The sequence below is a fragment of the Amphiprion ocellaris genome, chromosome 4 (genome assembly GCF_022539595.1).
Source record: "Amphiprion ocellaris isolate individual 3 ecotype Okinawa chromosome 4, ASM2253959v1, whole genome shotgun sequence".
Classification (NCBI taxonomy): Eukaryota; Metazoa; Chordata; class Actinopteri; family Pomacentridae; genus Amphiprion; species Amphiprion ocellaris.
In genome coordinates this window covers 12,245,970-12,534,327 of record NC_072769.1, presented here as the reverse complement: position 1 = coordinate 12,534,327, position 288,358 = coordinate 12,245,970, and the positions used below count along the sequence as shown (strand labels likewise).

General features: G+C 40.3%; 8 protein-coding genes across 19 annotated transcripts in view; 1 reads left to right on the top strand and 7 right to left on the bottom strand.

Annotated features, from left to right (window-relative positions):
• Positions 1 to 45,658, bottom strand: part of LOC111582199 (trinucleotide repeat-containing gene 6C protein-like) — a 57,058-nt gene extending 11,400 nt beyond the window's left edge. For 2 of the 3 annotated variants that reach the window (XM_055010292.1, XM_023290779.3), the window contains exons 1-17: positions 44,844 to 45,658; positions 32,732 to 32,832; positions 32,317 to 32,338; positions 20,840 to 21,247; positions 9,306 to 11,777; positions 8,176 to 8,379; positions 7,232 to 7,398; positions 7,039 to 7,116; positions 6,762 to 6,819; positions 5,964 to 6,106; positions 5,583 to 5,729; positions 4,519 to 4,659; positions 3,921 to 4,040; positions 3,514 to 3,597; positions 2,563 to 2,845; positions 1,965 to 2,129; positions 672 to 863 (exon numbers count right to left, since the gene is read on the bottom strand). In XM_055010292.1, coding sequence (XP_054866267.1) covers positions 672 to 863; positions 1,965 to 2,129; positions 2,563 to 2,845; positions 3,514 to 3,597; positions 3,921 to 4,040; positions 4,519 to 4,659; positions 5,583 to 5,729; positions 5,964 to 6,106; positions 6,762 to 6,819; positions 7,039 to 7,116; positions 7,232 to 7,398; positions 8,176 to 8,379; positions 9,306 to 11,777; positions 20,840 to 21,247; positions 32,317 to 32,338; positions 32,732 to 32,794 — 4,747 coding nt within the window. In that variant the 5' untranslated portion in view covers positions 32,795 to 32,832; positions 44,844 to 45,658. The remainder of the gene's footprint in view (positions 1 to 671; positions 864 to 1,964; positions 2,130 to 2,562; positions 2,846 to 3,513; positions 3,598 to 3,920; positions 4,041 to 4,518; positions 4,660 to 5,582; positions 5,730 to 5,963; positions 6,107 to 6,761; positions 6,820 to 7,038; positions 7,117 to 7,231; positions 7,399 to 8,175; positions 8,380 to 9,305; positions 11,778 to 20,839; positions 21,248 to 32,316; positions 32,339 to 32,731; positions 32,833 to 44,843) is intronic. The other variant, XM_055010293.1, reaches the window with a different exon arrangement.
• Positions 45,659 to 135,424: 89,766 nt separating this feature from the next.
• On the bottom strand, positions 135,425 to 215,962 carry LOC111582195 (septin-9-like). 7 transcript variants are annotated; one of them, XM_023290770.3, is made up of 11 exons: positions 215,647 to 215,962; positions 182,889 to 183,569; positions 156,126 to 156,302; positions 151,213 to 151,341; positions 150,995 to 151,076; positions 150,009 to 150,146; positions 145,846 to 145,963; positions 143,418 to 143,513; positions 143,054 to 143,150; positions 139,676 to 139,727; positions 135,425 to 137,652 (listed from the first exon to the last, which is right to left on the bottom strand). In XM_023290770.3, the coding sequence occupies exons 1-11, from the start codon at positions 215,666 to 215,668 to the stop codon at positions 137,436 to 137,438; spliced, it is 1,809 nt and encodes a 602-aa protein (XP_023146538.1). In that variant the 5' UTR covers positions 215,669 to 215,962; the 3' UTR covers positions 135,425 to 137,435. The 7 variants fall into 7 exon arrangements, with proteins under 7 accessions (XP_023146538.1, XP_023146537.1, XP_023146536.1 ...); XM_023290769.3 differs by lacking the exon at positions 215,647 to 215,962 and adding an exon at positions 199,413 to 199,541; XM_023290768.3 differs by lacking the exon at positions 215,647 to 215,962 and adding an exon at positions 192,157 to 192,369.
• Positions 215,963 to 220,160: 4,198 nt separating this feature from the next.
• On the bottom strand, positions 220,161 to 226,797 carry LOC111582202 (uncharacterized). Its single transcript, XM_023290784.3, has 4 exons — positions 224,382 to 226,797; positions 223,845 to 224,183; positions 222,928 to 223,058; positions 220,161 to 222,282 (listed from the first exon to the last, which is right to left on the bottom strand). The coding sequence occupies exons 1-4, from the start codon at positions 224,431 to 224,433 to the stop codon at positions 222,109 to 222,111; spliced, it is 696 nt and encodes a 231-aa protein (XP_023146552.2). The 5' UTR covers positions 224,434 to 226,797; the 3' UTR covers positions 220,161 to 222,108.
• Positions 226,798 to 226,947: 150 nt separating this feature from the next.
• On the bottom strand, positions 226,948 to 240,283 carry zgc:174863 (uncharacterized protein LOC100136852 homolog). 2 transcript variants are annotated; one of them, XM_023290776.3, is made up of 9 exons: positions 240,129 to 240,283; positions 233,501 to 233,580; positions 233,071 to 233,409; positions 232,269 to 232,577; positions 231,334 to 231,456; positions 230,838 to 230,870; positions 230,243 to 230,287; positions 230,083 to 230,133; positions 226,948 to 229,917 (listed from the first exon to the last, which is right to left on the bottom strand). In XM_023290776.3, the coding sequence occupies exons 2-8, from the start codon at positions 233,568 to 233,570 to the stop codon at positions 230,084 to 230,086; spliced, it is 969 nt and encodes a 322-aa protein (XP_023146544.2). In that variant the 5' UTR covers positions 233,571 to 233,580; positions 240,129 to 240,283; the 3' UTR covers positions 226,948 to 229,917; position 230,083. The 2 variants fall into 2 exon arrangements, with proteins under 2 accessions (XP_023146544.2, XP_023146545.2); XM_023290777.3 differs by lacking the exon at positions 230,838 to 230,870.
• Positions 240,284 to 241,591: 1,308 nt separating this feature from the next.
• On the bottom strand, positions 241,592 to 249,660 carry jpt1a (Jupiter microtubule associated homolog 1a). Its single transcript, XM_023292066.3, has 5 exons — positions 249,470 to 249,660; positions 247,744 to 247,886; positions 243,991 to 244,088; positions 243,656 to 243,683; positions 241,592 to 243,130 (listed from the first exon to the last, which is right to left on the bottom strand). Exons 1-5 carry the CDS (start codon positions 249,523 to 249,525, stop codon positions 242,994 to 242,996), a joined length of 462 nt encoding a protein of 153 aa, XP_023147834.1. The 5' UTR covers positions 249,526 to 249,660; the 3' UTR covers positions 241,592 to 242,993.
• Positions 249,661 to 250,628: 968 nt separating this feature from the next.
• On the bottom strand, positions 250,629 to 254,040 carry sumo2a (small ubiquitin like modifier 2a). Its single transcript, XM_023290774.3, has 4 exons — positions 253,887 to 254,040; positions 252,844 to 252,975; positions 252,050 to 252,121; positions 250,629 to 251,148 (listed from the first exon to the last, which is right to left on the bottom strand). Exons 1-4 carry the CDS (start codon positions 253,905 to 253,907, stop codon positions 251,083 to 251,085), a joined length of 291 nt encoding a protein of 96 aa, XP_023146542.1. The 5' UTR covers positions 253,908 to 254,040; the 3' UTR covers positions 250,629 to 251,082.
• A 287-nt stretch (positions 254,041 to 254,327) lies between these two features.
• gga3a (golgi associated, gamma adaptin ear containing, ARF binding protein 3a) lies at positions 254,328 to 266,942 on the bottom strand. Of its 2 annotated transcripts, XM_035958196.2 has the most exons (18): positions 266,871 to 266,942; positions 264,960 to 265,044; positions 264,730 to 264,805; positions 264,533 to 264,631; positions 264,312 to 264,435; positions 263,712 to 263,815; positions 262,184 to 262,264; positions 261,837 to 261,974; positions 261,156 to 261,237; positions 260,806 to 260,931; positions 259,658 to 259,870; positions 259,464 to 259,537; positions 259,275 to 259,379; positions 258,979 to 259,019; positions 257,933 to 258,141; positions 256,739 to 256,908; positions 256,451 to 256,561; positions 254,328 to 256,243 (listed from the first exon to the last, which is right to left on the bottom strand). In XM_035958196.2, the coding sequence occupies exons 1-18, from the start codon at positions 266,905 to 266,907 to the stop codon at positions 256,133 to 256,135; spliced, it is 1,986 nt and encodes a 661-aa protein (XP_035814089.1). In that variant the 5' UTR covers positions 266,908 to 266,942; the 3' UTR covers positions 254,328 to 256,132. The 2 variants fall into 2 exon arrangements, with proteins under 2 accessions (XP_035814089.1, XP_023147810.1); XM_023292042.3 differs by having other exon boundaries at positions 258,979 to 259,379.
• Positions 266,943 to 279,165: 12,223 nt separating this feature from the next.
• LOC129348812 (kelch-like protein 10) lies at positions 279,166 to 285,438 on the top strand. 2 transcript variants are annotated; one of them, XM_055010289.1, is made up of 5 exons: positions 279,166 to 279,320; positions 281,183 to 281,660; positions 282,721 to 283,317; positions 283,858 to 284,007; positions 284,811 to 285,438. In XM_055010289.1, the coding sequence occupies exons 1-5, from the start codon at positions 279,172 to 279,174 to the stop codon at positions 285,180 to 285,182; spliced, it is 1,746 nt and encodes a 581-aa protein (XP_054866264.1). In that variant the 5' UTR covers positions 279,166 to 279,171; the 3' UTR covers positions 285,183 to 285,438. The 2 variants fall into 2 exon arrangements, with proteins under 2 accessions (XP_054866264.1, XP_054866263.1); XM_055010288.1 differs by having other exon boundaries at positions 279,166 to 279,331; positions 281,185 to 281,660.
• Positions 285,439 to 288,358: the final 2,920 nt, after the last annotated feature.

Here is a 288,358-nt window from a genome sequence, read left to right as displayed (position 1 = left end):
TCCCCACAGTTTAAACACAACTAATAAACACATCCTGTAAGACAGTGCTTTCCTCAGAATTGTTCAACTGCAACTACCGCAGAAAAGATTCAAAAAATTCAGCACTTCCTTGGTGTAGCAGCATATTTGGCATTGTGTTCTGAAATCATATTGGTTTTCATGCACGTATGAGAAACCTATAAGGACAGCCTAAAAAATGCATGGTCCAAAGCCCAGAATATGTGTACCTATCTCTTCCTCTATATTTACTTGTAGATTCATTACTTGCTTCAAAAGAAGCTGCTGTTGTGACCGAGAACAAAGACACTGTCATTGTTTTTAGCAACATCTGTGCTTTTCCTACAATGGCAAGTCAAAATGTCTGCTGTTAAAAAGGCTGTATTTCTAGCTGCTTGCAAATTCAAAGCAAGTCAATTTGAATTCTTTGCAGTGAACTCAGTGCCGACTATAGCCTTCTAACTGCTCCCCAAACAGTTTTGACCATAATAAATGTAATTCCTACCTCTGACAAAAACTGCACTGCTAGCACAAAACTAAAAAGATACAAAGCTGGAGAAAAGAGCAACTATAGTAAACTGAACAAACAGATGTAAGGAAAGTAAGAGAAAAGCTAGTTATAAGTTGACTGTAGTTGTATAGGAGCTTTAAAACAATTTGTATCTCATCCTCACCTGGGGGCCAGTTAATGTTGGTTCCATTGGAGATCTTTTCGTTAGGGCTCTTGCCCTGGCCCCAGCTATCAGGGGGCACCAGGGGGCTGGTGGGGGACTCAGAGCTGGAGATTAGATTGTAAGGGCTGTATGAGTCCTCCATCTGGGGAGGCTTCCCCGGAGGGACCAGGGAAGAGGCAGCAGATATGGCACCTAACATATATAAAAAGAAAAAATAGGAGACTCAGTTAAACTTAGGGACACTCTGAAGTATGAGAATATAATTAATGGCAACAATTTCAAATCTTCAAGTGAGAAAACAATGTAAAATACAACCACAGAAGAGTCATTATCATTATGTTCAGTGTCAAACTCTTAACTTGCTCTTTTTCAAATCATCAGCTACTGCCAAAGGCAAAATATCAAGACTATCATTGCAGCTAATATCTGTATTAATGTGATGTCTATGATAAGCTTAACTGTATGTATACTGATGCTCAGAATGTCTTTTAAGGCCGCCAACACATCTTTCCATGGCGTGAGAAAATTAATGACAGTTAATAACAAGTACATGGAAGACAGATTCTTATCTAACGATTATAGACAGGCTGATCGGAAAAAAGCACAACCTGATATCTTAAATGTCAAAATGGAAAGTGAAGAAGTTGACTAGTTTTTGTCAGTTAATCATCAATCATAATTTCGGTAGGTGACCAGAATTATTTAGTTGTGCTCAGTGTGAATGGAAATGTACATATTTCAGTGGTACTCAACAGACCTAAACATACAAATGCATTTTCTGTAATTATGGTAAAAAAAAATATATATCACAGATCATATTATATTCAAGGAACTAACATATGCATGTTTATAAGCAAAAATCTGTGGTGTCAAAGAGCTTAAATAGACTCTGAGTGACATGTCACTGCTGTGGGCGGCATTCTAACACCTCAGATAAGTGTTTTTGGCGACAATTCTTTGATGAGAATGAGCTTGTAGTCAGAACTTGTGAAAAAAAAGCAAGACTTGAAAGATACAAGCGACAACAATCTAGTGTCAATTGCTGAGTTTCTCATCTGTAAAACAAATCGGAGAGGCTGTAATGTTTCAGCAATGTCACATTGATCACTACGCATGTGCATGAGGACTGTACAAAATGTGTAAAATATGTACCTCAATTTACAATGCCATGGGAATTTATGCATGTAACGTCCATGTAAAATTCAAGTTCTAAAGTTGGTTATATCTCTCACCATTTACTTGAGTAATCTGTAGGAGCGTGTGCATGCTTGCCTGTGTGTTTCTGCAACGTACCGTGTTTATTGAGGTTGTTCTCCAAATTTGAAGAGTTGCCAGCGAGGTTGTCCATGGAGTTGGAGTGTGTCCACTGGGACAGGCGAGATTGAGGCTGAGGGGGCTCCTTCAGGGACAGACCCCCAACCTCCATGCAGTTTACATTCATGTTTGGATTCAGTCCAGCTACACACAAAACACAAGAATAGCTCCTTTATATCCTTTGGGACAAATCCAATAACACAGCTCAAAAGAGAATTGGAAAAACACAGTATCACCACACTTTCTACTAACAGACATACATCAATTTAAACACAGAATTTTGTATTAACAAATAATTGATTACATTTTTGATATAGTGGCTATTGCTGATATTACTATGTTGTCAGACACTGGGGGGAAACATTTGTAATGCATGTAGGTATGTTCTAGCTTTGCTAGTGGTTCACATAATGCATGCAAGTTTTGCACGTGGCCACTGCAGGTCCTATATATACGTGCATGTACATAACAGGGCTGTTACTTTTATGATTGCAAAAAGAGAGTTGTCACAGTTTGAGCAAACTGACCAATGAAAATATTTTTTTTTAACCCTGTGCTGTCCCTATCCCAGACTCACAGAGAGGGTAGGTGCTGTAGGCGTTGGGCGAAGATGGCGGCTCTTTGGTGTGCAGTGTGTCGGAGAGGCCTGGAGCCTGGTGTGGGCCTGTGAAGGGGTCCAGGGTTGATTTGCCGGAGCCAGGGCCTCCAGCAGGGCCACCGGGGGGATGCAGACCAGCGGACGAGGAGGAGGAAGAGGAGGAATGAGAGGGAAGTTGCTGCTGCTTCATCAGCAGCGCCTGGTACAGCTGACGCTGGTGCTGCTGGATCTGCTGCTGCATGTTGGTGATTGTACGTGCAACCTGGGAGAGAAGAGGATTGTAACACTAAAGTATTACATAAAGAACTGGCTAATGAAAGCAAAGAAAGCAAAAAGATCAATCAAATATTTCAGCACAATAGAACACAATAGGAAAATAAGGAAGTGAAACAAAATGAGATGGAGGGAAACAGTTGACAATAAAAATAAAAGGATGTACAAAAAAGAAAATTAAAAAGTGTCAGAAAAACGGTAGTAAAAGGTAATGAAAGCACAAAACCAAGGTGGAAGAAAGAGAGATATGAAAAAATAAGATTATTGAAGTTTAGTTTAAGTTTAGAAAAAAATCATATGGGAAGCAAGCAATTGTTCAGGACAGTATCCTTGAATAGGCTTATCTTGTGGCCAACCTTATATATTTAACTAAAGAACCAACATTTAAAAAAAGGGGAAGAAACTCTTTCTCCTTTTGTGAAAAAGGACGAGCTGTTGTCCCACATACAATGAGAAGTAGCATTTTCCCATGCAATTATCTAAGAGCTTGAGTAACTTCTGCTGTACCAATGCATGATTTTCTGTTGAAATGGTGAGACTGAAAGCATTTGTTTAGAAAATTGATGTTGTGTCACAATGTTTTGAGTCAGTGCTCACATGAGAATGATCTACACAATCATACTTTTTGTGGCTGTAATGTCGCATTTGTTAACTCACTTGCTGCTCTTGTTGTCTAATGGGGCCGGAAACATTGCGTTGCGCCTGCATCATCTGCTGCTGGATTTGTAAACGCTGGTACGCCTGAATCAAGAGAAACAAAAATAAAATGTGATGATACATTAATAAAGACAAAAAATTGCATTATTTAGGAGACAAGAGCTGACTATTTCCATCTGTGGCATCTTGTGTTGTATTAAACCATATCATGCATTGCCACATGCACATAATCTTTATTCTTCATAGAAGTGTATCAGTTATTATCAGAAGTAAGATTTAAAAAAATAACATTACTACTAAAAAAAAATATGAGACATGTTTTGGGATTCTGCATTTGGCTTAAAAAATTCATAAAGAAAAAAGTGCACAACACACATTCTCTGCCTCAGGAAGGGATGATGCCTCACCATTTGCAGTTGCTGAAGTTGGTACAACAGGGTCATTTGTTGAGGGTTTATTGGTGAGGTTAAAAGTGCAGGGTTCAGACCAATGTTTTTTGCTGCAAACTGCAAGAGCTGTGCTTGGACCTGAAGGGAGGAGAAGAATGGGGAGGAAGAAAGGAGACATGACAAGTAAGTCACTGCAAATCACAACAGCTACACAAGAGCACCCTCTGGCAAGAAAAAGCTTGTCAGTGCTACATGTGTGCAAGAAGGGAGAGAGAGAGAGGAGATGAGTGTGAAAGTCCGAAGCAAAGACCTAAAAATATGCCAAGTTGCAAAGGCAATAAAAAAATCCAACTGTGATTTAGCAACACTTCCAACCACATTTACAAAGTCAGGGAAAACTATGCATAGAGTACAACTCATAGAGTAAGAAAAAATGCAGAGGAAAGATACACTAGTTTTTTGGTTTTTTTTTGTTTTTTTGTTTTTTTTTTAACAATGTTGGGTGTTTTCTGGTGAACAGGAAAATCTATGAGTGTTCACAAGGTTGTGTGTGCAATGACCTGACATATCTCCATGTAACAAAACCAAAACGAACATATCAGGTGTGTGCTTTTACCTGAGGGGAGAGAAACTGAGGCACTTGAGCACGTAGACTAGGCTGGGAGGAGCTGAGAGGTGGCACTGGTGGCTGAGGAGGCTGTTGCTGCATGGCCCGGGTTTGTGCTGCTCCACTACTGCCAAACATTCCACTGGGTATCTATAAGAAGGAGAAATAATGGTACAATGAAATCTCCAATTGTATTACAATTACTCAAGCAGTTTGAAGACCATGGTCACAAGATAAGCATCCAGCTGTCTAGACTTTATACACTTGATGGGTTCATTCAATACACGAATGAGTGCACGAAAAAGAAATGTTAAAGTGCACTCAAAAGCCAAGCATGGATCAATGATATTCCCCGCTCACATACCGATATCTAACAACATTTTCATTTTCATTTGGCCTCAAGGTCTAGCTTGATATCACACTTTGGGCACCAAAGCACATACTGAACACAAAGCGAAAGCTGGCAGCCGTTAGATCATAAAATGGGCCAAGACAATTATCTGGTGAAATGCTGCTTCATTCACATTTCCAATTTTGTGTTGGTGGAGAGGTCTGTCTATTCAGTGCCTTTGTTTGGACTTCAAGGACATACTGTAGTTTTTCTGGGCCATGGCTGCCTCTGGGGGTGATACTTGATAGAGCGCAACTATCTGATTTCAATGGACACTTCAGGCAAGGTCATACACACTTAAGTGAGCAACAGAAAAGATGAGATTTGGGAGAGCTTGCGGGACAGAAATGTGTGTAAATCCAATTCAACTCATCCATTGTTTCTATTGCTGCGTTATATTCATTCGAATCCTGCACAAAGTTATTACAAATGACTGGTTGTGCATTTACAGTGTGACAAGCATAAGGTTTAAATCTGTCAGTGTAATCTGCAGTTAATAAAGCAGCCATCTAAATGTACTTAATTTTTTTAATGTTTATTAATTAGTCTTAAATTGTGGACCTCAAATGGTATGTATCAATGCTGCTGGTCCAGTTTACAGCACTTTGTTTCCTGTCATCCATTTTAAACTCTAAACCATACAATAAAACAGGAAATATATATATATATATGTATATATTACCTGTCTGTTGTTCAAGTTTTGCATGGCCAGTCCCGGATTGCCCTGTCCCAAACCCTGTCCAGGAAGGCTACTGTTGGCCAGGGGGAGCTTCAGGCTGGGGGAAGGCAGAAATGGTGATGGGGGGGCGTCATCTGACAGGACACCATCCTGGATCAGAACAAATAGACAGTTCAGCAGAATAAAGACAGAGGAAAAATTACAAACATAAATGATGTAAGTATTAAAACGATTTTATACTAAAGTCTGTACTGAGCAAAGGATAATAATTATTAACCTTTCTTTGTCACATGTCAAAATACATACAACAAACAGAGTAGTGACCAAACTAAAAGTCATTATTCCTAATAGATACTTGGACAGTGCTGGATGTTCCTGTTTTACCTTGTCGAGAAAGGTGGTGCGGTCGGAGGGGTCTTTGGAGAGTGCAGAGGGCCGACACACAAGAGGCTTGTTCATACCATTGCTGTAATCAGATATGCCCATGACCCGCTTGTCCAGGTCCGTCTTCTTCTCTAACAGCGCGGCTGGATGCAGAGAGGATGATGCAAAGGTTATTATGAAATCTAGTAGATAGATATACTGTGTGTGGATACACATATTCGTGGTTCGTAATAGTACATAGTAGCGTAGAAGGGTTGTGGATCAATATCATTGTTTTCGAGAAATGGAAATATCACGGTCATTCATGCTTTCTTGTCTACAAGGGTACGCTTGAGAAAATTTTGGGCCGCTTACAGTCACACTGCAAGCACACCAACTGCACATGCGCAAGGAAAACCAATGCTGCTTAAAATAAATGCCTGTCTAGACGATTCTCCAGAACTCCTGTGCTATGCGTGCCTATTCTGCACAATATACACACTTCAGGGATAATAACGGACACGATGCTACAGAACAATTTGTAATTAGTTGCTATATTCTGTAAAAGACTTATTGTAATATGAACAGAACCATGTGCATGTCTGCAGCCTGCTTTCAAAGTCTATATTGGTCTGCACACATGGATGTGGAAAGCATGAAATGGCCATTAGTATTCCCCAAAACTAAAAACATTGCAACAGTATTGGATTACAAATTATGAGCTGGTCTATTTGAAATTTAGAAAAACTGTATATTTGTGGGTAAAACCATTTCATATAGGCATTTGCAAAACAAACACAAGTATGTTGTTAAACTTACTCATGGCCTGGTCAAGGTTCATATTGTTGCTCTTCAATGCATCCTCAGCAGGGTCTCTCTGTAACACATGGGTAACATAAACTTATAATTACATTAATTATAGGACAAGATCTGATTTTTCACTATTTAACAATTTCCTCAAGTTAAGATGGCAGGATGAATCCTTCTTTTATTTGTAATAGATAAACAAGTGCCGCATTTGGTCTATTTTCAAACAGAAAGCTTGTTAGTGCTTTGTGCCAGCATGAAAGCTTCTTTCTGGATACACTGTTCATACCGGAAAGCCCATGTCAGTGAGCTGTTTGATGAGACGGTTCATGATCCAAGCCTCATCTGGCTTGGTACCCATCTTCCCCTGGAAACATACAAGACAAAATATTGCTTTAATGAATTTTCCCAAACTATGCAGTTATTTGCAAGGTCAGTATCTATCAACATATTTATGACAAAAATGAAGCTTGTTCTCTAACCTTGCTTGGGCACTTCTTGGGTCCATTGCCCCAGGAGTTGCAGGAGGAGCTGCTCTCCTGGGAGGTGGGACTGTTCCATACATCCCCATCCTCAGTGTCCCATTGGCCAGTGGACATACCCATCTCCTCTCCTGCACTTCCCCAGCCATCTTGCATAGGTTTGGGGCCTGAGAAAGAGACATCAAATACAGAACCATGATGTGAGTCAGTGCTTTAGTATAGGTGATGTATCCTGTGTTAAGAAGACTTAAGCCATTTCTGTACGTGAGCTGCAGGCAATTTCCAACCTGACCACTTGGTGACACTGTTGATATTTGGCACTCTGCACTTTCCTCTGACGCCTCTTTCTATCATTTCAAACATTTCAGGCCAACAGCACAAATAACTAAGACCCACTGAAGCATGGCATTGCTTTAATCCAAGGAACAGTCTGGTAGCACTAACAAAAATGCTCCAAACTGGCACAAATGGTAAAGGTCAGCAGAAACGATGTGTTTGCTTCTGTAATTGAAGTGTGTTGTACACATACACTGCAAGTTTCTGTCAGTCTTTTACAGAAGATTTACAGGAAATACTGGACAACACAAAACAGAGACTGTGCACATGTTAAAGTTCAAATACTGAAGGTGGCAAACATGCTTACAAGTTGAAGCAGAAAACTGATATCACTTTGTAATCTTCCAAATACCATGCATTCGTCAGCATGAAACTTAGACAGCAATGCAGTTTACAATAGATTTTATTGTCTACACTAGCATATCCAAAACTACTAGTTATGAACTGCTGTTTCTTACAGTTTGCGATGTGTAAGTTTGAGTATGAATAAGCAGTGGTACTAAACATAGTCCTATGCTTTGACAGAATTTCAGTGCCAGGCCATGCTGAATTCCTACCATTGACATCATGCATTACAGTGATTGCAAATATTCATTCCTAAGTATTACCTGGCTTGCAAGGTGCAGAACCTGGGGGTCCATTGGCTCTGCCATAAGGGCCAGAGGGCTCATGGCCACCATCTCCCCATCCTCCGACTCCACCTGGGGGCTTGCCCCAGGCAGAGGTACCATTATCCACAGCTGACGTTGGAGCTGCTGGCTCTCCCCAAGCAGGCTCTGACTTGGGCTGAACACTGGGAAGTTCTCCCCAACCTGCATAGAGGCACATCAGAGAAAAAAGTAATGAAATGAGCCTCACTGCAGTACAAATCTTGCTTCACTTACAGTTTTGATCACCAGTTACACATCATTCCTCTTGTGTCCTTCCATGAGAACAAAACAATTAATTATGCTAAGATTTTGAATTTAAGGCATATCTGAAAAAAGTTTGGTTTTAGTGAGACTCTGAAATCTGTGTCATTTAAAGTACAAGTCAGGTCTTGTATGTCTTTTCCCCAAATGACAGTATCTTAAAGTGAATGACAGCTACTGGCAATGGTGGGAATTACTAAACGTTATTCTTTTTTCTAGGTGCAGTATAAACAATACACAGCAGGGGGAAGTAGTCTCATACACAACTAAATGGAGTGAGGGACTTGCATTCAAGCTCTACCTTGTCTATATACATGGCCTTTGTCTTTGCAAAGACTTATTGGAATTTGTTGAAGCACTGACTAGAGCCTGCCGTTTTAATTATGCATCCATGACCATTGTGAGGATGTTAATTCTTCTGAGACTATTTGCATAATAATCACTGTGAGAATACTTCTAAGGAATAACCTTCTAATGCAAAAGCCAAAGTTGCCTAAGTTTTTGGTAATTTGGCCTTTTTCTGGGTCAACAAAAACATTTTTTAAAAATTTATGTATCGTGTGTTCTTGGACAGACAGACAAGGAGATGTATAGCTCGTAAAATATACTTATGCTGTCAGAAAAAAGAAACAAAAACACCCCCAAACTTTCATTCTTAAAAAGTTAAAATCAGATTTTTAGAAAATCTGTTAATATACTTCAACCTAAAACATTCCTTTGTCTTTTGTATTGGATTTGCAGTAATTGTGACTCTTTTTTTAAACAATTTATACTGCATCAAATACTATTTTAATTACAAGTACGATACAATCTGAGCTTTCCTGTACCTGGGTTGGCGAGGGGGGGTCTACCCTGGGGGCCAGCAACTGGATGTGAGGTGGTATTGTTGGGTGATCCATTGTTGTTTCCATGGTGTTGCATGGTTGGGGGCTGACCATGATGGGGATGGTGGTGCATGTGGTGAGAGTGATGGTGATTATTGTTGCCGGGGACAACAGAGTGATTGTTGTTATTATTGTTGGGCATAATCATTCCACCATTCTTATTGGGAGGTGGCCCGCCGTTGCCTGGGTTACCGTTGGGGTTGTTACGATCCCACATGTTGACAGCCTTGCTGTAGGCGTTGGGATCGCCCCAGGTGGAAGTTCCGTCATCAATTTCCATTTTCCTGCGGATGGAAGGAGGAGAAGGCTCTTCCCAGCCAGTAGGCTCCATGCTTTGATCCTGTTTGCTGACATTTCCCCAACCAGAGTTGCTCTGCTTTACAGAACCAGGACCACCCCAAGAACCAATGCTGCCACCTCCTCCACTGCCTGTGCTGCTGCTGCTGCTGCTTTCCTGGGGCTTGGAAGAACCCCAGCCTCCCTGCAATGAGCCATTGGCACGTGGGCTCTCCCCCCAGTTGCTGTTACTTACAGCAGGAGCAGGTTTACCCCAGTTTCCTCCTCTACTTCCTCCTCTTGGGCTTTCCTTCCAGCCACCACTTCCTCCATTACCTCCTTCACTTTCCCACATACTGCTGGAGGACCCATTGTTCTTGACATCTGGCTCTCCCCAGTCCCCTGTGCTGGTGGTGCCATTGGTGCCCCCATTATTGTTGCCCCAACCATGGGAGCTTTTAGGGCCCTCTCCCCAGCTAGTCGGCTGGCTTTTCATCATGCCTTGATCCCAGCTGGGTGACTTGTCCTCAGAACCCCAGGATGGTGTGCCCCCACTTTTAGGACCATTGGTAGGCAAAGGATCTCCCCAGCCACTTGTAGTGCCATTTGGTGCTTTGCTGAGTGACTGGGAGGGATCCCCCCATCCTGATCCAGTCTGAATTGGCTGAGGTGGAGGGGCTCCCCAGCCAGAGGATGATCCTTCACTGTCACTTTTTCCTCCAGAGCCAGGCCTCTGACTGGGGGCTATGTTAGGGTTAATGGTACCTCCATTGCTTGATGAGGGTCCACTATTAGAGCTGGGGGCCCCTAAAGTGTCTGAGCTGCTGTTGCTCTTCCCATCATTAGAGCTGGCTTCTTCCATCTCCCATACAGTGTGCTGTCGGATGGGGGTCTGTCCCCAACCTGAGTTACTCAGCACTCGGGGGTCCAAGTCCTGTCGGGGTAGCAAGGGGGCAAATTCCACGCTGGAGGGTCTGTCTCTGCGATTTGATCGACCTTCACTACTGTCCCCACTATCCTCACTTGCTGGGGCTGTTCCAGGCTGCTGCCCCCATGAGCTAAGTTGCGGCTCCTGGCCGGAGCCAGAACTGCCAGCATCTACTGAGTCCCAGCCTTTAGATGCATCTCCACCACCAGAGGATTTTCCCCAGTCACCCCAGCCACCACTTCCACTACTCCCTCCACCACTGCCTTGGCGGCCCCAGGCAGAAAGACCTCCAGAGGGAGTTGAGTCCCAGCCTGAGTCCTTAGGGGATTCAGCTGCCTTGGTTTCTCCACTACCCCATACAGAGCTGCCTGTTGTGTCCCCATTGAGCTGGGATGATTCAGTGGGTGACTGGCCTCCCCAGCCAGTTAAGCCATGGATAGGGCTCATAGGCTCCTGAGCTTGTTGCTGTTGTTTAGTGTGGTTTGGTCCGTCAGTGTTACGGTTAGCAGGCTCCATATTGAAGGACATGTTTGTGTTGGTTGAAGGGTGCTGCTGATCATTTTCGTTAGCAGCTATCATGCCAACCCAACCTCCCCCACCATTATCAGCATTTCCCAGACTCCCATTCCCCATGTTTCCATTGCCATTTACACCCGGTGGGAGGGATGAAGAATTGGACACCCCATTGGGGCCAATGCTGCCGCCTCCACCACCCTCATGGCCTAGAAGAGGCCAGGCAGAAGGGTTAGCATTAGGGTTGAGGTTCAAGTTAAAATTGGGAGAGCCCCAGTTATTGGGTGCTCCTCGGCCACCATTCATACCATCTTGTTTTCCATCTGAGCCCCAGCCTCTACTACCAGCCAATGTGTTGGTTGATCCAGGTCCTGTCATCATGTTATTGTTAGCTTTGAGGGAAGGATAGTGGGCCTGCTGGCCTGCGGCACCTGTGGCCATACTCAGAAAACTACTCCTACTGGTAGTAGTGACAGCACTGGTGTCTAAGTTAGAGCTAGCTGAGCCCAAGGGGCATTCTGGTGTTGCAGGGTGGCTGGGGTCACTACTGCGGCTGATGGAGGGCCAAGCTTCTGTGTCACTTCCGTCAATAATCACTTTGTCCCAGCTGTTGGCACTGGATGGGCTGTTAACTGGTACAGAGGCTCCCCAATGAGAGGTCTCATACTGGGCACCAGGGCCACTCTGAAGAGATATGTCTAAAGAGAAAATAGGAGAGAAAAAGGGTGGGGAAATTTGAGACAAAGAGGGTAAGAGGGATTCAATAAAAGGAGGAACACAGACATAAACAAGAATGTAAATGACAAAGGGTGCAGAAACGTAAAAAATAAAGGAGATGTAGTGACAGAAGTAGGCAAGAACACAAAAGAGGAAGGGAAAAGGAAAACGGGATGGGGAGAGAAAAAATACATTAGGTTAGACTAAGGAACATAATGTAATACACATAGGTTCACAGTCAGGCTACAGTTAGTTTCCTGAACCAATTTTATCTTCTTGGTTGGTTAATGCTAGCTATCAGACTTGGCAGTATGAGATGGTCACACTTGCACGTTTCACAATCCAAGACATAATCAGAATGCACAGCCAAGCGTGCTCCATGTCATATCAGCTATGGCATATCCATATATCCTTGCCCCCAGTGCAGTCAGCCAAACAGAAACAGGGAGATGGAGCCTTTACGGTCTTCACTTTATTCATCTTTCTTTCCCTCTCTCCTTCTCACTTTTAGCTTAACTTCCTACTCTGCTTCTCTTTCCAGGCTGTTTCCTCTTCCCTTGCAGTCTTGTTTTGCCCCTTACTTCCTTCACACTCTCTTGATGTCCTTATGTATTATTAGATCCCCCTTCCTCCATTTCTCTCTCTGTCCATGTCTCCTCTCTCCTTTTTGTCCCCCACCTCCTTCCTCACCCTTTAATTTCTCCCACTCTCCCCTCTGCACTCCTCTAACACCCAGCAGTGAGAGGCCCATCTGTCTCCATCGTGGCTTCGCTGGCTGAGGCTGTGAAGGGAAGCCCAAGTGGAACGCCGCTCGTTTATTGGAATGAAACCAGGACGGGTTCTCATCCATCACTCCCTACGCTCCACCAGGCCTGCTCCTCCTCCAACTGTACTGCACTAAGAAACCACAAAACACTTCCTCCAAGCTTCTGTGAATAATTGTGTATATCTGCTGGTTTCTTACTACCTGCATATACATATGCATTAAGATTCTGGATATTTCTGGATTATATATATATATATATATATATATATATATATATCTCACAATCTGAAAACTAAGGACTCTGTAAATTCTGTCCTACTACTTACAGCCTTTTAAACTCGATCTGCAAATCCTACACTAAACTTTGAAAACAGCTTTTACAACAATTCTCTGATCAGTATGGTATTGCACAAAACCAAATTCATTAGGCACAAAAGCATCCCATCAGATGGGGAACTAATAATAGACTGAATCGATGCAGTAAAGGGGTAATCAATCAGTGGGAGGCAGCTAATCAATGATCTTATTAATGCTAGTGGGTGAGAGCACGGAGGTTATTGATCCAGCATGCAAACACCCTAACCACTGGGCCAGCCTCAAGCAACTGGCTGAAAAACCAATGAGAACTACTGCTATTAATATGACCAGCACATAGGCCAACCAAGCATATGAAGAGAGAAAATCATCCCGTAACTTTTTGAGAAGAAGATCCATGTTTATTCTGAATTAACCAAAAAATAAACAATATTCTGAGTGTATTTTCAAAAATTCTGTTCAAGTTTCAAAGGTAAAATAGTAGATATATTAGAGCATTCACAATATCAAGTATTCATATGCAACCACTACATTCATCGTGAAAACGCCAAGACCCAATAAATGTTCAGTTTTCATGTACCAAGTGCGAAAATTGCATACAGAAACAGTCACTGTCAACAAGAATTAGAAGGTCAATAGACAATGATACATGTATGGGTATCTTTCTGAGCAGTTGTAGCCAGTGAGCCACACTAACCTTCAATTGTAAAATTATTGCTATTTGTGAAATGTTTATTTGGTTTGGTAATTTAGCTGTCTTACCTTTTTTGTGATTAACTTCCATCAGATTGTTGCAGTGATTTCAATAATAGCTGGACGTTATCCACTATGAGATAAAGACCAAGTGGTCAAAACAATCCACAGAGATGAGGGAAAAGTCCATTTATTTGAGTTGTGTAGACCCATACACAAATGCTGGCAGATATGTGGCTTTAAGATACTGCGCAACATGCCACAGAGAGACTGAATGAAAATTTCTCCTCAACACACTTATCTCCACTCCCCAGGCAGCCTTATCAGACAGGGTCGTCAAGACTGATGGCGTACACATTCACACCAGAACTAGTCTGCAGTCAGTTTGCAATCAGCTGAAAACAGAATTTTAAAAAACTACCGAAACATCACAGCAAAATGGATCCCTATTATCTGCTGTAACTGTGCTTTTCTTTTAAGTAAAGTTAGAAGCTGATGAAAATTAAAAACAAGCCAGATGTGAGTCTTCAATTAGAAAGCCTTTAACTAGACCTTCCACAAGTTTTCTGTATTCTCACTATGGTTGGGTATCATTTGAATTTTAACAATTCTGACTCTGGTTCAATTCATCTCATTCTCCCATTGATTTTCAATTTCAGTTCTTTGAGGTTAGAGTTATGACAGCACTTTCTGCAACAGTAAAATCTTGTTTTTACCTCAATGCTTGAATAATAATAATGTAACAGGATAATATACAGTATAGACTGGACATGGTCCTAGGAGACACTTTCCTGCATTGAGTATTTTTAATACCACTGTACATTTTCCTGATTAAAATTTGGTACTTTTACTTCAAGTAACATTGTCAATGAATGCACCTTAACAATGCATATTAGTACTACTCCAGTAAAGGATCTTTATGATAATCAGCAAACACTTTGCAGATTAATTGTATAAATTAATATAATTGCTACGTTTTTTTTTTTAAATGGTTGAGGTTCGCACATCCACAGTCTAACTGCACATTGCCTTTAAGGAAGGTGGTAACAAACTGTATTCCGTAAAACTGTCAAAAGCAAAACAAAAAACAAAATAAAAGAGAATGTTGCTTTCATTAACTGCTCTGGAGTGAATAAAAGAGCCTGCATAGAGAGTTAAATGTTTACTATGTCAGAATTTCTCCCACTAAGCGCATTCATTTTTTTATTTTTTGAAAAAAAAAAAAAAAAATCAAAAACCACCTCTTGTGGGTACAAAAACGCTATTGCAAATTCAAATATTGCCTTTTTCCAATGTGATACTTCAAACTGCTAAAAATAGATAAAAACAAAATAAATACGACTATGGACTAGAGGGTATATTGTGGACAGTGACTCTTTCCAAGTGTGTGAGAGAAGTGCTAGCACGCTGTCACAGACAGAAAGGTGTATGCTTTAAGGTCCCCTAACGTTATTTTAATCAGCTATAAAGTGTCTTAAAAAGCATAACAATTACTGAAACTCTGCATTGTGTTCCCTGTCCCTGTTCATGTGATCTAACTACAGCATCCTCTCCCTTTGATGTATTCCTGTTTTGCACTGTGAGACTGAATACTCAGTCTCTAAATTTATCTTGGTTACAAATGCATATTAAATGCATTTAAATCAAGGTGTTCAATATCAAATACTACTGCCAGTAACAGTGAATGAGAAAAGTGTCTGAATGTCACAGAAAGCTACTTTGGCGCTATTTCAGACCTACTCATTTGGTGCATGCCTCTTGCTACCCAATTAAATTGTAAAGAAAAGAATAAACAACACCCAAACAGCTGGTCTTTTCATTTACCACTGCAAGCTCTCAGTGCCTTGTAGGTGTATGTTTTCTAAACTCGGAGAAAAAAACATAACATTATTATGAAAAGCCACCAATGTTACTCCTTTCTCTGCTCTGTCAATAAAAGCTTTCTGAGCAAAGAGGAGCGCCATTTTATCATACCTGGACCCTATCCAAGAAGCTGGGCAACTGCAGCCTCGGGAAAATTCTATTTGGTTCAGCCGACCCCACACCCACCCAACATATCTTCTTCTCTCATTTGCACATTTTGTTTCCTGAAGAATGTAAAGAATAGGTTACATGACAAGTTAATCAAAGTATGGAAGGCAGCGATCTTTTAGCACTCCTGTCATAATTATGAACGAACCAGATTTCTACATGAAAAAGGACAGAAAAGGAGGCTGTGTTGCCTGCAGCAGAAAAAAGGGGTCAGTCAGGGAGAGTGGAAAAATACCTGAGGAGAGGTGCACTAGCTTCATTCTCAGAGTGCTTGCACAGATCCATGCAAGAATAGGAAACAGCAGACATCCTCTGTCTGCGGCAAGCTACTTGGTGTAACCACAAAATCTTTGCAAAAGCAATACTCTGCGGCCACTGGGAGACTAGGCTGTATCCTGGACCAATGGTACAAGCTGTGTGAATACATTTATATAACTGTTCGCTATGTAAATAGCAAATGTGGGTATCAGCCTCAACAAAAAGGGACTATTATGAGCTCCACAAAAGGAGTATTTATCACAGGACTACTGACTTGCATTACACTGTTCAGGTTTTAATGCTATTGTGTCTAGCCCTGTAAATACTAACATGTATGCATGTGTGGACTAATGCAAACAGCCTCTTTTTCCTTTCACCTCAGCATGTCTCAATTGTTCCCCTTTCAGCCGCCTTCCCAGACATTCCAAAAGAAGGTCTTGCTGATTTTTGGCAAATCACTGATTTGAGGGAGGGGCATCAAAGCAAGCTGAACATGAAAAACAAAGACGAGGGGACAATTATTTTCATCCACCATTTGCAATCGTGTCAGTAATGCATTGCTGCTTTCATCCTGGTTGCAATTAGGAGGGCAGTCTCTGATTACGCTCTGTGAATGAAAACGGTCAAAAATAAAAACAAAGGGGCCTTCTATGGCACCTCGTCCTTCCAACAGGGAGCAAGACTGCCTTTTTGTGTACACATATGTGCAAGTCCACGCATGCGATGCAAACCTGAACTACATAGGACTATACAAGTACTGGCTGCCACTGAACAATAACAAAGATTCCTAATGAGAACAGCAGTGCTTGTCACACAAAAGTGCCAAACAACAGAAACAATACAGTGACGACGGTATGATGCCAAGTTGCCAGAGTTGAAGCAGAAACAAGCAAGAAATGAACTCCTGATAATGAGACTTAGCTGCCATCATGGAAATGGGCATTTAGCCAAGAATTAAATGCCTCCCCTCCCCTTCAAATAAAATAAAGGCAGAAAGAAAAGAGGGAGAGGGTGGTAGGGAGAGATGGAGCAAATTCTGGGGGGAGGGGTTGGTGCATACATTGGCAAGGGAACAGAAAGGGAGATGGTGAAAGAGAAAGCATGAACAGACTAAGAGTGGTAGTGTGGCAACAACCTGATTTCTTTAGTTTGACCCAGAGCCACAGACCAAGCCTAGCGTCTTGGTGCAAGCTGTGGGATGACATAAAACCAGAATCAAAGCAGGAGAGGACGTTTATTAGTCTTTTGTCCCCAAATAGACCCTCTCCATCTCTCTTTGAGGATAGCTTTACGCCCACTCACATCAAGGACGGCATGTACTTGTTTTTCCGGAAGCTGGGAGAAAAAGAAAGACTGAGGGAATGGTCTCAGGGGGTTTAAAAAGCTCATCATTCATGTCTGTTTACCTCTGCAGAGAGAAGAGAGAAAATAGGAGAGCGAGACCATAGTGACTCCTCTGGTTTCCCTGACAGAGGCTGGATTAATGAAGCCACTAGGGGGTTCTCTCACTTGTGTGCATATGAGTGTGTCACAGCTTGAGCACATGGGGCAATCTATACCTCCCTGGCTTCATTAGGGCCAAGTAATCCTGTGATTATTTGATGACTTTAAAAACACACAAAAAAACCAAGATCTAAGGGGTAGTTATTTTTACATCTTAGTTGTGCTACATTTCAAGAAACAGATCTGCATTTTCATGGCATGGTACTTGAAGAACATTACACGCTTTAAAATTAGAAAATTGTTGAGCATTTTAAAGATTATTCAAAAAGACAACCCCATTATTTTAAATGCTCTACCTTGGTTCATTAAAAGCAATATCCACACGAAGCCTTTAACTTAAGTAGCAAATAATCCAAACCACTTTACCTGCAAATCAAAGAGGGGCAAATGATAGGGCCAAGTGTTTTACAAGTACCCAGCAGAGTGCCTTCTGGCTAGGCGTTCTGTCTGGGTGACCAGCAAACAGCTGTTGGGCTGCAGTTCCCACAGTCTTAAGAAACCCCCATTCCAGCACCTGCTACTGGGGAGCCTGTCTGAACGGCTGCTGGCTGCTCTGGACTACTTAATGGTCCCCAGTCAGCTGGAGAGATGGGGATGGTGGCTGCAACAGAGGGACTGAGAGGGAACAGGGCGTCTCTGTCTGGTGGGACAATTAAATGGGGTTGCGAGAGCAGAGGTTATGTGGGAGTGTGGTGTCTGAATGCTCTTCAGTCTAGAGTGGGTCGTCATTCAGACTTTGGGGATGGTGTAGTGTGTGGTAGCATACCGGAATTTTATACTCTGCAAATTTGCACACATTTCATATAGTTGATAAATAAAATCAACAGGATTTCCCCAAGCCAAATTTGTACACACTGTGTACAAGACTTGTAGAGAGTAATGGAAACAGTCTCAAAAAGTGCATTTAGGACATCCAGACCTGATGTACTGCTTACTGATGTGTATGCGATTGCTAGTGTGTGTGTGTGTATATTTGCATACATTCCCCTTTAAACTCTGAGCCAGCTGGCCTGCCAGGCAGACGCATATCGGAGGGGACGCAACTAGGTCAGACCAGTGTGTTCTCGCTGCTGCACAGCCATTACATATATGCATGTGTTTGTGTTTGCATGTGCACAAGTACAAAACTGAACCATCACATCACCACATCCCTTAGGGCCTCAGTAACCTCACTAAAGGTCAAAAACTCTGTCCTCAAGACAGAGTTCATCCCAAACTTGCAGTTACACAAAAAAATAAACTTTGTCTCCATATTTGAAGGCTGTGTACATGATATATGAACATATCATGGTACTGTGACTTTCAAAAAAGAAATAAAGCCATTCAGATGAGGAGAAGGCATAACTTCTGATCTATGATGTGATGAGTGGTGTACCTAGATCTTGACTTGACAATTACTCTGAAAGGTTGAAACTCAGAGTTGCAAATGAACTGGTAAATACACAATCAACTAACATAAATTAATTAATTAAAGCAAGTTCATTTTTCATGCTATTGACTACAAAAATGTAATGTTAAGAATAAAGGAGGAGACTCAAGTTTAAGCTGCAGAGCAGTGAATTTAGCTGCAATGCCCACTCTCTAAATTATGTATGCCAGAATCATTGCAACAGCAGGGCCTCTGGCTTGAGGCTATTAGCTGAGCAGACAAAAAAGAACAGGCTGTGGATTGGAGGCCCTCGGGACAACAACAATGCTGGAAAGGAGTTGGAAACCTAGCCAATGGCAACTCTGCCACAGGCTGTGTTGTACTCATAGACCCCTGGGAAAACCAGATAGGTAAAAGGCCAACAAGGACAACAAGTGCTCAACTACGACAATAATAAGGACATTATAGGTTAATACACTCAACCAGAGCATCTTAACTAGTGTGGAGCCCAAAGGAACATATTTCTTCAAATCTAAAGGCTTAGACATATTGCTTCTCTTCAGTGAGTTAAGCCTGCAGCCAAATTTAGATCCTGGTCTACAGCTGAGGAAACCTTGCACTAAACAGCTGAGCACATAGGGGAAATACTGTTATGTTATTATAAACTGAAATAGGAATTTTCAGTCTCTGAGCCAGTAACAGAAAATAAGGATTGATTAGATCAGCCTAAATTCTCAATGTTTAAATACTGTTAGTAAAATGCAATTTTCATTAAATAGTTAACCATCCAGAAACACATAAATAATCCCCTAAAACTTTGTTAGCTTTTGCTTGATGCTGTGACTGGTGCCATAGAAATGTGAACAAGAACAGCAGCATGCAAAGGTCAGTTTCCTCCGTAACCCAGAGGGTTGTAGTTTTTCTAAACAGCTAGCCATGCACCACAGCTGATTTATTTACAGAGTGCCCGATGTTCTTGCAAACTCTTGCTCATTTCAACACCATTAGGCTCAACAAAGGCCTAACCATGAAAGCACTGCATGGAGTGCTACAAAAGTATCTTCATATCTATGTCTTAAAAGCTACACTCTGTTATGTCGGAGGCAGTGAAGTACCAACAAAACAACCCTTCTGATAGGTATCCAAGGATATGTTCAGGGCGGAACAAAAAAATTTAAAATCATGAGTGTGAACATTACAAGAAAAACAGCAATGCCTCAAAACAGACAATAATGATATAAATAACTCATGGCCATTGTTTAGGAACACATTACTTGCATACAAATACACACAACCCACTGCACAATGAGCCCCTTAAGACAGGTTCAGTAGTAGAGCTTAGGGCTAACAAAGAATTCATTAAAAACCTACCGCTGGCTAAAGAGGTCTGAGCGTGTACAGGTTAATGTGAGTTGACAAAAATGACCAAACAGAGGCTAAAATAATTGAACCATGTTCTTCTCACTTAGACTACGACATCTAAACAAGATTTTCTTTGGTTTCTGACACAAAATGGAACTATTGCCAGTGTTACAAGCACCAGAATAAAGATTTGCTCAGAAAGCACAGCTTAAATTCTTTCAGAATGCCCATGAAAGGGAAAGGCAAAAGCAAAGATAACAGTCAACTAAAAACTTTTGAGACTTCATTCTTAGGTTTTAATTTGGTCAACCTGCCCACATAATTTAAGTGCTGCATCTTGTCATTATTTTTTGCTGACAGGATGAAAGGCTCTGCTATTAAACTACAATTATAATCATTATAATTTATTGTGCCCACAATGCAGCAAATCTGTCAATGCTACTTTGCATAAAACTGTGAGGGAAACTGAATACTGAAATGAAGCTAAAGGATGAAGTGGAAGTAGGATAATAAAAAAAAAACATATGTCTGTGTATTTATCTATCTATCCATCATCTATACATTTACAAAGTAAAATCTCACTGAAAAATGCAGAAAATAGAGGCAATGTGTACAAAAGAGGCAAAAAAAATCAAGCTGAATAATGTTTTAAGATCATAATCTGCACCCAGCAACCACCGATAGAAAGAATAAAATAAAATCAGACACACATTTCGGGGCAATGTTTGTACTATTCTGACACAAACCTGAGTGGTGGTTGCCCACAGTAGACGTGGCAGAGTTTGGGGTAGTGCTGCTGGTACTTGTAGAAGAGGAAGAGTAAGATGATGAGGGTGAAGAGGAGGAGGAAGAGGAGGAGGAGAGAGTGAGAGCGCTGAGGGCTCCTGCAGGCAGTGGCTGGCCTCTCTTCAGTAGCTGTTTGTGCTCCTGCTGACGGAAGCGTGGGGGCACCTCTCTGGGCGGGTAGCGAGCACTGGCAGAGGACAACTGGCACTGCTGCTGAGGGGGAGTCTGAGTCAGGAGCTGGCTACTGCAGGAAGCGCGCTTGCCATTGCCAGAAGAGGACGAGGAGGAGGAGAGGGGCAGCGTGGGGCTGGCGGGGTGGAGGTGGTGGGATGTGCCGGGACTGGGCTTAATGGGAGCAGGCTCTGGCACTGGATAGATACAATACACGGGCACACAAGCATTCACACACAGAAAGACACATGCAGGTAGCAAGGTATTAATGTAAGGGTTAACTCACTATTAGTCTTTTGTATAACAGAAGTTATATTTGCCTGGGTAGTGCTAACATTGAACACAGGGTGAAATAAATATTAGCTGCATTTTTTTTCAAGGAAGTTCTGATGTCCAAATGTCAGTCACCTTTAAAAATAGCAAGGTTCCCTCAAATTGTGCTTTGCAGTGTTACTGTATGTACAGCACATGTGACAGCAGCACACAAAATTGCCATTTTATCAAGTCATAGCAGTTTGTGATGGATCATAAGTACAATTAATGATACTAAGTCTTATGAGGAAGATCCTTAGTGAATGAGAGGCAGACATGTTTTACATGCAACACATGTTAATGCAATCTCTGTAAATTTAATTTTGTGTATTGCATTTTATGTATGGTACTCCACAGGTATTGGGAGATTAAACTGCATATATTTCTATCTGCACTCTTTGCATGTACTATCACTTTAAGCTAACAGCCTCATGCAATCTGTTCTTGAACATATGTTTCTGGCCCAGACGTACTCTATGAAAAGGTCATATTTTTTCTGCTGGCTGAATACCAACACATAAACACAAAGACACTTTCTTTCCTCCTCATTACGCTCTCTTCTCCTGCTCTTTCTTCCCACACATACACACAAAAACACACACCTCTTTCCCTGCTGGTCTGGCCTCAGCCTGACCCTTTCCCTGTGGTTACAGGGACCAGCCAGCCATCTAATTGAGTGTTAGCCTGAAAGGTGTTATTATTAGCAGGACCTGGATAGCTAGCAACCAAACAGATTGGCTTTGCTTAAGTTTTCTCTCTAGGGTGCTGCAAGACCGAACTAAAAAAAAATTGCCTGGCCTAAATGCTTAATAATTTTTCTTGTGGGAGCTGAGGAGGATGTTAGTATGAGTCTGTGGCTGTATGCACAGATGACTTTGAATGGAGAAGGAAAGTGAAGTATTTCTAGTGTGGCATTGGTTCACCTGAGTTCCCTACTGCAGAGAAAAAGCTGCCTTCTTACCTACAGCGAATAGCAAGTGACTCAGGAGTTGCTGTGAATTACAGTTTCTAGGTCTATGGGTAAATGGATGATAAATAGTTGATGATGTTGTTTTCTATAGTCCCTAGATAGATAACTGGCACTTCTATACAACAACTGAGACTGCTTTCACTCAAAAGAGTGGGAGAGGGACAGAGAAAGACACAGCTTTTGTATGTGCAGACGAAGGTGGGAGGGGGAGGGTGCTTTTTAAAAGTGAGAAATAAATGGGATAAAATAATTTGTTAATTAAAGCTTCAATCTCTCCAGTGAGAAACTGTGAACTATTCTTACAGCAGTGCTGTACTGCAGTGCTAGCAATTAACCACACAGTGACATGCACACACAGGTCAACACTACCACACTGGAGGTTAAAATAAATTCAGACCACAGAGGTATTTACTGTCCCTGCCAAGAGTTGGTCTAAAAGCACAGCTAAAAGCAGAGGGTGTACTACCTGCTGATACACAGAAATAGCAACAATAGGCAGGAAATTCTTATTTGCAGTAACAACGACAAATTCAAAATGCAACCACTTCCAATGGAGAAAACTACCGATCTCTAAGTACTTGAGGCCAATATATCATAGGTTTCTTTTCTTCTCTCTTCTATTGGTGTCCTTCACAGACACACACACACTTCTACCCGGGCACAAGCACATGTTTATAGACAACATAAAAATGTTTTATACCAATGAGATTTTAGTCAAATGCAGAAAGAGAAAAAGAGCCTGCCCCCCTCCAGCAGAAGCTGCCTGACTGTTGGCTTGGAATTGCAGCTGGTGACGCACATCTCTGATTAAATTCAGCTCAGCCCGCCTGACGCTGTCTCAAGCCAATCACACTGCAAGACGGTGAATACATGCCGCCCTGCCCCCTTTTCTGCCTGTCCTACCCACCGTTTTGACCCGTTTACCCCCCATCTTTTCATCAGCAGGTTGCTCCATAACCCCAGAGCTCCCTTTCTCTGTATTTCCCTGTCTTTTTTCCCCCCTCAATCTGCCTGTCTTTCTCTGCTCACCATTTTATTTTCCCTCTGGGCCTTTATCCATTTTGATTCCTCATGTCTTGTCTTTCTGTCTGTTTTTCCCCTGTCTTGTTTCTGTCTCCTTGCCCTTGTCTTATTTCCACTCCTCTATCTCATCACTCCAAATCTGTCCCTTGCATCCAATCTATTTCTATACTTTCTTTTCCATTTCTTTCATCCCTCTCTCCTAACTAAAACCCAGTGTTTCTATTGAGTACACATTTTCCCCCCCTTCGATTTCATTTTCTTTCCTTCTGCTGGTGTTACTAAAGACTGCAGTGACAGTGTTTTTTTAGGAACCCAGTAACCTTTTAAAGAAAGAGGTTTACACATAATTATAGTTTTGGTTATGGTACTCCAGTTCTCCTGTTTCTGCCACCACAAGGGATTGGACTAGTATTTTCCGATGTCTCAGTGGCTACCAAGATGCAGTTTGTTGTATTGGATAGTGATCACTGCTCAAACAGAAGACAGACGACAGGAAACATTCTGTTCTTTAACTCAGGTTATAAGCTTACACTGGTTGTTAAAAGAACCAAATTAAGACCAAAGAAAGGCAATGCATTTTAAAACTAAATTACAATTATTATGACCATGTCTTAACTAGTTAAGAAAGACAAAGTTGAAAGATGGCTGGATTTAGGAACTGTTTTGATGTGGTTAAATGTACAAGCAGAAAAGGAACCACAGAAAACATTTAGCAGGTTACCTAATTTGAAGATAAAGACATTTTGGCATTCATTAAATAATAAGAATAATAAATCACAGTTCCTTTTCTTTCCTGTTATACATATCACTTGCTAAACCTTTGCAATCAGACACACAAATGTACTAAAGGAACACCGTGAACCCCTGGGATGCCTTTGTTGCTGTGACAATTTGACCAATAAGACCGATATAGGTGTTAATCTGCTGACAGCTGATTACTGCTGCCAGTTTGAAAGGTAAGCAGATGAAGATGGGCACAGCCACACAATTCCCTCAGCTCAAGCATGCTTCACAGAGGTTCTGTTTGTGTGGTAGCAACAAAGATGTATCTATGCTGCTACACCCTTATACTGTAGATGATCTCATCTGACTTCCTCTATACAAGCAACAACATTCTACAGAAACTTCTCTACAACATTCAAGCCACACTGTCATAACCTGCTCGCAATGAAGCTAAAACAAATTTATATGTTTTAAAAAAAAAAAAGTGTAGCTATAACACTCTCCAGCAGGGTAATGTGTAACCATCTTTGGTATAATCTGTATTTAACAAGTATCAGAACTGAAAATTAGAATTAATGTTCTCCTGAGAGCAAGGTAATGAGTGTGTCGGCGCAGACACACAAGAATGAGACAGCAAGAATTGCAGTCTGAATGTGTAAACGGTAAAAAAAAAAAAAAAAACAGCATGTGTGAGAAACATCGCTCCCCTCGACCCTGTATAAACATAAATACATTTAATGAGACGCGTCTTTCATTTTGAGGGGAGAGATCCTTAATCCGTGATGGATGGGTAAGTGGTTTTGAAGATGTGGGGGTGGAGTTCACAGGAAAAGACTACCCAGGAAAAAATTGGAGAAAAGTGGGGAAATCCCTCAGATGAAAGTGTGTCTATAAAAGATTAAAGGAGGAAAGTGAAGAATGTGCTCGTAACACTGAATACTAGTAAAAGGCGATGAAATCCATGGTAAATTTGTGATGTTGCATGTCCTTGCATTTGAACTCATCTGAGTAACTAGCAGATTTGCAGAAATACATATTTATTTTTTGCTTACTAAGTCCTTCTGTAGGTTTGGTTTGTTTTAACAACTGTGTAGCTCACAACTTGCAATATAAAATATATTATACAAATATCCACTCACATATGTTTTCAAGAAATCCACAGATAGTGAGCACTTAGGTGAACTTGTTTGGTCAAGCAGAAACCTTGTCCTGATGATGATTGTAAATAGATGTCAGTGGTTTTACCTAATTATTTAATATTTGGTGGTGGTGGTGATGGTGGTGATGGTGGTGATGGTGGTGGTGATGGTGGTGGTGATGGTGGTGGTGGGTGGGTGGGTGGGTGGGGGGTGGGGGGTGGGGGGGCGCAACTGATTCCTATGAGGTATCCATCCAAAAACCTTACACATGGGTATCTTTCTGATTACACTTTTGGTAACTGCATTTTACTATATAGACTTCAGGAATGAATAAGACGCTTGCATTGTGAAAACCAAATTCTGGCTTTTATGTGGTGCTGGCCTTAGTACATCTAACTGGACCTGAAAATGAGAGCAAATTAAGCAAGCATCTGTATCAAGTGCACTATAAATTACATGACACCCTCCAGCTGAAGCCCTTTCAGCAACCTTACACCAAAGTTTTAATTATAGCTGTTCTTAACACTAAGTGGTTAATTACACAGACAAAGAATAAGGAAATTGAGTGATAAAAAAAAAGAACGCCAAGGCAAATAGAATACATTAAGAAATCAGATATAGAACTGAAAATACAAAAACAAAGCACAACTGGCCAGGAGGTAGGGTATATGTTACTGTGAAGAACTGACTGGTTCCCTGCCTAGTGCCTGGCAGTGTAGGTTCCCACATCTCTTCTATTGTCTGCAGAACCACTTTATTATGCAGCCATGTTTATAGAGTGGGGGGAGGGATGGACACAACACACAGGCTTATACGCCCTACACAATGGTGCATGTCTTAATCCAATAAAAGCAAAGAAGTAGAGAAGGTAAAAAAAAAATCCACTGTATTTAAAAATGGGTTACATCTGTATTCAACAATTCTGTACAAGCTGCTTCGAATGGCTTTATACAGGAGTACAACTGTGTGTCGATATTTTCTCATAGCCTATGAAAACAAGGTAAAGGAAAAAGCATGTCCATGCCATAGTAAAAGTAGTGAAATAAGGTCCACTCAATTTGTCCAGGAGGTGGGATCAAATCAACATGTAGACAGAGGTGTAAATAGATTGGCTTGTCTGTAAGGCACATGAAAAACAATATTGTTACCTATATATCTATATATAGTTTCTGTAACACACCTCTTGTTAACGTCCTAGAATTTTTTGGAGATCAGATCTGGGTTCCTTATTCATTTTAACATCAGTATAACAGCTTTCCTCCCATTGAAGTACTTACTCATTACACTGCTCAATACTTTATCTACAGTTACCACAATTCTCCATTTATTCTCATTTACCTGTAAATTCTAAATTGAATTGAACTGAATTCTACACCGTTATGCAATTTTTTACAAAAAGCATTACTAATAAACAAATAAAAGGGCATTTAAGATTTTGGGTACTGTAATTAACATCTAAATATATTATGCAATACTTTAAATATCTATAAAACCAGGTGGTAAAAATGAGCCAAGTGGTAATGGAGCTACAAAGAAATGAGTCAGTTTTTTTTAACCATGGTAACTAAGAGGAGCCTTTAGTCATAGAAGGTGGATGTATGTGCATATGTCTGTTTATACAATCAAGTGGTCAAGTGGGTGTGTCTAAGGAAGGTCCCATCTGTCAGTATAAGTAAAGAAAAATTTTAACTCCCTCGAGTACACGCACACACACACACACACACACACACACACACACACACACACACACACACACACACACACACACACACACACACACACACACACACACACACACACACACACACACACACACACACAAACTACACACAAAATTTCTCAGCCCTCACCCATCCCATAATGGGCTGTTGCTATAGAGACAGACAGTTGCCTAATGCACCTCCATGTGCCTCATGTGACCCCCAATGCCTTCTGTGACCCCTTCCCATACTTCGCGTCTTCCACACTCTCTCTCCAATTAGAGCCCCCACCCTCTGTCCATGACAAGTTTCTCTTTCAAGTCTTGGCTGTGCAGCTCAAGATCAACAAGCTTTATTGTCACTCCAAAACACGGTACATGTGCATGAACGAAGCTTTAACTCCCTTGCTGTTAGGATTACGATGGAGTTGTCCCAAGAAACCGCCTTTGCTTCTTAACCCTAAAAGCAGTTAACTCACACCCAGGGCAAAGAGCTTTAACAAGATCACACAACACCTCTATCCGAGGTCAGTGCCTGAGGGCAACAACTGCCTGAGGGTACAAGCCTTCTGAACTTGGTAACGACATAGCATGATTCAAGGTATCTTAAACTTTTTAAAGCTGGCACATAAAAGAGGTGCATGTTTCCACAGTCAGAGCCCTACGGTCACCAGAGCCCAGGGAACCCAATGGCAATTCGAGCACCACTCATTTGGACATCCAAATTTAAATACTCATGCTTTGTTTTTTTATGACTACATTTTAGCCTTACACTATATATACCAGATGGAAGAATAATACAGTACGTCATTTAGACAAACAAATTTTTCTCTTTTTTGTGGTCCAACTGCCATTTGACAATGGTCGACAGGAGCCAATAATGCAGATATGCAGTCTTTAACCTTACAGAAATACATACATGCAAATGCCTTGCCCTTAAAGCCCAGGCTGAACTGTCATTCATATCAGCTGCACTTCATCCTATTAATCTGCCCAATATTTGACATGAAGCGGTTCACTGAAGGTGGGGGAGTGAATGATGGGGGAGGGACGAGAAGCACCGAATAGGCTCTCTTGTCGGCAGCTTGTGAGTGATCATACAACATGAATCCAGAGAGAGGAAAGCATTGTTTAAGTTTGAGCGACCCTCTTGTTTCCTTTATCTCTGCCCCTGGTCTTTCCCTCCATCCCTCACGCTCCTCTAGCACTTGACATGCATGCAGGGTGAGCGCACAGGGGGTAGAGGAAAAACAATTATGCTTGGCAGTCATAAATCCACAGGACGCAATTCACAAGCTATTCACTATTAATTCATTGAGTGTTTAGAAATGTGGTTAACAGAAGAAAAAAAGCAGGCTGAGTGCTAAAGTAAATTAGCCTCTAATTAGATTGCAATTCATGAAATTCCATTTTTAAAGTGTAGACGCAATTAATAGCATGTGAAATTGCAAATTAATCCAGTACAGAATTATAGGACACACTTGTGTTTATGTGCGTCTCTCGCCACTTTGAAAAATATAATGCCATTATAACCATGGTGACACCATGTAAACACGGATTTCTTCAGATGCATTCGTGAGCATATAAAGGGCAAAATGAAACAGTTGGAAGCAACAGCATGGGTAAGGAGGAAAGTGAGGGATGGGGTTATGACAAACATTACATTACTTCTTGAACCTTTAAGCAGTTAAAAGTACACAAGCAGCAAAAACGGAGATTGCAGATTTTCTGATTATCGGGGCACGGGAATGCAATCGACACACTGTGGTGTTATTGTGTTTTTTATTGTGACTGCATGTCCCCACCTGTATTCTAAATTGCATTTGTTTAACTTCATGCTTGAGCCATGTTTTCTTGTAACTTTGACAATATTCCAGCATGTGCTTGTGTATATACATGGTAAAAGCCACCATGGCTAGAACATGATTGTCTTGCCTGTTTTGCAGTTTCACAATGCGAGCATTTACTTCAGTCATTGCCAATACACTGACAAGCTTTAACTCACTGTAGGGAGGAGTGTTGTAATGACTATGGGCATCTAGGAGCCCACATCCACAGCCTGACAAATCCATATACTATATACACTCCTGTGTGTGCATCTTGGCACATGTATGTTTTTGTCAAGGTTGGTGGGTATATGTAGCAGTCAAACTGGCTGATGCTGATTGCAGTGGAGGCTGAGATTGTGATGAAGCTGCATGTGCACTGGGAGGTGAATAATCAGCAACCCTCTGAGGTAATGGGGACCAGGAGGGAGAGTGGGAGGATACTGCTTTAGAGGTCCAGCCTGTATGTGTGGGGGAGGTGGGCTGGGGCAATGGGACACTGCCTCCTGGAACCCTGCATTCAGTGAAGCTCCATGCCTAATAGGGGGCAGAGAAGTTAATTCCAGTGCGCCAAAGCTTTATCTCATTTTCATACATATGAACGCGCCAGCCTGAGATCGATTACTGCAAACAAATTGAAATCCCTAGGACCAAGGAGGCCTGCAGAGAGGAAAGCAGAAAAAGACTGAGGATGGGGGAGGTGGTGTCTACGTGTATGTGACTATGAATTTCTGAAAGTGTATAAAGAAGGCCAAATGCACTGATATGGATGGAAAGACACAAATCACTACCGCATACTGATTTTCTCCCTTCCTGCATATACACAAACCTCTATTATTTAGTGTCACGCATGAAAACCCATCTCATTCCAGTTGATGCCACCTTACTTTTAAAATATATTGTAGATGGGAGGTTATGAGCAAACTCACAGAAATCCTGATGGCTCGCTGAACGATTAGTCTTCAAACAGGCCCTTTTCCCCCTACTTTCTTTATCTTTCTGTCTGCATGAGTACCCACTACATACACACAATCAGTTTCTCATTCCACGTCCCTTTCCCTCTCCATCTCTCATTAAACAAACCATAAAATAAATGTCCATGTCATTAGTCCTCTTCTATATTAGTGTCGTCATTGACTCTTGACGGTCATTTTTTGCACTCGTCTATAGTTCTCACTGCTTCATTACTTTCTTCTTTCTTTCCTTCCTTCATTTTTGCTTTTATCTGGCCCAAAACAGCTTGTTACACTTCCTCTTTCTTCCAAATTCCACCCTTTCCTTCTTTGCTGTGAACCTGTTCCTGGGCCTCTCTCCCAAATAGAGTTCTTAATATTTCCTCCTTGACTCGCCTCATTTGACATTTGAACTGCTGCTCAGGCCAGTAATGCTTCATATGCCCAACATAACATAGTATAAAGCAAGAAAGTAGTAGAGTTGTGATAGAAGTTACACAATATACGTCTGACCTGCCACACTGGATTTGAAATATAACAACGAATCTTTGAATATTAGCTTCATATGCTTTCTGTGTATTGCCAGAACTTTAGAACCAAAAAGTACAAGGGCCCCTAAAACGAGCAATACAGTAAAAAAGGCTGCAACATTGTCTGTAGAGCATCAATTGGGAAGATAACAAGGGTCTGCTCATGTATATAACTTAACATAAAATTGTTGAGTTTCATTTAAAAATGACTACAGTCACATTTCATAACCAAAACAACAAAATTGTGTCACTGATTGAAATTTTGGCTGATCTGTAATTACGAATATGTGTTCGTAATGCCTGCCTCATTATCATCACATCATCATATCATTGTGCAAGGCATTTAGACCTCAACTACTCAAGCAAAGATCTTCAGTGGCCAAGAGATAACTGTGGTTGTAAAAGGCAGTCTACGGTAAACCATATGTGGGTGTGATTTGGACATGACTGAAAAAGAGCTCAGCAAATCAGCCCTGTGTAAATAATGGTAGAAAAAAGGCGCTGTTCGCCATGAATTCTGCTTATTCTCTCCTACTATTCATTGTTTGCATTTGTGACAAGCTACTTTTGTATTGCATTCTAAGCCTGGCAAAGTCTGAAAATTTTTTTACTCTCAGAGAAATATTTCCATCTCATTACTCAAGTGCAACAACAGTGTCATTAAATGCTTATTCAATTCAGAAGCCTTCAGTTTTGTGCAATGCTTTGAAACTTGGTTAATAGGCCAAGCTAACAGACAGTGCAGAGAAACACAGGGAGAGTAATTAAATAGGCAGGTCAGAGTCCAAGGCAAGCTGTAGTGACCTTTGTTAAAGCCCCACAGTTACACCCAGATGGCCAAGCTGCTGCTCACACACGGCAGACACTAACAGACACAGTAGGAAGATTCAAAGGCAGACACCTCCCTCTAATTCTGTGCCGTCTTCTCCCAAACCTGATTATGCAATTACAAAAATTTACTTATTTAAAAGTGTTGTAAATTAATTGCAACTTATACATGTGTAATTTCAGGAATCACGCCACGTTGTTGCTAGGTGACAGCAAAGCAGGAGGATCTGCTTGATAATTAGCATCATCCAAGAAGCATAGAAATGCAGGTCTAAAAGCAGACATGAAGAGGAAACTACCAGTGACAGAGAAACAATGCTGTATATATGCTTAGGACCCAGCTCACTCACTCACATCATTATTCATTCTTTTAAATATACAGTCGAGACACACCCTTTTCCTTATTTTGAAGGAGGAAAAAATGTGCGTGCATACATACTATTGTGCATTTGTTCCATTAGAACTGACCTGAATGCATTGTGTATTATGTTAACCCCTGAAATCCTGCGGCAAATCGCCAATATTAAACATAACTCTGGCATCTGAACATATTTGTAAACCAAAGGGACACAAATCAAGTGACCGGACAGGTGCAATATATTTCTTACTTCAACAATTCCCATAATAAATGAATATAAAGCACAAGCCTGTCACTGAAACAACTAAATGCAGCAGAAGCAACACTGGAAGCTTGGTTTTCATTTCAATACAAAACTATAGCTAATTTTGTTGCAATATATGGAAAAAAGTCTATTTTAGCATCTTAAGAGAGCACAAAGGGCATATGAGGACACTGTTCTTTCCGCCTCTGCATTTCAGCTGAACTCCATTCCCTTCTTTTATTCTACTCATCCTCTCCTGTCTTTCTTTATCCCATGCCCCCACCCCCATCTCTGTTACCCAGAACCACACTCGGTGAGCTGTCTGGGTGCCCTCACGCTTCACTGCCTGATGCTGCGGGTGTACTGAGCGTCACTCTGCATTACACTCCACTGTATTTGCTCTGATGTGTGTGTGCGTGTGTTTGTGCGTGCATGAGTGAGAAACAGAGTTGAACGGTTGAATTGTGCATGCATCTGCAAAATCTGTGTGTCCATCTGTTTACAAGAATGCTAATACTATGTATGTATAACGCATGAATAATGAGTGCTTGCCATTTTCAGTTAATGTGTGTTAATCAGAGCTGATTAATATACATGTGTGGCTGGAATGTGGTTTAGAAAATGAGTTCGATGAGAGGGTGTAGAGTCTTTGATCACTCACCTTTGGGTTTCTGATCAGCAGCCTGCAGAGGAGAATACAGAAAGGATGACAGTTACTAATAATTCAAAACATAAATGAAACTAAAGTATTATGACAAAACATTGTGTTATGTTCAACTGTAAAAAGACTAGTATTAACTGGTGATGTGAAGCTGCATTGAACAGAAGAAGTCAGTTGTTTGTATACTGGAAAGGTGCTGTTTATATTTTTTTAAAAACTACTTGTTTTATTTATTTTCTTATTCAAACTTAAATAGATTTGTAAACAAAAGAGAAGAATGAAGCACTAACTGTATAGCCACATACATGCACACATGCAAACTGAAGCAAGTTCTTGCATACAGCTTCTTTAATAATAATAATAAGTTAATAAAAAGTGTGTGTGTGGGCGTGAGGATATGCAATTTCATATTCACCTTTTTCTGCGCGACGTCCTTCTTGGTCTTTTCTTCTTGTTTTTTCTTTTTCTTTTCTTCCATCAAATGGTTCTCTTTCTTCTGTTGCTAGCTTTTATCAGCTGTCAGACAAGGATAAGAAAGGATACTGAGTGAAACATGAAGGAGAAAAGCTAGGCTTTAGCTCAAATTCCTCCAATGTCCTTCAATACTTCATTGTTAATATTAAATTAACATTAAATTTTTGGAATTAAATGAAATACAACATCTAGGAAACATACATTAAATTGAGCTTTTCTTGAAATGTTAAACCATGGACTTTTTAGATCAAGGACTAAAGAGATTGACATGTGAGGAACTGTGTCAGTCAAGACAATATCTAGAAGAATCTAAAATAACTTTCAGATTAACATAGATAAGAAGGTGTGCCTGCTGTACAGAAAGGCAAAGCAAAACCTCCACATGATTGCAAAGGTTCTACGGGAAGGCTTAGCTGACATAGGAGTGGTGGTACATTATTCCATAGTGTTGCGTTGATGCATAGGTTTACATAGAAGAGTCATCATACCACTGCTTAGAGAATAAGTCAAAATTGAGCTTGGCGACCACAAGAAGATTTTGACTAAAGGGGCTCCTTGCCAGCTGTTAAACACAAGCAAGATATTCAGTTTTGAGGTTGTAGCAAACATTTAGAGGCAAGAATTGACTCCACTAAATATCCACAAATACTGGAAGTACTTATTTCGTAGGGTGCCCAAACTTGCGGTATTAACATTTCAAGAAGCCTCATTTCTAATGTCTGTTCATTGACAGTTTGGGATTACATCTTGTGACTTCAAACACTAACAAAGTATGTATTGTAACTTGCCCTGGGGTGCTCAAACACCTGCATACAACTGTATTACATTAATGCACATTGATGTCATCTGTGCACAGAGATATTTAAATGTCATGCAAAAAACACAATTACATTGACAAGCACATACACACTGCATATAAACTTTAGCCAAAGCCAAAGTGCTCTCAGTGTCTGGAAAAACCTTTCCATCCACAAGTGTCATTTCATACAAAAATTCATGGCAGACCCTTCTGAGGAACACTCATGATCAGAAACTGAAAAAGGGAAGATGGAAAGGGAAGAATAGAAGGCTAAAAAAGAAAAGGGAGAATAAAAACACACGGGGGGTGAAGTGAGTGACTGTGAAAAGTAAGTATGAAGGCCAGCATAGAAAAGCTGGTTACAAATAAAAAGTTATGTTTTTAAAAAAGCCAAAGATTAAAATGATTGAAAGGAAGACAACATAAGGACCAACATGCTGATAGAATAAGACACAAGGTCTTATTACAAAGGTCCATTTCCAGTGGGTGTGAGTCAAACCAGCTAGATAGCTGACCCAAGGGCCAGGGGAAACTAAGTCCTTCATTTCAACCTCTATTTCCTTTGGCTCAGCTTTAGTGACAGCTCCTGGAAACTATTAGAGGTATGAGCTGAGACACAGGGACTGAATGCAAGTGTGTTTAGTCTTCATTAAGTGCAATGGACGCTAATCTATTATACAGCACTATATCATACCAAATCAATGACACCACTCTAAAATATAAAAATAAAATCAATAGTCTCCATGTCAGTCTGAAATAATGGCCTATTTCTATTTGCTGGCCAGCATGCAAAGCATGGATGTATCCACACACACATGCCTGCCTTGTACAATTAGCCATTGTGCTTCATCGTTGTGAACTGGAAGGATGTGACTTGCCTTAAAAAACTGTCTTACTACTCAAGTGATATGCTGAATTCTCTGTAAACTCGATAACACTGACTTTCATGAAAACTGTTCCTGTATTCATAATGCAAAAAACTACTCAGTCAAATCTGCTTGCTTTTTCTACTGAAGCAAAACCACAATGTAATTCCAAATCAACAAATACTGCATAAGAGAACTGAAGCCATCCGTTAATTTGTTAGTCTGCAATACTTTTGACAAATTCTATGAACTACACACACAATCCCTGCTTCTACGGTATATAATCCTGACAATGTCTCTGAGTTCTTTTAACAGTTGCTATTCAATCATCTCAGCTAATGATTGAGATGATGTCAGATTGTTCAGAGTAATAACTATCCTAATATAGCCTGACAATATGTTATTAAAAGCAATGTATTAAGTAAAATTTTCAAATTTATGCTGGTTTGAGCTGATCAAATGTGAGAATTACTTAATTAATTACTGTCAATTTAATATTTTGGGATTTTGGACTGTTATTCACAACAACACAGTTCAGTGAAATTAAAGCCTTGGCTTTCAAGACTCCAAAATGACGAGGCCTTGATCATTTACCATGCAAAATTTTATTTGATTTATTGACACAACTGACAGATTGATAATGAATACAATTAAACTGATCATTGTCCCTGACTAGAAAGCTAAACACAAAATGAATGTGAAAAAGAGGTCCCTACACCGAGCCTAGATATGCATCAAAATCTGAAAATATGAATGAATCATAATGATCATAACAGAAGTTTAATGGAAGGCCTGCCTCCTACCATGCTGCCCACTTGCAGGGGGAGGAAGCTGTCAATCAAAAAGACAGGAGAGCCTTCAAAGAAACAATCTGATGTTGCAGTAATGTCTTTATGGCAGGAAGGGAGAGAAATCAGACAAGGGTTAGGCACACATACAGATGGGTAGAGAGAGAGATGAAGGAAGCGAGACAATATACACTGTTGTCCTAAGTGAGTTTAAAGCCAAACCCTGGAAAAGACTGCCAGAGTAGTGGCCCTGGCATCAAAAATATGGAAGGAGATTTCCCTACATGTTTTTCTTCCTCCGTCTGGATTTTCACATCCTCATTCTCTGTTCCTCCTTCATTGTGCTCTCTTTCTCTCCTACATTCACACATACACTCACACAGTCTTATTTTTCACACGGAGTCTGTGTGTCATTGTGCTATCTCAGCAGCTAAGGGAAGGCTGCCCTCAGGTAATAAATAGGAGTTCAAATTATGTGTGGATGCGGGGGTGTGTGTGCGTGTTTGCGTGCATACAGATAATTGTATGCAGTATGTGTAGTGTCGGCAGTACATGTGCAGCAGCTTAATTCTCATTCATTCTCTTCCATATTTTAGCCCATTAAGCACCCCCCCCCCAACCACCACACATAATAATACACAACACCAAACCTGTCACGAATTTACACCTCTGAAGGAAGCCACGGCAAAAAAAACTACAACACCAACAGTGTGTGAAAAGCCCAGGCGATGGGACACACTGACAGTAAGTGAGCAGAGATGGGGACACGGGATTTAGAGGGATAAAAACTGGATTTTCCATCTGTGCTGGATTTCTCTGTCCTCGTCAGTTGCTAGTAACAGAGCCTCTCTACTACAGCTGACTATGTTATCCTAGTAGTGTCAGCCTTTACCCATGAGATGACAGCGTAGCTACTGTATCTGGTTACTCATGCTGTTGTCAGAGTGACGGTTGAGGGAATTGGGTCAGGAAGGTAGAGCTATAACAACAACAGAACTGTACAAGGATATAGAAATATTAGCCTAATTTCCTATGTGTCTATACTCTAAGAAAGACTAATACCTATGTGTTTTTTATATATATATGTGCCTTATGTGTTTTTAATCATCATGTAGGAAAAATGTTGGACACCACACCAGCCAACAATCCTGGTAGAAAAATCCATATGAAATGAGAGAGCAGACAGTTGTCTTTTGAGCTGATATAGTCATTGCCAAAGTTAGCTTCCCTCCTGACCTCTGTTTCCCCCACATATAACCTTACCTGCCTCTCCCTGTCCCTCTCCCTCAGTACTGCTGACACCAATAGTTCCTCAGCTGTGATCCTAGGTTGTCTCTGTGCCGCCTTTTAGCATCAAGTTTACTCTCACTGCCAATATGATACTGCAACTGGGCCTTAAATCACCATATCCGACATACAATAGATAATTAGAAAATGAGTAAGTTATTTCTTAATTTTTGCCTTTTGAAATAAACACATTAAAAAAATTTGAAAATGCACTGCTAAATGAAAGCTACAAAAATTTCAATTCAATTTTATTTATATAGCGCCAATTACAGTCAAATTGTCTCGAGACGCTTTACAGAACCCATATGCCTGACAAGATAAATAGAAATGAAAGATAGCTCCATGCTATGCCTTACTTTAGACAAATATTAAAACTATAGGCCAATGGCTTGCTTCAATTAAAAGCAAATAATTTGATACCTCTCAACAAGCACAAAAAGTCGTATTTGCATACTGTACCTTCTTAAATAAAAAGCTGTTCACCTATAATGTCAGTTATATATATTGTTCAAAGTTACAAATGCATGGACAACAGGCAGATGCTTTCAGTCTGGAGATCAACAGTTAGCTCCCATGTGTAACCTAAGTGCTTGTTCAAATACAATTTTCATTTTTTCATGAATTGAATACGTAGTTGTTGACCTCAGCCAGTGCTGGGGTAGCTGCTTCTCTCAGTTCCAGTCTTGGTGATGAGCTAATCTAAATCCAAAGCTACTTTTTAAATGAATAAATAGCTATCAAGAAAGAGATTTTTGCTATTCATTCAATTGTCAGTAATACAACACACGTGGATTTTATGCTGGAATAAGCACAGAAACAAACTAGGGTATGTAGATTCCAAATTACCACCATCACCTCACTTTTATGTGTCCATTCAAAATGCTGCTTAACCCCTAGCCAACTATTGATCCGACAGTGACTTATTGTATATCTTCGGAATTTAAGAATTGATAAGGAATATATTTGAAGTCTCAGCAGACAGGAGCCTCTGGAAAATGGTGAAGAAACTGCATAGCAAAGCATGATCCTCCTTTCTGTTGCTGAACGAAACAGTTTCAAATCCTGGGATATAGGGCCAAGCTACAGAGAAGGAGACATGACAACAAGAACACACTGTACGGGAGTGACGAGGATAGAAACTCACAACGCACACAAACCCAACGGAAAAACACACAGAGACATACACACACACAGGGAAGCAGTCTGTCTGATGCCTGTCTTCTTCCGCCAGGGATGCAGAGAAGAGGGAGGTGGGAGGAGGAAGGGGGGCAGGCAGAGGATGAAAGCAGACGCAGAGCAATACCAATTAAGAACGACAGCCGCCGGAGAACCAGACAGGGCACAGAGAGAAAGGAAAAAGACTATGCTGGAAGAAGGAAAAGACAGAAAGAATCCTCACTGGAGAAATGGAGGAGTTGGAAACAAAACTGAATGAAGCACTATTGAGGTTGGCAGACAAGGAGAGATGGGAAGAGTGGGGGTGGGGGGGGACTGAAATATCCATGCACCTTGATCACTAGTGTCTAGAGATGCAGGGAGAAAAATGAGGGGTGAGGGGAGAAAATAATGCCAGGTTGATAGAAAATGAGAATAAAAGGGGATAAAATGAGGTGTGCTACTATGAAGATGGAGCAAGACAAAGGAAGATAGACACAGAGGGACAACTTAAAAGGAAGAGAAAAAGCAATGAAAACATGAAGCTTCATGTGTTCTGAATGGCTGTCAGACCAACTGCAGACACAAAACCAATCACAAAGGAGTAGAAGAGGACTTTCCTCTCTCAGCAAAAAAAAGTAACATGGTCAGGCCGTGACCACAGAATGTGGTAAATCCACTCTCCAACACCATTACCATTCAACCAGCCACCCATTCCTGTGGAATCATAGAAGCCACAACACTCTCCTGAGTCTTATTACATGGAACATTATGGGAAGCCCTTACCTGGGGAATAATTCCTCAGTACCTGCTACCGCTGCAACATACCTCAACTACTCTCCACAAATCTGTGTGGGTGTACATTTGTGTTTACTCAGCCTGAATGGTTTGTGGAAAACAAGCCTGTAAATTCCACAGTTGATAAGCAGTAACAAAAATGTGTGTTCTTCTATACCTCTGTCACACCGACAGACTCAGCGGCTACGTGGTTTGTTAGCATTCTGTGCATACCAGCTTTGCTTAAAAGCAGGTGGTTTGTGAAAATATAGACATTTTGTTGCCACTACACTGTACTTTCTCAGTGAATTGTGGCAAAAATATTCTTGGTCAGTGTAATCTGTATATGAGAGCCTTACTGAAAGCGAACAGGTTGGTAGAGAACAGTGATGACGGTGGAAGCAAGATGGAGAAAAAAAAAGTTGAAGAATCAGATAGTAAGAGAGTTTGAGCTGCGCTATAAATAACAGCTTTGAGGTTTGCCTCCAGAAAATTAGCTCTCAGTGTCTCGGATGCTGCTTCTGCCAAGTCGATATGAAACTTTAACACAGTGGCAGCTCATTAAATAGGAAAACAGCACAATGCACAAGACCAAGCAGGGCTGCTCCCTGCCATCACCACAGCTAAAGCTTTGTGAATTCAAGAAAAAGCTGTCAAGGCCAAGTGTGGTGGTGTATGCTTTCATCTTTGCTTAATAATGCTTTGTGTTCATTTATATTTACATTATTTATATATTTATACAACCACATATAAGTGTATTTGGTTCTGCAATCTACAAAGCCACCCATTAATTACACTTTATACCATGGCAACAGGAGGCACTTGTTTTTGATTGGCTGGCAGATATTGATTCAATTTATCTATTGGGATACCTCAATGGTCATGAGCCAACACTGATTCGACGTTTTGTATTCTGTGATAAGTAGCCATGTTTGAACCAGATAACACACTACAATATGCACCAATGCAAAATATGGCAGACTTAACTGAGAAACAGTGTTAACTGTTTGCTACCTGCACATGTCAGGATCATATTGGTCTAACTTGAAATATATTTGACTATCTTAAGTAGGAAATTGGGCAAACTATAACAAAAAATATGCTTATTTATGGTAAACCAATGTATTTCTGCATCTGCTATTTAGATAAATCGAATATAAAATTTTGTGTTTCCATTGCATCCTTATTGACTTGATTAAGATTCAGTATTTTTGCCTTTTATCGAGGTAAACACGTTAGTAAGCCAATGTAATGAAGAGTGCTTAGGTAAAAAGCAGACTGCTTCGAACAGAGTGCAAGTGCTGTCTTCTGTGCATGCCTGATATTTTGGGGGGTCTGAAGGAGTGAGACATGCATAGCATCTGAGAATAGTCTTTAACTTCCATTTCAAATGCTACACAAGCTTCCTTCCCAGTTATCATCAAACTGTCAAGAGTCACAGGAGCAAAACTAAATCAAGGGACACAAACCTGCACACAATGTACGCTCAGACAAATGAGCTTGAGCTTTATCAGCAAGTCTATATTAACCTCAAGGTTACTATGGTACAGCCTCCCCCTCCCAGACATTAACCATCGCAACTAGATGTCCAACTTCAGCCTTTACCTTTTGCTAACTTAAACTCTAAAATACAAGTTCAAAACCTAAAAAAGCCTTTTGAATGTGTGTCAGAACGTGAGCACAAAATGTCCTCTCCTTCCACAAATGTCCTCACTCCCAAGGTCTAAATCTTTAATTGGTCTTCACAAACATAGATGTACAAGCACCCGCACACACGTACACACAGTGTCAGTCAACAATTTACTGGCTGTCAACACTGTAAGCAATAACGCAGACTCTGAAAGAGAGACAGAAAATAAGTGCTGTGATTAGTTGTGGGAACAATGCCTGGTCTGATGTAAGAGGGACAGGGAGGAAAACAAAAAAAGCAGAGAGATGTAAGCAGACCCTTCTGTTTGGATAATAGTGAAGATGTAGAAATACCAACAATTGTACATCTTCAACAGTTAAAGACAAGCACAGTGGTAAAGTGAAAGTGTTATGATCTTGAGTAAAAATTAGCTAGTTAAATTTGTTTGATCTAATAAGAATAAGTATCTACCCGAAGATGTACGCTCTCATACAAGTTGAGCAGAAATATACTATAGTTCCTAAAATTCAGAGAAAACTATTAATCAATACTGCAATTTGAGCATTTGAAATGCAGATAGCACATGATGTGTTGTAGGATAATAGCTTACATGCCCCAACTCTTCAGTGTCCTTTGATACTCTGTGCCTTAATTAGTATGAATACACCAAATTTTTGTTAAACTTAATCTTCCCACAAGAAATGTTTAACTCTTACATAGGCTACAACTCAAACATCACAAGAAATATTTTGTTGGTGATTTCAAGAAGTTCTGCTGAATCAAACTAAATTATTAAAATATACTCCAACACTTGAACTTTATTGATAAGTTGGTATTAAGGCAATACAATCAAGACAACAAACAACTGAACTGAGCTTACTTGTCTAAGCCATGGCCCCAGTGCAGGGACAGGCAGTGCATGCTAGTGCTATTTACATAGCCTTAACTGAGAGCTTTGTAAGTGCTGCAGGGCCTAAGTCCTGTTACATAATGAGTAAGGCTGTCTAATGTTGGTTTGGAGCAGGAAAAAGGGAACATTGTACGTTGGATGTCCTGCATATTCTCTGTCAGTTTCCATGTGATGCCCATCTCTTTCTCTCCACATCTTTCCAATTAGCCGACATGGAGTTGAGGGAGGGACGGAGGCCCCCACCAATCCTCGGCACATTGAACATTCCCCTGGACCCCTGCCAAGACTCACAGGCAGCAACTCGCCAGTTTCTGCTTCGTTTCCCCCATCCCCCTGCTTCCACCCCAGTCTGGCTTACCCCAGTGGGCCTCCTAAGCCCCTGCCCCCTCTATTGGCACACAAGTTAGACAAGGAGGAGGGGGTTACACAGACACCATCCCCTCCTTGACTTTGTATATGAGGATACTGGTCATAAGCAAATACCTGAGTGCTGTCCTTCATGCAGAGTTGGAGCTATACATTAGCTCTTCTCTGATAAGTTATGCATTGAACTGTATAAATCGAGGTGCAGCTTACACTCGCACACATCTTGGCAAACAGGAAATGCCAGATTTAGGGCTGGGAGTACTTGAAGATGTGATCAGACCTATCTTAACACGAGATCACTATCTCTGCCAAAAGAGATCAGTGTCAGACCTGAGATGAACCCCGGGCTACATCATACAGACTGGGGTAAGATACAGTAAACTGCATAGAGGAAGTCACATCAATGGAAACACCATTTTTTTCCCCTGAAACATTACTTCACAAGCGAGGAAGTAATAGTTTTGTCCAGTCTAGTACCACTACAGCCACTGAAACACACAAAAAAACTGTCCATGCCAAAGTCAATCTGAGCACTTTCTTTTTTTGGGGCCATGTCCATCCACCAAAGGATAGTACAACTATTTCTGGCTTGCTAGTGCCCTATCATTACTACTGCAAACACAGAGCCAAGATACACACTGGTCTGCACACACAAACGCTTCTCATTTAGCACAATGGCCACACCAAATACAATTGTCTGGCAAATCTTTACCCTGCTCCCCTTGACTTCTAAATAGCAATACATAGAGCAAAGATAGAGGGTAATGGCTTTTGGCAGCCTTCCACTGTGTCCAGCTGATTCTACTGTCAACGCTCCCCTACTGGAGCAGCACCCTGCGGCGGTGTTAAGCGCGTTATCTATCAGGACTGAGCCAGTTGTTTGAAAAGCCTCATAATCACAGGCTCAGTGACTACCACGGTCAGGCCTGCGCTTAGGTCAATGACAGGGAAAAGGGATAGGCAACACAAGTCACACACAAGCATGACACAAGGGGATTTACCTGGGTCAACATAAAATATCTGACACTGAATAGAAAGAAGTTTTTGCTTAAGTATTTGTTTATTTAAAAATGTAATTTCTGGGGCAAAATGACAGATTATTGTACAGAAGTAAACAATCAAAGCAGAAGAAGTATAAGCGTGTATGCAGGATACAAGTAAGCAGGTCCATTCAAGTTATGTTTGGATGGAAGTGAAAAGAAGGCTAATGATGCAACCTGAGGACTACACTAGTGTTCATGTTTTGTCTGTAAAGGGTCAGACAAGGGGAAGGAAGACTAGGGTTTTCTTTTAAATAAATGATTCTGCCCCTTCAGTGATAGGGGGCTGCAGATGGAGCTACTGCCAAGGTTTGTCCTCTTGGCTTTGTTACGATACGCTCTAATCAAAACAACGTCTAGATGCCAACAGCCTACAGCCTGGCTAGATCCAGAGCCAACATGGGTTATGGGTTTCCTGCTAGTGTGCTGCCAAAACAGCAAGTAGTAATATAATTTACTGAGTCTGTGCCCCAGTGAGAGACTGAATTTCTTACTTTGGGTTCTTTTCCATAAGGAAAAAAAGTCCAATTAAACATCTTAAGATTGAGCTAATTTAGAGTTCAGAAATGTTCCAACAACTGTTTTTGTGCAGCAACACTGATAGAATATCCATATTCTCTGCAGACTATAAGTATTACAATAACCAAGTGGATAACTTACACACTCCCTTAGGAAAACAAGGTTACAAATCCAAGCTTTTAGTAACACTCAATAGACAACACAAAAGAACAGAGAAGCATGGCTTCACTGCAACATTAAACGCCTTTCCTTGAAAGTATCCCTATTGTTGTTGACCTAAGGTCCGTACACACCCAAAATTTACCGAAGTGTCCTCCAGATGAGCCACCTGCTGTGGCTATAGTAGTAGCTATGGCTCTAAAGCAGCTGTGTGTGTCAAGGATAACGCTAACTGTAAGGCATTTGAGAAAACTAGCAGACTCCCTCCAGTTCCTATCAGGTTTTATATTATTCTTTTCTCCATATTTGCCAGTTTGGTTTTTTTTTGCAAATTAGACTCCAACATCTTTTCACAATTATCCCCTTTTTGCATGCTCATTGGCCTTTTGGAAGGATGGGTGTGCGGATGGAAGGGAGGACCCTTGACCCTGGGTAAGAAACAGCTCTATGTTTGTGTCTGTGAGTCAGCTGGGTGTCTAGGGCATGCAGGAGGCAGCGCAAGGCCTGATGAACAACTACAGGGTATTAACCAACCGCCAGAATTTTGAGAGCCTGACATTAATGGTCACACAGACTCCTTGCAAAAATGTTTACACGTGTAGCCACCAGCTGACACAACACACAACATTTACATTTCAAGACGGACCACAGGCACACACTCAAACAGGCACGAAGACCTAGATAAATCTGTATGCACCGAACACACAAATAAACGCTCCCCATGCAACTGCAAATGCATGTGTGCCATTGCTGCTCGCACACATTTTTCATTTCATCACCTCACTGGTGTGTGACGATAGAGATAAGACAGTGGTGACAGAGATGTCAGAGGGGGGGAAGGAAAAGGGGGTTTGAAATTGAACAGGAAATTATGTACTTCAATTAAGACACGCAGAGGAGATATTAAAAGCTATACTCCAGTGCCTGGAGACAGGATGCAGGAAGGGGGGATGCAATGGAAGGCGACAGTTCAATCAGAATCCGGGGCTTTCTCACCAAGCCCGGGGGTGGAGGAAAGGAGGGAAGAGAGACAGGACAGCTATGTTTAATAATGTACTTGGAATTAGTGTAGTGGAATGCACAATAGTGTACAAGATACATGGTGTGATATAGCTACAGATCGAACTGCAGACCAAATAGCAGTGAAAACTGGCATCAGACCCAAGACTGTGCCTTTGTCACATTTAGGGACCACTGCAACTACAATAGAAAAGCACAGATCCAAACATTTAAAAAAAAAAAAAACCTCAGCCCTGCTGCCTTGAAACAATTCTACTCTCTCTGTAATCAACCAATAACCATAAAATTAGCGCACCATTATCTTCTAATAACTACAGACACTGAAAAAAGGCAAGACAGTTTTCTCAGTCAGTTCAAGAAATCATATTACACACTCACATGTACTGAGTGTGTCCCAGCCACTCAGCCAATCATGAAAGAGCTATGATATAACACAAAAGTTCCCAACACTGTCAAGCCCCTTCAAAGAAGCATACTAAATTTAGTCATCAACCGCATTGTAAAAATCTAAAACCAGCACATGGGAGAATAGATCCGATTAACCAGTAGTCTGTTTTGTTGGTTTTGAAGGTGTGCAACATGAAAAATGAGACGAAAACGCTTGTTTGCAGCAGTACAATCTCTATATTCCAGACACGAGTAAAGCAACACAGTTGATTATTTAGCATATTCATTTACAGCTAGTAACAATATGCATCAATGTACAATAAGCAAAGCTAGCAGTGTTTGAAACTTACCTTGTGTTAATCACAGCTTTGGCAGCTTTCGGTTAAGAGTCGATACATGGCAGAAAAAAATATGCAGAAAAGCATTCTCCGATGTCTTTTCTAAAGTTACCCGTAAAGAGATGGAGCAGACATTTAGTCGCAGTTAAAGTCAGACTTGGTACATAAGCCGACTGCTGCCGCTGAAGCAGCTTGGTGACAAGATACCGAGGTAAACAACGGCTACTCAGCCAGATATATACACAGCAAGTACGGTAATTTCTGCTTTGAGCAAAAAAAATATATCGATCAAAAAATTTGAAATTATACTCGCCAAAAAACTGTTTTGTTAAAACGTCACGATAGATCGGGGGGCTGGGAAGGGGGCGAAGCACCACTAATAACAAAAACAACAAAAAAAAACGAACACGAATACAATGACTTTTAAAAGCAGCTAAATTATGTAAGCTAACGTTAGCTGGTTAGCGTTTTAGTCGTCGACCGTTACGAGGTTTTGCAAAACGGAGAATTCAGGCAGTTTTCGTTGAAAAAAAAATCGCCGTTGAGTTCTCGCTGAGCAAGCCGACGGCCGTGAGCCAGCCAGCCAACTTGTTTTAAAGTGCAAAAAGAAATGTTTTTTGTTTGTTTTTGTTTTTTTAGTTTAAGTCGCCGGTTGGACGACTAGCGACGGGCTGGCTACCGCGAATGCAGAGTGAGTAGCGACTCCAAGGAAATACATTCTGTGTGGATCCAGACAGCGGAGCGGACACTCATGGTAGGCGTTCAGTGAGCTCTCGTTGACAGTGATCTCGCAGCCATTTTGTTCAAACTAACAACACCGCAGTCTCCCTCTCCTCTTCCCAGCCAGCAGACACACCAGGAAGCGGCTCCGGATACGTCACCCCCAACCAACCGAAACCCCGGACGCTAAGCTCCGCCCACCGCCCTCCTCCGCTCGCCAAACCTCCAAGCGGCCACAGAGGATTGACAGGCAAGAAAAACATACGCACACACACATACACACATCACACATACACACATCACACACATACAGGATGGAGGCAGGCAGCTCATATTTCCAGGGTAATTGCAGAAGCGTGGACCCAACATTGTGTGCTTAAAAGAAATAAATGTGACGCTGTAATGCTGTAGAGGCAATATTTCTGAAAGCAAAGCCATTTTGAATGAAATGCGTATTAAAACATGGCCACTATTTATGTTCTGTATTATGTTACTTATGTTTTGTTTCTAGCAGTGGTTAAGTATCGAGGTCTTAACGCTGCTCTAGTCTGAATTTTTACTTTAAAAATAGCAAAAATCACTTGGCTTACGTATTCTATCTTATTATTTTGTTTGTTCGAATTTGTTTTCATTATTTGCCTGATTTGACATTTGTTTTCTTGTGAAGCACTTTGTAATTTTGTTTTCAAAGTGCTAAACAAATAAAATTATCATCACGTATTACTATTATTATTACTGATTGTTACTCTGCAGACCTTATTTTCAACTTTTAGTCCTTGTTCTGCTTTTACAGCTTTCAGCACCATTTTTATTCTCACCACTTTCCTCAGCAGTATTTCCAAATGTATGTATCTGTATCCAGTGGAAAATCTCTTTAGAAAAAAACTCACTGTATGCTAATCGCGAAGCACCACAAAGACAATGTCAGTGACTAGATGAAGCATTTAGCACAAAGCCATATATTTTGCAGAGTAAAGTAACTACTTCCATTATCCAGATCCACTTTATCTTATAGAAGGTCACTTGGGGCTAGAGTCCATCTCAGCTGACAACGGGGTTAAGGGCAGGATGCACCCTGGATAGGTCACTAGCCCAAGACAGAGCCAACACAGAGAGATAGGCAACCATACACACTCATTCTCACACCTATTGGCAATTTACAATCACAGATTAACCTAACATGCATGTTTTGGACTTCAGGAACCAGCCGGAGCACTCTGAGAAAACTGAGGCAGGCAGAGGAAGAACTTGCAAACTCCACACAGAGAAGCTCCAGCTGATCAGGAGATTCAAATGCAGGACCTTATAGCTGTGAGGTAACAGTACTAACCACTGCAACAAAACAAAAACCCAGTAAAATAGCTTTCCATGATCCACAATAGTGAAACTGTTCTGTTATATAGATACAATGCCATACTTTGCTATACAAAAGAGTGCAAAATAGTGCACAAAAATAAATACAGGAGTCCCTGAAGTCTTCAAGCAATCAGAACTTGCATCAGGAACTTTAAGTGACTGAAATGGCTTTAAAAGTGCCAACCTCAGGTCTCTCTACCCAAGATGACCTTTGTCAAGAATCTCTTCATCACATGGTGTCCAGAAACAGGGGGTGATAATTCTAAGCTATTCACAACATGATGGATGAGGTCGCCCTTGTGCACCCTGAGTCACATCTACAGCCGTCTCAGAGAAAGAAAATGCAGCCCCTGTCCATTCTCTACACTCCTTTCTCATGGAAATGACTGCTCCACGCACAAAACACACACAGAAACACACATGCTGTGCGGTGGGAACAGGTCAGGACTGCGTTCCACAAAGGGGAAGGCTGACCAGTGAGAACGCTCCTATACATCACTGGGAGAGACTGCTAATGAGAAGGCCAGGGGCCCTGGCCAAAAGTTTTTTTCTCTCCTTTTCAAGGCAATATGCCCAGAGCTATTAAAACAGCAAGCTCCAAATGAATGGAGAAAGCAGATGTTGCCTGTTCAGGGTTAAGAGAGGTGAGAGCAGAGGGGAATGCCTTCAGAAACGCCTTAAGGGATATGTAGTTCACTGAGGCTCAGACTATTAAACTGAAAATGCAGGAACTTACTGTTCATGTATGCCGTGTAAATAAATTGTGCTCTGAGTAAACATTTTGTCACGGAGTTAATTGAATGTGTCTGCTTGAAGCATCAATTCAGTGATTTATTATGTCATGCAAACTAAAGTACCAACATTACTTATAGCCCAAGACACATGAGTTATCAAAGAGGGACGTGGAACTGTATGCAACACAAAGGACAGCTGAGACTTCAAATAACGATAGTGGGTTGACATGTATTTAGCCATGAATGGCAAGGACTACTCAGGTGTGTATGTGTGTGTTAACATAGGTGAGTAAAAGAGACAGGGAGTGTGTGTGTGTCTCTGCGTGCAGATATGCACACGTATTTATGTGTATGTGAGCGTGCACACACCCTCCTCTTGCATATCCACTCTCCAACTCATCACCGCTATTCTTTTAGGTGTCTTTGAGATGTTTCTTTGACTCCGCCAATTTCCCTAATTGCTTTCACATTTAAGCAGACTGCTGACAGAAGCGAGTCAATGGGAAAGGTCCGCCTGACATTCTGATAAGAAACAACCCAGACACAAGCTGTAGGACTGCAGTGGAGGCAATCGCTCACTCCTTCCCCTCTCAGACAATACACTTCTCTTCCTCCTGCTCTCGCTATTCTGTTCCTCTCCGTTCTCCATTTTTTTCAGTGTGCTCTTCTGCCTTTTGTTTTAATTCCAGTCCAATCATGAGCTCTGTTCCGCATAAGGTTTTAATTTCAAGCCTGCTGCCAGAGACTGCCACAGTCACACGAAGACATGCTCATATTCACACAAGAATGCACGTGCATACACCAAACCACGGATCCTCATGCATACTGTGCACACAGACGCTTTACTCTCAGATCACAAATATGCATTCACATCTAAATGTTACATGGCTACATGCATATTTAATGTATGTGCTCTGTGACTACATTTTATCATTTAAACATGATCCCTGTGAGACAGAGTATCTCCTACTGGAAACATTAATAACCACACACATTAATAGAATGCAGACGCATCAGACAAATTACATAAACACAAGCCCTAAAAGCTGTAGTTTTTCTTCATAAGTCAAAATCTATTCATAATTTATGACAGGCCAGGTGAATTTAAAGAATCATCAAATTAATTTTTAGCACTTAGAACCTGTTTTTTTTCCTTACTTTAAAATACAAAACACCACTCCAAATGTATTACCTTAACATTTGACTTTGTGGAATTAACAAAACAAACGTGATCTGAGGGGGAACCAAACATTTCATGACAGCACAAAGTCCAAAAGCTAACCTTGGTTTTAAATACGTATTCCCCAGACACTGAAATCTAGAGAAACACATTTATAGTATGCTGTATGATACAGAACAAGTGATGAGTTGGGGGTGTCAGTTTTTTTGGTATTGATTATGAATACACAATCCTCCTCCACAGTCTGGACTTTATGCATGTGAGTAATCAAAATGCAGACAGCGAGATACCGGTGCTTCGCTCAAAGTGACATTTCCAAAGGCATGACTTGACATATGCAAAAGGACCGTCATGATGATAATTCTAACAGAGGAAGGAACCATCTCCTAACTGCACATAAAAGAAGAGTGTTGCATGGTGACTCTCCCTGTTCTGCTACTTCAAGGCTAAATTTGCAAGTAGTAACTGTGCGGATGGGCTGAAACATTCATTGTGAGTTTTTCTCACTCTGATTAGCTATGTGATTGAAGTGCCTATCCATTAAATAACAGTGCAGAGTGGTAAAACCCTGCTGAGTTGCTCATTGCTCATCTCCAAGGTCTGCAGCATTGCAATGAGAGATAAGACAGGCTGCAAGTAGCTGAAGGCATGTTAGTCCAGAAGACGAGGAGGGATCCTTTTCATTAACTTTCATTAAGACTAAAGAGCAAATTACCCTGAACAGTAGAAGTGTGACACACAAAAGTCATTAGGTAGGGAAATATCCGCTGACCAGCCACAGCATTAAAACCATCGCAGGTAAAGTGAATACCACTGATTATCTCTCTACAATGGCACCTGTCAAGAGATGGGATATATTAAGCAGCAAGTAAACAATTAGCTCTTCAGGCTGATGCTTTGGAAGCAGGATCTGAGCAACCTTGGCAAGGATCAAATTGTTACACCTGCTCAGCTGGGTTAGAGCAGCTTCAAAACAGAAGTTCTTTTGGGGTGTTCCATGTCTGTAGTGGTTAGTAACGCCCAAAAGTGGTTCATGGAAGGACAGCCAATGCACCAGCAACATGGTCATGGATACCCAAGGCCCATTGATTTGTGTGGGAAGTGAAGGTCCCAGCACAAACTGCTGAAAACTTTAATGATGGCTATGAAACAAAGTTGTTACAATGCACAGTGTGTCTGGGCTGCCAAGCTACTGACTGATAACTGTGAACATGCTGACACCTGTTCACCACTAGAAGAACCTATAATTGGCATGTGAGTATTTGAACTGGATCATGGAGCAGTGTAAGAAGGTGACCTGGTCTGGTCAGTCATGTTTTCTTTTACATCATGTCAACAGCCCAGTGCATGTGTGTTGGTTACCTGGGGAAAGGATGGCAGCAGGATGCACTATGAGAAGAAGATAAGCCAGCAAGGCAGCGTGATGCTCTGGCCAGTGTTCGGATGGGAAACCTTGGGTCCTGGAATTCATGTGGACATTAGTTTCACATGTACAACCTACGTAAGCATTGCAGCAGACCATGTAGACCCCTTCACGGCAGTAGTCTTCTCTGATAGCAGTAAACCTCCAGGTCTTTAAATTTCCCACATCTCAATCTAACTGAGCAACTGTGGGATGTGCTAGAAAAACAAGTCCGACCTCGCAACTTACAGGGCTCAAAGGATCTGCTGCTAATGTCTTGAAGTTTGATACCACAGGAAACCTTCAGAGGTCTTCTAGAGTCTATGCCTTGAGAGGTTTATGGCATGAGGTGGACCAGCACAACATCAGACAGGTGGTTTTAATATTGTGGCTGAACAGTGTATACTAAATAAAATATACATGCATTGCCACATAAAAATGTGTGAGCAGTTACTGTTATGCTGTTTATAAAAACACACAAATACATTATTAAACAATTTTCTGCGCACAAATACAGAGCAGACATTGGCAACAAATGCCTCTAATCCTCTAAGTACTGCTGTGTGTCTGTGCAGCACATAATGTATTATGGCTGAGGCACAATAGCAAGAAGAAACTGTGCGCTGCGGCTGGTAAAGGGGCAATAATGCTAGGGGTGGGAAAGGGGTTATGCAGACTCTGTGTGCAATGTAGTAGTGTTTTTGTGCGCACGGCTGTGCATGCATGCTTGTGTGTAAGTGCATGTCCATAGTATATGTGTGTGTGTTAGTGTGTGTCCATATGTGCTCTGTATGGGTGGAGGGAGACAGAGCAGAGCGTTGCAGTGCAGTAGGACAGCGTTTCTGAGCTCTGGTAATTTCCCCTGAGACAAGCAAGCAGGTAAAGGCCAGCGAAAGAAGGAGGGAGGGAAGGAGAGAGGAATAGATGAAGGTTGGGATAGAGAGAGGGAGGGAGAGCGTCAGCAAGCGGGTATGTCAGAGAATAATGAGGAATGATACAGCGGTGACGGAAAAAAGGCCGGCAGATTTGCCCAATCAAATGCGCATAGACTGCATTAACAGCATTTCTGGCTGAATGTAGTAGCTCTCATTGTCAACACATTAACATTAACGTTTCTATTTTCATTTCAAATGCCTTATCTTGCTAATGAATGTTTCTGAACTGAGTCATTGTTTTTGTAATGAATTCATCTATTAATTACAAGTGTGCATTTTCCTGATGACCTTGCTTTATTTTGTTACAAGCTACAGACCTTTAATATTAGCATACATTAAGCCCTGCTTATCTTTCATCCCCAATAGCTAATACATCAAATTATCCCCCACCCCCCCCAAAAAAAGCATCAACCACAATAGTGGCTTGTGTGTGTGTTTGTGGGTGAGCACCCTCACTTATTAGCCCCTTTCCCCTCCCTACTTGCAAACTCATTACCAGCGTATAAGACCTGCGTGGATTTTATGGTGTATTGGGAACTGACTGGTTAATCAGATTTATTGCACACTTAAGCTTAATTGATTGCCTTTATGGATTCAAATGAATAATTAAGTACTAACAAGCCTAGTTTCTGTTTCATCATTCAGAAATGATGATAATGACCCACAGAAAGCGAAGGTGGTTGAAGTGTCAATCAAAAAATGCTAACATCACAATATTTGCTTTTTGGTGTTAGTCCTCTCTTTATTAACTGATTATAATAACGCTGTGGGTGATCTGTTCTACTCGCCTCAATACACTGATACATTTACCACTTAATCTCAAAGTAGAAGATTTATTTTTCTGCCTGCTCCTGCCCTTCGCTGTGATATTTGATGTTTCTACTTGTAATGAAGTAGTATAAGCTGTCATATAGAGGCAGTGAAAGTACAGACCCCCACCCACCCCCCAAACAAAGACAACATATCCTGACCTTCAGATGATCTTCATCAGATCAATACTATCATCAGCACAGACATGCGGTCACAGATTAACCTAGCCTCCTGTACCATCCCCCAGCTCCACACCAAAACACACACACACACACACACACACACACACACACACACACACACACACACACACAACACCACACACACACACACACACACACACACACACACAGACACGCTCGCTCACTCACACACACCTTATTGAGTAAAGGGGGCCTGGGTGTATTGATTGGTTTCTACAGATTGACACACAGAACCGCTGCATGCACACACTTGCTTGTTGACTTTACTTTTCACTGGCTGGCTGCTATTGCATCGTGGGTGGGAGGATAGATAACAGTATATTTGGGCCAGTTAAGTGCTTCTGTATGGATCGCCAGCTGTAGGAATCATAGGTAGATGCATTGACTGCAGCCTTCACCTCGTTATGATGGCAAAAATAATGACACTCAAAAAGAATGAACTGATTCTCTACCTATAAGTCAGTCCTGCAATACTGCACAAATGATTGCTTCTGTATTTACATGTATGTTTGACATTAGAGAAAAGGGCACAATTAAGGCCACATGAATAAGCTGATCTTAAGTCTGGCATTGCATGTCATTTTTAACATATCTTTGTACATACTTTACACATAGACACACACACACACACACACACACACACACACACACACACACACACAAGCGCAGACAAATACCTGTATTTGACTCCCCACCAGCCATTTACACAAAATACTCAACAAATACAGTGAGCAAAACAAGCAAATTGATAGCTATATGTCTGCCAGTGCAAACTTAATCCCACATCCAATGTAAATGTTGGTGGCATATCCAGAGGCAAGAGTTGATATTTGGAAGTCCATTAACACAGGGTGGAGATGGGTTAATTCACTGTGTGTGGCTGGCGATCCAGAGGGAGTTTTAGGGCATACAAAGAGGAGGAAGGTGAGAGATGGATGATGAGGTTGGAGAAAAGACAGGAAAAAGAAAAGAGGGGGATATGCAAAAATAAAAGGGCAAATAAAAGGAAAAGAAGAGGGAGATTGCAAATAAATGTGGAGGGAGGCAGATGTGTATGTGAGGAGGACTGGTGGTGGTGGTGCTGGGGATAGCGGTGGGTGAGTGTGAGTGTGTGTGTGTGGAGGGGGGTTGTTGTGAGCATTGCTGCCTGCTATCATCCGCCTGAGCCTGGGCGTCAGTTTGATTAATGCTGCTTTCCTCCAAGTGACCTCCACGGTCAGCGGAATAGTGGGTACTCAGCCTCTCCCATTCGCTGCCGCACCGGAGGGGGGTAACGGCCTTATAATACGCTCCTCCAGAGTTCCCCTCGCTTTTTTCCCATTTCCACTTTTTCTCTCTGTCTGTCTCTCATTTAAGCTCCCTCTTCCCCTCATTCTGTCTGTCTGTCTCTTTTTTTTATTCTCTCTCCCCTTGATCTGTCCTTCCTCTCTTCCTACATTCTCATCCTCATCCATCTCTTTCTCTCTGTCACCATTTCTCTTTCTCTCTATCTGACTCTTTTGCTCTCGCCACCAGCGCTCTGTAATCTGAAATGCAATCAAAAGCGGCAATAATGCAATGTGTTTGAGGATGCGGGAGAGAGGAATGGGGGGAAACAGGCCTGCGAAGGGCCATTAGGGCACCGAATGAGGTTTAGATAAACACATACACATTTCACACACAACCACCGCCACTCTTCCTCCCCTCCCTCTGTTCATAGACTGACTGCCAAGGTGAAGGCACATGAATAGAGTTGTCCTACACCAATAGACAGTTGGCAATGACACGCTTCCTCTGGCTGTGCCAGCCGGTCTTTCCTGGCATGAACCTGACAAGAAAGGAGTTCCATACTTACAGAGAGATACAGAGAAACAAAGAGGCCATAGTTGACAAAAAACTCACTTATATCCCTGTCATTTTCAAAAATCTTTATTTCTCCTGCTATATTTCTCAATGTGCTTTCTGGTCCTTTATGTTGACTCAGCCACCTCCTGTGCCTTGCCAACAGCCACAGTTTCTGCATCTTTCTGCAGCAAGATTGTAAACAGTAATTGACTACACAGGACGCAGAGCATGTGTATTTGCATATTTTCGTGTGTCTGTTAAACTGTGTCTAGACTGATATTACTGAATCAAAAACAGCCCTCTCATTTATTTCAGTGGGACCACTGAGTTGGCACAGTAGGGATCTTGGTGCACAGGGCTCCAGCAGGTTTGTTTTCCTTTAAGATATTTCTTGCTTCACAGTATTATAAACCACTGTATAGTATTCTGGTGGATGTATCACTCAAGCTGAACGTCTGGATTATATTTCATCGCAGCAGCACCTGTGGCAATGTGCCCACACAGACAAAGTGCTTGTGATTTTTACCACAGTGCTATTTTCAGCCTGAACACCCGCGCGGCTCTATGGAAAAAGTAACTCGAGATTGGATTTACATAGGTCTGTTTCTGTATATATGAAGTGCATGGCAGCTGCACATTGTTACTGTCCTGTAAAAACACAAGTAAGATGTATTTATGGGTCCAGTTACCTCTGAGGAACCAAGATTCGACCCAGGAATTCTTCTCAATCTAATCAGGTTGGGTAGGTTTTCATTTAACTGCCATGGGAATCTAATACCTGAGTGGATCCAAATGGATGTGAACGTACCAAAAAGATGTTAAGAAATCAGTAGCCTGTATAAAGTGTTTCTGCTATTAAGTGATGACTTTTTCATTCACAGATATTGAATTGGTAAGAAAATTATTATCTTTTGTCTCTATATTGCCCAGTTGGCTACAGAATGTTTAATTCTTACAGCAGCAGGTGGAAATAGAATTTTTAATTATTTCTTTAAATTAGCCTTTGAAGCATATGAGGAAATGGTTTTTGTAATTAGTTTCTAGCTTTACATTAATTCCTAGACCATTATTATTAAATTTATGTTCTTTCTGACCATGGCTGCTTCTTGATTGATTGCTGCTAGTGGTGCTGCTATTCTTTCTCTATTAGGGTCTATTCAGGCCAATGGCATTTTTAATAGGATCTAATTATTCTCAGATCCATTTGAATGGAGTCTGACTATGCTTAGGTTCTCTTCAGATCAGGCTTTTGGCTTTGAAAATTAATTTATGCACGTCAAGTTTAGATGAGGTCCATTCAAAATCGTGAAGAACACACAAAGCTCCAAAGTTCAAAAAGCTTCGGTTTGATTGAAAATTCTGTACCACATACGTAGTGTTTCACTGGACACTGACAATACACGCATTTCAGTTTCTCTTCCAAACTTTTGTCACCAGTCATTTCTGTATCTGATCAAGATGGCGTCTGAAAATGTGTGCAAAGAAGCCAGTAGAATAATCGCAGCCTGGAGAGTTAGCCCTGCTGTGCACCGTCAATTTGTCTCACACTCTGTACCCTCCATCCCCTCCCCACCACCACCACCACCACACTCTTTCCTTTTTTTTCCCTTCGTCTCTCTCCATGTTCCCTTTTTCCAGTCAGTGCCTGAGCGTGAGCGACACACACACACACACACACACACACACACACACACACACACACACACACACACACACACACACACACACACACACACACACACACACACACACACACACACACTCTTCTGAGCATCATGAATCTTTCATGCGAGCGGGCTGTATAATCCCTGAGGCGTGCTCTCTGAGACCAACACACACCCGCCTCCATCACCTTGAGAGAGAGGGAAAGCCATCAGCAGGAGAGAGGGAAAGAGAGAGAGAGGGGGAGAGAGGAGCCGGATGACAGGGAGATAGAAAGATAGATGGAGAGAGGGAGATGTGGAGGGAGGGAGGGAGGGAAGGAGTGAGTGAGGGAGGGAGGGAGGGGGGAGATAGGAAAGGAGAAGGGGAGGGAGGGCAGTGGAGGGAGCAGCAAAAGACAAATTGAAGGTGTTAAGTAGGACCTGGCTAGAATTACCTTCTTTCTTTTGACCACTGAGGGAGGGATGAAAGAGAAGGAGCAAGCGATAACAATGGAGAGGTTTGTTCTTTTTCTTCTCGGCTGCTGAAGGCAAAAGTGGAAAGTGAAAGCGTATCATTACTAGTCTTTGTCTGATGGAAGCACAGCGAGCGCTGAAAAATTGTAGGATAGATCTAAAGTATGTCCTTTAAACTACCATTATTATGTAGATATGCATCCACATAAATGCAGACACACATCCATAGTCAGACTCATGCATACCACACCAGCACACACGTGCAAACATATATACATACACACTTTCAATATATTACAATATACATAGCTGTAAGCTAAAGTTTAGGCATGCCTGAAGGCAAATTACACATTTGTTCATTTCTGAAGTGAAAAAAGTAAATAAATCCCCTACAGAACCTCCCAAACTGCCACCGCACTTAGTTTTGAATTCATGGACTGAGTAGCAAAACGGTATTTGTGCCATGCGCAAAAGTTAGCACCAGAATTTCATTAACTCCTAACGTTAATTGACTTGTCAGGCCTCGAAAGAATGATGAACAAGTGGGAATTCATTAAGAATTGTCAGCAGATGAAAATTCAGGGCTTAGTAAATTCTACTGACTCTGACTCTACAAACTGACCAGGGATCTGAAAGTCAAATGATGCTTAAAAGCCGGGTAAGACTGTAAAAGAAAAGCCATCAAAGTCCTTCCAGCTTAAAATTTCCACTGTTCAAATGTCACGGCCATTAAGGGGCACTGCTGCAGGCAGAACAAGATCTAGAAGATTGAGTGAAGCTTCCGACAAAACCGTGTATTTGGGCAGAAAAGTAAAGCAAAACACTGCAGGAAGGTTTAACTGACAGAAGTAGTAGTGCAGCATGGATGCACAAACAGGCTGGAAGAGTTATCAGAAGGGAAACTTAGCTGCAACCTCATCACAAAAGTTGACATCTGAAGTCTGCAAAGCAAACATCTGGATAAGCCAGAGCAGTTTTGAAAAGTCTTGTGGACAACTGATGTTAAAATTAAGCTTTTTGGACACATTCTCCCAAGGTATGTTTGGGGCAGCATTTGATGCAAAGAACACCTAGCCAACTGTTAAGCATGTGGGTGGAAATATTCTGCACTGGGGGTATGTCTCAACACAGGAAACACTACATGGACAGAGGAAAGAATGGACTCCACAAAATATTAGCTCACGCATGATGCAAATGGTTTTCAGTCCATCAGAAAAATGAAAAATGGTCCAAAGCATACCCTAAAGTTAAGAAAGTTAAGCTGTAGCTTTTGGAAAAACTGTCTAAGTCCAGTGATGTGAACAGCAATTCTTGGACAAGAAGCCCACTGAAGGGGACAAGAAGAGGAAACTTTGTAAATCAAGAATATAAAGACTTGTGGACACCTACGTACGAACAAAATATGGAGTTTGCCTGTTCCAAAGACAACGATCACAACTGATATCATTGTTCCATTACTAAAGGTTCTCTTTTTTGAGGGGCTGGATCAAATTAAATCAACATAAAAACCAAACCAGATAGATTTTATATTGTTCACAGTTTCCTCTTACAGCAATCCCTGCTCAGAAAATTTTCTAGTGGTAGAAAGTTGAGAGAAAACTAAACAGAAAAAGTAAATAAGGTGTTGAATTTAGTCATCACGGTGCCAATTGCCTACTTGCAAAGTACAACATCATATCAGTGGATTCATGTCTCTTTCCAAGTCCACTACTTGCCGTGCTTAAACTCGGTTTGGTCTCCTTGCAAACAAAAAATGCATGACATCACATCAGAACAATGAGAAAGAACCGACTACTCCATCTGAATGCAGAGTTGCTCTGAGTGATGTCTCTCACATTGTTGACAATACTGACTGAACAGTAATATAAAACGTTTGATTAATGCAGCTTTATTTGTAACCGATACATTTCCCAGCTTAAACAACTGTGTGCATATATTTCGAAATTTGCTTACTTCGACAAATGTGATGATAGACAGTTCAAATACTGTCGCTTTTGCATTTTTTCCTATAATCTCCTTCTATCAAAGCCATTCATGCGGGGTTCCTTGATCACCATCCCCTTTTCATCCTCCTCCTTTGGACATGTTCAGATAAATACCACATAATGGCTACTCCAATAGACTCCCACCACAGTTTATTAGCTTCATACTGGCTCTCTTTGGCGCATGTCAACCCGAATGCAAGTTGTCCGGGTAAGCTGCTAATGGAGTGACGATGGAAGACTCACAGGTGACAGGACAGCACAGTGGTGGCTTTTGCTTTAATTACCTGAGACGACAGTCAACACAGCAGCGGAGAAAACTCTCACTGGCCAGATGAGCTTATTATGCCCCCTACCTTCACACACCAGGCCTCTGATTTACTATGACACTGATTAACAAGGTTGTCTGAGACAAGGTGAAAGTGTGTACATGTGCTGCAGACACATGTTTGAAACAGTGAAAATGTCTGAAATCATATTGACAGTATAAATGCATGAAAGGAGGAAAAAGATATTTTTTGCATTTCCATTGTGCACATAGACTTCGATATGCCAGACTGGGATGTCTCAAGGTCCCCGGTATACACAAACAGCCAAGGAAAGGTTGAATAAAAGACAACAACTCCTTCTTGCTCATGAGCATTTATGAACAACTAATAATGTATGTGCATGTTACGTGAAACGAACATGTGCTCGAAGGATGTGTGCCTGACTTTGAGAGATACACTGTTCTTGTGAGTGCCACCTTTAATGTACACTTGTCTGATTTAATGCTATTCATTATGCTGTTTTCATGCAGGTTGCTGTGGGTGAGCATAGGTGTGTTTGTGTGTGTGTGTGTGTGTTTGTGTGTGTGTGTGTGTGTGTGTGTGTATGTGTGTGTGTGTGTGTGTGTGTGTGTGTGTGTGTGTCCGGGCTAAATGCATAATGTGTGTTATCAGGGGGACAATAGGTCGAGCGTTTTCCCTCCTTCCAGTACCTGGCCCTCACCCCCATTACTGCTCCCTCATGGTCTCAGCTACATTTCACCATGCACTCCACATATGAGCCCCACCTACCAAATACAATCTAAGTGAGTTACAACCACTCTATAGGAGGAGCAGGGAAGGAGGGTTGAATTCTGTGTGTGCTGGCACACACACACACACACACACACACACACACACACATATATATATAAATAAATAAATAAATAAATAAATAAATAAATAAAAATCTATTTGGATTTTTTGGATGATTATGGCTCATAACTCATGATAATCACAAGTCCCGTATCTCCAATTTTTGGAATATTTCCTGAGATCAGTGTCCTGAAGTGTATGTTCATTTATACACTCATTACATAGTTGGGGCTCCTTTACCATGAATTACTACATCAATGCAGTGTGGCATGGGGGCAGTCAGCCTGGGGCACTGCTGAGGTGTTATTGAGCCCAGGATCTGATAGCAGCATTCGCCTTGTTAGTATTTTTGGGCGGTGTGTTTCTCACCTTCTTTTTGACAATATCCTGTATGGGGTTCTATGGGCTTCAGGTCAGGTGAGCTGGCTGGCCAATCAAGCACAATAATATCACAGAGCTAACTTTGGTTTCTGACAGCTTGCCAGATGTGTAATGACTCAGACTAACCACTTGTCACGAGGTTATAATTGTACTCAGCAGGCCATTTCTTATTAGAACAGAAAAGCATTTCATGAAATACAAAGCTGCTTTTTTTTTTTTTTTTAACGTTACTATGGATGTAAGATTGTGTGGTTCAGTGGGTTAGGGTTAGTCGTTTAACTATTTTGAGATGCTGGATTTCTAATTTACATTTGCTCTAACATCAAAATGAAAACAAAAATGGTTTGATATTTCACTTTATGTGTAAAGAGTTCAGAAGATTTTTATTAAACTTACATTTTTTTTAAAAGTAACAGATGAAAAATATTTAACTCTTTCGTGATGTTCTCATTTACTTAAAAGATCCACTATATACATACATATATATGTGTGTGCATTTGTGTATATGTAGTCATGCAAACAGAACCAGTGTACTACGTAGCTTCAGACAACCACAAGTGTACATAGACACACACTACGGTCGTGCCGACATGGTCCCCTCTTTGGTGTAACCGTGCGGAGGGGGCAAGTGGGCAGTAGGTTGAGACTGGAGGGGGGCTGTGGGTGGTGGACGGTGCAGTACCAATTTCACGCCTCCGCTCATCTCTGCCTCTTCCAGCTGCACACTGCATGCTCTCCTCCCCCCTCGCCACAAACATGCACACACATACACAACCCTCTCTCCAACGACTGTATCCCACATTCCCACCCCGTCTACCCCTCCCTGCCCCTCCCAGTCTCCCTCCATAGGTTAGAGTGTGACAGCACAGTAGCTTGGGGGATCCATCTCCAAACAACAACCCATAGAACATAACAAACTGCATCAGAGCCACCTCAGAAAGGAAAAAAAAGAAAGACAAAGAGACAAAATAGAAACTCAGCAGCAGTGTAAAGCAGCAAGACAGAAACCTTGTCCCCTGATCAATCCTTCAGCACCCACATCCAGCTCAAGATGGATGCCTCGGTGCGTTCACACCTTATGCTTGGCGACATGAGGACAGGAAAAGGGCACAGAGAGGGGAAAAAAAGCAGACCGATTTGCATTCGTAGAGGTAACATTTGTTTATAGCGTGTGTGACACTTCTCTTAACGACCTCACCGCTGATTGAAGCAAGCTTCCTAATTAAGCATTAATTACACAACAATAGAAGTAGCAATTAGGTGGTGGCGACGCAACGCTGACATATTCCCACCTGGGCTAATGTCAACACGGCATTATTACCATCACCGCCTGCTGTGGTTATGGCTATCTAAACAGTCATAAACATCAGCTCGTGCATATTGTGCCACAGTTGCTATACGACTGAGCAATATGTCTCCTCTCCCTCTCTGTGTCTGCCGCTCTCCTCTCTCTGACAGTCTCTCTCTTGTTTTTTCTACTGGTAAACACCAGCAGACAGCACACAAGCAGTGAGTTTCATCCCTCGTGTTAATTGGTGAAAGCAGTGGGATTTACACAGGCAGGCAGGCGACAAGGGTTTTCCCTTTGTAGTGGCACAGTGTTTACAGTCCTGCTGCAGTGCAGGCTGGGGCCGTATGGACGATGCCTTTGTTTGTGTCACATCACACAGAGACAGAAGATAAACCCCGCTGCTTTTCACAACACATACATGCGCACAAAATCACACAGACACCTACACGGAGAAGCTAACACACCTGACAGAGAATGAAGAGGAATTAGAGAACTGCTGGTGGACAGATGGGCAAGCAAATATGAGCGTGTTGGTTTGGGTAGGTGTGTGTGTGTGTGTTTGTGTGTGTGTGTTCTACCAGACAGAGATGAAGTCAGTTTTGTGTGGCCACTTCATTTGGAGATATAGAGCGGTACGGGTTTATGACTGCACAAGACTGGAAGGAGGAAGATTAACAAAAGTGGAGAAGAAGGTTGTCGACTCATGGGTTTCGCTGGAGGTGTGTTTGACAGCAGTGAGTACATCAATTTGGAGATATGGAGTATGTGTGGTCAGGGTGAGATTGGAGGTGAGAGAGTGTAACGCTGGTAACAGAGACAGACTCTTAGATTGGAAAAGTTGTCAACGGCATAGAAAGGTTTTCAAAATAAAGCAAGTACCATTCATTTGACGAAAAAGTATGAGACCATTCATCAACTTTTATGATTAGTATACATAATGCTGAAATGATTCTTAGCCTTTATTCAGAAAATATAGAGGCCGCTACTGAGGAATGTAATTCCAGCAGGAATCTATAAATACACAACATAAAATATCTGAGAAGACTACATCCAAAAACCCTAAGTGGTTGCTGATCTCCTTCATGAGAGAACCCAGAATGAATATTTCACACATGAGCAAACTTTGCTTTCTCCCCTTCATTCCCAAAGGCATCAGTCTGTGCCTTTGGGCTAACTAACCGATTGGAGGATCATCCCACTCCTGATCTCCCATTCCCTTTGGCCCATTTCCCCCCACCCCTAAATTAGTGGAATTTTCGCAAAGCAGGAATACATTAAGGAGAGATCAGGGCAAATGGCACATTATGAACACTGTCAGAAGCGGCCTATTAAAGAGGAATCAGACATTATCGACGCCTATGTATCTGGAGAACAATCTCAGTTAAGTTAATAATGTGCAATTAATCATAGGTCACTTAGCGCAGGATGGGGTATGGCATATTGCAGGGGAAGCAGGCCTAATCTGCTGTCCATCCGTCCAGAAGAAGAGAGAGATGGATGGAGGAAGGCTGACAAACTGTAATCTGGATGAGGGAGCTGGCTTTGGGTTTTGACCACCAGTCAGATATGGAATGAGTGAGGCTAACCACTTGTCACTAGGTTATAGTTTTACTCAGCAGGACATTTCTTAAGTACAGAAAAGCCTTCCATTACATATAAAGCTGTTTTTATGTTACTATGCATATACAGAACCCTGCTGTGCTGGTGGGAGGTGCGTGGAGGTCCTTGGATAAAACCTCCCCTTGCATGTTATCTCCACATTTATGTAAGTTTCCTCTGGGTACTCTGGTTTCCAAAGATTTTGGGAATTAGCGATTGTCCTGTTGTAAAAGACTGGGGTTAAAGGTAGTGACTTTACATCCCTGAGTGTGCAGACATACTGCTCCTGAACTCACATGCGCCAGCAGCAGAAAAAACTAGCTTTCCCCAAAGGTATGGTATAACTTTGTCATTTACTGATAAGTCTTTGAACAGGGTATTTCAGTACTGAGAGACATACTAATTTCTGTCTGAAGCATTCAAAAAAAGGAAGAGTTTGAAGTGATTTTTATTGTCCAGGCTGCGCCTTTGAATAGAGCCCATCTGATGGATTTCATGCAGAAAGGAAGCGAGTTCAATAATGATGCAAAGCGCATAACTACCTCCCGCTGAGAACCCTTGTCCCACACATGTGGATAATCCATATTTAAAATGTGTACATGTGTGAAATCAATATAATGTAAGCCAGCATCATAAGCTGGATTTTTATGTATGTTGACTCTCTTTACTTTGTCATGAATGGTCCGTGTAGCATCAATGCATTCAATTATTTCATTGAAATGGAAAAAAAGCATGACAGCAAAAAGACCACAATGGCTGTTTTCCAATTTACTTCACACTCACAGCACAAGCCTCATTTCTCTTTCTCCCTTTTGTGCATTTCTTGCTTTTATTGAGTGTGAATGCACCCAAAGTGACTGCTTGCATGTACGTTGTGAGAACGTGCGTAGCGATAAAGTAGAATATGATCAGACACTTTAATGACTTTTGAGGAGAATTAATGTTTACGACAGATATTAACCTTTACTATCCAGTTCACCAGTGTTGACAGATGGCATGTAGCCTGTGTAGACATCACAAAGGCCTTAATTGGCCAGAAATATCCTGAGTTATAGGCCACAGTTAGCGTCATGGTAATTAATGTACAACAGAGACCAGTTTCGATTTAAGAAAATAGTTATACATCACACATTATCACTTTTTTCATGAAGAGAGTTTTCACCTATTACGTGTAATGTTACTGTAAAATACTGATATTTAAGTATCCTAAGTGCTTCAGTAGAAGGCCTGTACTTCTTTTTTTCTGTTCTTGAAAGGTTGCTCACTGGCTGCCCCTTCCCAGTTCCATAGCTGACTGCTTAATAACTGCTTTTTACTGGAAGTCCTCCAGTATTTCCCGTGTTTCCATGCAAAAATAACCTCTAAACAAAAAAAATGATTACCCCATTTCTTCTAGTGTGGTTCTGCAGCCTATATATCCCCTTCAAAATGGATGAATGTGGATATTACTATTATTGGGCTCATTTTGCTGGTGTGATGAAGGACTCTAGGTTTTGAAATGACATCCAGGGGTTGCCACTTGGTTGCACTTGGTATTTGATTACTAATGGAGCTGTTTTGATGACTTGTGGCCACTAGATGTTGCTGTCCAATGAGAACATGTCAAATTAAAAAATCAATCAGCAAAATGAGCATTTTTCTCTCCTCTCACGGTTTTAATAAAACTACATATTTGCAAAAACTTGCATTATACTTTACTTATACACCGTAGGATAAGTGTCCAAACTGTCAAGCTTAGAAAAAACATCAGTGAGGACAAAAATAAATATATAAATCACCTGTGAAGTTTCATTTAGGAAATCTTCCAACCTTGCAAGAAAATGCTATTTATATGAGTTTAATAAGGCACTTCGGTACAGCTACAGTCTATCTGTCAGCACTGATGAGTCTGAATGAAAGGTACTTTCTGTTTTACTGAATTCCTCTAACATTTGCTTTTCAAAATATCTTGAAATTTACCTTTGAATGTCAAAAGGGGTTTCAAAGTGTCTTCTTTAACCCTGTGGGTTCCTGCAAATGTGTGGATGCGGCAGTAAACCCTACACATTAAATAAAAGAAACAAGTCTTCTTTTTTCTACTCATTTCAAGATAAAGACTGAGATCTGACATTTTTATTTCTGCAATGCTTATAAAAGCAATAGTAATAATAATAATTCTGACCTGGTTTCCTGTTGTCTCATTTTTACAAAATCTATAAAATACTAGAATGAATGGGTGCGATAAAACAAGTTATTCAGCTATTATGTTTTATTTTGGAAGAAACTTCACAGAATGATCTGTGGTAAGTGCCTTGTTATATTGACAGCATGTCATAGAAAACCTGCTGATATTGCTATCTATTGTAACACCTGTACAATTTTACTAGAAAGAAAAGAAGACAAAAGACATTTAACATGGCACTGTGCATCAAACAACCATGACTCATTAAATACAGTCAATAATATGTGACTGTATTTGCTAAAAAAAAATCGGTTTGTGAACTGCTGCAGAGTAGGGCGTAGTGAAATTTGAGGTTACAAACCACTGCTTTATATCATTCAGGTCAGTATTTGTCAAGATGTCTTGCACTGCCCTGAACTGCTGGATGGATAGATGAACTAGTGGCATGACCAACCAATCCTAATCCTTTTTTCTTTTAGCGGTCATTCGGTTTCAAAAAAATACAATTTCTTCTATTTCCTAAAGGCTTTAACCATAAAAAATGGGCAGATGAGTGACAATATAGGAGCATGTAGATATAAGAGGACAGACAGGTACCACAGACAGAGGATAAGGGAGCATAATCTGATATCACAAGAGCATCAAAAAGGAAATAGGAATTTAATCCATTGCTCAGTGACGGGGATGAGAAGGGAGTCACAAAGAAGATGAGGGAGAAAGTGTGAGAGAGGTGGAGGAAGCGAGGGAGTGAGATGAGACAAGCAGGGGAAAAATTCACTTCCACAGTTGGCTGATCTAGGAAATCCTGCAATCTCGCAGCAGCCAGAGAGCAGAAGCAGATGAGCCATGTCTCTCCCATCTCTCATGCTCTCTTCTCTATCCATCTTCCTCCCTTCTTTTCCCCTCTCCCTCATTCTCCAGATGAGTTTCTTCTATATTTTTCTCTCCCTTTGTTCTCATGCGCTTCTTCCTTTTGCCTCCACCTCACCACTCTCTGCATCCCCCCCTCAGCCTCTCCCCTCTCTCATGATGTCCTGAGCAGTTTGACTAGTGCTCAAGCCAGACTATAGCCCCCAGTGGGCTCATTTCACACCCGTGGGCCGGATGCCAGCCAGTCGGCCAGCCTACAGTGTTACAACTGATGGACAGACAGCTCTTGGCGCTTTGCTCGCCCTGATTAGGATGCATACAGTGGGCTGGAAGGAAGAATAGGGGAGGGGGAAAGGAACACAGAAGTGTGGCAGGTTCATTTTCTCCCCCACTTAGATGAACTAGGTGAGAGGAGTTTAGGTAGAGAGATAGAGGAAAAAAGTGTGAACATGTGTGTTGCGGGTTTGCACGCTCGTCTGTGTGCATCAGAAGGTAAAAGTTGCCGGCGCGGTGAAATTCTTGTGTTACAGGACGTGTCTTTACATTTTAGGCTGAGTGTGAGTGTGTGTCACAGCACAGAATACCAATTGCCAGCGATACAGCCAAAGCCTCGAGGCTCACTCCTTGTATTTGACAGCAAACCATCCACTACCAGCAAAAGCCCACTTCTCTACATAAAGACAATAGAGACAGCTCTCCATGCTTGCAGAATAATAACTGAAGGGGGGGGTTTCACATATTACATAGCAGGTCAAGTATGGATGAGCGTGTGCATTGTATAATGGCAGGAGCAAACGGCGCACAACAAGGACAAATTGAGATGCTCTAACAAAGCAATTACATCTTCTAATAAAGCTGTAATTGTGTTTCATTATGGCGAGACGACATCTATTTGCATCATCTTTTATTCCCGTGCTCATTGTGCCTGCTCGCTAACCTCTGACTGGCTCGAACAATGCTTATTATGCTTACGGTGGTGATCACACACACAAACACGGGCGACACATACAAGCATACACACATACACTCACACACACACACACACAGAGGCAGACAATGAAGTGAGGGAAGCCTCCAGCGTCACAGCGTAGATCTCTCCATTGAGAACCTGTAATTATAGACCCTGTCTCAAGATAAATCAATTAACGCCAACATATAGCTTTTAATTTAATCCAGAGCTAATTAAAGTGAGGAGACAGGCGGGAGGAGTGACGGAAAGAGGCGGCGGTGCTGGTGCTAGTGGTGGTGGCGGAGGTAAGACAGTACAGGAGATGCGTGAAGCTGTGGAAGCTAGGGGATTGTCTCAGTCCCTGGGTTCAACCATGCGCTGCAGAGATGATTGAAATGAATTCCGCTGGCAGTTCAGTTTGGTTTGGGGTCTCTGATGTTGGCTCGACATCACAAAGCATCACCTGGAGCTATCTGACTGACAGGTGACACTTTAATTGAAATAATTTAGCTGCTCATTAAGAAGAGAAAGACTGTGCCTTGAAGAGGGCAGGAAAGCAATGAAAAAGTGTGTTTGTGTGTGTAGAAACAGGCATACAGAAAAAGACAGTAATGAAGCAATTTGCCTGGAAGGAGCCTTTTGTTGGTACCCTGCAGATGCGAGTGAAAAGTGACACAGTTTTCAAGCTGCTGACTGAGCCTCTTATTGCACAAAATGGAAGAGGAGAAAGTCGTTCTCAGCTGTATAAGATTGCTTTGCATGTAAAGAAATAGATGCATTTTTAATGACAAGACACACGAGATATATGTGAGATGTGTGTGATTAAGGCTGGATTGAGCGTGTATACCATATTGCTTTTGCACGTGGTTTTCTTGAAGAGTCCAGCAATATTTCATCTGTCCTTTCCCTTAATCATGGCTGGAATCTCCGCTGGTTGCAGTATAAAGCCAATGCTGATGGAAATCGGGCTGGTCTTCAATTTTGCCATCTCTGTGGTTTACGAGATGTGGTTCTGGTCCTTATCTGCTTTTTCAATCCTGTAACCCCCCACGCCACTATCATCTTCCAACTCCATCAAAGCACACTGAAGGCAGCAGAAACCAAAGTGGATGTATCATCAGACCACAATGGAGACAGCACAACTATCAAGATTTGACGTTTAAGAGTAAAAAATGCAAGTTCAAGTTAAGGCTAGTGTTGGAAATCGGAAGTCTCAAGTATCAGTATTTCCTTAGATTCGATTTTTGTTCATACAGTAAAAGGAGATCCTTGAATGGCCACTTAAACCTGGCTCCAAAACCGAGTCAGTCCCCACAGATCCACCATGATAAAATGCTCAACTTTACAGAAATAAGTGTTTAAAGCTTTGTACATAAAATGGTTTTATTCTCTTTCCTTGTTCATGACAACTATCAAGTTTGATGTTTTATACAACTCAACTGTTGAAGATGTTTAAAATATATTAAAGGCATGGCTGCTTTGAATGACAGGTGGGTGCTGACATAGGATAATCCATGATCCAAAGACATGACCCACCTTAGCTTCACTCCCATGCCATTTCATTACCCATTTTGTATCAGTCAGGAGTTAGGAGTCAGGCATTGCCAAGGCAGTGACTCCTCCATCCACCACACTGAGCTTTAAATCGCTCTGTAGGAAACCTATGGGTGATGTCACGGAGAGCTAATTCATCTTTAGCCAGTGAATATTGAGCAATATTTCATGGCATGTAAATCATGACATATTTAGTAATGAATGAGTGCACACTGTACTCACAATAGTAGACAGCACTGTGTGAATGTTTCAGGCACTAAAAGATGCTTTCAAAAATAATAAATAATATCGTCGCATAGCTTGCGGTAAACAGAGAAAACTGATTTTCCAAGATGCACTGTTTTTCAGGATACTTGGTAGGTAGGTTTGCTACAAGTATGTTGGTTATTCTGACACTTTTCCTCTGTGGATCCAGGCTGTATCAGTGTCTTTTTCACCTCATGTAACCTCAGATTGCCTTGATAGTGGCAAAGTGGCATTGATGAAACCGCTAAAAACCTCATTCCTTTTCATCAAAGTTACATATCTACAATTTTCTTTTCCATGAAAATATTCCCTTCCTGGTTCTTGGGATTATCATTGGTTTGCTGCAGTTCCAAGGTGGTAATTCTCAGCCACGGCGTTGACTATTTATTTCGCCTGTCTTCTAGCATATGCAAAATACCATATGAACATGTTAAAAGGTAAGAAACCGGAGCCAGACCATCGGTTACAGAACTCTTTGTCCTTGTTGTCACTGAAGATAGATATTTATGGCTGTATGTCTGAGGTTCTGTGTTCTCAGCAGGAAGTCAGCCATGTTTACAGTTGGTGTTGGCCTTCTTTGAAGTTGTGCCTTGACCAGATTTCAAAATGCAGGAAGGGGAAAGAGAGTGTCTCCTTTGGAAACCTCACAATTGTCCCTTTGCTTTGTGCAGAAAATGTAGTTCTGCTGGTTTCATCACGCTACGACCTTCAGCATCCAAGTGAGCGTGAAGCGGTTCGGGCAACAGTAAGGACCTCTGATTGAGGGACAAAAAGCTCTCTGGCAAAAAATGGTAAGTTGCTCCGTTTGAGTTGAGAGTGAACTGCTGCACCTAGTAAAAAAGCTTAAGTATCTTGGGATCTGGTTCACAAGTTAGAGCAAAATGGTGCAAAAGATTGAAACTTGGATTGGTGCAGCATCAGTGAATGTACTGAACTACTGTGGAGAAGAGGAAGCAGAGCTGGAAGGTAAAACTTTTGATGTACCAGTTGATCTACATGCCAGCCTTCACCTACGGTCAGAAGCTTTGGGTAGTGACTGAAAGAATAAGATCACAAATGCAAGCTGTTGGAATATACCCACAGAGAAAACAAAATAATGAGCAAAGGAAAAAGAAAACTACTGAATGACAGAGATCAGTGACAGAACTCTCTACCACGCTCTCATTACTTGGTCCCAGGACACACTACAAGGTGACAGCACACACTCACAAAACAGAAAAAAAATAACAAAATCACATTTTATCCCACACCGATCAAATTGAACTTCCTTTTCTCTCTTTGTCCGCCTTCACATTCAGCGTAATTTGAAATGTGGTCCATTAGTGAAAGAAGCTGGAGGGGAGAGAATTTTGGGGCTTTGTGAATGACCAATTTTCCCATTAATTAAGGCAAACCTTTGACTCTTCTTTGTTCCTTTGTCACCCTTAGTTTCATCTTTAATCTTATCTAATTTTCTAAAATTCACCCCAGCAACCTACAATGTTAAGCACTTTTTTTTTTTTGCCAGTAGCGTACAAAGATTTGGAGACTATAAAAAAATGAAATGCAGACACAACAGCCAAGTCTCGTGAGTAAAATGACATATATAAAAAAAAAAACCTTTAAGTGAAAGTTGTGCATCTACATCACTTTAAAATGATACTCGTGCATCATGGTCTTTTCTTAAAAATGACTGAAGCTGGAAATGTGGCTGGAGGGAAGCAGGCTGAAGCAATGACTGGTTATTTGGATGACAAAGTTGCCTTTCAGATGTAGTGCGGTAATTAAAGTCATAAATGGAGTCATTGAGGGCATTACTTACTTTACATATGTAGTAGAAAGACAAGTGCACATAAGAAGTGTGAGAAAAATGATGAAGGAGGATAATGGAAAGAGGAGAAGAATGGAAAAACAGTCTCAAATGCATCAAAGATAAAGAAGACGATGCACCATCTGTACATCTGAAGTTATTGCTGAGTATACATCAATGAGCTACATTGCTCTTATGTTCCCAACAAAGACATGAAATGCTATTATATTTAATTGCTCTCTGTATCATAATCCATATGGACACAACATATTGAAGGATTATATGTGTGTACATAGAGCACATGACCATTCCCGCCAACCCTTTCTGCCCTGGGGGATCATAAAATGCTCATTAATTCCTTTAAATTAGCTTAAATGCCTGTATTGAGCACCACCTTCATGATTATTTTTTGCTTATTAACTATTCCCTAAGTGGGCTGCCAGGGGTCCCGTCAGGTCAAAGGCATGGTGTGTGTGTATGTGGGTTATGTATGTGTGTTGGGGGAAATGCGAAGCCAGCTCAGACGCAGACCTAAACCTCCCCCTTCTTCCCTTTCCCCCCCATTTCTCTCTCTCACCAGGCACAGGGACCTATCGCAGTTGCCTTGGTGACGCTGGCTGGCAGCCGACAGGAAAAAGAGGCTCGCAAATAGAAAATGTCAATTACTGCTGAGGATATGTAGATCTGAGTGAGGGACTGCTGCAGAGAGAAAGGGCAGGAATGAGGGAGAGAAAAGGGGGAGGAAAGAAAGAGGAAGCAGGATTGAGGAATAGGTGGGAAGAAAACCAAGTAAAAGCAGGTCTGGTGCTGGACAGTGGCAATGAAAGAGGCAGTGAAAGACAGGCAATGCTAGAGAGACGAGGAATGGGAGGGAGAGAGTATGATGGCCAAAGATAGCAAAAGGTTACAGAGGACTGTTAACGGAAGAGGGGGAGGAGGGGGAAGGAGGGAAGAGATGGCGAGAGCGTGTTAATGCAAGAGATGAGAGGCTGAATTGAGCGCTGGCTGCTGACAGCAAACGTCTGTCCACATCTATTATAACACCTTTCCTTTTCTGAGACAGAGCGGAGCTTCATGGTGGTGTTCATTATTCCACTTTTTCTCTCTCCCTCTCTCTCCCATCCACAACCTTCAGCACCAGCCTCTATCTAACTGGCAATTTGATTAAGCCTGTGAGATAAGGTCGCACAGGAGAGAGAGGAGCAGAGTTGTTGGGGGGATGTGGAGGGAGCGCTGGACCCATTCTGGTTTAATCACTGCATTGATCTCCTAAGCATGTGGCCAATGCAGATTATGGGACCCAGTTTGGTCCATCATGGGCTTTGGAGTCCATGATAAGTGTGAATACATTGGTGTGTGCGTATGCCTGCCTATGTGTTTACATTCAGACCCAGTGCAGTTAATCATGCATGCATATCCGGCATGGTGCATGTTCACCCTATCTGTATGTGTGCATATTTAGCCCTTTTTCAGGTGGCTGTATATGCATCTCTGAGGCGTGTCTATGTGTATTTATATGTGCTTCCCAAAATGAGCATATCCTATTTGAGCTGTATCACTAAATGTAAGTTGAATTAATGTGTCCCTCCCCCCATTCCAATTTCCATTGGAGGTCTCTTGACCTCCCACTCTACAGACATATAATGGTCCATTTGGGGTTTAGCAGCAGGCATTACCAGGACGCATGGAGACACTGAGCTAGACTGTATTTCCATAAGTCTGGGACACAGAGGGCCTCTATACATACATTACCCTCTTTGTGTCTGAGAAGTCTCATGTGGGGTTTGTCTACACCCCTGCATGTGTAGCGGCACATCCACCCCTACACACATAAACACCAAGATGCACAAGCAGCCAGATGCAAAAAACACACATGAACACTGCAAACACAACCATGCCCGTAGCAATCATCTCATATACAAGCACATAAACACGAGATGTTACACACAGTTACAATGGGACCCACACAGCAACCTGACTATGACTGACGCTGATAAGCTCTGAGGGGAGATAGCCTATCTTTGCTGTCATACTGTAACTGTACAAGCTCACAAGCATTTGTAGTGTCTTAAGATGCATCCACTTATCTTTTATTATGATATGCATTTAAATCTATTATTTTTCCTCCTAACCCAAATCACACCTTGGAGGAAAAGTTGTTGCATTCATATGGATTTTTTTGGGGGCATTTTACCCAAAGTGGTAATTATAATCTATGGCTGCAGTTAGTGGCAAAGTTCTCAGAGTACACCAAAAGATGAACAAAAAGTTTCACTCTCAAGTGATCACAATAGCAACATTAGAGTTGGAATTCTATTTAAATGAAAGATTTGTGCCAAAACTTCAACTGTATCATAAGCAGAAGACAGGAAAAAAGAAGGCAGTTAAAGCATCGTAAAGTGAAAAAATATCAGTAGGTTTCATTTGTTTCATTTGTAATGGAAAAAAAGGTTCAATTTGTCGCCAGTATGCTGTATGTCTTCAATTTTACATACTGTCTCTAATAGGCACAAATTGCCAGGAAGAGCTTAAATTGCCATCAACTATTAGGACTGGACTGTTATCATCAAATCATTTGATCATGAGTACGTAAAACCTTGAGAGCACCCTAATGAACAGAGAGCTCAGCTAACTCACATCAAACACATTGTAAATCTCCTTTTCTCTCTCTTTGTCACAGACATGCACACACACACACACACACACCCACACACACACTGCACATCATACTCTCTCTACAAATATCAGCAAACAGCTGACATTGCTCTCTGTTGACCCATTTCCGATGGTATCATCTTCAAAGAGAGAAGGGGAAAAAAATCAAAAGGAATAAAAAAGGAGAAACGGGACAAGAAGGAGATTAAACTGAAGAAAAGGGAGTAATTGACCAGTGTTTCTTTATCTGAGGGATCGTGAGGTGCTGGTAGGTATAGGTTAGGTTTCCCAGCAGCAGAAATGCTCCCTGCTCATTTACAATTTACAGGCTGCTGCTGTTTGAAGCCAGCCACTCATCTTCATTTGGGATTCACACACCCCTGCCCATAGCAGATGGCCATTTCATCATCATCACACACATGCAAACACAGGCACACACACACACACACACACACACACACACACACACACACACGTGTACACACACATCCACAAACACAAAGTAGTTGGCATGTTGATGCAGTGAGCTGGTGGTCTGTGTGTGACTGAGTGTGTTGATGTGTGTGTTTGCGCGTGTGCTGGTGGTGGTGGTGGTGGTCGGGGAAATCCGAAGTATCATTATTTCAGCATAATTGGCTGACAGGACCATTTGGAGTTAATTGGTTGGCTGACAGTGTAAACCCTTGGGCTTATGGGTATTGTAGTACTGATAATGCAGACATTCTGCTTGGTCACACAGCCTGACTGAGATGATTATCTGAATACACAAACAAATATATCAAGGGGCTTTTTTCATCTTTGCGAGTAAGCAAATGAAAAGCTGTTTGGGAGTCAGACCCTTGAACCAAACTAGCATTTAGCTTCCCTTTGTTTCCATGTTCGTCATATGTAGCAAAGTAGATAATAACAATAGGAGCAAAACTGCTGTTTCTTTTTGAGATCTTTGCTGACTTAAAGTGCCAGATAAGAACCATATGTATTATTCTTTCGTTCTATCAGATTTACTCAGAACGTACCCAACCCGGGGCTTTGCAGGGTCCCCAATTACTTTTGTTCCACAAAATTGTGTATTATATGAATTAGTTCCCCCCACCTTGTGGAATAACATGCTATACTTTTAAAGTTTTAGAAGGAAATCATATTTGACAGAAAACAGTCGACTCACATTGGCGCTAAACCAATCGAGTGGTGAGAAATCACAAATGGATGAAACTCTAGTTTAAGAGATCACCAGTCAAGAACCATGTTTTCAAGCCATCTCTCAAACAGATTAATCTAAATTAGCTACAGGTTGTAATTAAGCATCAGAAAAAAGCACCAAATCTTTCGAATCCCTATTTAATTCATACAGATTTGAGGGAGTGAAGACAATTTTCACTGTGTTCTACCACCAGTTACTCTTCTTAGGTTATATATTTGGCCATTACTTTCTTTAAATATCTATAGCAGATTTAAAGGATTTGTTTTGGCAGCCAGTCCCTTGATGGAGGATTGATGCTTAATGTGAGATATTGGTGATATTGAGCACAGAAGGTCCGGGTCAATCGCAGAGCAAATCTGCTCTCAGAAATCAAAGTAAACAAAGTCTCACACTGAACCGTGCCCCCGAGGCAGACTTCAACTTTGGCAGCGCAGCAGTATGTAGTGTATGAGAGATGCTGCCACCTACAGCAGAAAAGTCTGTGTCTGATAATGAATTCAGCTCAACACGGAGCAGCAGAGAAAAAGCCTCCGGCAAATACGAACAGAGGTTCCCAAATCTGCTGCAATAAACCTCAATCATGCGATACTTATGCTGACTGACAGTCAGTCAAAACAGAAGCACGAGTCACAAGATTAAAAGGGGAAATGGAGTTGAGGGAGGTGAAATTGGGAGAGTCACTTATTTAGTAGGTTGTTCCTCATAAAATCCCAACAAACGGAAAATTCCCTTTACCTCACATGTATCCTGTGGGATTACAGTAGTCTACAGAAGATGTTTGACTAATTCTGTGGATTTTCTGTAAGTGGATGTGCACAAGTTACATCTTATAAATAATGAGATGAGGCTTTTCTCTTTGTTTACTTAAAATAGACTTTTTTTTAACACTTTTTTTACAGGTCACACCAAAGTTGGCTCTTTAAACACACTTTGAAGTGTTTGTGTGTGTGTTTTGCTGTATGTGCCTTTGGGGATAAATAAAAAGAAAAGAAAAAAGAAAGACACAAAATGCAATTGTGGCGTGTGCGTATGGGTGAATACGCTTGTGCACAGCTAGTGTTAAGGAAGGCAGTAAATAAATCATCCAGTGCGAATGCGAGATATTACCTTAGGGCGAAACGAAAAGGACAAAGCAGACACGGCGACCAACAAAAGGTCAAGGGGAAGCAAGGAGGAGAGGCATGGGGAAAAGGTCGGCTGGCAAAAAAAAAAAAATAAAAAATTAGCTGGATGTGAACAAAATAATGTGGTGGAGTTACCCCTGACCTCAGCGGAGAAACTGAGCAGAGGGTTACTGATGAAAAGAATAAGCGAGTTGATGAGGGGCTGCAATAAGCGTGAAGCTGTCATGTTGTTTCGTGCATGTGCTCTTTTTTTTCAGTTTTTGTGCTTGAAATGAAAGCAGCAGTGGAAAGGACCTGTTTTGTAAATAGCCAAATAATGCCAAGACAGATAACGATAACTCCCACAATAAAGCAGTGTTACATAAATGATAATCCGGTGGATACACACAGGGCTCTAATGACATTAAATCATAAACACACCCTCAAATTAATCTATCACCTTCATGTTATTCCTAACACACACACACAGACACACGGTTAAAGTGCTAACTCGGAACATGATTTACATCATTATGATTATGACTGTCATAATTACGAGCGCCGTTATCACTCTCATTATTAATAGCAATGACACTATTATTAGCCTGTCTGCTGGTGTGCTACTTAGTCTGCAGGCTAATTACTGTGTCTGACTGTCCAGGCATGGTGCCGGTCCACAGCTCCAAGGTCACAAACCTTCTCCTCCTCTCGTCAAGGGGCACCCACACTTATTTAATTCTGCCACTCATAATCTCTTTTAATCTTGGAAATGATAGTGAAAGCTCTAATTCTCTCCTCACACGCAATTTATTAGTGTGTGTTTGTGCTACCGAGACCCACTAGTGCATTACTGTCACGGCTAATCCAATTAGCGTGGATGTATCTAGCCGGGCCTGGAGGGGGGAAGGAGTGGGAGTTGGAGGGAGCAGGTACAGTCGGGAGGGAGGGGGAGGCATGTGGGAAGACGGTGCACCCCTGCTGTGGCTGGAGCGCATTAGGGAGACTCCCTTCCTGCGCCCGGTGTCTTTTTATCACCGCAGTGATGGCCTGAAAATTAGTATGTGATCACAGGAGAGACAGTGACACTATCGAGCATTCCCTCTCCGGTGTGTGTCAGAGCGTGTGTACTTACCTGTGTGTGTGTGTGTCTATGTGTGCGATTGTTTACACAGCAGGGGTGGTGTGATGATAAGGCCCTTATGGAGCAGCCCAATTTCACAGACCATAGACCTGAGAGGGGCTTTGGTAGCCACAAACCCACACCGTCTCCCAAACACACAGACTTTTGCTTTGATCACCTTCACTCATACAGGTCGGATTCAGTCGGGATGCAAAGCTGCTTCTGAGTGAAGCCGGTGCGACTCAACATCACATGAGGCAGAAATGGAGAGACAAAACCGAGAGCTTGCTGAGCTGCTCTCATTCTGCACAGTGACATTAACTTTTTCTGTATCTATCAGGGTGCACTGCAAGTGATTTCGAAGCCTTAATAACATGTAATAACACGCAAAATGTCACAATTCAACCTCTAATGGAACTCAAAAATAATTTTCTGATGTACTGTACTATACCAGAATATGGATTTTTTTGTGAAACTGTATTTTCTAACTTACTTTTGTGGAACATTTTACTGAACCGTACATACAAAAGTTCGACTGTTGTCTGCAGCAAGATTTCAAAACTAAATGGGGAAAATCAAGTAATGCATAAATGAGCTGCAGAAAATGTGTCAGTGTCTCAACATAATTAACAAAAATCAAACAACATTTAGACTCTAAAATGTTTGTGCAGCAAATTGTATTTGATTATAATTATCAGGCTTCATTATTACTAAAAAATCTCATTGCAGTGTTCAAAATAGCCACATTTCTGGATTAAAAACAAAAGAAAAAAAATGCTCCCTCCAGTATACAGTATGTGTAGTGCTACCCTGTGAATAAATGCAAAAGCCTTCAAAACAGAACATGAATGATCATCAGTTTTAAAAGGGCATAATCTTTATTAGTAAAAACAAAAAGAATTCCTCCCACGTGGAAAATTATTCACGGAAACCTGCAGCGGTTGTATTTAACTCCTTCCACTGATTACTCACATAAACAGAGTGTTTGTAGCACTTGTGACACCAATTAGAACCGAGGCTTTAATTAAGGAAGGCAGGAATCATCCACAGGGGACAAAAACAACAGGCTGCCTGACATTAAATACAAAAGCATATGTCTCTCGTCTCAGTAATTACGGTGTGACAGCACACTGATAATATGCTGAGTCTTACTTTGGAAAACATACTATTTTCTTATATTGTTTGTGTTTATGCGGTTTAATTGATATTGCACTTGAGAAAGATGAATTGAAACCAGCTTTTAAGCGTAAATGTGTTGTAAAATAAAAGTTGCCACTTCACTGGGAGCAGAATTTCAGTAATTTATCAGCTGTCATTTCAAAACGTATTCATGTTTGATCGAGTGCATGTTGCTCATAAAGACGCATTGACAAGGGAGTTGAAAACAACACACCATGAAGACACGTAGACACAATCTTGCAGACACTACCACACACTTGCCAACTGCCTGTTTGTCCTTACTAGTCCTCCATCTTCCAAAAAACCCCTCTTGCAGAATGAAAGGGTAAACACAGCTCTTGAGACAGAGATGAGGCAGACAGAGTAATAGAAGAATTGAATGCTTTTAGTCCTGGATATGGGGTCTTTGTGAGCCCATCGTTGTCAGCACCCAATTTTATTAATCAGTGCAATTGTCCCGACTCCTTCACGAACATCACAATGTGAGTGAGTCTGTGAATAAGGATGTGTATTTCTTTTTCCTGTTCCAGACACTTGCACTGTTGAAATTGCACTTGTTTTACCACTTTTTCACAAATACTACCCCTCTTAAACACATGACAGTTTCACACTTTTAGACTTTAATGCAATTTTATGACACTTAAAACCATAAATTAAAGTGGCAGTGATTGGATGTTGTTATTTTTTTTGGAGTTTTTCGTAAAGGCGAAGTCCCACAATGAATATGAAGTTCAAAGATGTGCTTTTTAAGGTATTTCAAAAGGACCTATTCCTAAATTCCAAAGTAAAAATTCTAATTTAATGATTTAGATAAACCATTTGAATTGGAACCATTGTTTTGATGAGTTTGGTTAAAAACAGTAATGCCCATACCTACATCAATTTAATACTGTGTGTAATTTAAATGCAATTTTCTGCATTGGTTGATTTAAAACTAAAGTCAGGTTGAAGTAAATCAATCAAATTGGCTTGATAACAAAATCTGTCTTCATCTTTTGAAGTCAAAATTTAAAATGCTTCCCCCCATTTGCTTTACTTCCTGAAGCCTTGAGCAAGTTTTTTGTTGTGTCTTTCAGCTCAAAATTACATTTCAGTTATGGACAAGCGCCACTCACATTAGTACAGATAAACGACATGACACAATCTCAAAATCTGTTTTCTCAATATTCTCAAACAAATTTTAAAATTATGACGGTTTCCCGTGAATTCTTGCCGAAATCAGCATAACAATACAGATAGTGCAGACAGGAAATGTGAAAGAATGCGCCACACGCTTTGGCTGATAAAAGGCACCACGAAAAGAGGGGTCAAGCTGTTTCTTGGCACACAAAAGCTATTTCGAAAATCCATTAGTGACTCAATGTACCATCATTATCACCAGCTGCTTAAGCATACAATATCCTGGCTTTGACTTTTTTGTCTTCTTGGCATTTTCCTCTGAAGTGAGCTTCAAAATACCACATGAAACAGGAAAAGTAGAGAAGAGGAGGTTTCTTTAATGGAAAAAGCGGAGGTGGTAATAAAAGCTATTTTTATGCCTCTACTGAAATGACATAAAGTCATTCCATTAGCTATCATGTCGGCTTTGTGGCAAGACATATTTGGGAGCTTGTAGAGTATTATGCAGAACGGATACGTCTGTTTCTTCAGAGCCCCACAATGGAAAATCAGATTTGACAAGTCTGAAATGAAGGGATACATGGAGCTCGAAAATTCAGCTACACGGAATCAGACATTTACAAAGGAACACAGAACATGCAAAAAGCTATGCAGAAACTCAAAAAGGGGACATTAACAAGTACGCATGCATACACAGACACGCAATTAATATCCTTATCAGATTTCAGATATCTCTGATCTGGATCTTTATCCACCTCTCTCTGGTACACCTTTTGTTTAGTTTCCTTCAATTTTGGCATCTTTGAGTTGGTTTCTTGAGGACAGTTTCACACATGAATCACAATACAACAACTTAATGTAAAAAAAACTTTGTCAAGCTGTTAAAGTGGCCACTTTGCCTGCTTCACTTTGACTTTAAAGTCCTTTGTGGCTCTTTTCAGACATGCCATGTCCATTAAGGAAAGAGCAGAGCACAGTACGGCCTTGATATTTGGCATCTAACACGACAGATAAAACAGCACAGGAAGTTAGTGCATATATACAAAAAAGTCACTATCTAAATACAGTGCCATCTTACGCTTGCCTATTCATCAACGTGCGTGATTTCATTCTGACTTCTTCCATTTTCAAGGTGGAAGATGCTGACGTCACCCAGGCCAAAAGAAGCCTGCATGCCTGAATTGTCCCAATCAACTCCCTATTTTAGTCATACTCAACTAAAGAGGAAAATATGTGGCATTTTAGCAGATAATTATGCCATTATGTTCACCAGTGAGTCCCCATTGTTGAGACTATTTGGTTCTGAGCAGGTGGTGTACTACACAGTCGGGGTAATTGATCTTTTTCATTGATACCAGCTTCATACTGCAGCTTTAAATAAGGTATAGGAGGCATAAGAGCTGTATTATTAGTCAAACAGCCAAAGAAAAGAAGAAAGAAAATGAAGTAGACTAAAATTGTATTTTGCAGGTCACACATGAGTGATCTGCACAAAGACAGACTGGGGGGGGGGGGGGGGGGGGTTGATCACCTGTTCTTGTGTCAGGACTCATGCTGGAGCTAGTTGTTCTATGGGGGTGGGTTGAACAGTGTTCTTGTATAATGGCTCATGCTGGAGCTATTTGCTCTGTGTGAGAAAGGCTTATTAAAGGTGTGCCAGGCTCCCTCAGGATCAAGTGAAATTGGTGTTGCAAGGGGCCAATGCAAAAACACAAAAGATACAGAATTCTGATTCTCACACACAAAGGCACAGTATCAAACACAAACACTGCAGACACACAGGACCCCGTGGCATTGTCTTAATCACACAGCCAGCATGTATTTCTGTGTAGCTTTCTCAAAGGAGTTTCCATGCTGGGCTTAGTTCCCCGGTGAACACTATCCAAATGTGTGCATGTGTCTTGATCATGTCTTGATCACAGCGGCAGGTGCTGTCACACTGAGCGATCAAAAGGGATCAGGTACCAAGAGGCTACAGGACAGGTCAAGTTGGAGGAAATAACTGCAGGGACATGAGACATGGAGAGATGGAGAAAAGAGAACAAAGATCGAGAGCTGGAGTAAAAAGAGAAGAGGAGAATAAAGCCTCAACCAGGGGACTTTGTTCCGTCTGGAAACAGAAACATGGAGAAACCACCTGTCAACTAAGCTGATAACTTTCTGTGAAAACAGCCAAGAAGTGAGGAGGTTGTCAGGCGGCGCCGCTTACTTGCCTCAGAATTGTTATCATTTGGTTCGGACTGGATAAAAAATAGACAAACAATTGCCAGAAAGATACTCTGAAAGAATGAACAATGGCACACATGCGGACACACTCCTCTCAGAGACACACTAAAAATGCACACATAACCCAACACAACCTCATTTCACTGCTGTGTGACACAAAATGGGATTTCTGTGTTTGAGCAGAGGGGGTCCGGTGGCTACAGAGGGACACATCAAGAGGTGAAGGCTTTATAATCGCTGATGCCAGATTGGATGTCAGCTGCAGCATAAGTGACTATCTATCACCAGCGTGCCGCACGTGAAGAGGCCTCTTTATAGACGGCTAGACTTCAGACAGCAGAGAAAAGCCCCCTCCCTGCAGCCCACTCCACTGCCCTGCAGGAGGGATTGCACACAGAGGCCCGCATTCATGTATGCATGCACGAGGCGGATACACACAACATTCTGCCGTACTGTTGTAAACATTCATGCACATGCATTGGCAGAGGAACGTTTAGAAACACACTCATTTGCATTGCAGCCCTCACATGGCTCCTTCTTCAAACACAACACAGACTAAGCCTTGAACCTCCTCCAAGCACTCACGCACACAGCCACGCTAGAGTTTTTGGTTTTCCGTTAGTGCATATCAACTCCAGCAGCAGCTTAGAGGAAGCTCAAGATGTGAGTTTACAGTTTTAGTCTAACAATATTAGAGTTTTACTTGCAATTTAAATTATAATTGTGGGTATTTTTGTTTTTCCTTTCATCAACCATTTTTGACATAGCTGACACATTTACTTGAGATAAAACAGTATTTCAGTGACGATGGAGGAGCAAAAGTTAAAGCAAGGAAAAGAAAGAGAAGTTGCAGTTGACTATAAAGGGAGAATGAAACAGTGTTTGTTTTCATCCCAGGGACCCATTGCTAACCCATGCATGTAATTTGCTCTCCATTTGAACATTTGTGTCCCTCCATGTGCGATTATGTGCTAATGCATAACCTTGATCTGCAAGTGTCCACATGAACAATATGTGTGTGTGTGTGTGCCATCCAGCAGCAGCAGCAGCAGTAGCAGTGGAAGATGCTAATCTTTGCTGAGAGTCATTATCTGTGTTTCCTGGGCCATTAGACTAATGCTAAGGGATAACACAGAGAAGTGGATCAGACCTGACGCTAACAGGAGCTAATCACTGGGACCACCTCTCACTGTGAGTTCAGTGATGACACTAAATATCCCTCAGAGGCAGGAACCTCAGGCACTGGCAATCAGATAATTACAGGAGCCTGGAGCATTTTATTAATAAAATTTCAATAAATCGTCTCAAATATTTGAACTAGCCCAAGTGTGTGTGATTTGATTTGACACTCGAATGGCCTCAGAAGTGCTAACATGGCTTTTGTCGCCATTATTAATTAATGATTTCCTCAGTTCTGGTCCAATACAAAGCCTGTGTAAGAACGATGTTTTACACTGAATTGGAAGAAAAAAAAAACATCTTCAGGAATATCAAAGCTTTCAAAAACTGGCACCTGTGAAGTGCTGCACAAAGCCTGCTAAAGGTGAGGTGTATTCATTACAAGTCATAGCAACTCTAAGCCCCAAATTTCCCCTAGCAACAACCCTCTCTGAATATTTCTGGCATGTGGTATTTCTCTTTGCCAGGCATTGGAACAGCACAGCAGCTCTAATCTGCATATCACCTGATCTGACCAATGAATAGCTTCCCGTTTAATCATTCCATTTGACCCAGCAACCAGAAGCACTCAGCGAGCTTTTGACTGACAAACAGTAAAACAGAATACATCCCCGGGACCTCAGAAGATCAAATGTTGTAGAAAGTGCTAACGAGGCAAGTTTGGGAGCCTTTTTTAAATTTTCTAATGAGCCACTACCCAATGAGGATGACCCTGCTGGTTCACATTGCACCAGGGCTATTGAATGCACCTCCACAGATTCATCAAGACTACAACTCAATATTAGGCAGTCACCGCTACGTATTTACCCAGGGTTAATTCACTGTCTTACCCCCATGAGAAATAAACTCGACTGCACAGTAAAATAAAAAAAATATGAGGAGGTAGAGGAGACAGGAGGGGTGAAAGTATATCAGGTAATTTACAACTGATGAAAAGAAAGTGCTCATCTCTGCGTGTGTTATTGTGTTTGCCACCTCTTGCTTCAAGCAAAGAAATTTTTTTTAAAAATGATAAAACACCATCCCTGTGTTGTGTCATTCCTGTGTAGTTCTGGCTGCATTTCAAAGCCAACCTGTGCTGTCTGAGGCCTGGCCATAGCGAAGGCGAAGGGAAGGCTGCATGTGACTGAAGAAAGGCTGAAGAAATGCAGCGCACACACACATACACACATACAGAGGCACACACTTCTGTTCTGGAGAAAGCAGTAGTCGGCTCCAGCACAGGGCCCGGCTACAAAGAGACTCCACTGAGGCTGAGCAGACAAACAGAGGTGGCCTTGGGCCGAGAGAGAGATGATTGAACGGACCAACCGATGAGGGGGAGAAACTTCAAACAACCTCCAGGATGAAAAGATAAAGGGGAAGAAGGACTGAAGAGGAGCACAAGCAGAAGGCCACAGCTCCTGTTTAGCATACAGGTTCCTTCATTAGACCTTGCAGGACAGAGTGAAAGACTTATACATGGATGGAGGGAAGGAGGAACTGGAAGTGGAGGGAAGAAAAGAGGAGAGGAGAGGTAGGAGGGTGGGGTGGAGTAACAGAGAGGCCCCCTATTAGCAAGGTCTGTCACCTTTTGGCCTGCCTGGATCTCCTCATCTCCATAATAGGCTGACCCCCCGTGTTTCAGGCTCATTAGAAAGGCAGACAGCAGGGCCAGGCAGACACACGCCTGTCACCTCGCTGCTCCCACCGGAGACCTTGATGAGACAAAGATAAAAGAAAGATGAATGGACGGAGGGAAAGAGAAGGATGAGATGGAAGGTTGGACCCCAGGTTTGATCAGGGAGAAAAGAAGAAATGTAAAAAAAAATAATTAAAAAACAGCTAGACTGCCCTTTTCTGTGGTGGAAAGACAGCGAAGGAGAGTTGAAACAGAAAGAGTGGCTATGTGAAAACAAATCTGCCTAGAAACAGTAATTTGATAGGAGTACGGTGCACAGAGGAAAAACAGTCTTCTGTGATTTGCCATTGTAAGCCGAGCATACGGCATCAGTCAGTTAGTGCGTCCCTAAGCACACAATTCCATATAAACATAGAATCACACACGCATCTGTCAACTTAAGTACAGTTTTCACTTTACTCCTTTATGTTTGCCACTTACTTTAGCAGTTCTACTTTGATTTGCTCAATTAAATCTCCCTGAACAGTGACATGTTATTGTCTGGCTGTCAAAATCCATATGTGAGAAGATGTGAAATGCTGCTCCTCTTACCTTTGACTATCACTGTATGCTCGCAGCAATTAGCTTTAACAGCAAATATAAATATATGCAGACTTTTTTGCATTTCAAAGAACATGAGCTGCCCTAAAGTCTGTCAGTTGAGATTGTTTGAGTTGTATGTAGTCTGAGAAGAGGAGTTTAGAACTTTAAATCAAATTCCGAGTTTAAAAATGTATTGAAAGTTAATATTCAGCAAAAAAGATGCTTGAATTCATTGTGGGTACACAATATTAGTAAACTTTCAGAACAGTATCAGGGCACTATTAACTAAAAGTGATTTTAGATAGTGTCATTATGATAACCAATTTCAACACACTGTGTTATGATATCTACTTTTGAAACCAAACTCAAACCCATTTACACTCATTCTAGAATAGCAGAACTATTAACAAACTGATCCAAAATAAAGTTAACTGACTGATTGCACCTTAAATAAATCATCTGAATGCGTGTTATTTGCTATTCTAAGACGTGGAAAGGATCCTTTAATGGCAAAAACTAACGATAATCAAAAAGCAGGAGGGCAAAATGGTCTCTGGATTAATTTACATTTCTCAATCATTAAAAAGAAACAAGCTTGTAAATGAGCAGAGGCAGCTGACTGACAGGCAGCTTGACCACTCAGGACACTGATGGCTTGTTTGGGACTCTCCCATGGGAGCCCTTGTTTTATTACATGCTGCCCCTGCTATTGATTAACCCGGCGTCCCTACGCCAGACTCCCGCCAGACCAGCCCTGGAGGTCTCAGGGGGGAAAGGTCAAGGGTGACAAGGTCGGCGAACTCATCTAGTCCTTTTACTATTGGATGGTGATCAGTTACCTCACAGCTGATTGACCGCTGGGTTAAGCCAATGCTGTGTCTCGCCCACAGGGAAATCACGGCTGATAAAATCACAACTGTCCCAGAAGAGGGGAAATTACAGATGATCGATCCTACAGGAACGATACCAGCAACATGATTAAAGAGTTTCCAGATATTTGGAAGGAAAAATGGAGCAGACATTTCCCCGATTCATTTAAAAGACCTCCTCACCTGACAAGCGCAAAGTGCTTCCTCCCTGTCTGATGAGAAGCATCATCTCACCTTAGATGTCTCTCTTCCCCTCATCCCTCTTTCCAATTCTAAGTCTCTAGCTTCCTCGCTCACTTCGCAGTGTGTTTCATTTAAATCTCCTCGTCTACCTCATCGGTTCTCTACAACCCTCCCTCATCCCTCAGCCTCGTCCTGTTTGCTCTGATGCTCCCTTTCACTGCCTGCAATTTATACCCCATACTAACCCTCTCTGTCTGTGTGTTATGTGTGCATTTCCCTGCCTGAAACACACACAGACACACACACACAAAGGCTCCCCAGAGGAATGCCTGGCTATACGGTGTATTGACTGGCTTTGAAAGGTGTGTTGTTTGGATTTTCATGTAGACTTTCATGGAGCACCAGCTTCTCTCTCCTATAAGGGTTACAAGCTTTCTAAGCAGACAGAAGGACAATGTTGCATATTCAACAAATCCTCCAAAATAAAAATGGTGTAGTGTTACTGTAGACACATACTGAATACATAGGAGCAAAAAATGAAGCATACGATTTTCTATGAACTGTGTGATGACTGGTTAAAGTGCATTAATTACCGATCACTGCGATGTTTAAACTGATTGACTGAGGTTAGGGAACTATCTTTAGAAGAAACCAACATTGGTGGGGAGCAGGAAAAGAACTGCAGTCACTCAAGTCAGAGTCACATGAGGCATTTGTCAGAACATGAGTTAGAAACCTTATGGGGCTTATATGTGCAGCATCAAGTTATGTTTTGATTTCAAATTGTTTTGTATTTAGCTTCAAACTAACCCATGGGCCTCAGATTTCTGCAGATGCAGAAAATATTTTTAAAAAGTGAGATAATGTGGTAAGCTTCATCAGATCCCAATTTGATAAGAGCAATAATCAGATAATGACACAAAGGTTGTCTCCTAGAATTTACAGTTAAATACAACTAAATTGCAAATTAACTGCATATTGGTGAGAGCGTAATGCCACCCCGTTTATGTTTTCCATTTACATAATGAGGAAATGTTTTTAATTAATTTATCTGGTAATGGCTAAAATATCCAATCTTGCAATTGTTACACTTTGTCATGGTTATGTTTAGACAGGGGCAGCACTGGGTTAAGGTTAGGTCGTTCTTTTAATAAAATTTAACTGAAACCACAACCTTTTCTTGAATTTATCCAAAGTGGTTTGGTGAGTAACTGTTACCATAGACCAATTACTCATACCATGGATGGTTCATACATTACGTGCTTCATTCAAACAAATGGGGAAAAAAAAAGCATAATCCAGTCAGTTATCACATTTGTCTCCACAAAGTGACTGGAAAACAGTACTATAAAAACAGTATTTCCAGGAGACAGAGTTGGACACAAAGTGTTGGAAGTAACTATATTAGGTCCGAATTACTTGTACTTTACTTGATCACTTCACTCTGTGCTACTTGTACCACATTTCAGAAGCAAATATTGCACCCTTGCACTTAGGTTCTAAAATACAAAAGGGTCATTCCATCTAAATTTAACTTCCTTTTACAGAAATTCAGACCTAACCATCTCAAATTTGTCAGATTTTTGTCTGTGCATACGCATTAAGTAACACGTGCAAAATCTGGGGTCATAAGTAAGTTAGATTTTGAGTTAAAAATTCTTATAGAAGGTTGTGCTGGTCTGATGTTTGAGGTGCCATAATTTGAGTTACAATGGAGCTAGAGTCCTGAAATTTTGTAGGTTCATTAATATGTACATCTGGTCTTCACTGATCTCACCCTGCTTTGATTAAATAATACAAACCAGTAAAAAATACAAACCAGTTATGTGATGGTGCAAGTTTGGTCAAAAGATTTTCAGATTTTTTTCTTTTCTGATATACCACCAACCCTAAAACCTTGGCGACTGTCATTGGTTTGTCTGTCTGTTAGCAACATTATTAAAAAACTGTGGCTGATGGTCTGGATCCACGATTTCTGTATCATTGACAACAGCATAGAGTCACTAACTATAATAACAACTGCGTCAGCTGCCTGCTGGCGACAACATGATTGTGATCCTACTACAAATCCACCACTGTGGACTTATCCGTCAGAAATGATACAAGGAATGAGCAACTTTGGCAGAGTACTGCGCTCTCTAAGTGCTTTTCTAGTTTTTCATGTGATTGGCACCAATAGGAACTTTAAAATTCTTGACTATGTGGCGTCAGTCAGAGGTACACTTTTAGAGACAAAACATCTTAATAAAATCACAACCATAATAAGAAGGCAACATTTGAAGATGCATTGAGCAGGTATGACAGGTGAAACTCCTCCAACAGTGGTCCTTACTAGAAGAGTTATCCTACCGTTCAAAGGTTAGGGGTCATCCAGACAAATTCATTGTTTTCCATGAAAACTCACACTTTTATTCATGTGCTGGCATAATTGCACAAGGGTTTTCTAATCATCAATGAGCCTTTCAACACCATTAGCTAACACAATGTAGCATTAGAACACAGGAGTGATGGTTGCTGGAAATGTTCCTCTGTACCCCTATGGAGATATTCCATTAAAAATCAGCCATTTCCAGCTAGAATAGTCATTTACCACATTAACAATGTCTAGACTGTATTTCTGATTAATTTAATGTTATCTTCATTGAAAAAAAATTTCTTTTCTTTCAAATATATAGACTTGTAAGTGACCCGAAACTTTTGAAAGGTAGTGTATATATTGTTGTTATTGTGCTAAAAGAAAAATCTTGGTTTTCCAACTCACAGCCCTTTAAATTATTTTGTAAAAAGTGGTACAAATTGACATGACCCCACCCCCTTTAAGAATTTTTAACTTAAAAACTAATGACCCCAGATTTTAAATGTTCAACTGAATCAATATCCCCCAGTTCAAAGTGTGGGACATTCAGTGAATTGATTGGGAATGACCCAAAACTGTATTACACTAAGTATATCAAACAGTTCAAACTAGCTTCGCCTGAATCACCTACAACGCGCTGTCTACATATTAATGCATGCACTGCAGTAGTGTAATAATGATTCAGTGACATAATTAGATAACAGGGTTCATTCTGCATAATAACTAGTGACACATTTTAATAATAATTCTTGTACACCTGAGTAGAATTTAATTGAGCAACGTTTCTTGAAATGGAACACATTTACAGTGTGTTACTTTTACTCAAGCAGAAGATGTGAATGCCTCTTCCACCACTGCCGACAGAATCGATAGACACAGAATAGGTGCATTCTGCAGAAACTCAAGCTTCATCAAATCCAAGGCCGAGAATGTCACGGTAATGTGTTCAGGGTAGCGATCTCTGGGAAGAGGCGTTCAGGAACACCACCGCGATGCGTATTTTGCACCTTCGCCAACAAAAAAAATGTCAAAACACACACACAAAAAATGAATATTAGCATCATATTAGTGAAAAAACACACACTTGGGTAGCTGTCTCATTGTCAAACACACACTGGCAGGAACTTTGTGCATAATCAAGCATGCAAGTGGGGCGTGTAGAAGCTGCACTCATATACAGTAACCAAACACACCATAGCCTTTGGAGCAGAGAAACAGACACTCATTATCTGCACACACATCTCTACATGTGTAGATATACACTGGAGATCCCTAAACAAATTTATCCAGCTTTTATACAAAGCTCTCCCTGGTGTCTTAGATCTCTGCCCCCCGCCCATCTCTGCCTCTCTCTTCTCTCCACATCTCCGGCTCTCTCTCTGGTTCTTGGGGAGCTCAGTCATTTACACTAGCTGCCCTCATTGAGCCACTGATGGAGATGGAGATGGAGAGAAGTAAAGAAAAGACGAGAAAAATTTATGTACGTGTGTGTACGTCGAGCCCCTCTCTCTCGGTCTGCTGTTTGCTTTAATTGGCCCTGCTGGCTGCGACCACGAGTTCATAGTTTATTTTGATAAATTGAAGGGGATGCCGCGCTAATAAATCAAGGTCCCTGATGAAGAAAAAAAGCCTTAAATAGGATATTAAGATTTATATCAGAGACCCCAGTTGTACACTGACAAGTACACAATGTCTCCCTCTTCTCCCTGTCTTTCTTTTTTTCTCAAACACACTCATTCCATCTTCCTCTCCCTTCCTCTCTTGCTCAAGTCAAATTGTCCTTGTTTCTATCACGGCACCGACAGAATGATTTCGTATCAGGGCTCCAGAAAGTGGGAGTGAGGGAAGAAAGAAAAAAGTAAAAAAAAAAAAAAAAAAAAAGAAAGGATGAAGGGGTTGAGTGGGGAAAAAGAGAAAAGGGGGAGTTGAAGAGCAGAGATGGGGGGTTCTCTGCTGCAATCTTTGTGTTAGTGGCTCAGTGGCCGAGTGTGGATTCAACACACAGAGCTTCATTACTGGAACGCAAGGGCTATCTGTGTGACAGGAAGAAGGATGGCGAGTGTGTGTGTGTGTCTGTGAGAGAGCATATATGTGTGTGATCTACATTTGTAGCCAGATGCAAGATTGAATTTGTGCGCCTGCGCCTGCTCCTGGGACTATGTACGTACGTGTGTGTGTGTGTGTGTGTGTGTGTGTGTGTGTGTGTGTGCATGTGTGTCTTCCTTAGATGTGCGACGTGAGCACACACGCTCGCAGTGACTTATTTACTCCAGAGGCGAGGCTCTAACCCCAGGTACAGAGCCCCGCGCAGAATAATTGCTTTTTTTCATCCCTCTGCATCACGCCGTCTCTTTGTTCCTAATCGCTCACACGCAAGAAGTGAAATCTATTTGTGAGTGAGAATGTGTCCGCATGCATATGAATAAATAAGAGTGTGTCTGTCTGCCTGGGAGTGTGTGCATGTGGATGAACATGAGACCCACGATGTGTTTAAAGAAATTCTCCCAACATTTTAGCATTTTATTGTGCTGTCCAGCGAACAATTAGATGTGGGTATAAATATTAATTTTTCTGCAAATACACGTGAGGTATTTAGACTGGAGGCCGATGGGAAGCAGCTTGCCTCCCTCACGATACAGTAAATGAAACGGATATTAATCCCATCTAACTTCCAGTGAGGCATAATGAGCCACTTAACCAAAATGTGAGAATGTTCCTTTAAGCAGTATTAGTGGCGTCTGTGTTTTCAAATATGCTCACATCCCCTTTGAAATGATGCAGCTATGCAAATCTGCAACAACAACTGTGAGTAATTACCAGTTCGGCATTCGACCATCATTTCATTCAGTTTCAGAGGAAAACAGCTCCAATATATGGTCTATTAGACTGTTGAGTAATGCTTTTAACTCCGTTCCCATAATTAAACCCAGTGTACAATTGAACACTCAAAGGCGGGTTACTTGCGTTGCGTAATGATTGCAATTAAGGGTCACACACAAAGCTGGGGCTGCTTTTGGAGTCGCCGCGCGTGACGCTGGCAATTAATTGAAAATGCAAATACACGGGCTGATGAATGAGAAGAGTGCTGGGTCTACACTGCGTGAAAAGACTATCCGCCACACTTCAGAAGGCTGGGGGGCGCGAACGAGAGGAGGATGCGCCTTCTATTCCTTTAGAGGGGAAATCAAACCAATTGGATATGAAGCATTGCCGAGCTGCTGGGGAAAGCGTGCTGTTTGCTGAGACAGTGTGATACCGCGGACCCCAGGCATAGACACAATGAGATGCTGATTAAACAACAACAGGGTCATGGAAAAATGCTCTTTCAGTTTACATTCGCAACTTACAAAAAACAAGAAAGAGAGAGAGAAAACCTCATATATTCCATTTATATAAGCATCAGCATAAGCCTCCAAGTTTAGCAGTTTATCAGCCAGACGCAGCCTTTCTGTGATCAGTTCAGATGATGCGGCTGCCAAACTGCTCCCAAACGCTGCTCTCAGTCGGCAGAGTACTTGGATATCTGAAAAGCAGCATACAAATGAAAATAGACATGCGGGCGCAAGCAGACGGACAAATGCACACAGCCTCTGTGTGTGGTTGTCTTGACAACAGAGGAAGAGCAGCACCCTTAACTCTGAGTATAGGTGGAGAATGAGACATGAGAAGAGGTGGATGGTGAAAAAAAAACAACTTCTAAGTCCCATTATACACTAAAAGCATTCAAAAAGAAAAAAAAAACACAACATGCTACAACATCAACCTCTGTGGAAAACTCACCTCTGTGTTTCTTTCCTGCTGGGCAGCAACCCGCTGGCAATGTAAAGCAATGGAGACTGGCTATTTTAATCAGAAATGTTCACACAGATCATTATGTTATCTGCACGCTTTCACCCAAACTGCCATTCCAAGAATGTTAAATGAGCTATCAGCAATGCACCGAAAAAGTTGCCTATTATCCTTGATTGCTGTAATATCCTGATCATCAGGCTACCAACATGAACCCTGACATGAGTCTGAGCTGCAGTTCAAAAAAAGAATCCAAGGCTCCATTTCGCTATGATGGTTGCTTTGAGTCATACTTTGCAGTAGACTGATTGTTGGTATGAATCCAGTGCTTTGTTCATCCAGCTGAACATGTCAGAATGCATTCATCTCTATGTAACAGCAATGAGGCTGGTTAACCCTTGTTGACTGTGGCATTACACAGCTGTCACTGCCTGGCAGAGAGGGTTATAGAAGCAGACTAGAAGGAAGGCACAAATCCTGGCATATGAATATGACACTGTAAAAAATAGTTTTAAAAAAATTGTTAAAAATAGCTAAAATGTGGCAGCAAGGGCGCCAGATTAAGGAATATCGTTGCATGCAAAAACTGGAAAACATTGTGAAGATAACAGTAAATTCCTTTTTGCTTTTTTTAAAATTCAGTGAAACAGTGTAGATTTATGGTCATGCACTGTAAAATAAACATTATGTACAGTTCAGACCTGTTAGTAGTAAGTAACTAAACATGAAAATTATTACCTTTTTTCTGTAATTTGACTAGATATTAATTGTAATTTAACAAAACATGGAAAATATGCAAAATGACAGTTAGAAAAATATTATTTTTTTTAAAGTCACAACATATTTTTCTATTATTATCTGTAAATAACTAAACAATGAAAACCTGAAAAAATAACAGTCAATTGTTCGAGAAATTACAGTTAAAAACATACATCTTTTAAAATGCTTTTTAAAAAAGTCTAATATGTGTGAAACATGTTTTTTTTTCAAGACAGTCTGGATATAAATAGGTAATCTGTAATTCATTTGTGATACAAAAATGAAAAAAAAGTGGGAACATCAAAATCAGAGATTTAGATCATACTGCTACACCTTCATTTCAGCATTTCTTATCTCTTTCTTACAATAATAATAACAATTGTTGTGCTGAGATGATGTGTTCAAATGTCTAAATGACAGGTGAATTGAATCCAGTTATATTCTTTTGTATTGGTGACTGGCAGCATCCTGCTGGTCAAATGTGGCAGGGAGAAAAAGATTAAAACCTGACTACCAGACTCCTTTTCAAATCTTTAACTACACTGCCACTACTGAACATGTGTTGACACAAACACACAGCAGTAACCAAGTGAAAACTACCTGTAAAGCTGTTGAACGTTCTATAGAGCCTCCAGGGGAAGCTTTGTCTCCCTTCAGTATTATAAAAGAGGTGGAAGGCCCATGAGTGACCTTTGTGTGAAGCTATGAAAAATGCTATGCAGTTTTGGTTTCCTTTTGTACATTTCTACTGATGATAGTCCAATGTAACAAAGAAATGTGTCCACAGGTGACAGAGTGTAACCACAGCTTCATGGAGCAATTTGCATTTCTTTGGTTTTTAAGACTCTGTAGTTGGATCATATTTTTCATTGTGGCCTGAAAGCATTCATCCGAAACAAAGTTTAAAACAATGTTTTAAAGCATTACTTTTGTTTAAAACCCATGCCGGTCAAGACCCAATCACAAAGAGTTTCCAAGAAAAAGTCAGCCTCTCTAAGTGTGGCATAGCATGTCGTGGTTGGACCAGGCACAGAAAGCCAGGCCACCTGGCTGATGCCAGCTGTGATTTATGGTGCTGCCTTGGCATGGGCCTCCTGCACAGTGACACAGAAGCATCAGGAGGGAACCAGCCAGGGTCATGAAGAAAAGCCGCTCAACTTCACTGCTCTGCTTCAGCATCTCTGCTCACCTCCTCTGTGCAGAAGTGGTGGATCACTCACATGCACTCACACAAATGCACGCATAGTGTATGTCTTTGTGTGTGCATGGTGACAGCTTGGGGATGAAGTTGTCAGACCCTTGCTCAGTGGTGCTGCAGGCCCTTGTCGGCTGGCTGCTGCGTGCTAACGTGTTAATTAGAGCACTTGCTCCTCCTGCTTGGTAATTACAGTCAACCTGGGCCAGGCCACTCATCAGGGGCCACTGAGTGTAAGACAGCGGGGCAGGTAGGGTGAGTGTGGGGACATATGGCTGAGGCGGTATGTGGTGCACGGATTCACCAAAGAGTGTTACAAAACTGGCCAAACTTAATATAGACAGGACAAGAGAAAAGTTGTTTTAACTAAAGGAACCATTTTGCCATTTTTGCAATTTAAACCTTTCTAAGGAGGGGTATTCACTGAGAGTTGTGCTTCCCATTCATACACTTCCACCTGGAGATCGTTCACATTTAAATCCTGTACAGCCACATTTGATTCTTTTGTATGCTGGAGCTGATGGGGGTTAAGAGCCTTGCTCAAGAGCAGCTCTTCGGTGGTAATGAGGGAGGGGCGAACACTGCCTTTTCCCAGCCCAGATTTATCCTGCTGGTCTGGGGATTGAACTATGACCCTGCTGTCAAATGCATTAAGTTCTTAAATGTATTTTTTCCGACATTTCCAGAAATCCATTGGCCTCCATTACCGTGAACACAAAGTCTGCATAAAATTATGTCAGTGTTACAATATCATGGGATGGTAATGCAGTTTAAGCATAGATTAATTCTAAACATCTGCACGGCATTACATCCCAAGAATAATACAACAATGACAGAAAGTGATGCAGATTTGATGGTGTTATGTTTTGTATGGAAATGAATAGAAATCAGTGGACAGCTGGGGTCACATTAATAAAACTGTGCAGATTCAGGACTGTATCTCTGTATATACACAAGGACAGAAATATGCATACACATTCTTTTAGTCAGATTTGTATACTTAAGTTCACGGTGCAAATAGATGTGTAAATGTCCTGTTTGCGTACAGATGCTCAATGTTCCACCGCTCATTAGACCTCGGTCAAAGAAGTTCTACGCCAATACAACATTCCTATTTCAACCACGTAAACACTAATTCCTTAGATACACCTATAAACCACCACTGCAGTGATACTTCAATTATATTGCATATGAATCATAACTTGTGGGGTACTGTGTCTTCTTAGATATTGTATTTTAACAGTTTTATCATTGTTATTGTTATTGTGTCTTCTCAACCATTGTTTTTATCAGTTATCATTTTATTGTAATTTCTGTTGATTGCCCTGTAAAGCACTTTGACTTCAGTGTGCTATATAAATAAAGTTATTATTATTATTATTATTATTATTATTATTATTATTATTATTATTATTATTATTATTATTATTATTATTATTACATTCAATGCAGTCAGGATTAGTAATAATTAGAATAATTCATAACTCTTATTTTGAAACTTACTGTACAAAGTGCTTCATAGCTGAGGATAAAATCAAAAGATAACTGAAGTATAAATAACTGATTTCCATCCATCTATCTATACACCGTTTAATCCTCATGAGGGTTGCAGGGGGCTGGAGTCTATCCCAGCTGACTTAGGGTAAAGACAGGGGACACCCTGGACAGGTCACCAGTCTATCACAGGGCTACATATAGAGACAAACAATCACACTCACATTCACACCTATGGACAGTTTCGAGTCATGTTTTTTAGACTGTGGGAGGAAGCTGGAGTACTTTGAGAAAACCCATGCATTCACAGGGAGAACATGCAAACTCCATGCTAAAAGACACCGGGTAGGCCTGGAATAACTGACTTGTATGAAAATAAAAAAAACAAAGACACTCTAAGATTAAGATTAGAATTAATCCTCGATTAGAATTTGTAGGGCTAGTAAGTGTTATTCTGTGAGAGATTTCAGTAAAAAAGATTTTCAGAGCACATAATTATTGCATAAATACTCTGAGAGAAATATTACATGCATGGTTTTTGTGCATACACAATCTTTTATACCTGGAACGGTAGACAAAATGCATCACGATTTCTAAAAGGCAGCAAAGTATTTACAAAATGCTTGGTCGTGATGTAGGGTATAAGTGTTTTGTAAACTTGCAAAACCACTAATGTTGCCATTTAAGTGCAATGCCAGTTAGTGGCTTTGAACTGACTTAAAAAGAAGCGTACAAACATCCACACAAGCCTTTTATACACTTACAAACACGACAATGGGAAACATTCGCTACAAAACATAAAAAGAAAGTATGGCAAAATCGCTCTCATTAAAGCATCAATAGAAAAGAAGAGATCATTATGCAGGAAGACCAAAGAGAAAACAAAAAAGACCCCAACTGTTATTCACGGTGACTGTTTACCATAAAGGGAGTACACAAGGCAATAAATGAGGTGACACGAAGAGGAAAGATAAAGAAAATATATGTGGTATAATATGAGCGGTAGGAGGAAAAGGTAAATGAAATGAACATGCTGAGCATAAAAAAACCGGCTATCGCGTTTTTAAGCACCTCGAATGGACTTCAGATAAGTGCCGGCGGAGGTGGAATGGTGCTGGGGTGTCTTCATCTTTGCCGTTATCTCCGGCTTTCTAATTCCCCCTCCCGCAGGAAGCAGCCAGTTCATTTGCCTGTGAGTGTCTGACAGAGCCAATTAAGAGCAGTTTGTTTTATAGACGTGGGCTAATTGAGTTGGCTAGATTGCCGTCACTCGGTTTGCTCTCTCCATATTGGAGATTACATATTTCCTTTTCATATCTCGGCGCTGCAGCCGCCCGGCCCATCTATCTCCATTCCTCCTCTCTTACGATTCCTCCTCTATCGCCATGTAAAGCGAGAAGAGGGCTTTGGTCCTATGTCTAATTAGTGCTCCTCTCTATCACTCTCCCTTTGCCTTGTTCACCACTATATCCTTGCCCCAGAGACCTCGCCTCGCCTCTCCTCTCTCCGACTCTGACCCCTCCTTCTCATTATCTACTCCTCTTCCTCCTCGTCTTCCTCTTTGCACCACTCCATCTTTCAACCTCTCCATCTCTGTCATTATTCGCCCACCTCCCCCTCCACCCCCTCCACCTCTCCCTCCCTTGCTCTCTCCTTCTCAATGAGTTAATTAGGCTCATCTCTGGCACCTCTCGCCAAAGCCTGTGCCCACAGGGCCAGTTGCAGAAACCCACTGATGATTGGAAGGGGAGGGGAGGGGAGGGAGGGCTCTATTTTTAGAAGACAACAGAAAGAGGAGAAGCTGGAGAAGCGGTGGAGAGACGGCTGAAGGTCATTTGGTGCTTTCACTTTGAGCATATCTGTATCAGAAAAATAAAGACAGATAAAAATATAATGAAGACAACAAGTGACGCAAACATCCCACATGTGGGTTCGGACGACAAAACTCTGTTCATGCTGTTCTCCTAGTTTAATAAATGGCATTTTTCAGAGCAAGTTAATGAAAAGACTTTGCTTAAATTTTAAAAAGAAATTGCAGAGTACTGCTTTGTGTAGCTCAACAGTAGATGCGACGTGCTGAAACTACAGCCCATTGTGTGTCATCACAAACTCAACTCTCTAATGAGCCAAGCCCTCTGAGAGTACTGTATGCATACTGCAGCTCCGCACACAATGCTGCACTGACACAATGGCTCATTCTCAGGTAAGCCATCCATACTAAAAATGCACATCTTCCTGTGACATGCTTTGTTAAACTGCCAGAGCAACCCAATAGAGCTCTATTGTTGTAGGTACGAAGACTATGAGGGCAACAGAAGAATTTCAGCAGTCTAAAGGTGCAGTTAACTGGAAACAACTGGTAGCAGATGATTTCCATGGGTGAAATGATGGAAATTCACAACAAGTACAGATCCCAAGACAAATTCTTTTTTTCATTATTCCTCTTTTGTCATGGGCGATCATGAGCTCAGCTCATGGCTGCATAGAGAGAATAAATCATTCCTCATCATGCTATGGGTTATAGAGAGAGCAGATATGGAAGGTTTTGCTTTTCCAAAAAGGAAAGGAATCTAAAGATCTGTAACACATCATTGGCAGAGAAAATGAGAAATTTTAATGTGGGATGATAAAAGCATATGGATGTGCAGGACCATATTATAAAGCTGCACAGTGGTACAGTTGCGCTAGTCATGTAACAAAAGCATTTCAAGGTAATGTTGTTAGTTATTTCTTTAGCTAGGATGGGAATGAGATATATCAGTCTCCTTGAATATACCGATCGAACACAGCATTAAGACTACCTGGCTAATATTGTGTAGATTCCCCTTGTACCATCACAATTGCTCTGACTCATCGGGCCATGAATCCTTGACCTCTGTGGGTGTCCTGTGTTGTCAAACACCGACAGCGAATCCTTGGGGTCCTGTTGGGTTTGTTTTGGTGCATCAGATAAATGGGATCGGGAACTGGGGCATTTGGAGGCTGGGCAGTGCTTTGGGCTCTTGGTCATGTTCCTTGACAATTTGTCACATGCTGTCGCTTTGTCACATTTAAATGTACAGAGCATCCTTTCGAGTCATTTGTGCTAGACCTACAAAAACTCTAAAAGTCAGAAAAAGACCAAGCCAAGTATTATCTGTTGGTGTTGTTGAGGAGGAGTTTTCCTTGTAACTTAAGGTTAGTGCTGTGAAAGGGTGTATTTGATCTAAAGCTGTGATCTTTTCATAACTTACAAAGAAGTTTTGGTGCCTCAGCCTAACCAAACAGAGAGTGAAAATTAAAGTAAACAGTGAATGAAGAAAAAAAAAACGGTCTGACACAGTAGACAAACCGCAGTATCCAGGGTAAAAGTCCTCTGACTAAGGCTGCCCATCCATGCGCTTTTCAACTAAAAAAAACTTCTAAACATCTGTCAGTGTTGAACATTGACGCAGGTGGCAGCAATGTCAAAAAATACCTTGTGCATATATCTCTGTATTTAACACCCTGGACATGACATGAACACCAACATCCAAGGTTACCCTGCAGAACATTGCATTGCAGTATGATAAACACTGCCATTCACTTCACCTGTCAGGAGGCTTTAATGTTATGGGTGTAGATAGCAGCTACATATCTACACTGGATTACCCTCAATGACTATATTTTTTTTACACAACCTCAAATGGATACGGATTAAGTATATTGTAGTGACACAACAAAATCTCAAGATAACTTTGACTGCACCTGTTGTAAGTTACCCGAGACCACTGTAATTACTATTTTTAAAACATCTCAGCTCAGTTCAGGCAATAACTGGAGGCACATATGAATGGACTTAATATGAGGCAATGACTGCACACCAGAGTATCAAATGTCCTCTACTTTGCAACTCACTGTCAAGCTGACACAGGTAACATTTTCTAACCACTTTTCTAACACACCAATTGTCTACTTTACCTTAATAAACTGGACTACGAGGCCCACATGCCTGATGACAAATATAGTCAGTAGGAACAGCAGAGATGGTATGAGTCAAACCGCCAGGAGTTCATTTACCCCTCTCCCTCTAATAAACAAAGCAATCACTGACAGTCAGAGACACAATTATGAGGTAATTACGCAAAATAACAGATTTTCCCTCTCCACCTTCCACGCTTGTTTCACACGGGTACCCCCACAGATTACACCAACCCCCATCAGCCGCTCCTCTCCTGTGCGACTGTTAACCCCCTGCACTCCCTAAACACATACACGCTCGCACAACGTGTGACTATACACACAGATACACAAGTCCAAAAAAAACGCACAGAGATTTATGCAGGAGGTTATTCACGCGAGTGTGCGCTCACTCCCTCGCACACGGAGTCCTCCCCCGCCCTCTCCGAGCTCGTCTTAATTAGCAACCAAGTCGTCTCATGGCAACACACTCGTCAATCTCCCTCTATGTAGCCTTGTACTAATTAACCGATTTAAATGGGAGTGTGTAGCAGGGTGACACGGGGCGCAGGTTGTAGTCCCCCAACTGCCTGCCTTGTTGTGAAAACCCTCCACCAGCTCCCTTATTGGACATATGTCTATTCATCACTGCTTATTTCTTTGCTTTATTCTGTACTCTTGCCTCATTTTTAGACATTTTTCTCTCCCATTTTGCTTTTTCTTGTCCATCCTCCAACACATCCGCTGACTTATTTGATTACAGCTATCAACCCAGGCAGCCTCTTCATCCTGCCAACTGGCGAGCCACTGTGCCATGGCGCCCACATGGCTTGCTGGAAAGGGCACTGCCGCTCATTTCACAACATGGTCATTATCATGGGCCGCTCCACAGGGAGGAGTTACTCTAAATATGTAAATGAGAGCAATGTTGGAAGTGTCATACACCAAGGAGGAAAAAGAGAAGTGCTGCACAGACAGCTGCTGGCAGTGTCCCCATGTTTTTTAAAAGTGCACAATGACAATTTGAAGAGTCTGGGGTACATCTCGGAATCAAACTGAGCCAACAGCCACGGGATAATAACAGGATAATGTGTAACTGCAAAAATGAAATTTCATTTCCATAAAATGAAATGTGACAAAATCTGTCTGAGTAACCATTTTTGTTTCAGAGACAGACCTGCCTCTAGCAGTTTTCAGCCCAGGCAGTTTTTTTTATTGTTCTGAATGAATATCTTTTGGTTGCTATGTATTCAAAACTTTGATGCTCTGCCAAATTTGATCAGGTTGGTTTTACATATTTAAAAAAAATTGTTCTTCATGCAGAGTGGGGAACAATCCAGACATATGCTGCAGTCAGTCCCAGTAGAGATGGTCTTAACAGCATTAGGAGGATAAATGATGTCCAATTAATGTGAGATGGGAGTGTAGATTTCCCACAATTCTCTGCTTTAGTCTGTGAGGCATCATGGGAGGTCCTTGGTCGGTGCAGCGTTATAGCTGCTGGGTCTTGCAAGCTGCCCTGAGGGCCTCTCTCCTACTGCTCAATTACAGCTGAGAATGATAAAGCACTTCATAGTAGCCAAGCCACAAAGCTGCAGGCTCCATGTTGGGCCCTCATCAATATTTCAGCTCTCTTCCTTTATACTGTATTTCCCCTTATCTGGACAATGATAACCCACATCACACCTCCAACTTATCCTCCCTCAGGCAGTGGGCTGGTGCTGGGAAACGGGTTGTTACACCTGAATGAGAGCAGGAGTAAAACGGCACAGATGGGGTTTCACTTAGTGTTTTATACATTTAGTGGGAGGCACGACTACATAGTTTCAAACTGAGCCTGAGTTTAGCAACAGGTTTCAGTGTATTCAATAAGTGAGAATAAGGGAACAGCTCTGGGGGCTTAGCTAGTGAGCCACAAAGACCCCTCAGGCTGTTGTGCTTGGGTTTCATAAGCTTGGCTTGTTTAACAACTCACCCATTTCTTCTTTTTCTCTTTCTGGGATTCTAGTTTATTATAACTTGGGGCTCATTTTTGTAGGTAGAGCCACCGTCCCTGTTGGTAATAATACAGACACAGTCCAACTGCCCTGTGTTTCATTGCGCTTTGTCTCACTATGCTCTTAGATCTCAGCAATTGACTGAAAAGTGACTAAAGTGACTAAAATGTTAGCATTCCTAATAAGACAGCCAACCCTGAAAATAAAAGCCAGCTCAACTCAAACTCAAAATATCCAACGTGTCCACATTAAATGAGGATATACATAGTATGAAACTTAGTAATAAATGATAATAATTGTAGCACTACTTTTCCCCTTATTGTCAGGCTTTGATTAATGTCAGATAATTATCCAGCTACATTACAAACAAAATTTCTTCAATTAAAGTGCAAATTAAGTAAAAGCATGTCTATATAATATGAAAACCTTCGTAAAGTAGTAAAAGTGCTTGCTGCAGAAAAATAAATGAAAAATAACCTTTACACTATTACATATTATTTTGTGACAGTATTATTATTCATGCATGTATACAAAAGTATTATTTTACTGTTGCTGTGAAATCAGTGGAGGTGGAAGCTACATATCAGGCTGTAACAATTGACTATTTTCATTATGGATCAATTTGATGATTATTTTTCGGATTGAACAATTAGTGGTTTGTAAAAAATCCAAAAGTAGTCTCAATGTTTATAGTAAAACCAACAAAATGCTTGCCCAGTCCAAATTACAGCCTCAATGTTTACATTATCAGAAAATGGAAAAGTGGAGAATTTGCACATTTGGAAAGCTACAACTATTAAATCTATGACAGAACATTACAGAATATTTCAGAAGCTCTTCCTACATTTGTATGACAAATAACTCAGATAAACGTAGTTAAGTGAAAATAAAATTTCCTTTGACCTGTACAGGAGCAGAAGTACACTTGAGTGCAGAACATAGTTACATTCCACCACTGGAAAGATTGTGGTTTGAATGGAAAAAAAAATACTCTGTGTAGAGTTGGGGCAAACATTGTGGTTTGGTTTAAAATGTCGACTGTAAAGGTTACAGGAGTGTCACCATCATTGTTGCAGCAGTAATGACGTGGTCTAGGTTAGGGAACAATCGTGGTCAAGCTGAAAGGTGTCAACATTGACCAATGGTTGGAAATACCTAATGAACAGCTCTGCTTTGTGTTTTGATGACTTATCGTCCCAATGATTCTTCACCCCAACCTGTTCAAATTTATCCCTTAGCTTGCTTGCTTTGGGGCAATTATTTCTTGAAATATTAAGAGATTTATATTTGAAAAAAAAAGGGTTGGAGGGCTGTAGATAAAGAAGTCAAAACAGAATAAACGGGGATGATGAAATTGAATCGGAGTGCAGCAATGAGGGTCAGTATCTGGGAGCCTGTTGGAGCCCAAGCAGAAGGAGTGTTGTAAGGCCATTTTTCTCACAGCGATCCAATATTATCAGAACCACCACCCCCTCAACACACACACAGACACACACACACACATACACATAGTGTAAACCTTGGCCCCTCCCTCCTGAAACCCCCTGGCTCTCCATCACGGTTTGCAGTGCCCGTTTTTCTCAGCAGGTAGCTAATTCTGCTTTTATCCCCAAGTAATATTGGCCTTATCGCTCGCGCCACTGCATCCATGCCGAGGCTTGGTGATGGTGGAGGGGAGGCGAGGCGAGGCAGGGTGAGGGAGGTGCTGCTGGAATGTCAGCTTGGTGGAACTGATTGTGCTTTGCGGCCACGGAGCTGTTGCTCCATTAAACACACACATACACACACAAACACACAAACACACACACACTTGTGCTTCCGTCACTTCAGAGGACAGCAGTGACTTACAGTGACTTTCATTTATTTAGGAATTTATTTAATTTATTTAGAATTAATGACCACTCTTCAAATCCAAACCCTCAACTTAAACCAAGCCGTGACCCGAAACTTTAATCATTCAGGGGACTTGCTTTTCGTCCCCACTATGTTACTGTGTAAACAGATTTACAGAATGTCCCCACAACATGAGTAATGCAGTTGCACACATATACAAAGATAGGGAGTGACAGATAAACAAACTCCCCGAGGTCCTGCTCACTCAAGCCCCTTCTTAGACCACCAATATTGCCACTGATATTGCCTCAGTGTTACATCATTCAGGATTCACACACGCTGACTTTCTATTGCAGCCACAGCTATCACCTGCCATCCAGCCATCTCCAGGCTTCCACAACCTCTGCTCCTGCCACCAGACAAACCTCTCCCTCCCTCCTTCACACACATGCATACACAAGGGAGGGGCATCAAAAAACCATTTCGCATCTCACCCATCTCTCTCCCTCTATGACTATTTTCACTTTTCCCATCCACATTTTCTCATTCCACTCCTAAATTACAAGACCTGGGGCTCCCCCTGCGTCCCCTCCGTCCTCCAACACACACTCCTCACCCCCCACCCAGAGGACAGGGTCCCTCTCTCTCTTTCAGTAACCAAGGTGCAGATGTCAGAGTATAGCAGCCTGGTAATACGCTCTACTGCTGCACGGCTGTTGTCACTTACCCTTACAGAAACATACAGTATGCAGACAGGCTCACAATGCTGCTGTGCTAAAAGCTAAATGCCACTAATAGGTGGATTCTGCACACACAATGAATTCAAATTGCCTGTTGTGCACCACACTGAGCTTAATGGGCTACACTTGAGCATTGCTATCAAACTGGGGGCAGTTCCCCTGATGCCTATCTCTGCTGTGTTAATGAAGATATATGGCACAGGTACAGTGATGACATTCTCATGGGCAGCAGACACCTTCCATCTGTCCTGAGGCATCACTTCATACCATGGTTGTCTGCTCTGTGATTTGTCCACAACAAGAATCATGTAGTGGAGAGTTTAGGGAAATGAGCTACTGGCGCTGTCAGATAGAAAATTCTGCAATCTGTGACACACTGATACTGTTACGGTATTGTTTTCTGACCTTACGCAGCACTGATTGATTGTGTGGCTCCCTGGTTCATATAAAACCTATTCAATAAGTTAGTAGATCTTATTTTCAGAGTTTTAACAATTGCGACAATCAGGGTTCAGGGAAGTGAATCAAACACAGGGACCATACAGGAGATGAGGTAAAATTGAAAGAAAAAAACTTCATGGGCAAACAGAGGGTGACAAATGGGACATCAAGTCAGCATAGCAACCAGTGCAGACAAGGAGCAGGAAAAAAAACCACATATGAGGATGAGACAAAAAATAATCAGGACAGGCAAAAGGTCAAACACAGGTAAAACTACTCAGAACAAGAATGGCTGGAAAGCTTGAGTACGGAAAGTAAAAAGACAATGCAGTCCCTTAAAAGGGGGCAGATTTTCCATTACATAGAGTCATTGAAGGGACATTTTCCTACCACTTAAGTGTCTACACCATGAAAAATCTAACTGAATGGTTAGATAAAGCTTCGAGTCAAGTTGACATAATAATATTGCATCTCCTTAATATTGTGCATATTTTAAACACGCATTTCTGCATTAATCAAACTAAAAATAAATTCAAATTGAGGTAACTTTAGGGGCTGCACAGTGGCGTAGTGGTTAGCACTTTCGCCTTGCAGCTAGAAGATCCCTGGTTCGCGTCCCGGCTTTCCCGGGATCTTTCTGCATGGAGTTTGCATGTTCTCCCTGTGCATGCGTGGGTTCTCTCCGGGTACTCCGGCTTCCTCCCACAGTCCAAAAATATGCTGAGGTTAATTGATTACTCTAAATTGCCCGTAGGTGTGAATGTGTGAGTGCTTGTTTGTCTGTATATGTAGCCCTGCGACAGACTGGCGACCTGTCCAGGGTGTCCCCTGCCTTCGCCCGAGTCAGCTGGGATAGGCTCCAGCACCCCCCGCGACCCTAGTGAGGAATAAGCGGTGTATAGATAATGGATGGATGGATGGAGGTAACTTTATAAAATTGACTTGAGAACTTCTATTTTTCTTCACCTTGAAGTGAGGAGATCAAGTCTCGTCCCCTACCTACAAAACATTGGAGCAGCTTAAATTTGCCATCTTTAAAACTTGTGCTCATAATTATGGAACTTAAGTACATAACGCCTCAAAACTATTTTAAATAACATGGAAATATTAGTTGGAACAAAGTAATTTTTTTAGTAAACACCATTAAAACTGGAATCGCCAATTCACAAATCAGTGTATTTTGTAAACGCAATTTCATTAGAAGTTGTCCTAACTAAAACACATTGATGCATGCACACTGTCACGTGACTTCTTTTTGTGGAGCTCAACATAAGTTTGTCTGAATTCAGACTATCTATCTATCTCTGTCTATATCTATCTATCTATCTCTGTCTATATCTATCTATCTATCTATCTATCTATCTATCTATATACACACACACACACACACACACACACACACACACACACACACACACACACACACACACACACACACACACACACACACACACACACACACACACACACACACACACACACACAAGGGACAAAGTGGATATTGGAACACATCAAACAACCGTCAGGAAAACACACAAAGACAGGAGGTAAAATAAACATGAGGTCAGTGATTTCTCACCACACTCACTACAGTAAAAGCTGATCACTGGGAACATGGGGATGCTACATGGCTAAAGAAGAGTCAGACACAAGTCAAATGAAACAAGTCAAATGATTAGTCGTTTGGGCTGGACATAAAACTAAAGGTATACACCCTTCATAATAGCACAGGAAAGTTAGATATGGGCAGAACTACTATAAAGCGACAGAAAGGCAAGTTTACCATCACAAATTGGGTCGAATATTTTTGTGGTATTTTAGGTCTTAGCAGTCAGTTAATAAGCAGTAGAGAGTTGTGAGGAAATAAGTCAGGTGAGGAAACATCGCAGAACTCCACAGCTGTACCTCACCGGCATCTTAAACCCCTTTGGCCTCCCACACACCCAGATTTGGAAAATAATTTTAACATTCTACCTGGTTTTCTTTTCAAGTTTGGTGAAGGTTTGTTCAAAACATATGGTGGACATAATTTTAGCATTGCTGCCGTACTGGCAGATCTCCGGGGTTCCTTGCTGAGTAATTATTATTGAAACAGGAAAAGGAAATCATGAATAACTGTTTAAAAATATCCCAAAGTGTGTTTGTTCTTGTAATCTCAGTTGTCTGTCTTTTAGGACTTTCACCCTCTCCCATCTCATCTTTGCTATCTGATGTCATCCTTCTTCCTGTTTCTGTCCCTCATTCTGTTTCTTTCTTTCTTTCTCCACTGATGTACCCCATCCTTAATTCTTTCCACTCTCCCTGTGTGAGTCTCTCTCTGTCTAGGTGGTTATTGCTGGGAAGGGGCTGGGATGCCAGCTGACTGATGGATGCGGCTGAGTGCGTTGCCATGGTGTTACCTGGTGGGAAATGTTCTGCAACAGGAGGCTAGCAGCCTGCCAATGGGAGGACAGAACGTGAGAGGAGGTTGGTGGTAGAATGAGTGTATTTGTGTGTGGAGGGTGGTGGTGTCTAATTTTACAAAAACATACACACACCAGTTCAAACAAAACCTCGCAGGCATGCATGTATCGCAGCACGCACGGTGCACACACGGTCGCACACACATGCACACACTTTCCATTCTGCAGAATTAAATCTCACCGCTTCCAGAGATGGTGCAGTTGAATTATTTATGGCTGCCCGTCTCCGGGCCAGGCCGTAATAAAGTTACGGCCGAGACTAATTTGCAGTTTGATGAGGTGGGCTTTTAGCGGCAGATCCAGGGCCAACATTAAGTACATATTGTTTTTACAGATTTGATTACCTTTTTATTGTTATTGTTATTAATGCACTGGGTTTGTACATTGGGTATAAGAGAACACTACCCCTCCTCGTTTGCTCTAGACAATACAAAAACCTGACCAGAGGAGAGAGACGAAACTGAATAAGGACTATGTGGGAAACCATTAGACATATACGGGATGTAATCTCCTCACTTTAAAAATCCAATAAAAATGGCAGCTCAACACCTTTTATAGCAACCTGGAGGCAATCTGCTTCTAAATACATGAGCCTCAGCCGTGAATCAGCTGTGAATTGGACCTGAGCCATCTGCCTGCTGACACACACCAACAAACACACATGCAAACATGCACACAGATACACACACAAACACGCGCACTAGTACCTCCGTAAGGGCCTATAGAAAAGTATCAGGGCTGGTAAGCTGATGTCGGCACTCACAGACAGTACATTAAGGCTAGAGTGGGGAGCTTTACAGTAATGGGATGATAGTGTTGGGAATAACAGATTCTGATTTGTGATTTACCCAGGCTAAACAAAATTCAATTTTACACACTTTTCAAAGAACCCCACTTTGCCTGGAAAAGGTGCCACACTGTGAACCCAAAGCATAATTTGATGGAGTGTTGTTGGGCTGTAAAATGAGGACTTTCACAAGCCATTAAAGGCTTAAAGCCTGTAAAAATGTTATGGTTATTAAAATACAAAAAGAAAAGCAGGGTCATACAGCACCTTGTGGACACATAACATCTCGCACGGCTAAAGAAGAGCAAGACACATTGCATTTGCCCTCCCCTGAATACATGATAATCCTTTGATTAATGACACCCACCATATTTAATGCTTAATACGTAGAACGGGAGCTGACAAGCCAAACAATTAGGTCAATTACTGGATGACAACTATGTTGTGCTGGGTTAATTACTGGAATCTTCTATGGTGAGGCACATCCATTTGAGGGCCAATGGCACGTAACAGAGTGCACATTCAAATGAGTACACCTACAGGACACGCCATGCTGGAACATGTGATCTGCATTATGGATGTGGATTAGTATATAGGTGTATATGGCTGTTTGACAGTAATTTACCACAGTTGCAGCTGGTTGTGTATCTAGCCCATGCTGTCATGTAAACAGATTGCCCGGAACTAAATATTTACATAGAGAAAAAGAGGTGCAGAGATAATTTATGTGTTTGTATAGTTTCACTACAAATTATATGAGTCTCTGGTGTGTAATGGTCATACATTTACCGACAGGACAGGACAGACCTTCCTGAAATAATGGCCTGAGTAATTTTTTGACAAAATTAATTCTTTCCCCCTCAATCCTCTCCTCATAATGTTGGCCAGTAGGTGTTATGCAGTTCCGGAGCTGTGTTTGTTGTGAAGGAGAATAACCCTCTTAGATGTGGACATTGGGATTTGTGTGTTTGCACATCTTTTACTTGCACAAAAAAAGCTATATAACACACTAAAGGAAAGAGAAACGGCATAATATGGACTCTTTAATTAATCAACACCAGGACACCTCAGTGGGTCCCAACTCCTCCACAGAGCCCATCATGTCACCATGCTTTCCTCTTACCTCATCTCCCCTCTTTCCTCTGTAATTCACACACACACACACACACCTCCCTTGTGTGCCATATCTTAACTAGAAACACACAGAAACGGTCTTTTTATGCTTTGACGCAGACACATAAACAGACAAGGGACGTACTCATCTCTATCACGCAGCTCTGTACGTTTAGAGAGGTTGGCGTGGGAGCAAAAGAGGATGGTGGAGGTCATTTCCATATTCACTTAACAGAGTGTTGCCTCTTTCCTTTCTGCACTGTAGCGCTTTAATCAAAGCAGGCGGCGCCGTCACTGCTCCTAAATGGCCCTGGAGCACCTTTGAAACACACTGACACCGGTGTCGTGCTGAAAAGGACATGCTTTTTATCCCCTTAAATAGCTTGTAAAAGGGTCCCATTGACTACACAAGCAGCCGACACTTCCATGGCTCCTCGCTTTGGGCTCCATTGTACTACCAAGTGAATGTGTCAATGATACTGGATCAACGCAGGCGCCCTGTTCAGCAATATCCTGTGGATTTTTTTTTTTCAATAGGCTTGGAGCGTTAGTGCGTGGCAAATATTTATATTGACATCCGTGAGCTGGTCTTTCATAACACTTGGGGGGGAAGGGAAAAACCCTATAATGGGAATGTGAAATTCACGGACATCATTTTCACAGTTTCCTTCTGAGAGTGGATACACAAACATTGACACAGACAGTGATGGCACACAGACGAGCACATTCAACATGGCGAACACACGGCCATACACACACACACTTAATCACACGCTAACATGTGCACGTACGCAAAAGCGCCCTCAGCACACACATCCTATAATGGCAGTACAGTATGAAGGCTGTCATCCATCAAGAGGTATTGCCTGTCCTATTTAGAAAGTCCTAATCCACTTGTTTCTGCAGTCTATTCTCCTGGTAGCCGCCCTGCACTACCCACTAATAGGCCCAGAAGCACGCACGCACGCACGCACGCACGCACGCACGCACGCACGCACGCACGCACGCACGCACGCTCTCTCCTCCTATAATGGCCTTGGAGTGCTGTGAGAGTAGCAGGAAAAATGTTGGGCCATTGTCTTCAAACTATGTGTGTGTAATGTATGTATATGTAATGTACATGTGTGTGACAGAGAAAGAATGCATACAGGGAGGGTGAGTCACAGGAGCTCTTCTGTTCTCTGCCAAGTAACACATATAGTATTATTTTTACATGTGGCTGATTCAGTGATCCAAAGCTGGGGCTTTGTTCCATTTTTTTTCTTCATTCTAAGTGCACATAGAACATATTTTCACAGGATACTGAGAAAAGCATACTTACATACTCACGGGGATAATACACTACCTAATATGTAAAAAGACTGCATTATTGTTTGGTTTTTCTGAGATCTCTCTGGAGCTGACGAAAGCAAACTCAAAAAAAATCACATTTGGGTTTTTTTTTTGGATGAAAAAAAATCTCTGCACACCTGGATAAGTGACAGGTGCGTGAAAGAAAAGTGCAACTTGAAAACAATTAGAAGAACTCCCGCACACCTGCTTTATTTGATTGCAATGTTTCATTCTGTCCAACCCTTATCTGGTACATTGACAACATCGCAGCATTTCAATGTATTTACACAAAAGAACGGGTCCAGTTGTCTCATGATCCAATCAGAGAACTACTGAGATTAGTTTGGCTGATAATCATCCAAAACCTACTAAAAGCTTGAGCATCGCCAGTGAAAAATAGCATTAACAAGAGTATAAGACATCCTGTCATGCTGACATCCGAGTAATCACAAAAACATCAAGTTCAAAACAATTGTATTGGATGTATACTTTCCAATGTGAGTGCGCTTAATTTTGTCACTTTATCAGTGTGAACCCTATGTTTAGATATGTATGTTTTATGAAACACTGAGACACAGCTTGAGTCGTTTTCATTTCCCCCTATTAAGCAGACATATAGCAAAATTTCTGGCATTTTTTCAATGAAAATTCACAGCCAGTAACACTTTAAAATCCTGCCTATATCAGTCATTACTCCTTCATTCAGCCTTAATTCGCTCATGATGCAGCGAATCACAAATGACCGGCCACGTCATGCGTTATAAGAACATGTAGCGAAGAGTCACGTATTATTGGAGCCACGAGTGCCAGAGACGCAGACACAACAAAATACTGTATCGGCTATTTGATTTAGTCTTATACTGCACTGAGAGACTTCTCAGTGCTGCTAGATTAAGTGCAGCTGTCTCTTCATCAGACGTGATTGGTGTGTGTGTGTGTGTGTGTGTGTGTGTGTGTGTGTGTGTGTGTGTGTGTGTGTGTGTGTGTGTGTGTGTGTGTGTGTGTGTGTTGAAACACATGATGTGGAACGTACAGTGGCTCTGTAACCAGTTTGTAATGCTCTATGTGGCTACATGCATGTGTTTGTGTTTACTTGTGCATGCGTGGAAGCGGTGGGTGTGTTTGGGCGTGTAATTGAGCTGGTGTAAGTGTGGCCCGATCACTTCTTTCTCTCTCTGTAGTCTCTCAATTAGACGGAGAGCGGGCCCATGGGGAGCCATTGTTTGAGCAGCTCTGGAAGACAAACAAGACCGCCACCGTGCACAGGAGCTCCCTGGGCAACACTTGAGACTGCTGCAGTCATTCACTCACCGGCTCCTGAACGCGCACACACACGCACACACACGCACGCACGCACACACACACACACACACACACGCACGCGCAGTCTCAAATCTAATATTTGCATATACTTATCAATGCATATAGGCACTGCTGGTAAAACGAACCAAATTATTTAGCATGCACAGAGGTTCATGTATGGGAGCATAAAAAAACAAACAAAAAAAAAAAACAGAAAACATGTACACACATTCATGGAAAAGTCACACACAACACATGAACCATATGCCCACAGAAAGAGGATTACAGCACAGCGCTTCCTCATAAATAGACCAAAACCAGAGATCCAGAGGGAGGAAAAAAATACAAAAACGAGGGCACACATGTTTATGCACAAATTATACCCTGTGGAGTCACTTACCCCATTTCTACAACAAAAGGCCACACAGTGTTAGATGATAATGTTCATATGGATAAAGTCCCTAATGCCAGTTTACTCACACCTTAATAATGGCAGCTTTGTTGGGGGCAAGAAGCCAAGAAGACCAAAAGGAGTTTTGCCGAGAAATCCGAGTCCATTTACAGGAGAACAGTAGATGTTTTCCATTTGTCTCCATTTCTGCCTCATCCTCTCACCCCTTAATCTCAGGTTTTCTCTCTGGAGAGAGAAATAGAGGATTTTCAAGTCATAAAACTTTTATAGGAGCCGTAAAGGATGAGCATGTATAGTCGGCCATTCTGAACTCTCATTGCTGCGCTTTATATCCACCGGAGAGGAGAGGTGTTCAGTCAGGTAAAGAATTGCTCTGGAAATAGTCTAACAGCAAAGACCCATCCTTTATTTTCAGCTCGCAGGCTTCTCTTTTCATCGTCTTTACTTCTTCATATTTCAAGGCTTCCGATTTTGGAACGCACCTTATGTTGATTCTGCCCGTGAAGTGAGTGCTTAGTCACTTGAAAGCAGTCTTACACTCGTATTAATGACAGCACTACTAAGGAGACGAAAGCTCATTGAAAGATAACCACAAAACTTTTCATTCAGACTCAAGCCACAGACCGTGCAGGTATTACTTCACATTACAGTCGAAAGTGCAAAGATGTACTCCAAGGCTTTCAGTGCCACATTAAAGCACAGGTATATTTATTGTTATGTACCGCAGGGACACACTCTACAGTTTCTATTGTGGGTGTCTCCATCTGTCTTTTCACAAAATAAGGAAATAACTTCCACATACAACATGGGCTTGCAAATGGAAGATGACAGTCATTCAGCTGAATGGGGTGGCAGCCGCCTCTTTCCCCCTAACCTATGCGGCAAGCTGTAAAATAGCAAGCGAGCAAACAACAAGAGAAATAAATGACTTTCTGGACAAAGGCAGCAGCAAAGCAGAAAGCATTTCTCCTGAGGCTAAGAGGGGGAATGAGCGAGAGATGGAGAGATGGAGGAGGGGAGGCAGAGGGGAGGGGATACATCACCTTGTGCAGCGCTCCATATCATTTGCATGGTTTATACTCTCCAAGGCCCCCACCATGCAAATGACTCATAAAGTAGAAATAGAGAGACTTTGGAGCTGGTGTCAGGAGTGAATTTATATATGATTGCCAGGCGGGCCCGGTGTCCTAAATCATTTTCAATTAGATGACACTTTCAATATCGAGCAGCTGATTTAGAGATATTAAAACTTCTTCGCTCTTATCCTCCACAGAGTTGAAAGCAAGCAAGCTTATCGGCCACCCTCCTCACCTCCCCTTCGCTCACTTTCCTCTTCTTTTCATCCACGTTTTCTCATCTTCCTCCTCTTAAAGGTGCACGTCAGAAAGATCTTTTAGAGGAGCGATCCGGCTCTTCAAGGGAGGAGAAGCTCCCCCCTGCATTTAAAATGAGGGCGATTTGCAATTCATTTAAAATGCACTGTGTCATTGCCTGGGCAGGCATATGCAGAACTGAAACAAAAAGGGAAAATTTTTGCCATTTGTGAACAGTTGGCTTTGGTTACAATTAAGACAAGGTGGCATTCATTTACAGAAGGTAGAGCGGAGGGGTGGGAGCACATTTTCTGATTTATGATGACACTGCAGTGAATTGCCTTTGAATTATTAACAGCTGAAGAAATATGGCTTTAAGTACCGAAGCAATGACAAGTTACTTTGTTGTGCTCATGAGCCAAAATAACCAGCGCATTATTTTTTCTCCCAACGCTTTACCCTCACAAACAACCTTTATGTGCTCCGTCTCTGCTCGCACATCATCAAGACAAGAATTGATCCTGAATCTCTTTCAATAGTCCTCCCTCATTCGCATTCTGCTCGTGTGGCCCTCTCGACCTTTCTCAAGGCTGCCTTTCGAGCCTTCATTGTAGCGCACTTAACAATTCTGTTGCATTTGCCTGCACTTTATATTGTAAGCCTCGGTCTGAAAGGCACCTACATTTAACCAAGTGCATCGCAGCACTCCTGCCTCATCCAACCTTTCTTCGAGGCAGTAAAAGCTGACTGAAATTGATTGAGCGGGGGTCCATATCAAAAGCTTCACTCGCTAAGGCCACTGTCACCACCTTATCTCGCCGCGCACTGCACCGAAAGCGCGGCAACCCCAGCCCGTTCTGAGGCAATAAAATCTATATCTTAATGGACATACACTAAGAGAATGTCCCACAGTAATGCATCCAAATGGCATCTCTACCTCCCATCATTACAGTCAACCTCTCTCATATTGCCTAACTTATGCCCCCACCCCCTCCACCGCCGCCACCACCCCCTCCACCCTTTAAGAAACAATAAAACCAGGGCTTAGATGGACATCTCCCATTTATGCTGCCCTCCACCTCATCTTCCTCGTTTCATCCCACCCCCCTGTACCGTTCCCTCTCTCCTACCCCCACACCCTGCCTCTTTTTCTATCTCCCTCTTCATCCCAGCACTCTCCCTCCCCTCTCCGCCGTCTTTCTGTTTCTGTCTCTACCCCACCTCTTCGATCTCTCGCTCCATCCTATCAGCCCTCCCCCCCCAGCAAACCTCCCCCCCACTCTCTCTCTCCTCTTTCTCTTCGCTGCACTCGGTGTGATTGTGTGTTGCGGCAGGTCCTGCTGACAGGCCTGGGCAGGGCCGATAACGCAGGGAGCTGAACAATGGGGGAATATTGTAAAGCCTAATGGAAAGGAGCTGGAGGTGGAGGGGATCAGGGACATAAATCAGCGCGCCTGGCACTGATGGGACTTTTCAACAGCAATAAGAGAGGCAATACCTCTCAGGGAAGCACAGCAGAGGATAGAAGAGGGGACCTACACCCTCCTCCCCTTGTCTGAGATTGTGGGAAGAAATGACCTGACACCACAAACACATTCCTACAAAGACACATATGCACATTTTCATGCATACACAAACACTCATACATACACAAAAGTCCATCTTGAGGACATACAAACACACCTGGAGTGCAAAATGACTTGTATGTACAAACATGCACTCGCACACAAGGACACACAATCTAAAAGCACTTTCTGAAGGGCTATGTTAAGTAGGCACTGTGTCAATCTGCGTGGGGATGGATGGGGGTGGGGGGTTGACTCCCATAAGCCACTGAGTGTGATAACCAGTGGGGATGGATGAGTCACATTTTACTTTTATGGTGTTCTGCTATTCACTGTGTAAAGATAATGGACGGAGCCACTTAGTAATCAGAGGTAGAATTAAAGAGCCTCTCTCATCTCCATTCTGACTCACTACAAAGCCTTTCTTATTCCATCACCTCTTACTCTCATCCTTTTTTCTTTACCTGCCATCATTTCTAATTATCTAGAAATAAATGAATTGCTTCTGCATTCGAAAAAGGTGCTGCGTGTGCTGTTTTGCCCAGCTAAAATGTGAGCCGGGGCATGTACAGTATGCAGAGCAACTACACTAAAGGTGTAAGGGAAGAAGCAGAGTGAGGTTGTTTTTAGAAGACACTCTTCTGTCAGTGTAAAACATTATTTGCGTCAACATTTAACAAATATCCAGAACTGTAACTGGTTAATTATGAAAAGAGAACTTGATGAGTTTAACGTTATTTTCATCAGACGGGACTAACTAAGAAATAAAAGCTTCTCCCCAGTGAAAATTATTTTTTTTTCACCCTATTAACATGTCCATATTGTGTTTTTTTTATATGGTAGAAGACACATCAGGAGGAAAATAAACAGTCAATGCCACGGCTGACCATTTCTCTCTTGAAACTGCACCGTATCAATGCCAGTGTTAAAAACGCGGAGTCAGACTTGCAGCATTTCACACCTAAAACACCTAAGGAACCATTCCTGACCCCTTATAAGGGTGTTCCATATAATTCTTCTTCTTCAGAATTGGCTTCCAACTTCTATTTCATAGCACAGTGTAGCTCTACAGGTACTGAGCAGAGTTGTGGGTGAGCTGGTGTGCTGGAGCTGCAGCCATAGGGGGTGTAGATAAATCTGACACTTCTTAGCTCTTCACATACTAAAGGAAGCAACAATGTAAAGTTACAGCTAAGACATCTTATCTTTGATTTGTCGGTATAAAAAATAACGTTATCCTATAGGAGTGAAGAGCAGCCTGGGCGAAGATATTAGACGCATGCGATGTGTGCTGGGACTTCTGAAGAGCTCAGTTTGGACCAATGGACAGCTGGTTTTGATGAAGCTAGAGGGGAATTGGTTGAGGTGGGTTGCAGAGATCAGACGCTGAACTGACAGCTGAAAGCAACAGAGGGAAGGCCAGTTATATTAAAGTTTGACAGCCAATAGATGACTGACTCACAGGGCATGAACGAGTGCGGCTGATTGTTTTGGAAGTGGAGAGGTGTTTATTCAAACTTTTTTAAAGAATTTGTGACTTTAAAAAGCAGCACGTGCAAAACAAAAATGAAAAGACTAACTGACCCTGATAATAAAAACCCCCTATTATTTAATCGGTACTAATCAAACAAAAAGACTGTATCCAAAAGAAGCTCAAGTGCAATGTAATAATTATTATTAGACAAAGGGCAAAGTTATTAGTCTGTGTGCGGAAATTTGAGGGCAAAGAGTGAAACAAATGTGGCTCAGCGTGAAATGACAAGTCAGTTAGGCATCCTTCATAGTTCTTAAATCTCTATTAATCATTTCCCCTCTGTTCATATCCCTGACTATGACAGAGATAAGGGCTCCGTATATAAAAGAAACTGGAAAAGACTGAAAAGATGGAGGAAAAAAGAGAGGGAAAAAGGGGGAGATCACAGACTTGTTAAAAATAATAAGCTGCTACAGAGCCACGTGGAGAGGCCCTGGTGAGATGGGAATTGCTGATTAAATTAAAGGCTCATTAATCAGCTCTTGACCATGATTCCCCCATTCCTCTTGTTCAGTCCGCGCCACTGACTTCCCCCATTTTTTTTCTCTATCGCTTTTCTACTACCCTCTTGCCAAGAGAGGGATCTCCCGCTGAAGGGTCAGGGTTAAGAGTCAGCAGGAGAGGGGGGGATAAGAGGGGGAAAGACCTGGCAACCCTCTCCCATGATTAGCCTGGAAAAATAGCAATCAGGCCTCCTGCCTCCTTGACTGCCTCCTGGTGAAAGTGAGTGTAACGGGGGCCACTGGTTTGGCAGTGCTAGAAGTCCACCACCTCACACACAAAAACACATACACACACATACACGCTTTCTTTCACTCTTTTTCATCCAAACTCATATGAACAAAGCTTCGTTGGCAGTCTGCTACATTTCTGCTGTGATTTGGCTGCAGATCTGGCAGCGGCACTGGTAATCTGTTGGGCTGACTTTGTTGAAGAGGAGCGAGGAGTGAATGAGCGATGGCTGTAGGCATGAGTAGGCAACACTCTGATGATGAAGTGGTTTTGAGAGCTGAGCGCCCGTTTCATAATGGTGGTGATTATGCTGAGGTCATTAGAACCTGAACATTACATCATGGCTGCCAGCACGGGGAATCCCCCCTGGTTCACCTTAATGGAGAAAAATGTGTTTTCCCTTCATTACAAAACCAATCAATTAGTCAGTCAGCCAGTCAATCAATCAGTAAATCCATCAGTTGGTCTAGTAGGAAAGTGTTCCTTGCTCTCCTTAGCACGGAACATGCATTATGGATGTTGTGTCTCCTTTGACGATCTTAGTGGAGAAAAACATTATGTCCTCATTATGACTCAATTAGTCAGTCCGATACTCAATCACAGAGCCAATCCATCAATCAGTATTTGAGTGTTTACCGTACGAAATGCAGTCTGTGTTTACAATAACTGACACGGCAACATTTTATAACTTTCATTTCTTGCAGCGCGTTCACACCACTCTGTTACAAGCAAAAGTCCCGCAGAAAAGTAGATTTCAGCCAAATTGATTTAAAGTCCCACTCTGGCCATTGATTAAATCCCTAAAAACAAAATCTCTTCTTAATAAAGTTTATTATTTAGAATATTTTCTTTTAGATGAAAGTAGCATTTGTTCAATTAGCTTTAATGTAATTCTATATTACTACTTCCAAAAGTGTAGATGTCTTAAATTTCTCTCTCATTCCCCTCCACTGCAGCTTCAGCACAGAAACTCACTACTCGCGACCGTTAAGATACTATGAGGCCCAAATTCAGCTTTCTACGTCCATACAGAAATCAATGCACACTTTGTGAAAGCAAGGTCAATTCTAAGCTCTTAGGTTCTCATTTACTTATATGTCAATCATCTGTGAGTGACCAGTTGTTCACTCATTTTTCTACCAAATTCATGAGATAAATTTAACAAAGACCCAGTAAAGTGTTATTATTGTTTTTATTAATAGTATTTAGGGTATTAAGAGTCATGGCAGTATTTCTACTACAATTTTCAAAGAAGACAGAGGACTAACATGTTGCTCCATTCATACTACAATAGGTACCTTTCACATTGCCTCTCACACTAACCACAGAAAAACACACAGGGATTTCCACTGATGTTTCTGAAAAGCTGTGACTTGGAGCTTTTTGAAGGACATAGCAGCTAGTTACAGACTGGGCTGTAGCACTGTGTCAGTGTGATGATTTTCGAGGTGTGCCGAACACAGTGAAAATTTCTAAATTCTCCAGAATTCTGGTGCTATGTTTGTATACTGTATCTGGGCACCACCAATTCGAAGCATGTACAAATCAAAACACTTCTTAAGTCTGTCAGCCAGTCTTGAAGGATTAATTACAAAGGCGTGGACGACGGACAATCACCTTGTATAGTCTCTCCTCATAACAACCTTTAGTTTTAAGTAACATTTGTGCAGTCAGTGTACTTGCAGTGTGGACAGTCTGTATGATCGCTAATTTCAGGCACGCAGGCATCCACGGAGGGGTCAAGGTAGACCCAAAAATGCACCATACCCTTCAGGATCCTTGCTGAAATGCAAACTTGGAAAGCACGGATCGGCCTTACAACCATTCTGTACTACACAGCGGCAAGTTGTATGATTGGAATTACTGAGCCACACAAACCAGAAACTGATTCTGAGAAACAATAATGATAAAGAAAGACCCACCCTTCATGTTGACAAGGTTGGTTCCTTAAGTTTGCTATGTATGAAACCCCCAAAGTATGAATCTGTGTTTCATGGTAGAAATGCTCAGCCATGGCACTGGCTGCTTATTTTTCACATGATAGCATAAAGACATATGGTGATATTAGCCTCAAAGTTTTCACAATGCAGGCAGGGCATCCCTGTCAGTGGTATTACATATTATATTGTTATGAGTGTTTTAACAGATTAGCATATTAATTATGCAGTAAATGGACACAGATTAATTGTAACTATATACTGCTAAGTTATATAGGAATGCATAAGAATTAAAATATATGTGGTAATGCTTCTAACATAAGGGGAGCTGTGAAATTAGCAACAATTAGTAGTGACTCTCTGAAATGCAGACCAGCAGTAACTAGAAAGAAATTAAAATACCCATATTAAACCTGCAATAACTGATTTAACTTAAGGGGAGTGAGCGCGCAGACTGTTAGCAAAACAGTTGCTAATTTCCACATGGATAAACATTGGTATTAATTTGAAGTCATGTTGTTCTCCATTTGATGAATGTAGGTCCACTGTTCACTCTTTCAGCCCTGTTTTTCCTTTAACTTCTGAGAAAATGATGCATACAGTGGGTACAGTGGGTTTATCAAAACTTTTATTTGTAAAAACTGCTTCCTGTTGTGTTGGGAAGCATTTCTGAGAGCTGTGAGAGAGAACAGTAAAGTCGCTGTCCAGAAAACCAGAAGTTTACTGACAAAGAGGGCTGCAGAGCTGAGTGGTAATTTTCTCTGAGTTTGTTACACCTTTTAAATAACAGCTAATCATTTAATCCATTATTAATCTAAGAATATAGCAGATTTTTTTTTTCACAATTGAAGGTTTTATCCACATGCCAGCATTATGACTGTGTTCCCACCCATAAGAACAGCTCAGAAACTACACAAATAGCACAATAGAGACACATTAACAATAGATATCCCTGGAAAATATGAATTTCTGTCCACTGTTGTCAGGTGAATGAGTGGCAAGAAGGCTGTAGCCCTGCGAAAACACAAGTCCACCTATACTTTTTGCACCTCGATCTGTGAGGTCCCCCTCTGGATAACCAGATAAATTGAAGAGGACATCCTGACACATCTGACAGCATCCTTTTCACTCCTCGGTCACCCTATTCCTCGCTCTCCCTGCCATGCCCGGCTCGCTCCATCCACAGCCGAGTGGGGAAGTAATGGGATCCCTGTGCTACCTGACCCCGACGTATGAAAAGGGCCGACGCACAAAGCGAGGAGGGAGCGCCCACTTAAAAAGGAAATGGAATGAATAAGGTGGAGGGACAGAATAGGAAGACGGGAGCGAGAGAGAAAAGCAGAGGAGGATGTAAAAAAAAACACAAGTGCCCAGCCATGTGTGAAAGACATAATTGAAAATGTCAAAAGAAGTAAGGAATGACAGCAATGAACTGGCTGAGCATGGCAGCACAGTCTGTCAGTGAGCTACTACCTCCATCCTGAATGGAGTCTCCCTCGCTCTCCTCTCCTACATATATTCTCTATGTGACATGTTCGCACACGCACTTAAATAATTTGCAATATTCTCCTTTACTCATTTGATTTCATCCATCTGCTTTTTGTCTCCGTGTGACTTAACGTCTCTCTGGCGGCTTTCCCAGCAGAGCGTGTGGGCGTGTAGCTACGCACAGACTCTAATGTGTGTGTCTGAGCGTATGCATATAGAAAGATCTTAAAGGGAAATTTGACGCCAGATCAGCACTTGACCCTGATGTCAGCTTTGCCACTTATCCTCACTTCCACTCTTCTCTTGTTCATAAGTTCCACCCCCCCTCCATCTTCTTTTTGATCTCTCGAGATGAATACGAAGATTTGTCGCCCACATTGGCCATAGATGATGAGCTGAATGCACGACTAGTAATTCAGCAAATTTGCCCGCCGTCAGGTGAGTATAATCTCTTCACTGAAAAACACCACTTAAGCATACAAGCGTAATCACACAAGTCATTAGGCATGTATAAGAGAAAACATTCTTCATTTAGATCCTTGATATGTTTTTCTATGTATGTCTCAACTGAATGGAAGACAAAACGTAATAGCCATAATAATATACCAAGAAAATTGGCTGTGTGATATTATTTATCAGTTGAGTTGATGAGTATGAAGGTATAGACAATGTCCATCCTTCATTTCAAACAAGAAACTACACATATAATACGTTTATTAAAACTGCATGTGCTATACTGAGCTAGTGCTGTCTGTAGATCACATTTGAATTTACAGCAGGGAAGCATTCACCCAACGTGTAGATTTAAATCTGCCACTCAGAAATAATGAAAATACATTTAAAGTAAGCCCAAATCGGCTTCTTCCTGCAATATGTACTTTTGAAACCACTGAACATGATGCGCTTTTTAGGTTACGTCTTTCAACATTAAATTGCAACTTTCTCTAACCTGCCAACTGCCTAGTTGGAAACGTATTACATCCAATTCATGCTTTCCAGACAGACGGCGGATGTGCTTAATCATGCTAAAGCCGGTGTGCGTCGGTCTGCTGTGGTCGCACTTCCCCTCATATAGAAGACAGAAAATCACGTGGCTGCTGTGGATGTTTCTGAAAAGCTGTGACTTCGCACTCTTACAGGATACAGCAGCTGGTTATAGATTTGACTTTAGCACAGTGTGAGTGTGATTATTCCTGAGGTGTGAGAGGAAACAGACATAACACAGGATTCCAAGACAACTTCCCCCTGTGTTTCTTCAACAGAAATTATGTAGAAATCATAACATCCCTCAAAGTCAGGCAGCAGCTACTTCAACAACAACTCTTTTAATGACTAATCAACGGTCACCTGCAGATTTGCGTGGATGACAAAATTTACTTAACTGGTACCATTGCATGTGCAGAAAGCATGAATATGCCTTTAAAAGATTGGGTGTTTTAGGGAAACACACACAAATTATGCTGACGCCAGTTTGTGCACCTTCTGTCTGAACATTTTGTAACTTCTGAAGTATTTTCATTAAAGGCATTTCATTGTTCTATAGGAAAAAGCATGTATGCCATTGCAAATCAGTAGCATTTATACGCAGTACTTCCAAAGGACAGGGTTGGTAGATTTGTGCAAGCTTGATTTGTGAGTTAATGATGAATAATTGGGGCTTGAGTTAAACATGTTATTATATGGATGTGACGACTGTAATATTAATGTGTGAAAACCTATTCAGTCAGATTTCACCATCAAATTCCATCCCCTGCAGGGTTCGGTAACATCAGTTTGAGGATCGTCACACAAAGAAGTGCGACTATTTGATGCGGAATGTGTAATTCCTTCAGTCATCAAGTCAAAACAAGTCCTGAATTATCACTTCCCATTAATATCTGCACCCATTCTGTCTTGAAGGAGCTAATTTCCTTGCAAGAAAAAACATTTTCTCAGCATCATTAATTAAGGAGAAAGAGGGGGATGTATGGTCGTATGGAGATGTGAGGATGTAATTTGCATAGCTTGATGACATGGGTGGAAATCACTATGATACATATAGGCTTTCTGCACATTCATGAATATTCATTTATTCCTGTACACCACCAACACAGCACATCAAAAATAGATGTGCAGGGTGGAAAATGATCTTATCAGAAAATCCATGGGTGACATACAGCATTCAGCTGCAGTCCTCCGCCATGGAGAATCTGCTCAGTGATTTTAGGTTCACTGAGTTCAGAGTGTTGGTGTAAGCCGGTTTACACAGCCATTTGATAACGGAGCTCAACAGAAATGTCATGTACGTCTTGTGTGAGAGATACCAAGGACCCCCTGCCGTAAAAACATGAAACTCTGAAGAACTTACTGCAGAACAACATGCTCCGACTCTCCCATTTAGGGAGAAAGCAAATGCCACCGAGGCTCAGTGAGACAGTAGCGGACTGTATCCTGCAGCGATGTTGAAGGTGAACAAGGTAGCTCATCCTTGAACACTAATAAGTGTTTCTTTTTTGGTTTGCCAGTGGGAATCAGCTTTACTTATACTGTATGGCTGGCCTCTCAATAGAGAGGGAATGAGAAGGAGATCGGGGGAAGGAGGGAGGGAGGGAGGGAGGGAGGGAGGCGGCGATATGGAGGCAAAAATGGCTGCAGGGTCTGGGGAGTTTATTTAAGACTCAAATTAAACATCCAGAGCAAAGGTGCCAACAAAAATTAAACCTTAATGACAAATTATTACCCTCATATTAGCAACTCACAAAATACACAGGGAAAGAGGGCGCTTTGGGAGTCATGATGCCTGTGTGTGTGTGTCCAATATTTACTTGTAGTCTTGGCGACCAAATGAGCATCACTTATTCCAGGAGTACTAGCTGAAAAGGGAGAAATAGAAAAAACTTCAGGATAAAAAAGTCTAACCGTGCGTGCACATAAAAAATGTTATAAAGAAACACATTTTGCATTACACTGTTTATGCATATTTGTCATACAAACGACTCACGTTGAAAGCATGCAGTATACTGAACAAAACCTACACTGTATGATGCATACATTGTATAAACGTGCTATTATTTCAATGGAAACAACCATAAATATGTCCAAAAAACGCTGATCTTGATTACCAAATTGTCCATTTTTACTTTAAAATATTATCTTTGGCAATGCTAAATGTATCTCTTAACACGTCTAAACTGTGATGCACAAGAGCGAGGTTTACTGCATTTGTGAATATGCCTGTGCAGCGGCACTGTTTCTGTGTTAGCATCTGTGCTGGCATGTGCGCCTCAACGCGTGCCTGCGAGCCCAGTTGTGTCGAGTTCATCTGCATCCAAGCAACCTGTGAGCGCTTCGACACACAACAGGGTGGGAGAGCGAGCTGGCCGGGCAGTCACAAAGAGTGCCGACACAGCAAACAACGCTGTGACCAGGGACAGCCGGTAATGGGATAAGTGGCAGGTTGCAAACGTGTCAACTGGAGTGTGAACGCCATGTTAGGTATGCAAATGAGGAGGAGAACCTATTGGCTTGGCATGCATGGCCCATCTATTCCACCGCAGCCTGCCACAGTGATACAAGACGTGTCAGAGATGGCTGCAGCGGTTTACACAATAAATTTTAGTTTATGGGTTATTGATTCCAACCAAGGGGAAATTAATTCAATATATCTCTCACTGTGAGCTAAGTGGTAACAAAAATGTCCTCAGTTTTGAGTGCTTGCTATAGTGGTGTTGCTCCACTCCCCCCAAAAGGATGCTTTTAAAGCATTGGCAGCATTAACGCTGGTAATGCGCAGCACAATGATGCACCACCAGGCTGCAATAGTTTGTTCATTAGCATGAAAACACCATGGATGACTTACATCTAAACACATGCAGTACTTAAGCCTTCTACGCAGAATATCCATATTGGGTCATGAAGCACCCCACGACCCTAGTGAGGATTAAGCGGTGTATAGATAATGGATGGATGGATGGATGGTCATGACGCAACTTACATAACACTGCATCCCTGCTGCTTTGCTTTAATCTCTGTAAACTGCAGCTAATGATATAAACAGTAATAGACTTTATTTAGATTAGGGAAAAGAATTTAATAATTCAGTGACACTAGTTGTACTATAATATGGATATACTGCACAGAGTCTCCAAATTTGTTTTGGGCAATTGAATTAGTGTATCCACAGTGCTTTCTGGATGTAGTCACACCTGTTTTTACAGCTGTCCACTCATCACAACACCTGCACCATAGATTACATATGATCATAAATCATAAGCAGGTATTTAGCATTATCCACTGTGTCACAGGACTAAAAACATGCTACTCTCAAATGGTCACGGTGCTCCAGTCGTCCGTGCAACTAATTCAACACTAGAGTTTTCAAACATGTCTTGCAGATTTAGGCCACTCTAGTACAAAAATGATTCACTGAAGATACTTGAAGGAAACGCGCTTCAAAAATTCAATAGTCGAGTTTCAATGAAAACTCGGCAGAAGCCATTTAAAAAAAGAAGTTTCTCGACAGCAGCTGAATAGCATCTCTCTCCTTGAGTTCCCCTTCAACCTCTAGTAGGAGTCAATACTTTGTTCTTCTGGATTCTAAAATGTCTATCCAAAAACACGATGCACATAACTACACCGAGCTTTTCAAAGATACGGGCAGTGATTCAGACGTCAGGAATCAGTTCAGCATTGACCTGCCAGACGGAGCTAATGCTGGCTCAGTGCTACATTTTAGCATATGGGAATGTCTGTACCCAAATGACACTAGTGCTGCTGCTGTTGTTGTTGTGTGATGCACAACTCACACAACCCAGAACAGATCAATTATTTGTCGGGCCAGGTCAAACACAAATGCACACATCCAAAGCCTCTCTAAACCGCTGCTCCCCCTCCTCTTCCTCTTCCAAACAGCCTTATTTATCTTTTTGAAATTTGCGTTCCATCATTGTACATAAAATCATGAGAAAGGGCCAGTGGCAGCATTAGATGCGCAGAGAAAGGGGCCAAATTTATGGTAAATACCAAGAAACAAAAATGAAAGAAAGTGACCCACGACAGAAGCCAAATAACACGGCGGCATGCCTCCACTTCCTTTGAAGAAAAGTCAGGAGCCCTTAAGGTTCAGAAAGGAGAAAAAACAGATTTCTGTTCCTCTGCATTTTTCTTTGTCCTTCTCGCCCTCTCGTCTCCCCCTCCCCTCCCTCGAACACCCTCCCTATTTTTCTAATTTTCCTGAGGACGGAGGTGGCTGCCTGCCTGGCACATGACATTGATTTCCATCAGCGCTTGGAAATAACCTCAGAGCCGTTGCCAGGGCAACCTGCATCTACCTTTTCGCATTTTTGCATATTGCCACTGATGGTTTTTTTTTCCTCTCCTGTCTTTCTTTTTTTCATTGCGCCGGCCGGGCTCACAGAACGACGGGATGACAAATGCTCCCAGGTAGAGAGGCGATGGCAGGGGATGGAGAGGCAGTGATGGGGAGGCGAGGAGGAGGAGGAGGGAGGAAGGGAGAGAGCAGCGGTCGGGTGGGTGGCGGGTGAGGAGATGGAGAGGGGGGGCGGCTGCACGGAGAGATGGATGGCTGTGCCAGGCAGAAGCAGACAGGGCCGTGGAAACTCTGGCATGAAGTGTGTGTATGTGTGTGTGTGTGTCGTGGGGGAGGGTTATTGATGTCTCCCCGTTGGGGGTCGGAGGGGGGCAAGAGGGGGGAACAATAAAACACCAGAGCACTGACACCGATGGACTCCTGCCTCCTAATTAACTACATAAAGGACAAGCACAGAGATTGAGAGAGAAAGAGAGGAAAGATGCATGCAGAGAGATAAAAAGAGATAAAGAACAGAACAGAGTGAGAAAAGAGAGAAACCGAATCACATTTAGTAGGTCACAAGCCCAGCAAGACGCTTCGCTTCTTGCTAACGTGGACCATCAGCCACACCAACATCTGTCCGTGCTGCAGGCCAGCAGTGCAGCGGCGCTCACAATGTAAACCTGTGAGGGACACCAGACCCCTTCACTGACAGCGTGTGTTGTGTGTCTATGTGCATCTCTAGTGAGTCTTTGGGTATCATGAGCAGCTTTCTTGCTTTGGTCATTTACAGTTCAGTGGTGTAGAGAAGGAGGAATCCTTGTTATTGTGTGGGTCCCTGCAAATTTGTATGTGCGCAGGAGCATGGGGCGTGTGAATGGGTGCGTGGGGGTGGCTATCAAACCACTGGAGTGTGTCATGAGAAATGTTGATGCATACAGAGAGAAAGACGGAGAGGGAGGGGAGAGGCCAAGTTACCTACAACATTCCCTCGCCAACGTTTGCCTCTTGATTTTTCTTCCCCTTCCCTGTATCAACACCACCAGTCAAAGTGCAGCCAGGGAGAAAATTAATTTCTTATTACCTGATTATATTATTGGGTTTCGCTTGGCGTGTCAGTTAAATATTCCACATCAGCATTTCATCAAACTGGGTATAGCATGGTATAGAAGAGTGTATTGTAAAGCAGGGCTATGGCCTGAGCAGGGCAGGCCAGCGGTGGGAGCCTGAATTGGGGGCTGTAATCGTCTGAGACGTGTGTCCCCATCCAGAGGAATAAAGACTGGCGCTGGCAATATGCTGGCAGAAAGCAATTTGCTCGAGTGCTATTCCCTCTCCGGTGTCCACCGGACACACATACTGCCTTGCATGCACACACACATATATACCAAAGCAGTGCAGTGCCTGGCCATTCATTTCACAATGGATTCAAGAGTTTCACTCTAAAAGTGCTCCCCTACACGCACGTTTTCTGTCTCTCACGCGTGCACACGACAGACACACATAAAAGCTAAGGCCTTTTTTCCCCAAACAAGCTCAAGTTGACTGCATTCATCCAACCGGGCCTCAGTTTTGCCTTTCATTCCGCCCCTGCTCCAGCACACAGAGGATGTAGGACGTGGCCGGTGCCTGAGCAGCCACCACCCCACATCTCACAAACACACCAACTGATAGACGAATTTGGAGGCCATCAGATGGAGAAAATGAAAAATAATATTCTGAACACTGCAGGGGCAGGCACCAAGGGTATACACGCTTAAAAAAACGAATGATAGACATTTGGGTGTAAATCAATCTCATGCTATATATCCCTAGCTCAAATGTCCTGATAAGTCTTGAAGGGGGCACAGTAAACAAAATTGATCATTACAAAATTCATGAGGTCCAGAAATCCTAACTTGGGTCTCTTTCCTCCTGGAGGGCAATGTTATTATTTTTTCCCCCCATTCTTTGCAACAAATCTACACACTCAGTGGCTCCAAGACTCAAGAAAAGGGCAAATTTGCATACGTTCCATACGGAAGAAAATCTGATCATATAAATGTAAATAAGGTGAGCTTAACTTATATTTTCCTTGAGAAAACAGTGAATTGATAACATGAGTGAGCAGCAGGCAGAGGAGGAGAGGTTGATGGAGAGGAGAGGGCTCCAAGGTGCTTGTGGATCACTATATGCATTAATGTTAGGGACTGACAGTGGAAAATTTGCTCTTTTTTTTTTTTTGGCCTATGCTGGCACTGGCTTAAAATGCTACGACTGTGGACAAACAGCAGGAGGCAGTGGTGCAACATCAGCAGTACGGATTCAAACATAAGCTTCTTTTGTACATTCGACTCTACTATTCACCTTTATCTTATGATGCATTGTTTAACATTTTTTCTGTATTTTCTGAAACCCCATTGCAAGCATTAAATACAAACCCACATGAGTCTCTATTGTGCATTAAGGAGGATGTTTCTCATTCAAAACACTGAACTCTGCCACTAAAATGACTCTTTTGGTTAGAGTCAAAGGTGTCAAAGATCTATAAACTGTGTCAGAATGACAGTAAACACAAAAATGTTTTGTATTTTTGTGCAACATCTCAATCAGACTTACAGTGAAGTTAAATATCCTCTATTAACGTGACTAAAGCCATGACAAACACTATTCTCACCGTTACTGATTACAGTTCTGTCTGTCCCGTCACAATAAGAGAACGATAAACACAAAATAATTTTTAAAAATTTGATTTTTTTTCTTACTTTTTTACAGTCCCTATCTTCACATCATAAAAGGCAGCATATTGTCTCTATCCTGTGTTTGAAATTTTATACCAGATCACTAGAAAAGCAATATAATTCATTCTGTTCACCAAGACTAAATGACTGCGTCTCTGTTGGATGTATTTGTACTTTTGAATTTTGTGTGCAACTTCTTCGCTGTTTTCCAGAAACTAATGAATTTAAACGAACAGCAAACTCTGCACTTTTTGCTGAGACCAGGACTTCTCTGAAGCTATAAGAAAGAGCATCTTCGTTGAGATCAACATGAGTGCTGGAGTGCTTTGTTTGAGCTAATATACCGTATTTGCCTGCGAGGCACACATGCCTCCAGACTCAATGTAATTGTGACAAAGAATAAGTTCATGGCTGAGGAGATACAAGACAAACATTCTATTAGCCTGCTCTGGAACATGCTGCTCTACCTACAGAGAAAATGAAAGGACGATCTCTCCGGCTCTATGTGCACTGCGGGCTTAAATCTGATTATTTTCCCCACCTATTGTGCCTCAGAATTTGATCTTTTCATTTCTGTCCAAACAAACACTCAATCTGATTTTCCCCTTATTTTGACATGCAATCAAAACATCAGATGTATACCACATACTTTAAGAGGAAAATAGGGGGGGGGAAAAAATCAAGTTTGTGGGTGCGGTTTCATTCCTTCTAAGAGCAGCACAAGCCACAGAGGAACAAAATGTGATTCATATTATCATGACCTCGAAGGGGGTTTCATCACAGTGCGACTGCGAAGGATGCCAACTCGGTCAATGGTGCATGAAACTGCCTCCTTTTATTGGCATGGCATTCAATCAGTTCCTCCTGGGTATATGTCCTTGGCTTTGCAGTGGGGGCCACCCATTACAGCACTCCCTACACCTGCCGACATCTTACTACCCAATCCCTTTTAATGCCCCCCCACCCTCTCCCCCCACTTCCATCCCTGCATAAATACAATCAGCCCTGTCAAGAAAGCCAGAACTGCTCGCTCTCTTCCCCTATTGTTTCTGATTGATTATGCAGAGCAACCATCGCTTCATCTTCCCATTCCTCCCCAATGTCTTTGAATTTCACTGGACTTGGCTCGATGCCAACGGATCCTCCCCCATCCTTCCTACTCCCACCCTCTGACCTTACAGCGTGCCCACCCACCAATATATCTCCCTTCTGCACTTCTGGTTGAGCAACCGACATCCTCAACCAGTAAAGGAAGAGCGGAGATAAGGTGGGGGAAACATCCCCCCTTGCAAACAAGTTGAACAATTTGTTCATTAATTTATGCTCCTTTGTTGTCACACACTGAGAAGCCACAACTGGTCGAGGTGAAAACCTTCCCAAAGAGCTGAAAATGTAGAGGGGAAGCCGTGTTTCTTCTGTCACCCAGCCCACAAGGGAGCAGCCTATCTGCCACGGCGCAGAAAGATGGCCAAACAAGCAACCATTTCTCATTTTATTGCACAGAAACAGAGGTTACTGTTTCCTCCCAGCAGCCTGGCAGTGGTGGGTAACAACACGACTGCCTTGGCATGCCGAAGCACCTTGAAGGCTTGCGGGGGTCTATATTTCATTGTCAACTGCTCCAGTTATTATGCCTTGCACATTCGCTCACACTCTGCATTAGTGTGAGCTTTAACTGATGTGCCAGTCAGTCAGCCCCATTAAACCCCAAAGCAGTCCCTGGGCAGCCCTTTCCTCTTCTCTATTTGTTCCCCTCAGCAGCACTAAACAGCAGCTCCCACAACATTCACTCCAGCTAAACAACCTTCGTCTCCCCAGAGAGGTGTGTCTTTTCCTTTCCCACCTCCACTGGTGACTTTAATGAAATATGCAGCTGTCTTTTAATCAAAACAAGGCCAATTTGCATATGGACGGGATGAGGCGGCGGACTCCCCCCACCTCCACCTTCCTCTCTGCTGCTCTGACCACGCGAGAGCTGGCTGCGATCTCGACAGATGAGCGCTCTGATGTCGAAGCAGCAGGAAGGAGACGGCAACGAGGAGGAGGAGGAGGAGGAGGAGGAAGAGGAAGAGGGGATGCGAGAGGTGTGAGTGGGGGCATGGGGCGGGGGTGGTGGGGTAGGAGGGGCGGGAACATGGCTTGAAACAAGCAAAATCCAAATTAAACAAACAGATGGATGTGGCACATTAGCATACATCAACAACAAACAGCGGTGCCATGCTTCATGTCCAGCAGGGCTCAAGGATAAGTCTGGGGGAGGATTAGACAACACCAGAGATCTGCGTGCATCTGCATGGACACGCATTTGTTTTTTGCAAATAAGTTTGTACATTTAAAGGCGCTGATGAGCTCAGAGCGAGCAGGACGACACACAACACAATCGTCAGCATGCACAGTTTTAATAAATGCAAAGCTATTAACGAACGGCGATTAATTACTAACAAATTACCTTGCGTCGATTACTTTGGAGGCGCTGTGCAGCGAGGCAGGGGATGTGTGAGCTGGGCAATGGGAAGCAGCAGTCTTTTGTTTTGGGGTTGTTTCTGGAAACAGAGGAACAGGCAGATATAACAGAGTTCTCTCCTGTTCTGTGTGTGTCTAAGTAGCTCTGAAGGAGACTGAGGCAGACGAAAGATGCGTTTGTGTGTGTTTGTGTGTGTGTTTGGGACTGAGAGACACAAGACAAGTAGCCACTGGTGCCACACCAGACAGGCGTTGGCTCGCTCATCGATAGGCTTACCAGCCAGATGGTGAACTGGCTGACTGGAAGTCTATCTGGCTGGCTTGCTGGCTGTCTGGCAAACCTGGTGGCTCATTGGCTGTCTGGCTGGAAGAACTCTGCCTGGTAACGACAGAGCCAGTGGAGGAACAAGGAAAGCTTTATTTTTCAACACTGTTTCCTTCTCTCTTTCCTTTCTTGAAAAACGTCTTTTTCTTTGGCATTTTCATGGACATTTATGTGCAAATGTAATGCACTATAGCATGCATTTTTGCAGCTATTAGGACCTGGTCACTATACAAATGAGGAAAAAGCTGAATAGTGTGTTGGCTGTGTTCCCAAATGAGTGCAATATGAATCACTGTTTTCCTGCCAGCAGACACTGGTAACGTGCCGCCATGGAGCAATATGGTGCTGGGTGAAGTGCAGTGATATATTAGGCGGTATGATCCAGCTGAGACACATAATGTACCTGCTGTTAGATTTGGCAGGAATTTCAGTATTTCTCAAGCAGCACTGTGGTGGAAGGAGAGTCTGGCCACCATTTGCTTCCTAAAAATTAATCAGTGCAGAGTTACAGTTAGAGCCATTTACATTTTTTTGTCCCACTGAAAGAGCTATAAGCTTTGTGCATAATTATCAAGCCCAATTACCAAACACACATTCATACCTTGTCAGTCTCCAACTGCCCCGTCGGTGCTTTCAATTCAGCCGACACATCACTACTGAGCCCAGAACCTGGGCGGCCACCTGCCGACACACCGCTCACCTTCAGAGGAAAAGTGATGAAACATATTTCAGCATGCTGTCAAATTTAAAAGCTTGTCAGATCTACCCTGGTTGAGCTGATATAACTTAAAATTATGCCACGTAGCCGGTGTTGCTGAATGGCTGATTAATTCAGACCTCCCACAGGTTCGCAGTGTGCTACTACATGTTGGCTCATTGCCCGAGTAGAGTGTTCGTTGTCTGCAACAACAAAATGAAGCTCAACACGTGCTGCATCTGCTAAGTCTGGAGAACAGTTCAAAACATGTTTAAAGGACACCGGGGGAAGCTCCTTTTGTACTTGCGACTTCTGTCTACATATTTGTGAGAACACTTTGATAAGTGCCGATGATGATGCTGATGATGATTCAAAACTCCTTCTGAAGTGCAGATCATTCGTTTCAGGCCTTCAGAGTCAGACATCTCATTAGCTTTGGTTGTTCAGATGATTAGAATAGAAATCATTCTCAACTAACATTCAGTGCATGCTGCAGTAAGTCTCAGAAAGCAGCGAGGAGCTGACTGAAGGAATGAATGAATGGAGTGTAGAAGCTATAATTGAGCTCAGGGGAGTCGGCCCGCAATTAAAAAAAAAAACATGGTTCTTACTTGATAATAATAATGTCTGAAAATCATGACAATATACATTTTTTTTAACGCATACATAGGCCGCATTAAATGGGAACAGCAAGTGGAAATTTTACGCAAGGCAGGTTAATCTGTGCACAGAAATATAGTATCAATTTGCATATTTCCAGTAGTAAAGACACTAACAAAAAAAAAACGGTCAAGCAGTCATGCACATGTGATGTGTGTAAATGTGAGGAAATCTTGTCAATCTTAGAAAAGATACATATTTACACATTCACGTTTATCATTTTTCCCAAGGTAAATGTGGATAGCTAGTAGCTAAATAGGAGCTCAATAGCAGCTAGTTGGTACAGTTAATAAAATAAATAAATAACATAAAAAAAGAATTAATTAAAAAAAAATTATTGCCATTTGGATCACTGAAAATTATTTGATTTTTGAGGCTTTTGCCATGTTCTTTCACCCAGCAAAAAAGAAATGAAAATATCAGTTTCACTGCAGATATGGCAGCAATGTTTAGCTTGGACAAATGGTTTGACAAATTATGTCATCATGATACCTTCAGGGATTGTGTCATCTGAGGTGTCCACTTGCCAATCACTTTATTTTAGGACGATACTATCCGAGTTGCGTAATAAATATGCTGCAAGCTAAAAACAAACTGTTGCAGATTCGAAACTCACTTTCATGTCATTCAGCGTCTTGTTCTTCCAGCAAAGGTTTCCAGCAAAACAGTAACTTTATTCACCTACACAAGGTCTAAATAAGAGGCCATAACTGCACTTCGGAGAATATAAGTAAGTACAAACTGACTAATGCTGCTACGTCCTCAGTTAACTTGGTGCTTCAGTGGCAATTAAGGTAATGAGGTCTGGAGGCTCCACCCACAACAGAGACTTTTCAAAACAAAGGTTCACAGAACCACAGAGGTTTGTCCGAGGAGAGGTAAATGAGTATTCTACATAAGCAATGCATTTATTTTTAATTTGAGATCAAAACACATATTTTACATGCAAATACAGATGTAGTTGTTGTAGGTGTGGAAATCTGATTAACTGTATATCCTCAAGCTAACAGTAAAGTGAAATTTATCTATGGTAAGCATACTTTAGTGTCTGTAAAGTGCTCAGCCCACTTGGATGTTTTCCATTTTCATTACCTTTCAGCACTGAAGTATGTTCTTTTTGGCAAAAATTTGAAAAAAAAGACTCATGTGGGAGTGTAAACAGATTTATATGAGAGAATGTCATTCATTAAAAACATAAATGCAAAATATGTTTTCTAAGTATTTACCCCCTGTAAGGTGACTTACTTATTTCGGCTAGTTGGTGCTAGGAGTCACACAATTAGCGTAACAGAGGTTATCAGAGTGCAGTGAATGTGTCAATACAATGACCGGAAGGCAAAGGTACACAGAAATAGCTTAAAGACAACAAGGTGAATGTTCTGGAGAGGACGAAGAAGAGCCCAGACCTCAGTCCAATCGAGAATTAGTGGCCGGTGTTAAAACGGGCTGTTTACTCAATCCCTGTACAGCCTGACAGAACTTCAGCCGCTTTGCAAAGAAGAATGAGGCAAAACTTCGTTGTCCAGATGTGCAAGGTTGACTGAGACCACAGGTGAGCCAAAGACTAAATACTGACTTCAAGGAGGTGAATACTTATCCAGTCACTTATTTGATGATTTATAGTTTCAATTGATGGACATTACTTTGTAGAAATCTGTTTTCATTTTGATATGAAAGAGTCTTTATTGTAAAATCCAAATTAAGTTGTCCGTGATTCTATGCTGAAAAGCAATAAAACGGGAAAACTTACAATTGGGGTGAACACTTTACAGGCATTTTATATATAAAATTATTCTTATGGTACTTTTGAAGGGCACTGTATGTTGTGTTTTCACCCAGTATTCAATAATCATGACAAAGGCCATGTGTGTGTGCAGATGCTCCTAGTAACTCCCTTGGCATTGCCAAGTTATCTCTCACTTATATTTTTGGCTTAGACAGTCTCTCTCCGTGCCATAAGGTAATCCGTCTAGTTTCCTAACAAATCTGTTCCAGTGTCATACAATGTAAAATGCATTGTAGACAATTTCTTATGTTTTAACCTTTGAAACATCTTTTACTGTCCAATCTATTGCTGTGTGGCATGAATTTCCATCCGACAAAATTCAGTGCTTAAGATGGAAATATGCTGCACTAGTGCAAAGTACAGATGTCAGTTCATATGCACCACTAAAGTGGTCTAGCACCTCTGCCTGCCAGTGAATCTGGCACTGTCATAGCACTGTCAGAGATGTCATTATCACTCACCTTCATGCTTCAGGGTGGCTGCCTGGGAAACTGTTTAGATAGAGGTGTCAACATTAGGTGAGTTTTCAAAAGATACTGATCTTTCTGAAAGTTTCATTGTCTCTCACCTTCACATTCATCATTTGTCATCAGAGCACAGTGGTTTTCTCTGCACTAAAGTGTTTCAACCCGCTGAATTCAACACAGAGGCAGCAGCAAAAGCCACAGCAGGAGCTCCAACGTGTGCAAGGATGGCAATGACCTACGACAAGCACCACTGTCAACACATTACCATCGGTGGGGTAGTCGAGAAAGAGTGTGACAGGAGGTGTAAATGAGAAGCCCTATTAAGCCAGTGTGTGTGAACATGGCGTGATGCTACTGCAATGACACATTTCCTCTCACTTGGGTTTTTACTGTGAATGTGGTGCTGCACGTTTTTATATACACTACCGTTCAAAACTTTGGGGTCACCCAGGCAATTTCATGTTTTCCATGAAAACTCACACTTTTATTCATGTGCTAACATAACTGCACAAGGGTTTTCTAATCATCAATTAGTCTTTCAACACCATTAGCTAACACAATGTAGCATTAGAACACAGGAGTGATGGTTGCTGGAAATGTTCCTCTGTACCTCTATGTAGATATTCCATTAAAAATCAGTTGTTTCCAGCTAGAATAGTCATTTACCACATTAACAATGTCTAGCTGGATTTCTGATTAATTTAATATTGTCTTTATTGAAAAAAACTGCTTTTCTTTCAAAAATAAGGACATTTCAAAGTGACCCGAAACTTTTGAACGGTGGTGTATGATTGTAGACTATAATGAACTGTGCTCAAGTGAAGTGATTTGCTGTCTTTCTGTAGTTTATGGTCAGCTGTCATTGCATTAAAAAACAGAGCATATTCTTGACACTTGGTCAAAGTATTGCAGTGTGTTGTTCTCTATTAGCATATACTGCGTCAATTTCCATCCATCTTTTTGTCCAGTCAGTGCACTGTTTGTGAATTGGTTCGCTCAAATGTAATGTGAAATTTGAAAATGTCAATTATTTGTCTGTTGAGGTACCAAATTTAAGATTTTTACTTCACACAATGCTATTTGCTGCTTTACGCATGTGAAACAAAAGTGATGCAAGTTTTCAATTACAATGGCTAAACATTGAAGAAGTTACTTTTCATTGAGATGAATTTCATGTTAAGCAATGTGATTAGCAGCACATTCCTTAATTATACAATATAATGGTAATTTCTGAAGACAGACTACAGTGACAAGGTCGTGAATTCACTAAAGTCACTTAACCTGTTCTTTACTTCACAAAATGGTGAAATAGTTTCATGAGTTTAACATTATGAGAAGGAAGCATAGGAATGAAAGGCGCAAAGCATCATCTGCTCTTCGTCACTGCTCCTCATTTCTACAGTTTTAACAATCACGACAATAAACTTTAAACAATAAAAATATCAATCTTTATTCTTTGAGATAGCATATCAAAGATAAAACCTTGATCTATAATACCATGACAAATTACACAAGAACTTTACAACAGTAAACAAAGTGTAACCCAATAACTTTCTCTGGATAAGAGATGATACTTCTCTTTTTAGAATTTAATGTCTTGTGTGTATGGAAAATATTTTTTGCTTTGACATAAAACGCTAACTCTCTTTTGGAAATTAGAACGTTATATTGAGACGTAGCCTCTATAAAATATCCCTTGAGCTCGTATGAATGCGCACATTTTTCCAAAAATATGGAATATTCTGAGATGCTAATGAAATATTAGGTGATTTTATGGATGATATTTCAGGTTTGTAGGCACAAATTCTTCCTCAGTTTGTAGCAGAGCAGCTGCCTCTGACAAAATGCTTAAATGTAAATGTCATTGTTGTGACTTTTATCTATTGACAGGATTGGATCTAATTATTAACATCAGGCAAGATCATTTATTGCTAGATATAGTGCAGTCTCGCAAACAGAGTACAACAAACTGTATGAAACAAAAACCAAACATAGTCTATGTCTAAATTATCATCACTGTTAAAGACCTGCAACAAACTTCTGGAAGCCAACAGCTGGAATGAAAGTTGAATTAGGCGGATTACACTAAACATACACATAAATACCTATTCATAAATCAATTCTATATACTGTATGTGCTTCTCTTTAGAACAGAACAGAAAAAAATGACTTATTTGCTTGACAGAAAAATGGACAAAAACGGCAGCGTGGGACAACAGTTGCACCCTCATCTTATACAATAATATTAGAATATGAACATCAGCAATTAAAATACAACAGTAAATGAGCAATGTAAAATGCATCATATGACTGTATTACACGACATTGGCATTATATAGAAAGAGACAGTATGGTTTGGCAAAAGGAGGCTTTAAAAACATCGACGGAAAAATTACAAGGGGGACTCATTTTTCCGAAAGCTGCTCCACACTGCCGTCGCTTTCTTTTTCATTCTACAGTGCGGAGGTGTCGAAAATATCTTTACTTTCTCCATAATACTATAAACCTAATCTAAATATCCCTACTCAACCCTAGGAACTATACAATACTATACACCACAACACAGAGCAGACCGTTCCAGTGGCACTAAGTTATTTCTAGTTTAGAGCTAATCTAGTATCATCTCATATGCTGTACTTCATTGTGAATTATGTCATTTTTCCTCATCTCTACAGCTCTGGATGGTGAAACTTTCTGTGATGCTGCAAAGATGTTCTGTACGCAACAAGCTTGTTTCTCCTGGATACTATTTATATTCATACTAATGGAGCCAGATTGCAATCTTGTTTCACTGCTGAGCTGCTTACATCTACATGTATTCCATTTTGCTCTCCTGGATGTGCTGAAATACAGCATCCAAAGCTATGCCATGAAATATCTGTAGATTTCTTTCTGGTTATCCATGATCTGACAGCTTTCATGGTTTATTGTAAACAATCCTGATTGTAGACTCAACTGATGGAAAAAAACCCAAACAGGAGTTCTGTACAATATGTGGGACGCAGTGAGGACATGATTTGCTCACAACTGTATTAATGGAGAAACGATAAGAATGCAGTCCATGGAAGGAAAAATGTCAGGATTTACTCTCCATCCTGTGTCTCGTAACATCCTGATGAATTAAAAGCTGTAGTCGGGCAGTTCTAGGTAATAAAAATGGTCTTCACAGCATGAGTGTGTGTGTGTGTGTGTGTGTGTGTATGAGTGTGTGTGTGTGTGTGTGTGTGTATGTGAGTGTCTGTGTGTGTGTGTGTGTGTGTGTGTGTGTGTGTCTGTGTCTGTGTGTGTGAGTGTGTGTGTGTGTGAGTGTCTGTGTGTGTGTGTGTGAGTGTGTGTGGGCTTTTTCATGTAAACAGGATGTGTGAGTGTATGTTTTTGTGCCTGGCTGTGTCCTGATGTCATAAACTGGTGAAGTGGCTCCTCACTGGACGCCCCTCTACATCTCATGGGACAAGGCTTCATGTTGAGCAGCCACTCCGTTTGGCTGCAGGGCGCTGGGCTGCTCCTCCAGCTGACCGTTGGCTTTTGGCTCAACAGCAGGATCGTCGGACAGGTGAGCGCTGAAATGGATGTTGGACTCATTTAGCCGGCGGACGCGGTACGTCTCGTAGTGGATGCTGCCTGTGATGTCCTTGATATTCTGCATGTGTGTCCTGCAAATCAAAAAAGACAGAATTACAATGACAGAAAGCAATGCTAAAAGCTTTACAGCCTAAAGGCCTCGGCCTCGCCAGGAAACAAGGGGCAAAACTCTCATTTTTGGGTGTAATTGTATACTATAAAGCCTTATATCAGGCAGGTAGGTTGGTACTTTATTGATCCCGAGGGAAATTCAAGAAACCAGCAGCATATAAAACATACGGAACATACAGAAATAAGAGCAGAGCACACAGGGTGTATAGAGATATAAAGGCATAATTATGTATAAAATGTATATACTAAAGCTTAAAACAGTGTAAATATCACTGTTCACAAAAAATGTTTTGTTGTAATTTCTTTGCAAGTCACACCCTTTTTTTAAAATCAGTCGGTGAGAACACCAGAACCAGAACACTCAGTGAGGACTCACAATAACCTCATTATATCATCAATGACTGTCCAACACATAATCATGGACATCAGTGTTCAGCTCTGCCTTCTTTCTTGTCTATTTTTTGGTTTCCCTCTTACCTACTGATTTTCAAAGGGTGTCAGCAATACATAAATTACAACAAACATTTGAGTTTTTGTGGACAATGGTATAAGACTCTATAGTGTACAGTTATGCCTCAAAACGGGAGTTACATTCCTTGTTTCCGTGTCACAGAATATCATACATGTTCCATCTGTCAACTGCAGTCACCTTAAATCATTCTGTAGATCCTATAGATCACCTCAAATTATCCTACAGGTTAATCATCTTTGAACCCTGTTCCTATTTACTTCTCCCAAACTAAGGCTGTGAGCAGGTTCAGGCCTTCTCTCCTTCTAATATGGCCCTGAGAAAAGCAGATGGTGCAGAAGAAGATACATGAGAAAGACAACTGCTGTAGGAAGAAGATATGTCAGGACTCCCTGACCTGGTCAAGATCAGATATTGTTTAGTCTGATGTGCCTTAGCAGATAAGTTGTCCTCATGTTAGGCTGTAATCTAAATATGGCATTCCTCCCAACCCAATATATACCCAAAGGTTGAAGAGAATCCTCAGAACTGATGCTGGCAATGCTCACATGAATGTGCTGCTTTGTTGCATCACTTCTCCTGATGTCAGTAAACCTTATTCTCAACCTAAGCCATCTGAATCTCCAGAGTGTCTCTGTGTCTACCTCCTCATCCTCTCTCGACATTGATGAAATTCCACAACACAGGGAGCGGTAACTTTAAAAAAAAAAATTAATCTAATATCTTTCTATTTTGCCTAATGATTCTACTGCCAGTTCACATTGCCATGTATGTAGAACACTGGATACAAAATAGTGCAAGTTCAGGTCTGCTTGGCTGAGAAGCAACATTATGCGTTAGACGAGAAGGACTCAGAAACAGAGCGGGCTGATAGAAATATTTTAGGGAATCTGTTCGGTTTCTTGTCTCATTTCTCCACCTTTGGTCTTACAGTCGACTTAAACCTGCAGGAGCTGATCCCTGCTCTAACTGATCTGCTATATACTCACATTATTCGACACGGCGATGTGAAGGGTAGAACCAGTTTACTGGGTAATTGCGCCCTTTGCAATTTTTCACATTTGAAGTTTTGACTGAATTTGAATCACGTTAAACTGTGTTGCACATTTTAGGTAAAACCTGAATACTGCCTGAAACCAACTTCCACATTTACAAATGGGTTCGGGTTTGGGTTAAGTGGAGTGTATGTTTGCGTACTGTGGGAATAAGACGGAAATCCCTACTGATGCAACTTAAATGCAAAGATTCACTGGAGAAACCTGAGCAGAAGTTCCTGTGTCTTTGCAAGCACTCCAAACATCTAAAAGAATCTCATTTCTATTGATTTTAGCATTAACCTGAGGCTTTATAAAGTCATTGCTGTTTTCAATTAATTTCAACACCTCTACATAATGAAATGAGTGATTAATGATCTACAAGGAGTCTCAGTGCATCACGGCTTCAATTTAAATCCTCAAATGCCCCTATAGGTCATAATTCACTAAATAAACACAAAGAGTGTGATGGAGGCTCACCTGATCAGGAGATCTCGCAGGTAGGCAAACTCACAGTGTGCAATGTTCTCAACTGCAAAGAGAAAAAAGGGGAAACAGCTGAATTACACAGTTTAGGAGAGACGAAGCGCCCAACATAATCCTGCATCCAGTCCAGCTTGGGTGCTCTACCGTAAAACCACCGAGAGATGGCAGTGTTGCACACAAGTCAACTGAAGGGCATCCACTAACATGACATCTCCGGCAATTTTCTTAAGCCAAGATAACACTCTCCTCCACTTTCAAGTAATTAAATACATCTCTGCTCCCCTCCATATAGGAGAACTTGAAGTAAGACATTTTAACAAACTCCCCATGACAAGCTGCTGCTGCTGCCGCCTCCAGTAGGGCTAACACATGTTTGAATTATAGATTATGTCAAGGGTGAAAATGAAATAAAGGAGGCTGCTATTTATGTAAAGCTTTGAAATCCGGGGCAGGAAATTAAATTCTCTTTGAAAGGAGAAGAGTGGAATAACTGCTGGGTCTGTGAACGCTGATTAGTAGCATCAAGGGAACACGCTACCAACTCGTAACGAGCTGTACCGCCGGTATCTGCTTGCTCTGCTCCTGGGGTGGCATCGAGGGGTCCCTATATGAATTTAAATACATGCCCACTTCACGCTTTATCCCCGTCAACCCTGAGAAAATAAACAGCTTCTTCTCCCCTTGTGATATATAGAGACTGAAATTTCTGGTTTCTCCTCTGAGGCCTAATTTATGATGCCAGCGCTGACATGTCCAGCAGCTCGGCAGCTTCCCTTCTCTCTCCTCTCCCTCTTTTTCCTTCTGTCCTACCTCTTGGCTGCATTGGAATGGAGCCTTTGTTCTTTCTGCCGGACAAGACTACATTTGTCCCGCAGTTCGGGTACCTCACCTCTCTGAACTTGCACCTCTGTGGGGTTGATTTCATAAGGAGAAGTAGTCATCTTCCCATTCTAATGCTAAAGGCTCACAGCGCTGTCTTCAAAATGCCATCTTTTGAGGGAGAAAGCTGTTTGCACTGATGCATTTCTGAGTTTTAAGTTGGCTTACAACACTATCCTCATATGTAAAATAATAGCCGAAATGACAAAAACCTGGATGTACAAATAATAATCTTTGAAACTATGAATTTATTGATATCCCTGTGCTTGCTCCTCGAAGTCTTGCATTCCCATATGTTTTAATGATTTCTAAGAGCTGAATAATTCCTGTTTGTGAGTAGATATATATATAGAGTTGATCATATGTTTGAAGGTCATACTCCCAGTGACCACCACACTGAATCATAGATAAGATATCCTTTTATTCTATAGTCTAATTTACATGATATTAAATGTTTTTTTTGGTAAATAATTTATAGGTTGTTTGCATTTATAGGACAGACAATAAACCCGAGTACAGAACGCTCTACAGAGGACTGCTGAAGGGCGTCCTCAGAAGGAGACAGCGTTTGTTAAGCAGTAATAGTCCCCCGTCCTGGCCTCCTTCAGCTGTCGCTTTGTATCCTCACTGCCTGTGAAGACAGATGTCCTCCCTTTCTCTCTCTCTCTCTCTCTTTCACACACCCAAAGGTGACGTAAGGACACTCGCTCACAAAGAAGTTCTCCGGCAGCGTCAGTGTGCAGCACGGGCCAACAAATGTAAACTGCATCAAAGTTATTGCGTGCAAGTGTGTCTGTGAGGCAGTATGTGTGTGTGTGTGTGTGTGTGTGTGTGTGTGTGTGTGTGTGTGTGTGTGTGTGTGTGTGTGTGTGTGTGTGTGTGTGTGTGTGTGTGTGTGTGTGTGTTTTATGTTTCTGCCTGTCATCCCAAAGGACACAGAAAGTCCCAGTAAATCTTTTCCTCCTGTCTCATGCTCTCCTTAGTTACAGACTCGGAGAAACTTATCTAAACAGGCACCTGGTAGTCGCACAACAGACGGTTTAGACTGCAGACAGCCAGATTTTAAAGCTGCAGTCAATAAGTTTCCCCATGTGTTGCTTTCTTTGCGGAGTGCTTTCACCTTGCTTTTGCTCGTATGTTGTGATGACTGACCTGGTAGTAACCTGGAATGTGACTTCATTATTTATCAGAGTGACGTTAGACTGCTTTGGCACCATTGTCTGGACAAGTGCGACCCGATTATGAGTATTAGAAATGGTTTTTACCTTAAAATTACAAGGGGGACTCATTTTTCACTCTACAGTGCGGAGGTTTCGGAAATATCTTTACTTTCTCTATAATACTATAAACCTAATCTAAATATCCCTACTCAACCCTAGGAACTATACAATACTATACACCACAACACAGAGCAGACCGGGCCAGTGGCACTAAGTTATTTCTAGTTTAGAGCTAATCTAGTATCATCTCATATGCTGTACTTCATTGTGAATTATGTCATTTTTCCTCATCTCTACAGCTCTGGATGGTGAAACTTTCTGTGATGCTGCAAAGATGTTCTGTACGCAACAAGCTTGTTTCTCCTGGATACTATTTATATTCATACTAATGGAGCCAGATTGCAATCTTGTTTCACTGCTGAGCTGCTTACATCTACATGTATTCCATTTTGCTCTCCTGGATGTGCTGAAATACAGCATCCAAAGCTATGCCATGAAATATCTGTAGAATTCTTTCTGGTTATCCATGATCTGACAGCTTTCATGGTTTATTGTAAACAATCCTGATTGTAGACTCAACTGATGGAAAAAAACCCAAACAGGAGTTCTGTACAATATGTGGGACGCAGTGAGGACATGATTTTGCTCACAACTGTATTAATGGAGAAAAGATAAGAATGCAGTCCATGGAAGGAAAAATGTCAGGATTTACTCTCCATCCTGTGTCTCGTAACATCCTGATGAATTAAAAGCTGTAGTCAGGCAGTCCTTCGAGGTAATAAAAATGGTCTTCACAGCATGAGTGTGTGTGTGTGTGTGTGTGTGTGTGTGTGTGTGTGTGTATGTGAGTGTCTGTGTGTGTGTGTGTGTGTGTGAGAGTGTCTGTGTGTGTGTGTGTGTGTGTGTGTGTGTGTGTGTGTGTGTGTGTGCGTGCGTGAGCTTTTTCAGAGCGAAGTTAGACAGCTCTGGCACCGTTGTCTGGACAGGTGTGACCCAATTATGAGCATTGAAAATGTTTTTTATGTTTGATCAAACCATGCAGATGGAAAGTAGAAGACATTATTAGGTCAAGTTTTAGTGATATTCTTTTAAGAAAGTGGATTTATCAAATAACTGGATTTCTGTTGGGAGCATGTTTGACCTGAATTCAGCCTGTAAGGAAACATACATCATTTAACCTGGCGATTTGTTTTCAGTTTAGCAGTTAAAGGATCCAGCTGTGCGTTTTACTTGTGCGTGTCTGTGCGTGTGAATTAGGATTCATGTATCTTACCCTCTATTGTGCCCCATTTTGTTTTCCTTCCCAGAATCCTCTTCCCGTTCACTTGGTACTCCTGGTCGCTGCCCACCACAGCAAATGGGATCATCTCCTGTTGAATGCACACATGCACACAAATGCTCAGTGTTTTCAGCAATGTGTTTTTGTTTGTTTGCTTTCTCCAGAACAAGATGCTAATTAACTTTTTTTGTGGCAATCACGGCTTTTAAGATTTCCCAAACAAATACAGAAAAGGTTCACCAAACAAAGTCACCGAATTAAATCTGCAGAAACACATCAGTGCTGAAGCCGCAGGAGGCTTCCCTCTACTGCGGCTGCAGAAAATCTGAACTGACTGAACCCAACACTGACAGCTTACCCTGATTTTATCATTGATCATCCTGTCTTCTGCATCCTCGTCAAACTCTTTCTGAGGGTACACGTCGATCCCGTTGGCTCGCAGCTCTTCCCGAATCTGCATGCACAAAGACACACAAAAACATTAAGTCCATCCGACTAAAAAAAGCATCGGAAAGACACACAAAATTACATTTAATGTGATATTCTATCAGTCTAATGCTGTCTTTAAAATCTTGCTACATCATCATTACACAGATTTACATAATGAGATCCGAGAGTGGAAAAAAGGGAAGTCAGTCTGGCAAGTACAATCATTTATCATTTTACCCAAACACACTTCATTGTGGTTCAGAGCCCTGTTTCCATGCAAGTATAGAGTACTTGAATAAACATTTGGTTATGTTATACTGGCTGGTGCTGACATTAAATTGTTTCTAATGTCCTTGACACGGAGGAGTTAACATGGAGGTTAACCGCTCTTGAAAAGAAAAGAAAAAAACAAAACAAACAGCCACCCGCATTCTCTGCCTGTCTTCAAAATGACTGAAACTCAGGCCTGGAAAACAGAGAGGCTTCCGACAAAAATGTCCTTTTAATGAATAACTACTCACTCCCACAATTACTACTCTGACAATTTCCACTTGGTCCTCGATCAGACATTTCATTGTTTACCCTGAAAGCGTTCTCAGGGTTACATTATAGGATGCAGACCAAGTGAAACTCAACAAAAAAAAGCCACATCAACTGTTGGTTAGAGGAATGTGAACAGACATTCACAGCTGGACACGCTGAGACTCAACATTTAATGAAAAAAAAGCCCTCTTATTCTGTTTGCATGTTAAGTAGCTTCAGGGAAAACGGGAGGAGAAAAAAAAAACACTTGGTACGAGACGCTTTTAGTCAATAATCTTCAGGGTCACACAGAGCATGTGCGGCCAACCAAAACAATCCGGTTACAAGCCCTGCGGCTTCTCCTCTCTGCCAGGGCCTGGGTCCACCCCTGCTTTGTTCTTATTGGACCCTGTTCCGGGTATCAGAGGGGAGAAAAAGTAGCCAAAACACCCGTCGTGCTTCCACCTCTCTATTAATGAATAGACCGGTTAGGGGAGCCTGTATTCTTGAAAGAGCGGTTAGAGAGATGAAGGAAATGATGGAGGAAGGCAGGTGGCAGAAGGCCTCCTGTGGACTGAGAATTGTCCAACAGAAACACGCTGAGGAAGAGATTTGGTCAAGAATATGTAAGACTCAGACCTGGTGGAGCAAGAACATGTTGTAGCAGGGAAGGTGATGATAAGAAGGCGAAACCGGTGAGGCTGCAGTGGATGACTATCACACTTGCAAGTTTCCTTATTATAAGAAAGCTATAATTTCTCCCAAGAGGAACAAGAAGTGACACAGTTAAGACGAAATCTAAATTTTATGAATGAACGAATGAATGAAAAACTTTTCAAAGTTTAACCTGTATATATTTGCTCAGCTTGGTCATGTAGCCTTGTTTAATGTACCAAGTCTTGGGGTTTAAAGTTGTAAAGTTAATGATGCACTAAAACAAAGACCTGCTGGTGGCATCACATGAAAAATCTGGAATATACCATCATTCTGATAGTAGTTAAAATATTATCAAAGAACCAGAATTGTCCATCTGATCACACAAAATTCATTATGTCATCTGGGCGATCACAAATGTGTCTTTGAGCCTATACGTGCGATATTTTAACCTGCACATAAGTAATGAATGAAGCTACTGTGGCTAAAAAAAAAATAAGCAACACGGAACTCTAAAGAAGTTTTACTTTCACTGAGCTATCAAAAATGAACTCTGATTATTTGCAGAATTTGATGAATATTCATTGTGAATTCAAACGTTCTTTAATTCTAGTCATGTCTCAGTGCCCAGTGGAGACCTCTGCTGCACTGCACCCGTAATTCATGGATATTAAAGGCCGTGTATGCTCAGATGGCAAGTGGGCAGAAACTCCAAATCTGAAAAAGACCGAACTTCACAGTTGTGGATCGCCGTTTATAAAATAAATGCATCAGATAAACAGTTTTTAAATGCTTCCATCTGGAATAAGTAGGATTTCCAAAGTATTAGTCATGGAGGGTGATACAGTATTTCCCAGGATGGCTACAATGTGTGTTTGTCCAGATGGTTTTGTTTGTGTTGTCTGGCAGCTCTTAGTATGACACCAACCAGTGGTTAATGATATACTTACACCTCCATTTATGACATGAATCTGCCATCTGACCTACTGATGCACCTCATTTGTTTATTTTAAAGAGCAGCTACAGGTTTTTTTTTTTTTTTGCATGTGTGATGGAAGGAAAATGTAACCGAATGTATTAACGGCACAAGTGAGAACCAGGTCAGACGCTCAAATTATTGTTGGTAAAAGCCCCACTGTCATTCAAACGCCTACGCACATCCAGAAATACACTCCGCTCACCGTCTGTTTGAAGTAGTCCCTCTCCTCCAGAGTGAGTGTGTCGGCCTTGGCGATGACGGGGACGATGTTGACCACCTTACTGAGGCGCCTCATGAACTCCACATCCAGAGGCCTGAGGCTGCAGGGAGAAAGACACAACAGAATAAAACTTTATTTCAAAATATCTGTAACTACACGAATTTGCAGTTAAAATGTTTCTTATTAAAAGGAGAAGCAACTAAGATGACATTTTCACCACATCACCAGATTTTTGCATGTTTGCCCACAGAGACGACCAAGATGCCACTCTCTCTCTGTTTTTTAATGACTAACTGAAATGTGATCTCATGTGGTTCAAACTATTACTCATTTTCTCCATCTCTCTCTGTGGCACAAAAACATATCTTCCACTACAGAAAGTTACTGCACACAGAAGCCATCCATCCATAGTCTATACAGCGCTTAATCCTCATTAGGGTCGTGGGGGGGCTGGAGTCTATCCCAGCTGACTCAGGACAAAGGCAGGGGACACCCTGGACAGGTCACCAGTCTATCACAGGACTACATATAGAGACAAACAGTCACACTCACATTCACCAATCTCAGCATGTTTTTGGACTGTGGGAAGAAGCCGGAGAACCTGGCGAAAACCCACGCATGCACAGGGAGAACATGCAAACTCCATGCAGAAAGATCTGAGGCCCAGGCTGGGATGCAAACCGGAGATCTTTGAGCTGTGAGGTGACAGTGCTAACCACCGATCCACTGTGCAACCAAGCACACAGAATACAGATGTAAAACAGAATGACCATTAGAGGGCAGTCACGGTCCATTTCCTTGCATTCAGTCCATCCTAGTTCCTGATGTTGCAGGATTCTGCATTATTATATGCTGCTATTAGTCTTTTCTATACTTACTGAAACCATTTTGCTGTCACACGTCTAACTGCGATTTCAGTAAAGTGTAGAAGAATTTATTGAATGAAGCAGTCTTTGTACTGCAGCTTTTTGTTTTTCCATTTGTCTTCAATATTCTGCTGGTACCTAATTCGAAGCAAACTTGGATAAAAGTTTATTCTCCTCATTGCCTCCTTGGATCGTCCTTGTACTAATGCCATCAAATAAAGTTTTCACTTTCCTCCTCTAACAGCCTGCGATCTTGCCCAGTGTAGGAATGATTAGGGTTGTCCTGCAACTCTACACACTACACTGCTGTTGCGTTTCTGTTTTTTTGGTCTCAATGTTGCCTCCAGTTGCTCCTCCAGACAGCCTCTCTTCATGCTGTCTGCTCTGCCCTCCAATTAGCCTCAGCCAAGCCAGGCGAGCCCGGTTCAAAGACTCCAGGGCAGCTGGAGGGGAGGCCTGGTTAGTTCTCCACAGCGACTGATAGACATGTCACCATCAAAATAGGATGAAACACTGGTCAACATGTGTTACACAGAGTGTGGCGTAGAGGAAAGGAGAAACAGAGCAAGAGCAAAGATAAACACAGATGACACATAAGTGATGCATTCAAACCCTTGGGGGACTAAAGCCATGTGAAATATAAATTTTGAGAGGAAGGATAGCAAGACATCAAATAAAAGACAATAAGAGCAAAAACTTGTGGTTGATGAATTTTCTGTCAGTGTTTATAATCGAATTATATAACAGCATGTATAAGTATAATATGTTCAAAGGTAAGAATGTACAAACAGTCATGTGTGCTGTATCATATGCATGAGTGGGCAAACATGCACACTTTCACATGTACACATGTTTCCTTGCACACAAGCATATGCTGTATGGACAGTAAATCTAAAATATACATGTATGCATGAATGCACAGATGTGCAATTATATGTTTGCATGCATGCACAAATTCTCCCTGTTGTGTGGTTGAGAAAAGAAAAATAGCAGTCATGTTTCAATAGAGAGCGGTGAGCTCTCTGCTCAAATGAAACATGGAGAAAACTATCAACTGCAATTCAAACAGCATTCCTCCCCCTCCCTCCTTCTTTTCCATAATGGATCACAAACCAGTTGTGAGTTGATGAGAGTCAAAATGCAGCCTTCCTTTTCTCAGGAAGACATGTTAAATGAGGTAACAACAAGACTACCCAGAGGGAAAATAGCGGGGCTGACTCTGCCATTATCGGGAATGGCTGCTGTTGTGCTTCACTGAGCGCTGCTCTTCTATCTGAAACCACAGAAGCAAGTTAAAAGTAAATTGCTTGCAAATTACATTTGAGTCTCGATAAATGCAAACTGTTGTTTAAGAAGCTTGAAACAAAAATGCCTTAAATTAAAAAAAAATGTAAAAGAACTGCACATCTCCAATGATAGAGGCCTACGAGACCTCATTCTGTCATCGTTTTCCTGCCTGTCATTCTGGGTCACATGGCTGAGGCATCCAGAAGCTTTTGGTGCTGTGTCTGTTTGTAATTGGTAACAGGCTCTAATTTAAAAATTCAACTGACATTACTGTGTGAATCGAAAAAGAGAAAATAAGCAAAAAGAGACTACTGGAGCGAGATTTTAGAGGTTAGAGATACGTTCTAGGACTTATTTCCTCATGAATTATACTAAAATCAGTGGGAGGATCACTGCTGTTAAGTGTATACAATATATATATTTTTTGTGCACAGAAATACAACCGTGAGCCTGTAATGTGGCTCTGTATTCTTCCACTTCTGAATCTTTATATCTAAACTTACACTCTTGCAAGTCTGTTTACCATAATTTCATCTCTACAGTCACCAGATCACAACGGTAGCTTCGACAGATGCTTCCTTTCTTCTCCTGCCTACAACTCTCCGGCTGACTGCAAGGAAGACACCACTTCCTGACAGATGTTTGCATCTTAAGTTTCAAAATGAGTGCGAGTTTTCATGTATTCACCAGCATGTTTTGGTGAAGTGGGCATGTCCGCTTATGTAAAGTATGTGTGTGGTAGTGACAGTTTGATTACAGCCTGTTTGGAGACAACATTAGATTATGAGGGAGCTAAGAGAGGAGAGAGATACAGATTGGAAATGAAAGAGTGAGGAGAGGGTGTTGAACTGGCTGAACTCTGAAGCTGTAAGCAAGATGATACACATCCGGGGCAAGCGTTAGCATGCCCACTGCCCACTTGAGTCCACTACTTGGGCCCTGCTTTGCATGAACGACGGTCCAAACATTCTCTGGAGCAGCAGCTGCTGCGACATGAGCAGATGATGAGGGGGTCTGTCAAACAGCGGGACACATGTCATCCCCCACTCACAGAAAGAACGTCTAAGTGGACAACTGTTGAGTTACTGGTGCACAGAAATGTGAAGCAGCAGTGGATGGGTCTGTCTTTCGGATATGTAGCAGGAAGGCATGTTTACAGCTGGTGCACGAGTGATTTTATCTACATTTGCTCAATACGATAACCCTACGATGCCTCTATTAAATCTCAAACACTCAACTGCAGTTGTGTATCTGCAAAAGTGGCTGCATGTCCTCCTCAGTGCACGTAAGGACGCGCCACTCATCACCGTTATACCGAGCAAATTACAGAGCTGACTTGGAGACAACAACTCCAATCACTGACAAAGCACCGAATGTGGCTTGTATTATCTCAGCACGAGTAAAGCGAGCCAAAGCAAACGTCATGCAAGTGAAATAAACAGCCTTCAATTGTTTGCTCAACAGGACACATGCACTTTAAGGACAACTTGAGAGAGACATGGTCAGTTTTATTTTTTGCAAACTATAATTTATGCTTAAGACAATTGTGTTTTTCCTGCTTCGGCTCCAGGTTTGTTCTTTTACTGGCACACAGGCTCAATGAAATGTGGGTTTTACCAAAGAGGGAGCTGTAAACCACATGGTGTCTCACCTCTCTATTTAATCAGAGATAGCTAAACAGAGAGAGGAGGAGTACGGAGAACAATCAATAATGAAGGCATTACAGTGGGAGCTGTCCAGTTCAATTCCAAGTCTTTGTGAAATCTGACCCTTCGAGTGATTCTTAAGTGTCTGAAGAGAGAATGAGTTCCACATGTGGCCATGAGAGAGCGAGATGAAAAAGAGAAGCTAGAGAGGGACGTGGCTAAAGAGCTGTGGACAGACAATGGGTCGAGGGAGATTCCCAGAGGGCCTGATTCATCTCTGTACTTGTGGGAAATAAAAGAGGGGCACTTAGTCACAAGGACAAGTCTCTTTATTATGTGATCTTACCAGTGCCCAGTGGGAGGTATGAAGTATATGCAGCAGTGAACCCTGGAGTCTGGGATCCGTTTCTTCCTGTTGATGTTGATCTCCTCCTGCAGGTAGACTTCATACTGGTCATTGATGAACTTCATAATGGGCTGCCAGCTATTGAAGAAAACAGTTTTGAAATGAGAAACTCACTTTAAATGAGCTCACAATCAAAACCTCTGGGTTACAGGTATTAAATTTATAGCAGCAATGAAGGAAATGTAGTGATGGGTCTCTGGTTTCATAATATTCTGCAAATCTATACAATATATTCTCAGAGACATATGAAAACACTCCAAAAAACTGTCATGCTCCTTTTCAGTATCGACCCACTCAAAGCTTTGAATTCTGAATATTTCACACATTTAAAAACTCTGCGCAATATAAATGTTTCTACATATACAATAATCTGTGCAATATCAGTATTTTTGTACTTAATGGCAAATCTGTGCAATATTTATACTTCGCCGTAAGTATTTCTACTCATGAAAGAATCTTTGGAAAGTCACTGGCATGTGTATATATTTCCACATCCAGGGGAACTGGGACAATCTGAATTAATACTTCTTTTTATATTTCTACTGATATTTCTTAAATGCTTGCATCTTCCCTTTTTCTGCTGTAACAATGCAAATATCCCCACTGTAGGATTAATAAAGGCTTAGCTTATCATAATGCAGCACAGCATCGCTCCCAGTGACATAAAAGGCTTTCCAAGATGAGTTTGAGACATTTATTGACAGCGTAAAATTATGTGTTTTTGTATATTCATCCTTTATACAAACACTTCTTCCTAAAGCACAACACAAAAACTATAAATATGAATTTCAGGGGCATGAAAATCAAGTATTGCAACATTTTTCCTTTTCAAATGCTAAACTTGAGGTTTAATAAAATCACGTTAAAGCAATAACGACTTTACAAACAGCTACTGCAGCCTCCAGATCAGGCAAACTCCAGCTCACCAGTTTTCATTGTTGATTTGATCTCCAAAGCCAGGGGTGTCGATAACTGTCAGCTTCATCCTCACACCTTTCTCCTCGATGTCTAGACAAAGACAAGCTATTTGATTAGTCTTACGACATACTCTGAAAAATAAAAGCCTGAAAACATATGCTGCATATTAATTACACCACATGAACAGTATATAAGGTGCAGGTTACTAAAATGAACATCGGCCAACCGTGACTGATGGACTTGATCTCGATGGTCTTGGGGATTCTCTCCTCCGGGTTTGGCTGCACTGATTTACGGCTCACCTTGGATTTGAACAGCGTGTTCACCAGAGTGGATTTCCCCAGGCCACTTTGCCCTGAGCAAAAAAGACACAAGCTATATTTAGAGGATTGGGAACACCTTCAGTAGTGGTTTTTTTTTTTTTACCTTCAATACTCACAACAGCAAACTCAATAACAGCCTGTTTCAACAAAACCGCAAAAGACTGAGTAGTGTGTTGGATGTGCAGCGAGTCTATATGTGGATGTGTTAGTGTCTCAGCAGACCAGAAGGACAGCAGGGTCAGACGAGCAGCTTGTGGAGGCCAAGAGGACAGATTTATAGACCACACACAGAAGATGCATTACCCAGCAGAGGATGAATTCCCTTGGGTCGTGTCTACTGCGCTGCATATTTCTACTGGACATGCTTGTCTTTGTGATATATTGTAAGATAAACATGAATTTAACATGGCACAGGGAGGCAACAACGCACACCAGGAAAGCCTGTTTAAACGTTTTTGTTGAGAAGGACAAATTTAGCAATCACTGAAGATAAAAAAGAACAGTGGAATATATATTTGTAAAATTATTAGGGCTGCATTTTTCTAATTGAAATCTGTCCACTGCAGTTGATTTCATGTATTAAAGTGTGCATTATGATAATTGCACCGATATGTTTTTATTCAGTCCTAAGTGGATTTTATATTATAGTAATCTAATTTCCTCTTGCATATTGTATCATTACTATAATAGTGACTCTATTACATTTGTTATTGATTTATTAATGTAAGAGTCACACTTCATATATAACAAGTAGCTTTGCACACACGATGTTCACATTGGGCATTTGAATCTTCTATTTTTACCTTCAGTCTGAACTTACTTCTTTCAAATGTTTTGAAAACTGCTTTGAAAATGACTAAGTACATTCATCTGAGTACTGTACCTAAGTATGATGCTTATTTCCATTTCAGGCTACTTTATACATCCACTCTACTATAATTCAGAACAAATATTATACTTGCTGCTACACTGCATTTATTGAACAGCTTCGGTTACTTTTAAGATTCTGATTTTACACAATGGGCCCTCAATGAGCATTTAAAGCATAACACATTATTAAAGAACAGACCAGTTGTGTTCCACTTTTTTAGCCTCTCACATCTTTATAAGGTTGTGTGTAGTTGAGTTGTTAACGGCTCCCCCAAACACGTTTATTTGCCCCTAAATGTTTCACACGATTTAAATCTGAACAAATGTTCAAAAGATCTGATATCGCAATGAAATTGAAACATTTGCAAAAAAAATCCCATACTGAGAACAGATTTATGTATCAGAACTTAGTTTTTCCTTTTTTCTCTTCCATTAATCATCTGATGATGTATATACAACAGAGTTAAACAACCTCCATCTCCTGCAGCTACAACAGTAAAATGCTGTTTACACACTGATGCTTCAGTATTCATAATCTAATGATACCATAATATATCAATCAAAAGAGTCAAACTAGTGGTTTTAATTTAATACTTCAACTGTATTTTGCTGTCAGTACTTCTGGATGTTTATTTAAATAGGATTTTTTTAAGGACTTCTACTTGTAATGGAGTTTTTTGGCATTTATATTTCGGTAAAGGATCTGACTACTACTTTTCACAGGGTGGCAAAAACATCCAGAAAAAAAAGTGACTTTGATTTTACTATGTAACGTAATACATTTATGACACTTGTAACACATAGTTTGTGCTTTACTGTGCAGAACAACACATAGATATGATCCACAAGGATGATAAAACAACAACGACAACCAAAACATGCTGGTAAGACATGTTCAAGTTTTATTTTTGGGTTGTTTTGACGTTTTCAGGACTTGTGTAAAAACTGATACGCACACATTCTCCACTCTCTGTTTTCAGCCCCTGTGGACATTAACTGTGGTGTTTGGAGTGTTGCTGAGCCGCGAGACCTTCTGCGACACTCAGGGCGCCTCGTTCCACCTCCTTCACCTCACACACACTTCGCATGCCGTCCACTTAATTGCACATATTCGCCCACAAGCACACACTCACATTTTCTTTCTGCCTTTCACTGACACACACATTCAGACACCTTCGCTTAGGTCAACTAGCTGAGGGGAGGAATTAGGCAAATGCATTGTCCGAATGCCACAACACCACGAGGGACAGGGCCAAGACCACAGCTGCTCGACACCCTTGACGTCCGAACTGACCATCCAAGTGACGAATCTATTTGCCAACAGAAGCTTTATTAAAATCAGAAAAGATCTTTTTTTTTTTAAATTTCTCATTTTATATTTTAGCATTCTTTCCATCTTAAATCACTAGATTTTTAGAACAATTTCTCCTCAACCATCTCTGATTTGTCTAAAATCCTAATAGCATAAAGAATGGATATTTATAAAAATGCTCGTAACAGTTTGACTTGATGTATCAAACACCTTCCAAGATAAAATTTTGATAAAAATGAATCCGTCGACCCACTTTCAGCATGTTTTTACACATCAAAATCTGACTCTGTTTGGATGACAATATCTCAAAAACTATTAAAAATAAAAGCCTGAAATTTTCACTCATGCCACTGATCCAGAAGCTGCAATATTGGACAAGTATATCAACTAGTCTTTGATTACGGGTGGGTTTAAGAAATGGAAAAAAAAAAGATGAAGTCTTCATGAAAAGCCACATCTTTGAGCACACATAAACCAAAAACAATGGTAATGCAGAAGTCTGCTACTGATATTTTCGATGTGTAGTTGCATGTCAAAAAGAATATAAAACAGAAAATAACTTTATGAATAGGAAATCCTTGATCACAGTAATTTAAAAAAGAATATTTTTATTTAACTTTCACAATTGATTGAGCAGGAAGTATATAATATATATAGAAACATATCTATAATACTCATATAGCTATAGTTTTTGACTGAAAAAAGGTTTCAAGCAAATCTGAGATGGTCAAGCAGCAGACACCTGTTGATTTTGAAAGCAACAATCCTGTATCTCTTTACATTATTCACACAATCTAAGAAACTTCAGGCAAATAAAGCTAATCAAACCTAAAGATATCTGACTGCACACAGTAACAAGCAGTGAACACAAAAACACAAGTAATGCCCAACTGCCACTCACCCCTGTGTCTGATTAGTCACAAAACTACGTCAATCATCTTTGGAAGCAAAGGGATTGAGAAATATTTCTTAGAATTTTATGAGTCAAAATCTAAAAGGGCAGGTCAATACCAGCCTCACAGTGAGAGGGAGAACTCTGAATACAAGTTAGGCAAGTATTTCCTAACACATTACCCAGAAGAACTTGATATGTCGCTTCTGTAAAATCAAAGCTCCCTCTAGCATCAAACTCATCATTGCTCTGTTCTAATATGAACTTTCATCATATCCAGTCTCCAGTGTGGGTGTCATTTCACAGTGTTAGACGGTAAACCATTTCACAACACAAGTTTCATCATTCTTCAGGTGTCAAACTGCAAGTGGATACATGTCAGCGTTCAGTAGAAATGTGCAGTTTGCTTGCATCAATAATGGAAACTGAGATGCAAATTTGAGTTAGATTAAAGACTGGGCTGCTCCTCTCAGGCACTTTGTTTTCCCTTGCAAATAAATATTCACTGAGTTACGCTGCGTTGACGGTATTTTCTCACTTAAAAAGCTGTCGTATGCTTTTGCTTCATTCCTCAGCATCTATAAATCAACACACCGCTTTCGATGAACAGATTCTATGCAACAAGTCCTTGTTTGTCATGCTGGAAGATTTGTCCTCAGAGCTGCACTGACATGCCATCTATCTGTGTGCACAAAACTCAGCCCTGCAGGGCCTGAAATCAAACTAACTGCGTTCTATAGTAGCTTCCAACATGTCAATACGACCACAAACAAAACAAAACATAGAACTGGATTATAGCTGATACACTACATATCCATGTGTGTTCTAAGACACATTTTGAAATTCTTTTCACAGGTTCAATCATGTGTCATGAGTGTGCAATCATGTAAGTGTACACAGGCTTGATGGCGGGATCAAATAGTGGTGTGTAGTCATATGAGAGCTCCCATAGGAGTGTGTGCTTCAGCTTGTCACAGTAATTACCATCATTATGCCACTTTCTCAGTCTGAGAGCCTCTTTAGAGCCATTCAAGAGACTGTATTTGTTTTTTGCATCATGTACACACAAAAAAGGAGTTTCTTGATGAAGGCACCATGCTGGCCGACTCCTGCCAGGCAGAACCACACATACAAACATTTGTAGCTCTTTCTTTCTTTCAAATGGAATCATCAAAAAGGAGCTGATAAAAGGTTTCTGATAAATCTAACAAGAATATTTCCAGATCCCGTATGTCCTGTTTCATGCGACAGTAACAATTCAGATGTGTATTGTGTGTAACTTAAATGCTGACCTTCCCAAAGCACACAACCTTTAACTTACTACATGCTTTGTTCTGCATCTTGTGTTGTTGCTGCATGAACTGAAAATGTTTGAAATCATTCCCATCTGATCTTTTTTTTTTTTTTATTTTTGCTGAATTCAGTACTGAGTCAATAGCTGCTGTAAACACAACACATTTGGGATCAATTACAGCTTTATACCCTCTTGGATACATCTGTGTCAGCTTAGATTTTGGGAAAGTTTTATCCAAACCGAACATGAGGACATAATTGAGTTCAACTGCCAGTTCAAGCTCAATTGTTTACCTCTTGACATCGTTCCAGGGACTCAAACAATGTAAGAATCACCTTTTCTCACTAAATGTACAGTTTTTCGGTTACAATAATTTATAATCCTCCAAATAATGTCTTGGATAACAACACAAGCTTTAATCCACTTTAATGACGTGTGCCTAACTCACCCACAACCATGATGTTGAACTCAAAGCCTTGCTTCATGGCCTTCCTCCTCATTTGCTCCAGGATGGCGTCGATGCCCACATAACTGGAGTCTCCCACGTGGGTCTTCTCCCCTTTACCCTGAGGGTGAGGCTTGGTGGACTCAGACATGTTGCTGTGGCTCAGATTGACCTCTGACCCTGAAGGACACACACAAATGAGCAAAGCAATTAAAAGTTGTGGATTTTTGTCACAGATTTTTATTTTATGTGAACAAGTGCAACTGAAGTCATAATAACTGCAGTGAACAGTGAGTTTGGTGTGAAGACCAGAGAAGATACTGATCTGAGCTGTTCATTTCCTGTGTGAAACAGGATACCAGACTCAAAATTCGCATTTATGAGCAACCGCCGTTTATACAAGTTAACATGCAGAAGTGACAATCCATCATGTAAACTGTCTGAAACGTACAGGAACAGCTGTACATCTGCTCCTTAATGCTGCATAAACGGTATCCAGAAACCACCTCATGTTAGCAGCCCAGAGAGACTTTGGCTTTTCAGAAATAAACGATGTGGAAATTGTAACCACAGAGAAACTTTACAGCTGCTTTTTGTTCGCAACCTTCAACGAATCAGGAAGACAAAATGAACAGATCTTGTCAGGAGCAGCGGCGTCCAGCTACAAATCACAGCTTACCTCACTTTAAGGAGGACCGGTTGCTAGAAGACGAAGGCTGTGTGCCAAAGCAGCGCCGCAACAAGCAAACTAAAACACAACTCGACTGCCAAAATGTGCTAGTACGTGCTTGCAGCAGCAGCAGCAGACGACTCACTCCTGTTAATGTAGGAGGAGACAACATTTCCTGTGCTGTGACAGAAACTGGTGGTAGTGTCTGTGTGAGGTTTGCAGACATCGACACTACCAACCACAGACACATATACCTCAAGCTGAATGGAGACACCCATCCTAACTATATTTTGATCTCTAAGTAGGTGAGCAGCTTGCATTGAGACAGGAACATCCTAACTTTGGTCTATGCGTGCTCAAAATTCCAGCATTTACATGTTTTCCTCGACAAATATAGAAGCCTTTGTGCCTTGATTTGTCTCTCTCACAACCACAAAACAAGTCTGCCTATGATATGTGTTTACAGCATTATGCTTGTTGAGAATATGCATGTAAACGTAGCAGGCTTGAGAGTACCCTTTTGAATGTCAAGTTCCTACTCAGAGTTTTGTCTTCCTGTTCCCTCAGATAAAATGGAAAATGTATGATGGTAAAGGAGGAAATAGTGGGAGGCTAGAGATATGTGATGATGCTAAAACTACTATTTTTTCATATTTTCCAACCAAAAAACAAAAACTCTTCTAGGTCCTGGATAAAGTGTTGCTAAAGGCTTTTAGGTTTGTCAGAGGGAACAGACACATTTACGCAGTGATTAAGGTTGATGGTATATCTCTAAAGATTCTGCATAACCACCTCTTAATTAAACAGCATGAAAGTGCATGTGCCCTGTGATCATAGACGTTTGTACTCCACACATCAGATATGTGCGCTAACATAATGTGATGTTAGTGCACACGAATATGCACTAATCTCCCCTTTGCACAAAAAATGTGCAGCTGAATACCTTTGAACTCAAACATCCCTTTCTTCTCCTCCAAAGAAAGACAAGAGAGCTACAATTTTGGCCCATAAGGAAGGGCACCACACCTTCAGGAGTCTCTATAGTATCCATAAGTTATTCGTTGCTTTCAATTTTCTGACAGTCCAGTGGTTAAATGATGAACCGTACTGGGAAGCCAATTTTGGCTTGGCTAAAACTCTGTAGATGCTATTATCATCTGTCAGTAAATACTCACCAGACAAGGTTTAGTTTTTGCACAAATATTTCCACAAGCCTAGATACAATTTCCCTGTAAGCTAAGATATTCATTTTATCAGGGAAAAAAGACATCATGGTAATTCAAGAGCACAGTTCAATCCAAACTGTAATCTAAACCCTCTGATAATACCACATCCCGGTGAGCTCAAGCTGATTTAGTGCAGCGCTGTTGACCTCAAGAAACCCGACACAGAGCGGCCGTGTCTCAGAGGAGATATAGTAATTCTGAGGTATTTGAGTCGATTTGTCAATAGCCTGTCTTTGTAAATGTTTGTATATGTCACAAATTGTCATTTGGCTAACCCTGCTCTGACTGCATCAGTAGCCTCTTTGAATGACAGAATGCAGATTAGCTCTGATGACACAGTCCAGGTCTGCAGCCAAACGGCCTTTCTGGGCACCGGGAACATGCCAGTCCTCCGGCCATCTGCTGGCCTACGAGGCTGTTCTCTAAGAATAGACAAACACTGTAGCAGAGGCAAACACAGAGACATGTGTACAAGAGGAAAAAACAGGAAGAACAAACAGCAGAACCAGGAGAGTTGAAAAGGTCTGCCTGGCAACCACCCTACTGCTCTGATGTGCACTTCTGCTTCTCATATGGTCCAACAGTTTCATTTTTAGCACTGCTGCTTCCTCATGTTCCCACTTTGAGTCTCAGAGCTACAGATTAGCTGGTAGTTAGCAAATCATCTGCTTTTATTCAATTATTTATGGGCCTTATGTACATAAGTGACAGTGCCGCCATTAAGTATGTCTCCATCCAAGCGTTATATTTTACCGCAAAAGCGTTAATGGCCCCTGCCACAAAAAAGCTACATTTCTCTGCAAAGCTCATTATAAATGAGCAGACGCATAACGTATATCTGAGATCACGTCAGCAGTTGAATCCAAACTGTTTTCAAATGAGACGAACTTAAAGGAAGCATCAGACATGTGAGACTGGAATGATGTATGGGAAATATATTCATGCAGAAGATCAAACAGGTGAATAAATGGATCTAAACCCAACATTTAACGGTGCAGTCTGTGATTCTAGGAAAGATTTTTAATATTTAGGTAGCTGGCATATTTAGATAGTTAGCATGTACCGGATTTATCATCCCCTTCACTCCAACTGCCCCTTTTTATGGGAAAACGCATCAAAATATTTGACCCTCCACTAAACTTTCTTCATTAATTAAAAATAAATGAAAACAAGTTTGTTAAGCTACAAACAGATGTTATGAATGAACATCACCTCACACTGAGCAGGAGATTTTCTTTGCCTCATGTCATGCAAAAGCAACATTTTAGGATTAGAAGATTTCAGAGCGTTGTTTAATGAATGGAGATGAGTTCAGGCTTTGCTTTGCGTGAATGGATAGATCCCATCAAGGGATTATTCTGATCTCAGTTCAAATGAGGGCACTTAAGGGGCCGCTTTGGGGTTCATAACTGGAATTTATATGTGCATCGTATTTATGACGATGCCATCTTGCTGTTTGTTTATGGTGCTCCAGAAACAACAAAGTTTTCTTCAAAGGACGGTGAAGCGTGTCTGCATTTGAAAGTGCTCGTATGTCTCTCTTGCACTGCATTACAAAAAGAGTTTCTGTCGTGTGTTTTATCTGGTACTTGTTTGGTTTCCTGTTTGTCGCCGAGGGCTTCACAGCAGACAAACCACAGCTTTTACACCTGCACTAGAACAGTTTGTGAAGCTTAAGGCAGTACTCAAGCAAATTCAGACCTGAAGATCAGATTACACTCCACCAAGACGTGCTACAGGTGTCCAGCGTCTTCTCTGGCTGTCAAGGGAACTCTGTCACGTCTGAGAAAAATAACCCCGATGATGTCAGCCGTGTCATCGGAGTTATTTCAGCTTGAGCTTGCCGACGCCAAATTTTTAACAGACAGTGCGCATTACAAATTTGGGAGATGGCGTACAAAAGACATGGACATTTAGCAGCTGGGGAAGCTAGAATGAAAAATGCTATCAAGCTGCGCTTTGGGAATTTGAGAACCAGTTTGTGGAGCTTGACCAGGACTAAAAATCTGTATATTTCAGAGTTTGCCTCTTCAGTTTTAATCATTCTTTTAAAATCTGTCCACCAACTACATGGAAATGCACTGCTAAAGTAAAAGAATGTCAGTTTTGCTTTCTGCAGTTTATTGTTTACCTTTATCCATTTGGTTCCAATGCACTGTACAGTACCAGTGCACAGTAAGGTGAAATAAGCAAAGGTGGATTATGCTGTCATTACTGTATATGACTAGGCTTTAAGAAGACAACACAAAACCTGTGAAAATAACATTTTTGTCTGTAACTATTATATTATGTTAGGCACAACACAGAGGATGTTGTACAGTCTTGGAGTGCTCGAGTAGACAACACACAGGAGAATGAAGCAGACTTTTTTAAAAAATGCTCAACCCCAGTATAACTCCACAGAGACCAGAAAACACCAAACTGCTCTCGGGCTGCATTCTTGTAGTGCCTCAACTTTCATAGAATCATCGTATTAAGTTGTCAAAAAGTATGTTACATGCAAACATTTAGCTGACAGGAATCAATAACCACTATCCTGAGGCATGAAACCCACTTGGTTCTCTCCCTAAACTGATCTGTAATCTGATCCTCCTGGAAAACTAACACACAGGCCCTCCCCGCCTTCGATCAGATATAATTTTCTGTCTTGCTGTAACAGAGAATCCCCCTTCCCACTGCACATTCACACATAACTCAACACTCCCCTCTCAAGCCCTTCATTAAAATCCCATCAGGCACATCACATCCAACCCCTACATTTAATATTCACCGAGTGAAACTTGAGCACGCCATCACCAGAGACAAAGCCTTCATTGTCTTCTTTAGAAGCCTCCTGAAACCAAAGAAATTCAGTTTTCCATCGATCCACAAACGCCACATCACCACTTTTTGGCCCTGCTTTAAATTATACGCCAAGGCTTTTTCTCTGTTATTGTTTGACTCCAGCCCCGACCTTGGCTGACAATGCCAGTAAATATGCTGCAGGGAGGAAAAGAAAACAGGAGGTGAAGGAGAAAACAGACAAAAAAGAAATCAGTAGATGATTCAGTGCGCACAACACATAATTAGTGCAAATGAGCCAAACTGTTTAATTGGTGTGGTTGATGACTGACACTATACACAAGGAACTAGTCCATGTGGGAGGGTTTTATAGTTGACCATAATTTGTTTTCAGTTTTGGATTCACACAGTTCAAGTGACAAATTTTGGCATTTACAGGTTTATCGTGTGTGCAGCTATGATACTGATATTTTGCTGCTAGATGAGCTGAAAAATAAAGAAATGAGATCGACAATAAATTATTTGCTCATATTTTCTGTAGCAGGCACACAGAATTTAACTCTGTTGCACTGAGGCACATCAGAATGCCAAAATCAGTAACCTGACAGAGCTATTCAGTCTTCTGGTAACTTATTTTCAATGGAAGTCTACCAAACTTCAGCTCTGATCCAGGACAAACCTTCCCTGAATGTTACCATCAGTCACACACGTGAAGCGTCATGTTTGATCAATTAATGTTTTTGCTTAATAACAGGTTCTGGATAAATTTGCCATTTGTAGACAAGCCAGGCACCCTTTTGTCTTCAAAGGAATATCAAGCTACTCCTAAGAGGGTTGAACTTCAGGAGAAGAATCCATCATGTCTGTTCTTCTACTCACAAAACATTATGGAGAGCTCTTAAACACCGTCTGCTCTCTAAGAGCTCTGTTTTGTTTTTTTAAAAACATGGTTCCCGTGAGGTGAAACCCCTGAATCTCTGCCCTGGTGCAGTTCACTTGCATTTTTTCCTCTCCTCTTTTCATATGTGAGTGTGTATGTAAATGTGTTTTTCTGTTGCTGCCCTCCAGTTTTCCACTTCTCTTTTTCTCTCCCCACTCCCTCTTTAAACCGGAGATGACATTTCCACTGGCCTTTTGGTGGCCCCCTCCAAAGAGGAAAAGATCATTAAGTTTTATGCCTGCCGCTGTCTAGAGATGGATGGTTAGTCCGGTAACAAGAAGGCAGCCCAAGAGTTGACTGACAGTTATAAGAGTTTCACATGAATGTAGGATTACCACATGCACAGTTTAGCACAATTTTATGGAGTGGTTTTACGAGGAGTCAGGTAAAGAATAAAGTAAGGAATACATTCTCACCTTGGCACAAAAGCATAGTAAAACAAAACGCCACTCATTTCCATTTCAATCACCACCAACTGCAGTGATGTTTTATGTGCTTATATAAACGACAATAACACCAATCATCTCTGCTATAAAGGCAACATAGGCAAAATTGTCCAAATCCTGCAGCTGAACCTAAAATACTTTATAGAAAATGAGTTTGAAGCCACGAACTACACATGCTGCCACAAAGGAAGGTCATATTGTGTTGGATGCTGATTAGCAGCTTTTGTCTGCTACACTGAGGCCTGGCAACCATTACTTTAGTACGCATCTTCAAAGAAAAGCAAAATTTTGAGTCATCTGCATCCAAATCACTGCTACATTGGTCAAAGAAGCGCAAAAGTATTCACATCAGGGATTAGAAGAATGACAGCTTAGGCCAAACACAAAGACACCTGTAACACAGTTTAATATGGAGATGATAGATTGGGCTAAATGGCTAAGCGGCAGTCTTCAAATCATGATTTACTGTACTCGCATTATATTTCTTACATCCCTTTCCATGAGGTGTTAATATTATTTTGTCTGCACTCTGTAATGCTCTAATACCGGGCCAACCACAATTCTGTAGCCAAGTTTAATCTCCATGAAAGTATTTGACACTTTTAGCCTGGTACTGTTGCCTTAAGTGCCAAGCATATGTATGCTTTCAGGAGCACAGGGCCCCCAGCTTCACCCTGCACTGTGCTGTGGCTGATTGAGACGGCATGATGTTTACAGGTAGTGACAGTAGTGACAGAGCGAGGCTGACAGAAGGAAGCTGGAAGGACAGTGAAGGCTCTAATGTACATCCACGAGGAAATCCCTCTCGCTCAATTACCCATTCGTACTATAAAACGAAGCGAACGCGTTGATTAAAAATCCCAATGTGTTCCTCCGTCATAACAGCTGAGGGTAGCGATGGGTACAGCTGACACAAACAGAAATTGGCACTTCAAAAAAAAAAAAAAACACGTCTGAAGAATGCAACCGGCCCACTTTATCTTTAAAGTCTTGTCACTTGTGACGGCCCGCTGAGAATGTGCAGCAAAGCAGATGGTGCTGCTTGGCGTTGAAATACAGCTCGCTGCTCTGAAACGTCTGGGGGTGTAAATAACGACCTGTCCCAGAAACACGTCACAGAGATTGAAGAAGTGAGAGGAAACTCAGAAAAGAGCTGTACACGGAGGGTCACTGAGGTAAAGGGCACAGCCAGAAAGAGATGAGATAAATGCTACACAACCAGCTGACAAACACAACACCACCGAGCATGGGCAGGGATCAGTATCTGTAAGCGGAGACTGAGAAAATGAGAAAGCGAAGCCTGACACAGCAGGGAAGATGTTGTGGTGCTCAGTACCATTGTGAGAGCCTGCTGTTCTGGGCAGCTCTCAGCGCAGCAGACTCAGTGACCACAGTCATAACTTGAAGCCCAAACATTTCTGAGAAACATGGAAGGGGGAACTAGGAGGGTCCCGCCACAGAGCAGTCCACAGCTGCAGAAGAGGAACTGGTAGAGGGTAGAGGACAAACAGAGCCTATAGTGCAGTAAATCAAACAACCACTAACTATGAAGTGGGAAAGGGGGCCGACCGGTTCACATATTTCAATGCTGAACGTTGTGTAGCTTTTAATGAGGAAATGAGAAGCATGACGCTGTTCAGAGACAATTTCTGCACTTGGAAGATAGTTCTGTTTCTCAGAGTCACACCATTTAGTTGTCCATAAACTATACGGCTAAATGTCTTCATCTGTTCACTATTTTGTACTCTGGCAATGCATCTATCTAAATCCCTTTGAAGATGTTTGGCAATTAACTAAAATTTTGTATTCATCTTTTTTGTCTAAATCTCAATATGATTAGTATAAAAAGACTGCTTACTACTGAGCTAAATATTGCTGTTGTTGTCTGCTTATCCACAGTCAAGTGTATCCAAATGCATGCAGAAACAGAGGAGGAGAGACACAAAAGTGGGTGACCAGACAGTTGTATCAGGAATGTGATGCCTATATTTTAAAATTTCTTTGTAAAAGCATTATTTCTACAATTAATTGTGAACTCTCATTGTGCATTTTATCTATCTGGATTCCGATTTAACTATCATGAGGTATCTGTCTACAAGCTAAAGACCATATTCTGTAATTTCCAATTACCATCTTTGAATTAAAGACAAACTGACGTATGACCCACCATGCCTTGAGGCATTATACTGCCACAGTTACACACAGTCACGACCACAAACTGGCGTATTCCTTCTCCTCTCCCCTCAACCCAGTCAGTGTTGGCAGACCCACAAGCTGTCACCTCTGACAGGACATGACATGTCTGACTTCCTCCCAGCCGTGACATACATGTGGAACAGAAATATCCATCTACTGTGGGCTGTTCGAGTGATAAACAGTGCAGGACATGTTTGCAAAAGTCATCTTTGACTTACAAAAAGTTATTTCTTACTCCCAAACGGCCAATTAAGAAAAACAGTAAGAAAAATGTAAAAACTACGAACTGGAGCACAAAAAAAAGTCTATAGGAAACTTTATACACATGGATACAATTAGCTGAAGGACCGTAAAGACATACTGTAATGTGGTAAAGAATATTTTCAGTCAGGTTGTTTACTGTAAAACATGTTCATACCTCTCCTCAGCTCTGCTGCCTTCGGGGCAAATGCTTTGGTCAAAAACATAGAATAAAAGTGTACCGAATATCCAACATGATTACAACAGCAGGTTAAGTATATGCAGGGTTTATCTTTGAAGAATAAGGTTTAAAATCTTTGTGTGCAACTGCAACACAACACATGGTTTCCTGAAAACGCTAGGGCTAATATCTCCATATGAGAGTTTAAATAACAGCAAGAAAAAATATCTATTTATTTAATGCTGCTGGCGCTGAACAATCTTAATGAAGTGTTTATCAGTGGTGATTGAATTACTTACTATCAGCAAGCTAGACTGATTAGCAGGATGCAAACAAAGGCTAAGTCACTTTAACTGGTGCCTGATGTGAAGCATTTTCTAATAATGCTTTGTGTAAATCAGATATAGGGCAGCATTAGGAATTAGTGCTATCAAATGTATTGTGTGTTAAGCTGCAGCACTGATACAGCAAAATGACTGCTATGGGAAAACATGCAAATTAATTTCTTAATTCAGTATTACTGTTAGTATTAGGATGCTTGTAAGCTTGCAAACTCTTAATTTGCAAAGCTGAATATGTCCCTTTACTGACCAAATATCAGGCTACAGTGTGTTTGGTGGATGCAGAGTGATAATGTGTAAATCTCTGATGATACTCTACATGATTAGACTGCAAATGGCGCAAAAAAAGATGTATGAGTACTCTTTTGGAGTTACTTTAGTGAGGATTTGACTAGGATTTGTGGTTGTAGCATCCAACAAAGCAACTATTCAGCCACTGCACTGCAAACTGGATAAAAGCAGATCATGTGATGGACCAAAAACATGGGAGAAAGCTGGTATCTCAGAAATCATGCTGCCCTCCGGGGCTTTATACTAAAGTGACTGACCATAATCTAATTTTCTTCACATCAGAAGCAACAGCCATGGAGGAAAAGGAGTTCTTCATATTCCCTGTGGAAGAGCAACTCTCCCACTCAAAATATGACCTGTTTCCTCTCTTCACCTCTCCCTGAACTTGGCAACAAACTCTCCAGAGATCAGACACGAGGGATTGTCAAAATGAAATCACATCACAACAGCTTGGCCGCATCAGTGCTCGGCTAATCCACTGCACTGGATCAAATAGAGCCTGGAAACTTTTGTGTGATGTGACGAGAGTCGGGGCTACAGCAGAAAGCCGGACTACAGAGAACCCTGGAGAATACTTAATGAGAAGCAAGAGCCATCCTGATTGGTCAACACTCACGCCTCACGATGGGGCATTGACTATCCATGCATGCTTCAGAGCTGAAGACACAATGGGAGGGAAAAGGAAGAAAGAAAAGGAGAGGGGAGGGAGAGGGTGAGGAGGGGGTGAAGCATGGTTGTGCTGACCCCCCAAACTCTCCTAGATGGCTGAACAATGGGTAAGGAGAAAGACAGGAAAAAAAGTAAGAAGAAAGCATAAGGCCTCAATCCTAAATTTGTGTGTTTTCACAAACTAAATCAATCTCCAAATCTCAGCCTCCAAACTTCCTTTTCTGCACAGAACACACATGAGACACCTGGTAAACTAACTCCAACAGCCTCAATCCACCCCACCACCACTTTCTCTTCCTCTTCCTCCCCCTCTTTAAGCCTAACTATGCCTCTTTCTCATTTCCCTCATTTTGCAACACTGAAAAGTACACAGCAAACATAAAGATCGAGCAACTCACCCAACCCTTTCCTCTCCTTCTTGTCTCTTTCTTCCTCTCCCACTCTCTTCCTCTCTCAATCACAGCTCCAGCTGGTTGAGGCTGGGCTGCTGCTCCCCTTGGCCACGCCCCCAGGGGGGTCATGTGACCGCCATCCCGAGTGGCTGGGGAGGTATTCGGCAGCCACACCCCTCATTCAGCAGAAAGTGAATGGAGAACAGTGTTGCTATAGAAAGTTATCCCAAACCACGTGTGATTATGGAAACCCACGATAGAAAAAGCTGTGTGTGTGTGTATGTTTGTTTCAAAATAAAAAACATGGGGTGTGTGCTTTAGGTAAAATAGAAACAAAACGCATTGTGTGTGTGTGTGTGTGCGTGTGTGTGTGTGTGTGTGTGTGTGTGAGAGAGAGAGAGAGAAGGAGAGGAACTTGTGCCTGTGTGCTTGCACAAGACAAGAAGCCATATCCTCCTTCCCTGTCCTTCTGTGTGTCCATCTGCTCTCTGCCTCCCACTGGTTTGTCTCACAGAGGAGGGTATTAGATTGTATTTGTGTGTGTCTGTGTGTCTGTGTGTGTGTGTGTGTGTGCACATGCTGAAATCATTTGGTCGTCTCTCTCCTTCAATCCTCCACAACTCGATCAGTCTTTCTGTCTGACAAACACACATCTCCATCCCTCAAACTGTGGCTGACTCATGACTACTAGAGCCATGACTAACACAGAGCATTTCTAAGTTTGGACGAGCTTTAAAGGAAACATTTACAAATGCACCACCTTGTTTTCGAATCTGTACGCTAAAAATGAAGCGAGAGCAAGTATTAGTTTTTCCTAAACATAGCCTGGAAGTAGGGGGAGACAGCTAGTGTAGTTCCCACCAAATAATAATGATTATCTAAAAGTGCCACTAAAGATGATGAAATAATTCATATTGGGTTATATGTTATGCTATGCTATGCTATGCTATGCTATGCTATGCTATGTTACGTTATGTTATGTTATGTTATATTATGCTATGTTATGTTATGTTATGCTATGCTATGCTATCCTATATTATGCTATGTTATGTTATGCTATGCTATGCTATGCTATGCTATGTTATGTTATGTTATGTTATGCTATGTTATGTTATGTTATATTATGCTATGTTATGTTATGTTATGTTATGCTATGTTATGCTGTTATGTTATGCTATGTTATGCTATGTTATGTTATGTTATGTTATGTTATGTTATGTTATATTATGCTATGTTATGTTATGTTATGCTATGCTATGTTATCCTATGTTATGCTATGTTATGTTATGTTATGTTATGCTATGTTATCCTATGTTATCCTATGTTATGCTATGTTATGTTATGTTATGTTATGTTATGTTATGTTATGTTATGTTATGTTATGTTATGTTATGTTATGTTATGTTATGTTATGTTATGTTATGGCTGCTTTTTGGGCAGGTGGCTTCCTGGAGTCTCAGCTGGTTGCTTGGCAATGTCAAACAATCCCAGTGGATATTTTTCCATTGAAAGGATTTTTTTAAAGAGGTCATCAGTCAAGGAAAAGATGTTCAAAACAGGTTAAAAAAAAGACAGTTTTTTTTCCAATGACTGATAATGTTGACTGAACATTCACACTGCTAACAGTAGTGAAGATTTTCATTCTTTTATGTACATTTCAAAGCTTAGTCGACGACAAAAATGACATAAGATCTACTAAGGGTGAGCAAAAAGCACTACTATGCGCATGGATCATAAATAAAGCCTTGTTAGTGCTAACCTGCATTTTGAGCTACTGAACTTATCAGCAGTTGCAAAGAGGAAGCACAAACCGCAGGCTTATACTGCTCATATTGGAGGGGCAAAAGGTAAGTTCTACTTCTGGAGTAGTTGAAACTCAAAGACATCATAGTAATAAGCAGTAAGAACAATTTCTTGTTTTACATTAATGTACTCAGCTACTCCCATTGCAAGGTCCTGGAAGTTTCTTATTGGCAGCCTGTAACCTTCAGTTTCATATTTTTGACATTTCATAGGAAACATTAAAGACACTAAAATTAGGTCACCCACCTCCCACAAAGGTCTCAGAAAATGCTTCTCACTCCCCATATTCAAGAAATCCATAAGGACACATCCTTTCAACGCTGTCTACAACTCATAATCTCCTTTTCTATATGCTCCTTTCTCCATTTTATATGTTTTGCATTCTTGCTTACTTTGTAAAGCACCCTTGAGTGTCTTGAAAAGTGCAACATAAGTATTATATATTTATAATATTATGTGTTATTAGGTCTTCTTCTTCATGCATTACACCAGCTGAATATAACTTTGGAGAAATACTTTTTTATTAATATATATTGTCTCTCTTTCAACTTACAACTGAACAAATCGTCAAAAAGATTCCACAAATCTGTGTTTCATGACATGTTGATGATGTAACTGCATTTTAGCTGGTTGAAAAGAGGGTAAACTGAAGACTTCAGACCAAATATCGCTCAGTTTTTAACTTGAAAATGACTTTGTTGCTTACTGGGACCAGCTGAGACTCAGAGGATTTCACCTTTGGGTGGATCCAGGCCAGCTGTTTCCTTCTGAGTATTTCCGACGACGTCAAACTATTCTTTTAAAAGAGGAATACCTAAAAGGCGAACACAGCCATTTGTCACTGCTGGTTTACATGCTACATTGCTGCACATGTTGTTTTTATTTTGCTGTAATCCACCACCACTCACTGCACAGAAATATGAAATAATCATGTAGCAACACGACTGTAGACTAAAGCTGCATTGAAGTCAATACTGGCTGCAAAACAGATGAAAGTGCTTCCAAATCCCAAATGTTCCCTGGAAAATGGTATTGTGTGCTTCTTCCTGTGTCCCAGCTCTCCCACAACAGAGAGATTCACATTTATCACTTCCAATCCTCTGACTACAAAATACTAATGCAGTCAACATGCGAAGCGCTGTTTGCTAAGAATAGATTTTATGATTAAAGAAAAAGAAAGATTTCTGGTTATAAAATGGATTTGGGCTTAACCGAGTGGAACAAGAGGGTGATTAATTTGTTCCTTTGTTGATATGGCTTTTTTTTCCCATCAGCACAGAGACTGAAGGTCTGAGAGGGGTTTTCATAGCATTCAGCAGAAATGCTTCCTTCCTGTCAAAGCTGGAGCTGAATCTCTTACTTGGTGGTGGTTTTGCTGTGAATGTGTGAAAGCATAGATGCACCAAACAGCATGCGTTTATCAGATTAATCTGTGCTGCACGCTGAACATATCATATCAGTTTCTACCTACGAGCTATACTGGTGTATGTTTTCATGGCACATGTTAAGAAAACTCAGCAAACTTGATTTAAACTTTACATTTAAACTGATTTTACACACCGGCAACTGGTAAAGATTAGCTTCCAGTATCCAGATTGAAAAACTGATCCATGTCAGTATCTATCATGGCAACACAACTTCCTCTGTAAAAAGGAATTTACGATTATTTTTCTTGTCTAAGCATTTACAACCTCTGGACTATGCAGAGGTAACTGACAAACCGGGGTTCAGTTTCTGTTATCTCCGCTCTGGGCTGTCAATGTTTCATTAGTTATCAATAAAATCAATCACAACAGTAAATCTAGCAATGCACTTTCTCTCAAAATGTTGATAAATCTAGAGAACAGGGTCCTAAATCTGCCTCAGACCACCCTCCAGTGTGGAAACAGGATGAAGCTGACTGTTCTCAAGAACATGCTTTCGATGGGTGGCAACTTTTCACAAATTCCTGCCGTAAATCTCTTTTTATCAAAGAAAATATTTTCCATACGGTTGTCATGAGACAGTAAATAATGTTGTCAGTATGAACCTCGTGGCACACTAGTGTCTGAAGCTGCAGTTTCCTCTTGTGGGAACCACAGATCAAAGGAGAGGTCTGCTTCGTAGTAATAGTGTAATTTTATCAATGCTGCAAAGAGTCTAAAAGGCGGTTTTGAGTAAAGACACGTGGGTTTGTACATGCATGGAACAGATATAAGCTTAGGGGTAAATATTGTATGATACACAGGTCCTGTTTATGTTTAAAGCACCGCCACCCACAACAGAAGAAGCACCGAGTGATCAGTGTGAGCGTCCATATTTTAACTGCATAAGTCAAATGGTACTGCTCTGCAAAGCTCAATGTTAGGGGCTGTAGCCGTGTTTCATTATTTATCCCTTGAAAACATAGTCTCCATTATAGCTCAAAACATCAAATCATCAAATCCTGTGGGCTGCAAAGGTAACCGAAGACTAATACGCAGTGATAACTATCGTGCCGTGAGTCCAACTGGGGGAAAATCTGTGATTGGCCCAAAGGTCAGGGCTGATTGCTGCAGGCCACCCAATCAGAGCAGAGCACATATGGAGCTGATTAAAAGCGTCACCTCCATGACTCAGTGGATCAAGTGACTTGGTGATACATCCTCTTTGCCTGGGGAGGATGGAGAGCTGAGGCGAGGGCAGAAAGCAAGGAGGAGGAGGAAGAAGGATGTAAAGGGGAAAGAGGAGGCAATGAAAAAAGAGATAAAATAGGAGGGGGGTGCTTTGACAAAGAAAGAGGGAGAAGGGGAAAGAGGAAGAACATCTGGCTTGGCCTAGATATCTACAGGGAAGATAGCTGGGTCTGTTGGAGACTTCCTGTTGTGTTTTTTCGCTCTGCTCCCCTGTGGTGCAAATGGAGACAGCATGTGTGACGAGTGAGGACACCCTGAAGTGGCCTCCAAGACTCGGCCTCCTCCTGAAATCACTGAACATAAACTAACAGTACAGATGGATTGATCTGTGTATACATTCTGAGCTTCTTCACATGTTGACAGTGAAATAGTTCTTCCCTCCAGGTTAACTCCACTTGGAGATATTATCTCAAGGTTACCATAACTCAGGCTCGTGTTTGCTTTTTCATCAGCGTTTTACCGTACTAACAGAGAAAGAAGTCCTAGCTGTTTTCAGAATGATGACCGTAAAGGAGATAAACTGGCCAGATTTTGTAGTCAGAGCATTTGTTTATTGGGGGAGTGTTTGCCCGTGGTATCTTTTTGTCCACTTTAAGCCACCAGAGCTTTCCCAGCTGGACTCCTTAATACAGAGAGCCTTGAAAGACAGAAGGAAATAGCAGCTTATACCTCTTTCAGCTACCATGCGCTCAAATTAAGTTTTCTTTCAAATTAAACCACCACCACGACTTGTTTCTACAACGCAACAGAATGAAAAATGTCAGAAAAAAGACAGAAAAAAATGTTCAACCAGCATTTTTCTATGCATCCTTTTCCCACATCCCCATCTGAAGAGGATTCATCATGCCTCTGCTTGATTGGCCTTAATGGGAACCAGGCAGCTCTCCTATCTCTGAAGAGGGATTGTCTAAAACAGCCAAGCTCTAAAGCCAAGAACTGAACAGATACTCACAGGGGGTTTCTGTCTTGTGGTCGTTGCACATCTCACTGCAAGTAGACGTCATCTCTCCTGCAAGTTCTTATCGTTTCTCTGTTCCTTCCAGTAGGATTTAAGAACTAAAACTCCAACCTTCTAGTTTCTTTCTATGTGGCAGCTGCTGTTAAATTTGTACAACTCTAGGAGCTTACTGAACTAACTACCCTTTCCAGTGCACACACATACCAACATGTGCTCTCTCATGATGTTCTGGAGTCGAAGTCTTCCCTTGATGAACAATAAACAGAGTGACTCGAGGGGATCGGCCTTCTGGGGAATCCCTGGCCCCTCGCTAGATCTGCGGGGGCGAGAGATAGGAATGACTCAACTCGAAAAACGAAGAGAAGCTGGAAGAGCTCTGTGATTAAACTCTTAGTGCGGTTGCTGCATGTCTTCGAGAAACATCTAACCGAGTTATGACGCTAATTACCTATAATAGAAACCTTCCAAGTGCAGAGACAGGAAAGCCAAGAGAGAGTGAGAGAGAGACAGGAAGAATTTCTGCTTTTAGAGACCGTGCACAATTATCTTCCTAAACTGGTGACATTCAGAATTTGTTTGTCAGGATCAGACAATGAGAAGCATTTCCAGCCAATGCTGAATTACAGTGCGTAACAGATTAACTCATCCGAGGCAACTTGCCCTTTCTCGCTTCAGCTGTGCCTTCTGCCTCCATCTGCCTCCTCTTCTCCTGAGTGATGTTGATTTCTGCAGTCTGCTGTTTAGCATCACCAAGAACTTCACGCCATCGAGGCTGGAGGTGAAAGTTCACTCCAAGTTCCTCCAAGCTCCCTCGTCAAGCCTTTCCCTAACAGACGATGGTGTTCTTCGAAGAACTCAATTGCCCGAAAACCACAAAGCTGCAGGCGCATTACCTAAATCCCTAAATTATCATTGCAAATCTCAGTTATAGCATAAGATTCAGTCCCGGACCAGTGCTTTTAAAGTCCGTGCCAAATTCTTCCGATTACTGCAAAGTTAAGACTGGAGTATGCCTAATGATTGGATAAAGACTGCCTGTACGTTCTCAGCCGAGGAACCAATCAGTCAGCTAAGTAGCACGTCTGCAGAAGGCTTGCACAGCTAATCTAACACATTAATCTGAAGGGTGAAAAAGGAAAGACTACTTAAGCTGAGAAGAGGCACTGAGGATTACTAACAGAAAAGGCATGTAGTACTTCCATTACGCCTGAACTAAATTCTATGGTAGTAAATGCCTTATTTTCATTTTAGTTTATCTTTACACTGTGCTCTTTGTGTGCTAAGAGCTAAAAAATGAAACGGAGAAGAGAGTTAAATTTCACCTGTACATTGTTGACTGCTTGGCAACAGAGTAAATGGAGATTCAGTTACATCTTATGAGCATTATGTATGTTGGTGTTATGGTCCAGGTGGGGTAAAAGTGTGATTTGAATGTGAATATTTATGTCACTTCATGGCATATCTTAAAGACCCATGTGTCTTGATATCAGTATTGATTTTTACTTATGAAAAAATTACTCCAACAGTGGATTTAAATATACTTGCTATACTTGTTTTGAGTGGTATCTTAGTACCCAGTGTGTTGACTTCCCACCTTGAAAAATCAATTTAGGAACATTTCTTTAGTTTCAATTGACAAAGAAAATCTCCAAAACACAAATTAATAGAGACCAGATTCTATGCATGATTCTTGCATGTAAACTGGCAAATATGTGCCTATAAAAAACAGAAAGATTGTGGTACATTTTCTTTACTGCAGAATCTGCATACGCCAGTTCGATAAACTTCCATTAATCCATGTATTAGCTCTACCTGCCTTATCCTGCAAAGGGTCAATGAGCAAAAGGTGGGGAAGCAGGTCGTTCAAGTTCAGCACAGGGTTAATACAAAGAGACAACCGTGCGTGCTTATATTCACACTTACAGCCAATTTAGAATACCCAATTAACCTACAATGCATGTGTTTGAACTGTAGGACGAGCACCCAGAGAAAACACAGGCACAGCAGGAACATGCAAACTCCACACAGCAAGATCCCCCGCCGACCAACAGGTTCAAACCCAGAACCACCACTGTGCCCACTGGATTGTATAAACTGCATGTTCGTTATCAGGTGCATCAACTTTGTAATGCGCTTCTGTTCTATTGCACTGGTTTTTATGATCAAACAAGCTGGGAAAAGACAGTTGTAATGGTCATACAAGGTGATAACGAGTCAACCAGCCAGTTTCAGACTGCTGCCAAATGGCCAAAAGCTGCTGTATCATCTTAGAGTCAGACACACACTTAAGTGGATAATCACCTTTAGTTGGTGCAACATAAGGGACAAGACTGTTCACTCGTAGTTATTTTTTAACTTTCCACACATGCTCACTTCAAGCAGACACACACCATCACACATGAATCCCTCTGTTCCCTAAACAACTAATTTCAGCAGATGGCAGGACTGTGGCACTAAAGTCCATCTGTCTGTCCGCACACACACACACACACACACACACACACACACACACACACACACACACACACACACACACACACACACACACACACACACACACACACACACACACACACACACACAGTTATTGTTTTTCATTATGTTCTCTGTCAGACAAGCGAGTAAAACATAATTTAAAGAGATAAATCATTGTTAATATGAATATTTCTTCTTCATTAAAACCTCTGTTGGTGTAAATATGAATTCATCACTTTGCACATTGTCTAACTAGACAAGATCTGAAGATAAGTTGATCAGATTTACTCACCTAATTTTGCAGTGTAAATAGGTCAATAAGAATTTGAATACAAAGGCCTCGATGCTCAAGCCCCATCTCATCTGTAAGACACCATAGTATCTTACTGTCCTGATAGAGTGCTTCACTCTCAAAGTGCAAGCTTACTTGTGGTTCCTTAAGTTTCCAAAGTGGAACGGGAGACTTCAGCTATCAGGAAGCAGCTAACAGTTTGGATTTATTAGGCAAACACCTTCTGTAGACTTAAAGCTTTCCTTTTTGATAAAAGCTGATAGTTATGGCTGGCTAAGGTGACCCTGAAATACCTCTTTGTTTTGTTGCTACAGGCCAAGATTGTAGGAGGACTTCCCACGATGCACTGAGCATCTGTCTTCCCCTCTCTTTCATACACTGGCATTTATATGCCACCATTGCATTGTGTCTGCTCTCACTATTATTTTTTGTTTAGTCCTCTTTGCAGATATCTCTGGCTTTGCAGCTGCACAGTTCTGGTCTGCAGTTACTTGCCCCATCATCCTTACCAGTGTCTGTAGTTTGTTATTTGTCTCGCCGCCATCCTTTTCTCTCTCCCCTTTACCCTCACCCCAACTGTTCGAGGCAGATGGCTGTCCTGCCTGAGCATGGATCTACCGGAGGTTTCTTCCGGGCAAAAGGGACTTTTTTCCCTTACTGTTGCTAACGGCTTGCTCAAAGCGAAATCATTGGATTTGTTTGACTTCTTTCTATAATATAATATTGTAAGATTAGAACATTACTATGCAAAATGCCCTAAGATGACCTATGTTGTGATTTGATACTATATAAACAAAACTGAATTGAACTCAGGACAAATTTAATTTGTTGGATTCAGAAATGCAGTAACAGCATATACATATACTGCTACCGTACTGTGAAGCTAATGCAATTTATCATCCTGCTGGTTATTGTTTTTGTTTTTCTTGAGTTACATATGGTTACCTTGCATGTGTATTCAGTGTGGAGAAAAAAAATCATTGTAAATCTGACAGGTTGTCTGACGGGTCACTGGCTGCACATCAGTCCTCTCAAGTCAACAAATCTTGACTGATGACATTGAAAAAGCAGCGGCTCATACTGGCACGGTGCATTTTCCCCCCATTTCCAGATCCAACACGTCTCTGGCTTCATTTTTCTACTGTCGTGGCCAAGATAAGAGATATGATTTTCCCATCATTTCCTTGGACAAAGGAATCACAGCGGCATCTCATATCAGGATAAACAAGAGGGAGGATTCACACAGAGATGAACGTAGATAATGTCAGCTGAGACTGAACGTTATCTTGGTTTGCTTCATCAGGCTCTGATGGCCCATATCATTGTGTCTGTATTTTGTGTTACAGCTAGGTTGATGTGTGTGGGTGTGCATGTGTTTAAAGTTAAGCTGTTTTGTAAAACTCCCTGTGGAAGACAAAGTGTGAACATACTAACAAAAGTCATGGCTGCAGTCTGATGAGAGTGAAGTGAAGTAGTGTGCGCTTGAATATGCATGTGCTTTTAAATGTGAAGTGAAATATGCAAGTATGCTGGGGTTGCACAAGAAACTGAATGAAGAGGGGGGAGTTTACAGCAGCGAAGGGATTTGGCATAATGACTGAAAAGGGCAGAGGTCTTTCTGCAGTGGTGGGAAACTTCTTTAACCCTTGACTTCCCCCAGATGCTCAATGTAAACTTCAACTTCCGAAAGCCTTATCTGGAGGAGAGGGGAACTGTGTGAGTGTGTGTCCTTGTGAGTCCACTTATCTGGGGCAGAAGGGCTGTCCCTTTCCCATTGGTCAGCTCCACCCCCTTCCTCCAATGTAAGATGTTCATTACAAATGAGGAAAACATTTCATGTCAAGATTTGTTAGTATCCGCACACTTCAAAGAGCTACATAGCGGGGTACTGGATAAGTCTCTGTCCAAAATGATATACAGGAGTGTTAAAAACTTTAATCAGATGTAAATGGAAAAGCCTGACATTACTTTGCTGATGCATTTCTACAGCAGCTGCACCAGTGTGCTCTGAGTTCCTGACCCCGTTTCTTTATCCAGCTGCAGTCATGAAAGAAAGTACAGTTATACTATAGATAACATGTTTCATTTCTATTTGCAAATGCCACTGGCTGCAAAAAGAGACGGGAGTACAGCTTTATTTTACCTGCCAAGCAGATTCAACCTCTAACCAGATTTTACCTGTCACACACTGCCTCCCGGTGGCTGGTGAGGGAAACACATCAACAGTGAAAGACATTCAAGATAATAAGAAGTGGCACTTGTCACTGTTCACATTGTTGAACTCTGAAGACAGACGTAACAGACTGGAGGCTCACTGACTTTAAGTGAGCAAAACAACACATTATTTGGTTGTCCTGGACAATCTGCGCTTCAGTGGAAGAGCATCATCTTAAAGTATAGACACAATTCTACTAATTAAATTCACTTTAAGTGAAAAAAAATCAAACTTGAGCTCAACACGGAAAAGGAAGAGCTGAGATAAACTAGGCAATGATACCTTAAAAAATTCAACTTATTTAAATATCAACTTTTATTTTGAAATTCCTAAAAATAACTCTTGGTCTTTAAGCATTACAGAGTGATGACAGGGCTGTCTATTTTTTAGAGGTGTGTCCTCGGGCCTAATGCAACAGTTTCAGTTCACTGCAAGTAATGGTCATTGGAGAAAGAGTCCTTCATCATCACATAAGTGTTGCTTGCCTTGAGTGTATTTCCTTAAAAAACAACAACAAAAAAAAACACCAGAAATTTAAGACATGTCAAACAAAGCAAAACTGAGCTGTTGGGTTAAAGTCAAAATCAAACACCACCTTTTCCCCCACAAGCACGCAGGCAAAAATCTGTCTTTTGCTTTGCCTCTCTCTCTCTCTCTCTCTCTCTCTCTCTCTCTCTCTCTCTCTCTCTCTCTCTCTCTCTCTCTCTCTCTCTCTGTCTTTTTTCTGGGTAATTAGCTGACAGGTCACACTGCATAATGGTCTGGGATCAGTCCACAGTAATTACACTGGGAGAGGATTGACCTCGGATATGCCTCTGCCTGAGGGTGCAAATATATGTGTGTGTGTGTGTGAGTGTGCTTGTGTAGGTGTGTCGAAGAGAGACAACAAAAATAAGACCAAAAATCTGAGATGAAGAAAGTGTGTTTGTGTGTGTCTCTGTGCCCTTTTTTGACCTATGGACAGGCAGAGACAAATCACCCTCTGCCCTCCACGGGTCCATTCTCTCCACTTTCAGAAGGTCAATCCCAAAAGACAAATGGCTTCGGCTGTTTTTTATTCCATAATGACTGCACCTCAATTATGAAAACAAATGTAGTACGAGATAATCTGTTTATTTAGGCATATTCCAGTTGTGCATAAAGCCAATGCTTGGCTGAAACAAGGACATCTCTTTTGTTCTTCACCGTCACAACAGGAAGACATGAAGTGGCGCCTCAGTAACACCCATTAAATACACACTTCTCCTCAAAAAGCAGCACTATTTATAGCTGTCCTCTCCACTTTGTTCAGATTATGAAAGGATATGTCTGATTTCTGATCCATTTCCGATGCTTTCAAAGTCTTGTTCACCCTTATCACATTAAAACACTAAAGAAGTTAATAAATGAGGATACTGGATGCGACCCCATTGATAACCTACCAGCCCCATTATCCCTTTGATGAGGACACTATTTATGACCTGTCCCTGTGTCTAGATAGTGTAACTAACTAGGTAAAAGCAACTTTGTCCTTTATTTTGTACAAGATAACCTCCTGCTTGATGGTTTGAACATGGAATTGGGCTGGAAATACAAGCCTTTGGGGGAGACAAAGTTCCTCAAACTTAAAAGCTGGCATGAAAAGTGAAAAGAACCCCAGCTATTTCTGACCGCTGCTTGTCCGAGCTTTTCTGTCTAGAGATGTTAGATAGAGCTCTTTGTGCGATGTTTGATGGCTTGATGAACAGCAGGCCTGCCTGTCGAGATAAGGCGCCCCGTTTGAGGTGAATGAACAGAGGTGGAGCAGCAGATACCAATCAGAATGAGTCTAGTGTTTCTAGCCCCAAGTGATGGTCAGGGTTTCTCGTCATTTTTCTTGAATATACGACAGCAATCTAACATCACTAACAGCATCACTTTAAAGCTGTAACATACATATTCTTTATCGGCTTCTTCCAACACTTGAAGATACGTTACAGTTGAATTGATATTAAAGCATATTTTATGGCATCACATTATACCAAGTGGATAATTCTGAATGTCTCGTGCAAGATTTTATGGCATCACATTTCTCTGCAATTCAGTTTGATACATTTATTATCAAAGGAAACCTTGAGATGAGATGTGGCTAGAATTCAAATGGCTAAAACATCAGTTTGTTGTGATAGATTTCTTATAAGAGTACCTAGATTGAAGGGGTTAATATACTGAGGGCATCTCAGCATGTGAACAATGTGGATGGGTGCACATAAATGCAAGAAGTGCAAGAAAAAATTTGCAGCATGGGTTAATTTCATGGCTCAAAGTGGATTTGTGCCATTGCATGCTGCCCTGATCCTGGTTCTGTCTGTTAATGGGGAGTTTTTATTCCTGGACATTGCTGGATCTGTATCTATGATACTCTAATGACCTTGCTACATACAGTTCCCCAAGCTGCTGAGAATGACACATGTTATGATTTGGTGCTGTTTAAATAAAATGTAACTGAATTCCGTGACCTCTTTTGACTTCAAAGCCCCTGAAAATGACATACTTGCTCGTCAGTCGTCCACCAACAACTGCAGTCCACGCCATGTGGATGTGTGTCCCTGGCTCTTTTCATGCTGACCTTTTACACAAACATCCTGGCGTATCTCATTCTCTGTGATGCTCACATCAAAGTGCGAAGGGATATTGGCTGGGAAGCTGACCGACTTAGATCACATGACCCCTGAGAGAGGAAGTGCTGTGCAGTGAGGTCACACTGCAGGGGAAACAATCACACGGAGAGTACACGGAAGGAAGAACAGCGAGCTCGGTGTGCAAACGATGTGTGATTTCATTTCCTCCTGGAAAAACTGAATGGGCAGGAAGGCACCTTATTTAACTCCTAAAACCCAGTCAACAGCCACATGGAACAATAATAAAACAATGCTAAGTAATCTGTGCTTGTAGTGTTGTGGAAAGCTCTCGAATCCATCCATCTTTTCACATGTATGTCAATTAAAACCAATTACAATTGCAACAACAGGGCAAAATATCATATACAAACATTCCAAATCTGTGACTGCAGTCCTATTAGAAGTAAGTGTTGCTGTTGTGGTGCCTGTTTTTGTTAAAGTTTTCCTGATGTATCCTGAGGTAGAGCAGAGCTGGGTGGGCCCAGTCACAACCACTGGACCCTCCAGGCAGGTCACTCTTCATTTAGACCCCATTACGGCCTCTCCCTGTGGACAAATAAGTGGCTACAGCTCCCCGTAATCTCGAAGAAACCCATGTAAAGCTTTCTTCACAGACACAGCCAAGAGATTTATGGTCACATGCAGTAAAACACTGCAGGTCCAACATGACATACCGCAGCAGAGGCTCACAGGCGCAGACACTGGGACATTGTTTGAAATCTGACAACAGAACATCTGCCAAGTTTTACAAAACGTGGGATTTCATCTTAAAGCTAGTCTAAAAGTACAAACTGGGATCAGTAAGCATGAAATGACCTAAATCAACAGGAAAACACACCCCAAATTATTTCATCAAGACATAATTACAAAAATACTTGGCAAAGTAGTTAATAGCGATATGAGTTTTCCAATACAACATAGTTTTCCTCTTTTTCTGTAGTTTCATGATGTTGCAAGCGAGCAACCATTTATTTGCATACGTGACTAAAGGCAGAAATAAATAGATAACACGTGTAGCAGCAATGGCTCGATGGCCATAATCCACAACTTTTATAATGACGTTGTATAAACGGAGAATGTGAGAACAATTTGACAATGTGAAAGGGTTCACTCAGGGTGATGAACCTACAGAATCTGTCCTCAGCTTTACAGTTTCATGTTGAGTTTTCCAAATGAATAATCATTTTTTGGTTTGTTGGTTGTTTGAAAAATAGTTTGCCATGTCAATAGCCAAAAAATCTGTTATTTTAGATTTTACTTTCATACAATAACCTAAAACGTCATATACTTATACTGTCTATATGTTGTTAATGTGCTGTTATGTGAGTCTACTATCTTATAAATTTTTTAAAAAATATTTAATTATACTTCTAAATTACCCCAGACTTACTCAAATCTAGCTGGGTAATTGTGAGAGAGCTTGATAGATGTTTACTCCATTTAGGGGAAAATGAAAGAAACATATGTTTGTGCATTAACCATACGTACACCCTTAAGACTTAAACGTGAAGTCTGTGATTCTGGAGATTTCTGATATTTGACCAGTTAATATATTTAGATAGTTAGCATGTGCCAGTTTTAACATCCCTCTCACTGTCTTCTTTCTAGCCTAACACATTGGATATCGACTTTCTCCTCTCCGTCTGCTATTTGTGTATTACTGTTTTCAAAATTCCCTTTGCTACAGGAAACAACAACCTCCAAACAACACCCTACATGCTGTCTTGCCGAGGATTTAGATCCTCACTGAGGCAGGTCTACTTGGTTCTTTTAATGAGTAGCCATTTTAATTACAGTGCAAATTTTCCACCCACACAATTCTGCCGTTGCTATTTGCAGGGACACCACCACTGTGTCCTGGGCTTTCCATCAAAACTAGATGATTGTGATTAGTTAAAAGAAATACAAACAAGTCTGAGCTTGCATATCTCTGTGAAGATAAGTCTGGCTATGCAAAAATGTCCCTTTTCTAACTCATCTCCCTTCCATCTCTGTTACCCCCTGAACAAATGACATTGCTACTCCTTGTTTTGATGAAATATTTTCATTAAATTTATAAAATATGAATGAACTAAAGCACTAAAATGTGTACATAAGTCATTCTGACATAGAACATATTTGTTTAAAGGTTAAATAGATTTTTTGTGTCTTTAATTTTAATTGGAAACCATTTTTAAGAGAATAAAATTGAACCACAACTGACTTGGTTAAATATATTTTGCAATTGGTGTACACCTTAGAATTGTCTTTACAACCTTAATTAACTAATGTTGTAATGTGGGTTACACAGAGGAGTCAGGATTAAACTGCCTGTCTGAGTTATTAATGTCAGACTTACTGTATTCTGGATGCTGATGGATCCCGTCATAAGTTGCATCATACAAATCAAGCATAACAATGTGGGATAAAATCTATCCATCTTTGCTGCAAATAGCTTCACAGCAACTAAAACACTAATTACTGTTTAACAGCCATATTATTTTTCTGGTGCTGCAAAGGTTAGACTTTCATCACATCTAAAAAAAACCACCCAGGCTCCAGTATGGTATGAAGAAGACATGTGGATAACCATAAATACAGACAAACAGTCTGCTGTTTCTGCAGACAGACGGGGCTCCAAGGACAAAGCGGAGAAAGAGCATAAGGATATAAAGTCAAGCGAAAATCCATATACATCACAGACTAACTCAAATGTAATCTGGAAACTGTGACAAAGTTTTTCACCCAGAGGGATTAGAAAGAAAAGTTGCTGTTTTCTCATCACATGAGAAAATGCAATTTGGTTTTATTTGACTTTCAGACGGGCTCTCACAGTCACTTTAATCTCTTTTCCGCTGATGACATTGCCACACCAAACTGGCAAGTCGATTCTGAAGCAATTACACAAGCTGGTGAACTAAATCGCAGAACCAAAGCACCACTTTGCAAAAATAGTTCATCAACAACAAGCAACTTCCAAGAACATCCATCCACAAGAGCAGTCACAACAGCAAAGCTGCAGAACAGGAAGATACAAACTACAAACTAACTTCAGTATACTCTGGCAAAGGAAAAACTTGTTTCACTGCTGTTCGTGCAGCAATTTATCAAAAAATTAAGCATTTACCAAAAATCTAAACCCATTTAGGCAGGTAAGTCAAGGTTACATGGATGCCAATCACAACACTCTAGTACTAACTGGGTCAAATACATTTGCTGTGAGTTTGGTTCTATGTTTTATGTATTCAAAAGTTTCTTTTGTTTGCATTTTATTTCTGATTCTGATTCTGATTCTGTCACTAACAATGATTAGTGGGACAGAGAAGTGTGTCTGGAACACATGTGGGTTGGTCTGATAGATGGTTGAAGCAGACTTACTGTCAGGGTTGGGGGATTTGCGTCCAGCATGGTTGGGCGAAGAGCAGCGGAAGGTGGTGACGATGGTGTTGTGGTGAGGGTTGGGGTGGTGTGGGTGGTGCACTGGCTGGTGGTGGCCATTGTTCTCCGGAGGAGCTCTGGTGATGTTGATATCAGGTTTGCGGACGTCCCCGGGACTGGGGGGTTCAAATTTGCGGGCGTGATTCTGCTCAGGGGCTCTACTGAACCCGTTGTTGTTGTTGTTGCCCTCGTTGCGGCGAATCACCGGGGAGTCGGTCGGCGTCTTGGCAAAGGTCACCTCCCTCTTGTGGGTCATCTCGGGCGTCTTGGAGTGTCCCAGGACTTCGGGACGTTTCAGGGCACTGTTGCTCACAAAGCGTGTGGAGGCAGGGCTGGTGGCGTTGTCTACCTGCTTGCTGGAAGAAGAGATGTCGATGGAAAGTTCAGAGCGGCGCGACACAGGCTCGGGGGTCTTGGAGCCTCCACCGCCCATGATGGAGCGCGGTTGGGTGTAGTTGAGGTTGTTGTTGTTGGTGGCCGGGCCGGCAGTGCCCAGGTCCCGGTAGTAGATGCTGGTGGGAGACATGGCATTACGGTGGGGGGAGCTGGTGGTCCGTCTGGAGCCGGGAGAAGAGTGAGATGAAGTGTCGACATCCTCCACCTCAAAGGATCTCTTCAGGGCTGCATGAAGGAGACAGAGACAGTATATCAGTCACATGGTCATTTGATCAGAAATAAACAGCTATTTTCATTATTTTGACAATACTATCTGGGTGATTTTTTTAACCAGCTGAGGTTACTGCTTTTCCAGTGTGATGACTTAGTGCTTTTCTCTTTGAATATCATTGCAAATCAAGTAGAATTGGATTTGAACTGGTGAAGAGACAAAACAACAAAAGAAATACAAATACAACTTTAGAAATCGGTTAGACAGCAATTTCTAACATTATAGACACACAGACAATTAAAATAATCCCTAATTACTGTATTTTTACACTGTTTAACAATCCAAGAGCCATTCCAAAATTTTTTCTTCTTTCAAAATCTTACCACGAAGTACAAGCAAAGTAACGTAAAATATCGAAAGTATTCTGCCAAAATATATTTACAATGTGACTGATTTATCATTATGAATGATACAGTTGGGTTGTCAACAGTGTTGCATTAACACATAAGCAGCATTTTATTGCTTTACTGTAGCTGGTTGACATATAAGTAGGATTATTATTGGTATAGAAGAAGAAACATAGTTCTGCTCCACAACTGTGCAGTCATATTTGTTGCAATAGCAGTATTTCTAAAGTGTAGTTAAATATACTTAGCTACTTTCTACCAGTGTATTAAACAGAGAATAATATATTGAAAGCACATCCATTTGCTGTCCCAGTTTCTTCACCAAAAACAATCTCATCTTTCCCTTATAAACAATTTATTTGTCAAGATTGTTGTTTATGGCATGTCGGAAAAATATCATAAAATATTCAACAAAAAGGTCACACCAATTAACTGAGCAAAATAAAAAAGTTAATTGCTCTCCTACAAAACATTATGAATAGTATCCAAGTAGTAAAGTGCCTGTGGTTTGAGGGTGGAGGAGCTGGAGAAGCAATCGTTGTGGCACACAAAGAAACAGCTTGCACTCTCAATTAAGCCAGACCTTTCTAATTTCATTACATCCTCAGTCACCGGCAGTGGGTTTTTCACCAGTTTAGAACATGTTAAAGTCAACTCATGCATTACTTGGATGCTATGTGTGTGGTACACTACAATATAAAAGTCGAGGGTTTTACACAGGGCCACTTGAAGCATTTCACAACAAGCTATAATGCATGCAATCAGCCAACCATCATTCACTGCTGGGCATTTAGGCAAAAAAAGTCCCAAGACTCCCTGTTGTTGAGCAACATCAGTGCACAGATAAAGGAGCATCATTCCCCGAAGGATAGTTATGATGTGAGAAACAGCACTGTCCACAATGAAGATATTGAGGGATGGAATCACCCGCTGGGAAGATTGCACTGGCTGCAAGTCAACTTGAATTTGACTCCCAATAAGGATTTGCTGTGCCAAGCCAGTGGCCAGGAGCCTGCATCATAATGACACACTAGTTAGACTAGTCCGCTCACGCACACCCTTAAGAACATCTCTAGTTACTTTCAATCCAAAACACAGTGCTGACTATTTGATTTGTGTGTGGCTTGTGGTGTGCCTCAGGTGCTCGTGTTTTTGTGCAGCTGTTTGTAGTTTTGTTCAGAATGCTTGTAAAAAAAACTGTTACAGGAATGTATACATGTTTATTTTTAAGCAGCTAAACCCACAGGGAGGATTCGATGCTCCAGCTACACTGCTCTCCGTGTAAAGCCAAAACTCTGTTAGGCGATGTGGAGCCCGACACAATCACATCAAAGCTGTCTCCCCACACACATCATCACTAATCTAATGTACCGCTACAGTATAAGATGCCTCATTCCAGCATGGTGGACATTTGACACAATTTAGGCACCAACAACAACAAAAATCACGCTATAGCCAAAGTCTTGTTCTCCTGTTGTGTTAGTCTGATACACCAGACATTCACCTGTGGAGTAAATGGAATTCACAGCGATCTGATCTGTTAACAGTTAAACTGCAAGTGTGGAAAGCATGAAATGCCACTTATTAAGCACACAGAAGGTTTTATGTTAAAGAGCAAACAACCCCTAACTAATAAACACTTTAGCAGTGAGTTTCTCATACTCCCATTGTTCATTTTCTGTCCTCAAGTTTTAATGAGAACAGAGTTCATTATCCAGTAAGGAACCAGAAAATAGCTTTAAAATCCATCCTTCAATAGATATACTTACACTATATATATAATAAACCTGTTATTTGTGAGTGGTGTCCAAACCCACACTACCACTGGACTGTGTCTTTCTTGCCCCTGCTTTCCTGTCTTGTGTTTTATGATTGAAGAGGGAGTCCAAGGTTGTGGCCACTTTCAACTCCGGCAAGAGAATAAGTAGGTCTGCCAATATTGGTCTGTAGATTTCATAAGAGGCTGAGAGACTCTGACACATGCTTAAGTGTACAGTGAATGAGACTCATTTTAACCTTTTCAGCAGCAAAATCACACATACTCTAACTTCCCAGGACACATGCTGCAGATTGTTGTTACATTTTGGAAGATGTGTACATGAAACATCCATATCCACAAGTTACGCCAAAGCGAAAGGGTTGAACCAGTGACCTGTTAAGTGATTGTAGATTAGTATTTCTGTTCTCGGCTGCTTTGTGATTGCAAGCCTCGAGGCGCAGGGCTAAAGCAGAGGACTTGAGTGTTTCCCCTTCAGGTTGTTTGTATTTAGAGACCATGCAGCCAAGTGAACATGATTTAAGAGAAGAAAACATGTATTTTACATCTAAACAGAAATGAATCTGAATCTTTCTGCACTTTAATTTTGACTGAGGATATGCAGAACTGTAAAAGAGCATTTCAGGGCCTTTCTCACTCAGATGATCAGCCAACTCTTATATTCATGTGGTCAGTGGTTTCTTTTGCTCAAGAGAAAGGGGAAAATGGGATATCATAAGTACAGGAACATGGGGCAACAGGAGTAGTATTTGTATGGGACTGACAGATGGATGAAGGAGTATCACTCCCAGTGAAGCAGCATTCCCAGACTATGAGCTAGAAAGGAGAAGTCCAGTCTACCTCAGACGAACCTCACTAACAGCAGCCAGAAGCCTCATCTCCCTCATGTCCCTCCTCTACCTATCGCTGCCCAGTGTCCAGTATCTCACAGTGGGATGGAAATGCAGCGCAGACAATGGAGCTCAAGATTACTGGCGCATAAAAACAAAGGTGGAGGCAGCTGTTCACAGTCATTTGTTCTAATGAGGCCCAGGTGTTGGGTCATGCTGCTTCTTTATCATCGGTGTCATCACTTACTTTCAAGGACAACGAACACAAACACTCAGTATCATCTCAGGCCAGATGCACTAATAAGGGTTAGTCAGGGGTTGGAGGGAGGAAAACAAACAGAGACAGGAGGGAAAAGGAGAAAATAAGAAGAGAGTGGAGATAGGGAGGAATGGGGAGGCTCAACAGGTCAAGACAAAGTTGTCAGTTGTGGTGTTTCAGCTTTTCTACCTCTGATTGTGGCTGACAGCTGTCCGCAAAGATTAGGTGTGCTCAGCGTTCACAGAATTCTTTAAAGGTTAAAATGTACACAGTGTTACTATATTACTGTGACAAGGTCAAATATTTTGGATTTAATATCCTTGATAGCACAGTGTTGAGATATTCTGTGGCTGATGGTTGTTTCAAAACGTGTTTAAGCACAAGGAAAAATCAGTAATAATCCAGTAATGTTACAAAAACAATGCCACCTGTGGTGAAAGTGCAATAAGGACAAATGTAACTTTCATTCGGATTTCACATGAAAATCAAAATAATGTTTGAGATATGTATTAAATTGACAGTGTATATTCTCAAATTAAGGCCAAAAAAATGAAGGCAGAGAGAAAAATGCCATTACCCACACTATAGCAGTGGTATAATGAGTCACAATATATAGTAAACCCACATAATATACGCCTCAACATTATCATCATGCCATTCAAATGCTGTAACTGGCAGAACTGAATTCAAATTGCATTAATTAAATATATAATAAATATTTTTGGAGTTTGTTGAAGTTAAGCTCCTGTTAATGAGCTTCAACACTTTCTCAAGCTGTGTCACTATAAAAGTCTTCTGGCGAAGCAATGAACTGGCCTTGAATGTGGAATTAACAGCATTAACAGCAAATTGACACCATCAATAATTCAGTAAAGATAATTAAGCCTTTGTCAAATATAGCCCTTGTTCCCTCTTAAACTGAAGTAAATGAAAGCTTAAAGAACCATTTCATGCACGCTCTACTTTGCACATGTAAACACTTCAATAATTTTATTCATTTAACAACTGTGTATATGTTTGTAGGTAAACATTGCATATAAAAATACTGTATATAGTAATCGGGAAAAAAAATACCAGTATCGTAATTATTAAAGATAGATAAAGATAAAGATAAAGTTCTTTATTTCTCCCCACTCCAGGGGAAATTTACATTGTTACAGCAGTTTTATTTACAATATATACAAGGGTGGCAAAATTTTTAACAGAAAAAATAAAAATAAAAATAAAGTTTAAAAGTGCAAAGATGTAAAGTAAAGGATGTAACTCATTGTACATAGCCTTGAACTCATAAACGGAATCCTGCAATTCTATCCTTGGGCAATAAGTCAAGTGATCAAGAGAGTAATTGTCTGTCAAACACTAGTTCTATAAAACCATTTTTTATGCAGTGGAGTTTATCTGATGTCAGCAGCCACAGAATACAAGTCGCTGTGGTCAGAGAAGGAAAAACATGACCATACCTCTCAACTGACACGACAAGGCCAAACAACCAACGATAGAATTTCATACTACGGTATTTTGCTTGGTAAGACAAAACCTTAATGCTACACTGTCAAACACACACTTCCTCTGACTGCCCACTGATGGTGTTGGGTTTGTTAATGGTGCCCAGCAGCAGCAGCTTAGTGTGTCAGATTTACTGCACGGTTACTGGTCTGGCCGATGTCCTGCGTCCTGCACAATGAAGTTGTGGGATTGCTGTAGGTGTTTGGTGAAGTGAGAAGACAGGAGAGGAGGAGTCAGAGGAAAGCTCGGATCAAAATTGTATTTTTTTTTTTTGCAGATGCTTATCATTTAAACAGCATTCTGTTGGAGTTTGCGTGTAAACTGTTCAGATGAACCGAGGGACATGAGTCTGAACCCTGAGCAGAAGCAAGAAAAAATTTCACCCCTGATTGACTGAAGATTTTGTGCACACACACACAAAGAGACACACAGACACACACACTCTCGCAAAGTCATTGAGGCAGCTGCTGAATAGCTGCCCTGCTTCTTGGCTTCAGGCTCTATACGCCTCAACCTCTGACAGGTAAAGCTTCGTTCTGTTTCTTTGATCTGCCACTGGTTAACTATCTTCTGCATGAACAGATTGATTTACATCAGTGACCGGTGAAGGTACACAGACGGTGGCTGCATTCCACTTACCACCTGTTAACACACAGCGTAGAAATGGGGTGTGGTTAGAAATGAAGTGTTTGGCAGCATAGACTGATGCAAAGAAACATTAAACGTGTGATTAATAGGAACTTGGTGACCTTAAAGCAGAAATACTAATATTCAGACCAAGCACTTTTTCCAGTGTGAATCATGCACTGCAACACACAAAACAACACATCTCAGCAAAAATGTTTTCAAGAAGGCCGTATACTGGATTTGCCAGTAAATTACCGGATGAGGAACATGATGATGCAGAGCTGTGAGCTCTTTCTGCAGCCTCTGGGTGCTCAGCATTTGTGTACTTGCAGGACATTCCTCTGTGTGTGTGTGTGTGTGTGTGTGTGTGTGTGTGTGTGATAATGATGATGGTGCAAGCAGCAAAGATACACTGGCTAACTAGAGGTTCAGCCAGATGCATTGCAGGTTCAAAAAATACATGCAATGTATGGAGAAATCTTATTTTTGTCTAACTGGCTTAACAAGGCATATTAGCAGGGAGTCACATGCTACGTGAGCTGTAATATATTTGCCTGAGAACCAACAGCTCCACAGAGAGCTGTTGAGAATGTGTTTTATTTACACACATCATCCACTGAGACTAACTTAATAACACACTGACCTCTTTGCCAGATTCCAAAAAATGTACCACACACATGCACTGTCTTCATTTCAGTGTTAATTTCCTCTCTGTGTCCATAAGTCATGCTGGAGCACCGACGTGGCACCTTTAAGGAGACATTCAGACCAAATAACTTGGCTCAGTTTAGTTGAGTCCATGCACTCCAAAGCCTCTGTGAATATACAAATAAAGGCTTAATCTGGGCTTAATCTGCAGTGACTCATAAGTTTAGGTTCAGCAGAGACATTTTCTACCTCTTAGAAAGTCATAATATTGTTTCAGTGTGTAGTTTCTATGGTAGTTTCTATCACCCATTTTCCATAATAGTCACATACACGAGTCCATCCAAAGAGGTATTATTACATCTTTAGTGTGCTCACCAATTAAATTGCCTTTTGCTTTCTGTGCCCATTTTCTCCTCGTGTGACACAGCAGGGCAATGTAGTGGAAAACATAATGATGTGGGATAAATTGAGGATTTTTTTCCAATCAAGTGCACCTCGTGGTACATTTTTTTCTACTATGGAGGGAAAAACTGAGCATAATCCACTATCAGTGTAATGATATACATGGTAAGTTACATTTGGATGAACTATGTGATACAGAGACAGCTTTCTCTATGTAGAGCCCTGAAACCAGGTTCTCCGTTATATCTGAATGTTTTCAGTGCACATTAATGGTCATTCTCTGTATTCCTATAATGAGTGAACTCTGATTGGCTTTACTCTAACTTCAACTTTATGTTTTCAGGTCACCTTCAGTAAATCCAATCATTTTGACCAAAATGCTGTGTGCATAAGAATGTCTGGCCATCAGTAACTGAACACTATGTTGGATCTAATAGAATCTATGATCTAATACAACAATCTGAACTCTCTGAACCCAAAAACCAGTCACCAAGATTGAAAGGCATGCTTTCTTTTTTTTAAAAATCACCAAAATTATACCATTTATTAGAGCTAGTTGAGTTTTTTTCCATCCAAAAACTCAACTAAATCTAAGATTAAAATTGTGATATTTCACCACAATCTCTTGATTATACATGTCTTCATCAAAAAAAAAACTATTTGCTCTAAGCAAATTCTGTAAAAAGCACTTACAATAATTCTGCCCTACTTGGTGCAATTGTGAGCTATGACTGTCATGTAACAAAAAATCTGACACTTTTAGCTGAACTGGACTGAACTGCAGGCAAAAAATGTTGTACATGCTGATTACAGTTTTTTTTCCCACTTTATTTATGATTATTGGCATTACAACTGTCTCATACTTCACAGAACACATTTTTTGAGTTTTCTCTACTTCTAACTGTTTCTATAGAGGAGTAAGATTTTGTATTTCAATGAAAAATTAGCCCACAGTGAGTAAAAATTTAACAGGAGCAAAAACGCCCCAAAACTGCCTGAGATTCAGAGAGTTTAAAGTAAGAAAACATGCTCCATGTTGTCCAGGAGATTTACACTTAATCTATGTTTTTCCAACCCAACCCTGCTTTGTTTTTACAACAAATAAGGCTCAGAGGGGATGGAGACTAACTTCTTAGCTGAGCAAACGTGTGTCTTTGCCCTCTCTAATCCGACAGAGAAGCGCAGCACTGAGAAGTATCCGGAGAAGCCGCCTATTCAGTGGGTAAGACGAGACTTTTCTAGTACTGCTCACATACTGTCATTAAAATAAGCAATAGTTGGTTCTCAATGTGGGAAACACATAAACTCAATCTTTGAAACTGACATATAAAAACCTCAAAACTAATTATTGTAGCTGGATAAAGAAAAAAATGAAACAATGAGCAGAAACCTGCTGAAACTTTCTAGCTATGCACGAAAGTGAGAAGCAAGTTGAGTTATTTGAAGTATTCAAACACCCTTAGAAATATGACCTAAAACAGAGACCTTCCAATAATCTGGCTACTGTTGAGGATGTAAAATAGTTTGTGGTTTCTGCTCTCAGCATCAGTTCATGACATCTGACAGTGAGCATCAGGCCAAACAGCAGCTGCAGGGACTGACTGGAGGAGGAACAGGAAGGAAAGACGTGGGGAAGGAAGAAAGATAGAATGGCAGAGGAAAACGATGACAAAGGTTATTGATGCCAGTCCCACACTGGCTTCACAAACAAAGGACATGCAGTTGTGAATTTTGTACGAGGGGTTAGACAGATGTTAGTTTTCAGTGCTGGAGTTTCCACTGTCTCCCTCTCAGTGTTTTAACTGAAGGCTTTCCGGTGCTGGAACAGTGTCGATGTCAGTGCTGTGTTTGTTTCTATTATTGAGGTAACTTGGGTATAATCAATAACAGACCACAGGCTACTGGGAATTGGCTAGAATATAACCCACCGCCCTGTTTTAAACAGAATAACAAGCAGACACACACACATGCAGCACACCAGTCATAAAAATGCAAGCAACTATGCAAGATACTATACTGATTTGCACAAACAGCACGTTCACACTAAGATGCTGGTTAATGCCACTGAGTCTCACAGATGTTGCTGCTCACTGTAAAATATCAGCATAAGTAAGTGACTGAAATGCAGAAAAGTGAGCCACAAACCTTCAAAATCAGAAATAATTCCCTCCAAGTGTGGGTTGATTCCAGATTCAGACATTTTTCACAGGCGCAATTTCACAAAACTTCCTTCTCTCTCGGCTTTGAAGTGGCTCCCCGTTAATCCTGAACACACTCCAAAATAGATTAAATGAGAAACAAGGTCGAGCCCACAACTTTCTCTTAAAGGAGCAACTTATTTTCTCTGACTTCCCACTAACTCCTCTGTATTGCTGCATTCAGACTCCAGCGAGTGAAAAGCCTCCTCCCTTCTCCTCCTCCCTGTAGTTAGAAACACACACCCCTTCCCTAATGTCCTGTGTTTCCCCTGCCCCCCACACACACACTCCTATATGCATCCACAGGCATTCATGTAGACAACAGTCGCTGTCATACGCCGAAACCCTTTTCAACCAAAGTGGCTCTCAGGTCTGATTTCCTCATTCAACTTCTGAGCAGCTTTGACAGTGAAAGAGGACATTATGTCACACAGTCACTTTACCCAAGTTAAACTGCAATCAGACCAAATCCTACGGTACAACTGTGGCTCTTCAACGGCCTGCATAAAGAGCAGTTCCACTGTGTTACCGCCGCAGAAGGACCGCAGTTAAAGTGACAGTCTGAGGGCTCAGTTTTGAGTAAACAACCTCCACAAACCGGCTGGCACGTTAATTAAAGTGCAGTCACTTTTGTAGTAGCTGCTTTCCTGTGACATGAAAACCTGAAAAACTTCCTGGAGAGAGTTGACATTAAGGATATACAATGGTGCCTCCGGGCAATCAGCAAGTGATTCGTGCTCCAACCCGCCCTCTGCGACTGCATTATCAGGAACAACATGGGAATTTGAGCTCGGTGGACACATTTGACCAGGTAATCTAGCACTGCTGCACTTCTTTTGGCAGGGACACTGATGAAAAGCCTGCTTTTTGATGTGGTGGGTTTGGTTACATTATTCGTCCTTGAAGCTGCTGTGGCCAATTTAGTGACAGATCTGCGCAGTGAGGGAGAAACATTGGTGAAAAGGTGTTGATACATTTATCTAAAGTGATGAAATATCAAAGTTAGCCCGGCATTTACTTAACCATTCCACCGTCTCCCTGTGGGATGTGCTACAGACTTTCTTATCCAGGAATCTACTGCAGAAACAATAAAATAGTGATGCTATCAGTGCAACTGCTGATTAGTCATGAGTGAGTTGCTTTTCACAGCTTCTTGTTAGGAGTCAGACATGACTGAATGAAATTTATGATACATATGATCTATCATGGGTTAATTTTTTAATTTCCATACTAATTATAAAGCTCAAAATGATGGATGGAGATGCTGATCTCCAATCAGTTCTCAAAGAAAATCTAAATCCAAAGTGTCGGCCAAAAGAAGCTGGTATTTTCACCTTCACATAGTCATACATCATACAGAAAATCACAAATCACAAACTGTTTTTCACTCTTAGGGAGGGTAAAATAGGCACAGAACAGCTCCTGGCACATTTATAGACTTAAAGTAGTTGAGGAATCTTATCTGAAAGAAAAGCTCCATTCTGAGGTGCACTAATAAGATGTCAAGCCTACACAGTGGCCCCTAACCCTAACACCTGAGAGGTCGACGGCAACACAGAATAACACTGTGTACTTGCAGTGCAGTCTCATTACTTCATACAACTGCTGTCAAGGTGTCTCAAGACAAAGAACAGAGCAGCACACACAGGAGTGGGCATTTACACTAAATCCTAGAATATCTGTGGACTGAGACGCTTATCGTCACAGATTGTGTAACTGAGTTTTGGGGACATCTTAGGACATCATAGAATATGCATCATGTATCCTGACAGGTATTGGCAATGTGTGTGAGTGTGTGCTCCAGGTATTACTCATATTAGGGGACCTAAATCTGCATACAGTCACATTAAAGGGACAAAAACAGTGTCCACGTAGCATAAATCATTACATTTCAAAATGTCGATATGCTTTAGGGTGAAGAAAACTTTCGGTGCAGGTTAAAGCGTTACATTTAGCAAACTCAGGGAATTGCTAGGAAATAAGTCAATACAATGTCCTCTGAAGTTCTGGGTACACAACTGTGTGTGTGTGTGTGTGTGTGTGTGTGTGTGTGTGTGTGTGTGCCCTCTGTACCCACACAGTCTATGCACTGGGCTGCACTGTAAACCAAATGCCACAAGGCTCTGCAGTAGTTAAGCTAAAAGACACCGTGTGTGAAATACACGCCTCCCTGAGCCAGTGTGTATTTATCTAAACATGGATACACACTCCGGGTCGGCTGTGAGGCAAAGTTGAGCGACAGAACGAGAGAAAGAGCCAAAATCTGGAGAAAGTTGTATAAGCGTGTGTGTTTACATTATGAGTGACGTTATTTGAATATATCACTGTGTATACATGTGCTAGTGCGGTTATGAGACTCTGACTGCGGACACGAGTGTGTTTGTGTGCGTCTGTGCCCCTGAAATAGCACCGAGGTCTTTGCACATAGTCGAATAAATCAGTCTGACCAACACCATCCAGCTCCATGTGTCTTTGGGGGTGGGCTGCACTAGAATTATGCCTTTTGCCTGTGAGTGTGTGATCTACGTAGAAATACAGTGTCTTCTAAATGAACTATATTTGCTGATTTATTTATATTGGCAAAGTTGTCAGATTTAGCAATTTAGGCCAAATTCAGCTTGTAAAGACTTTGAATTTATATTATTTACAAATTTACTCTATGATTAATGCATTAATGAATCCAAATTTGTTCAAATGTACAAGTTCTACACATATAGTTTACACCCCTAACATGCAAAAATGATTAATAACCCCAAGAAGAAATCAACAATGTTGTGTTAAATATCACATATTCAAGGGCGCCAGTGATTTAATCATTTCATTTGCTTTATTTTTGCAACTGTTACGCAGGAAATGTTTCTTATGTGCTCAGATTTTAGGCTTTGTTGCTTGGTCAGTTCAAGATAAAGTAGAATTTAGCACATTTATTGGACTTTGCATGAAACTAGGTGTGTTAGTTCTATTTGAGCTAATGTATGTGGTTTCATTGCATTGTCCAAATAACACCTTTTATAACTGATGAGTTTGAGCTAAATGCCAAATAGGCATGACAAAATGACACTGCTGAATGTTAGTAGAATAAACTTGTTCAATATATTGTGCAGTTAAACAGGAGAGTTAAATCCCTACACAAATCCAATGAAAGAATAAAGAAAAGGAAGAAAGAGAAAAGTCAATTGAGAGCAGGCATTTGTAGCACACGAGGCCTTGATTTAACTAAACTCAATCTATGGCATTACTCACATCTGCACGTTTTCATTAATTTGACAGTTCTTTGGAAAATCTACTATCCATGTTCGATTTAATACCAAGATTTTAAAACTGGCTTGAAAGCTGTGCAGACAGTTTAGCAGCAATGAGGCTGTTGTGGTTTTAAGACTTGGACGTTACAGCAAGAAACTGTCCTCAGTCAAAATGGCATTCTGACATACATATGTGGAGTTTGTGATATCTCGGTTTGAGCAAAAAACCCAAACATCATATGGACATTTCAAGACTGTTTCGAAAGGTAGTCGTATTAGAATTATGGACAGATACTGAATGATTTGCTTGATTTTCTTTAACTGTGTGTAGGGTGGAGTTAAGCGCACACGTGTTAAAGGGTGAGAAACGCCTGAAATGCAAGTTCTTCACACCCGGCTTGCCTCTATGCTAATATTTTGACACTGTCTGATTTCCTCTCGCTGACCACAAGTATAGTAGAGCTACTTGTAAGTGATCTCCTGGATGAGCTTTCACAGGAGGAGTTTGTCTGTCTTTGTTATGTCACCCCAGGATTGACCCGTGTTTCCATCATGTTGAATAATATCACCTGTCAGAAATCCTCCCTCAGGAGGACTGAAGGTGGAGCTTCCCACTCAGTTTCCTTTACTCCCTGCGCCAGCCGTTTTCATGGCTCCCTCATTCATCATTACTAAATGATAATCTGAGGAACAATATGAGGTGAGATACTGGGAGGGCAGTGGGAGGAGAGCTGTGGGGCGTTCACTCATAGAGGATATCCTGTACACTTCTTTTATGGAACATGGTGAGCTGAGTGATTTCCTTGATTTCCTTTAACTCAGGGTTCATGTGTATTTGTGGATGTGGGTGGGGTCGTGTGCACGTGCGTTATAGGGTGAGGGTATACAGGGCTGCAGCAAATCAGCACTTCTTGAAACCGCAGATTCATGTGCAAAAAGAGCGAACGGTGAATTAAAGACAGAAGTTACAGGCTGCGTGTTCACGCTCCGTTAAAAGCTGATTTTTTAAAAGTAACACTTAACATTTTGTGCTGCCTTTTATGAACACAGCTTGTTCCCTTTCAGGTACAGTGGCCTCAGAAAGCAACATTTTGAATCAGCTATTTACTCTGATGTTTTTAACCTCCTAAAATCCACCACTTTTTATGGAATTTTTGGCCTGTTTGGCACACCCAAATGGAAAAGCTTGTAACAGAGGAACTGTAAGGCCAAAACACATGCAAGAGACTTCACTTGAAAGGTAACATCTTCTCTGAAAATGCACTTTTTAGCATGTGGCTACATTAGTTCAAACATGGCTTTAAACTAATAGTAAGTCATTTTTTAATAACATTTACTGCAACATGCTTTATGTCAGAACTATACTATACTGGATCGGACCTTATGGGGAATATGGAGTGTCTGTAAGATTAGTTGTGGAGATTCTCACTGTGTGTAACAGGCCAAGTTTGACAAAAGAACTAGGTTAAAAGGTTCAACGAAAGATAGCACAAAAAGTAATTAGACCCTCCTTAGTGGCTTCACTGAAGATCAAAAGCAAAGCGTTCAGTTGATCCACTCTCCAGCAGCAGTGTCATCAAAACTGATCCCTCACCGATTCATGTAGGTTTAAGCTGAGTCGTTCAAAAACATATCCAAAACTGCCTTCTACTGTGCATCTTCATTAGCAAATATAATCCTAGCTGTCCTCTTTTGTGAGCTTATAGATGGCTTCTGCTGCATCGCCCCCCTTATGTACCCATAGACATCGGTTCTGTCTTGAATGATCCAAGAGCTGAGCTGTATCTTGCAATTCTTGATCTCTAAAGTGATCTCTGCTGCAGGGTCTTGCCTATTTTTCTTGATTTTACTCACAATTGTCCCATCCAATCTGAAAAAACTAATTTTGAGTTAAATGTTTCTTCTCTTGTCATTTAAGAGGGTTTTGTTTGTTTCTCCGGTTTATTTTTCAGCAAAAAAACATTTAGACTGTCTTTTCTATTGCTCAAATATCAGTTTATTGACCAGTTTAATACCTAAAATAGTAAAAAGCCATACATAATGCATCTCTATATTACTGTGTGTATGAAAACCAACAACTGCTGTGTGGATCTTGGCCTTCTCTTCATGTTAACAAATGTTACCAGATTGTAGAGGGTATCAGCTTGTCCTTCCAAAACTATCAAAGAAAGTTGCATCTGTCCAACTTGTAATATCCAACGAGGGAGTCGTTGCTTTCATTGTTGTCAAAGTGATACTAAATAGGTCACACAAATACTGCAATTACTGTCATCTCCACAGACAGGACAATGACTTCCTTCCTATTTAATTGGCACAACATAAAGCAACATGACACAACTGTTTCTCCTTTTTCCCACTGAATACTTTGCTTTTCGTTTCCCTTTGTTGTATTCTAAAGACAGCGCATCACCAATTAGCAATTACAACAAGTCAATGTGGTGACCATACAGGACAGCCTCACCAGATGACAGGTCGCATTGAACAAAGTACTGTAATCCTGAGCAGACAAGGACCGAAGAAGACACTCGGTCAAGATGGTGCTGTTGCAGATGCACAATTAAATTCACAAAAAATTCATTAATGCGCCACAGACTCAGCTCTTATCGTTATCAAAACAGAGTCTAAAGGGATCAGGGGCGGGGTAGGTGGCTGTTGTCAAGACAACAGGTCCAAACAGAATTACACTGCTCAGGTTGAAAACCAGGAAGTAGCCGAACCCATGCAAGACTTCCTCAAATCAGAGGAGTGAGGGGTGAAGTCACTGCAGTGTTTTCGTGGTGGAAAAATAATCCACTGCCACCTCACTTCTCTACTACACTGTCCTCATCCCCCCCCAATCTGGTGTCAGCCGTTACTAAATTCCACCACCTCCCATAAAAAAATAATTAAAAAAAAAAAAAAAAAAAAACTCGCCGTCTGCAAAATATGAATCATCCACATGGAACATTTCACAGGGCTTGGGGAATTGGTGGCTGCACTAAAGAGGATGAAATGACACTGCAACAGTGCCACCAAGTGGAAATGAAAACCTGGTGTGCAGTATGTCTACATGAATAACGTGACTTGCTGAGCTCAGCCACCATATTAACAGTCGAATTAAAGAGCCATTTGCAGAGTGTCGCTCAGCTGGATGCCAAGCTTTAATAACTCTAAGATGCTGGAGTAGTCTTATCCTCTTACTGAACATATATGAACAGAAGCTGCACCTAATCTCTATTAGCACAGGAAAAAGCAGACATTAAAATCCAAAAAAAGAAAGAAATCAAGAAGAACTGAGAAACGTCCACAGCAGAAGCTTCTGAGTTACAGTGCAGCAGGACAGCAGAGTCAGATGCATGTTAAACATTTGTCAAGAGTCTGCTGTCTGTCAAAAACCCAAATCATATTAGCAGACATATGAGCTCTCGATCCTCCTCAGCTTAAAATAAACCTCGTGTGTCAGTTGGAATTAATCGGAAGACTGGACTCCTCAGATTAAAGTCCAATCATGTGATGATGGCGTGAAGATTAAACTCTGTGGGTCAAATGTAAATCATTATCCAAGGGTGCCAATTACTGCAGCCACTTTGCCCCGGAAGATTCTGTTTTCTCATTCGAGGAAGTTGCCTTTGACAGCACATCACACCAGGTTTACTCACTGTCTCTCTGTTCACAGTGAGCTTACTGCACCCATGGCTGTGCAGTCAATGAGAAAGAGGGAGTCTTTCGGTAAGTTTTGTGGCTCAGAAACATCTAGGAGAAATCAGACGGGATAAGCTGACTCACACAGACAGAGAAGGTCTCTGAGCGGCTGCTTCCACCGCGACTGACCAAGCAAAGCAAACACAAGCAGGGTGGCTTCTCGCTGACTGCTGCCACACTGCTGAGAAGCTGCCTCCTTCTAACAAAGAGAAAAGAAACACTCCCCAGAGGAAAAACTCTGGAGCTTCTCAAATAAGTTGAAAAAGCCACAAAAACTTACCGGCTATTCTGTCTCTCTCCATAACTCAACGACTACCTCAAATAGCCACATGTAATCTCTCGCTTTTCTCTCCTCTCCTTCCTTCCCTCCCTTTTTTTTCTGCATGGAGACTTCCCCTTTTCTCCTGACTTAGTCACCCTGTCCCCCTCTTTCAACCCTCCCTCTCTCCTCCCTCCTTTTCCTCCCTTGCTCTTACTTCCTCCAAGTTTTAATGTCTTCAGTCTGTCAGAATAACAAGTGAACAGACCAGACATCCACAGCCATGTGTTGGTCATATGGAGTCCCTCTTCTTTTTCACAACATTCTCTCCTACACACATATATTGCAGACTTGTATCACAGAGACCTTTAAGAGGACATTTTTTATTCTCCCTTTCCTTTCTCCAATATTTCTTGTTATTCCCTTCATTCTACATCTAGTCCTCCTTTCTCTTTATCTCTTCTGCTCCCTTGACACTGAAGCTGCATTGTGTCTTTCAAACAGAGCCTCAGCCCATTTGGTCAAAGGTCCTCATATGAAAATAAACTCCATCCACTTATTACAAGAGAAAAAAAAACAGTCCACCGGGAAATCCTGCACTATACTGACATTTATGCTATATACTCGCACAAACCCACATAAAGCAAACAATTCAAAGAACACATCACTGGCTCTAAATAGATTCAAGAGAATTCTAAGAAATCCTTGTCAAAAATGTTTCATTTCAGGGCACTCGTGCATGAAGAGCTTCTCACTGAGGCTTCTTCACAACTTATTAATAATCACCATCTCAAGATCTCAGCCAAGAAGCTTGTTGACCTCCTGCACAAGTCTACGAGTGTCACTCAGCGAAGTTCCCTATTTCTCAAAGTCTGAATGGATGATTATTCCGTGAACAGATTTCACAGCAAAAATCACTGCTGTTACCAAAGCACAAACACACACTGAAGAGTCACATCCGACCCTCGACGTGCTGCTCAACAAGGTCAAGGGCCACTCAGAGAGCCGCTGCCCTGGCGAGAAAACACAGCTCATACACAAACTCACACACACCCATCTTTGTTTTTGTGTCAGGAAGAGAAGGAGGAGTAAAAACTCAACACGTCTCATTTCCACTTCCCCTTTCTTACAAGGAACATCTCCACTCAAACCAGTGTCTTCCAGATTGACAGCTACAAAACTAGTTCAAGCAAGAAGTAGAAGTAGCCGCATGCGCTTCTACTTGCAAAATAACGCTTATGAAGATGGCCAGAGGTCAAAAATACAGCTGCAGTTGGAGTCAAAACGAACATCTTTCTTCGGTGAGGTGTCTGCTTAGATAAAGCAGTGACATGACCTGGTGTTCCTCCAACCACGACGTGACGACAAGCCTCTCTCTGTCTGACCTGCACTGATACAGACAACCTTCTGTGCAGCCAGAAGTTGGTTTCAGTTTGAGTGTGTTTCGGGTTCCAGAGCTTGTAAGAGGAAGAATTCTGACAGAATTTCGCAACATATTTTTGCAAAAAATGAAGACAGATTGTAGATGGCTGGATCATCCTGCGTGATACTAGAAAACACACACACACACACACACGCATACATGCACACACACACACACACACACACAGCTCTGACTCCCCTGCAGTCCTAGGGCCTTTTCTGACATCTGCAACAGAGAAGTGAAGAGAAGCAGAGCAGAGGAAGCAGATTAGGGAAATTTAAGTGTAGGTGCAATGTAAGAATCTGAGTAGATCTGGCCTCAGTGAGACGCTGTAAGTAATACTAAGGATCAGTTCAAAAGCAGGATTTACAGAAGCAGAGTCACTGTGATTTAACTACCTCTTGGAAGTTTAAGTAAGAATGATTAACAAGGTATTTTTTGTTTGTGTAGCATAAGATGGAAGTAAATACATTAAAGACACTGAGTGATAAGGGAATTAAAAGACACTGAACCAGCTAATCTGGCATTTATTAGATGGAATATTTAGTATTTTTGGAGCAAGAAGATATTTCGGTGTATAATCCATTATACAATTGCATTGTTATTATGTCTTCAAAAACAAGAATTTAATTTATTTGCCGTTATAATGGCCATCTACATTTATATTTTTAAATATATATCTTTATCGAAAGTTTTTAGTCGGAGCATTAAGTAGAGTTGCACAATTAATCCATTTCAGTTGAAATTGCAATTTGAAGAATGTAATTAAGAAAATGCAAAGGCTGTAATGTAGCATATACGCTATGCAGCAGTCTGACAAAGAGTTTCAACTGTTGTGTCAAATTCGTACCGCCGTGCTTGTGTCGCACTTTGGATGTTGTCTCACATGATTATGCTCCATCACATGTTTTTGAATCTAATATTGAAATATTGAATTGAAGCAAGACTTTAAAAAAATTATATTGCAAATCAAATTGTGTGGCAGGAAAATCTAAATTAGATATTTTCCACAAATCGTTCAACCCAAACATTCAGTCTCAGCACAGCTTATTTTGAGAACCACAGCTACTCAGGAATTAACTCCACCGGTCTGGTCAGTGTACATGATGGTGTTGAAAATTCTGATATTTAGAACCACAGAGCAGAATAAAACCAAAGAAATTACAGAGTTGGTACTGATTCCATATGGAAAGCAAGAGGTTGATGCTATGACAAAAGTGTGTGTTTAAAAATAGAAGAGACATGTCTCTTTTGGCCTCTGGCTCTTTCTGCCCCGTGATCATTTTCCACTTACAAAGCTGCAGTTAATCACAGGGTCAGGGTCAAAAAAACACATGAAACACACAACATGTGTTTATGCATTTGTTGACTCACTCTCGTATGCATAACACACAAACACGACGTAGATGTAAACACGTACATCCTGAGAGGTGTTGCCATGTGAAACGTGTTGGTGTGCACATGAGGTGCTGCTACTGTTTTATTCCAAGTTGTTAGTGACAAAGTTTTTGGTGTTTTTTTTCATTTTCCTGTTTCGTGGATGGAGCCAAATGGCAAACCTGCCCCAGAACCATCACATGTACACACACGGAAACTTCTGGTTGTAGAACAAAGGGCAGTGGCCTGGGCCGAAATGGCAGAACACACACACACACACACACACACACACACACAGACACACACACACACACACACACACACACACACACACACACACACACACACACACACACACACACACACACTGATGGCCGGAAGAAGCCAAAAATGACAAAATTCATGTAATAGGTTGAAGGTCATGACCTGACTAATTTCTAATACTAATTTACCTAGAACATGAAAATGAAGGCATGGCAGGGTTTTTTTTTTTAAAAATCCGCATCTCTGAAATTTTATCATCCCGTTCACTCATGTAATTATTATTCATTATCCTAATAATCTCACATAACCTCCTTTGGCGAAGTGTCCTTGGTCTCTTATCCACTGCAGTGCTTTGGAGCTTTATCTAAAGTGACACTGACCTTTCAGTTTTATTTATTTAAATGTGTTTTATAACTGCAGAAGTATAAATTAAAGTCAAGAAAAGGCATCATTAACTCCATGCAGCTCATAAAGGCTGGCCTGTTTTTGGAACTCCTTTGGTTTGGTGACAGCTTATTAACCCGGTGAGTAAACGTGAAAAATCTCACTCAGGAATTCTTTCAGTTTAGCTTTACAGATTCCAGAGGTCCTGAATTTAAAACAGTAACTAAAGCTTGTTTTTTGGATATTATATGTATTAACAGAATTTTTAAAAATGTACATTTTTCAAAACAAGTACGAAAAGATTTCATTTTTATGTCCAAAATTTGTCATGTTTTCTATTGCAAGACAACATTTTGCAGCAGTTTACAGGAAATTAGGTCATCTGAGCTCATAAAAGATGTGATTCAGAAAAACAGGATTCAGAGAGAAGAGACTGAGAGGGCCTCCCTAACTCATACCTTTCACCGCCTCTCCTCTCCATCACCCAAACCTGCTAGTGAGATACAGCTAGAACCTCCTACCACACACATACACACACATTCAGACTTAAACAAACACATATGAACACTCGAACACCCACTAAAAACCAGATGCACACACATATACGCGCACAAACCCCAACGGTTATCCGAGCTGACACACAAACACACAGTCAGCCTCCCTTTTTCATTGACTTACATACACATATGACAAACATGTAGCCCATATTTGCACCCGATGAGGCAGATGGTCATGAGGCACAGACGGACACGTGCTCATGTTCACTCATGCGAGGTAAACTCAACCCCCCAACACCTCACGACCCCCCCCCCCCCCAAAAAAAAAAAAACAAAAAACAACAGTGTATCACACATTGACTAAGAGTGGATGGCAAGCCTTGGGGTGCTCATTAATGTAAGCCGTCACTTCAGAGCGCAACCTATGGCATAACGCGTGACTCAAACATGCTAAATTTAGTTATATAACAGTCGGGCAAAGAGCTCACCAGCGTGCCAGCCAGCACTAAAGGGACGCCTGCAGGGCAACGGCAATGCACAACCAAGGAGAAAGAACAGTGAGAAGAAGATAAAAGATAAGATGAGAGGAGGGGAAGTAGTGAAAGAGGTAAATGGAGGGGAAGAAGAAAGGAGATAAGGTGAAGAGGCTGAAAGCTTCTTGGGTCTTCAGGGAGGAAAAACACGTGGGAGGAGGATGGATGCACGGACAGATAAGACAGGATTGTGTGTTGTGATGCATGCAGCAGTAAGGAATGGATTTACAGTTCAATGCTGATTTTCAACTATTGATGCCACCACTGTCAGACAACCAGTAAACCTGTACTGTGCTTTAACAAGCTTTTTTAATGGAAGACATTTTGACTCATCTGAACTCCATTTAGCTGCTTCAGGTTTAGGTTTCTGGTATTGTGCACCACTGCCACAGATTATTAGTATTATTTTAATTTCCTGTGCATCACCAACTAATGCATGCCAGGAGGAAAATCCTTACTATAATACACCAAAAGGCTCATGCATTCAGTTTCTGATATAATGCTACGATGAAAACAATGTTTTTCTACTATTTAACATGAGGCAATTGGTGTGCAATCACTAAAAGGCTCAGTAATCGAGTTCACATTCTTTAGTTTATCAACTGAGAGTGACGATGGCATTAAGTAGAAGCATTGCAGTGGAGATGGAGTAGCTAGAAATGAGCAAACTTATTCCGTCTATAAAATGACACAAACCAATGAAAAATATTGATATGAATATATAAAAACCAAGATGATGTTATCAAATGTCCTGATCAAGTCACAATGCAATTATATTCACTTCATCCAGGAGAAAAGAAATCAGAAAACATTTAAATTTAAGAAGCTAGAATCAGATATTTTAAATTATTTTTCTTGTACAGTCATTGAGGGGCTGCGCAGTGATTCGGTGGTTAGCACTGTTGTCCCTTTCTGCTTGGATTTTTTTAAGTTCTCCCTGTGCATGCGTGGGTTTTCTCCGAGTACTCCGGCTTCGTCCCACGGTCCAAAAAAAATTTGCTGAGGTTAATTGATAATTAGATGTGAATGTGTAGCCCTGTGACAGACTGGTGACCTGTCCAGGGTCTCCCCTGTCATTGCCCCAAGTTAGCTGGGACAGACTCCAGCTCCCCGGCAACCCTAATGAGGATTAAGCGGTGTATTGATAATGGATGGACGTACAGTCCTTTACTCTAGGTTGTAAATGATCATTCGATATACTCCACAGACGTACATTTTGGCTAAAACTGAGCAACATGTGTATCATTGGTAGAAAATATTTGTAACTGTATAGAATAACAAGGGAAATACAAAAATTCAAGCAAAAAAAAAAAAAAAGTCTTGCATTCAGTTTCTGATATGGAAATTTTTTTTCCAACAATTTAACATGAGATAAGTAGTGTGCAATCACTAAGAGGTCAAATTATTGTGTTCAAATTCTTGAATTTACCAACTGGGAGTGATGATGGTATCAAGAAGAAGCACTGTAGTGGAGATGGATTACCTGTAAATGTGCAAATAACTTTTTGTCTCCAGCTTTCATAGTGTCATCGCATGCATCACGTTGCAAACAAATCAGACCACACTGACCAACCACGGTGCTTGTTATCTTCACATGTAGCTGCTGTAATCTCAGTATACGGTTATAGTTTTGAATAGGTACACTTTGACCTGAGCTTAAGCTTAAAGCTAAAAAAGCATAAAGCTGGCTATGACGTCAAACACCTATCAAAACACAGGCACAAAAACACTGCAATTCACACAACACATCCACACATATGTTCATCTATAACACACACATACTGCTATGCTTAGCTGCAGACACACAGCACGCTCTGCTCCCTAAAGTCCCCTTCAAAAAAAACCCCAAAAATCTCCCTCCTCCAAACATAGCAGCAGAGATTCCCATCTGCACACAGGAGATGGTGGAAAGTGAAAGGGAGAAAACAGTATGATGTGGTGCTTCCAGCCACAGTCTGATGACCTCAGCAGAGAGCTACGCGGCACTCATCTTCCCCCTGCTTCATCTCCATCATACAGAGAGAGAGAGAGAGAGAGAGAGAGCAAGAGGGAGGTGCTGTGCTCCTCATTTGCGTCTCCTGCTGATGCTGCTGCTCCTCCAGCCTACGTATACAACCTGGGGCATGTACAGGGACGACACAACTCTTCACATCACTCATCGGCGCAAGCCAAATTTAGAACTAGACCCCTTACTCTCATGCAAACCATGAGGAAATATATTTTTTGTAAACAAGAAGCGCTCCTATTACTTGTTCCAGAGAGATTTCACTTTCGTTTTGTGAGAGCTAAAAAAAAAAAAAGTCCAAAATAAAACATGATCCATAAACCTGGAAGTTGCTCTGACACTGTTAGACAGTGTGTGCACACCACTGCAGCAATATGGAAATCAAAAAGGACCGATTGCATCTCTATTTTCCAATCCAATTTCCCAGGCTGGCTTGATGAAAGCCCCATGGCCCCGCAAACAATTTCAACTGAATCTGACCGAGTGTAGGGGTGAGCTGGTCTTTTGTTTTCTTTTGATATAAACCCAATGTTTTGAATTTTTTCCATTGCACCAGATAATTTTAAAGCAATGAGTTGCAGACCTAAATGCAAACTGGTCACTCAATCTACTTCCCATTCACTAATGTGGTATGTTCATGCTGGTGTGCAGATCCAGAGCTGCTGATTTGCTAAGTGAAGTGAACAAAGTGAGTCTGGAATCAATAAAAAGAATGACTTACCGTCTGAGAATTGTAAACACCTCATTTACATCACAATTTAAAAATCTTTCACTGAGATACCCCTTTGAGAGGGTTTCTCATGTCCTCAGTTGACATTTATGGCTCTCCATTTCCAAAATGTTAACAGCATTATGAGAAACATCAAACAGCAAAAACCATTTTCCATCATATTAATTTTATGTTTATAATTAGGATTCTTATTAGAGACTACAACAGTGTTTCTATGGGTCCATGCAAAACATAGAAAGCCCTAAAAAAAACAAGACATTATAAACACAACAGACGAGAGAAAGAGCAATACATCTTAGGTGTTTTGATTATCTGTTGTCACTGTAGAACTGTGAAGCTGTGACTCAGCATAGCAGTGCAAGTATTGTGTTTAAAGTCCCTGTCCAGGCTTTGATCAAACTCCTAAAAAGTTCTATCTGTATATCAAAATTATATATTTAAACGTTTTTTTTTCAATGACAATAATCCTTTCATGACTTAAAATAGTGAAGATGTAACTCCACACCATTGCCTCCTTCAGAATGTGCAAATTTATGAGGTCTGTTTGGTGCAGCTCAAGCATACTAACTCATCTATGATTGTAAGTCTGTAAAAGTAGTCTACACTACTAAGCGGTAATCTCCGAGGCTGAAAAATTTAAAATTTATAAAATGAGGCTGCAGTTCCTTGAACGGCCACTTGTTGCTGCATCCAGAAGTGACTCATTCCCCATAGAACCCCATGTTAAAATAATGTTAAAATGCCCAAATTGACAGCAGATATAAACATGTTTACAGCCTGATACAAAAACAGTTTTGGTCTCTATAGCTAATTTCCTCCCATTTACAATAATTGGGTAAGACGTGTTTATCCTGACAGGTCAGTTTGTGGCCCAAAGACATCTTTGTAGAATCAGGTTCTGCCAAGGTAATCTGAGGCACCACAATGAGCTTCAAAACCGCTATTAAAGAAACCTGTAGGTGACGTCATGAGGAGTTTGTCCATCTTTTTATACAGTCTATGTACACTGTACAATGGCAAGTTGTGACGTTCAAGTAATTCAACCGTACACGGTTGAACCAGAAACCAATTGTCAAGAAGAATAATGACATGGAAAATCCCACCCTGCAAATTGGCAGGATTGGTTCTTTAAGTTTGTTATGTATGAAATCCAACCTATACCATAGAGGATGATGGGAATGCAGGTATTTGACCATAAACCAAAATATTAGAGAAATGAAACAGTTTACTTTTTGGTGATTGTAAATAAAAAGTCAGGGGTGAGATCGCCAAAAGTTGGTAGGTCTCATTTTTTGAGTAGCATGAATGTCTGTAAATAAATTCACGGCAATCCATCCAACAGATAGGGGTATTTCCGGCTGGATGAAAATGGTGGACTTACTAACTACCAACTAATAAAAGAAAAATCCCAACAGAAACACTGACCTTTATAACTACTAACAGTCGATCACAAATCCTCAACCGCAGAAGATGTTTCACAGCTCATAAAATCAGCAGTCCAAATAAAGTGCAAAACTCACAGCCAGTCATTACAGATGTTGAGTCAGCAACTGGCACACCAGTGCTGTAATGCACTCAAGCAATCGTCTGCGAGAACCAGAAGAAATCCTGACAACTAATACATGACCTTGTTACATATAACACACATACACAGAGAAGCAAACTCACACAGTCCGCCCAGTCAAATCCAGTTCACAGAAAACCCCGTTCCTTTCAGCAGTAACTCACACAGGCTCCTCTTTTCCAGTTCTCTGTCAATTTAAACCCCATTCTCAGGTCATTTGGACTGTCGGAGGCTGTAAAACTGCTAGTAGTGCAGTCTGTGTGTCTGTCCATCTCAGCATGGCTGTGGTAACGCTGCTGGCTATTTCCTTTTCACCATAAGGTAATCATTAGACGTGAGAGGGGGCTGGCAGCAGCTTACATCAAATGGAATACCCTCAAAGTCATAGATGCCTTGCAGGAAATACAGAGTGTGTTGCAGCAGTTGATAAATATGTGGACACTATGTGGATATTGCAGATAGAGTAGAAGCCACTGTGGAAGCCCTGACATCTTTCATCCACCCTGCAGGATTTTCATGTTGGGGTTTTGAGTGGCACAGAGGCGAGGATAAAAGCAGCCGGAGATGCTGGTTTCACAAATCCATCTGAAATTTGTTAAGCTGGAACAATAACTGTCTGTCAGTAACACTTAGTGTTTGCTACAGAGTGTAATATACCTCATTGTGCATTGTACAGTCCGCACTGCTCAACTGTGCATTAAGTAATCGAGCAGGCCAAAGGTAAGCTTAGACGGAGCACGGATGAGAGGAGCAAAGCTATGTGATTTGGCTGATTATCATAAGGCAGAGAATCCTGCCACATAAGCCTGAAGCCTGCTGCTTTCACCTCAATCTCTGCAAATTAGCCTGAACTGATGGAGGGATGATGCTGGAAAGAGAAAGAAGGGAGAACGAGAAGAGAGTTCCTGTGGTTCCCTGTGGCTTCAGACCTCTGTAATCAGCATGCCAAGCTCCTGATGTCTAAATCCACAACTCGGACCCAGACAGCGCACACATATTCAGCACACATGCACACTCAAAAGACACACACAGGCACGTGCACAGAGACGCACACAGAACGAGCTGATGACACATGAGCTCTGTGGTGATTCCTGCTCATGTGGAGTTTGGCAAACCAGAACGTCCCAAATAAATGCAAACGAAAGACTGAAATACATCATGTGTATACTGAGTGTTGCATGTGGTGATCATATTATATCAACATTAACATTTGAGTTTACTGATTTCTCAATAAGATGAGATTAAAATAATTCCTTGTAGAAACAAACTTATAGTGCATTATTGAGGAAGATACTGGTATTCTTAACTGGCGGTTGTATAATTTGATGATGATGACTTAAATTATTATGAAAGTACTGTGACATATATATGAGTGAGACATTTTACAGTTGAAAAAAATCAGACAAAACATGATGCAATTTCTTGTTACTCATCATTTACCATATACATTGATGTGCATGTATGTGCTTTATCAATGGCTAATTAACAGCAATTGACTTGTCTTCTTTGTTACACAACTGTGTGATATTTGTTATTCTGTATTTTAGGAAGTGAATGACACTCAGAGTATTATTACAACTTCATTATCTGGAATATCCGTATAGAGGACTGCACTACAATTTGAAGATAGTGACCACCAATAAATGTTTGTAAAAGGGCAATTATTTTCATTGTCAATCAATCCATCCATTATTTTATCAGCTGATCAATTACTTGTTCCGTCTATGAAATGACACAAATCAGAGAAAAATATTGATAAGGGCTTATGAAAGCCCCAAATGGCATTGTGGAATGTCCTGATCTCACCTCAATGCAAATATATTCACTTCATACAGGAGTAAAAAAGAATAGAAAAAATTCAAATTTAAGAAGCTAGGATCAGAGAACTTTTTTTTTCTTAAATAATTACACCAACTGATTAATTGATCAGCAAAACAGCCAGCGGTTAAATTAATAGTTTAAAACTATTGTATAAATATAGAATAAAGAACTGAATACAAGAACTCCAGCAAAAAAAAAAAAAATTGAAATAAACCAATTGTATCTGCTTGTCCTATCATACAATCATCATGCAAAGCGACAGCGCTGCTCTCATTTTGATCAACCCTTTACTTATGGCATCTGCTTGTTACATCAGGTGTTTCTTTAATGAACATGCAGCAAAATCATTCACGATTGACTGACTGCTCATCATGATAAGCAGCAGTGACATGGCCTGTTTTCATCCTTATGTTATTCACGGGGGGCTTTGTTAAGCTGAGACGTCATCATCGACCGTCTCTATTTATAGCCAAAAACTGACACAGTGGCAGATGATGTCATATGTGCATGAGTGTGTCTGCATGCACACACAAACTCAAGGGTATATGGGACTATTCATCAGGGATAGAGATGTCTCTCTTTGTGTATGCATGCATTGTTGAGGCGTGGGGTCAGCATTTCAGAGCCCAAAGCTAAGTTTAATCAGATAGGAACTACATCTGTGAAGACAGATAAACTGAAAGATAAAACTTTGAGAGATAGAGCAAAAACCATATGTCATTTCCTGTAGTGGGAGGCAAAGCATTAAGGCTAATAACTCTGGGAAGGTTTATCTAAGGCGAAGAAGTTCAGGGCTTTCAATGAGAGAAACTTTGGTTGAATAACTAGTATCTCAGGCAGTCCTCGGAGGTTAAGACAGTGAGCTTTTGTACTTGGCACTTAAGAAAGAAGACTGATAAAGGCAGTCAAACACTCGTGTGGGGTTTTTAATGTGATAAGGATTATATGAACTGGAGAGCTTGGCAGCTTGACTCTAAGGTGGTGAATTAAATAGACACTCACCAATGAATACCACAGTCTCTAAAGACGGTATTATTATCACAGGGAGTTGCAGTGAATGTGGTGGCAGTCCAGGCCAATATATGACTCAGACTGAAGGGAATCTAGCTAAGCTGTCACTGAAGAGCCATTGTTAAAGTGAAATAAAGAGCTGTATTGACTCCCCTCATCTGCTCTTTCTCTATGGGACCTACTGGTGTGGTTTAGTGGGAGGTTGGATGATGTGATTGGATGCTGTGATTTTAAGTGTTACAGCATTTTAAAGAAACCAGTTAGACCCAACAGTAATGTAGCCAGCCACCCAAAAAAAAGTCATCTGGGTTTGATTTCACAGTGTATAATATAATCAGCCACAGCATTAAAACCTCTTGCCTACTATTGTGTAGGTCTCCCTCATGCAAAACAGTTCAGACTCATCATGACACAGAGGCATGGACTCTACAGACCTCTAAAGGTGGTCTGTGGTATCAGGCACCAAGATGTTAGCAGCAGATCCTTTAAGTCTTGTAGCTTCTGAGGTTAGGCCTCCATGTTTTTCTAGTATATCCCACAGATGCTTGATGAGAGTCAGATCGCCTGAATTTGGAGGCCAAGTCAACATCTTCAATTCTTTGTTGTGTTCATCAAACCAGCGTGGCAAGGAGCATTATCCTTCTGAAAGAGACCACTGTCACCATGATATATCATTGCCAGGAACGGGTGGTCTGCATGAATGTTCAGGTAAGTGGTATGTGTCAAATTAAGATCCACATAAATGTCAAGGTTTTCCAGCGGAATATTGCCCAGAGCATCACACTGTCTCTGAAGGCTGTTCTGCATCCTGTTGCCATCTCTTCTTTGGGTAAATGACACACATGCAACCAGCTGTCCACATGATGTAACAGATAATGTGATTCATCAGACCAAGCTACCTTCTTCCATTGCTCCATGGTCCAGTTCTCAAGCTTCCATGCCCATTGTAGGTGCTTTTGGCAGTGGACACGAGTCAGCATGGGTGCTCCCACTCACATCAATGAGCCTTGGGTATCCATGACCCTGTTACCAGTTCAGCAGGTGTTTTTTTCTTGAACCCCTTTTGGTAACCACTGCATACTGAGAACACTCCAAACAACTGGCTGTTTTAAAATTGCTCTGACCCAGTCACCTAGCGTCACAATTTAACCCTCCTCAGTGTCGCTCAGATCCTTACATTTTCCCATTTTTTTCTCCTTCCAACACCCTGTCTAAGAACCAACTGCTAATTTGCTGCCTAATACATACAACCCGTGGTGAGACATCATTGTGGAGATATAAACAGAGTTAATATTTTTAATGTTGTGACTAGGCATGCAGATTTTAAACTGTTTTTGTAACTGATAGTAGCTAGCATTATAGTCATGGACATACAACAACTGCTACCATGAGGTCCAGCTACATTAGCCACTCAAATATAGAAACTGTGTAGGACAAGATTTTAGCTTTTCTTAAATAAAGTAATTTTGGCCAAAAGTCATTAACCAACACAGAAATCTTTGTCATGGTGGTCCGTTGCTAGCTAAACCCTTGCTATGCTCTCAGTATGTCAACACGGAACTCAATTCAGTTGAGTTCAATTGTATTCATACAGCGCAAATTCACAACTTATTTGATATCCTGCTGATACTTGCAGTCCAAGTGAAGTAAATCACATTCAAAACATTGACATGTGACATTTACTCCATTACACAAAGTTCTGCAGCTATTTATGAAACTTGCAGAAAAACTTTTATATTTCAAAGCCAAACTTTCAACAAGTTCCTTTGTCAAGTATTAATTTATAATGTTTGTAGAATCATTATTTGGCATAATATCAGTTTGTAAAATGACACATTCATATCATCATAATATCACACTGAAATGCAATAAACAAGTAAATAGGACCCGTGTTGTAAAGTGGCCTATTCCCTTGACAAGCAAGTCCCCAGAACAGCATGTCCTACAAAATTTATCTCAGTCTACATTGTAGTGTGTGGGCCAAAGTCTGCATATGCTACCCACTATATATTATCCAGCAGACTAAATCCTGGCCACCAGCGCCTGTAGCACACTGCAGAGTACCGAGATGGTGAGTCATTGTATTAAATTTATTTTTTTTTTGTGTACTAGTGGCAGAGATTAAAATGTCTTTCCAACACAGAGCTGTGATAGTCCTTTGAGAAGTGTATTTTCCATACTGAGTAAGTGAATCTAACATTTCAACCTAAAAATACTTGACTGAAACTGGGTCTACAGTCAAAGCAATTATCACTGGCACCGCATCTGTCAGTGTTCCGTATTCCTTAGGTCAACATCAAAGAAGCCTCCTTTCATTTAAAAAAAAAATAAAAAATCCAGAATTCAACAAATACACACAACCAGCCCTCAGCAAATGTCCACCACAAAAGAGTCTATTCAAGCTGAGGATGGGCCTGTTTTCAAAAATGACCCAACCATGAGAATATATAGCACAGCTGACTAGGATCTCTCATGCGTAGGAAGGGAAAAAGAAAGAAGTGGAAAGACAACACACAGTGCTTTTACTCCACTGGGTCTCCCTGTTCATTCAGGGTCACATTACATGAAACTACAGAGCAACATGGGTACATCCAGTTCATTTAAACCCAACGAGCTGAGTGGCTGGAGAAATCACAGATCTAATGCACTATCCCTGAAATGAGATATTTCTAAGAACTAAGACGATGTTTTTTAAACAGGTAGTGTTTGGACACATTCACTGAGGTTTAAGCTGATGGAGATTCAGTGTGGAAGAATATTTACACCAGTGATTCTTCCTCTTGGTCTGTACTAACCATTGTAACACGTGATAGCTGCTCTCAGTTACACATCTGGGCAACTTCACACATCTGCGCACTCCAGTATTATCACACTCAGAGTCTGCACATTCAAACCAGAACTTTTGCTTGGGATAACTTGACGGATAGATAGAAGCAGGAGGACAAAAAAAAAAAAAAAAACCTCTCCAAATTAAAAGCACCTTCAGCAGGAAAAATGTTTTCATAGAACTAATTGGGTTTTCTCTCAGTTCAGCCATGAAATGCTCCGGCCTGACATAATTTAACATCTTAAGGTCATGATGCAGCATGGAAAAAAGAAATGCTGGAACTATGAGCTTTGGGCTGAAGAGAGGAGCGTCTGGCTGCCAGGTTTTACGGTTTGTCTTCCTCTTTGAGAGAGACCAGACACTGTATTGATCAAAGCATAGAAGACTTCTGAGTTTAATTCGTGCTTTATTGACTCGGCAGTGATACCAAGTCCCCTGGAAAGCATAGTCACATCTGGACTGTGTTTTCTCAGAAAGCTGCACAACAAATAAGGAAAGAATGAAAAAGCAAATTGGCACAACACTAAAAACTGTCACCAAATGTGGCAAGACCACTGTTAATGCCCGTAGCCTGACCACCTACTACGCTGCTGAATTACAAGTGCCTAAAGACAACACCAGCATTTTGAAGGTGTTTGTATAGTGATGCTGCATCAGTGCAGGTGTAGCGGTGAGAATCTCCAGAGAAAGAAGCTGACAGATATTGATAAGACTCCTTAAACAGGCCAGTACTTCACCTCTAATGACTTTTCCGACATTTCCTTTTCCTAAATGGTCACACAATGATTTCTTAAGACTCCAGATGACCCCACACAATTCTGCTGATACTCATGCCAACAGACTCAAAATAAAGCTAAACTTTGCCACTTTCATGTGGCATCTGTTGTTTTATTTCAAACTCAATATACTAAACAAAAAACTGCCTGGACACTGGCAATCTGGACTTTAGGTCTCCTGTTTTCAACACAAGCCTCAGCAGCATTAGCTTGTGCCACATTTCTGTGTCTGTTTAATACAGAGCGCTTTATTTTTCTCCCCAGAGCCCATCCTGAGTTCCCAAATGTTCAGAGAGAGCGCACACACAGATGGGGCCTGAGCAAAGCCAGAGATGTGTTGTATAATATGAACACGCGCACAAGCACACACTATGTTGTGCCATGCACTTATGATGCAGAGTCGAGCATCTGCCCCAACATCACGAGCAAACGCTGAAAACGATTGGTAAAGCCAAGCGCACACGCATACATACACTCGCATAGCACACACAGAGCCCACGAAGAGAGCGCAGCCTGAAGGAACCAGTGCATCCACACAGAAGGTCAGGCTGAGAAGGACAGATGATGATGCACATCAGAGTGTAAAAGCCAGGAGGGCCTGAAGTGCTCCCCTGAGTGCTGTACACTCAGCCACAAAACAAACTGGCCCAAAAAAACAGAGATGGTGAAAGAGTTTGACAAGTTGGAAAGCAATAAAAAGACAACTCAAGATAATCAGAAATGAAAGTCTACATTTTCTTTTACGCAGAAAGACAGTCTCGTCTAATGGCTAACTGAACATAAACGACATTCAGCAGAGAAACTGGGACTTCATGATTAGTGTATCCAGTAGACTGATATGTAGTATGTCCAGTATTACATTCAAAACCTCAAAAAAAGTTCTTAAGTCATATTTAGGCTTTTGTCAAAAATAGGTCTCATTTTCATATGCTTAATTCATACTTGGGACCACTCTGTAAAGTTTAGATCATGTGATATCTGACTGTGTAAGTTAAAAGAACGCACTGTTTTATCAAGACTGATATTTTATGAAGCATCTGTACCTGAATTTGGAGTCTTCTTCATGCTCTGCGTTTGATGCTGGTCCGCTTCTCTCAGAAGTCAGCAAAATCAACGCTTTGGTTCCTCAGAGGAAACCTGGAACTGTTCGTCTCTCGAGGTCCCGTCCACCACTAACTGGAGTCGACTTTGTTGTCTCAGTTTCTCTGCACTTGTTATTGTTCTGGCACAGCGAACTCTCGGCGTGTGGTGACACTGTGTGACTGCGGGCGGCGCAGATGCAGAGATGCCGTGAGTTCCGCTGAGCTCGATGATGTGCACTTTAGTGGGATGCTGAGGGTCTCGAGACCGCACGACCATGATAAAGAAGAAATGTGAACGCACGAGGGGGAGGGCCGCTGGAGAGGTCCACTGACGCGCTTTTACGCACGGATCACAATTGGAGACGAGATGATCTACCCAGCGTCAGGCTGCGCACTCCAAGAAACTATTGTTTATTCAGTCACAACAATAAGTGCTACAGTGAAATAAAATCCATGTGACTGACCGAGAGGAATTAAATAATCGTGATGCCCAATATTTGTTGGAATGTAAATTCCTTTGCTATAAATGTTTCCTGTTATTGTTCGGATTTAATTATGGATAAAAACTGTATCGGGATGATTTTTTTTCTGTATTGATTGACTGTTGTGAGGGTGGAGTTTTAGCACCAAAAAGTGATGGAAACCTTGAGTGGATTAAATGGAAGTGCACATTGCAAAAATGCTAATCTTTACTTTGGTCTTTATTATCACAAACTGTGACTGAATATAGACTATCACACAATCAGGACCACTTTTTCAAGCCAGTGGGCTGTATTTTTTTTTTCGGTTGTTTGTTTTGCTCTATTCAAACAGATATACCATAACTCAAATTATCTCTCTTGGTTTAGTAAATAATTGCCAGGACAATGGATCTGCTTTTTTTTTTTTTTTTTTTTTTTGTCGCACACAAACTCATCTCAGGCTGAACAAAAAACAAAGCTCAATAGAGGTCAAACCAGTCTTCAAACCTGCTCGAGTGATCCCTCTGGAAGCTCTCTATTGTGTATTTCAAACTGATACACTCAAGCTTGCGTTGTGTTGCAGTAGCACTGTTGTCAAATACTGCTCTCTTCTGGTTAACAGCGACAACTTCAATAGAATTCATCCAGAGGAAGAAGACAAAAAAACGCCACGGATTCTACACTGTTTCTGTGGAGACTCCAAAAAGTTTGCTGGCTTTTTCAGTCGCACTTTTGGACGAATCTGCTGTCGAAGATGTCTCCGATTCTCTGGCCAAGCAGCCTGTTTCCTCAGTTTTACGCATCAAATTGTGAGCGGATTCTTCCAATATTACTCGTAAACTCTTGACACCACATAGCGGACGGGGCCGGTTTGTTCGCTCTCAGTATGTCTCCATCGTTAAAGTTGAACCGGTTTGAACTGTCAGAGAACGTCAACGTCATGTGACACACCGGGAGGAGGTGTGTCTTAAGCCTTGGAAATACCGGGGAAGAGATTATTGTTATCCAGTTTCCTGCAGTGTTTCCATTGTCAAGATGTTTTAGAAGTAATCAAAAATGAAAGAGTGAATGCACATTGCAAAGAAAATTACACTGAAGATGAGAGGATTAACACAAAATCCAGAAAGTCTTTCAACAATTAATGTGTTACAAATGGCAATGGATGGATGTTTATTTTTTGTTTTTATTAATGAAGGAGATATGAATAGAAAAATGAAATAAATACGGTTATAGATCAAATCAAAAAGTCAGAACTAGCAAATAGCTGAATATAGTGAAGTGGGGTGAGCTTCCATTAACTTACTACATAAAGTAAGAACAATAGTATTATTTGGTTTAGCTACACAACCCATAAAACACATATATGAACTATTTTCTGCCTCCAGGTCACTCAGGTTTGCTCACAGTTACTCCTCTCACGCTTCAAAACCAAAGGCAACAGGAACTTTTCATTCCACATTAAATCATCTCCCACTATTAGCTAATCCAAGTCAGAACCAAAGGCTCACCTTTTGTCCCTTGCTTTAAGTGCTTCCTAATGTTGCTTTAGTCATGTTTAATTTTAGTTTCTTTTAATCGCCCTGCTGTTTTATATTTATTGGTTGCCTGATTTCATGCAAGTTTTCTCTTTTAAGCTTTTGCTATTATAGTTTTACCTATTTTTTAAATCTTACCAAGTTGTGTTACCTATTCATATGGCATCTTAACATGTGTCTGTCTGTTTGCTCTCCCATAGTTTCTACTTTGTCTTCTTTGTCAATCCCCCGCTGTGCCTGTATTCCAGGTTCTGGATCTGATTGGTTCGCTGCTAACCATAGGTCTTGTTTGTTGTCTGTTTGTCTCTGCCATCCTCTTAATTCAACTTCATCATAACCAAACAAGGCAGATGGCTGCCTCACTGAGCCTGGCTCTGCTGGACATCTCTTCCTGTTGAAAGGGAGTCATTCATTTTGACTGTAGCAAATGGACTTGCTCATAGGAAATCCTTGGATTAATTAGGTTTTCCATGTGAATTTTTGTAGGGTCATGACTTTAGTTAGGATAATAACCTTAATATTGGTGTGGGGTTTTAGCCTCAATATCTAAATTAGTCAATGTTGTCAATAATAGTATTAATAATTATACTGTAGAGTCTTGTTTGGTAAATTCATAAGAGCCAGTCTTATTTCTCTGCTGCAAAGCACTTTTCCCCAGTGGCCATTATTTTCAATCAGCTACATATAATGGTAACGTGACTTGACTTCATTAATGTATCTATGTGCTGTCTTGGCATTTCCACTGTCTTCAAGGTTTTAAACATGGAAATTGAATGCAATGCAAAACATGAAAGAGACATGCAAGGCCACCATGAGACAGTGTAAAAGTTAACAAAGGAAAATAACAGAGGTTCCGTTCTTCAACTCACAGCTCCCACGTCAGTGATATGAACAGAAAAGGGTAAAAAGTGTGGGGTTATTTTACTTCCTGCGTGTGTCCAGTGACCACTGCTATTGACACTTGCATTCTTAACAGTGATCTGATGAGGTTACTCTCTATTGTCAGTGAACCACAGTGAGAAATCATCTCACTGCTTGAAAGGCTTTTCCGATCTGAAGACCATGTTTTACAGAACACGACACGTGTTCTGGCACTCATCATTCTATAACATTGCTCTAAATATTTTATTTACATTCACTATTTAGTTTATTCTCAACACACAGCTGCTGCAGTATCCATAAATCTGTCAAATATACAGCTAGCTTACAGTAAAACTGTGATGACAACTATTTATTTTTGTGACTCTCATTACTGGAAAACTGACCACATGTCCTTCTTGCAAACACTGGTCTGTTATAGAAATCAGATGATCAGTAGTCTGTTCCTGGAACAAATAATGAAACAAGCTGAGCTGTACATAACCGCCCGTATACTGCATTGTTTTTACTTAAGCCCAACAGAAACTATGTCTGCAACACATTTAGGTTTAACCTGCGAAACTGCACAGTAACCAGTTCAGACTAAAGCACAGGGATCATATTAACTGCAGTCTTTAAGGACATACAAATAGCTACTGACGCAGACAACATAGGTTTTTAAACACGCTAAAACTTAAGGTCCCTCTTTGGTCACCAGTTAAACCCCTAAACACTCATCTCCGTACATATTTAGAATTTTGTTCAATGAAAACAATCCTTTCCTGCCATAAAATGACTTAAATATGACTCTACACTGTTGCTTCCTCTGTAGTGTGCAGATCTGTGAAGTTCCCACCTCTCTCCACATGTAGTTCAAGCACACCAGAGGCCTATACCTTGAGGCAGGGTTTGGGATGAGTGAGGTAACTTCAGGTTCAGCCCTGGGTTTAATGACTGTAGTTCACATCTGTAGTAGTAACTTATGCTCCACCCCTAACCTGCTCAGGAGCAGATTAGGTTCAAGGTAATGGATCAGCATGAATAAAAACACCAGTTAATTATCTGAACAAGTAAGTATCTTGAAAAATCAGCTCCCAATCACAGCAGATCAACTTAAAAGACATTTAATGTAATACATAATTTTAATTGAGGTCAGATCTACTTGCCTTAATGATGGGCAGTGATATCGATGAGTCTATTCATGCATTCACATGGTAGGCATTTTTTATTCCTGTTATTCTCCTTGGATTTTACTTTAAAATGCTCATATCAGTTTAGATTGATAGTTTGTGCCTCATTTGGGAAATATGCATCTGCAGATGTGTAGCAGTTCAACTGATCATCTGCCAACACTATGTCTTTATGTGTACACACTCATAGTAAAGTTAAAAACCACTCGGTTGACTTTACGAGTTGATAACCTGCTTTGTGTGACTAAGTTTACTAGGTCTAGTGAAGCCAGAAAATAAGAAGATATCAAGGGTGTGTTGGATTTGTTTTGTAGTCACAGACTGTATATTAATCATGGACGTAGTTACCATGATGTCGCACAATGGATTGCAGAGCACCTTTCTGAAGCCTTGAGTTTGACATTTGGCTGTTAACAAATGAGGCAGGCAAGTGAAAGTAACAAAGAAAACTTTATTCTAATGCCAAAAAGATAACACGAGCTGAAGGAACAACAGAGAGCAGCTGATGATACATCAAAACACAAACTAAATGTCTAAAGAGAATATCAAGAAAATATAAAATCATTTAATAAAAAAAAAAAAAAAGAAACTCAAAAATGTACAAAATGCACAAACAAGGGCTTGAGAAATCAATGTTTTACAAACCAGGATCAGACAAGGATCACAAATGAGAACAGTGTTGACAAATGGGTGGTAAGTTGTCATTAAATTCAGGAGCCAAAACAAGACAAACTGACAAAAGACTGTGGAAGACATAGGGAAGCGTATATGCAGAGAACTGATTCTGGAGACAAGACATGGGTGAAACTGATCATGGCAATCAAAAGAGGACGTAAACAGACAAAGGAAGGAAGTAAAACAACAAGAGACACACAAGGACAGGGATTTTTACCGCAAAAAACAGGAAATAACTGAACTAACTCAAGAGATTGATAGATGCAATGGTATTACTAGTATTAGGTAGGATGCAAATGTACAAAATTAACAAGAAGTACCATTCAAAAAGTCTCAAAATTCACAACTTTGTCCATAAACAAATTATAAAAATGTTGACTGATGTAACAAATCATGAAAAAATTAACATTAAAATTGAGTGATCTTCTCATAGACTTATACAGTAACACTCATTTTTAGAGCCAGAGGAGTCGCCCCCTGCTGGACATGAGAAAGAATGCATGTTTAATTCACTTCCACAATGATTTGACTTTTCAGACCTGGAAGTTACGTTCATCTTTTCTATACAGTTTATGTTCCTGGTAAAGGGCCTCATGTGAACTATATCAGTCTGACAATACTTCATTACTAACAGACTGCTGTGGTTAAAACGAGACAGCCTTCGACACTGTGGGAGGAACACCGCAAACTACTTTCACTGTTATTGCTTGTGTATATCTGGGCTGTGTTTTTGTCCTGCCCTTTACTCACAAACAAATTTATTATTAAGCCAAACAAACATATTTGACAGTGCCATAAAAGTGAGAAGATTTTGAATGAAAGATGAAAATCAATAGCGCTGCTAAGTATATTTCTATTTTTAAGTATTAAATACTCTACTTTTGCTTACAAGCCCAAATGTGTGTAGTCTTTTTAAGGTCACTTCTGACATTGTTTATCTTTCCAAATATTTGCAAAAAAATTGCATTCAATGTCGCAAGTTATAAAAAGCATTCATGGTAGTCAGTAGCTTTGTTTTACAGGGAGAAAAAACAACAGCTATAAAAGCATTAAAAAGTACAGCAAACAGCGACCACAATAGATGGAAACATTATTCATTGCTTTTCTCACAATATTCACTATTAACAACATTACCATTTAATTACGATAACATTATCATCACCAGCTACACAACAAAAATTCTTCATGTTCCTTATTTTTGTATTAATATATTATGTGAGAGTTCTGCATGCAGACATGAAAACCACTCACACATCTGTTCTGATCACTCGTTGTTAGGTGTGTGGTTTTTGCCCACATGCACAGTTTCACACTTTCACACCCTCATGAAAATCTGCCCCAGATCTTTCTGGCTATTCATAGAAGCCAAAAGCACACACTGATTGTGTTTAATGTCAAACAAACCAGTAATCTGACTGCTCAGACTTGTGCAAATTTCAACCCCTGTGCTCCAGTGACTTATTAATCCTTCTTTACTTCTTTTAACATCTCTTGACTGTTCATCATATAGTTTTTATTTTATTTTATTAGTTTGTTTACTGTTGTACAGCTATTGTACTCTCTGCATGTAAAATACATCATAATATGAAGATTCATTTGAGTTTGGTGACTCTGTTACCGGAATTAATCTTTTTTCTCATATATGTTGATTAAAATTACTTTTTGAGTAAATTGAGTCCTGCAAAACAACATTATACAAAAAAATTAAACCAACCCTCTGGAAGAAGATGTCTGACAAGCCAAGAATTCATACGGTGATGAATCCTCTTGAGCTGCATCAGGATGGAAGCCGTTCTTGGTCATAACTTCATAAACATAGTCATGGGAGAGCGACTGAATGTTTCTTGCTATTCTTCTGCTGCGTCTGCACTGCTGCACCTGTCAGTAGTAAAATACCACTGTAGAGATTGGTTCTATAATATGAATGTTTGTGCAGATTTCAGAAATCTGCATGCAGGAAATATATGCAAATTTAAAAAATAAACTTAACACTCAATTTTGAACAAATGCTTACAGTAGATGATTGTTTTTTTTCCCCCAAGGGGATTACTAAGATTATTTCAAAAGAGCCAACTCTACAATGTTTCACTGATAATATTGGTTTCATTTTTGAGAAATGGCAAAGCAACTGAAGTTAATTATGAAGTGTAACAAAGTGAAAAGTGACTTTTCTATACAAGGTGGTGGGATAAGTACAATGAAGTGGGTAAGTTAAGTGAAGTAGAGTTAAGAACTTGATGTTAGATCGTCATTTATTTTGGTATAAATCACAAAAACAATTATATTTCATTTGAATTAAAAAAAAAAAAATGTTACCAGGGTAGAGTAAGTTTAAAGAAGACGACTTCACATCTGTATTTCTGATGCAGACGGAGCATTCAGTGGTCTTAGATGTTATCGGCATTTGAGCTCATGGGAATATGTCATATATAAAAGTTATGTGGTTTTGCAGAGATGCTGTGTGATAGACTGATAAAGATGTACGTAAACAGTTATGAGTTGAGTTTTGAGAACTGAACTCACCGTCAGCCAAATTACAAGGATGAAGATCAGAGTCACCAACATGCTGATGGCAGCAGTGATACAGACGGCAGTGATGATCAACACCAGTGGTGGACTTTTCTCCTCAGCAGTGGTCGAGCATGATGCTGCTCCTGTGTAAAACAAAGGCAAATATGTGTAATCCCACATGAAATGTACTGTCTTCATGTAATTTTGCAAAATGACAACATCTGTGACTGTGTTAAGTATATTTTTAATTATAAATTTGCAATGTGATTCATAATTCTCGACCAACCTGAAGCAGAGGTCATTTAAAACTAAAAACAAGATAGATATTGTCTTTTGACAAGCATAATGGAAATGTATCCCACACTGTTGAAATTGTCCGCCAGTGGTGGTGTATCATTTTCTGATCATTTACGTACTAGAGATGGAAAAACACATGGGAAAATACTATATTAGAAGAAAAAGTCCCACTTTTGCATAATTTCAAAGAGTAAAGGGTAAAAGTCAGCACGATTTGGCCACTTAATTATTATCATTGTTGTTGTTAATACAGTAGCTTGCAAATGCTTTTTACATTTGATTGGTGTCGGCAATTCAATTAATGGGAGTTTCACTCAAATTTTGCATTGATCATTACAGACTGATGGAACAATAAGACGTCAAGCTCTCCCAAATCATAAGTATTGACACCAGTGTGTATAGGTCAACATATGGTTAATGTTCTTTGACACTACTGTTTCTTGGACATTCCTGAGTTTTGCCACTTTCATCAAGTGTCCAAACTGAGACTGTGGTAAATATAAGGGTCAACTTTTAAACGAATAAATGAGCAAAGGTACAATGCAGAGCACATGGGCAACTCTACAGCACTAGAAGTCAGTGCCATTAAGAAACGAGTGTGGAGTTTATGAGAAGTAAACAGAGAAATATACCTGTCACAATAACTGCATAGACGTCGCATTTTACTTGATACTTGACTTCTTTTGCGTAGACACAGCTGTAGAGTCCAGTGTCGTCTACAGTCAGGTTGCTGATGGTGATGCTGTGGCTCATAAAAGATCCTGTTGTCTGAATCCTGCCGTTGTATCTTTGCCGTGGTGCTACATTGTCAGGTGATCTGAATCCTTTGCTATAGTAAAGCACTTCTTCTTGTCCAGTACGTTCATGATACAGATACATGGCAACATATCCAGTAATGAGTGGGGGGCATTTTTCAGAAGAACACTTCAAAGTGACGTTCCCGCCAGGATCTTTGCACATTATGACGCTCTCTGCCACAAAAGAGACAAACTATCTGATTAGAGGGTCTACAAACATATACTGATGCTGAATAAATGGAAGCAGTGCTATTTTAACTAAATAACTATTTACACCATTTAAAAGTATCTCTTTGAACTGGTTTAGCGAATATTGCTACGGGCAATTCAGCTACATCAAAATCTGCTTTTGAGAAAAGCAAACAGACATACCTGAATTGACAGAAAGACAGAGCAACATTATGCACCAGCAGAGGAGTATCATCTTGCATCAGTGATTACCTTTGTTCCTCACATACTGTAAACTAAATACACGGACAGTGCAGCACAGCAAGCAGTGCTTCCTGTGTGTTTTGATGTGGGATAGTGTGCATCCTGTGAGACACAATCATTTGCATTCAGATATTTACACATGATCCTTAGATAGTGATCAGACCTTTATCTTGCTAAGTTGCTATGATGTTTTGAAACTGAAAACTAGACAATGGAAATGTGTAGATGGAAGATAAGTTTAAGTTTAAAGAAGTCCTCAGAAATGGAAAAAAATGACCTAAAAAGCAAACAAAAAAACAAAACAAACAAAAAAAAAATAAACACAGTTATAGTTCACGTTATTGCTATGAATTTGTTTTCTCTATCTAATTTTGCATCATATATAGAACTGTTAGTAACTCCACCCTTAAGTGTAGTTTCTTAAATTGTATAAATGGAAAGATGAATTGCTGTTGCTGTTACATGTCTCACTAACCAATGTGAATCCAAAATATAGAAACACATGTAACATCCATCCATCCATTACCTATACACCATTTAATCCTTATTAGGGTCGTGGGGGAGCTGGAGTTTATCCCAGCTGACTTATGGTGAAGGCAGAGGACACCTGGACAGGTCACCAGTCCATCACAGGACTACACATAGAGACAAACAATCACACTCACATTCACACCTATGAACAATTTAAAGTTACCAACTAACCTCAGCATGTTTTTGGACTGTGGGAGGAAGCCAGAGAACCCAGAGAAAACCCACACATGCACAGGGAGAACATGTAAACTCCACGCAGAAAGATTGCGGGAAGGCCGGGACATGAACCAGGGATGTTTTAGCTGCAAGGCAAAAGTGCTAACCACTGATCCACTGTGCAGCCCAGCATATTCGAAAGAAATTACAAATGCATTTGTGGTGTTGCTCTTGTCATTGTCAGTATTATTGTATTGTCAACAAAAACCCAGTAATTAAATAAAACCTGTACTTTTCCTACCAGGACCAGTCAAAATGTCTGTTTTATTAAAGGCCTGTTGTTCCAATAAATCAGCCTTTATTAATGCATTCATTAACCTTTCAGATCCACCTCTTCCACATGGTCCTCCTTCTGTCCACCTGCCTGTCCATCTTGATCAGGTCTTTCTAAGCATTTTGGCACTGGAATATTATAGCAGCGTAGCAGCCTCAAATTTGTAGCCAGCAAAGAGCCCCTCTACTGTGGGAAAGGTTAAGTGTAGGTGCACTAAGTAAGATCTCCCTCTGGTGGAGGTTATGAATATAACAACAGTCAAAACCTGGATGATTCTCTGGGGCGTTCACATGATGCATTAACCAGCACTAATACTAGACAAGTATTATACTGCATGTTTCCTTCCACATCTCTCATAAATTACAATATAGTGTGAGACTGCATTTCATTGACTCTGCTATAAAAAAGACTACAGACACCTGATCATCCTGAATTTAATCTGCACTATATAATTTATCAGGCTTGCTTAGAAATTTGCATTGATGTCAAACCTCTTTTAAACCCACTTGGAAGCACCAACTGACTAAAGGTCTGCTTAAAAACAAGTGTGACTCTATTCTTTGAAGTCTGTTTTTCACTTGCTCAGTAATGCAGAACTCTTGCATGCACGCATAAAGATGGCTGGATGTTTTTGCTAAAAACAAGAGATGTTATCAGGTTTTTGAAGCAGACTAAACAGCATCTAAAACCAACTGCAGACTGACTTTCCATGCAGGCCCTAACAATGAGAACTGCTTTTGCTTTCAGATATGCTTCAGGTATATCACTCCAAGAAGTTTTGAAACTTGATGCTGTGTTAATTCAAGGTAGAGCTCTTAACTGTAAACATTTCAGCTGTGACACTTGATGTAATTCTTAAATTGCTGGTGTTTTTAATTAACTTTGAATGCAAACAAAGCTTGAATTAAGGTATAAATATATACATGTACTCTGTAGAAAGTTTTTTTTTTAAAACATCTTCTAAAGTAAGCAATTGAACTTGCTGCTTCTTACATCTGTGGGTGCAAACACGAAATAGAAACAGACATCTGTTTGTACTGTTAATTGCTGCAGCGTAAACTGTATTCTTCAACCTTTTCTGCTGATTTGTCGGTGCCATTGCTGTCTATTCAGCTCTGTGTAAACTACAATATTCATTTTTTATGTGCTTCATCTGCTCTGTTACAGCATAACAACACGCCATGGTGTCACTTGTCCAGTAGATGGCAGGACTGAGATACATTTATTGATGTCAAAGCTCCATCAGACGTTTATCCTTTATGATTAATCCATTTATAACACGTGATGATATTATTTTCCTGACCTGCCTGACCTTTAAAACAACTTAAGAACAGGAAAACATTCCTTGGAAGGTATTTGTGTTCATCTGATATTGAATAAAAGGAGCAGAAAAGTGTTATGTCTGAATCTAGTAAGAAGTGCCAGTCAGTGAAAAATAAACTGCATGTGTCCAAAAAAAAAAAAAAATCACACAGTTCTCCCTCATTTTTTTTTCATAAGAATGCCTTTTAATCACATTTTAACACCACAGCCACACCATATTAACATCACAGCTTATACCATACATGGTTCTTAGAGATCAAGATGCCTGGTCGGTCCACAGTCAATGCTTCATTTAAACCTGAGGTACCAACTGAGACATCAATGCACAGATTTACAATAACAGTATATATTCACTCAGATGCATCTCGCAATTTATCAAAGATGTCTTTTTTTAACTCCCAGAATAATCTTTGAAATGAAAATCTTTTAAAGTTTAAACTTGTGTTGTTTTTTCCAGTAAGTCAATGATTAACTTTGTTCACATTCTGTTCCCATACCAAGTTTAATCATGTACGTGTGCGAATGCTGATAAGATATCTTCAGTTTTACACTAATTTTTCTTTTGTTAGTGTCACAATAAGCTGCATACACCGAGTCGACAAAATGTTATTGTCACCTGCTGCTCCAAAATCAAACTGATACCGGTTTAAAATTCTTATCACCAACCTAAAAAGATGCAGACTCATTTTTAATACAGAGTATTCGATGAAGAGAACAAAACCCAGAGAGGAAGTTTTGCAATAAGTCAGAGTACTCATGCCAAAAGTTATATAAGCAACCTTCCTAATTACACACAAGCACAAGTACAAAGCTGCTTTTGGCTTAAAGACAAGCTATTACTGAATACGTAGAAAGTGATGATCGTGCCACATGAGCTTTCTCACTGGTTCGAAAAAGGATCTGAAATTTGCAACGGCTCAATGTTGTCAGGCAGTGAGGGGTGATACTTGACTGAAAGAGATAGTCCCTTTGAACGCTGTACAGTAAGATTTCTCACCAGAAAACCTGAATTACTATTTGGAGAGAGTTGGTCACTGTAGAATGACTGGAGTGATTTTGTGAGTAAATAGCATCAAAACTACCAGATTATTTTAAATAAGCGATGAAAAGCCATTTGCAGCCTTTCCCATATGAAGCAGAACTGGCAAAAGCATGCAAAATAGTATTCTTTATTTCAGATGACAAACAGATCTGACTTTATACTCATCATACCAAGCTTTGCGATGCAGATTTAAATAGTCAAATGCGTTAGATGTGCGGCCTAGATGTGTATCTGCAACAACGTCAAGAGATTGCGGACATACGACCTGACTACCTATTTTGGCTACTATCTGTAGCCAAAACATTCCCATACAATACTACATTTCCTTGTGGAACCACAATTTTTGGTTCTCGCCTATTTCTTACTCATTTTTCTGTGCAGATACAGCTCCTATAAGAACCCCTAAAATTGTAGGTAGATGTGTTCCATCTGACAGACTTCACTTGCAGATTTTCATCAGACAGCTTCAAAAACAGTAGTAGTATATGTGTGAATTAACTTCTGATGCAAGTACCGCACACATCATAATGTATGAAATATACTGAGCTACCCTACTGACCAATAAAATGAACTTCTCAACAAAGTATAGATACAAAATGTACAGTGTATTTCTTAATGTCAACAAATCCCACAAAATGACCAAAACTGACGTCTAATTGACCCCATCAACAATTACTGCCTGAGTATATAAAGCCAACATTACAGGCAAAGCTGCTCTGATTATTAACTAGATATGAAACTTATGATGTAATCAGTCATTCGGTGTCAAACAGATTGCAGTCCATCCCATCTCATCATCTATTTAATGGCTTGGAGATGGTCTAAACTGTTGGCTCACTGTTTGAATACATGTGAATTAGCACCTTTGCTTGTTTTCCCTGAAGCTTAACACATTTCATAAAAGTTTAATGATGTATTTTGAAGTTAGTGAAGGTAATCTCTGGGTGCTACAATCATTTTAGCTGCAATAAAACCTCATGTGAGAATCACTAATAAAAAAACAAAAGCAAAACATAACATAGTATTGCACCTAGTGCAATATAGCAGAATGCATTGGGTGACATGTTTCTTCATTACAGAACCACAACCAGTGTGGCTTATTTTGAGTCAATCCCACATAGTGCATGATAAATCACAAATGAAATATTATTCAAATTTCTATTTGCACTAATTCTATAATTCTTACTGTTGGAGTAAATAGTGCATACGGGAATAACCTTCCTAAAAGCTTACAATGCCAGGATGTTTTAGGCAAGCCTTAAAAAATAAAGAAACTTTGTATTAGTTTTAACAATTTACATATTCAGTAGGAACAAGTGGGGTTGGATCTAAGTGCTTAGGTTAGGAAAGTCAAGAATGAGGAGTACTAGCACGTTGTTGTTTGGTCTATCGATAGGATTTGTTGACAGTAAAAAAAAAAATTCCTTATCTTTGAATAACTCTTGGAGTCACATGCGATAGTAAAAAGCTACACTATAAGATCACAAACAATGAGGCATCAGTTATGTTTTACTGCAACACACACACACACACACACACACACATACCTTATAACTTGCCTCTATCCTAAGAACATGATTCAGTGTTTTTCTTGTAAAGCTGACAGCAGAACAAGAGATGAGGAAGTAAGTAAGGCCACTCCTGTTTAGCTACAGTTACTGCGTAGGTTACAACTGCAGCACACTGACTGCATAAAAACATTTCCTCCAACATGTATCAGAAATTCAGTATCAACATCTACAATCACTATCACTGTGGGCCTTGAAGATGTTCTATTTCGCACCTGACATGGCTGTTGTAATGTCACCCGAGCCAAAAGAGGATTCCCTGGCTTCTAGTTGGTCTTCGCTTGATTAAAAATCAGCCATCATCGCTTTTTTTTTTGATTTAAGAATGTTGACTGAGCAAGCTCGGGGGAAGACTGAGCTTACAGTTCCTCTGATAAATCACAATAGTACAAGCCATTCCTGGCTACACACAGTTGTTTGTGACAGGAAAGTACAATGACAGAGTGGCGTTTAGCAAACAAGGAAGTGTTAAATTCAGAGGTTGCTGGTAAATTAGTATATTCATGTGGCATGTGGTGTATCCTGTAGAGAAAGACAGAGTTTGTAAGAATGACAGCTTTCAAGCATTTGGTGTTGTCTATTTTTAGTCTTATTCCTATCTATATATTCATGTCTGACTGCAAGTAGAGACATAACAAAAAGGAGATAAAACTAGTCGTTCCAGTCGCTTGCTTGTTTTATAATTACCTCAGGGCTGGCTGTCTTCACATTGTTCAGATTCCATATTCTGAAGACGACCTGTGGACAGATTGAATAACAGCATGAATAAAAACAAACAAACAAACAAAAACAATTAAACATTTTATAGCTTAAACACCATCAGGTCACTGTACTTTAGACATACTACCTTTCTCAGCATCAAATTCGACTGCACGACCCCGTTGTTGGTCACCTGAAAGAAATTATTACAGTAGATGAAATTTACTGTGCGTAACAATGGATGTAAGTGAAACCTTCACCATATTAAGCAATTTCAAGACATGCAAGCATAGACATATCTCCAGTGGTAAGTGTCTGTAGCATTAGGCAGGCTATGTTATGCTTCAAATATTTGTGATTAGTCACTAAAATTTTTCACAAGTCATAGAAACGTAGAAAACAGATGTCGAGTGCAATACTGCAGTTTATCACTGTACTTCCAAAGAAGTCTTCAAAATCAGAGGAAACCCAGTAGAGTTTGATGCCCATATTAGTGCAAGGACAGTCAGAATTTTTGATGAGACATGAACATGTGTGTCAGCTCCAAAGTTCATCTGGAATATTTGAAAAAAGCTTTAAAAATACCACATCGAGCAAAAGATTTGCTTTCAATGAAAGATGCAAAGAAAACCAATAGGTAGAGTGTTTATTCAAATCTTTAAAGACACAGCGAATGCTAACCCCAATGCCAAGATAGAAAAGAATTAAAGCAGCAGTATTAATTTGTCCAACGATGGATGTACCCATAAGGGGTGCAGCAGAGGGCCTCCGGGCCACTGTCAAGAATACGACAGAGCACGAGCGTGAGAACACCCTCCCTACAGACATTTACAACTTCACCAAGCTCTGTGAAACATTTTGCAGAGCACTGCCTAACAGTGAAAAGTGTGTTCACTCTACTGTTCAAACTGTGGAACAGATTGTAGCAGCTACAATGATTACTCAAAAATAAAAAGGATTTCCTTTGTGTACTGTTCCCCTCGTGAACACCTTGGCAGCCTCCAGGTGTTGTACAGGTTTTTCTGCTTCCAACTGTTTTGGTATCAACTATCACTGCGCGTTGCTTTTCATTTGAGCTCCACATCATTTATAGAAAGGAAGTGATGAAACATCACATGACAGCATTACTACCGTGAGAACGTTTGAATTCAAGTATCACATTAAAAATCAAAATGGCTTTCATGATGTCGTGTTTTTTTAATTGTATTATTTCAAAACATGACATGAGTGTGTACTCACTTTGAGATCGCCTTCTATAAATCAGCAATGCCAACAGCAATCCCACGATCAGCGATCCAATGACAATCACAGGAGCGGCTATTTTGGAGGAGAGACCAGTCCCTTCGATGTCCTGTCCCTGCCCTGAAAAAAATCAATCTGATGCTTCAAATTGTTGCAATTGCATGATAAAAATCAGTCAACATGTACTGGTGAAAAGATCCCCCTGTAATACTTGAGCAAATTACATTCACTTTCCAGATGCAGGGAAAGTAAAAAAGGAACAAGACGGCTGGCAGGCAACATTCACACCATGTTTCAACAGTGTGCAACAGATACCTCATCTACAGATACTAATCTGTGTGGCAGCTGTGACAGCTGAGATGCCAGCTCAGATAGTTGCCAAGAGAACTTCCTGGTGAGTTGGTTTTATAGGGGATGGCAAATAGAAAAAAAAAACCTTCCATGGCATGAAAACTATTATTCAGTCTTATCTGGATTCTACCATCATGCATATTTTTCTTTCATTATGCTGAAAATGTCAGGTCAGATACATGTTCTCACCTGTCTACTGAATTGTGCATCAGTACAAAGTCAGCCGCAAAGACAATGGTTATATTTCAATACCAAACAAATAGATGTTAGAAATTTGGAGGAACAGAAGTTTTGCCAGTGTATGAAAACCTCCACCTGTTTCTGGAATTTTTATACTGTTTCACATTTACAGGATGTTATTGTTAAAGTTCATACTTCAACTACACTTTGTTGTTTGTGTTGGAAAATTCAGCCTACCCCAGTCTCCAGTGATGCCAACAAAAACATGTCCTACCATTAGCTTGCGGCTCTTAGTTGAGCAATCCTAAACGAAGGCATATTTACAAAACTGTGGTAAAATCTATGTTGCTTCAAATTTCAGATAGTGTGGTGCTGAATATCACATACTCAGTAATATGTACCTCGAGAAGTCGGTGGTATTTCAAATGTGGTCGAACCCCCTTTGCCTCCAGTGGCATTGAACACGACACAGGTATACTTGGAGAAACGGGATCCTTTCAGCAAAGTCAGCTTGCTTGAGAGCTGAAACAGGCCATTGTCTGTCTGTCTCACGTCCATTTCTGCACTCCTTGTCCACTCCACATTGTTTTCGTCAAACCAGCGAAGCTGACCTTTTGGGTAGCCACCATCAGCGTTACAAATCAGGTCGTTATCTGCATCTTCGGATATTTTCTCAGGAATGGAGCGTATAGTTGGGTCTCTGTATGTGGCTGCAAAGATGAAATGGGAAGCAAACATCGTGAATGAGCTTAACAATGTACTAACATGCCAATCAAATAAAAACAATAAAGTATCTCAATGACATCAGATGACCACAATATTTACCTAGGACTAAGAATCACAATATGTGGTAAATAAGATAAGAAGATGGCTACTACAGCAGATATTCCTGATCATGTTTGTGCAACATAATGAAACTGAAATCAAGTAAGGACAGTTTGAGGCCATCTAAGGGGAATGCCAAACAGATTAGCCTGGAAAGTCCCTGACTTCAAAGTAAGTTTCATTCCATCAGAGAAACACAACTTTTTTCAGTAAGTCAGTTTTCTGTGTTTAACCAGAATGTGCAAATGTACATAGTAACAGTTTTACTAGTGTTTTAGCTTTAAATTGAGCTGGTCACAATTAATTTTGTGAATAAATTCTAAACTCATAATGGTCACCTCTTTGTGCCAAACGGTGGTACAAATGTTTCACTTTCACCTTTGACTTTGAGCCTAATGAGGATGTTGTCATCGCCGCTGTCTGTGATCACCATGCATGTATAATCTCCATCGTCTGCCACCGCAGTTCTGGCAATGAGCAGGGATATGTTCATGTTGTTCTCATCCCAGGATGGTTCAGCAAATCTATAGCCTGGCTCCCGGCGCAATTCCCCTCTGTTAAAAACCAGCAAGGGATCATCAACTCCCTCTTTCGTCCAAGTTACAACCCGGATTACTGCACCTACTACTTCTTTTGTGGTTTTGACAGCACACTCCAGCAGTGACTGATGGCCATGTTCTCCAATGTTTTCTGTGTTGCATTCTACTTTTACAAAAGCTGTGGAAAACAAAGTAAAAATGAGAGAGAGGTTACACTGGTAGTAAGCAGAATTTCATACTTTAAGTATTCAGATTATGGAGGAGCTTACGATTCTTTGCATTTCCTGCAGCAACCCAGACGGCAATGAGAGTAAAGAAGAAGATTCCACTGGAGGCCATGTTTCTTTATCTGAAAGTACAGTTGGAATGAACATTGTTATAAAAATCTATTTAGATATAAGAATCACCAGCTTTAATTCAAGCAGGTCAAAACTGCAGGGTGGAAAGGAGGACTGGGATGAAACTAATATTGTGCATTAGAGGTCAGTGTGTTAGAGGTTGTTGGTGAAGGTCGTCTTCTTGTTGAAGAAAGCATGAGAAAACTGGAACGAGCCACATCATGTGCAGCAAACACTCCCTCCATTAATGTCATGCTAAAACATTAACCTTCAGAGAATCAGTAACCAGCTACGCCATTTCTGGCAGAAACCCAGTGTTAGCTTCCTGGATAAAATTCCATTCATGTAATCTTTACAAGGAAAGATCTTCAAAAAATTCCCTGAACATATTATGTCATTAGTTTCCTGGCCCTTAATAATTCAATTAACATCCCTTTGTGGAAACAGGAACAATGATGAAATACAAAAACAAAGAAGTATGTTTTTCAACAGCACGGAATAAAACAAACAGCAGTCTTTTAAGTGTTTGTGTTGCTAGTTTGTATGAAAGCATTCATTTTCATTGAACCAGGAAGGACAGAACCAATGACACATTAATTAGTAGCGGTAGTGAAGTATTCAAGAGCTTTACCTGTTTAAAAGTGCTAATGCTCTGTGACAAGTAAAAGTCCCACATTTAACATGCTATCTAAGCACAACAATGAAGGTACAATCAGCAAAATATACGTGAAAGATGAAAAACTACAAGACAGTATGCAGAAAAATGTAGCTGTTGCACCCATCTATATTACATCATTAGATTTCTATTACTAATGCAAAGAAGGATTTTATTGTTGCAGTCGGCTGAGGTTGAGCTTATTTTGAACAATTTTGTACAGAAAAGCTCCTAATGATTATTTTCAATATGGATTAGTTTATTGATTGCTGACTGGTTTGTAAAAAAAAAAAAATCTTAGAATAGTGAAATAGTGAAAGTCCCACCATCACAATGTGCAATATAATTCTAAAAAAATTTCAAAATACATTAAAATTGTGAAAATGATGAAAGAAAAAAAATTACACAAAATCGTCATATTTGTGAAAATTGACTCATAAAATGTTAATACCTGGAAAATGACTCAAACATTTAGCAAAATAGTTGCTAAAATTGTGCAACAATTAACTTAATCAACTGATTAATGAACTACTGGTTTCAGCTGTACTTGTAAAAACCGTATTTTTTTCATAATAAAACAGATTTCTTAAGTTCTTCATATGTTTTGTGAGCAAAAATCTTGACTTGTAACGTAGCTACTGCTACTAGATAAATACAGTGGACTAAGAAGTAGAAAATTTCCCTGTAAAATGGAGTGGAGTATTAGAAGAATATGTCATAAAAGAAAAAGACTTGACTAAAGTACTGAGCTACATTCTACTCCTGTGAATTAGTGACTGCGCAAAAACAATTTGTTCTTTATCATCTAGCATTAAGATTACTTGTACTAATATACACAAATATGAAATTTTATTTTTTATTTTCCAACATACAAAGCTTTAAGAATGGGCTCTGTTTGTTACTACAACTGATTTTTTTTCTCTTTTTAGGGATGCTGGCAAAGGCATGCAAATATATTTTCGATTTGGATAGCATTCAAATCACACAAAGCTTTGTGGTGCTGATTTAAATGGTCGAATAAATTAGTCGTGTTGCCATGTGTAGTGTGCAAAAAACTGCTCTATTGGTGATGTCTTGTTTTCGGGACACATCATCCTTTCTGTAGTCAAAATAATTCCATACAACTGATATTGTCTTTCTTTTTGAAACCAAACTGCAATTTTTGGTGTTTCCATCCTGTTTATTCACTCATTTTACTGTCCACACAATGCAAACCCGAATAAGTTGCCAGAACTCAAACCGACTGATACAATCGATTGCCACAAAATTTTTGAGTTGATAAATTAAAAGTGAAAAGTTTTCAGAATTTAAAAGTTTGATTACCAGTTACTTCTACCTTTTGCTTACAGTTAAATTAAAGTGTTCATTAAGTCAACTCAAATGTTCTCATGTAATACGACTTCAAGTTTTCAGTTTCGTTGACAAACATTTTGTATTGTTAAGATTTAAAGGTTTCAAGTTAACAGACTTAAAAAAGTACACAACCACGCAATTTTATGTTAACAAAACTCAATGTTTATTAGCTTTTGTTGTTATTGTTTTACGAAACCGCAAGTCAAAATTGCTGACTTAGCAATGCTCAAAAACATGTGACTCAAAACTTAAAAAATTTGTGCAACTGATTGCCTCAATTACATTGAGTACAACTTACTTAACTAAAAGTCATACAATCTTCCACTGAACAGCATTTTCCTGCCTCCTCACTTACAGCACTCTGCAATGTCAATAATGATAAAAATCATTCAAAAATTATTAAAATGGAATAGCAATAACACAATATAAAAAAATAAAATTTAATTTTACATAAAATGCAGCGCTGCAACAAGCTGTCTGGCTGATACTTGAGAAGGACAACTGGGCAACAACTTGGATGAAATTACATTAAAGAAATACAACAACATTCTCTGCCCATCTGTTCCTGCTCAGTTTGGCCGTTTTTCACTTTTGTATTCATTTTTTCCATGCACCTCTCACACACCACTAATGGTACAGACTTTGACGCTACTTTTTGTCATATTTGTGTTTGCTTTTACATTTACATTTCAACAACATGTGTGGGACTCCCCGACCTCGAGTTAATCAAAAAACTGCAGTCAAAAAGATCTCCTCTTGTATCCAGTCATACTGAAACAGAAAGAATTTTGTTTTGCCATTTGATATAGTCATGGCTTGCGTTTGTGGACACAACAGGAAATTACTAAAGTGGTCAAATAAGATGCTCAAATGCAAGCTGCAGACTGGACAATCAGGTGAAAGACACACAATACAAATGTATTTTGTGTTGCTTGTCCCCATGCCATAATCAAGCCACTGCAGCTGTGTGCAGGTGGATGCCAGAGTTGCAATCCCTCATGAACAGCAGGAAACATCTGCACAACCTACACAAGCACGTTACAAATGAATTAAATCTTTTCACATCCCCCGGACATATTCACTAGGGCTAATTCCACCCCTGGATTTAGGGATTAACAGTACCAGGAGCACACAAAGCACTGTGATTCTATCTCCAGTAATATTATTATTGGTATTGATAATAATATGTGTTGATCACATTTCTGTCTCTCATGTCCGAAATGGATCCCAAGGCTCCTGTCTGTCCACTTCCTGTTCCAATAGCACTTGGTGGGAAAATCCTAGTGTCAGTTATAAAGGAGCTTTCATGACATTAACTGCGTAATATAATTATCTTTTGCCACGTGTTGCATTCATTAGATGGACTCAGTAGCTTGTTGAACTTTTATTTAGTCTGTTTTTTCGAAATGATAAAGCAAACATCAAAAGTAATATTAAAACAGTATTTTTAAAAAACCCAAAATGGCTACGTTAAGTACACAGGTAGGTTATATTAGAGCACGGCTTATCTACCAGGTGAGTTGTTAACAGCGGTGGCGTTAAACACTTAGTTCGACAAACATGGAATCGTTTCTGATTCAACTCAACATGTATAATTAAAATTAGAATATAGGAACACGCCAGTAAACACACAAAATTATATATTTCGACATATACGTGTATGTGACTGGCTGTATGCTTTTAAGTTATGCTTACTTAATACATAAATAGTTCGTCAATCAAAATTTTTGAGTTAAATTTACTCAAAAAACAAGATCTAGTTACACGAATTTGATATATGTAAGTAAGTAGAACTTTATTGAAAATTTGAGTTTACAGTACCTAATCTACTTGATTATTTTTAACATGCAGATTTACAGTGCATGTAGGAGCTCTATGTCAGAAAACTGTTTTAAATTAAAAAAAACAAAAAAAACTCTCTACATCACTCTACATACATCTCTACAAACACTCTATCCAAAAATCCTTAAACTGGAGGGCATTGTCTTATATCAGACTGAATTCTCCAGTAGGTTCATCAAAGAAAAGGAGACTTGGGTAAGTTTTTGTTTCGTATCAAACAACAGAAAAAAATTAAGTTGTGGCGTAATGTGTTTGAGTTAACTTACTTCACAATACTCTTCCTGCAATGTGACTATTGCAGCCTTCTACTGTATAAGACAAAAAGCATGCATGTGTGCATGTATCCTTTTGTTGAGGACAGGAGAGATCCCACCAACAGGCAGACAGAAAAAACAGACATAAGATAAACTGGTCCTCAATGTCAGTGGAAGGAAATGAAAGGAATGAGAGGTCAATAACCTTATCATGGCTGAGAAAAAGTGAAAATTCTCACAGCTGATTTTCTTTGCTTCTGAAAATCCAGCAATTTTGTAGAAAAGGTTTTCTCAAGAACGAGTTGACGAGCTGCGTAGTTTACAAACTGCTTCCTTTTGTCCATTTTATTTATTTGTCTTAATAACAACCAAATCTTGTGGTCCATCAGTGTTCCCGAAAGCTGAAGCAAGTCGCTCCAATTCAAAAATGCATAAATAAATGAGAAACTACCATAAATGCAGATCATGGGTGAATTTTAAACAAGACAAAAGCTGGACAGACTTGTTGTGTAGTTTAAAACCTCCAAAATACATTTTTCTCTTGAAGAAATATAATTTTCCCTTCACCGCAGCTCAACAAAAGGTAAGAAGTTAGCAGGGTAATTACCAAGAATAAAATAGGCCACCGTGTGTGTGTGTGTGTGTGTGTGTGTGAGTGTGTGTGTGTGTGTGTGTGTGTGTGTGTGTGTGTGTGTGTGTGTGTGTGTTTAATAAACATCTATGAAGGATAACAAACAGATGGAGCACACAGAATTAAATTAAAAGTCAATAAGATCCAAAGCAGACCTCTGATCCCATTACTTCACATGCCAGATCAACTTTGGAAATAAACAGTTTGGTTTTGTAACCTTGCACATTGTTTGACCTTCCGTAAATGGGAGTGTAGCACGGACCCATTGTTACTTCAGAAAACCATTCAACCCTCCGTCCACTATGTGTTAAAGTGTTTACTCTACACTTGAAATGTCACTTTACCTCCCAAATCAAATACAAAATGAGTGCCACAGAAACAGAAAGTTCACTCAAACCGCTTTTTACACAGCCGGGGAGTTTTAATAGTTGCCAAATGTTTGACAGTATCCTCTACACAAACATCTGGGGGAGGAAATTCTGTGAGAACCAAAAACAAAAGTGTCAGTACTGTTAGAAGAGGTTTCACTTGGCCAGCTGTTTTTTTTTTTTATTTTAAAGCTGGCATTGTCTGCCAGTCTGTTCCTGCTCGGTTTGGCCGTTTTTCACTTTTGTATTCATTTTTTCCATGCGCCTCTCACACACCACTAATGGTACAGACTTTGACGCTACTTTTTGTCATATTTGTGTTTGCTTTTACATTTACATTTCAACAACATGTGTGGGACTCCCCGACCTCGAGTTAATCAAAAAACTGCAGTCAAAAAGATCTCCTCTTGTATCCAGTCATACTGAAACAGAAAGAATTTTGTTTTGCCATTTGATATAGTCATGGCTTGCGTTTGTGGACACAACAGGAAATTACTAAAGTGGTCAAATAAGATGCTCAAATGCAAGCTGCAGACTGGACAATCAGGTGAAAGACACACAATACAAATGTATTTTGTGTTGCTTGTCCCCATGCCATAATCAAGCCACTGCAGCTGTGTGCAGGTGGATGCCAGAGTTGCAATCCCTCATGAACAGCAGGAAACATCTGCACAACCTACACAAGCACATTACAAATGAATTAAATCTTTTCACATCCCCCGGACATATTCACTAGGGCTAATTCCACCCCTGGATTTAGGGATTAACAGTACCAGGAGCACACAAAGCACTGTGATTCTATCTCCAGTAATATTATTATTGGTATTGATAATAATATGTGTTGATCACATTTCTGTCTCTCATGTCCGAAATGGATCTCAAGGCTCCTGTCTGTCCACTTCCTGTTCCAATAGCACTTGGTGGGAAAATCCTAGTGTCAGTTATAAAGGAGCTTTCATGACATTAACTGTGTAATATAATTATCTTTTGCCACGTGTTGCATTCATTAGATGGACTCAGTAGCTTGTTGAACTTTTATTTAGTCTGTTTTTTCGAAATGATAAAGCAAACATCAAAAGTGATATTAAAACAGTATTTTTAAAAACCCCAAAATGGCTACGTTAAGTACACAGGTAGGTTATATTAGAGCACGGCTTATCTACCAGGTGAGTTGTTAACAGCGGTGGCGTTAAACACTTAGTTCGACAAACATGGACTCGTTTCTGATTCAACTCAACATGTATAATTAAAATTAGAATATAGGAACACGCCAGTAAACATACAAAATTATATATTTCGACATATACGTGTACGTGACTACACCGGCTACACGTTAGACGTCAATGATCGCAGTTTTCGTGAACGCAACAAAATGTCGCAGCGCACACACACACACACACACACACACACACACACACACACACACACAAACAATATGATGTCGTGTAAAGCTCACCGTACAGGCTCCTCGAGATGGACACCAGAACTCACGGTGGGGGAATTTACAGACTAATGTTCCAACTGCTGTTGCGCTGCCTTCTTCTTTACTTTCACTTTCAGTATGAGTAACCGAAGCACGATTGGTTAGAAACGCCTCGTCCGGTTCAACCACAGTTGCAGCCCTCTTACCTACATAACTTTGTGAACACTCCAGCCAAAACCTCACTGTACTAACTAAATGTGAAGGGTTTCAATACTTACTCACACATGTTGTTGTTTTTCGAATGGCGCTTAACCTGTAAGACCCAATAAATAAATAAATAAAATAAAAAAAGAAAGAAAACCCAAATATAGAAAAAAAATGAGCAAAAAACCCCAAATTACATTTTATATATATATATATATATATATATATATATATATATATATATATATATATATATATATATATATATATATATATATGTATATATATATATATATATATATATATGTATATATATATATATATATAAAAGAAAATTAAAATAAGTATATATATATATATATATATATATATATATATATAGAGAGAGAGAGAGAGAGAGAGAGAGAGACAGAGATTCACTGCAGTTGGAGCACACCAGCTCACCTGCTACTCTGCTCAAAACCGTAAAACTATGCTAACAAGCGATAATCTCCAAGGCTGAAAAAAATAGGCCAGTGTGGAAGTCCCAAAAACTGCACTTCCAAGTTGTTGTCTATGTATAAAAGTTGCATATTTATAGGCTTTTGTCCACAGAATAATTCCTGGCTTGTCTTAAAATGCTTACATGTGAATGTAATCATTACATATTCTACAATTTGCTGACAAGTTAAACCCAGCTCTTCACTGTTTGCTGCAGCTGGAGCACACCAGCTCACCTGTGACTCTGCTCGAACACTGGAAACCTACTCTATGCTACCAAGTGGTAATCTCCAAGGCTGAAAAATTAAGCCAATGCACAAGGCCCAAAAACTACAGTTCCTTCCTTCAGTTTTCTTTGGTGTGAATCAACCATGTGTTCAAACAAAAAAGCCCCACCCTACAAGTTCACAGAATTTGTCATGAGCGCCCCTACTGTTTCAAGGTGGAAATGGTCATCCATGTTAATTACTTATTTTAACCATCACAAGTCTTTCAGTGTTCAAAATGTATTTGCACCTTAGCAACGCTAAAAAAAACCTCACATTTTTTCCACAGTGGAGGTCTTTAAACCTGTACATACATACAAACTTTTAAGTTTTTTGCTCTCTGTAATTAACTTGCTTTTAGTGAAAGTTAAATGATCTGATGATAAAATCCAGTCATGACTTTAAATAAAACATATTGAAAGATGACTCAATGTGAGGCCTCAGCAGTAAGTCAATTTGCTATTTCCTGTAGTCTATTTAGTCTAAAATATCCTTTAAAAAGCATTAAAATGATCCTAATCGAGTGAAATCATACAGCAAATGCTATCAATGGTCAAAATTGACTTTTAATGTTAATTTCCTCTTGTGCCATTCCTTGATTTTCAAATTTCTGCAGTGACTTATATCCAGCAACAGGAACTGGTAGAGAATGCAAACTGACACGTTTTGCATCGTTACATACATTTAAAAGAAAAGGAAAAGAAAATGACACCACAGGAAAGACATGTAGCTTTTCGTGCATGACAACTGGTGGACGCAGCAGTCATGCACGTGACTTAACAGAGCAGAAGCAGGAAGGAGTTTTGGTTTAAATAATGTCACAGGAAACATACAAAAAGATTGTTCGAGATTTCCAGTGAGCAGAAATATTAAATGTATACGGGGTTAAAAGGGTAAAAAGAAGGCTGGGCTGTCATAAGGTCACTTGTCAAATCTAGGATGGGTTTACCAGAAACACTTCAGAGTCAGGACCAACAACATTCCATTGATTTGCAATTGAAAAACAAAAAGAAATAAAAAAAAAAAACAACACATCGGTCTTTGTGATACTCGTAGGATGAAATCAGGAAACCCAACCTTGTTTGATGTTGTAGCCTAACACTCAAACAGGCGCACTTCAGAGTAAATTTTTGAGTAAATTTTACCTATAAAAACATGGGGCACTTAAAACCGGCACTGGGGTTACAGTAATCTAAGGTTAGTGACTACAATATAAAAAAGGCTTATTCCAACTCTGTTACCGGGCATGGGACCTACAGTAATCATCAGGAGACAAATGTCTGCATCTTTCAGATCACAATTACAGCAATTTTTGTGGGTAATAATACTATTATCAGTAGAAAGATTCCAACATCATGCAACAACAGTACAACAGTTAGTCCACAAAATAACAACTAACAAACATGTTAAATTATATATATATTAAAAAAAATCTTCACAGTTATGTTTCTTCTCACATTCATACGTTAAGGACCGGACATGCATGCAAGATGGGTCAAAAACGAACACAGTGTCAAAGATTTTTTTTCTTTGCTTGTGTTCTACAAACTGCTTGTATAATCACCTACAGCTTCTGCTGTGGCAATAAAGTTAGGGGACATTTACCATTGGTTGATATGAGAAATGTGAGCCTTGTGCCCTTCCTGGCAGGTCTAATGCATTTCAGGGGTAAAGGCAGACTTTGAACCATATACATAGAAATACATAAAGTGCTTCTGTCAAAATGAAACAATAAAAACAGTACAAAACAGTTTTCAAAAAAGAGGTATCAAAACAATGCACTTGGGGATGTGGAGGAGAACTGGTGTCTGCTGGACATCAGAGGATTCCTGCGGTACAGACAAATGGGCTGGGGGGGCTCTTGTTTTGAAGAAAAGAAAAACAAAAAGAGAAAGGAACAGATGAGTTCAGAGACGACTGGAGGTAAGGAGGGGTAGTCGAGTGGCACTCAACCCAGGATGAGGCTGGATTTGCCCCCTGGGGGATTTCGGCGGCCGGACGCTAGACCTGCAGCAGCTTCCTCGGCCTGAGGGGCCTCCTCCTGCTGCGGCTCTGGAGCTGCTTCAGGCTCAGCAGCACTGATTTCTGCTCACACACGGTGGAACATGCAAGAAAACAACATGACAACAGTCACTATGATTTCAGACCACACCCTTCAGAAGCTTGTCTGGTTCAAAGAAAACAGTCTTTAGTGCACACTTTGGCCTGAGGGAATACTAAGCATATACCGAGTAACCACATTATGTGGGAGTGGCAGGCTTCTGGCTTTCAACTGCTACAGGTGTATCATCTAAAATGTTCATTTTTGCTTTGTTGTTTTCAAAGGTACACACAGATCTGGTTTTATCCAGTTCTCCATACTCTATTAGACACATTTTTGGTATTGCTGCTGTCAAAAAAACAGTTAATATTAAAATAACCATCACCAATTGTTTTAAAACTGCTACAAATTGTGAGTGGTAAATAATTTTAGTTGCCTCCCAATCTATCATTTATTTCGTTTCCCTCCTTTCTGTGCATGCGTTGTACGCATTATATTAAAGAAATGTGCCAACAGGTGGGCTACAGGGAGCTCTGTAAGTGGGTGATGTGATCAAAGCAGATTCTTACCATGATCGCGTACAGAGTTTTCTCCATCCTAATAAGCACAAGCAGAAAAGAAGAGTCAGTATTCATCAGCCAGCACTTATAAAGGAAATTCTGTACAGTCATTAGACTTGATGAAAAAATTCTGATGGACCGACTCATGAAATATAAGCAGTTAATACCTAAATAATAGTAATGTCTCGTTTTGTTGTTATTACTACACAAGCTATCTTCATGAGATTAAGACAAAAATAATTGCATTAAATCCTTTTGACCTCGTTTGCTTCCCTCATTGTTTGTCTGACTTCAGGTTTCACTTCATTTCTTTCCACAACTCATGATCTGAGGCGTGATCTTACTGTGGCAGGGGCATCTCCAGAGTGATTGGTGGTGTGGTTTCCTCCTCTCCTCAGGGGGGCTGACGGCTCACCACACAGCACACCTGTGGGCTTCCCACCTGGAACAGAAAGGACACATCATGGCTCAGAGAGATAAGACTGTACATCCCATGAATGTACATTGTGTTTTAAGTTATTTCAACCAGACAGACGGGTCAAGACATCAACACTACTATCCCTTGACACAACATAGAGACTGTTTTAAAGACCCATCATTGGCAGATGAAACCACATCTCAGATTTACTATATACTTTACCATCCTGTGAAATAGAGCCTACGTAATTTCGTCTTAAACGATAATATAGTAAACAGAGTAGAACAAAGTATAATTCACACAAGAAATTTGATAACAGAAATCTTTGATGTTGTTTTGTTGATGCTATATATTCTTCTTAGCGCCAAAAACCTCAAGTGAGGCCTAAAAATGTGATAAATTAAGTACAAATACAAAACACAAAATCATTTCTGATTAAAAACACATAAATTAAAACTGAAAGCAAATACACATTATGCAAAATGTAAACTGTCTATTTATCTTCAATTACTCAGTGATTAACAGGAAATACCGCTGCTATACTTGGGCTACAATCTTCATGCACAAAGTTCTCCAAATGTTGTACTCAGAGTACCATAGTTTTTAGTGTGTGTACAGTGTCACTTTAAAATGAAATGTGTTTAAACATAACTGAGGATCTTGTGATTGATTCATACTTTTTGGCAAACAACAATGGGAAATTAAGATCCCACGAGGGGAAATGCCCTATCGGCTAATGACGACATGACCCTATGACCTACATCATACCAGAAATTTCTCTGTAAGAAAGTGCCTCCAACACATTTACTATTAATTTTATTTTGTGCTTTGGGGGATTTTAGGATTTCTGAAGCTTCACTTTCGAAGTAAAGGTCATAGTTATAATGACTCTATTCACAGTCACATTATTTTTTTTAATAATGATGTGTAGTTATGCCCTGCCATGTAGGCTCTTTTTCTTCTCAGACAAAGGGCATTTCTGCTTTGTCTTCAATACCCTTATTCACAGACTTGTCATTTTCAGACTAAATAAGGCTACTCAGAACTGCTGTCAATCGGCATGTGAGTGGGACTACTGATCATTCCAAAAGGTTTCAGCTCACAGCAACTATCTGGATACTGACAGACAGAAGAGAGAGTCTAGGGCAGCTCACACTGCAAACATTTTAATGCATTTTTGATGTTTATCATTTCACAGAACTGATTTTTTGGGGGGAGTTTAGAATCTATGTACCTTTCAAAAAGAACTTTCTTGTAGTTGTCAACAGTTATGGAAATCATACAGGTGTCATGTAAATAAGTATATTAAATCAAGTGCTGTTCTTAAAATATTTTTCTAATGCATCCATTTTGAGGTGTTTGATGTCCATAGGAATTCAGTTTTAGTTATATAGTGCCAATTCACAACAGATGTCATCTCATAGCACTTCACATAGGAAGGTAAAGACCTTGTGAATTTTAAACATAGAATAGAGAACCCAACAATCCAAAGCTACCTTTTGATTCCCTGTAAGCAAGGAATCACCTATAAGAAAATACTATACTATAAAACTATAGATTTTGTGTCACATTTTGCTATCATATGTAGTTCGTATAGTTTGTGTAGAGTAGCTTCAAGTCATTTATGTGGAAAATGTGAGTTTTAGAAGTCAATGAGCATCCTGAATACACTACTGGAATGACTTCAGTACTTGTCACAAACAGAAATCATGGCCTATTTATTACAGGTTCAGGACGGGTTGACTTCTGATATGATACATGCAATGTTTCGTAAGTGTTGTCTTTGGAACAGATGGTATATTCACATCTAGATATCCTGAGAAGGAAGTCCAACAAGGTTATAAATGAATATGATCCTTAGATAATGTGTTCTTTTTTTTTTACTACTGCCAAATAGATTGTGCTAATCAAGAACCAGGAAGAACCCCTGGAAAGTCATTCTGATTGTATTTAATACATATTTAAAGTATGTCAGGACGAGATGTTCACTTCTCTAAATAAACTAAAGAAGTAAAAGAAGGAATTGAGAAGTGTTGTATGGCTGTAGCACATCAGCTTTCATATCATCATTGAATGTGAGAAGTAAAAGCAGGAAGTAGGAAATGTCAGTTGGAAACTCGTTGAAGCATTAAAATACATTGACTGTGACTACACAGAATTTCTCTAAATATCCTCTGTAGGTGTTAATGTGTTACTCGGAAGACCAAAAAAGGACTTTGTTTAAAGAGAAAAAAACTCATTGCCTTCTGTTTTAGGAAATTTACTGAGGCTGTTATACATTACTGTGTCAAGAAGGATAACACTGATAATAAATTATTTTTCTAATTTCTTTGATGGTGATAACCATTGCATTCTAATGTAACGCCACACCTACAAAGTTTAGAATTGTTGTGCAAATAGCCATAGATTCATAACAGGAAAATCACAGAGGATTTTTTTGTGGCTTGTCTGTCATACATGACTCAAATGACTACATTCTCATTTGGATTGCAACTCAAAACATGCTTTCCTTTTTGCACAATAATCACTTCACCCTTGTACTTAACATGTCAGTAACAAACAAGCTACTGGGACTGTTATGTCACACTATTCCTCCTTTGATGAATTTAAAAAAGCCAGATGTAGTTAAAGGTACCAAAATGAGCTCTTATAGTTGTACCAAATCAGTGGACTTCTGGACATTTCCTAAAATGACACAGTTAAATTCTCTAATGGTTGATCTCTACAAAATCAAAAAATGCACATGACAGACTCTGAGATCCTTGGTTTTACAGTAGACAGTAGAGTTACTTCAGTGGCAATTGGTGGTAATGTTTACAAACCATTATACTGCTATGGCCAGGAGGCTTTATAGGGCTGCTTGACAGCCGACATGTCAAGGCTTGTCAGCAGTACAGAGGTAAGCTAGTAAAACTATATATCAGGAATCCCAGTCAGCAGTGAAAAGTTTAACCAACATTTACTGTAATTTTTGCATTTGCTGTATAAGAGGTGTTTAGTTAAAAGAAATTCACTTGTCTATTTGTTTGTTTGTCTGTGTGTGTGTGTGCATGTGGCTTGGCAATAAAAAATTATTTAGGAAAACTGGGAACAGCAAACCAGATAAAATATACAGGCCTATCATCATGTTTCACTTCTTCTTTCAGTCACATTTTGCTGTGTGTGATACCACTTTTAAAGAGGGGCTGGAAACCCCGGGACAGGAAAAAATGCCATAGTAAGATAAATCTAACATTTCTCTGTGAAAGACATGTATTTTTTAATTCAATAATAAACTCTGAGATCGAACAAGAACTTTGGCAGTAGAGAAACACCAGTAGTTTAACGTGCAGTGACAGCCTGAAAGAGAAATCGTTCATCATTTGAGCATTCCATTCTGTTATTTTGAGTAGCATCACTGCAAACAGCTTAATATAGTGCTGTCTGAGATTTGAGCAACCTGTGCAGGCAAGCGATGTGTCTAAGCCAGAAGCAAGAAAATAAACTCTTGTATCTTCAAAACAAAAGAATATGTTGAGACTTATTCTTTGTTACCATGAGTTTTGTGGTCTGGTTTCGTTTTTAAATTACACCATTCTTAGAAGTTGGGGTAAACTGTCAAAATAAGATGGATATGACAAATTTAACTGTAAGCCTTCACACTAAAGCAACAAATGTTTGCAGGTGAGGTGAACTGTACCTGGTGGGTTGTTCCTTCGATTAGCATAGGGGTCTTCTGGCTCAGCGAAAACACTGGAGGCCATCTTGTTTTTTCGGACAGGAGGCTTCTCCTCATCTGCACCAAGTGAAATGTTGGAGCCACCACCAGGAGGGCGTAAAACCCTGGAAAAAGAGACAGATGACACAGTCACCAAAAGGTGGATAGGAGTTGTTCCTTGCGATTCTACAATTATTTATTAAAAAAACCCTAATTAAATGTTGTGACTCAAATTAAAGATATAAAGGATTAACTAATGACAAATTATTCAATATTCACGCTCGAGCCAACAAAGGTCGGTCTAGTTTATTTAAAGTCAATGTATAATGTGCTGCCCTTTGTGAATAATGTGCTGACTAGATGCCACAAATTTATTTTTCTAATATAGGTGGCTGCAGTATTGTTGGGCTGTCAGATTGAAGTGACAAGACAAGACAAATCTATCCTGGCTGAGTTAAAAGGGTCATGTAGTGCATATTTCGATATTAGAAATGCTTAGGACTGACCAAATCATTCCTTGTAATGTGCTGATGTATATGCTGGGAATAATATGTAGACTACTGCTGTTGAACCCACACTTTGTGCTGAATAAAGAGTTCCAACAGTGTTAGCTACAAATTGGTGTCATGTGTAGCAATGACACTGGTATTTATAGTATTTTATCACATCATTTTATAGCAAGTGAAGATTACACATGACCTCAATATAAGGCAGCTTAATTTTACAGTACCGCAATTTCTAGCCTCCAAAATCACATCCAGAAAAGTAAAATGTTTTACTAAGACTGCTGAATTAAGACCGCAGGTGTGCCTGAATAAACTAGCAAGTGGATGTATATCCTAGGGATAAATATTGCATTGTATGTTATTTTTTTTACCCATTTTTAATATGTCTTTTTTTCTTCTGAATTACTTTTTTCTATTTTGTATTAATCGCATTGTTCATTATTGTGCTAATATGGACTTGCCCAAGATTAGTAATAACTTCCTGAAAACTCCCCTCATTTAAACATTATGGATTATTAATTTGCATTATTGTAGCTTCAGTATCCCTAAAATTGCTGTGGACTGCTCGACACATCTACTGCATCTTTACCAATGGAATATAACAAGCATGTAGCTCGGGTTAACGTCAGGTGTGGCCAGCTGTAACATGGCCCTCGGCTCCATGAGACCATATGCAGGACAGACTGGAGGATGTCTTATTGTACCTCACTGATCATCTCGGTAACTCATCTGAAATAAACGGGGGACCCCACCCACCTGGAGTGACAGAGATGATGTTTCCTTTCTGTGCAATAAAGATGAGAAACCAATGGAGGAAAAGACTGCATAAAACACGGAAACGTGAAAGGCCTACAGAGAAAGCATCACCGAGCCGCCTGGTGTGTACCTGCTAGCTAAGCAGCTTCTCCACAAAAGGGAGGGTACATGCATGCTATCTCGCTAGACAGCTAGCTTGGTTAGAAATGGTCCATCCTAACGGACAAAACAGGAAGGTGTGGTGCTGAGCTTTATCCACGTATCTTCGTCCCACGCTTAGTTTCAAACCATTTCGAAGCGTTTAAGTAGCAATTAAATGAATTGGGCAGAACAGAGGTGGTTTATATTTTACGATAACCTATGTAGGGTTGAAGTCAAAGGATGCTGGACTTGTTGGCTTCATGGTGGCTAAACGGTTAGGAAACGGTCTGAACGACGCCTTTTACCTGGAACTGTTTTTAGCACCGGGCTCCATCCCTTGAAATGTCGTGGTTGTCGTCATTTTTTCAAAAAAAACAAAAGATGTCGTACACTAGTTATAAATCTGTCTGGATACACGAGAATTACACTTTCATTAGCAGTGTATCACCACCTCATCATTGTCTATCCTAGCTGGTGGTTCCCAATCATCTAAATCAACCTGCAGCCAGTCTGAGCGTCAAGTCGGCCATAATTAGATAGCTCACGTCCGGGTAGATTTTCAAAATAAGATACACGAAAATTACTAGTACAGATTACGGCGTTGTTAACGGCCATAATATGTCAAATCAAGCCGTATACAAACATACTATGAAAATACACAGTATTCAGTTACGGATTTTTTTCTTTATAATCAATGACTCGAGTGAAGTCCCACACTTGGATTAAACTTTGAAGTCAAACTCTTATTATTTCCGGTCTTTCCCTGCTCATTTTCTGCCATTTGACACAGAAGTGTGGACGCGACCACAGCCGAAGGACCGCCCACAAGAGTGCAGCTTCCTTAATGATTGGATCCTAGCACATTGATCGTGTCTATGATTGGACAAATTATTTATGTGTCATGCATATACTGTGACGTTGACCCCAGGGTCAATAATTACCAGGTATTAAAGTAATGGTTTCAGTCTGTAAAAATATCTAGAATTGATACTGGGAAAATAAACCTTGAATGAAGCAGTTTGTGACGAAATCCATCTTGTATGTGATTATAGTTATCAGAGGAATCCAATTTACAATTTCATTTAGCAGAATATGTTCCAGTTCAAATAATGTGTTCAAAATTGTTCCACAAAGATGCAACTACTTGAACACATTTGTACATAAGCTCCAAGGAAATTGTAGATTGCTACAAATACTGAAAATAAAGTACACAGACACTTGATAAAATGATAGCCTGAAGAGTGCAATTTTATTTATTTTTTTTTGAAAAGTCAAATGATTGAAGCTTTAAGAGATCGGAGACAACTCTTGTTTGCAGATTAAATAAAGCTTTAACCTTACAACTGCACTCAGACAGCTTTAAGAACGGTTTAGACAGCTGCACTTGAAACCTCAAAATGTCATGGTGAAAATGTTCAGATATGGTATGCTATGACTATAACAAAACCAGACTATAGAGACGTATTTTTAAAAAAAGACTCAATTTATTCCAATAATACATTTTCATAACAACAGATGTCAGTGAATTTAAAACACAGGCTTACTCAACAATGACAAAATTTTATCTTAATCAAAACCTCAATGACATAAGTATAAAACAAGGACCAAGGTGTTGTTTCCAAATCATGAAAAAAATAAACCAAAATAACAAAAAATCTTATTTAGCTTTTAATTTCTTCGGCACATCATCGGACTCACTGCAGCTCACAAGCTGTCTAGACTGCACAGTTCAGACATGTTAACACATGAACGACAGTGTGATTAAACTACGCCAACTGTGCTACGGTCTTTGAGTATTTTGAATAAGTATTCCACTGGATGGTATCAGCACTGGTCATGAGCATTTGAAGAAGACTGGGTATAACAAAGAAGTTCAGGGATAAAAGGGGGAGGTAGGGATGTTTTTAGGAAATAGTCTTTAAAGAGGACAGCCTCCAGTTTGCTGTTGGAACACATCAATTGTATCTTCGTCCTCCATTTCGAGCTGCAGATAAAAGATGAAATGGAAAGTAAAAGTTTGTGAGTAGTTGTGTGAAACACAAAAGATATGTGCCTCATTCAAATGCTTATCTTATCTTATTCAGGTGTGGAAACATACACATTAATTATCTGCACACAACTATCATTTATCACCATGTATGCCACCCTTTTAATCACAGAGTAAAGTTTCCAGAGTTATTCTGTGACTGTGACCATGAGGTAAACAAGACTTTGTCCCATATATAAATGGAGGAAGTTCTGCTGGAGCCTAGACACCAATTTGCTTACAGCTGCTTGTGATCAATAAACGATGTGCTTTATTTGTACACAATACATGCACTGTAACACACTACAGATACTGCACAGCAGTAGGTGCTGAGTTTGCATTGATCAATTCTCTTTCTTTCACCATCTCTTTCACTGCCGTGTAATGTCACAGATTCTACACTTAACTGAGACAACTGGGACATGAATTCATATGACCCATCAAGAAACATCATTGCAACTTCAATAGTGAATGCAAGGTGAACTACAGTGTCCTAAAAAATAAATAGGAAGGGCCAGACAATGCAAAACAGTATTCACCTGCTATTATTTCGGTAACATTTCTGTAACTAAATAGCCATAGTTTATATATAAAAATAACCACATCATGATACTTGATTACTTGTCTGGGTTTCACAATTTTAGAAAATTTTACGATTACATTCGTCTTACTGTATGCTTTCTTGAAATATCTGAAAGAAATGGTCTACAACATGACTACAGACGTAGTTTAACCCAACCCAAATCAATGAAGCTTGATTCATTATTCTGTCGTTCAGCTACAGTTCATGATAACGAAAACTGATCCCCATGGTGCACAGATGTATTTATAAAGGCTGAACAGCAGGGAGTATCCGTACCTGTGAAGGTGTATCTGTTTCATTGATGGGCTGACCGTCAAATCGAAATCGTATTTGCCTCATCGACAGCCCCTGTGTGGACAGACAGAGGAATATTAAGTTGAGAATACTAACAATCCCTTTTATCAGTAAAACAGGTGACCTGAGGTTGAAGGAAGTGATCATAAACTGCAATTTCATCTATATGTCTGCTAAAAATAAAGGCATAAAACACCACAAAAAAAGTATGAACGGAATACAGCTTTCATGTCTAATGGAAAAATATAAGATAAACTTTACTGATCCCAGTGGGAAAAGTTCACAGTTACAGCAGCTCCAAAGGAGAAAAAAAAAGTATAAAGGCAGTACAAGAATAAATTAGAAACACACAGTGCAAAAACTGCAATGTTTGTTGAGTTTTCAACATTGTAACCATCAAAAAGTATATTTATACAATTTTTTCATGATCTTGCTGAACTGAGGCTCCAGAAGTGCCATAAAAATAATAGAAAATGCCAATAAAAGAAAATAAAAATAACATGGTACTGTAACCTCTCACCAAATTAAAAAAAACATTATTTGTTTCAGGTCTATTAAAAGGTTATCATAAGTGTGTTACAATAATCTATTAGTGGTATTTCATGACAGCATTACATAATGAAATGTGATAAACACCAATACTGCATGACTAATGCAGAGCAGCAGATCACACTTTATGGTTGGTCACCTGTTTGGGAATTTCAAACATAGCTAACCTGCAATTAACCTAAAGGTGACTTATTTTAACTGGCATGAAACCTGTGCTGCAGCCTCACCTGCCGTTCACAATAAGCTTTCATCAGTTTGCTGAGAGGAGTGTGCCTTTTGATCTTGAACTGCACCACTGAGCCATCCTGTCCTGCCACCTTCAGGTTGATGTGCTCATTGTTCTCCGTCTTCACTCCCTCCTGAAAAGACAGAAAACCAAGGATGCAACAAAAAACAATAAATCAATCTGCTTTAAAAATAAACATAATGTGAGGAATTGGAAGAAACGGCTCCAAACTACAAATCCCCAACCGCTATACACAATGTAGGATGCACACAATATGTACCTCAGTAACTTCAAATCAAAGCATGATTCATGTCATATATGTGAACTGAGTGTTTAACCACCTTCACATCATCTGACTGTCCCTGTTGAGCACTGATCGGTAGATAAGTGTGGTTACGGAGCGCAGAAAGGACAAAATTACAACTCCAACCGTTAGCCTTAGCAACTGAATTGACAATGGCCTACAACTTATAAGGATGCTCACCGGCCTAGTCAGGCTGAAAATCACCACTATCAACGAATATCCACATCCAGAGACACTTGTTTTAAGGCGATGATGAACGTAATTACAACATTTCAACTGAGATCTGGGTATATTCAATCATTTTTTGCTCGAACAATTCATTTTGGCCCGTCCCTGTTGCAAACTGCGGTGCCGGAATGATAACAGTTACCTCACTCTTCTCCAGGTCTTGCTAAAGTTACCTGAACATGCACTTCACTTCAAATTATATGTGCACCTCAATGCTAACACTTGCATCCAAAGGGGTTTATTTAGCGTGTATAAAAAGTTCAGATAATATTATTTCTTTCATTTCGCAGGGGGATTGAGGCACATTAGCCATGTTAGCTTATTATGCTAATTTCATCCGCTAGCTTGCTAGCTTGCGCGGTAACGTTACCTCAGGTTTGAGCTAAAGTGCTGCTTCAGTTACGCAAAAAAAATGGTCTCATGGGCTGCTTCCAACACTATCAACTCTACAATTAACGAGCACACTAAGAGGACACGCTGTACAGAAAACCCCCAAAAGAGCCCATTCTTACCTTGGGCTTCTCGTCTGCCATGGCGGCGGCTGCTGCTGCGGCTGTCTGTCTGCGCTTGTTCTGCTGCGGCTGCGCTGTCTGGCGCGCCACTTTGCGTCGGCTGCAGTGCAGAGCGCACAGCTGAACCACATCTGGACAAATATTCTGTTCCAAACCCATTTTAGAACCCCTATATGCACCCTTTCGGAGTCTACATTTTCTTAGACACGTATTTTAATGATCTACCATCTGCAAGTTGATACCAAAATGATAAAATATGCACCTGAGGTAACTTGAGTATTTCCATTTTACACTTTTTACTTCACATTACGTCTTAGGGAAATAATAAAGCACATGATGATGAAGTTGAGGTTAGTTCATATTTGGTCAGCTACATTTATACACCGCTTACATATAATGCATCAGCAGTAACAATCCAAAAATATATCACAATGCCAAGAATCCTCATTCGACATTAGTACTTTTTTATTTACATTTACTTAATAATCTAATTGACAGACACATGAAAATACACCCCAAAAATGCTGTGTTTAATGTGTTACTGCACTGATATTTGTAAATAAACACCAAAAAAAAGAGACATGATATGTGCAAGTTGTCCTACAAATACATCCATCTCCTTTATTTATCCATGCACAGAAATAGCTTTTCAAAAAATATGCAATGACAAGTTAATTTAACAATCTAAGACAAATAAATTATTTTATAAGAAATATGTAGCAGATCTCCCCTATAGCACTAATAGCCCCAGAAAGACAAAAAAATAAAGAAGTCACAGTTCTGGATGAGCACATGGTAAGCCTAATGCTTTGAATGAACAACCAAGTTTGTTTTACCACTGATGCACTGTATTTTATCAAGGCTTACGCATAAAAGTATTTTCCTAGGTCTTAACAGGAAACTCCCACATAAGCAAAACATTTACACTTGATTCAGAGAAAATAATCTACCTCTTTAACTTGGTTTGATGTAACAGCAGGTCAAATAAATACAGCATATGGCATTCCATCAGTATCAAACAAAATGCCTTTGTAAATTCCCACAGTGTGGGATCATTAAAGTTGATCTTATCTTTATCTTTTTATGTCCAATGATTTATCGTCTGCAGGTTTGCACTTCCTTAAGTACAGCCATTTAATGTATATAACTGATACATTCCATTTATAGTTCAAATTGTATCTGCCAAGGAAAAGTGGCTGATGTTTCTGGCACAAGTCTACTGTTTTATTTAGCAGGATATTCTATATTAAAATGCTATCCAGAGATCACAACCTGGATGTTTCACAAGACATGTAATTTATCACGATCCACCCCTGGTTTGTTAAATAATGTAACATATTCTAACATGTCTGTCTGAATATCTGTTATTATTAAAGACTCCTTGACAGACCAATACTGACTTGTGCGTCCTTCGCTGCAATACTTTAAGTGTCCATCATAAGAGGAGCATGCACAAGGAATACAGCTGTCGATTGCAATCCCATACAGTAACAGTAAACACATCTGAAACCTTCATCCCCAAACCAAAATAAATAATGCATTCATAAATAGAAATACAGAAATACTAAAAACAAAAAGCTAAGGGAAATCTAGGATAAAACCGAGAAGAGAGAATTCAGTAGAAACTGTGGGCCTTTTTGGAAGAGGTCAAGTGAACGTAACTGATTCTTAATGAACCAGTCTGTGAGTGCCTTTTATTTAGCAACAGAGGGGCTCTTGTCTGCTCTGGCCCTGATTTCCTCAGCGTAAATTGTTTTTAACATACTTAGTTAGCTGCAGATCATGTGAAATTTTGGATACAGTCACATGCTCAAATGACTGTGGCTTCACAATCTCTTTCAAACATATGTTTTTGCTCCATTTAGGAGTGCCTGGCATCCAGTGGAGCAAGAATTCCCCAATCTATTCTGATATGATTGAGAGGCAGAAGTAAATATAGACAATAAAATGACAACAAAATGGTATAATAATAATAGTAACAACTTCATAATAACTTCACCAAACAACCATCATCCACATTTAACCGGTTAACATCCTTTGTAACTGGAGAAAAGTTAATGCTGGATGTACGCTACAGGACTTTGGCTACATCAGTGGGCCATCTAAAGCTCCTCAAGGTTCATTAAAGTTTATAATATATTCAAACTTTGTTTAAAAGCTTTCCTATGCTGCCCTTTGCGCTTCACTGAAACTTAATTGTAAAGGAAGTCTTGTAGTGTCTGGCCATCCTGAATGGGAAAGAAGGGCTATAGAGCTCCCCATTTATCAGCAGGCGGAAACTCATTCACCTCCCCAACCTCTGTGATTGGCTGCTCTCCCAGCATGAATGTCAGTTTGTATCTCATCCGAACCTTTTCCTGCAAAACATAAACACACAATGTCTCAACATCTTTATGGAACTGCTGCTACTCATTACATCCTTAAGGCATACTGGTTATAATAATGCTGAGCTGTGCTATGGTATGAAACTGCTTAAGTGAGAAAGTGTTCTGTCAATCAACATAATGTTTAATGCATTGACAAATATATGAAAATCAAAAAAACAAAAACAAGATGAGGTCTACCTTGAGAGGACTGGCAAGCAGCATGACCTGAGTGATGGCAGCAGGGGGAAGTATTGGGTTAAAAGAGGCCAGCTCTGTCCCTGAGGGTGGCTGTAGTCTCACTTTCATCGTCTAGAGTATCGGCAGAACGGACAGTCGTGTACATTAAACAGAAGCTGCCACATGAATTTAATATTCAAATATTTGATTTCATGTGTAGGAACATCTGCTTAGATGAATACTTAAAATTAAAACAGTGTAGCTTCCTATACAGTAACAGTAATATCACAAATGTACATGAAGTTTTACCCTGGGTACGGCAACCTGCAGAACAATGTTCCTGACAGGCTGTGGTGCTGTGTTAAGCATGGACGCCACCATCACCAACACGTCAGGTCTGCCGGGCGGACAGTCAGTAGCAAAGTGCAGCAGAAGACGAAAGCCATTTTTATCATAGGCCGTCACAGGACACACTTTACCTAAAATACAGTACATAAAAGAAAACAGCAAATAGTGATTAATACAGTTATTTAAAGGTGGGACCCTCACCACACACAGCAATAAAATATCATCCATTCTCTTCTTCCAGTTTCATTAGGTTAGCCACTGTCACCAGAAGGTGGGAGTAATGTCTAATGTTCAGTTTTCCCACCAATAAATCTCAATGAAGACACTTATTTTCTAACAAACAGCTTGAGTTAAAAAAAAAGACATCAGTTGTTTTGTTTGAATCTATGCTGTGATAATTGTCTTTACAGAGCATTTTAATAAATTATATGGAGATCAGGGGGAAAATAGACATTTACTTAAATGGCAATACATTCTTTGAATTACTGTGGCCATAAAAGGACCAACATGCAATTTATTTGTAGTACTTCCATCTTTTACAGAATATAAAGGCTTTTTCATATAGAATGACACTTAACCAAGTACACAGTCTGTTGTTTTAGACTACAGCAGTTTGCTTTGAGTTTTGCCTGCTTCAGTGCTGCCTGCAAAGATAGACATCTTAACCACTTTTTCAGCTTCCTACAAAAGCCTTGAAATTGCTCATTAGTGAAAATCTAATTTTGAAACATAATAGTTCCTAATTAAAATGATATCCACTACTCTAAAAAGATTTTAGTCTCTTTAGAGGTTTAGATTTTGAACCCTTCACCAAACATCTATCATCTATCCAGGATGCACCTCTTTTGTCGCAAATCCATTGTGGTTCGCATGACAATGACCCAAAACATACAGCCAGATTCTTCAAGACCTAACTTCAGTGACAAAAAGAACAGGTAGTTGCTCCCACAGAGCTCTGATCTTAATACTGCCAGTGTTAAGATCAGAGCTCTGCCAGTATTGAATTTCATGAGACAAGAGCAAGTGAAAGAACTGTGCCTGCTCCAAGGTACAACTATTAGGAGAATTTGCACTTTTTTTAAGGCAACAGGTGATTTGACTTTTTTCTGTTTAATGCATTTTGTGTGTAGTTAACTAAGAAATCCTTTAACTCACTTGGCTTAATGGCATCCAAAGGGACAAATACATCGGCTAGGGATACCTCCGGTCCCCTGCTGGGACTGGCCTGGCTCAGTGGGAGGATGGGGGATAGAGAGCGTAACAGAGGGCTGTCATCTGCCTGACTCTTGGTAGGTGGAGGAGTGGACCATCCTTGCATCCCCCCTGTGATCAGTGAGGAGGATGTGGTGGAGGTGACACCAGACCTGGAAGACAAACAAGACCACAGATATTTTCAGTCTTGAACATCAAGCTGCAAAAGTCTATCTATAGAGATGTGCTGTATAGATTATTAAAGTGTCTTCGTAAAGCACATTATAGCTTTAAACTTAAAATGACACATATAAGCAATGATAATCTATGATAACAGGGTTACAGAAGCAGGATAAAGTTAAATGTTACATGCAATTTCAAGACAGTTATTGCAGCCTGATTCATTAATCAGCAGCATAATGCAAAGGCATTGGGGTCACACAAATACAAAAATAGTTTCAATCACTAAACAACTGTACAAATAGCAAATAAGCACTACCAATTGAATACCCAGAATGACCAATCTCAGTCTTCACAATTTGATAAAAATGAGGCCACACAAAGCACTCTTCTAAATGTCTTTCACCAAATGCTCAAGTGATGTTGCTTAGTTACAGTGTGAAAAACACAGCATGTTATGTAGCTACAGGTTTTCTAAAGTATCTCAATATGTCAAGGCTAATGGAGTCTTCAATTCAATTCAATTCAATTCAGTTTTATTTATATAGTGCCAATTACAGTGAAATTGTCTTGAGACGCTTTACAGAACCCGTATGCCTGACCTTGTGGATCAATCTTCTACTTGAGATGCACTTTTTATAAAATACGTTTATATGGAACAACAGTTCCATATAATCCCAGGAATCGGCGGGGATCTTCTAGCTGCAAGGTGAAAGTGCTAACCACCAAGCCACCATGCAGCCCAAAATAGGATGTAAGAATGTAAAATATTGTGCCACAGATGAATAGGCTGGCTCAGTTCACCTAGTTTAACATCCTGTATTACTCACTTGTTTGCACTGCCAAGATCCAGCAAGGTGAGGTCTTGGTGCTGGTGAGAGAGAGAAGCTGACGGTGAGATGAACACTCCAGGTGAAGAAGACAACTGTTGTGGAGTGATAGGGTTGGCTGAGGGAGCAGACAAGTTAACGCTAAATGACTGAGGAAGTGCAGATGGGGCTGTGGTGGTCAGTATATTTGGAAATATGTCTGATGTTGTTGATAGAGGTGCTGTAGAAACTGGAGGGGTGGGAAAGACAGGGAAGCTTAAGGCAGAGGCAGTTGTAGAAGTTGTGGTAGGACAGACTGAGGCTACTGTTGTTGAGAGGGCATCTAGAAAGAGTGACGATGTGGAGAATGCAGGGACTGTAGATAAAGTGGTGTCCAAAAACCCCAAATCTTGACTGGAATTCTGGAATGCATAGTAATAAAAAAAACATTGTTATTTCGATTACCATAGTCCTTGAAATTAGTATGAATCACTTCATTTAACTACCTGTAAAGATGGTAAATTATTGCTCAGGTTTTGTTGTGTTGATGTACTAAGAACTGGAGCAGGTTCATTGAGGCCTAGAAAAAAAGCACAAATGTGTCAAAACATAAAGCCCAAAGTGCTTCTAAAACAACAGCTAATGTCCAATGTCCAATAAAAGAAATGCAATTATTCAACTTCATTATATTTCATGTTACCTAAAGACAGCAGCTCCTCATCCAGCAGCGAGAATGCTGCAGAGGGTGTACTTAGACTTTGGGCCTGAGGGTCAGTGACAGCTGATCCACACAGGAGGTCAGCAGGAAAAGGCAGCGAACAGGCTGGAGGTTGCTGTTCAGTTGGAGAGGGGGTTTGGATGTCCAGACCAACCAGGTCAATCAGAATCTCTGACTGGTTTGTGCATCTAGTCCCTACAATATGGAGCAAAACACACTTCTCAGCACTAGAGAACAAGCATGAAATGAAATGGAGTAAAATAAATAATACTGTCTGTCCATCCATCTGTCAAGCAAGATTGAAAGGGTCACTTTCCAAAACACAGAGGAAAATCTGAAATAGTTTTTCAGATGTATTCCTTGTGATGTTTTCTCAAGTAGAACCTTAGATTGATGTCCTTGTTTTTGACATTTCTTAGCTCTATTTGTCTGGAAACAGTGAAGAGGAAGAATGAAAATACGGGTGAGAGAGGGAGGTAAGGCAGACAACATTTTGTTACTTTTTTTTTTTTTACCTTCACACTTTTGACACCTTGCACATAAACTGTATGTAATATACCGATTTGAAAAATCTGTATATTCGAAGAACATGCTCTGAAGCATGTTTTTTTTCTTTTCAGATTAGACTGGATGTTAATTTGTAACATGGAGCTAATGTGTTCTTTGCACATTTCTATTTTAAAATAAAGTCCAAAGGTTTCTTATCCAATGGGATTTTATTACAGTGAGAGCTGCTGGTGCATTAAAGGTCCCATATGTTGAATAACCATTTTACTGTGTTTTGTGGCTAATATAAATTTGGATTTGTGAAGTAAAAGTTATTAAAATCTGAACACATTTACTTCTTCTCAAGCACATTTGACACAAAGATAGCCTCTCAGCTTTACAAGTCAGTAAGATTTTTACTGAACTGCTACTTACCAGCTGAGGAACCCATAATTATCTTGCTCAAACATTGCAAAATTCTGCCATTACGAGACATTACTACATATAATTCAGTTTACTGTCAGACAGTGAAACAAATATGAAACAATGACTGCATTCAGTTCATTTAGAATAATGTCAAAACCAGGGGTTATACAGACATGTTTAAATGAATCATGTCTGTAACTAGCATACCAAAGAATTACCTTGTTTAGCTGATGTTTGTATTTGTTGTGCTTCTTCAGTTTCTCCATTGATGGCGTGCCCTTCCACAATCTTCTTGTAAGAATTTATGACATGGGAGAGGTCATCACTGGCCTGCAAAAGGTCTCCTACATAAATTTTTTTTCTAAATTAGACCAGAGTGAAGATTATGAAAGCAAAAAAAAATAACTACTACGTTATCTTCCAAGCAGTGTTTGAAAAATGTACAAACCCCTGTGGGCAGAGTGTTTTTTAATTACAAGTCAAGTGGAAATGACAGGATTTTGGGCTCAAGCAAAAATATCAAGAATTTGTCATAACAATTAGCAGGAAAAAAATGACAATTTCTTACCCAGACTGGTGTCATTATCCTCACTCTCAGTAACAAGTTGATATACTGTTTGCCTCAGTTTGTCACAATCACCATACAACTCCTGGAAAAACATTAAAGAAAGAAATTATACATAGATATACATAGAATTTAAAAAAGTGTTTCCTACACATATATGTCATTTGGCATTTGTGTGGAATTAAATATGTAAGAAACTATCATTGCATGAAGAGACATGCATTGTTTTTAAATAAATTACTTGGAGCTGTTCACAGAAATGCTTAATTTGAAGAGGTGTGCATAACACTGGCAGGACAACTATCATAAAAAAGACATCTCAAACAATGTGTAATTTGTTGTAAAACCAGTATGACTGACTGAAGTTCAACACACAAACATTTGTAAAGACACCTTCATGATCACGACGTGGTATGTCAGTCTTATGCAAGCTAGTTCAACAAAAGTAATTATGAATACTTCCTTACTTGATCAGGAAATCTGATAAAAGAGATCTTCTGAAACATACTTGGTATTTAATAAAGCTTAAACTGAACAACAACAAATGAGTATAAACTGCTTTCATGTTGTGTGGGCAACATGTGGACTCTTGCAACAGTGCTCCTAGAAAGGTCAGCTAATGCCAAAGAAATAAGTGAATTTGATTTAAAAGGTCATTTGAGCCAAATCTAAAAGTGAACAAACCCTAATAAGCTCCTTGTCTCCGTCCGTGGAGTCTTCTGGGCTGAAATGAGCAAGCATCTCATTAAGGAGTCTGACGCTGTTGTTGACTGCTTCTAGAGTGCTTTTTTGCTTTGTTGCTTTCTGTCTTCTCACCTCATCCTGAGACAAAAAAAACCAAGTTGAGTAGGATTTATTGATCATCTGATTAAAACACACATAATGAGTTGAATACGTGAGTTCTGAGGAGAAAACTAAGAAATGTGTACAGCCTTTTCCTTCTCATTATCACTAGAAGAAAGCGGCCACAACTCTTGCTAAGTTAAACCACAATCATAACAGTTAGAACACCTTTTTCAAATCAGACACACCTCCTTGACCATGTTCTTGATGAGTCGATTGGCCTCTTGCAAATCTTCGGGCTTTTTACTCTTTAGCAGTTCTGCTAATCTCTGCAGAGAGATGAGAGACACATTTGTGAATGAACACTCAGGCTTGTTTGCCACAGATCCCACAGACAGCAGCATAGCCATTCCAGCTCCCAGACCCTAAAAAACAAACTTCCCCTATAGATCAGCTGCAAGCAGCACAAAATAAACACACTGTCATGACTTGTTATTGTAACGAAAATCAGTAACAGATGAAGCTGTCGTATACATTTGGCCTGCATTTCTGTGGGATGCAATAATCCCGAGCATTTACAAAGTGATAAAAGAATGACAAAGGGAAAAATCTTCAGCATGTAGTGACAAAATTATCACTGAAATATGTTGCCATGAAACCCTAGTTTTACTGTTGAGTTTTTTTTTCCAGGAATAGTGTCTTCCTGTAGCTAAGCTAACCATGTTAAGTGTATATATATATTTAATGGACAGAAATGAGAGCGGTATTGCTCTTCTCAACTTATTCTTGGCAAGAAGACAAATAACGTTATTCCCAAAAATGTTAAACCAAATCTTAATGGGTACTAACACTGGAGGTTAACAGTATGAGGCTAAATATGCAGTCACTCTGATACCTTGATTACAGCAGTACTACATAAGATCTGCATTGAAACAGACACTTCTTGTACTGTGCATTAGGAATATAACTGTATCCAAATATTTAATTTCTTTTACCTTGCTTTTGATGTCACGTTTGAAGTACAGTGAAAACAAAATTAAGAAATATTAATCAGCTTAACTGATTTACTAAATAGGCTATAGTGGTACCCTTCTGAAAAAAAAAATCTTCTGAATGTGGTTGCAATCCTCAAATAAAGTAAATAGAAGTAAATGAAAATTAACATTTTCTCAAAAGAACAAAAAATAAAATAACTAAATATCAAGGTGCAGCATTTACAGGTTCAGGTTCACGCTGAAACTATGCAACAGTGGTTACAACTGTAGCTTGTGTTTCTTCAGGAAAGGCTGGTATGACTTGCTGGTTGGAATGTGGACGAGAGGGAACTCTGCTTGACTGCTTTCAGCATGTGTTTGAAACCCATGTTCTTAACAACATGGTTGCATATCCACTGCGATAAACAATGCCAGGATAAAGCTTTCGTTTGATCCACTTGTCTTAGTTCATCGTGGCTGTGAAACTGAGAAACTGTAGTGCTCCCAAACAGCAGACTTTAGTGATATGGTATGTTCACGTATATTCAGTACACGACTACCAAACCGAAAGACTCAGTAATAATATATGTACCGTTACATCCCTATTGTGGATGCAATTGCACTATACAATAGGGTATAAAAGATAATATCCTAAATGTCAATAACGATCTATGCTCTGCCAATGACACCACAAACTGAAAACTATATCTGGAGGAGAGACAAAACAAGAGAAAAAGACAGTTCAGTGCAATGAGTCAGCTGTCGTGTTTACACAGCAGCATCCCAAAATAGGTCCCCTTACCTTGCTCTTCTTTTCATCATCAAAAACAGGATTACTGGGTCGAGGAGAAGGTGATGGTATTAATGTGGCATCAAGAGAGATTTCTGGGTCAGCTAAAACAATACCTAAAATAAAAATAACAACAGGCAGACATTTTACTCTGGTGAAGACAGTTTCAGTACTTCAAGGTGACTAAATTACCTTGCAAAAACAACAATCAAAAGGCAGTGATAACTGTCTCAAAACTATTTGATTTCAGAGTGCCACTCTTAAGAATATATATTTTTACTCTGCCAAGAAGGTGGAGCCTCGGCGAAGCTGTCTGTCTGTCTGTCTGTCTGTCTGTCTGTCTGTCTGATCACTCAAAAATGGTTACACAGATTTGGATGAAATTTCCAGGGAAGGTCAGAAATGACACAAGGACCAACTGATTAGATTTGTGCAGTGATGTGGCTTATAGTCTGGACCCACAATTTTTTTTTTTAAAGATTTCAGCTGTCAGAAATGATACAAGGACTGAGCAGCCTTGGCGGAGCACTGTGCTCTCTGAGTGCTTTTCTAGTTTCAATATGTAATCAAATGTTATGAAAACAGTTTGTTTCCAACTGGTACATGACTCACCCTGTGACTTCAGCATCTGATATGCTTCACAGATTTTTGCTTCATCAGGTAGAGACACTGCCCAGCTATACAGCAACTCTATCACTTTTTTCTTCACCTTTTCTGAAACTTTGTCTCCTAGGTACTAAAGACAATTAGATAGACAGCTTAGAATAAAAACAAACATCAATTCAAATAATTATATCCTCAGCAGATGGGTTTTAAACATTAATGTTACTTACTTTGGGTGAAACCACCTTAATTAATTCATTTAAAAATTTAAATTTCCCGACTTCATTGTGAAATCTTCGCCCACAGTTCTTCATACAAGCCTCAAGAACCTACGAAGGCAAAACAAGCTTAAATAAATAACTACATTGCAAGGTTATGCTGAAGGACATTAGAATGAAAAACATAGTGAAATGATTACACAACAGACCGTTAATGCTTGCATCGCTTCCCATTCCTGAGGGGACTGAATCTTGTATGCCAATAGTCTGATGGATATTTGTGGACTGGAAATTGTAAAAGAAAGAAACAATGAAGCACAAACTCATTTTAACAATCAATATTGATGTCAATGCTTTTACAGCAAGGATGGTGTTGATAATTTGGTTAGATGGGTGTGATTCAAAAAATACTGGGTTTATTGAATCAGTGTGGCCATACCCTTCTAGCTCATTATTGATTTGATCACAGAATCCCATAATATACTCCCAGTCTTCCTGTCTGTTTGAAGGGTTGGTGGCTTTATCTGCAAAAGCAAAGATACAATGTCTCATGAATATGCAATTCTTATATCAGAATTAATGTTAATACCTGAAAAGATGATGATGCCTGAAGCTTTGTGATACATGAAGATTTAACAGTCCTGTATGGTTCAAATCCATTCTTATTACGTTCTGTTTAAGTCTTAAAACGCTGGAGGATTAAAATAAAGCTGCGAGAACACGAAGACGCTTGCTACTGCCAGTAAGAACCGACAGCCTCCAACTAATAATATGAATAATTCTGCCCCCTCACTGTTTCCAGATGAGCCACTCAGAAGGAGCAGCTGCCAACTTGGTTGAATTTTTAACTGCTCCTGCCAACTCTAAAACATCTCAGCAGCGAGCAAAGCACACGGTTGCCTACAAGTGTGAACATCATAGTCTTCATGCACTCCCGGCACTCTAAGGAACGGAACACTCAGTGGATTACTTGTATTTTTGACAGCAATGTCAACACAACAATAGGAAAATCCTTCATGTTGTAAAGCCAAGAAACAATCAGCTTCTGTCCTGCTCCATGCGCTTACATATTCTGAAATTTAATACAGCTGAATTCCCAACAAATTGTCTGACAAACCTACTGAACATGCCTGTTCTGTACAATAATGACTAAGAGTCTTACTTCTGGGGGTAGCTTCTGCTTTCTGTGAGGTAAAGGTAAGGACATTATGATCCTAGATGTAGCAGTTTCACATCGACTGCCACTAAAGTAGGAACTTCACCAGACATGTGAAATCATAAACTCAGACTCGATGCCAAGGACTATGTAGGTGACAAAATCAACGTGTATTAAGTGTAACCTGCCCAGCAACAGCAGGAGTTAGATGTTGGTCACATTTTTCTATAAGAGAACTTATGTACTCTGTATGGGATGGAGACCCTTACTGACAGCTGTGTGTTTGACCTTCTCCCTCTTGCAAGATAATAAATGACTCAAAGACAGATCCAGTCTGATTGAGGCTTTTGTTTCTCACCTTGACCTTATTTAAATCGAAAATTCCACAACACAGCTCTTCTGTGAGCAGCTGTTTTGCTCTCAATCACAGATGCAGAGAGAGTCTTCTTACTGAAGGGGCATGGAGAGCTGGAGCTCAGCCGCATTTGCAGCTACAGACACTGATGAAGCCCATTTAGAACAGGCCTAAAACAAGTTATTTGATATGGGTAAAGTGAACCATCTGTGCAACCCTCTGAGCTGAAACACTGAAAGACACATTCTGGAAACATCTTAGACTTTCATGGATTTCTCTGAAAAGGGGCATAAGATGGGATCTTTAAGTCGAGCCCTGAGCAACGAGCTTTATCCCTTCTGAGTCCAGCATACAAACAGCGGGGCCAATTGTTATCCAACAGTTGCAGTGCGTATCGTGCCCCAGAAATTCTCTTTTAATTAGACGCAAGACACCTCACTGATCCATTTGGTTTTTGCCCTTTCAAGTGTTGTTTGAACTTAGACAGGATAACGCCTGGAGGTGTTTATACAACTACGGGGAGGAAACGCTAAAGTGTGCTGTGGGTCGCAACGAGAACAGAATCATTTCATTTTTGAAAGCACACAGAGTCTTAAGTCCTGGACTCGAGTAAAGCAAACACTAAAGCTGAAATTTAGCCACTGAAATCCATCAGTTGCCATCAGCTGACTGTGTTAGCCGCTTCTGACAACACACACGAATTAGCATGGAAATGTTCAGATACAGTCATGTCATGCGAGTCCAAATGCTATTTCAGGCACCTATTGTAATGCTACATATTCGCCCACACCTGTATTGTGAATAAATTAAGTCAAAAAAGAGTTTTAACGTGCACTTACTAAGCCAAGACTCCAGTGACTCTCCATCATCCGCCATATTTGTACTCTGAGGCAAACAACGCGTGACTCCTGTTGCCTTCACGGTCTCCCGGACAAAAGGCACTTTGTGTCTGCTTAATTTTCTTCATTAACGACGGGAACAGTGTTAGTTTTATGGCAGCGTGACATTTCTGCGTCAGTGCGTGCTGTATAGTAGCATGCTTCTACTTTATTTTCTGTAATTTTTAGATGGCATACCCACAAATGCGGATGGATCTAAAGGGCAGCTTCCTCTTCAGTCTACTGCCAGTGAACCTTTATGTGTTTGTCAACTGGTTTCACAAACTTAATAGACATTTTTCTTAGGAGTTGATGGACACAAAAGCAAAGCAAACATTTAAAAATTATAATGCTGATCTATGTCTTCTGGATACTTTGTTGCTGCTAACAGTTTTACACTATGATATTTTAGTCAGTCAATAATTGTCTGTATTAGCTAGTGTTGGGAGGAGATAATTAATATAATGAAGAGTATGGTGTAGACCTGCTCTATATGAAAAATGCCCTGAGATGCTAGATGATTCAGCGCTACATTAATAAAACTGACCTGAACTGATCAGAAGGCTTTGTAAAAAGGGGAGATATGTGCTGAGAATTATGAAAAATGTGATTTAGTGTCAGAAGCAGAGCCAGGAGCCAGTAGTGATGAGGGGGATGCTCCTGTCAGTAGAGGAACAGGTGAGCTGTTGTAACAGAGTGAACTAGCAAGCATTAGTTCCAATATAAAAACTGTCTATGCCCAAACGATAGCAGTGACCCATTTAATTTTTTATCATTAAAACATAGTAAATACACAAAGCCCATAGTTGAAAGGGAATAGGATGAAAGTAACATGAAATAAGCCGGCATTTTTGCCATTGAAAATATCTTAATTGGTTAAGTCAAAATGTGTCTGTTTTCTTTTATTGTGATACAAGTACAGGCGAGTCTAGGGAAACTGGAGGAAGTGTGAAATGAGAGCAGAGTCTCTTCAGGGACTGATTCCAGAGGCAGCAGCTCAGCAGCAGAATCCTGAACCACAAGTTAGGAATGAGACAGATGAAGATGAGTCAATTGATAGTTTTGATTACTTTGCTCGCCCTCAGTCACAGGATGTACATTCATACATTCTGATGTTGTAAAGAATAGTGTTGGAGATTTGCTCTTTAACTGATGTTCTCATATTTGTGAAATCTAAGTTGTGATGCAACTGTTTCCTTGCAGAGGAAAAAGAGGTGATAGTGTTTTTAGAAAGTGCAACACTTTTATTTTTTATTTTTTAAATTGAATGTTGTTATTTAATCTTTTATTTCATTTTTAAGGTTTGAATATCTGTGAATACTTATTTGAACAGAAGAGAAGAGGATGTATTGTAAAGAATAATGTTGGAGATGTGCACTCATGTTGAAATAAATCCACATTGTGAAGCAACCCTTACTTGCACTGAATTGTAAATATTTTAGAAAAATACACTGAATTACAAGGCTTTACAGAACACTGCGCTATTGTAAACTTGACATGTAAGGTTTTAATTACATGATTTTAATAATAATAGGTTGTGATCTAAAGTGGGCTGGTCTGAGGCATGAAACTCCGGGGCTGAAAATGAGTCCCACTCCGGCCTCAGATGAATTCAGCGTTTACGAACACACCAGCTGCAATCAAAAACACTTTTCTCTTCTCTGTCCAGTTTTCTTAGCCAGCCTCCCTCTGAGCCTCTGCAGACACAATATAGTTTAATGACATCTGGAGATTACATCCCCTTTCTTGAAACACAGATGCTGCTTTTAAATCAATACAGCCTGACAAGATCTGACCCGTTGTGCCTCTTAGGAGAGGCAAAGAGGCAAGAATGACATGATGATGGGGATGTTTGGATCACCTCCAGGACTTCCACACATCACAACAGTTATTTTCTGAGTCACTCATACTCTAGTGCAAGCCTCACGTGATCACTTTGCTCTCCTGAATCATTTTAAAGCTCTCTGTCTTGGCACAAATCCCCGTCTGACTCCTCACTGCCTTTCAGCTGCAGTCGTCCCCTTGTATCATTTATGAATAAAACAGCATGCCCCTATAAACACATCTATCCCTCTACTTTCTTGTTTGGCATTCTGTCTAACAAGTGTGATTTGTGCAGGCCTGTCTCCTACTGTTCTCCTCCTCCTCCACATTCAAAGCCTTGGCAGAGAGAGGTTGTCTGTTTGTCTAATGACTTTAAAGCACATGAGCATGTCAGGTTTTCCAACACTGACACAGCTGTTGTTGGGCCAACTCCAGCAACTCCTGTAGCACACAGGTGCAGCCTCTCACTGCTCAGTTCAGCATTTTGTGGTGACAGAACTGCACCTCTGGGCTCGGCCCCTACTGGAGACTGTTTGGAGAGGTGGAGGCCACCTCTAGCACTATCTCAGTTTCATTTTTCATCCTATTATAAGTGATTTGGAGAGGGAATATTCTTTTGTGCATTTGTTTGTGACATCTTTTCAGTAGTCAGGGGACCGGTGGTTGTTGAAATCTCTTGCACCATGTTGAGACATCTGTATGGGGGTTGCGTTCAATAATTTTAGGGACTTTCTGGCCTCAAACAAACATGTCTGCTTAACTCAACATGGTAACAGGTGGGCAAAAACAAGAGCGTCTGCAGGATTTGACCTTCTTTGTCAACCTGTTTGTTTTTTTGACTTCACACAGCCGCTGTCAAATTTTGCACAAACCCTGTAATCAAGTGCAATGAGGTGAACACCACAGAGACTGTGTGTGCTCTTGCATCACATCTGAGCATTTACCCACAACTTGCCCTTCTGTGTAACTTTTGGCTTTCACCCCATATGGCCGTTCTGTGGATGCTGAGAACAAAGACTCAAACAACTGAAGTGTATGCCAGACTTTTTGCTTTTTGTTGCACACTATTTGTCAACCATCACATTGCATCTACACTGGAAGTCACTTTAGACCTGTGGTACATTGGCTGAATGTGTAGCTTCATGGCAATTACCTCGAAGCCAAAGTAGATAATGATCTGAGAAGACGCTCAGTGTTTGGCTCAAACGAAGCTGTGGACCATGACTGTTGCATACAATATCCTCCTTGGCTGAATTAGGATGCCAGTCAGCATTTTGATCAGTTGAAACAGTCTCCTGATCCAACTAAGACCCCCAGATGTACGACAACATGCTAGAGAAATTTGTACCATCTGGCCTGCAAAAGTCTACAGATTCTCCAGGAGGAGTTGGAAAACATTGCCAGGAACCGCCAACCCCTCCTGTACTTCATCTTGTTGATTCTGATTAGTGCTGCACTCATTTCAAATTTGTATATCACATATCTTTTCAGTGTGTGGCCATGTGGTGGAGCTAACATCTCAAACAAAATCTACAGTGTGAATTTATCATGTGCCGTCACATTTATCCATGAATAACGCTGAATTATTTGGTATATGTGCATTTACATTGTTTCACTCTGGGCCTCAGCTCTCTATCTTTTGAAGCGTATGGTTGCATGAGGTGTGACACACTAATAAAGCTTGGTTTGAATCTATCAACCAAGACAGATAAAGGAGGGGCGATCTGATTTAAAGTATATATTAAGAAAAGTGAAATCAGATAGAGAGATTAATTCAATACAGATTTGGCAGAAAAATAAAAATCCTGACAGTTTTGTTTAGGTTTATGCAGAATTAGGAAAATGTATATCTGCAACATTTGAATGTAAACTTCAGTAAGATTTCTAGTGTGGATCTTCTTCCTCAGCACATGTGATTATGTGAAGGCATTACTGTGATTTTTGTTTTGTTTTGTGTTGCTGTTGTTCTTTTGTTCATCACAGAGAATTTAGTTTCAAGCTGCATGTCAGTAGCCACTCAATAAAGATGGGGGACTGCCAAGTTATCACTACATTCCTAGCAGAGGCTTGGTGCACTGCTGTCATTGAAACAAAGAACCTAAGGTTTTGGTTGTTTTCTATGATAAAGCACAGGACACATCTCCTGGTGTAAAAGATTAAATTACTTCTCGTACACATCCACATGTAACTGCATGACACCCCAAAACAACACACAAAGTTGTGCAATGCTGTGAAATAGAGAAAGATATCTGCACTGATAACTGACGGGAATTAAATTAATCTCACCCATATGTCAGTATGAATCACACTGGAAAAGACTTCTCTGCTGTGAAGAATTCTCAAAGACTCTCAGCTCTGACTGAAATAATATCAGTCCCTCGTCACATTTGGCTTTTGAAGCAACTGAGGTCAGAATTGAGGTGACTATTAATTGTCTCAACACTGTGACTGAGAAAAATGATGACTTCAAAGGTAGGTTTTCTGCAAATTTCCATCTAATTCCTTCCATATCAGATCCCTCTGGGCTAATGTTAAGGGAGATGAAATAGGAATAAGGAAATATTTTATTTACTTTTTCATTTGCAGGATTTTTGCATTTTTTCATTTATAATCACACTCCATACACACATTAAACTGATGAAGCACAGATAATTATCATCCGACCAAACCACATAAATTCATAAGCAACTGCTTGCCACATGCAAGATGCAATTCAAAACTGTTGCCATCTGTGAGATTCTCTAAATTAACATAACAAACTGAGAAAAATAACTCAACCCCATTGAACAGATTTAATAGATGTGTTCAATATGTGATTGTCACCACCACCAAATTTAATCAGCTGTATGATTAATCTACACACAAGGCCATGACCAAACCCCCTTGACTGTAACAACACCTTTGTCTGCTCTGCTCAACTCTGTGTAGCAATGTTGTCTTAAAATTCAAGACATCCTTCTTTTATTCTTCAACTCATGAGGTTTCGTTTGACCGGTGTCTCATAATTGTAGGGGAAGATGCCTGGCTATTACACACTCCCTTGCAGCAGTTGCCATCAGGGTTATCCAGGAGCAGAATCATCTCTTCATGCTTGAAACTCAGCTCACCCTCCTCCTTAGCCTCAAAGTCATACAGAGCCTCCAAATGAGTTTCCTAAATGATTTAAATAATAATAACAATAATTAAAAAAAACAGGAATTGAAGCATTTGTTTTGTTTTTTCACATATTGCTTCTGTATTTTCTGATTCTGAGCAGGGGCAAAGAACAGAAGATTTTTTTTCATCAAGCTGCTATTTGTAATGTCAAAAAGTAGCGGTCATGTAACTGTGTTTCAAGTGCATGATGAAATTTTAATTTCTTCCTTGATTTTGGAAACAGCAAAGTTGACAAAAGAATCTCATCACAAACTCCATGTAAGGAAATGTTCTGGAGCTTTTCCATCACCTTACACACCTCACGCCATGGAGTGACGTGGAAACGAAGTCCCAAATCAAGGGCCAGAGTCTAAGACTTGACCGTGTTCTAAAGTTCAAAAAAGTTTATTTAAAGATCTTCAAAAAATCACCAGGAGAAGTCAGCATCCAGAGGCAGCAGGATTTATTATTGACAGAAAATCTAGGAGCATTCTTAGCAGTGACAGCCCCACAAGAAACACTGAACATACTTAGCTGTGTATCATCTTTTATGCTGTGAGAGTTGGTCATTTTGCCACGCCTAAAGGCTGTATTTAGTGATGGTCCTCTGATACCCGAGGCTTCGACACATGCGCTGTAGCTCATGAAGCAAACGTATCGAGCCACTGTGCCGAGGCGTGGTTTGGTCACGTGACTCGTGACGTTTGAATCACTTCAGTGACGTTTGAAGCACTAAACTGCTTCGAATCACCTGATTGGTTCGGTTTGTTATGTGAATCACTCAGCGGGATCGAGTGTTCCGGGATAGGAGATCCCTATTTAGTGTTGTTCATTTGAATTGTTTTTCGCAGAATAGATTGTTTTTTTTGCTGTTGTTTTTGCTTTGAGAGTTAGTAGTATGTCAGATTTTGTATTTCGTAGAGAATAGATAGATAGATAGATAGATAGATAGATAGATTATATATATATATATATATATATATATATATATATATACACATATTCCCAACTCACCACCCCCATGCCACTACCACCTAAGGAGTGATATATTTAATTTTGAAAAAAGCATTTAGCCATACTTAAAGCTTTAAGTGCTTTATTAACACGGACCTAAAAATTTTGTATTGTTTTATTATCACAGGTTCTGTCTGAAAAGAGGTGGCATCATTTTAAACAGTGAAATCAAACTAATAAAATGTAATGACCAACCAGTGAGTAATACTGGATTCTGCAAAAACATAAACAACTTTTTTAAAAATCTAAATCTTATCTTAACACAGTTAATGTATTAACTTATTTTTGTGTGTATGCATGTATTTATTGATTTATTTAGTACTGTTAACATATCAGAGTTCTGAGTGAGTTTTTCTTAAGATGGGCAAAGGCCATTTATTGATTACATATAGGCTATTAAAGAAATGTTTATTAAAAACTAAAAAGCTTAAAAAAAAAAAAAACTTAGGCATTTATTGAGTCACTAAAATACTGTAGAGTACAGACCACATCAGCATGAGTATAAACATCCTCTGGTAAATTAACAACCAGATACTGATGTCTCTCACCATATGGACTTCAGGAGATGACTGGGGGATGATAAACTGTGATCTACTGGTTGGGTTCTATCTGTTCTCATGTTTCTTACATGTTTGTCCCCTGACAGCTGGGTCCTAATGTTTTTTGAGCAACACACCATACTATGACGTTTTTACAATGATGGTTCTACTATGAAGCCAGTTTGACATGTTCAGGTGTTCTTTGTGTGAAAACTCAGAGATTTCAGGTATCAGAAGGTGGTTTTCAACTTTCTTTATTAACTTTCTGCTTCAACTTTAAACTAAATTTACTTGACTAACCCAGCCCTCTGGACTTCCAGTAAGCTGTGTTCCTATTGGCTGTCCAGGTGGCTGCTTGGTGTTATCAGGAACACCTGAGCAGCTTGGTGTTATCAGGAACACCTGAGCAGCTCAGTGTCTTCCTGCTTTATTTAGCTGCAGACAAACATTTCCTCTGCTTCTCTCCACCAGTGAACTGGGTTTGGCTCCTTTGCTTTAGTTTGTTCTTTAGGCGTTGGCTTGCAGCTTCCAGCAGTAAAATAGGCTTTAATGTGTTTCTTGGTGTGTTTTAGGGCTTTGTACTGGATAGTTGTCTTGGTAAATGTGGTTCTTTAACCACAGTTAGCACATGGTCCTAATGTGTGCAGTGATTAGTGGATTTGGTACAGTTGAGTTGTGTCTTTATCTTGGCTGTAGTGAGTCTTCAGAGGTTTTTGGTCAGACACATTCTGTATTCTTGTTTGAGAACCAATGTTGATTGTCCAGAAGGTGAGAGTTCCTGTCCTGATTCTCTGTTCTCAGAGGTTCTCTGGTAGGCTGCAGGAGACTTTAGCGTTTGGGTTGTGCTAGTTTGGTTTATGTACGGTTTCATTTGGACGACTATCTTGACACCCCTCCATGTAGTTTAGTGAGGTTTTCTGTAACAGTTCTACAAAGCAACCTGCAGCAGAAGAGACTTTGAGAGTTTTTAGGAAGTTCTGGAGAGCAGACTTTAGAGCAGCAGAAGCATTTGTCAGCAGTTTGAGAAGGTGAGCTTCAGAGTATAAATGAGACGGAAACCTTCTTGACCCGTGTGGTGAGGTCCTGTACCAAGAGTTTGAGCAGGTTGTGAAGAGTCTGTAGTTCTTTGGTCTGAAAGCACAAGAAGAATCGACTCATTAAAGGAGAAAACAGGAGATATTGTTGGTTCTTCTGTCACTCTGCAGTTTCCTTAGACTGAATGTCAAGTTTATATTTTAAATGATTTCCCATGTGAGCCCAAGAAGACTTCAATAAACTCCCTCCATCCCCTGGACACAACATATTTCATTACCATGTTAAATTTATTTTTTTTTTTTATGTTTTTGAGTTTTAATCATATTTTTTTTCTCTTTGCTTGTTTAGTTTTGTCATCTGTGTAAAAGGTGCTAAACAAATAAAGTTGAATTGATAAACTGAATAATTGACTAACTCATGATTGTGACAACAGAAGTATTTTCATTGTGATTTAAGGGTTTATTTAATTTTTAAGGTTGGGGTTAAAATCTTGACAGAAAAAGCAGATTAAAGAAATAAACTACATAACAAAAAGCAATTAAATCAAACAAAAAAAAAATACAATAAAACTTTTAAAAAGTTTAATTGTTAAAAAGATTTAAGAAGTTTAAGATGTAATTTTCTAATTAAACATTTAATTTTTTAATTAAATGTTTTGTCTTTTTAAAGGTTTAATAATCTAATTAAATGTTTTGCATTTTTTTAAATGTTTAATATTCTTGTTGAATTTTATTTTTTAAATGTTTAATTATGGAAAATATTTTATCTAATTTTTAATATTTGTATTTTAAAAATTTTGTTTAATTTCATAATGACATGTATTGTATGTTGGTGAATTATCTAATTCAATATTTTGTCTGTTTAATAAAGTTAAACATTAAATACAATTAAATTATATGTACATATACCACCTTTTAATGTTTAGTTTTCTTTTTAAATGCTTCATTGTATTTTCTGTTTAATTCCTATTTGAAGTTTTATTGTCTTTATGATGTAATTTTCTAATTAAACATTTAATTTTTTAATTAAATGTTTTGTCTTTTTAAGGGTTTAATAATCTGATTAAATGTTTTGCATTTTTAAAAATGTTTAACATTCTGCTTGTTTAATTGTATTTTTTAAATGTTTAATGATGGAAAATACTTTATCTGTAATTTCTAATATTTGTATTTTAAAAATTTTGTTTAATTTCATAATGACATGTATTGTATCGTGTTGAATGATCTCATTCCATATTTTGTCTGTTTAATAGAATGTAATGTAATTTAATGTTTAACTTTATTAAACAGACAAAATATGGAATGAGATCATTCAACACGATACAATACATGTCATTATGAAATTAAACAAAATTTTTAAAATACAAATATTAGAAATTACAGATAAAGTATTTTCCATCATTAAACATTTAAAAAATACAATTAAACAAGCAGAATGTTAAACATTTTTAAAAATGCAAAACATTTAATCAGATTATTAAACCCTTAAAAAGACAAAACATGGGTACCCGTATAGCTCAACGGGTTAAGCGGGTGACCCATGTACAGGGGCTGGTCCCCGACGCAGCGTCCCGGGTTCGAGTCCCGGTAGCGGCCCTTTGCTGCAAGTCTTCTCCCCCGTTTCCTGTCTGTCTTTCACTACACCTGTCCAATAAAAAGACAAAACATTTAATTAAAAAATTAAATGTTTAATTAGAAAATTATATCTTAAAGACAATAAAAGTTCAAATAGGAATTACACTGAAAATACAATGAAGGATTTAAAAAGAAAATTAAACATTAAAAGGTGGTAAAACATTTAAAAAGAAAAACCTTAAAGATTTAATCGAAACATTAACAGACTGTCTGAAGGTTCAAACTAACAGAGAACTACTCAAGAACTTTTAAGATTTCAGTCCTCAGATTGTGTGAAGGTTCAAACTAACAGAGAAGTACTCAGGAACTTAGAAGATATCAGTCCTTGGACTGTCTGGAAGTTCAATCTAACAGAGAACTACTGTGGGATTTAGAAAATTTCAGCCCTCAGACTGTGTGAAAGCTCAGGTCCTGAGGACTCGGGAGGTCTGGAGGCTTTGAAAGTCTTGGAACTGAGGGTTCAACCCTCCAGCACAAAGGCTGAAGTCCAACCTCCTGAGAGAAACGATCGAGTCGAGACTCAAGTTAAAAAAACTCAAAAATGGCAAAAAAAAAAAATAAAAATAGATGATAAATGCGCAAAAAAAAAAAAAAAAAAAAAAGTATCGCGCGCAGCTTAGAGGGAACAGTGGTCCCAAAACTGTTGATAAATTATTTCTCAATAAAACCTCATAACCAGTTACATAAGCACACCCTCTTTACTGACCTCTTTACCAATAAACCCCAAGACATACTTTGCCAAAATCCATAATAATCCATAAAATCTTTATTTGCACCAGCCCCATGTGAAAATGACATCAGTCTGTATTTGTAGAGCATCTCATGAATGTAGCAGCACCGTTTAAATGTTTCATAACACAGAATATAAGCAAAGAGTATACAGGGATACAGACAAACATGGGAAATAAGAAACGTGCTCTTCAATAGTTATTGTCATTATTATTACTAGTAATATTATTTTTGTGTCCACTACAACCCATACAATCATCTAGTGTAGTCAAACAGGAATGTGTGCATGGCGAATCAAATCCAAAACAATCCATGAACCAACGACCACGTCTTGATTGCACTTCATATTATTGACCACAAGATGTCCTACTCGAGCACTGTGTGTTATTGAGGCCTCGAGTAATGAACCGTTTTGAATGAAGTGTCGAAGCTTCAACAAAGCCTCGATCAGCCATCACTACACACAGAACCTCACTTTCACAAAGCAAAAGCCCAGTCTGCAACCAGATGTTCATGTTGTCATTTTAAGGTAACAAGTCTCAGTATTGTGTTGGGTTCAGTATAAAATACTTCAGTTCCAGGTTTGTTCCATGACTTGGTGTTTATTGAACATGATCAAGAGTTACGAAAGACTGATTCTAAAGGCAGGGTTCCTGAAATGTGATATGCAATTTTTAAACAGATTGTTGACAACCTGTTAAATATCATTAATTGTTTTTATAGATTTTATTTTACAAGACTTGAATTACTTGACATTTGTTAGCTGCTGAATGTGTTCAATCAAACTCAGTGTACCTGAACTAGAACATGCACAATGGGAACCTGTTCAGCATGAGGAAATGATTGTATGTTACTAAAATTGAATGGGTTAGATAGGTCAGTTTTTGAACTATGTTTGATACAGAGTTGGCTTTAATAAAAGCTTAATGTTGAAAAGTCATCTCTTGTCTGGGCCATTTCTATGCTATGCTATTTCCTGGGGCTTTCATTTTGAAAGCTCCAGGAAATAGCTCTGTAAACAGCATAATACCGTAATATTTTTTACAGTATTAAACTGTTGTTGTAGAATACGGTAGGATTACTGTAAAATAACAGTGCGCTGCTGGCAACTTTAGCTGCCAGCTCTTTACTGTAAATTTACAGGGAAATTTCTTAGAGTGTACTGTTTGTAGTATTTTAGACAAAAACTGTGAAAAATAAATTAATAAACTGCAGAGCTTTTGGGTCCATGAGTTTGATTGTAATAAACTAGAGAAAATCTTTAAAATAGCAGTGTTTCTGCACAAACATTGAATAAACATGTCTGTAAATGTATTGTTTTTTGCACTTTAATTGAATTATGATATTTAATTTAATGTTTTTGTTTGTTTTGTAGCCATTGCTGCAATTCAATTGACAATTTTTCAAAGTTTATGTTTGTTTGTTCCTTACAGTGCAGCTAGTTAGCGCTCTGGCTTGTTGGTGTGTTTGCCTTTGAGGAAAGCTTTATATACAGGAAGAGGACACAGATTTTTGGCAAATAAATGTACATTTATCTGCCTGTATGGATGCATGCACATGTGTTTGTGTTGGGGAGAATGTGAGAGTAACTGTGTCTGTTTGTGTGTCTTTATTTTAAATATATAATAAGAAATAATATATAGGCGTGAGAAATTTGTGAACTTTCTTTTGTGTCTGAATCTTTTGGCTTGAGGTGCTTCAAGTAATAAAGTAAATAAATAAATGGTGCGTCGTTCTGGTTCTAGGAAAAGACTGAACCTAAGAGTTATTTTAGTGTTGGAGAGAAATAAAACCTTGACAGGAATTTCAATGAGCTCATTTTTATTCTCACGCGAACAAGTTCCATTTTAACATAACAGTAAAGTAAAATTCAGCAGCCAATTTGTTTGCTGCACCTGTAAAATCTGATGCAATCTAGTAAAACAATCCAGCCACGCTCAGCTGTTAGACTAGACTGCAGATATACCTTAAAAAAATGTGTAATGCATAAGCTTTTCTTCTTATAGTTGCTCTTTTGTTACATAAATTCAAACAAAAAATACTGAGTTGCTTATTTTAGTGGTGGAACCAACACAAATATACACACTACAAAATGTCAAGCTGCTATAAATGACATAAAAACACCATTTCAACAGCAAAATAAAGCTAAAGTTAACATTTTGACTATAATTGTCTGCAGGGTGAAGCTGTGATTGTGGTCAGTCATTGTGACCTATTGAGGTTCTGTTCTAGAATCACACAGTGAATAAAAACACATGTGGAGCTGCTCACAGTTCTGTCTTTACTGAGCAAACTGGAGATAAAGCAACAACCAAACGCCCAGAAAACCTCTTGTATTTTCAAGAAGTCAAGATGAATGAATGCAGCGAACCTCCACACAAGCTGAGTGTGTTTAATGAGCTCCGTCTGAATGGAGAATTCTGTGATGCCGTCATCAAAGTCGAGGACGTTGCATTTCAAATCCACAAGGTCATCCTGTGTAACTGCACACCGTATTTCCGGTCAGTTTGTTGTCTGTTATGAGGGGAAAGCTAACATTTGCTGTTTAATTAATCAGGAAAACTATTTTTATTGTTGTCATTAATGATCTAGAGTCTGAGAAGCAGTAAAGAGTTATGTTGAGTTATGAAGCATTTCTGATAAAACATGTTTGTCACATCGAGCTGTGTGAAACAGAAGAACATATTAAACATCAAATGGACATGAGCAAGAAAAAAACTACATTTTTTAGAAAGATATTAAGGTCTGTTTCAGACGTTCACCAACAGTGTAGGTTTCATGTCTGAGTTTAAAAGAAATACAATCAAATTGGACACTTTGACGTATTTGAGGGATGGTGCACAGATTTCAGAATTTTCTTCAGTTGATTCATGATTTTTAACATGTTCTTGAAAAATTACAAAAAAAAAAAATGCCAAATAGAAAGTAGTTTTAATACCAGGCTTCAGTCACTTCCGTCCATCATACTAATTATAAGGAAAATGACAAAATAATAAAATTCAGAATGCTATTTAAAATACAGCTGACTTGTAAAGGTGCTGTTCATGTTGCTGCTGATGAACTGTTGTCCTACAATTTATTATAAAATTACAATAGTGGATGGTGGAGACACAACTACAGAAAGATGTCAGAAAAGTCAAAAATTTTATATTATGTTGCTTATTTAGTTTAATTGCAGTTTTAAGTAGCAGATTCTCATATGTATTGCATCTGCATTGTAAAGTATGTTTATTTCATGTATTATAAGTACAAGAACCCATATACTCCAAAGCTTGTACATAATATCTACTATATATAGTAATCATGCAGAACGGACTTTATTATTACCATGTTTTCATGTTTAGGACACCAGATTTAATCCTCTGAACACCCAAACTGCTGATATGTTTAAAAGGCATGTTTTCCTTTTTTTTTTTTTTTTGTTTTTTTTTTTTACAAAATCACCAAAATTGCACCACTTATTCGTGGAAAATTTGAAAAACAGGAAGAACTGTCAGATTTATCACTTTCCGTGTTCATATCATGTGTGATGTAGTCTCCCCGTCAGGAAAAGTTACCAAAAATAAACTTTACACTGTGATTTTTCATCAAAATCATTTTGAAATCAAAAATCTGGTGCTCTTTGAACTGAGAAATTATGATGGATTCAGCTCTGTTGTGTTTACATGGAGCAGAGTAGAGAAGACAAGAGACTGAGATGAAAATATAAGGTACTGGATCCACAAAATAAATGAAACATGGCTCAAAAATGGTCAACATAGGAAGATACATTCAGCATGGTGAAACATCTTTCTAGAGTTGATGTGCAGAGTGGTGTAAAAACACAGAGTTTGTAGAGGTTGAATAAATGTAAATAGTCTTAGTCATGTAGCCTTTCTACACTATATTGACCTCCAATTGTTTTTTTTTAAAATTGGTATTGTTGTACATGTTGATTCCAGTCAGTTTTAATACGATGACTAATCAAAGAGATTCAACTTTCTTTTTGACTTTTCCAATTATCTATGACATCATAACTGACAAACAAAATTTCTGAGTTGTCTTTACTTCTAGTCCTGGTTGTTCTGTTTCCATAGAGGTGCAGGACTTTATATTGCAGTGAAAAATGAGCCCAGTAAGTAAAAATGTGACAGGAGTGAAGTAAAACGACCTCAAATTGAGTGAAGTTCAGAGGGTTATCATACACTAATACATACAGCCAGTTCATTATTTCCATTGTGGTGAGATCTTTGGAGGATTTTAGCATCTGTGCATGCAGTGTGCTGTGTTCTCTATCTGTACTGTGGTTTAAAGCACTGTTGTCTCCATGTCCAACCCTCTTAACTCCTGTTTTTAACCCTCTTCTCCTTCATTTCCCCCTCAGAGCTCTGTTCTCGCACTGCTCTGACCCTCTGGTCATCAACATAGCAGGCCTGTCTCCTGACATGATGCAGCTCATCATTGACTTTGCGTACACCGGCTCCGTTTCCGTTACCAAGGACAACGTCCAGGATCTCCTGCTGGCAGCCGACCAGCTCAACGTGATGGGCGTCATTCAGGCCTGCTGCAGCTTCCTTGGGGAGCAGCTCTGCCCACAGAACTGCATCGGTATCTGGCGCTTCACAAACATCTGCGTCTCCCCTGAACTGCAGCACAAAGCTCACCACTGCATCACCGATCGTTTTGAGGAGGTTGTTTCCTGTGAGGAGTTCCTGCAGCTCTCTGCGCAGGAACTCGCCGACATCCTGGACAGAGACGACCTCAACGTGAGACGGGAGAGATGTGTGTTCGAGGCCGTGATGAGGTGGATCGACCACGAGCCTGAAGAACGACAACGACACCTTGCTGCTCTCTTGTCTAAGGTACAGTAACTTGTGTTGTGACTTTAATTTAGATCTTCAGTATTTAGTTGTGTTGGCTGACAGCAGCAAAATTTCAGTTCAGTTCAATTCAGTTTTATTTATACAGAGCAGATTCACAACATATGTCATCTCAAAGCACTTAGCATGGTAAGACCATGAGAATTACAGAGAACAGAAAACCCAAAGATGCCTTTGGATTCCCTAAGAGTGATGGTGGTAAGGAATGAACAAAAAACCTGGGATGGGGAGGGGAGCTCTTTATATGAAGGTTGCTGTTTTTCCTCATAATTTAAAGTTGTTTTTTGTGTGTGTGGTTTCATGTAGACTCTGTAACTCTACAATTTTTGCAACCTATTTTCATTACATCCAACATAATAATGAGAAATTTTTTTTTTGAAGAGAGCACTGCTCTCAGGCTTTTTCGTTTTTTTTTTTTCTGGAGAATTACTTGTGAATATCTGGTTTATATTGTAAAGTTTTATCTTATTAAATTAAACAGAAGTGTTTTTTCAAAGCTGTGATTGAACAATATCAAGTGCGCGTGAAAATGTACCTGATCATAATAATTTAGGCCACACCTGTAAAATAAAACATATTCACTACAGAGCTTTTGGGATGGTCGGTTTATTGATATTTTGGGTAAATCTGTTGAAAAAAACCTCAACAAACAGCATTCTTCACAAAATAGATCATGAAAATGTCTGTCTCTGATGGTTTTGCAGTTTATTTGAATGTGAGTATTTGACTTCACCTGTCACCTGTGCTGGGCTATATTGGGAACCAGAGGGCTTGGGGCTCTGTTGAGAGAGCAACACATAATTGATGTTCATAATGAGAAAAATAAATAATATAACCTGCCTTATGCTGAAAAGTAGAAAATGTTTTTGCAAAATTTGGGCTGGCTGAATAGATTGTTAAATACCAAAATATTTGAGGTTTGCAATATTTAAAAAATGACAACAAACATTAAAGCATCAGTAAAGTGTTCTGGATACCTGATATTGAATGCTGCTGTACATGAAGTGATGTTCAAAGCTTGTGTCCTGTTATTTCTGTGAAGGTCCGACTGGCTCTGATGACGATGGACGACATCAGGATCACTGTGCTGTCCAATGAGCTGGTGCAGAACAACGCTGAGTGCATGACTTTAGTAAATGATGCCATCGCAATTCTACCCAATCAGCACAGGTACTACAACTGTCCTGCGCGTCCTCGCCTGCCTAATGCCATCCTGTTTGCCACTGGGGGCTTCAGTGGTGACGATCTAACTCACGTCACTGAGGTGTACAATGTCCGGACTGATGACTGGATCACGGTGACGGACAGTCTGCAGCATCCTCATGCCTACCATGGAACCGTCTTTCTCAACGGGTACATCTACTGCATTGGAGGCCGTGACAGGATGGAGAAGTTCAACAGCGTGTGCAGGTTTGACTTGAGAGCTCACACCTGGCAAGAGGTGGCACCTATGTACTTCCGCCGCTGCTACGTGAGCGTCACTGTGCTGAATGGCATCATCTACGCCATGGGAGGCTTTGATGGACACGATCGACTCAGCACTGCAGAGTGCTACCAACCTGAAACCAACCAGTGGAGTGTTATTGCATCGATGCACGAGCAGAGGAGCGACGCCAGCTGCACGGCACTCCACGAAAAGGTGGGTGCGCTGAAAAAGCAGCATTGCTAATTTGACTTTCTACCTGCCTTAAACAAAACTCCACAGCAAAACCAGAACCCTGTCAGACTGTCAGATGACCTGTTGAAAGAGGGTCAAAAACTCAACAAACAGTAAACTCCAGATAATGTTCTGGAAACCTTCAGGGAATGTTTGCTGAAGAGTAATCAAACAATTACTTAAAGGAAATGTTCCCCGTAGTATTCTTGAGAATTCCTTGAAGCTGCACTGAAAGTTCCCTGAAGGTTCACCAATAGAAAACTTCAGGTTACTGTTTGTGGGGTAGTGTCTAAAACTTATTATCAGTCTGTATCAGAAGAATGTTCTAGTGAGGATTCTGTAAACTAAAGTTAATATGAACCATTTACCTTATGTGCCCATTCATTTTAAGCATGATTATTTGTTGTTTCTCTTGGGGTTCATTTATTTTACTTACAACAGTCAAAGTATATTTTGTACCGGAAATATTGCTGCCAACTCTGGACCAGAAAAGTCTTTAAACGCTGCTCCTTTTGTCTTTAGATTTACATTTGTGGTGGATTGAATGGGTTCGAGTGCCTTCAAACAGCAGAGTGTTACAACCCAAAGACCAACCAGTGGACAGTGATCGCTCCCATGAACTTCCGGCGCAGTGGAACAGGGGTCGTCACATACGCAGATCACATCTACGCAGTAAGTACAGGAAACACAGATGACACTAAACGAGTATATATAATCACAAAAATGGTGGCTCTGCTATAGATTTTAAACTGCTTAGATTTTTAGTTTGCATTCCTACCTGTCTCTGATGCATTCTTTGTAAACACTGCCTGCAGTTCAGCCAGAAACTCCCCAAAGTTTTGTCGAGTGACTGTTGGTCAAAGTATGAGTCATTAATGGCTTCACTGTTGCAAAGAGAAATGCAAAACGTTTAGTATTTTTAAATTTTTTTTAAATGAAATCTCATTATAGGAACAAATTTTTGGCAAATGTTTAAATGAGACATGTAGAATACAGGGATTTTAATTGAATATCCCAATTTTAAGCTTAGAGTTTGCAAAGTTTTCTGACCGATCTGCACATCACAGATGGAAAGGTCAAGGACTGTGTGAAAAATAAATATATGGTGATTCTTTCTGTTCCCTGTTTTTACATTTTCTGACTCATAAATGCTGGAAATCTGCATTTTTTGGCATTTTATTGTGATTTTTTCACTTTTTTTGTGATTCAGGTGGTTGACAATCAGATTTCTATCCTCACCACAACCTCTGAAAAACAATTCTTACATGTTTGATCTATTAATTTCATTCATTAGTGGTTTTTCTGATGCATTTATTAATTATTTAATGGCACAGATGTAGCTGCCTTCTGTTTTGATTTACTGTTGTGTTTGAACTCAGACACACATTGAAGGCCCTTTCTTACATATGTGCTGAGAAACTGGTTTCATGTAAATTCAAACATGTGACCCACTGGTTTTACTTTTCCTCCCACAGGTTGGTGGCTTTGATGGCAGCTCCCGTCTGCGCAGCGCTGAGGCCTACAACCCTCAGACCGATGCTTGGACCACGGTGTCCTCCATGATAACACCCCGCAGCAACTTTGGCATCGAAGTGATTGACAGCCGGATTTTTGTCGTCGGGGGCTATAGCGGCACCACCACCACTTTTAATGTCGAATGCTACGACGCGACAAAGAACCAGTGGTCTCAGGCCTGTGACATGGACGTCTCTCGCAGCGCCCTGAGCTGCTGTGTGGTGTCTGGACTCCCCAACATCGCTGAATACGCCACCCCACGTGAAGTCCTGCCGCTTTCACACTTCGAGGAAGATGCAATGGAGTCAGACGACTTCATCCCAATCTTTTAGTACAGTTCTGCCACCATTCAACACTGGCAAGACTGTAGCATAAACATAAATAAATATTTTTCTTAGCACAACAAACTATTGTTGAACTGAACATCTGTACACAAAACTATTATTCTGACTTTTTAGCTTGTGTAAGACTTTTTTTTGTTCCATGAAAAGAGTGTGGTGTCCAACAGGCAGACGCAGGATCTGATCCAGAACATGCCACAGCAACAATCATCCTTTTCAGTTTAAAAACAAGACCTGTGCTGCTCTCAAAGAGAAGCTGATTAAAAAATTAAGGCTCTGCTTTCTATAGATTTTAATCTACATACATTTTTAATTTGCATTCATACTCGTCTCCTATCCGTTCTGTGTAAACACTGCCTGCAGTTCAGCCAAAAAGTCCCTGAATTTTGGTCAAATGGCTGTTGGCCCGTAAGATGCACATAAATACAATAAATACAATGCCTGGCCAAAAAAAAGGTCACACCCTGTAATATTTTGTTGGACTGCTTTGAGTATGGCACTCATTTGCTATGGGATCGTTTTGATCAGCTTCTGCAATGTCACAGCATTTATTTCTGTCCAGAGAAGATCTTATATTGGTGATTGAAGAGTCAGACCACTGCACAAAGTCTTCTCCAGCACATCCCAAAGAGTCTCAGTGGGGCTGAGGTCTGGACTCTGTGGAGGCGAATCCACATGTGAAAATGATGTCTCATGCTCCCTGAACCACTCATTCACAATGTGAGCCCCATGAATCCTGGCATCATCATCTCAGAATATGCTCATGCAATCAAGGAATAAAAACTCCATTAATGTAAAGACCTGGTCATTCAGTATATTCAGGTAGTCAGCTGACCTCATTCTTTGGGAACATAATGTTGCTTAACCTGACCAACCCCAGATTATAACCCTAACCTCCACAGGTTAGTAGGCACAAGCCATGATAAGTCCATCACTTCATCCCCCTTTCTTCTTAGCCTGATGAGCCCATCACTTTGGAACAAGGTAAATCTGGACTGATCAGACCAACAGTCAGATGTAGAGTTTGATCCAGGTTGTGCCACTGCAATAATAATCCCTTCATAAGATAAAGGATAAAAGATCTGTGCTGCTCTCAGAGACTTGTGAATGGTTGTGAATCTGACAGTTGATTCACAAAGCTGCCTTTTCCAGCTCTAAACAATTGCTCCTTTGCTCCAAGTAGCACAGAAAGGAAAAACAATAAATCTGTATGAGAAGATGCAAAGCACCGTTTCACCTGATGCATCTCCCTGGAAATCCTGGAAATGCAACCAATTTACAGCAACGTTGAGGAATCTGACATTTATTGTCATTTGCTGTATCGTCCTGAGGCAAACAAACATATTTTGTAGTGTGATGATGAGTGTCCTTGGAGTGCTGTGACACTTGTCTTGATCAGTCTTTGCTAATCACACATCAGCCTTCCAGTTCAACTTAGACCTACTTAGGTGCTGCAGGGGCACTGACAGATGATTTATTTTTCTTCTGTTGATGGAGGCATCACTGCCAACCTTTTTCAGTTTTGGGATTTATCTGTTTTTACTTGAAAATGCAATGATTGAAACTCTGCTTGTTCATATTGTGTCTGATTTCTTCTTGTACAACTGATATTTTTTTTCTGCTCTTGACATTCAGTGCCTATTGCATCTCGGTAAGAAGGAGGAATGTTGTCCTGAATACAGTGAAAAAGGGAAAAGTTTCAGAAGGAGACTCAAAATGAAGAAGTTTCCTCTCACACTCTGGAGACATTTATGGTAGGTTAACTGGTGATTCTAAATTTGCAGTGAGTTGAGTGTGGATGTGAAGGGTCTCTTTGTGTTTGCTTTGTGATGGACTGGTAACCTTGCCTCAGTGTATACATTCATTGACTCATTTTGACAACAGGCACAATGTAGTGTTGGTTTGTGTGTGTTTTGTCAAGTGTGAGTCTCAGTTTCAGTTTCTGTTCAGTCTCGTAGGTTTTTGTGCAATGCTTTTTCACTGTGAACACAGCTTGACTGTTGATATAATGTTTACTCTGACAATAATAAACTGCAGCATCTTCAGCCTGAACATCTCTGATGGTCAGAGTGAAGTCAGAATGTGATCCACATCCTGTAAAACGTTCAGGAATCCCTGTTACTCGCTGACTAGAAAATTGAATTAGAGGTTTAGGAGTTTGTCCATCTCTCTGTTGAAACCAGTGAAGGTCATGGAAGGTCCCTTCATGTACTTTTGGATTAGTCTTACAGGTGATGGTGACAGAATCTCCCAGAGCAGAAGTCACTGATCCAGACTGAGTCACTGTGATCTGACCTCTGGACTCTGAGGATACAGAGACACAAACAGAAAGCAGAGTCATGGTTTTGTGGGCTTCATTTCAGAGGGACGCATGTTGATAGAGGAGTTTGATTCTCTGGACTTTACCTGTGAAGCAGCAGCAGAGGAGAGTCCAGATGAAGATGAAAGTCATGTTTGTGATGAGGAGGATTTCTGTGTCTTCTGTTGTCATGGAGGACAGCTGTCAGTCATCCAGTGTTCAAGTGTCAGGACTATAAAGTCTCCCAGAGCACTGGGAGGTGCTGCTGATGCAAAGTGTCTCTCTATGGAAATAATCTGACTGACTCCAGCAGGGACTTGGATAGTATAATAGTATAATATATTTTAATAATATATTATAAAACCCCTGTCACTCTGATAACATTTATTTTCATGTGAAGCAGCTGTTTGATTCACTGAGACTGTTTGTGTTGAGTTTGTTTGTTTCAGAGTCAGAGAGTCGTGTCTCTCTGCAGTCAGAGGTTTTTGTACGGCGACTCAATCAGTTTGTATCACTGTGGTGGACTTTTGGTGGAGGAACCAGACTGGATGTTGGACATAAGTTTAAACTGTATTTGATACTAAATACAATTATGTAAAATGTACTGAAATTATCTTTTTTCATAGTTTTCATAGAACAAGTTGCCAGATATTTAACTTCATAACTCACAAAACGTGGTCATACAATGTTATAAATTGTCTCCTGGGAACAATAACTCTTAATTTTGAGGGGTTCTAATGAGTAAAGAATGCACGGACACAAACTTTCCTCAGCCATGCGTGTAATGACTAAGAAGAGCCATAAGCTTGCACAACATATTGAAACTCCCCCTACTGGAGCCCTGCTGTTACAATAATGAATGAATGAA

Excerpts from the sequence above, each read along its gene's own strand:
- LOC111582195 (XM_055010013.1), bottom strand. The coding sequence starts at position 189,689 with ATGACTTATGGACACAGAGAGGAAATTAACACTGAAATGAAGACAGTG. Across the intron at positions 145,964-150,008 it reads ATACCTCCCACTGGGCACTG|CCTCAGGCCTCTGGATGTGG; the intron begins GTAAGATCACAT and ends TTCTCCCTGCAG. Across the intron at positions 143,514-145,845 it reads GGGACTACTTCAAACAGACG|ATTCGGGAAGAGCTGCGAGC; the intron begins GTGAGCGGAGTG and ends TTGTGCATGCAG.
- LOC111582202 (XM_023290784.3), bottom strand. The coding sequence starts at position 224,433 with ATGATACTCCTCTGCTGGTGCATAATGTTGCTCTGTCTTTCTGTCAAT. Across the intron at positions 223,059-223,844 it reads CTATGCAGTTATTGTGACAG|GAGCAGCATCATGCTCGACC; the intron begins GTATATTTCTCT and ends TGTTTTACACAG. Across the intron at positions 222,283-222,927 it reads TCCTTGTAATTTGGCTGACG|GTGCAGCAGTGCAGACGCAG; the intron begins GTGAGTTCAGTT and ends TACTACTGACAG.
- zgc:174863 (XM_023290776.3), bottom strand. The coding sequence starts at position 233,570 with ATGGCCTCCAGTGGAATCTTCTTCTTTACTCTCATTGCCGTCTGGGTT. Across the intron at positions 232,578-233,070 it reads CATTAGGCTCAAAGTCAAAG|CCACATACAGAGACCCAACT; the intron begins GTGAAAGTGAAA and ends TCATCTTTGCAG. Across the intron at positions 230,134-230,242 it reads CGAATTTGATGCTGAGAAAG|GTCGTCTTCAGAATATGGAA; the intron begins GTAGTATGTCTA and ends ATCTGTCCACAG.
- jpt1a (XM_023292066.3), bottom strand. The coding sequence starts at position 249,525 with ATGACGACAACCACGACATTTCAAGGGATGGAGCCCGGTGCTAAAAAC. Across the intron at positions 243,684-243,990 it reads CTGGAGATGCCCCTGCCACA|GATGGAGAAAACTCTGTACG; the intron begins GTAAGATCACGC and ends TGTGCTTATTAG. Across the intron at positions 243,131-243,655 it reads AAACTCTGTACGCGATCATG|AAATCAGTGCTGCTGAGCCT; the intron begins GTAAGAATCTGC and ends GTGTGTGAGCAG.
- sumo2a (XM_023290774.3), bottom strand. The coding sequence starts at position 253,907 with ATGGCAGACGAGAAGCCCAAG. Across the intron at positions 252,976-253,886 it reads TGGCAGACGAGAAGCCCAAG|GAGGGAGTGAAGACGGAGAA; the intron begins GTAAGAATGGGC and ends CTGTCTTTTCAG. Across the intron at positions 252,122-252,843 it reads AAGCTTATTGTGAACGGCAG|GGGCTGTCGATGAGGCAAAT; the intron begins GTGAGGCTGCAG and ends CTGTCCACACAG.
- gga3a (XM_023292042.3), bottom strand. The coding sequence starts at position 266,907 with ATGGCGGATGATGGAGAGTCACTGGAGTCTTGGCTTA. Across the intron at positions 264,436-264,532 it reads TTAAGGTGGTTTCACCCAAA|TACCTAGGAGACAAAGTTTC; the intron begins GTAAGTAACATT and ends AATTGTCTTTAG. Across the intron at positions 259,380-259,463 it reads ATAATTTACCATCTTTACAG|AATTCCAGTCAAGATTTGGG; the intron begins GTAGTTAAATGA and ends TATGCATTCCAG.
- LOC129348812 (XM_055010288.1), top strand. The coding sequence starts at position 279,172 with ATGAATGAATGCAGCGAACCTCCACACAAGCTGAGTGTGTTTAATGAG. Across the intron at positions 281,661-282,720 it reads TTGCTGCTCTCTTGTCTAAG|GTCCGACTGGCTCTGATGAC; the intron begins GTACAGTAACTT and ends ATTTCTGTGAAG. Across the intron at positions 284,008-284,810 it reads ACGCAGATCACATCTACGCA|GTTGGTGGCTTTGATGGCAG; the intron begins GTAAGTACAGGA and ends TTCCTCCCACAG.